The sequence below is a fragment of the Callospermophilus lateralis genome, chromosome 6 (assembly GCF_048772815.1).
Source record: "Callospermophilus lateralis isolate mCalLat2 chromosome 6, mCalLat2.hap1, whole genome shotgun sequence".
Lineage (NCBI taxonomy): Eukaryota > Metazoa > Chordata > Mammalia > Rodentia > Sciuridae > Callospermophilus > Callospermophilus lateralis.
In genome coordinates this window covers 46,556,854-46,845,211 of record NC_135310.1, presented here as the reverse complement: position 1 = coordinate 46,845,211, position 288,358 = coordinate 46,556,854, and the positions used below count along the sequence as shown (strand labels likewise).

The 288,358-nt window shown below is 34.8% G+C and overlaps 2 protein-coding genes across 3 annotated transcripts; one reads left to right on the top strand and one right to left on the bottom strand.

Annotated features, from left to right (window-relative positions):
- Window positions 1–83,099: 83,099 nt before the first annotated feature.
- Cep85l (centrosomal protein 85L) lies at window positions 83,100–236,499 on the bottom strand. 2 transcript variants are annotated; one of them, XM_076858308.2, is made up of 13 exons: window positions 236,108–236,499; window positions 215,555–215,716; window positions 181,333–182,120; window positions 145,306–145,427; window positions 140,457–140,574; window positions 124,273–124,452; window positions 110,966–111,118; window positions 109,116–109,270; window positions 105,333–105,450; window positions 104,764–104,814; window positions 92,336–92,443; window positions 90,198–90,438; window positions 83,100–85,030 (listed from the first exon to the last, which is right to left on the bottom strand). In XM_076858308.2, the coding sequence occupies exons 1-13, from the start codon at window positions 236,178–236,180 to the stop codon at window positions 84,867–84,869; spliced, it is 2,433 nt and encodes an 810-aa protein (XP_076714423.2). In that variant the 5' UTR covers window positions 236,181–236,499; the 3' UTR covers window positions 83,100–84,866. The 2 variants fall into 2 exon arrangements, with proteins under 2 accessions (XP_076714423.2, XP_076714424.2); XM_076858309.2 differs by having other exon boundaries at window positions 145,306–145,379.
- Pln (phospholamban) lies at window positions 175,722–176,055 on the top strand. Its single transcript, XM_076859790.2, has one exon. The coding sequence runs from the start codon at window positions 175,803–175,805 to the stop codon at window positions 175,959–175,961; it is 159 nt and encodes a 52-aa protein (XP_076715905.1). The 5' UTR covers window positions 175,722–175,802; the 3' UTR covers window positions 175,962–176,055.
- Window positions 236,500–288,358: the final 51,859 nt, after the last annotated feature.

Sequence of the window (288,358 nt, the reverse complement as noted above, 5' to 3'; positions counted from 1 at the left end):
AACCACCATTTGACCCAGCTATTCCCCTATTCGGTCTATTCCCTAAAGACCTAAAAAGAGCACACTATAGGACACTGCTACATCCATGTTCATAGCAGCACAATTCACAATAGCAAGACTGTGGAACCAACCTAGATGCCCTTCAACTGACGAATGGATTAAAAAAAATGTGGCATTTATACACAATGGAGTATTACTCTGCATTAAAAAATGACAAAATCATAGAATTTGGAGGGAAATGGATGGCATTAGAGCAGATTATGCTAAGTGAAGCTAGCCAATCCCTTAAAAACAAGTGCCAAATGTCTTCTTTGATATAAGGAGAGTAACTAAGAAGAGAGTAGGGACGAGAGCATGAGAAGAAGATTAACATTAAACAGGGATGAGAGGTGGGAGGGAAAGAAAGGGAGAAGGGAAATTGCATGTAAATGGAAGGAGACCCTCAGGGGTATACAAAATTACATACAAGAGGAAGTGAGGGGAAAGGGGGAAAAATATAAGGGGGAGAAATGAATTACAGTAGAGGGTGTAGAGAGAGAAGAGGGGAGGGGCGGGGGGAGGGGGGATAGTAGAGGATAGGAAAGGCAGCAGAATACAACAGACACTAGTATGGCAATATGTAAATCAATAGATGTGCAACTGATGTGATTCTGCAATCTGTATACAGGGTAAAAATGGGAGTTCATATCCCACTTGAATCAAAGTGTGAAATATGATACATCAAGAACTATGTAATGTTTTGAACAACCAACAATAAAAATTAATTTAAAAAAATAATAAATAAATAAAATAAATAAACAAATAAAAATTAAGTAAAATAGGTGGGTACAAAATACATTTTTCCTGTATCATCATAAAAATGAAATATTGTGTACATATGTATACATGAAAAAAGAAACTTCCATTCACAGGCTAAAGGTGTAGCTTATGGTAGAACACTTAACTAGCATGTGTAAGGCCCTGGATATATATTCTCTTAACTTATTCCATATGTCCTTTTTTGTTCCCATTATCTTTTTCATTACTGTAAATTGTATAAAATGTTAGGGATGAATCTTAACAGTATATCTACATGTTCTAAAAGAAGAGAACTACAAATCCTTTCTCCATAAAACAAATCAATTCCCAGTGTTAAAAAATTAAATATAAAACAAAAAAAAAATTGAATTTGGGGGAGAGATGGACGTTTCCTTTTATCTCAGAATAAATAAAGACATTTTGAAAAAAAACAAAGAAACTATATGGAAAAAGAGTAATATAATTTACTAAATAAAAATTTGTTGAAACTTTAATGTGCAAAAAATGCCATGAACAAAGTTAAAATTATAATAGCACAAAGAGAAATATTTGTAACCTGTGACAATTCATTGACATTTTCAGCATAAATAGTTTTTATAAATCATGAGACAAATAACCCATGAAGAAAATGGGCAAAAAGAAAAGAAAACAATATTCATGTACAAAAAGCATAAAAAGAGATCAACCTTACTAAAACATAAAGGATTTAAAATTAATACAACAAACCAAGGGACACTTTCTTCTAGTAGATTAGCAAAGTATTTATAAATAATAACACTATCATGAATAGGAATTCAAACACCTTTGATGAATTTGAAAATTTGCAATGACTTTATTGAAAGAAATCCAGTAATTTGGTTTGAATATTGAAATAAAATCCATACTAAGTCATTTTAGTACTAATTATATTTACTTAGAAAATATTTGTTTAAAAAATAGACTCAAAAATATCACCAGGCACTATGGTGCATGCCTATAATTCCACCAGCTAGAGAGGCTGAGGCAGGAGGATTGCGAATTCAAAGTCACTCTCAGCAACTTAGCTTATAAAAGTTCTGCCTAATATCTGTATAGATTTTAACAGCAGATGTAACACTCCAGCCCACAACAAATCTTTAACAGTCCCCAAACTGATAATCCTGTGTCTAACAAACTCCCATCAACTGGCCTATGGATGCAGCCCTACATGGTATAAATTTTGCTCTATTTTATGTCTCTCTCTGTTGTCCTCATTTACTGAATCCAAATTGGCCCTGCCCCTTTCAGTTCCTCAAGTACATTGAGCTTATTCTTTCCTTATTTATGTACTGCAGATTCCACCTTCAGGAATTCTGTTCCCTGGAGTCTTTAGATACCTATTTACCCTGCAGGTCTAAATGAGAACTTCCTGAACTCTGTCATCCTTAACTTGTCTGTATAATTAGTTATCAGACCTGGCTATACATTGGAATCATTGGGGATTTAAAAATTCTGATACCCATTCTTATCTCCAGAACTTATGATTTAATTTGCCTAAGGGCATAGCCTGGCATTTGAAAATTTTAAAAGCCCACCCCCTAGGTGATTCTAAATTGCATGAAATTTTAGAACCACTGCCCTAGATCTCATCACCATGTTTCTTTCCTTTATAGCACATGTAGACCATAGTAGTTATTCATGTGCTTGTCTATTAATTCATTGACTTCCAACCATAAAGACAAGATCTGTCTTTTTTATTATCAAAAGTATTAATGAATTAATATATAATAGGAAGGAAAATCAGTGGACATTTCATTATCTACATTTAAAAAATGTGAAATCACAATAGCTCAAACCAGAGCTTCTCTAAGTTTAACATGACTAGAATCACCCAGGGTCTTGTTAACACGTGGAGGCAGATACAGTATGACTTGGGAAAACTGGCTGAGATTCTGTGCTCCTAACAAGCTCTCACAGTTTGAGTAGCAAGTGCCTCTTGCAACATTTTCCTGAACTTCCATAAAAATAACAATCACCTGGAGCCTCTAACTGAAAGAACAGATTACTGGTTCACAGTCCAGAATTACAAGGTCAGAATGTCCACAGGGAGAAGATAGTAATCTGCATACACAATAAGCATCCCAGCTGCTTGTTATCTTCAGGGAGTTTGGTAAAACAAGGAGTTACTCAGACACCGCTGCTTATTTTGTCTGCATTCAAAAGTAATGAAAAAGAATTGCTAAATAAGCTCCTAACAGACGACCCATAAAACTACAACTCTGGATAGTCTGAGGATTCTAAGGAACAGCAAAAGCAAGCAGATTCTGGAAGGGAGTGACACTTGAAAAAAGGGACCAGTAGGAGGTTGCTTTTCCCGTTTATGTCATTTAGTCTAAGATTAGTCATGCTAAAGTCTGCCCTCTACAGGGCAGCTAAAATTCCAACAGAAAATCAGAAGTCTGGGAGGACAGAGTTCTGGGCAACTACAGTTATTAGAATGTAAGAGGGGCAGGAATCATTGTTAAGACATATGCCCATGTCAGCACTGTTTTGTTCAGTTTTGTAGAAAGTTGCTATTATATTGAACAGTCAGGAAAATTGTTAATAGATATTATTGATCCAGTAAAACTTACGTATACTTTTAAGTAGAGATGTAGATATTAGGTTGAGTTATCTCATTCCTCTGTGTATAGTTGACAAATTTAGGCTCATATTGGATTCCTATCATACAGAAAACTATCAATTATTAGAAGTTTAAGTTTACTCAGAGTGAATACACTGCATATATCTATATATATAGATATATGCAGTTATTGAACTACAACACTAATGTTTTATGAAACTTTTTTTTAAAATCTGTGATGGTATTTTTTTATTTATTTTAATTTATATATGACAGTGGAATGCATCCCAATGTTTTATGAAACATTTTAAGAAACCATCTATAACTGCCTGTACACTAAAATGAATCTGCTTTTCTCCTTCATAAGGTTGTGTCAGCTATTCCCCACTATTTTACAACAAAAAATTTCAAATGTGGTAAAGAGAAAAATAACAGTCCAATTCGTATGTCTTTGTGTTTTAAACTCTGAGCTAAAATCTTTGTGCCTATAACCAAGTTTGTGCTTCATATTTACGTAAACTATTGGTCAAAATGAGAAAAGCTAAAGAAAAGCAAAAAAAAAAAAAAAAAAAAGAGGGGCAGGAATGCTAAAATCTAGAGATGCAGCAGGGGCATCAGGGAACAGATTCAATGTATAAATGTTTGCCCAAACATTAACCATGCATTAATAGGGCAATCTGCAAGTAAACCATCTAAGGATAAAAGGATTTGAATGGAGATTTGAGTGACTGCCAAAAGGCCAAGTTTGTAGTTTAAATCCAATTCACTTAATTGAGAATTTAAAAAAAAAATTTGTCAATAGTCTTGAGACTATAACACTTATTATTACTACTATTATGATGCTGGGGATTGAACCCAGGGCCTTGTGCATGGGAGGCAAGCACTCTACCAACTGAGCTATATCCCCAGCTATAACAGAAACCAGAGTCTCCACAATATGGTATTCACAATGTTTCAAATAGAATCCAAAATTATTCAGACCAAAAGGACAAATATTGCATTATTCCACTTAAAGAGAGCATATAGAATGGGCAATTCATGGGGATGCAAAATGGAAGTTATCAGATATTAGAAGGAAGAATGGGGGGTTTCTGTTGGAATGACAAAAAAGTCCTAAAGATGGATAGTGGTGAAGGTAATACACAACACTGTAAATGTACTTCATGTCACAGCAATGCACATTTAAAGATGGATAAAATGTAATTATGTTCTGTTTAAGTCAGCTTTTTCACTGCTGTGACTAAAAGACCGGACTAGCACAATTACAGAGGAGGAAAAGTTTTATCTGGAGGCTTACAGTTTCAGAGGTCTCAGTCCACACAGCCAGGTTCATTCCTCAGGACTCAAGGTGAGGCTGGATATCATGTGGGAAGAGTGTAGTGGAGGGAAGCAGCTCACATGGTGATCAAAAAGCAGAGAGACTGTATGATATGCTTTTCCATCCTTTCACTTTCAATGTATCTATCTCTTTGAATCTAAAGTGTACCTCTGTAGACAGACACAGTCGATTTTAATTTTTAATCCATCCCAACAATTTCTGCCTTTTAATAAAAATATCTAACCCATTTAAAAAAAAGCAGAGAGAGAGAAACTTCACTCACCAAATGCAAAATATATACCCCAAAAGCCATGCCCCCAATTCCTACCTCTTCCAGCCACACCCTTCCACTTCAGTTACCACTCAGTTAATCCCTATCAAAGAATTAATTCATCAATTGGGCTAAAACTCTCACAACCCAATCATTTCTCCTCTGAACCTTCTTGCATTGGCTCACACGTGAGCTTTTGGGGGACACCACATCTAAACTATAATGCATGTTGTATGTATTTTGCCACAAAAAGAAGAAAAAAAACAAATCCATGGTAATAGAAACAAATCCTGCATTTGCTAGGATAATCAGTAGACTGAACAGAAAAGAATTGGTGAGCTTGAAGATATGTCAAAAAAACATGCTGTTATGGTTTAGATGTGGCATACCCCAAGACTCACATGAGACAATGCAAGAAAGTTTGGAGGAGAAAGTATTGGGTTATAACCTTAACCTAATCATGTGAATGAATTTCTGATGGGAGTGGTAACTGGAGACAGGTGGGATGTGGCTAGAAAAAGTCGTTCTTTGGGGGATGGCTATGGAGCCCATATCTTGTACTGCAGAGTGGAATCAGTGTCTCTCTCTTTCTCTCTTCCTCCCTCTCTGCTTTCTGATCCACATGTAAGCTGCTTTCCTCTACCACTCTCTTTCCATCATGTCCTGCCTCACCTTGAGCCCTGAGGAATGGAGTCGGCTGTCCATGGACTTAGACCTCTGAAACCATGAACCCCCCAATACACCTTTCCTCCTCTAGTTGTGCTGGTCAGTTCTTTTAGTCATAGCAGTGAAAAAGCTGACTAAAATGCATTACAAACTGAAAAGTAAGAGGAAAAAATGATTTTAAAATGAACTAGAATATCCAAGAACTGCGGGACAATTACTAAATGTGTAATATACATAATGGGAAAACCAGAAAGAGAAGAAAGAAACAGAAGAAATATTTGAAATAATAATGACCGAGAATTTTCCAAATTAATGTCTAGCACCCAAACAGATACAAGTAACTAAGAGAATAAAAAACTATAACCAAGAATATTTTATTAAAACTTCAGCAAAACAAATACAAAGAGAAAGGTTTTTTTTTTAATTTTGTTGTGTTTAAGTTAGATAATTAAAACACCTCACTTACAGAACAGGAATAGAATTGCATTAAACTTATTTTCTGAAGCCATGGAAGCAAGAAGAACATGGAGTGAAATATTTAAAATGTTGAAGGATAAAAAATACCACTCAGAATTACTGTTTCTACTGAAAATATTCTTCAAAAGGGAAGAAGAAATAAAGACCTTCTAGGACAAAAAAAAAAAAAACTGAGGGACTCTGTTGCTAGTATACCTGACTTGTAAGAAATGTTGAAAGTTCTTTAAATAAGAGACCCAGAATAAGCAATGCAACTCTAAGCCAAAAAACAATATTATAGGTATCACAATACCTGACTTCAGGTTACTATTAACTGGCATAAACACAGACAAGAGGCCAGTGCTACTGAACAGAAGACACAGAGACAACCCACACAACTACGGTCATCTGATCCTTAATGAAGGTGCCAAAAAAATACATTGGAGAAAAGACAGCCTTATTAAGAAATGGTCCTGTGACAATTGGTTATACATATGTAGAAGAATGAAACTAGACTGTTATCTCTCCACCTGCACAAGAATCAACTCAATTGGAATTATGCTAGAAACTATGTAACTCATAGAAGAAAATGTAGGGTCAACACACTAGTGTATAGGCACAGGAATGACTTTCTGAATAGCACCCCTAAAACTCAGGAAAATAATGCATGAGTTAATAAATAGGATAGCATCAAATTAAAAAGCCAGCTACTCTTCTAACAGAGGATTAATATCCAGAATATGTAAAGAACACACAATACTAATACCAAAAAACCCAAATAATCCAATAAATAACCAAATTGACTAAAATTATATTTCTCAAAAGCAATAATACAAATGGCCGACAAATAAATGAAAAGTGTTCAATATCATTAGCAATTAGAAAAATGCAAATCAAAACTACATGATTGAGATTTCCGTATGACTCCAGTTAGAATGGCAAACCATGAAGAATACAAATAATAATAAATGTCAAAGAGGATATGGAGAAAAAGGAACATTTTTATACTATTGGGACTGTAAGTTAGTACAACTACTATAGAAATCAGTATGGAGATTCCTCAAAAGGCTAAAAATGGGTGTTGGCTTTGTAGCTTGGTGGTGGAGCACTTGCCTAGCATGTGTGAGGCACTGGGTTTGATTCTCAGCACCAAATACAAATAAACAATGCTAAGAGCCACAGCCAATTAATATGATGCATGGCATTTTTGATCGAAAGGTGATGCCAGCTAGCCATTGAGATGATATGATTATGTTAAAAATGGAACCACCATATGACCTAGCTATAACACTCCTTAGTATTTATCCTAAAGAATTAAAGTCTGCATACTATATCAATACACGAATACCCATGTTTATAGTAGCATAATTCATAGCCAAACTATGGAACCAGTCTTGGTGTTCATCAATGGATTAATGGGTAAAGAAAATATGGTATACATACATAATGGGGTTTTCTTCAGCCTTAAATAAGAATGAAAGTACATCATTTTCAGGAAACTGAATGAAACTTAAGAACATTATATTAAGTGAAATAAGCCAAAATCAGAACATCAAGGATCATGTTTTCTCTCACATGTGGAAGCTAGAGGAGAAAAAGGAAAAGAAAGGTAGGAGGGAGATATCATAGAAATCAAAGGAAAATCCACAGAGGAGAGGAAAGGGGATAGAGAGATAGAGGAGGGGAGGGAAAGGGAAAATACCAGGGAATGATATTGGCCAAATTATATGGTTATATTGTGTGCATGTACACATATATAATAATGAATCCCACCACCATGTACAACCATAATGCACCAAGAAAAAATACAGAAAAAAAAAAGAACTTCTTCAGAGAGAAGGAAAATGATATAGGTCAGAAACTCAGGGGTACATAAACAAAGGCCATTAGAGAAGGAATAATATGAATATGAAATAAAATGTTTTATTTTTTCATTTTTAATTTAACAGATAAAAGTTTGTTCAAAATAATCATAGGAACAATATATTGTGTGATAGCTAGTGGAGAATTGAAATGAATGATGGCACAAGAGTAAGATACTGAGGAAGGAACTGGGAATATTTTGTTTCAAGTACTTACATTAGCCATGAAATTTTACACTAATATTTGAAAGTGGGCTGGAATTAGTTGTGAATGTATACTGTAAAAGCGAACATTATATTTTTAAAAAGTTAAAAATAATAAAAAGTTTAAAAAAGATAATTTGTATGTTAATAAATGAAAAATAGTCTTATAAAATGCCCAATTAAAACCAGCACAAGCAGAGAAAGCATGAGCAACAAGGAGAAGGAGGGAGGAAGAGGAAAAAGGGCAACAAGAGAGAATGGATATAAAATATTATTGATATTAATCCAACTATATCATGATCATTTTAAATGTGAATGATCTAACTATACCAATTAAAAGACCAAGGTTATCAGAATAAATAAAACAAACAAAAAAATTAAAACAATTGAATTTTGTCTTAAAGAAATCCACTTTAGGCTGGGGTTGTAGCTCAAGATAGAGTGCTTACCTCACATGTGTGAGGCACTGGGTTTGATTCTCAGCACCACATATAAATAAATGAATAAAATAAAGGCCCATCAACAACTAAAAAATATTTTGAAAAAGAAATCTACATTATATATAGATACAGATAAATTAAAAGTAAAATGATAAATATAGAGAGATGTACTATGCTGAACTGTCAAAAGAAAGCAGCAGCTATATAATTTCAGGCACAGAAACTTCAATCAAGAAAAGTTATCAGGGACAAAGAATTAATTCTTTATATAATAACAAAAGTACCAATTTCTAAGAAAACATAATAACTCTTAGTATGTATGTATGTGCCTAACAATAGAGCATCAAAATACTTTAGGCAAAAACTGATAGAACTACAAGGAGAAATAGACAAATCCATTATTATTGTTGTAGATGTCAACACCCCACCATCAGTATTTGAGAGATCCAACAGGCAGAAATCTGTAAGGAGATGGTTTATCTGAACAGCACCATCAATTAACTGTATCTAAATGACATTAATTGAACACTTCATCAAACAATAGCTGAATTCACATTTTTCTCAAGTTGACATGCAACATGCACTAAAATAGACCACATTCTGGCCCATAAAATACACCTTAATTTTTTTAAAGAATAGAAATCATATAAAGTATTCTGTCAGACTGTAATGGAATTTAATAGAAAATCAATAATGGAAGGACATTGGTAAAATCTTAGAATATTTAGAAATTGTTGTAGTCAGCTTTTGTGGTTCTGTGACCAAAAGACCTGAAAAGGACAACTTTACAGGAGGAAATGTTTATTTTGGCTCACTATTTCAGAGGTTCAGTCCATGGTGGGCTGAGTCCATAGCTCTGGACTTGAGATGAGTCAGAACATCAAGGTGGAAGGGCAGGGCAGAGAAAAGAGGCTCAGGACATGGCCACCAGGAAGCAGAAAGAGAACTCTATTCACAAGGGACAAAATATAAACCCCAAAGGCACATTCTCAGTGGCTTACTTTCTCCAGCAACAACCTACCTGCCTGCAGTTACCACCTGTTTAATCCATATCAGTGGATTGATCCACAGATTAGATTAAGACTCTTATAACCTAACCATTTCACTTCTGAACATTCTTTATATATATATAGTTGTAGATAGACACAATACCTCTATTTTTATTTATTTATTTTTATGTGGTGCTGAGAATCAAACCCAGTGCCTCACACATGCTAGGTAAGTGCTCTACCATTCACTCATAAGCTTTTGGGGAACACCTCATATCTAAATCATAACAAAAATTAAACAACATACCTCTAAATAATATAGAAATTCAAATAATAAGAATATTTTGAGCTAAATGAAAATAGAAACATACTTATTAAAATTTATGGGATGTAGTGAAAGTCATGCTTAAAGGGGAATTTATATAATTTAGTTAATATATTAGAAAGGAAGAAAGAGCTTTTTATTTTTATTTTCTTATTTTTTTCCATCTGGGGATCAAAGTCATGTCCTCATGCATGCTACACAAGTATTCTACCCTAGCATTCAATAATATGTCATTAGGAAGTTGCAAATAAAAACAATAGTGATATATCACTGCAATCTACTACAATGGTTAAAATTCAAACTATTGACAACACCAAATGCTGGTGGGGACATGGAAAAACAACTCTAATTCACTGATGGTGGAAATATAAAAAGATACATGCACTTTAGGAGACAGGTTGGTAGTTTCTTACAAGACTAAAATGAACTATTAGTATACATTCCAGCATTCGTATTCCTAGATATTCATCCAAATAAGTTGAACTTACATGCACACAAAACTTGCATACAATGTTGATAGGAGCCATATTCATATTTGCTAAAAACCAGAAGCAGCCAACATACTTGTCAGTAGGTGAGTGTATAAACTGATATAATTTAACAAAAATTAAAAGACAATAAATACACTTTTAAAACTTCATCCCAAAAACTTCATGCCAAAAACTTTGATGAATTAACATTCTTTGAAAAATATCTACTAACTAAAATATATGAATAATTCTATGATTTTCTTATGATATTGGATTCATACTCAAAATCTTCCCACCAAGAAAACTCTAGGCCCAGATGATTCCATCAGTGAATTCTGTAAATTTTCTAGGAAGAAATAACACCATTATTACACTAAACTTGAAGAGGGGAGAGAAGGAGAGGAGGGAGAAAGAGATGAGAAAGACAAGTGGGCATTTTAGATTGGTTGCTTCCGTTCTTTAAGGGAAAATAGTTTTCCATTTGCCTTCCCAGAAGAGGTGTCCCAAGCCCCTTCAGGTGGGTTGTATCCTTTGAATTCTCCAAGAAATATGAAAAGAGGAGACTGGTGTCAGAAGCCTTGCTCTGTCTAGACATGGAGTATAATATAAGCACTCCTTTTTGCACTGATATTGAACTCTGAGTTCTTACATCCCATATTCAGCGCTAATATGCCTCTCTACCATTCATTGAAACTGCTCTAAGCTACTGGAGGAGAAAAACTAGTCATTGGAATATTTACAGGTGACTGAGCCTACAATGAGAGTTACAGTTGATTTGCAAGTCAGATTCTGCCTTATCCTTCGACCACAATGATTGTGTCACCAAGAGCAATGAAGCCATGCCTGTTTTCTTACTTGGAAAGGGTGAGACTCTCTTCAGCACAAGCAAAAGTAAAAGCAAATGTACTAACAGGGAGTTATAAAAACTTAAAATTATAAAAAATAAATGTTAGTTACACAAATAGAACAAAATATTTAGTTGGACCCTGGCTCTTTTATTGCAGGATATGCAGAGTACTTTATGCCTTTGTAAGAGAATGTGAAAGAAAAGTATTTTCAACACTCTGCAAAGACTGAGATTTGAGATGAGGTAGCATGTGGCTCATGGAGGGAGACTGTGGAAACTGATAGTTTGATTGAAGAAAGGAAATCATGTCTGGAGAAGCTTCTAGTGGCTTTTTCACAAAATGCAGAGTATTTCTTAGGCTTCTAGCTACTCCCTTACAGTGATGGTGCTGCATATGGTATACCCACTGAATTGGAAAACATTCCATCAATAGTTTCAAAGTTCCCTGAATTATCCCTTAATGAGCACACCAAAAAAAAAACAAAATCAACTGATGAAAACTCAGCCTCCCTGCTCAAACCTGCAGCTGTTTGTTCATGTACTAGAGCTCACCTAGCCAAAATAAATAAGTAAAATTACACACACACACACACACACACACACACACACAAATTGGTGTCCAGGAAAAAACCTGAAATTTTGGCCCAGCCTCTAAGCACCCACTGTGGGCTCTGAAACAGCTGATAATTCCAAGGGGGACCAGAGAGATGAGATTTGATGGCAAAGTTTTCAAGAGTTTTCCCTAAAGAATCAAAATGAACCTTGTCATTTAATGATGGCATACATAAATGGTGACCAGGAGAAGAGCATTACCAGTGCTCTTGTGTGTAATGTCCCTGCAGTCTTTATCAATTTCCTTAGATCAGAATGTGCCCAAAAGGACTTCTTCAGAACACCAAGAAGCATCTCCGCATCAGAAAGCTTACCTTCAGTCAAGAGCTTCCCCAAGTACTTGTCATAAATGTTGCTCTGCCAACTTGGTCAAGATACAAAATCTATATACCCAAGTGTCTATACCACCAAGTAAAGTTCATTACAGCTCTGACTCTGATTTAATGCTACCATGTTTGAACAGTTATTAATAACTTGACACTTACTAAAAATTCTATAAATAATAATGCCAGCCCATCCTCATTTCAGGTTACTATTATCCTTGTTTTGTAGATGAGCAAACTGAGGTTAGTTGAATTGAAATTATTTTTCTAACTAGTCTATAAGGCAGTACCTGACAGTTTGAATTTATATAGTTGATTAATTTATATAAATATGAAATGTTATAACCTTTAACATCTTAATGCTCAGATATTAAGTGTACCATTGAAACAACTTTTTATTAACCCATGTCAAGATGAAGAACATATCTATCACTCCAGAGACTTCCCTATCTCCCTGCTATCCCCCAACTTAAGCATTTGCTGATCTGATTTTTATCAATATGAGGTAGTTTTGCCTGGAATTTCATTCAAACAGAATCATGTTGTATGAACGTTTTTGTGTCTGACTCCTTGCACTCAGTGGAAGATCTTTGGGATTCACCCATACTTCATCTCTTTTTATTGCCAAGTAGTATTCCATGGTATGGCAGATGTACCAGTGTTTAGTTATCCATTCTCTTCTTGAAGAACATTTGGGCTGTTTCTAGGTTGTACTATTTGTAATAAAGCTGTCAAAATTCCTGAGAATCAGATTTTCCTGGTAATTGTGATCAAATCCCTCATTAGTGAATACTTTGTGGTTGAAGCCTCTGGGAACTTCTTGTGACCAACTTGGTTTCTGTCTCAAGGAGCCTAAAGTATGGATTCCATAGTTCTTCCTGGAGTCACCTTGGGGAGGCTCAGGAAAATGACTGTGTATCTTGTTGTTCACACAAAGGCCCAAGCACTCAATTGGGTTGACAAACCACTTTTACCCCACCCTAGATTTTTTTGTAACAAGTTTCATCTTGAAAACAGGCTAGACTCTGCTTTCTAAAAGCACCTTTAGAAGAGTCTAAAACCAGGATAAATATTATGTTTCTTGATAAGGAATTTACTGCACCCTTCAAGCACCCAAACGTAATGAGTCAGAAAAAAACCAGGTGCTGTCCTAGTTTGATAGAACTATTTATCACATGCTATTTAGAGAGTGTGTGGAGGGTTTTTTGGCTCCTCTTGGATCCTGGAATTCTGTTTCCAACAGGCTTTCAGCAGCCGTGGCTGAGTCATCTGCCTGGTGACCAGAAGCTGGAATCCAACATCATGTGCCTCCCCAGATAATGAGGTCAAAAGTGCCAGACCCGCCAAGGGCCTGATAACTGGCTTATTTAACATCCCCCAATGATAGCACTTTTGATTAAACCTCACATCTCTGCCTGTTCCCCATCTCTTCCCTTCTAAAATTAGAGCTGATGTTTTGCTAACCATGCCCTTGCTTAAACTCTAGGATGGTTCAAGGATAGTGGAAAATCATAATGTCCCTTGACTATTATCCCCAAGGACAGGGGGCTTTCAGGGTCATGAAGTCTTGCACTTTAATTCAAACCTTACTAGTTTTTTCCCCTTTGGAATACACTGTGTGTTGTTTTTTTAAACCAACAAAATATAAAATAAAGCATTAAGTTTAGATTCTAGAAACCTGTGCTTCAATAACAGCTTCTGCCCCTAAATTATATATGTAAAACAATAGAAGTCACTTAAATATCATTGCCTCCATTTCCTATCTATAAAGAAGAAAGAGCTACTTCCTAGAAACAGCATACGGATCAAATAACACAAGAATGGAAATCCCTTTGTGAATAATAAAAGCAGTATTCATGTAACTACAAGGTATTATCATAATTATTGTTCCTGTTTCTAGGTTTTCTGTTCCATGGCAAATTTCTCTGTTTAAAAACTGTCATTTCCAAGTCAATTTGTCCTATTTTGACTTTAGTGTTCATGACATAAAATATAAAGAGAATTTGGAAACAACCTCTAAAGTGACCCTAACCCTAGGAAATGAAGATGTGACAGGATGACAGACAGCTCTGGAGCCCCATGAAAGTGAATGGAAGAAAGTCGAGGGTGAGACAGATGAAAACCAAGGAGCAAGCAGAGTGAAACAGGACTGGGGTATCAGAGACAAAAGGGAGAGTCTTCTAACATGAGCATCTGGGACTGAGGCAGAGGCTCTGGGCTTGGGACATCCACATGAGGATCATAATGAGGTTGTAAAGCAGGTGGAGAGGAAGTGAAGGCAGGGAGCACCAGGTGGTAACTTCAGATCTTGGAGAAAAGGAGTGATGATAAATGTGGATGTGTGCACAGGTGTGGATCATGGAAATGGGAGTGTAGAAGTGGTGATGCTTGAAGTTCAGAGCCCATAGAGCCAGTGTCTTCACCACGGAATCACATAGAGTTTCCCAGCGTAGGGGCAGGACTGAGAAAGCAGGAAGGTTTTCATGCACACAGGAACCAAAATTTTCCATAAATTTGGAGAAATAACCAAAAATTTGGAAGATGAGAGCAACAAGAAAGAGAAGGAAATGGTATATCCCAAAAGACAGGAACCCATACTTAAGAGAATAAGGACATTATTTGGAATACTAACTCGCCTCTTACTTCTGATCCTGTCCTACTCAATTCCAGCCTCAGATCCAAGTTGGTGAGGATGAAAAAGGATGAGCAGATGGCTTAACCCTTGAAAAGGCTGCCAGGTCAATGGTGCTTTCTCTAGATGATCAGGTTTTGACGGAGAGGAAGTAGAAGGAATTGCTCAGTGCCAAGGTGGGGCGTGTAGAGGACTCTGGTCCCAACTTCTATGGGTTCCAGAGGATCTGAGCAAAGGTCTACTAGGGGAGTATAGCCATAGAGGCCAAAAGGAAAAGTAGAACCCAAAGACGGAGTGAGGAGATTGACTTGTACTGGGGACTATGTCTGAGTGACAAGGATGGATAGAATGAATGGACCTAAAGTTCTGAGTGGGACTAGTTACATTGGGACCTCAAGTCTTTTCAGAAGCAACGGTAACAAGATTCTTAACAGAACATTGGGAGTTGTGCTAGGTGCACACTGGCCCTAGAACCTTCTCACATGTAGTTCAGAAGTGAAGCATTTCCTATGTTCTTCCAGGGACAATGGGTTTGGAGGTGTCATGACCTCTTTTGTCCCCTTGGTTGGGATATAGCTTCTGGACACCTACAAAGCAAACCCTCAGCCAGCAGTTGGGCCTGCCAGCATTCTATCTGAAGTGTGGTAACCCAAGGTCAGCTCTCAGTTATCAAAGGCTGACAAAACATAATCCTGACTCTGTATGGACATTGAGTCCATAAATTCTATAATGGCATAGATCAACTCCTTCTTGCTCCTGTACCTTAACCTCTCTGTTTTTCCTCCCCTTCTTCCCACATTTGCAGCATTATTGGTAACCTTGAAAAACTGGTTACAACCTAAATGACCTGAGCCAAAGCAGGGAAATTGTTAAATAAATTACAATACATTTTTGCTCTGGAATACCAAGAGGCAATTTTAAAGAGAGGGCAAGCTTACCATTATGGAAAGATCTCTGTGATGCTTGTTGAGTAAACAAAGGATTTTTGGCATAATAACTTGAGGAGGATCTCACTTGGGGGAGGAAAAAAAAGGGAAGAAAAAAAGAAAGGGAGAGAGGGAGGGAGAAAATATAAATTCGTGTTTTTACATACGGTGAGTATGTATGTTTGTGTGTTTTTGAAGATTTTTGAAAATATAATGAACTGATTATTGCAGTTATCCCCAGGTGGCAGTAAGGGAGAGAGGAAGAACTTTTACTACTTATACTATATACTTCTGTAATTGCTGGATATTTTACAATCATCATCATTCACTCCATTAGTAACTAAAGACAAACAATTCTATAAATGGATCTATCTAGATCTGGTCTTTTCAAGCTCTATTGATCCTTGAACTTTATTAACTTTGGTTCTGGGCATGATATAAACAAGCAGCAAGTGTTTGCTTACTCATTGAAGGCACATTGTTTGGAGGAACTTGGAGCAAAGATGATGGAAGCAATTTGCAAAATCACTCGGCAGAAACCGGAGAATGTTGTCAATGAGTTGGAAAATTGTTCTGAACAATGTGTTATGAAGGTTAGTGGCTGGGCTGAAGCTGAGAAATTGGAACTGCCTTGCTCTGGACACTATTTGCTATCTTCTGATTGTGAATGAGAACTGAAAGTATTAAAGTTTAAAATTATATAAGAAGGCAATTTTCCCATTCTTAAATGAAGAATTTAAAAGTCACCCACAAATAATTGCAGGGTATAAAGTTTTGAACCCAAAACCTATACTATAAACATTTTGAAAAGTTAATTTAATGTTAAAATATTGAAAGGTGAAGTTTTTAATCATTTTTCTATGTGATTTTTAAAAATAATTTTCTACCCAAAGGATGGGTGAGCATCATTTCTACTCAATCACTCAGAAAACTGCTAAAGTTAACACCCATGACTTCATCTTATATTAGCTCCCTGTCTAAATATACCTCTGAGAAAAGTACTGCAGACAACCTCAGTGTTAAAATAGCTTTTTGTACAAACATAATCTCCTGAATAGTGTGAATGCACTGCACTTGGAAACGCACTCCCTGACATTACTTTCCAAAGTCAAGGACATTTCACTCAGTCCCCTGGGTGGGGTCTCAAGGGACATAAAGGCCATAGGTTGGCATAGAGGAGCTTGGTCTTCAGAGCCTGCCTCTTTGTGCCCTTCTCCCTGTCCCATTCACCTCAGGATGCTGGTCCTGCCCCTCTGGGAGTTACTCTCTTTCCCCATTATACCAGGCCTGAATTTTTCTCCCAGGGATTCCACCCAGGTTTCTCCTATAAAATTAACTCATATATTGCAAACCAGGTGCAATGAAGGGTTCTTCAGAAAAAGTAAGCCAGTCCCTGTTCTCTCTCATTTCCTTATTCATTCATTCTCTCTCTCTCTCTCTCTCTCTCTCTCTCTCTCTCTCTCACACACACACACACACACACACACACACACAAACACACATATTATAGACATTTTGAATTTCAAGAGATGATGAAAAACTTTTTAATTCAACTCCTCCCTCTCAAAGCTGAAGAAACCCACTCCCTGTGAGCTGTGTGACCAGCCAGGACCAAATGGTTATTTTGTGGTCAATTTATTGCTACACAAAAAGAGATTAGCTTGATACTAAGATTATCCAGATTATTTTGGTGAAATTAAAAACATTGATTATATTTTTAAAACGTGCTACGATTACATTGTTTACGTATTAGGTGAGCAAACAACATCATAAATTGCAACTTCTTGGCATCTGTTTTTTATTCTAAGGCTTAAATATTCATTTACTCAGTCAGCAAATATTTAATCTGATTTTACACCAGGCACCATTCAGGGAATGGGGAACAGCAGGAAACCCAATAGTCACTGGAGAGTTTTGAGCACAGAAGAGATATGACCTGATGTGTTAAAGGACCACCTGTGTTGCTGTGTGACAGTTAGACTATAAGATAAGGCTAGGAGGCAGGCAAGAATAGAATCAGGAAAGCCAGTTAGGAGCCTGTTGCAATAAACAGGAACAAGGATGATGAATCAAGGTGGTAGTGGCAACATTAATGACATTTTGAAGGAAAAGCCAACAGGATTTCTTAAATGCACTAGATGTGACTATAACAGAAAAGTGCCAGGGACAACTCCAAACTATCTGTTTTTAATGATTAAAATAATAAAGTTGCCATGAACTGAAATGGGAAAAAGTAAAGATAAGGGCTGGGGAATGAACTCCAGAATTCAGATTTGGGGCATTTTGTTTGAAAACTCTGTAAGATATTCAAGAGTAATATAAATAAGCCCAGAGGGACCTACAAATGTGGAGGTCAGTGGACATACTGGGTCGGATATTTTCTAACTTGGATTTTGAAGTGAAGAGTTTATATCTCAATACCCACAGAGGCTATAAGAAAGCATTTCTCATTAGACTGCTAATAAATTAAAGCAACACCTGTGTTGTTAAAGGATTATACATTATCTTGATTTAACTGGTTCTTATTTATTTGACATTAGGCACTATTACAGCTTCTGAAGTTATAAAGATGATTATGATCCTTGTTCTGTGACCAAATCTAGAGAAAAAGACAAAATGAACCATGACAACAAACATCTCAAGCCCTGTAAATTCTGCAGAAGTATACTCAAGCTGCTGAAGAAACACGGATGCAGGTGTAACTAATCACATGTAGAAAGGTCTGAGATGGTGTTTGAGAATCCTCTTTAGGGTCGAGTAAGTTCTACAGACATCCAAGGGTAGGAAAAACATTCCAGTCAAAGAAAACATGCACAAATGTACCAAGGCAAGAAAGAACAGAGGCTCATTCCATGCCCCATGGAATGCATGGTGCCCCAGCTCAGGCTGTGTAGGGAAAGGTGGCCTCTAAGAGCTGAGATGAGATGAAAAGAAAATTGTGGGTGTGGTGTGTGGGAGATGGGATGTGCTGGGTTGCTATGCTCCCTCATAAAGGAAGAAGGAACAAGCACAGGCCAGATGAGTAGGTGCTGTGTGGGACTCCACTGAGCTCTGGTGAAATGCAGTTGATCTCCGGGCAGCAGAGGATGTGGCCCTGCTGTCAGGGAATGAGGGACAGGTGCTGGGAGCTGACATTGACTTGAAAGGATGCCCTTCGGTGGTGCTGTGCTGTTTCTGGACTGGGTTGGGCAGTGAAAACCCACATAGGCCCAGGAGAGGATTTTACCTCTATCTGAGAGGAGAGAGAGCCATTGACAAGCTTTTGCTCAGATGGTGTCATGATGAGCTATTGTGAAGGGGTTGCTCCTTCTCAGGAGACTTCAACAGGGAATAGTGCTTTAGTTCACAGAAATTCATCTCATTTGGCAGAAATATATAAGTAGATCACAAGCTTTGGCAGAGAAACAGATGTACCTCAGATTATAGCAAATGAAGGGCCCCACTATTCCTTATTTTTAGGTTTGCTTTGTTTTGTTTTACTATTTCCTTTTCATCTAAGACAGACCTGGAAGTGTGTGACTTCTATCCAGTATTAGTCTTTGAGAGTCAGAAAAGAGTTTTTCCCCTAATCTTTGCCAACATCTGTCTTGTCTTTTTGATAATAGCCATATTAACAGGTATGAGATGCTATCTCATACAATGTGCATTACCTTAATAATTAGTATTATAATTAGTATTTTCATATACCCGTTGACCATTGTATGGGATCTTTTGAGAAATTCAGACTCCTTAGCTCATTTTTTTAAAAAAGTGTGTCATTTTCTTGCTGTTGAGTTATTTGAGTTCCTTATATATTTTGGATATTAATCCCTTATCAGGTATATGGTTTGCAAATATTTTTCTCTTGCTCCCTAAATTGTCCTTATTCTGTTGTTTCCCTTGCTGTGCATAAGCTTTTTAGTTTGATGTACTGCCTTTGACTAGTATTTGCTTTTGGAGTCATAACCAAAGTCTTTGCCCAAACCAATGTCAAGAAGTTTTACCTTCTATTTTCTTCTAGTGTATGTACAATTTCAAGTCTTAATTTTTTAATTCTGGTTTTAATTGATTTTCATATATGGTGTGAGATAAAGGGTCTAATTATATTTGCATGTGAATATGCAGTTCTATCAGCATCATTAACTGAAGAGACTGTCCTCTCCCATTTTGTATTCTTGGCATCTTTGTCAAAGATGATTTGTCTGTAAATGTGTGGATTTATATCTGGGCTCTCTATTAAAAAGGTAATTTTTAAAAAGTTAAAAATAAAGAAGAGAGATGCTTTCCTTAGTATGTTTCAGAGATATGAAATGTCTGCAAATGCTTATCAAATTTGAACAGTGTTAAGATTTAAACAAACCTCTAGAAAGGATCATCGATCAAAACTATGTTCTTTTTTAAAAACATGACATTCAATGATAAGTATACACAAATTTTATTTTTCAAGGAAAAATAAACATTAGCAGCTTTCAAAACTGGAGGTATGGAGGGTCAATACTGTAGTATGACATCACCCCTTCCCATCTGTTCCTTCTCACTTCCTGTTCTCCAGAAGACAGCTAAACAACTTGTATTCTCTTGTTAGGTAGTAGATAAGGAAAGGGCAGGGATCCTAGCAGGTCGTGGGCCCACATTCTTGGCAATCAGAGCAAAAAATTGAGTGAGCTGGGAGAGGCTGGAGGCAAGGGAGAGGATTATTGAAAGTCATAGAAAACGGAGTACAGTGGACTGAGCTGAGAAGTAGCTCAAGGGCCTGTCTACATAGTGGAGATGGCTTTTATTGGGATGTGCTACTTCTCCCCCTTCTACCCTGGGTGAATCTGGGGTTAATTGGCACCTTGATTGACAGATGAAATTTTTGTTATTTCTTTTCTACTGTCCTTGTGTAAGTTTCTTTTTCCCACGGAAAATGCACAGTGCGGGGAGCACACTGCAACACTACTGATATGTTAACTAGCAATAAGTTGACTTTAGGTCAGTCCCTTGGGCTATTGCACATGCCCAAGATTGGGGACTTTTTCTCCATGAGTTCTTCTTGTAGTCCTCCAGCTTCCTCCCTTTAACTATAAATGACCCAGTTTCCTCTGACAGGAACGGTCTTCAGGTGGAGTATGGAGTAGGAGGCTGATGGCCCTAGCTGGAACTGAGAGCCCTTCCCCTTGTCCACCTCCCACCTTACACTCTTGTACAAGATTTCCAGAAATAACAACCAGAACATTGACTTATTATTTTGTAGGAAGAGAAGGGCATAAAGAAACTAGTTTACATGTACCAAGACCACATATACACATACATTCTATGACTTTGTGTATATTTTATAACATTTAAAAATACAGCATAACATACACTTTGACCAATATCACTCCCGGCACTTCCCCCCCTCCCTCCTCCCTTCCCATCTCTTGGTCCCTTTTCTTTACCAATCTGCCTTTGATTTTTAGGAGATTCACACACACCTCCCCCCACTTCTTTTCCTTTTTCCTCTCTAGTTTTCATATATGAGAGAAATCATAAGATCTTTAACCTTCTGAGTTCAATTTATTTCACTTAACATAATGATCTCTAGTTCCATCCTATATATATATGAAACATATATGCATCATCTCTGGAATGAAACCAACTTGGTTATGGTATACAATCACCTTAATGTGTTGTTGAATGTGATTTTCTAATAGATTATTAACAATTTTTGCATATAAGTACATGAGGAATGATGGTCTGAAGTTTTCTTTCTTTGATGTGTCATTATCTGGTTTTGATGTGTGACACTGGCATCATAGAAGGAATTTGGAAGTGTTCTGTCCCTTTCTATTTCATGTAATAATTTGAGAAGTATTTGCTTCAGTTCTTCTTTAAAGTTTTGGTAGAATTCAGCTGAGAATACATCTGGTCCTGAGATTTTCTTTGTTGGAAGTCTTTTTATTATTGCTTCTATTCCATTACAAGTTTGTGGTCTGTTTAGGTTTTCTATGTCCTCATGATTTAATTTTGGAAGATTATATTTATCTGTACATATATCCATCTCTCCTAAGGTTTCCAATTTATTGGAGTATAATTTTTCAAAATAGTCCTCAATGATCCTCTGGATTTCTGAGATGTCTATTCTGAGATGTGATTTCTCCTTTTTCATTTCTAATTTTATTAGTTTGGCTTTTCTGTCTTTTTTTTAGGTTAGTTTGGTTAAGGGCTTATCCATTTGTTCAGTTTTTCAGGGAACCAACTATTTGTTTCATCAATACTTGATAATTTTCTTTTCTCAACTTCATTAACTTCAGCTCTGATGTTAATTATTTCCTTCCTTTTATAGGATGTAGAATTAATTTATTCTTCTTTTAAAGGACTTTTAAGTGAATAATTGCATTGTTTGTTTGAAACCTTTCTTATTTTCTTTTGTAGGCACTCATAACTATGAAATTTCCTGTTAGAAGTACCTTTCTATTTTAGCAGAGGTTCTGGTATGGAATATAATTATTCTCATTTAAGTCTAAAAGTTTTTAAATTTCTCTTTTAATTTCTTCTGTCACTTGTTCATAATTCATAATATTTTTGTGAAAAGAACATAAATATTTTATTGATGAATCAGAATTTAGGTACTATGAAGGGAAATATCTTTCTCAGAAGTCCATTTTCAGTCTAAGGGGTGAGAAATTTATTTCACAGAAACACACACAAGCAGCAAAGGAAGAGGATTTCTAAAGGCAGCTGTGGCTTCAAAGGAGCAAAAGAGAATGAACAGGAAGTGGATACTAAGGTACATGGCACTCACAGGAAGAGTGGGAAACACCTATTTCCAAAGCCAGGAGGCAGAGCTGTAGATACTGCGGACTCACATGAAGCATAAGCAGGCACATGGACATCCTTGTTCAATATCTATATGCTATATAGTTTCTATAGGGTTTTGTTGTGTTGTTTTCTAATTTCATTTCATTAAGATTTGATAAGATACAAGAAATTACATCATTTTTTTTTGCATTTGTGAAGAGTTGCTTTGTGGTATAAAATATGATTGATTGTAAAAGGTTCCATGAGCCTTGAGAATGAAGACATTGAGCTGTAGTTGTGTGATATTCTATAGGTATCTGTTAGGTCCATTTGATCTGTAATATTTTTCAGTTACAAAGTATCTTTACTGAGTTTATGTCTGGATGAACTATCTAATGGTGAGAGAGGTGTGTTGAAATCATTCAGTATTTTTGTACTAGATGTATCTTTGAATAGTTTCTCTTTTATGTAATTTTTGCACTCATATTTGGGGCATAAATATTTGTTATCGTTATATCTTCTTATTGGATTGTTTCTTGTACCAATAAGAAGTAGCTTTGTTGTTTCTGAATAATTTTGATTTGAAATATGCTTTTTCAGATATGAGAGTAGCTATCTCTGCTTGTTTGGGGGCTCTATTCACATGGTATATCAATTTCTATTCTTTCATTTTTCAGCCTATGGATATCTTTGCCTGTAATGTGAATCTCTTGTAAAAAATATATAGCTGGATCTTATTTTTAAATCTGTTTTTCCAGTCTATGTCTTTTAATTGAAGAGTTGAGGCCATGTACATTCAATGTCATTTATTAATTCCTGCCATTTTGATTTATTTATTTATTTTATTTGTTTATTTAACTTGGTCCTGCTTCTCATTTGTTTAGCTACTCTTCAAATGAGATTTGTTCTTTTGTGAGCTCTGAGGTGTATTTTTTATTTCTTCCATGTGCAGCATTTCTCTAAGTAAGTTTTGTAGTGCTGGTTCTGTATTTCATGAATTCTTTTAGTTTTTGCTTATCTTGGAGTGTTTTCATTTCCTTTTTACTTTTGAATGACAGTTATGCTGGATTTAGCAGCCTTGATTGATAGTTATTTTCTTTCAGGACATGGAATACATCATTCCAGGTCCTCCTGGCTTGTAGGGTTAGTGCTGAGAAATCAGAAGTGATTGGCTTGCCTCTGAACATGACTTGACATTTTTCTGAGGTTTTAAAAATCCTATTCTTGATTTTATGTTAGGCATTTTAATTATGTCATGGAGTGGTTCTTTTTAGATCTTGTCTATTTGCATTTTGAATGCATCCTGTATGTGAATATCCATCTCATTCTGAAGGTTTAAATTTTTTTTCTGTTATTATTTCTTTGAAGAGTTTATCCATTCCATTAGCCTGCATCACAGCCTTCTTCAATACCAATAATTTTTTAATTTGATCTTTTTGTGGTTTCCAGAGTTTTTGTATATTTTGATCATGGTTACTTTTTTTGTTTAATACTGTCTGAATGTTCAAGAGTGACTGCTTGGTCTTCCAGCTTGGAGATTCTTTCTTCAGCATGGTCTACTCTATTAGTGAGACTTTCAACTGGACATTTTATTTGATTTATTATGTCTTTCATTTCCAAAATTTCTGTTTGGTTCTTTTTTAATATTTCTATCTCCTTGTTGAATTTCTCATTCATGTTCTGTACTGACTTCCTTAATTCACTCAGTTATTTTTCTGTGTTCTCTTAGAATTTATTGATGATTTTTATAATGATTCTTTTTAAATTCCTTATCTTATATTTTAATACACTTTTGCTTTGGGGGTCATTTACTGTTGAAGTGTGAACTTTAGGGAGTGTCATGTTAGCTTATTTTTTTATACTCCTTATAGTCCTATGTAGTATTGGAAGGGCTTTCACTTCCACTCTTATGGCTAGACCTTTTTTGGACTCAGTCTTATCAAAGTGTCCTAGTGTGATCTGAATTGAGACTCCTTCAAGGTGTGCTGTCCACAGCCTTTGTATTATTTTCTTTGATTTTGCTATAAAAGTGGATGTCTACCTGTAGGTGGGACTTGGGGGCTCACCCTGTTTGTTTCTACTTGGAGCCTGGTCATTAGTTTGGATTCTTTTCTCTTCTGTTTTTTTTTTTGTATTAAAGCATAGCTGAAGATTGACTATAGCAATAACCATTGCAAATAATACACAGCATTAAAATAAATAACTTGGTTCCTACTATGACAGCTGCAATGTTAATTGCCACACACACACACACACACACACACACAGAGAGAGAGAGAGAGAGAGAGAGAGAGAGAGAGAAATGGCAGACTCAACAATTGCCAAAAAGCAAAAATGATAAGTAGCCATGAACTATATCTGATATTATAGCAAAAACAGGTGTCACCTATGTAATCAACAGCAGTAATAATTGTAACAGCACAAATGGTGGATGCAGGAGTTATACAAACCAATGAATGCTAAAAGATGTTAAAAATACTGTTAATTGATAGAAAAGAAAATGGAAAGGAAGGTAGAAAAGAGTATACAGTTTCAAAAAGTGCACAGAGAATGTAGAAGGATGTAGCATGTAATGGTAATAAGAAAGGAGTAGAAAATACAGAAGTAACAAAATAAAAGGAGAATGAAAGAGAGAATAATTTTAAAAATGATATTAGCAGAGGAAAATAGAAAGAGAAATGGGAGAAATGAGAGAAATAGATAAATGAAAACAATACAAAATAACAAAAAAAATACTAATCAAAAACCCTAAACCTCAATAGACAAGGAAAAATAGTTGCATTTTAAAAAATGAGAAAAAAGAAACAAATATGTATGTATATATGTCCATGAACCAATCAGCACAGAAAAAGTAGAAACAAAGAAAAAAAGAAAGAATTTTTTAATAAAAAATTAAGGAATCTTTCTCACTGAGGAGGTCAAAATAGTTGACAAGAATAGATGGTCACTGTTTATGTCTTACTATCTTTCCATTTCTTCTTGAGCTATGTACTGAGAGTGACAGCAAGGGCTCAGGGCTGTTTATTCTTCCTCTTTTTGTGTTGCCAGTTGGAGGTGCCTAATACTGAAGCTATTTCAAATAATTCTGTTTTTCTTCTCCCCAGTGCGAGGTGGAATGGGGTGGAAAGAACTATCAATTGGAGTTTTGTCTGCAAAAACCAGATCAATGCATTCCTAGGGTAAGGCCACTACAGAGTTCTATGAGTGGAGTCCCTCAAGGGCTTTGGTGGGTTGTGTCTAATCTGGAAAGTAGATCAACTCACCCCTAGGCCTGGCAGTTGTTGATCTCTGCTGAAATATGGGTCTCAGGAACCTCCCAAGAATTCTCATGGGGCAGGGGAACCAATCTTTCATCCCCTCTGCTGCACATGAATACAGCCTTACCGAGTTTCCAAGTCTTAGTCCCTGAGTGTGTTCACACATGCCTGTTCAGATTCTTGACCTACTTCATCTAGTCTCAGATGAGCCACCAGAGTAAACTCGGCAAGTGAGTTGGGCTCACTTTCACTTCTCTGACTTGAATCTCCTGGTTAAAATATTCTCTGTGCCTGTTTCACTCCTATTCTGCTAGGTAAGCCTAGGCCACATGGTAGACACTTGCCAAGACAGTGTAGCTATGTTTGCTTAGATCTCTTGGCTCCCACAGCAGCATCTGCAGCATGGCCACCTCAAGATGGCTCCCACCCCAGCTCTCTATGACCAGTTGGGAAACATGGGGCACCTTTCAAGCACAAGTGCACAATGCAGCCTCTGGATCAGCTAAGGGCAGCCTGCTTTTCTGATCTCAGGTTTTTCCATACTAAATCAGTCTGTTGTAGTTCTCTTGTGTTCTCTCTCCCTCTGTGCTGAACTAGCACAGCTAATACTGCTGCTGCTGTAACCAGCTTACTCCAATATTTCTTCTTTGTTTAATGTACTCAAATTTCTCAATCTTTAAGACACTCCAACTGTCAAATATTGAGTTTTAATGAAATCCCTCTTTTACCCACCTTGCAGAGAAAAAGTACTCGTTACTTGATCCCAAGCCATGAAGCAACTAGGAGTACAGCCTTCTCAGCCCACCACTTTGAATCCTCCTTACCACCGCTCTTCTTTAATGTCCCTTGGCCTCTCCATTTCATTGCTTCTCCATTTAATCTTCTTTCTTCTCCTTCCAGGACCTTTAAATTTTTAAAAAAATAGGATGAAGTCTTTCATTATATTGTGGAGAACAATTAAGTTTTTTATATTTCCTACCCTGAAACTCAGTTATAAATTGTATTGCTTACCCAAGACAGAGGAAGTTATGATGCCCAGGTAGGGGCTGACCTGCCTTGGCAGACTGAATTCTCACAAAAGAAGTAAAAGACTAGCAGTAAATATCTTGGCCTGGTAGGATCACAACCGATTGTTATGTTCTTTGTGCTTTTTCATATTTTTCAAATTTTCAACCCTATATTTTATGAAGGTAAAAGTGAATGAGCAAACGCTTTTAAAATGTTTTAGAAAAATAAATAAGGCTCTTTTAGAAAATAAGTTTCTTGGAGTACATATATAAAAGAAATTTGAAGAAAGATGAAGTTGGTACCAAGGTAAAGGACAGCAAACTTTTCCTCTAAAGGGCCAAAGAGCAAATATTTTAAGATTTGTAGGCCAATAATTGTCACAATCACTCAACTCATCCACTATCAGAGAGCAGCTATAAACAATACACAAGCAAATGAGCATGGCTGTGTTCTAATAAAACTTTATTTAAAATCAGTTAAAAAGCCTTATTTAGCCATGATCTATAGCTTGCCAACCTATAATAAGAGGATGTACAGAGTGTTGTCAAGCCATTCATGATATGGATGGGAATTTGGGTGGTAAAATGGGGAAAGTTGAGATGTCAGATATGTTTAAACCACTGTATAACTTTTAATTCTTTTTTAACTATCTTTCAGAATATCTAGAAAGAAGAAGAATTTGGCTCCCTCAAAAACTGAAGTAACCTTAAAAGGAACTGGAAGATTAAAGTGCTAAGTAAGCTGCGTTAAAGAAAAATGCATCTATCACATGAAGGCAAACTTTCTGGTTAGGGGAGAGGCAACACTAGCAGAGACTGCTGGCCATGGTCTCAGGAACCCCTAGCACATATCTAGTCTCTGCCAGGAACTCACTGATATTCACATCAGTGTACCTCTTAGGAGCTAATGTTTTACCAGTTGAGGCCAATGTCTTTCCTGCACTAGGATTCCGTGAAAGACTATCTCAGAATCTTGTGGAGTACAAGAAGAGGATGTCGGAACATATTTTCCATATTTCTGCACTTAAACTTTAATAAATGTGTTGCACATTCCCATGGGCCAGGTTGCCTCTACATTATCTCCCCCACACTCACAATTGCTATCACAGCACTCTTTCCTAGACACATTGAGTTGAGACTAATGACTGAATGTCCATACAGTGGTTTTCTCACCCAGGCTTCTCAGAAGTCCAAAGACTTACCCATGCCTCCACAGATGAAAAGAGTCAGAACTGAGAGGCAAAACTCTAGGCCTGTCTTTTCAGGGAAGAGCATTAACTCCATTTAATCATAGTTACACATCTCCCTCCATTTTTTTTCTTTTTCAGGAAAGGGAAAAAAAAATAGGCAACTGAAAGACAAATAGCACTTTTTTTCTGAGAGTTAGTACTAATCAGAGAAGTCAGTAAGAATATATATTGGAGGTATATGCTATTGAAAGAGACCTTCAAAAGCAAGAGGAGGTTTAACATAAGTAGAAGGTGATTTTTTTATATATACACCTAAAAAAAATAGAAACTAAAGTCAGAAAAGGACTAGTCATTAGAGAGTGTGACGGAGAATCCATGCCTAAAGAGAACAAAGTCTTCTCTCCTTCAAGGAAAGAGAACTGTGTCATTCTAGAAGTTCATTTGCCAAACTTGGGGCAACTTTTTTGCACTTGGAGTTGTGCTTTACAAAGCAAGGGATAGTACACTTGGGGTATGTACTATCCCTTCTGACCTTTGAAAGAGGAACAACTCTGTATCCTTTTCCTACTGCCTTCTTGACAGTACCCTAGGGAAGACCAACAGATTCTTGTAGATCTCACAGGGACAGGATAGAGGGAGGAGGAAGGAAGTTGATACTATCTTTGAAGACAGCTTCAGACAACAGTGACAAGTAACAACATTCCTGATCTTTAGACAAAAGAATTAGTTGTATCTTAACCCCAGGACTTTGTTGGGAAATACATTCTAGCTTTTCTTTTACTTGTATATTGTATGTTTCAGAATGTGCATGAATGTGCATAAAATTTCCCACCTCAAAGGGACTTATTACAATCACGAATGGAAGCAGGAGAGATCACCATAGAACATGGATGGCAATGTGTGAGTAACTTGCATTCTTGTTTGGAACCAATAGGGTACACAGATGCCCCAGCAGCTCTCAGTGCTGCTGTGCCTTTTGGAGCACCATGACAAAGGGGAGGCAAGGAAGACATGCCAAAGGATGATGAAAACGTGAGTTTATGGTGAAGGAGAGAAGAAGGACAATTATCCTTCTCAGCCAACACAGTCCAAAACCCTGTTCAATATTCCCAACTTAATGCCTTCAGCTGATAACTTCCAGGCAATTTCAGCAGGTGAATCATTCTAGAAATGAATACAGCTCACTTTATTTGTTATCTCACTGGGTCCCCCACCATCTTTTTCCATGAGGAATCCTACATAGGTGCCTTGCATTGGCAGCTCAGTCTATTTGCCTGGCTGAAATCCTCACTGTGCCAATAAAAAATATCTACTTTTAAGGAACCAAGGCACTTAGTGAACCTGCCTGCCTCTCAAGTTTGGATGAGCTTTTCGAATGAAAACTAATCCATATCCTACTTAGGAACCTCAAACCAGCAATATACATTAGTAACAGTTTTGGAGTAAAAATCAAGCAGGTGATAACATCCTTCAGCTGACGATACCAATCAGGGGACCCATTTCTTTTTCTTTTTCTTTCTTTTTTTTTTGGTCAATAGACCTTTGTTTTTATTCATTTATATGTAGTGCTGAGAATTGAACCCAGTGCCTCGCACATATTAGACAATGGTAAAGTGCACTTTGCCACTGAGCCACAACCCCAGCCCCGCCAGGTGATCCATTTTAATCACATCAAGTTAAAGATATTTAACTGAAGTATTTAAAATCAGGAGAGAATGAGCAACTAGCCAAATACTGGCCAGCCATGTTCAGATGAGTATATGGCAACTGTGGAGACCTGAGAAAGTCCTGGTTAGAAATCATGTTTAGGGAAAGTGATCCCGCCAGGTAAAAAGGGATCTGCTAAGTGGTGTGGACTCCCATGGTGGTCCTGGGGAAGAAGCAGAACGAGAAATTCACTAAATACCTTCATGGACAGAGGGACTCACTAGAGCTTCTCAAACCATTCCCAGTATTCTCAATCCCATGCCAGTTCCCTCCTCATGGATCTACAGAAAGCTGTTTTTCTTCTCAGCACCTGGTTCATATGCTAATCCTTTCTTGTTTCCTTTTTCTTTCTGTCTCTTCAAGAGTACAGCAGTAATATAAAGACAACTTGGATCCTGTGTCCCATGATACCTCAATTTCATCAGATTTCTCTGAGTCAGTTTGGACGGAAAGGCTGAAAGGAGTAGACAACTGAATCAGAATTGTCTGAGGAAAATTTCTTCCATGACTCCATTCTCCCTGGCCTTAAAAGAAACAGTAGAAGAAAAAAATGATAGCAAACATCAAGATGTGGACTATATTATGAGAAAGAAAGAGTCTTTTCTTTCTCATAAATTGAAATATGAAAGGTTATTTTCTAGCAATTATTCTGAACTCACAAAACAAAACCACTTATAAGCCGTCTCTGAAGGTGGGAGTACTTGGTTGCCCTTAAGGTCTGGTCAAATTTATGAAGGCTTATTCTGAAGAAAAATATGAAATTGATTCTGGGTATTCCTAAGGGAAGAATTAGGTCCCATACTTAGAATTTATGGGAAAATATATTTTGACAACCTATAAAATTGAAAACTTTTCCTGCCTTGAAAAGCAGTGAAACACTCAGCCCTGCGTTTAACAAAATGGCAACCCGCTGTGTTAGTCAAGAAGGCCATGCTGAAGTAAGGAGCATACCCAAAAGACTGAGTGACTCAAAGCGCCAGCAGTTAGTTTGCTTGTTTTTTCATGGAATAGTCCAAGGCAGACATTCGGGTCAGGTCAGGCATTCAGGTCCGGTTTCTGAGACCCATGCTGATGACTACACTGACGTGTTACAGTTGTCACCATCTTGGGGCCCCAAGATGAGGAAAGAGTATGACAACCACACAGAGAAAGTTGTTCTGGACTGGACCTGGAAGTGGTGCGGCCCTCACCACCTTTCCTACCGCTCTCACTGCATTGATCAGAACCAATCTCATGGCTCAAAACTAACTACAAGGGAGACTGGGAATTATGGTCACCTATGATCTTGCACAAGCTATTTAACATCTCAGTCACGTTGTTCTCCACTATAAAAATGAAGTTACCTCAAAGGACACTATGAAGAAAGTGAAAAGACAATCCACAGAACAGGGGAAAATATAAGTCATTTATCTGATAAGGGTCTGTATCCAGAATAAAGAACTACTATAACTCAACAGTAAGACACATTACAGGGACACAGCCACTTCAATGTTTATAGCAGCACAATTCACAATAGCTAAACTGTGGAACCAACCTAGATGCCCTTCAATAGATGAATGGATTAAAAAAATGTGGCATATATATATATATATTTAAAATGGAATATTACTCAGCAATAAAAGAGAATAAAATCATGGCATTTACATTTGGAGTTAGAGAAGATAATGCTAAGTGAAATTAGCCAATCCCAAAAAAAACAAATGCCAAATGTTTTCTTTGATATAAAGAGTCTGATTCATAATGGGATAGGGAGAGGGAGCATGGGAGGAATAGACGAACTCTAGATAGGGCAGAGTTATTGAAGGGGAAGGGAGGAAGAATGGATTATAAATGATGGTGGAATGTGATGATCATTACTATCCAAAGTACATGTATGAAGACATGAATTGGTGTGAATATGCCTTGTATATAACCAGAGATATGAAAAATTGTACTCTATATGTGTGATAAGATTGCAATGCATTCTGCTATAGATTCCTGGTTTCCAAGGTTGGGGAGATAAAGAAATGGGGGTAATTGATAACACAGGCTTCCTTTTTGAGGTAATGAAGAGTCTCTGCAATTAGCAATGATGACTGCACAATTTTGAGAATATACATAAAACCACTTGTAATTTAAAAGGATAAGTTTTATGGTATGTGAATTTCAATAATTAAGCTTCCCATCAAAAATAATACCTACCTGTGCAAAGGCTGAAAGTTGATTCCTTCCATAGTAATAGGGTTATGGTTGTGACATCATTTTCTAGCAGGGACTATGTATTTCCTAAGTTTCACTGAACAAAAGAAGGTGGCTATAAGTTCTTACTGGTGAAACACGCTGGGATGGTAATGACTAGAGCAAGCTCAGGAGCCAGAGCTTGCAGAAAACAGAGCCACTGCCAACCCAGGGGCATGGGTGATATACAGGGCAGACCACTCATTACCCTGAAACACCTCCAAATTGCTATAAGAGAGATGCATGTCTGGATTGTCAAGCCACTCTATGTTGAAGTCTCTTTGTTATAGAAACTACTGTTGCTCTCTCTCATGCAGAAGTAGGTAAATAAAGTAGGGTGCTATTATTATAACAAAAATCTAATATGTATGGCAGTGATTACAAAGTCAGGCATTGAGTAGTAAAAGAATGGATATTATAGGCTGGAAAGCTAGAATCATTTGTATATATGCAAAACACTTGCCCACAATAGCCTACCTACTGAGTCAACAGCTCTAGGGAAAGTGCCTAAATGAAACTGGATATTTGTGTGTGCAGCCTGCTCCTTGCTGTTTTTAGCATGTCTTTATAAAAAAAAAAAGAGAGAGAGCTCAATCAAAGAAAAAAAAACAGGTTGGTTTGTAACCAAAAATGGAAGGAAATAGAAAAAGTATGGAAATTTAAAGTTTCGTGTACATTCACTTGTTCGCTCATTCAACTACTGTTGCAGGCACTGGGCTGCATTAATGAACAAAACCCACACAGTTTATATTCCATTTGGAGAGACATACAATAAGCCCTAGAAATAATAAATTATGTATGTAGCAAATATGCTTTAGAAAACAAAATCAAGGGGGATGGTAAGGATAGGAGTGGGGGATTTTGAGTCGGCTGGTCTAGGTAAATGCAAAGGCAGTATTTGAGCAAAGATCTACAGATGTGGGAGCTAGATGTCTAGATGTCTAGGGAAAGTGTGTTCCAGGTAGAGGCATCAGAAAGGAAAGGGTCTGAGATGGGTAAATGCCTAGGATACTCAAGGAACATCAAGGAGGCCCAAGTGGCTGGAGCTCATTTAGCAAAGGGAGTTGGCAAGTAAGTCATGAGTCACAGAGGAAATGGAGCAAACCTCATGACTTTAATTTTTGTTCTGGTGAAAAGAGAAGGCTTCCAGGGTGTGGGTAGAGGAGCAACATTTCAAAAGACTCACTCTTGCTATGAGGGAAATGTCAGAAACAGATGAGTTGGGAGGTTCCATTAGCCCAGGCTGGATACAATGGTGGCTCAGAGCAAGGTGATAGCCAGGGAGGACAAAAGTAGTGGATACAGGTTAACTTTTGGAGAGAGGTTTTTGTGGAAAGAATTAAAAGTAGGTTGGAAAATAAAGTGAAGAACAAATGACTGCAAAATCCTTTAAAAAAATAAAGTGAAATTATATAGATAAAATGCAAATACCAATGGCAAATGAAGGTCAGATTCTCTCGAGTTATTACACAATCTTCACAAATTGTGTCAGAACCATAGTTTAGGCCTAAGGCCACAACAAAGCTGCCAAACCCCAGAAATACCACAGTTCTCACCACTGAATGAAACTGGCCCTCCAGAAGCTGGAGAATTTAGGATTTTCTTTGATCTCTCTTCTCATGAGGAGTACTTGGGGAGGTCTGCATAGCACATACAGCTTGCAAAACCATGTGAGCCCAGTGTATGTGAGAATTAGTGACCCAGCAGATCAGAAGAGAGGTCAGGGCCCATTTGTCTTCCAATACATTTCTCTTCCCACAGTAGCCCACCAGATAGGGTGCTCTCAGCAATCTCCCAGTGCTCACCTTCTTCCCTCAGGGAACCAAGAGAACACGGTGGAAAATGGACTAGCAGATTTCCTTAGAATCACAAAAAATGAGAAATGTTTTTTTTTCCCTCATAACAATCAGGATTATTAAACCTCACTAATAGAAATATATTTAGTTTTAGAAGAGAATAAATCTTCAGGGTATGTCTTTAAAACAGCATTTCTGAGTGCATTTTATAAAAGAATTAGGTCGTTCTTGCATTCATAATATCCTTCCTTGCTTAGCCAATGAATTTCTCTGAGAAGCAGCAGTGTTATGAAAACAGTCTAAATTTGGGAGCTGAACTCAAGTCAATTCTAATCTTGACCTCTTCACCTCCTAGGTGTAGTGCCTTAAGCACGTTATTTAACAGCTTTAAGATTCAATTACTTGGCTCTAATAGAAGAGTAATGATACTGGATGAATGAGATTGCATGTGGAAGGTAAATTTCAAAGGGTCCACTCTGTGGAATGTGCCAACCAAGGTTAGTTTTTCCTCAGTAGAGAAAGTCTCAGAGGCAATGTGCAAAACCAGCTTTCTGAGAGACTTGGGAAAAAACTGTCCTCATTGACACAGTGACTTTCATCTATGAAATGCTGTTTGCCAAAGTTGAAAGGGGAAACTTCGCCTTTGGCTTCATTTTTGGACTTCTTCTGAAAGTTGTTGACTCCAGGCACAATCCTCCCAATGAAGGTCTGTGAGCATTCAGTACAATGATGAGAGGAATCATCTCAAGAAATAACTATTCTTGTGCGGTTGTCAGCCCTCTTTCAGTTGCCAGGACATCAAATAAGTGAAGCCTGCGGTAAAAATGAAACCTCTGTGGAGGTTTGTTCATAGAAGTCGACTTGCTGGAAGGCTACATTTCTCAACGATTTTACAGTCTGATATTTTTATTAATGATATTTCAGTGATATGCAGTCGATTTCAATTTTTTCCACCACCACATTATTGGCTCAGAGCTCTTACTAATTATGAGAGATGTCATGGAGAATCATGATAAGGGGATTTCAAATACCTTGATTAAAATGACATTCACAGAATTGACATTTAAATAAGCATTTGGTTCTTCTTTCATGCTGTAAGTTAACCCATATTTTGGGCTGTATCGGGGGGAAAAAAAAATTCAGAGAATTCCAGGAACTAACTACTAGCAGCAGTAACAATGTGGGCAGCAATCTATTTATGAAATAGACCTTAGAGTTTAAGGGAAAAAAATCGTGTTGCTATATAGGGAGCTTTATTTCTAAATGGTATGAACATGTAACTGGATGAAAGTAAATTGCTTCAACGTTTTCTGACATTCTTCAGCATTTACCCACAGTGATTTATACCTTTGTGTAATGTGATATAGCAGATAAAAGTAGACTTTGGAGTTTAATAAAAGTTCTTTATTTTCTTCTCAGCTCAGCTGATTGAACCAGGAAAGAAACACCTTAGTTTTCTCCAGCATAACATAGTAATAACTCATAAGATTATTCCACACATCTAATAAGAAAAATGTTAGAAACTGTCTAGCATTAAGACTACTTTCTAGCAGGCAATCAATAAATGGTGGTTATTATTCACACAAATAGTTATCAAAAAATTTTAATTACTTTGTCCTGCTTTTTGAAGGTCATTTCAAGGACAATGCTATGTAAAACCTGTGCCAGTTTTGCCTATTTTGTTTACCACTCCATTCCTTGTTCCTAAAATAGCACTTGGCATATAGTAGGTGCTTACACACTTTTGTTGAATAAATGAGTCAGCTAATGCAAGCGAGTGTGGCAGCAATTGCTGATCCCTCTCTACTTCCTCACAGAGGGCCACCTGAAGATCTGTATGGAGAAAGGAAATCATAAGGTCACAAGAGTCTCACCCTTTATGCTGCTAGTACTCAGGGATCTCATCTCATTAACTCACAAGAATTCTTGCTTAATGGTACATATGCATTTCTGCTTTATCCTCCTGTAGGTCTGGCTATAGTCAAGTCCCAATAAAGGTATGACACTGCACTTTGCTATGGCATAGTGACTAACTTCATCCACTCTAAAATCTCTTTAGTGGTCCTAGAGTCACATCCTTCCTAAGACAGAGTCAGAACGTCTTCTGGTACAAATGACCTCCTGACACAAAGGTTCACTGCCTAATTCCTAGGACTTGGCCAGACTGGACTCCCTAAGTCATCCTGAGCAAAACTGGAGAAAAAAGACATTCATTTAACCACTGGTCTCTAGAACACGGGAGAATGGAAAAAATCAGAGATGAATTCAGGGGATCCATTGTGTGTCACCTCTGTATATTCCTCCTACAGCTGGGCATCTGCCTGCTTCCTTCACTGTGCCTAAACTGTTTTGTTTTTTGCTTATACAAAGTAGGGGGCTCCTTTATCAAATGACAGTCCCATAATTTCCCCAATGGTCCCACTTAGCCCTTGCTTTGTCCTGCTTTTTGATGCCCAAGGACCAGTAAGTTCAATTCTGAGCTTATTGGAGAGTAAAGCTCCCACCTACAGTTGGCAGAAAGGATCATTTTCCCACCCTCACAGTGTTTCCAAGACTGATATCTGTAGACTTCAGTGGAAATTTGTTCACACCTCATCACTCAGAGCTGAGGAAAAAACAAGTAACTTCCATCCAGAAACATTCTTCTGAATGAAAGGCAAGGGGATGTATAAGGATGATGTTCTAGTCTCAGAAACAGTCATCTTTTCCTTTTCACGGTACTCTAATTTCTGCTGGGCATGGTGGCACACGCCTGTAATCCCAGCACCTGAGGAGGCTGAGGCAGGAGGATCATGAGTTCATAGCCAGCCTCAGCAACTTAGTGAGGCTCTAAGAAACTCAGTGAGACCCTTTCTCTAAATAAAATATTAAAAAGGGGCTGGGGATCGGGCTGGGGCCAGGGCTCAGCAGTAGCACACTTGCTTGGCATGTGTGAGGAGGCACTGGGCTCAGATCTTGGCACTGCATATAAATAAAGGTGCATCAACAACTAAAAAATACATATTTTAAAAAAGTGGGGGCTAGGGATGTGGCTCAGTGGTTAAGCACTCCTGGGTTCAATCCCTAGTACCAGGAAAAAAAGAAACAAACAAAGCTAACTTCACAGATTTCTTAAAGACCTAACAAACTATGGTGGTTGTTTTTTTGTTTTGTGTTTTTTGTCTTCTTTAATACGTATCATGGGAATTTTAGAGATGAGGAGCATTCATATTCTTGAAGCAGAAAAATTCATTTGAACACAACAGAGCTGATCATTTCCCTGTCAGAAGGGAGCAGCCTGTTTCCTGGGCTGCTGTTGTTCCCATTCCTAAGATGGCATCTGAATTTAAAAGGGATTTTCTAATTCTTGAGCCACATCTTTGTGTCCCTCTTGTTTTAGATGAAGTCACTGAGCTATCTTTATAATTCCATCATCATTTCCCAAACAACACACTGAGGAGCTATAAACAGAACATTAGGGAAAGCCAAACCCACACAACTCACGGGGAAACTGGGTTAAACACTGGTCTATACAATCAAAGTAACCCTAGTGAGTTAATTAAAGAGAAGTATCTCCATTGTCTGTATTTATGTTGCCTGTGACATTATTCTCTTGTCCAGAGAGCAAGTGTTCCAGATATTAGCGCTTGACTCCCAAAGTGAGACCATGACTTATACATTTTCTAAAGAAATCACTGACTATGAACAGGAAGAAACCCCACACTTTCTAGTCTATCTGTGAAAGTGATTTGGTGCAACTTGCAAGTTGTGTGGGAGTCACCAAAAGGTCAGAGATGAAAGTTGTCTTCTACACCAGAGTATCTCTCATCCTCACTTTAGTTTCCTGTACACTCTAGATCCCAACACATATTAACTAAAAATAACCCACTTGGCAATCCAAGCTCTTCTTTCTCTGAGAGCTTTTAGCCTATCCGTTTGGGCTACAGGAATTTGCAGCACATGTTATCTCGGAGGTAGATCAAACGCAAAATAAAATCTCTCTGACCTCTTTCTGGCCTCTTCCCTGGAAAAGGAAGAGAAGCTGCTTGTTAGCAAGTCTTTGAACTTGCACACTTTCTTCCCTTGAATTTTGAAGAGTGGTTCCGCAGCAAGTTGCTTTGATTCTTTTTGTATTGCCATCTCTATACGGAATTCTTGGTTTTAACTGGTGATGTGTCTTTTCTTTTCTTTTCTTTTTTTTTTTGTTCTTTTAAAGTTTTATTTTATTCATTTAATAGTACGTGGTTTGTGTTTATCTACTCTTGGTGGGAATATGTTTTGTGCGAAATTTTTAAAAACTTAAAAAAAATATTGGTAAATAATAAACAAATTACTCTCCTCTTTCAGCAAAGATATACTTCCTGGTAGACAACAAAAGAGTTGTTATAAGTTAAGAAAATAGCTCTTAACTTTGTATTTAAAAATAGAAAGGAGGGAAAATCACTTTGTCCTATCAAGTATAGAACTCTGATGATAATCAAAATTACCTGCATTCAACTAGGCAAATACACAAACTACCTAAAGTAGGAAGTAACTGAAAGAGTGTGGACTGGAAATCAGAAGAGTGAGGCAACCACAGCCACGGTATCAGAACCACTATTTTAGGAGTATATGATATACACTTGCAATTCCGCACATTATAGGTGAAGAAAATGGAATATATACTCAAACATCATCACTCCCTAATTATTTTTCTCCAGTTATTTAAAGATTTATTTAATGCATTTTCCAAGGGGTATCATTTTAGATTTACAGACAATTGTCCCTTTAAAGATATTAATGATATATGTTCTTCAGATAATGATGTTAATATCCTCTGTGACTATGGACAAAGTATTTTACCTTTCCAACTCAGTTTCTGGTTCTATAATTCAAAGGATATTGGACTAGATGAGTATAAAAATCTCTTGTAACTACAACTTCTGTGACCCTTTTATTAAGAGTTATTGAATAAACTGATGTTGGAAAACAAGAAGCAGCAGTGTTGCTGCATCAGGTTTGGGCTGGGCTATCAAGGCTTTGGCAGAGTTGTTGTTGGTATGGCAACATCATCCCTGCTCAGGTCAGGCTGGGGATTTGTGAGAGGAGAAGGCAGGTTCCCTATCACCACCATTTTTACCTCCCATTCATTATTTTAAATTGGTGCATATTAATTATTCAAAGTTCAGTCTACGAGTTATTCTACTATATTCACTGTTATCAATGCTCTACACTCTTAATCTATATATGCATTGTATCATTGTGGCAGAAATACCGACAGTGATGTGTGGTTTACTGTGCATCTCTTCCCAGGTCGGTATGTAGTGATGTGAGTTTGTCCAGTTGAAATTAGAATTTGGCAAATGGTACAAATCAGGGCATTTTTCTATCAACTTTTAGTTGTTTCCAATATTTACTGTTGCACTGCTACCTAACAGAATAAGAATCATGCTATTTCGAAGTGTAAATAGATTTTAAGGACCTATTTTGGAGTTGATTGGACAGTTGATGCCACTGGCCATCTTTCCCTCTTTGGATGAAGGGAAGCAAAACCCCAGTGACATTATTTGCAAGCTTAATTGAAGCCAGATGCAGCTTAGAGTTCCCAGAAATAAGAGATCTCATTCCAATTGACCCTAAGCTCAACCATCTAAAGTTGTTTCTCAGGGGCTACAGGAGCCAATATATATTCTTTCTTAGCTGACCAATAAGCATTTTTTATCATGAGTCCCTCTGTTAAATGCTATAAAGTATGACATATTCATGTAGAAAGTATTAGTGACTGAGATGCATGGGGGGAGAATTGAAATCTGATCTATATCATGATCAGATCTGTAGACTAAGAAGACAGTCTTTAAAAGACCTCTTATTGTATTTATTAACAAGAATTTTGTGCACATGTAAAAGATTGTATTTTCAGAGAATAAATATTGTATTATAAAAATGGTATCAATTGTGAGATGCAGTGTGTGTGTGTGTATATATTCCATACATTATAGGTAAAGATATGTGTGTGTGTGTGTGTGTGTGTGTGTGTGTGTATATATATATATATATATATATATATATATATATATATATACATATAAATTTTTTTTGGATACACTTGATGCCAGGTATCACTGTGCCACATCCATGCATGCACAGAAGAGAGTTTAGTCAGATTCATTCCTCCTCCTCACTTCCCTTCATCTACTCTACTGATCTTTCCTCTATGTCCTCTGCCTTTTTTTTTAACCTTTCTCTCTAAACATAATCTTATACATTTAGTAATTTTAAAAACCTACTGTGTGTTTACCTGGTGATCCAAAGTTTTTTAAAAAATGTGTTATTCAGTTTTGCATTACTATCAAGAAATACCTGAGATTATTAATTTATAAAGATTAAAGTTGTATTTAGCTCACTGTTCTGGAGGTTCTAGTCAAGATCAGGTGGACTCACTGCTTTGGCCCTGGGCTAAGGGTGCCAGATAGCAATAGCATAAAGTGTGTTGTGGAGAAAACCCACTTAACTTCATTAACTAGGAAGCAAGGAGAGAGAGAGAGAGGCGGGTTGTGGGAGGATGAGCCAAGCCCTGATGTTATGGTTTCAGTATTGGGTGTCCCCCAAAAGCTCATGTATGACAATGCAAGAAAGTTTAGAGGTGAACTGACTGGGTTATGAGAGCCTTAACTTCATCAGTGCATCAATTCCCTGATGGGATTAACTGGGTGAGAACTACAGGTAGGTAGGTGATGGCTGGAGGAGGTGGGTCACTGGGGACATGCCTTTGGTGCTTATATTCTGTTAGTGGTAAGGGGAGTCTCTCTCTCTCTCCCTACCCGCCCCCACCTTTCTGTTCTTCCTGCTGCCATATTCCCAGTTGTTTTCTCTACTATAATTTCTGCCTCATTTTAGGCCCCAAGGAATAGAATGTGCAGTCTGTGAACTGAGACCTCTGAAAACTTGAGCCTCATAATAAGCTTTTCCTCCTTAAAATTGTTCTTATCAGGACTTTTGGTCACAACAATGAAAAAACTGACTAAAATACTTTACAGTCCCCTTCTGGGTCACACCCCCAATGATCTAAGGATTTCCCATAAGACCCAAAGTAAGGCTTCATCTCCTAAGGTTTCCACCACCTCCCTGGGGACCAACCCTTCAACACATGGGCATTCCACATACAAAGTACAGCAAAAGTTAAGGACAATGAAATACCTAACAATGTATCCCAAGGACTTATCTCAGTATCATTTGGCATATAGTAAAAAAATTGTTCAAGAAATCTTTGTTGATAGAAGAGTTGCCCCCTGAAGGCTGTGCATTCATCCATACCGATATGGTGATTCAGCAGTTTTGTGTAGTACCCCACAGTTTTCTTTGTGAGAAAGGCATATGGACAATGTCCTTGAATGTAAGCTGATTCAATAAATTCATTCTAGCTCATCAGTGTGCCATTTGACCTTGAGATCTGAACTCATGTCTGTGTAAATGAGAAATCTCATTTCTAAGACTGAGGGTTCAAGGGAACCAACCAAGATAAATATCCTATCCTGCTTTAAAATAAGCTAGAAAAGGTTAATCCATTGGCTATTTGCAAAAGAATTTAACAGCTAAACCTCTTAGGCTTTGGAAGTTTTAAAAATATTTTTCTAATATATTTTACATCTACCCACAACAACATCCAAGAAGAGGAGCACTGTCCTCATCTCTGTTGGAGCTGTGGGACAATCTGTTGGGGGAACAATAGCCTCCTCTTTTATATTTCCATGGAGTAAATATTTCTAGATATTTTTTTCTGTCCCCTTACTTGTTTTTCCTGATTGGAATAAAAACAAATCTATCTGGGAAGACTGAGATGAGCTGATGCATATTTACTGTGGTGAGCAGGGTGAGAATAAATTCAATAAACACTGATTTATTGAATAGTCATGTTTCCTGTATGAAGGGCTAGAAAATATGTATGCCCTGTAGGAACAACTCCCCCTATGGGAAGGGAACAAGGCCTGACATTCTAACTGAGCCTAAATTCAACTATCTAATACTATTTATTGGAGGCTACCAAGCCAACAGGGCTGAAACTGCTATGTGGTACATTCCAATTCCTTTTGCTGTGTTGGTTAGGAACCCTGAAATAGTTATTGCTGAGTGAGTAGCACCCTATGTACCAACATAAGTCATTTTGACCTGGAAAATGCATACCTACTCATAGGAAATAGCGTTTGAATGACAAAGTATTTTAGTGTTTTCTACATTTAGTATCCTTGGAGTTTAGGTGATTAGTTGGCATGGCCCCACAAGATTTAGGATTTCAGTATTAATTATAGCTTTGCTTGGTAACTGAAGGTTCAGGGACCCAGTCTGTGTTTAGAAAGAAGGATTCATTTGGGAATCAAGACCGACTTTTCTAGAACCAAACTGGGTGAGAAGAAATATGTTCTTGTGTGGAGAAAGAACCATTCCTGGGTTTGAGATAGGATCTTTCTGGGAGTTTAGACCAGAACCATAGCTTCTCTTTCTTACGAACCCCAGAGGAAAAGGTCCGTACTTGGTAAAGTTTTTTTCAGGGCCCTCTGAACGTACAAAGATAGGCATAAGTCAAAAAATTCTTGATAAAATTCTTTTTAGAACTGACTTGTCAACCAAGAATGTAGCCAAAAAATGGCTGATATTTGCCTGGATAGGAGATAATCAGAGTAGTGGTGTTGTAGTCTTCTGGTAGCTGTTCAGGACTTTTGGGTTCCTATGCAAGGATAAAATTCTGCTCCATTTCACCTTTTTTTTTTTTTAACTATACCAAGGGAATGAAGATGAAATTTGGCACGGGGTGGGGGGAAGCAAAGATGGCAGAATAGTGTTTGGCATCATTTCTCCTAGCTCACCTACCCAGGACTCAAACAGAGGAAATATGACATCTTCCTAAGGCTTAGAGTGAAAAATCCTGAGACTGGAGGGCAGTCTGCTCTAGCCAAATCACAAACTGCTTGACTCATTAATTGGATTTAAAAACAAAAACACCTCTCCACCAGGGTTTATCAATCTTCTGTAATCAGAAGCCACTTAGGCCCACAGCATGGAGGAGCTATGGAAACTGAAACCCAGATTGGTGAGTTTGCAGCTACATCTGTTTGAGCTTGTCTGAGCCTAGCAATCCAATGAAAAGTCAGAAACTGGGAGAATTTCGCCTGGGTAAACACAGATTAGAAAGGATAGAGGGAGCTGGGCTCTCCCCAGCTCTGTAAGTCCTGAAATATGCAGGGACTAATGGGGCTGGCTACAGTGGGCTGGAAGGTTCGAAGGGCCCACATGGGGTATTACCAGCAGACTAGACCACTTGGAGGACAACACAGGCAATTAAGACAAAATATACACTCATGAAAATAAAGTTGACCACACAGAGAAGATTGTAAGAAATCATAAACAGAAATTCCAAGAATTATGAGATCACATGAAAAGACCAAAGATTTATCAAAATACATGAAGTATGGAGATACAAACCAAAGGAATGCACAATCTTTTTCATGAAATTATATCAGAAAATTTTCTAAACCTAAAAAATGAAATGGAAAATGAAATACAAGAGCCTTGCAGGACCCCAAATATCAAAATTACAACAGATTCACACCAACGCACATTATATTGAAAATACCTGACATACAGAATAAGGATAGAATTTTAAAGGCTGTGAGAAAAAAAAAATATCAGATTATATATAGGAGGAAACCAATTTTGATCTCAGTTGATTTCTCAACCCAGACCCTCAAACTAGAAGGTCCTGGAATAACATATTAACCTCTAAAAGAAAATGGATGCCAACCAAGAAAACTATACCCAGCAAAATAAAACTTCAAAATTGACTCTGAAATAAAAAAACTTCCATGATAAACAAAAGTTAAAAGAATTTACAGCTAGAAACCCTGCTCTACAGAATATCCTTAGCAAAATATTCCATAAAGATGAAATGGAAAAAAAAAAAAAAAGAGGGGAGGACCAGCAAAGGCAGGAACTATACTAAAGCAATAGTCAATCAAAGGAGAAACTAGGTCAAATCAAAACCTAGAAATAAACTAAAATGAATGAGAATACAAATCATAGCTCAAAAATAACCTTGATGTTAATGGCCTAAATTCATCAATCAAAAGACATAGATGGGCATATTGGATTAAAAGAGAAGATTCAACAATATGCCATCTCAAGGACACCAGCTTTGGACCCTCTCCTCTGAAGAAGAGTCCCTCTGCCCTCTTTCTCTCTCTGTTTGAAAAATAAAACATTTTGCTCTTGCAAAAAAAAAAAAAAAAAAAAAAAAGCAATATGCCGTCTCCAAGAGACTCATCTCATAGTCAAAGATATCCACAGACTGATGGCAAAAGGATAGGAAAAAACATATCCCTGACATGAATCTCATAAATAAGTAAGGATTTCCATCCTCATATCAAATGAAGTGGACTTCAAGCCAAAGTTAATCAGAATGGAGAAAGAGGGCAATTCATATGGTTTATGGGAATTATACATCAGCATGACATCACAATTGTAAGTTTTATGTCCCAAACAACACAGCATCTACATACATCAAAAAAACCCTTCTCAATTTCAAGAATCAAATAGACCATAATACAATAATACTGGGTGAATTTAACATACCTCTCTTACTACTGGATAGATCTTGCAAACAAAAACTAAACAAAGAAACTATATAACTAAATAATACAAATAAGAATCTAGATTTAACAGATATATATAGGATATTTCACCCTCAATGGGCAAATACACTTTCTCCTCAGCAGCATATGGATTGTTTTCTAAAACAGACCATATGTTATGCCACAAAGCAACTCTTAGAAAATACAAAAAAAAAAAAATGGAGATACTGTCCTGCACTTTATCAGATCATAATGGAATGAAATTAGAAATCAATGATAAAGTTAAAAAAAAAAGCTACTCTAACACCTGGAGACTAAATAATATGCTACTAAATGGCAAATGGATAGAAGGAGAAATCAGGGACAAAATAAAAAATACTTAGAGGTAAATGAGGACACTGATACAACATATCAAAATCTCTGAGACACTAGTGAAGGCAGTGCTAAGAGGAAAGTTCATTGCACTGAGTTCATTCATTAAAAGAATAGAAAATCAATGAATAAATGACCTAACATTATATCTCAAAGCCCTAGAAAAAGAAGAGCAAATCAACACCAAATGCAGTAGAAGATGAGAAATAATTAAAATCAGAGCTGAAATCAGTGAAATTGAAACAAACAAAATAATTAAAAAACTTGACAAAACAAAAAGTTCTTTGAAAAATTGATAAATTGATAAATGCTTAGCCATGCTAATGAACAAAAAGAGAAACAAAACTTAAATTGCTAAAATTTGTGTTGAAAACAGAAATATCACGACAGACACTACTGAGATATGGAAGATAATCAGAAAACATTTTAAAGATTTATACTCCAATAAAATAGAAAATCTTAAAACATCAAAATATTTCTAGAGACATATGACCTACCCAAACAGAATCAGGAGGACATACACAATTTAAACAAATCAATTTCAAACAATCAAATAAAAGATGCCAAAAAAAACCTACCAATCAAGAAAAGCCCAGGACCAGGGCTGGGGATGTTGCTCAAGCAGTAGCATGCTCGCCTGGCATGCGTGCGGCCCGGGTTCGATCCTCAGCACCACATACAAACAAAGATGTTGTGTCCGCCAAAAACTAAAAAATAAATATTAAAAAATTCTCTCTCTCTCTCTCTCTCTCTCTCTCTCTCTCTCTCTCTCTCTCTCTCTAAAAAAAGGACCAGACTTTGCTGAGTTCTACAAGACCTTCAAAGAATTAACACTAATACTACTCAAATTATTCCATGAAATAGAAAAGGAGAGAATGCTTCCAAATTCATTCAATGAGGCTAGTATCACCCTGAGACTAAAACCAGACAAAAACACATCAAGGGAAGAAAACTTCAGACCAATATCCCTGATGAGCATGGATGCAAAAATTCTTAGTAAAATTCTGGCAAATCACATACAAAAACATATTAAAATATAATACACCAAAATCAAGTAGGGTTCATTCCAGGGATGCAAGATTGATTCAACATATGAAAATCAATAAATGTAATTCATCATATCAATAGACTTAAAGACAGAGTCATATAATCATCTCAACAGATGCAGAAAAAAGCATTTGACAAAATAAAATATCCCTTCATGTTCAAAACACTAGAAAAACTAGGGATAAAAGGAACATAGCTCGAAGTTGTAAAATCTGTCTATACTATACCCAAGGCCAAAATCATTCTAAATGGAGAAAAATTGGAAGCATTCCCTCTAAAAACTGGAACAATACAAGGAGACCCTTTTTTACGACTTCCACTCAACATCATTCTTGAAACTCCAGCCAGAGCAATTAGAAGAAAGAAATTAAAGAGATACAAATAGGAAAAGAAGAACTCAAATTTTCACTATTTGTCAATGACATAATTCTATATTTAGAAGATCAAAAAAAAATTCCACCAAAAAACTTCTAGAACAAATAAATCCAGCAAAATAACAGGATATAAAATCAACACCCATAAATCAAATGCATTCCTAATCAACTGAAAAAGAAATTTGGAAAACTACCACATTCACAATAATCCCCCCCCACACACAAAAAAACCTTGGAAATCAATCTAATAAAAGAAGTGAAAGACCTCTACAATGAAAACTACAGAACATCGAAGAAAGAAATTGAAGAAGACCTTATAAGATAGACAGATCTCTAATGTTCTAGGATATGCAGAATTAATATTGTCAAAATGCCCATACTACCAAAAGCATTATACAGATTTAATGCAATTCCTAATAAAATTCCAAGTATATCTTCATGGAATTAGGAAAACAATCATGAAAATCATTTGGAGAAACCCAGAATAGCCAAAGCAACCCTCAGCAAGAAGAATGAAGCAGGAGGCATCATAAAACCAGAACTTAAAATACACTACAGAGCCATAGTAACAAAAACAGCGTGGTATTGGCATCAAAACAGATATGTAAATCAATGGTACAGATTAGAAGACACAGAGACAAACCCACATAAATACAGTTATCTCATACTAGACAAAGGTGCCAAAAACATATGTTGGATAAAAGATATCCTCTTCAACAAATGTTGCTGGAAAAACTGGAAATCCATATGTAGCAAAATGAAATTAATCCCTTATCTCTCACCCCGCACAAAACTCAAAGTAGACCAAAGACTTAAACACTAGAACAGAGACCCTGCACCAAACAGAAGAAAATATAGGCCCAAATCTTAACTATGTCATCGTATGAATTGACTTCCTTAACAAGACTCCTGAAGTGCAGGAAGTAAAATTAATAATCAATAAATGGGATGGATTCAAACTAAAAAGATTTCTCTCAGCAAAGGAAACAATAACTTGAAGAGAGAGCTATATAATGAGAGAAAATCTCAGGGCATTAATTTCCAAAATATATAAAGAACTCAAACTTATCACACACACACACACACACACACACACAAAACAAATAACACAATCAATAAATGGACTAAGGAATAGAACAGACACTTCACAGAAGAAAAAATATAATTGATCAACAAATATATGAAAAAATATTCAACATCTCTATCAATTTGAGAAATGCAAATAAAAACTACTCTTGGGCTGGGGATGTGACTCAAGCAGTAGCGCGCTTGCCTGGCATGCGTGGGGTGTTGGGTTCGATCCTCAGCACCACATAAAAATAAAAATTAAAAAAAAATAAAGATGTTGTTTCTACCGAGAACTAAAAATAAATAAATAAATATTTAAAAATTCTCTCTCTCTAAAAGAAACCCAAAAAACTACTTTTAAAATTTCATCTCAACAGAGCAGGGAGGAAGAGCATGAGGAAAAGATTAACATTAAACAGGGACGAGAGGTGGGAGGGAAAGGGAGAGAGAAGGGAAATTGCATGGAAATGGAAGGAGACCCTCATTGTTACACAAAATTACATATAAGAGGTTGTGAGGGGAAAGGGGGAAAAAAAAACAAGGGAGAGAATTGAATAACAGCAGATGGGGTAGAAAGGGAAGATGGGAGGGGAGGGGAGATAGTAGGGGATAGGAAAGGTAGCAGAATACAACAGTCACTAATATGGCATTATGTAAAAATGTCGATGTGTAACCAATGTGATTCTGCAATTTGTATTTGGGGTAAAAATGGGAGTTCATAACCCACTTGAATCAAATGTATGAAAGATGATATGTCATGAGCTTTGTAATGTTTTGAACAACCAATAATAAAAAAAAGATTTCATCTCACTCAGAATGGCAATTATCAAGATACAAACATAATAAAAGTTGGCGATTATATGGGGGAAACATACACTCATACATTGCTGGTGGGACTGAAAATTGGTGCAACAATTATGGAAAGCAGTATAGAGATTCTTCAAAAACTTGGAATGGAACCACCATTTGACCTAGCTACCCCACTCCTCAGTTTACACTACAGTGACACAGCCACATCTATGTTTTTAGCAGTAGCTAATAGCTGCTCACAGTGGCTAAACTATGGAATCAATCTAGATGCCCTTCAACACATGAATGGGTAAAGAAAATGTGGTATGTATACACAATAGAATATTAGCCTTAATGAAGAATGAAATGATGTCATTTGCCAGTAAATGGATGGAGCTGGAGAATATCGTGCCAAGTGAAATAAGCCAATCCCAAAAAATCAAAGGCTGAATGTTTTCTCTGATGGTTGCTAATTCACAAAAACAGGGGGCTAATGAAGAATAGAGGTAGAGTTAGAGAGGAACGAAGGGAAGGGAAGGGATATTGGGGTAGGATAGTAGAATGAATCAGACATTATTACCCTATGTCCATATATGATTACAAGACCCATATAACTCTACACCATGTACAACCAGAAGAATGAGAAGTTATATTCCATTTATGTATGATGTGTCATAATGAATTTTATTGTCATGTACAACTAATTATAATAAAATTTTTAAAAAAGATAAAATTTGAAAGAAGTGGTCTGAAATGGGTGGACCATAGGCACCTAGAATCATCTCTACCATGTTGCTTCAATTGGTTTCTAAATTAATTACCATGCCCTGAACATGATTATAAACTTCCTGTGTTCAGAGAAAGTGTATTTTATTTAAAAAAATAAATAGACTAAGAAGAATGGATCCTTAATGGTACAAGGTACACACAACAATTTGAGTTGAAGGAATAAAAAATGACAGTGGAGCTATCATATCCCAAAGAGGATATTTTGGAAGCTTATTCTAGACAATTCTTATCTCTAGGCAGTTATTCTTTTATAGAATCAAAAAGAAATAAGAGAAGCATAAAAAACTGTGTTTGAATCTTAAGCATAATTGTGGAGAAAAAAAATGAGAAGAAAACTATAACTTCCTAAGGTGAAAAGTTAATCTCAATGGCCAAGCTAGGATAGAAAAAAGGAGGTAAGCCCTTCACTGGATGCTTCTAGAGGTAAAAACAGAAAAGAGAAGGGCACTGTCGTTACTAGATTAAGGAGACTACAAGTATCTTTACAGTATGCCCATCTAAAGAAATGAATTACAGTAGAGGGGGTAGAGAGAGAAGAGGGGAGGGGAGGGGGGAGGGGGGATAGTAGAGGATAGGAAAGGCAGCAGAATACAACAGACACTAGTATGGCAATATGTAAATCAATGGATGTGCAAATGATGTGATTCTGCAATCTGTATATGGGGTAAAAATGGGAGTTCATATCCCACTTGAATCAAAGTGTGAAATATGATATATCAAGAACTATGTAATGTTTTGAACAACCTACAATAAAAATTAATTTAAAAAAAAGAAAGAAAGAAGACAGGCACAGAAAGACAAACATCACATGATCTCACTTATGTGTGGAAACAAAAAGGTTTAAACTCATAGAAGCTGAGAGCAGAATAATGGTTATCAGGGGCTATGAACAGTAAAGGGGACAAGTTGGAGATACTGTAAGAGAGTATAAAGTTTTAGTTAGGGTGAATAAATGAAAAAAATCTAGTGTCCAATAGAGCATCTATAATTAATAACAATGTGTTATATATTTGAAAATTGCTAAAAGAGATTTTAAGTGTCCTCAAAAATGATAAGTATGTGAATTAATGTATATATTAGTTAGCTTGATTTAGCTATTTCACATTAAGTACCTATATAAAAAATCATACTTTACACCATAAAAAAAAATCCATCTGTACACCTGCTCCCAGACCACCTTGTCCCCACTGTCAATCCTACTGCTCCTTGGTTTCTGATAATCCAGACAAATCATTAGCCACCAATATCAATCAGTGGAGAACTGACCTTGTGACCATCTTTCCTTCCAGTCAAAATTCAGGTGTGCTTCTCAAAATTCTGCTCACTGGGATTATTTTCTACTACTCTCCTTCAGGATCATCCCATGGAGATGAGGGGCATCTGCAGTGCCACAGACTTCACCTTTGGTATAGTCAGAATATCATGCCCAATCATCTGCAAATCATAGATTTTTCTCTTCCATTTTGGCCTGGGTTTGAGGTCATGTTGTGGAGGTTGAGAGAAAAGGCTATGTAGCAGGAGTGGAAGCCATCAAATTTGGGATTATTGGTATAATTGTTCATGAAAATTAATTGTTCCCTTAGGACTTGCTTGAGCCTAGTGGCTAATGTAACATTTTAATTTGATGTTGGAATGCTGTTCTCTGTGTCAAATTCTATGGTGGGCCAGAAAATGTCCAGTTCATGTTGGGAAAATTGGGTCTCATAGGAATTTGTTGGCCCGTGGTCAGGTGTTCAGTTTCTACTAGCACCCAGAAACAAGCCACAGACCGGTTCTCAAGAGAAAATAGTTGTCTTCAGAGGATGGCATATCTTTGCTCCAAATCTTTTTTTTTTTTTAAAGATAGATAGAGAGAGAGAGGAGAGAGAGAGAGAGAGAGAGAGAGAGAGAGAGAGAGAGAGAGAGAGAGAGAGAGAATATTTTAATATTTATTTCTTAGTTTTTGGCGGACACAACATCTTGGTTTGTATGTGGTGCTGAGGATCGAACCCGGGCCGCACGCATGCCAGGCGAGCGCACTACCGCTTAAGCCACATCCCCAGCCCCCAAATCTTAAAATCTGTGCTGTCATTCAACTAATGCAGGTTTGCCAAATCTTCTGCAACATCCCTGTCATCCCTGAAGACAGGTACTTCAAACCCCATCAGATCTGGTGGATCATTCTTGAATTTCTGTGGGATTTATTTCCCACCCTTTGTCACATGTATACCTTTCCACGATTTTTAGAGCAGTTGCTAGAGCCTGCTCACCAGATCCTGTCAGCATAGCATCATTAATGTAATTGAATAGCAATCATCCAATCCATTCATTCATTTCTGTGGCAAGGAACAATGATCAAGGTCCATATGGACCAGATTTGACTTAGGGTTGGAAAATTGTTATGTCCTGAAGGTCAGATAGTGAAAATAGAGAAATACCTGACTTTCCATGGTTAGATTTATGATTTTTAGACTTTACCATGGTGGGAAAGCAAAATGCATCCAGTAGAAATTTTACTTCTAATTTTAAATTTTGGTCTTTTACTGCAGTAGCCACACACAACATAATATTCCCTTAAGATGCTGGGCAGTGGCAGCAAGCTGCAGCTCCCAGCCAGCCATGTGATTAAAGGGTAAACAATCAATGCTCCACAGAACAGAATTATTTCTAAGATATAATGTTCAATAGGTTGGGTGCATCAAATGCATTTTCAACTTATGATATTTTTAACTATCAGGATGTAACTCCATCCCCATACAGAGGGAGCATCTGAATATTGCTAGACCTATCAGTTGAAAGCAAACTGCTCTGACACTTTTACTAATTGATATAGAGGGAAATGCTTTCACCAGATCAATAGCTGCCATCTAGATGCTCAGGGGACAAGTTGATTTGCTCTAGAAATAAAGCAGCATCTGGGACAGCAACTATAATTTAAGTTACCACTTAATTAAATTTTTCATTCTCCAAGATTCATCTGTCTTCTTCAAAAACCAAATAAATAATGGAGATTTAGTAGAACTCCACTATGTGAATTTTCCAAAATCTGGATAGTGGCACTAATGTCTGAAATCCTAACAAAAATATATTGGTATTGTCATTCTGTTACATAGGAGGGAGAGGTAATTTTTAGTGGCATCCATTTAGCCTCTCCTCACATCACAGTTCACTTCACAGGACACAGGACACAGAACACATTTTGGGTCTCTGCTAGCTAACAAATATGTCTATTCCAACAACAAATCTAGAACTGAATTGCTGGATTCCCTCCAAAAAATTTGAGCTTAGACAAGGAATTCAAAATCTTGTCCTAGTAAACCTATATCAACAAATTCTTTTTAAACATTACATTTCTCCACCCTGATCCAGCACCCTTAGGATCCATCCCTATGCATGTATCCCGATTTTTGGTGATAGAAGTTGGAAATATTTTGCTTTTTTTTTTTAAATGAGTGAATTGGACATTTTTCTAGGGCACATTTTGTATCTTACTAGGGGCCTAGCAGATACTATGTCTTATTATTTAGGTTAATAAACAATGAGCTGTGGTAGAGGTGAATCCTAAGGAAGATTGCTTGTCTCCTCAAAGCAACTGCTGCTTCTTTTGCCTTCTACAGCTGACAAGTAGAGGAAGAGCTACCTTCTTTGGCAAAAGAGAGGCTGGGTGAAATTTAGGAGCTCAACGTCCTAAATTTCAATAGAATCTTCCTATATGTCCCCATCAAATTTTCAGGGCCCCACTTCTTCCTAATTTAACATATTACCAAAGTTGATTATCCAATTTGTCTTTGTAATTTAGTCATTTATCAAGTTAAACTTTGAGTTTAGTTTTCAGAAATCTTGGTCCTGTGTTTATAAGAGGGATTTTTCTTAGGGCACGATAAGACCTTTCTACTTCCTTATCTCTATGTATTAACATGGGAATTTAAAGCCTTGAACTTGTCACTTTCTTTCCCCAAATTCTTTATTGCAGTATTCCAGATAACCAAGAACCGATTCAGAGAACTCAATCCTTTGGGTTTGTTCCTCTGAAAATACTTCCAATACCAAATTTAGTATCAGTCAGGATTTGATTAGAGAAGCAGAACCACTCTGAGTGATGTGGAATAAAGGGCTCGTTGCAGGGAATGCACATTACATTTTGTGTCTGGTGGTGGGTTTGCAGTAGTTATAGATCAGCAGGGCTGGCAGTCAGAGCTAGACATAAAGTGGATGAGAACAGGGATAAACTGAAGTGCACAAAGATGAAATGAAATCCTCGAGGAAAAACTAGAACCTGAGTCTGTCTCTAATTGCTTCCAAACTCTACAGAGTAGATAACCTACTGGGAGAAGCTGGTATCTTTATTATGAAGCTCCAACACACCTGGACCAGGTCTCAGAGAAGTCAAAAAAGGCAGCAGGAGCTGGAGCTTCTGCAAGTCTGCATGCTGTTGAGTACCAGCAGGGCCAGCTGGCAGATGTATGAGGCACGGGCGAGCTGCCACAATGCCCAACACCCTGCACCATTTCAGAGCACAAAAATGGATATTTCTTCACTTATTCTTTCCAAATTTTATGGAAATTTCCCTTGTTGGAAAGCACACAACTCAAACCATACAGGAAAGAAAATTCAGGGAACTATCCCAACTTAGCTAGTGACCAAGGACAAAATCACCAGAAGGAAATCTGGAGGTGCTGGCAGTATATTTTTCTCCTTTTGGGGATGAGTAGGGTATGGTTGGGGCTCCTGATGCATGGCTTTTAAATTGTTCATTAACCTTTACATTTAAAACTTACATGATTTGTTATTAGTTAGGTTATTTGAATGGTTTTAAATGTTTTAAATCATTTCCATGTTATATAAAATAGTTTTCAATATTATTTTTATAGGTATAAAGTTTTTCCCCTAATCCTCCTATTTCCACAATGAGGAGAGCAGCTGACTTCTGATTGAGCCTACAGAGGAAACAACTACTGAAGTCTATTCAGAGGGTACAATAGTTTCTCTCCGATTTCCTACTTGCTGCCTCCCATTAGAGGTGCCTAATCCAACTGGCCTATCACAACAGCAGAAGCAGAAGCAAGACACATTTTGCTCTGTCATTCCTTGATTTCAATCTAATTGTGACCAAACATGGCAGGTATTTATACTTCTAGACCCACACAGTAGGCCCCCAAGTTGGGTCCTTTCTTCTCACAGGAGGAGTAGCCATTCCGTGGTTTCTTAGCCTATCACTGGGGGTAAGTTAGAGATTCCCCTCTCGATTGGCCCAGTTGTCTTTAATTCATGAGGAAAACATGGGAAACTCCATCCTATGTCAGTCTTGGGTCCAAACCTTCTTCTCTAATGCATTTTTATCACTATTAAAGCTGAAATTTCAGTTCCCCTTTGGTTCATTGCTGTGCTTAAATTAAATCAGCAAGAGCTCCACCAACATTAAAATCTGGGATTCTGACATAAGATCCAGAGAAAGAAGTCTCCAAATGATGAGGTCCCTCAGAATCAGATGGTGGCCATTCTGAATACCAAGTTGACCTATTTGGGGCCAAGATCCTAAGACTCATAACTTCCTACCACTAACATCTGAGAAATAGAGTATACATCCAAATACCATAAGTCAAATAATAAAGAGGATCATCTTTTCAAATCTGTGAAAGTCTCCTACAAACCCCAGGGCAGAACACTCTGACAAAGTGTTGATTGAAACACATCACATCTATTCTAGCCTGTGCAGAAATCCCAGTATTGGACTGAATCCAGTTATTAGCATCCACGAACTCTCAGACTTGCCTAAAGAAACAAGGGTGCATTTGAAGAGCAGATTTTTTAATCCTATTATCCCAGCCCCTGACAGGACCCTGACAGGACCCTTCCAAGACCTTGGTTCCATTCAGGTTTACTTGGTTTACTGCTTGGGACAGAAAGCAGAAGAGTAACCTTTCTTCCTGGACCCAGAAATGTAGAAAAGGAAGTGAAAGAAAATGAGTGTATGGAGACTGAATCTTGCTTCTGGGCCACAGTTACTCTCCCACCAACAGTCTCATTCCAAATTCAGTAGATGTCAAGTTCTGGCCAGATTGCCATCTTTTTTATCTGTTAGGGAAGGAGAGAATAAAAAGATAGAAAGAGGCAAAATTTCCAGTCCTTGCATTTACCCTGGTGAGGAAAAGAGACAAATCCAATGTGAAAACAAAACCTCTAGTAAGGGTATAAACTACACAGTAGGATTTTAATTTGAGAGAATAGAATCAGAAAATGCAGGTTTAAGTGTTTAACTAATGTGGGAAAAACAGACTAGTAGAGAGCACAAAGGCAGGCGTGACCATGACAAATGCTTAGAGAGATTGGTGTAGCAGACCTAGGTGGGCTCTTGTCCTGCCAGGCACTTTACTAGAGCTTCCATCTCAGGAGGGACCTAGATGCAGCCTCACCTTTGAAAGTCATTAGGACATGGCACATGGAGGCATGGGGTCACCACCAGAACTTAGTATTGAGGGCAATGCTAAGCAGAACTTTCCTCAAGGCTATCCAGCCCTCCTTTGCTGAAAATTAGAAAGCTAATCCCATATTATCCCAACTTCTAAAAATGTGACTCTTTAGACAAATTTGCCCTGAAGCTGGCATTATGCAGACATATGACTGTTAGAGGACAATGAGAGTCACCGATAAACAATAAGTCAACAACCTTATTGTTTCTGCAGGAACTGTTCATGTGGTATTAAAAACCAGTGGAAGCTTTCAACTTTTATTTGCATCTCATTTTTATACTTCCCAGAAAGAAAAAAAATGCAGAAAGCATATTTCCTGGTATAAAACCATAATTCCAGTTTAGTTCAAGAAACCAAAAGACTGAGAACCCTGACTTCTGATGGATGCAAAAACCAGTGGGATCTCAGCTAAGAATAAAACAGGCCCAGCAAACAACATTTCTGGAGAGGATAGAAATCAGCCAAATTCTTGCCAAAAATTATTCTATTAAATGCTAAATCCTAAGGTGGCAACTGCAATTTCATCTTTTCCTTTGTAAGTAGAGCCTCCTGCTATTTTCTGAGAGGCCAAAGCACTTCTCTTTGCAAGATAATTGATTTTTTTTTTTTTTGACAGAAGCCAGAATTTAAAATGGGCATCAAAATCCAGGCCTGAAGCCAGGAAGAAGAAAGTAATACTGCCTATTTTTATCTAGAGATGAGCCATTCAAATCTTTAGTATATTGATGGTATATTTGCCTAAGAACAAATTTAGGAAGTCTGATTGCATGATACCTCCTGTCTCATAATGATCACCTGCCTGTGGAACTTATGATGAGATGGTATTGGCAATTAAGGGAGCAGTTACCAGGGACTGCTTCCACCACAACAGCTCAGTTAAATTAAGCAGCACATCCATGATATTCTTTCTCATGGTGACCTGGACCATGGCCATCTACTCCAGGATGATGAAATCTCTGGGGAAATGAAGTGCTTATGGTGGGGAATGACTGATCATGCTCATACAGGGACTTGCCAAGTTAAGAAGTGGAAACGATTCTTGTTTTCGGGGAGAAAGTAGGGGGTGAAGCTGGTGGGGAAGATGCAGATGACATGTAAGAGTTCTAAAAACATTCTAGAGATCAAAATAGGACTTCTGAGTTTCAGAAACTTGTTCCGGAATAACAAAAAATAATGGCACCTGTGCTTCATTGCAGAATGCTTTAAAATTATGAGTAAAACAAAAATATCTTCCCTTTGACAAATTTTCAAAGCCTTCAGTAATAAAAATTGTTGCATCATTGGAAATTTCCCATCCTTAAAGGAAAGCATAAAACCATTAACATGGAAATAGTGAAATCTAAGCTACCAATCATTCAAAATATATAAAAATGACATTTAGTTTTGAGATTTAACTTTGAATGGATGCTCAGTTTTCTTAAAAATGTGATCTAATGATCATACACCCCTGGGGTATTTATCATATCTTTGCAGAGAAATGTACAGCTTTATAGGAATACACACCAGTTTTTAACTTCAGCATTAGAAAGGAGAGTTGATTATTAAGAGAATGAGAGCTGGGATTGGGATAGAAATCCAGGAAGATACATCTACAACTGAAACATAAATAAAATACATTCTGGGGAAAACTTAAGACCACAGAACCTAAAGTTATTCTGTGAAGCCCACTGTCTTTATTTTCTACTTATTCTTCATTACAAATCTCCATATTCTCTAATTATAAAATATGTAGCTTATTAAATGTTCTGTTTTAAAATTCCCCCATCCCATCTTTTCCTTTAGCAGAGAAAACTGGAGAACTACCTTTCAAATATAAAATGCCTACATGGATGCAGAGAATACAATTTGTGTCTTCACATTCATGATAATCATAAAAAGAGCCCATAAGCAAAAACCCTCTCTAGTCTTTCCCCCTATATCCTGAGAGCTTAGAACAGTGCCTAGCACATAGAAACTGCTGGTCTTAACCAGAAATCCCCAGAAAGCAAAGTTAGAGATGAAAACTTTACGTTCAATTGCTTTGCAGCAAATGAAATCCCAGGGGGAGCAAAAGTGAGGATAAGGGGCTTGTGAGACAGATGGGAGAGCCATTCTTTAAACTTCACAGAACTAAATATAAACATTTGCTCCATCTCATGAGATCATCCTCTGCTATCCACAGAAAATACAGTTCAAGTCAATCCACTGGGGGAATAAAAAGAGAGCTCATCCACCAGCCCCATCTCCTGCTGGTACCCCTTGCATTTCTGAGTTATGCATGCACGAGGACTGCACAGGGACCCCAGAGTCTCTTTGTGGTCAACAGAAAAGCAGAAAGCAGCTCAGAATGGGCTCATTGTACCTAGGGGAGGAGATAAGAGCCCACAGAGGAACAGGTGAGGAAGAGAGGAACCAAAGCAGTACATAAGAGGAGTCTGATACAGTATGCAATAAATATTTGCTGAAAGAATGTCATTTTACTACATGATCTTAGTTGTTGATTGAAGAGGAGTAAAAGGGCAACAGTAATCCATCATAATCATCTGTAGTTTAATAAAGACACAGGCTCTGCTTTGGAAGAGTTCATTGCATGAAAGAATTTTAGTATTTGCTTGTTTCTAATGTCTTTCCAGTTGTCAGCTTAGTGTAACTAGAACTAATTAATTAGTCACAAAAAATCATGGATGATGTACCTGCTGCTCAACTGGACTAACAAAAAATATTTCATAAAAGCATGGAGCAACTCATACATTTCCATGAGCATCACTGTTGACAAATATGTGCTAGGTGAGCTTTTGTGTTTCTTCAAATTAACCACTCTCTCGTGCTATTCTTCCTCCATCCCATAGCATTTTATTACTACAGCTCACCCTTCAAAGCTGAGTCAGGAAATAACTGCTTCCAAAAACACCTTCTCACTCATTCATATTCTCTCTCCTTCTTTCTCACCTACTTCTTTCTCCTTAATTTGATCTAAGAGCTTTCATGTGAATCAGTTTTACTGCTATTGCTGTATCCCTTGTATTTTAGAGTAAGTTTGTCTATTTCCCCTCCAGATTGTCAGTTCATTCAGTGCTGGGACTTATCTTCCTAGGACCTTACACATAGGAAGCATCCAGTGAATTTCAGATGAATGAAAGAATGACAGGTGGCAGAATGGAGTGCAGGGGATTTGAAGAAGAGAAAGGAAGCTGAGTGTGATAGTTGGCTAGTCGGGGAAAGCTTGGAGGAGAGGGATGGTGGGGCTGAACACAGAAGGAAAATGAAACCCATGAAACTAGAGAGAAGAGGAATTACATTCCAGCTGGGTTCTGGCCATGAGGCAGAACTACACACAAGCTTCTGCGGCTAGGCTAGAGAAGAAAGATCAAGAGCAGGTCATAGAGAAGAAAAATGGAAAGTCAGAGCCAGATTGCAGACAGCAGGAAATGCCAAGCTAAGTAGCTTTGTCTTTTAGGCTCAGGGTTTGGGGGTCAGTAGGCAAGATGACAAAATGGAATTTTAAAATGGTTCATAGAAGCTGGGAGTGTAGTACCTACCTATAGTCCCAGCTACTTGGGAGGCTGAGGCAGGAGAATCTCTTGAGCCCACAAGTTCAAAACCAGTCTGGGCAACATAGTGAGACCCACACACCTACCATCTTGAAACAACAGCACAACACAAATGGCTGGTAAATATGTGGAAGAATAATCAGGAAGGAGAAACCAATAACATAGAAGAAAAAACTTCTCCTTGTCAAGCCATGAGCCAAAGAAGTAAGACAAGGTTTGGCTTTGAAAAAAATAATTTCAGAGGGATTTAAGGACTATTTATAACTTTAGCAATTTCCTATCCATTGCTTAGGGTAACATTCTCCAAGATGTGACCCAGCCTCACAATCTAGTCTTGTTTCTTCATCTCCTGCCAAATGGAACTGTTTAACTTTCTTCATATACGACCACTATTGCCTCATCTCTGGGAAAACTGTGGCGCCTAGAATATTCTCCTTCCACCCACTCCCTTCTGTCAAAAAAATGACCTGCATTTGACCTCTCCCTTCTAACACTGCCTCAGTTTTCATCATAGAAGCATGTAAAAAAGTCACTCCCAAGTGACCCATGTCACTTCTATTTAGGCCTTCTGACATAAGCTGTCTCACTTTATGCATCTGCTCTGTATGTACAGGGGTCCAACAAATGACCTTTCTCTTGAGTTTTATATACAGAGAAAGAATAAACTGTGGTGTAAACAAAGTCTAGGTCACAAGACCTGGATCACAATTCTGTTCTGTATGTCCTGAGTCATTCACAACCATAGCTTCCTTACAGGCAAAACAGAGGGGTTGGACAATATCATCTTGAAGGCACCAACTCCAACACTCTGCGAGGTAATAATCAGAGCTTCATACAGCACAGGGAGATAGATAGACCGAAGGCTGCCAATGTGCCACCTATAGTGACTGGCACTGAGAATGTGCCCAGTAAATATTTCCTGACTGATGGACTAACCCCTCCATTCATTCTGACCACTTAGATGTCTACATTTGTCTCTATTTAGAATTGACTAAGTGTAGTACTGAAGAATCAGAGCTGACTGATTCTATGGCAGTAACTGTAGCACTTGAAGCAGTTTCTCAAACTCCAGTCTCCATATGCATCACACGGGGATCTTGTTCAAATGCAGATTCTGGTTTAGTGGGTCTGAGTGGGTCTGAGAGGCTGCATTTGTAACAAGCTCTCAGTGATACAGATGGATGGTTCATGGACCACATCTTATTATTATTATCATTATTAACACATATTAATTGTACAAATTAATGGGTTTCATATGACATTTCCATACATGCATCTATTGTGCTTTGATCATATCCACCCTCCTTTCTACCTTCTCTTGCCCTCCACTCTCACTCCCTCCCCCAACCCCTTCCCTTCTAATAATGGTCGCTCTTCAACTTCCAGGTCATCGTTTCTTTTTTTAATTTCCACGTATAAAAGAAAACATGTGATACTTGTCTTTCTGTTTCTGACTTATTTTACTTGACATGATATACTACGGTTCTATCCATTTTCCTGCAAATGACATGACTTCATTCTTCTTTATGGTTAAATAATTCTCCATTACACACACACACACACACACACACACACACAGCATGTCATATCATCACATTTTCTTATTTGCTCATTTGTTGACAGGCATCTAGGCTATTATGAAGAGTGTCACAATAAATAAAGGCATGCAGGTATCTCTTATATGCTGATTTAATTTCCTTCAGATACATAACCAGGGTGGGATAGCTGGTTCATATGGTAGTTCTAATTTTAGCTTGAGGATCTCCAAGCTTTTTCCATAGTGGCTGAACTAATTTTCATTCCCACCAACAGGATATATAAATTCCTCCTCTGCCACAACCGTACCAACATTTATTTTTTGCCTTATTAATGATAGCTATTTCAACTGGGGTGAGATGAGATATCACTGTAGTTTTGATTTTTGTTTCTCTGATGGCTAAAGATGCTGGGCATTTTTTCATACATTTATTGGACATTTATATTTCTTTTAAAAAGTGTCTGTTCAGATCATCGGCCCATGCTTTGTTTTTTATGGTTTTTTCTTTCTTTAGTTCTTTATATATTCTGGACATTAATCCTCTGTCAGATGAAGAGCTGGTGCAAAGATTTTTCTCCATTTCTGCAGGTGGTCTCCTCACTCTGCTGGTTGTCTCCTTTAGTGGGCTTTTTAATTCCATCTAAACCCCATTTGTCAATTCTTGCCTCCCTTTGATGAGCTATCAGAGTCTTATTAAGGGAACTGTTGTCTGTGCCAGTATCTTAAGTTGTTTCTCCTTTTTTCTTCCAATAGTTTCAAAATTTCAGTCCTACATAGGTCTTTTTTTTTTTCTATTTTGAGTTGAATTTTTTACAGAGTGAGAGATGGAATCTGGTTTCAGTCTTCTACATATGGATATCCTGTTCCCCCAGCACGATTTGGTAGAGAGGTTGGCTATCTTTTTTCTAATGTGTATTTTTTGGCTGAAGGCATATGGGTTTATTTATAGGTCCTCTGTTTTATTCCATTGGTCTACACGTCTGTCTTTATGTCAATATCAATCTGTCTTTGTTACTATAGCTCTGTAGTACAATTTGTAATTGGGTATAGTGATGCTTCTTTTTTGCTCAGTATTGCTTTGGCTATTCAGGGTCTTTGGTATTCCCCTTGAATTATAGGATTGTTTTTTCTAGTTCTGGGAAGAATGTCATTGGGGATTTGGTGCAGATTGCACTGAATCTGTAGATTGCTTTCCAAAATATGGTCATTTTAACAATATGAATTATCCCAATCCATGAACATAGGAAGTCATTCCCTCTTCTTCAGTTTCTTTCTTTTGTGTTTTGTAATTTTCACTGTAGAAGTTTTTTACCTCCACATCTAGGTTTATACTAGGTATTTTATTTTAGCTTATTTTATTGACCTACCTGTGGTTATTTTGACTGGGATTGCTTTCCTGGTAACCTTTCTTAGCAAGTTTATTGTTGTTGTATAGTAAAGCTACTAATTTTAATGTGATTTTGTATCCTATAACAGGCATGGTGGTGCATGCCTGTAATCATAAGTACCAATGGGAAGCAGAGGCTAAGGAAAGGGGTTGACAGGTCCAAGTTCAGCCTGGACAACATAATGAGACCCCATCTAAAAATAAATAAATAAAAGTGTAGTACTAAGCTGTGTGGTGTTATTCTATGATTCCCAAAGTAAGGCTTACAGTCATAAGTGCTAAGTGAGAGCCTTTTGAAAGACTAAGAGCAAAGGAAATATAATTCCACAGACCTCCATTTTTAAGTACTAATAAGTACTGTGTTTTAGTCAGTTTTTTCACTGCCGTGAATAAAAGACCCGACCAGCACAACTATAGAGAAGGAAAAGTGTATTTGGGGGCTCACAGTTTCAGAGATCTAAGTCCATGGATAGCCAACTCCATTCCCTGGGGCTTAAAGTGAGCCAGGACATCATGGTGGAAGAGTGTGGCAGAGGGAAGCAGCTTACATGGTGATCAGGAAGCAGAGAGAGACTCCACTCATCAGATACAAATATATACCCCATAGCCATGCCCCCAATGAATCACTTCCTCCGGCCACACCCTGCCATTTTAGTTACCACTCAGTTAATCTCTTCTGATGATATACAATAAAGTGAGCTTTTGGGGAAACCTCACATCCAAACCAAAACATACTGCTTATAGCAGAATTTCTTACTGAGAAGGCTTTATTGTCTTGCAGTGGTTGGTAATTATGCAAAGTGCCTTCATTCATTTAGCAACTACTATGAAGCATTTCCTGTGGGCCAGGCACTGATCTAAGGATTGGGAGTACATTTGAACAGAACAAAAACTCCCTGCTCTAACAGATCTTACATCTTAGCAGGGGAAAACAATACACATACATAGTTGGAATCTTAACACTTTTAGGAAAATACACTTTATCGTATATCATCAGTGTTATCTTAAACTGTTTTCAATGGTGCTATTCTTGCCTTTAAGTTATAAATTAACATTGGTTTTCCTACAGTTATCAATTTAATGGTGGCTTCTTTTGTGGAATCTAGTGGAGTGTAGTTACACATGTTTGCACTGGTGGCCTATACATTTCCAATAGCTAGACTCTTTAAGTATGCATGCACTGGAGTTTCAAATATGAATTATCCTCACTCTAATAATTTCTAAAGCAGATATATACCTATTCTCTTGTGAAATTCTGCTTGACCAGTTACATATAACTGTAATCATCAGGTCCTTTTCCAACAGAAGGAAGAAATGAACAAGGTGAGTGGACTCTTGTGCTCACTCCCAGAATGCTCATCAGGGAGAATCATGTGGAGATTGAAATTTGTGAGGATGCCAGATATAATCAAAGATATCCATCACCTAGAGTTTTCCAATTATTATTATATGTAAGTGTCACGTTTTTTCTCCTTGGCTTTTCCATGTACCTTCTGAATTTCTTCATCCTTATCCTCTCTTATATCAGGAGAGCTATTATTGTTTTCATTTTCTCCTTGCAGATTAGGGTCTCTTTTCAAGTTTGAATATTTAAAAATTTTGACTGTTACCTCAATTTTGTGCTTGGTCCAAACTAAACAATATGGCACATCATCATGGTAGCAAGTCAGATTAATAATATCATTTGTCACCTTTAATGTTGAAGATACATGGTCTTTTTAAAATACTACATAGTAAGGATATATAATTTTTATAAGTTTAAAAGTATTTTTAAAATATATTACTGTTGTCGAGGGCAATTAAACAAGTATAGTCATTCTTTGTTATGAAATGAAATGAATGGTAAGATAATGTTTTAAAAACTAATATGTAATTCTTTTTTGACTAAAGGAAGTATTATGGTTTACATATGAAATGCTCTCTAAAAGCTCATGTGTGAGACAATGCAAGAATGTTCAGAGATCAGATGACTAAACTATGACAGCTGTAACCTAACACTGAATTAATGCAGAGATATGGATTAACTGTGTGGTAACCGTGGGTAGGGTGTGGCTGGAAGAGGCTGGTCACTGGGGTGTGCCTTTGGGGTTTATATTTTACCCATTGTGAGTGGAGCTCTCACTCTGCTTGGTGGTTGCCATGGCCTAGGCCACCTTCCTCTGTCACGCTCTGCAGTCTTTATGTTCTGCCTCACTCTGGGCCCAGAGTATGAAGAGGCTGACCATGGTCTAAACCTCTGAAACCATGAACCAGAATAAACTTTTCATCCTGGAAGTTCTTGTCAGGTCTTTTGGTCAGAGTAACAAAAATGATTAATAAAACAGGAAGACATAGTCATAATTTTTTCAGAAAATTGAGTAAGTACCCACTACCCTGGGAAAAGGGTAAAATAATTCCAACCCATTTTCCTACAATCCCAAGTTAGTCTCTGATAGAGTGGCTTAGACCAAAATCTGCCGGTTGGAGAGGACAACACAGACTTCAAAAGGGAATTCCATATGCTGTGGGAGGGACAATGACCTGTGAATCAAACTCCTTCCAGGTCTATGGGCCTATGGGAGCATCTGGCTGCCAGGCATGGTCATGCTGCTGCAAGAACTCTAGGATCTGGCCAGCCTGTCAATGTCCTGCATGGACACAGAGGCAGAATTCACTCTCCCTGAACCCCACTAGCCCCCAATTTCAAGGCTCATCCAAAGGGGAATGAGGGCTCAATTAAAAGATACTCTATGTTGTTAATGAGACAGGATAGGAAAAAATATTAAATAGATAGAAAAGCTGGATGCGATGGCTCACACCTGTGGCTCCAGAAGCTTAGGCTGGAGGATCACAAGTTCAAAGTCAGCCTCAGTCATTTAGTAAGGCCCCTAAGCAACTTAGAGAAACTCTGTCTCAAAATAGAAAATGAAAAAGGGCTGCAGATGTAGCTTAGTGGTTAAGCACCCTTCAGGTCAATCCTTGGTACCAAAAAATCAGTAAGTAAATAAATAAATAAACAATGGTAGAAAGAAGGCAAAAAAAGGAAGGAAAAAAAGAGACTACAACTTCATTCAAAAGGCCTTGGGCTGAAGTTCCTTCTACCTTTACTCCCCAAGTCAGCTCTCTTTCCCAGACCCGACATTCCTAAATTCTGGGAAATCTATAAATCTGTACTTATTGCCTTAAAGTTAACAAAGCAAGATATAAAAATCTATAATGTGGGGTACTTTCCCAATGTATCTATAGATCAGGTAATGGAGAAGTTGTCAATCTTAGGATCCTTAGAACTGCCAGGTCACCATAAGCCCTTCTGTGATCACTGTACTGGTGTCTTCCTACATACCTTCCCATGCACACCCCTCACCAAGTTTCCTTTAGAGTCTAAGAACCCCCAAAGTGCCTCTCCCTCTCAAGATGGCCCACATTCTCCCTTGAATCTATATTCCTAGCTTTCCTAAATAAGTCTCTTTTCCTCAATAATTGATGCATGATGAAATTCTTTTCTGTCACATTTATCAAGGACCCTATGGTCCTTGCACCCCCTCTGGTGACACTAACATTTGACCATTAATTGAGAAAATGTAAGTGGAGGGGAAATAAACTTTTACTTCTGCTTTCTTAGGGTTTTTCAATTAGACTGGAGAATTAAATGGACATAAGACAGGTTAGCAGGAGAAAAGCATGAAACCCCAGATAGAGAAGCACAAGAAAGAAATTAAGGGAATACAAATAGGAAAAGAAGATCTCAAACTATTCCTATTTTCCAATGACATGATTTTACATTTAGAAGACCCAAAAACTTCCACCAGAAAACATCTAGAACTCATAAATGAATTCAGCAAAGTAGCAGGATATAAAATTAACGTGTACAAATAAGCTACATTCCTATACACTAATGATGAATCAACCAAAAGAGAAATTAGGAAAACTATCCCATTAACAATAGCCTCAAAAAAAAAAAAAAGAAAAAAACAACAACAACCTGGGAATCAATCTACACATTTATTTAATATAAGCTGTATGTGACACAATAAAGAAATAAAGACCCAATAAATGGCAAAACCCAGATGTTTTTGTACTATCTTGAACAAAAAGAGGAAATTATGGAAACATACATTGTATATGGAGGCTAAAGATAAGAATTATTTCAGCAAGGTCTATCTGTACAGAATTCCCTTAGTCTCAATTTCTTATCCTTAATCATAACACCTAAATCTATATGAAGAATCCAGAGAAAATAGCAAACACTATATGATATACTAGTGATAGAATGTATTACCTCATCAAGGGGAAGAGAGCTCTTACATATTTATTGGTTGATATATCAGATATAGGAGCTCAAAAATATGATCATCAAGTCAATAATGAGGAAAAACTTAAGGAGGCATACTTCCAGAAAGTAGCAAATAAAGCAGCCAAGTGAAGTAAAGTTAGCTTTCCTAAAGAAGCAATCTCAACCTAATATGTTTATGACATTGAAATTGGAATAGAATTATAAAATATAGTTGTCTAATTTTCAGGAGCTGATGAGGAAATGTCACATTATTTGGCTTGCATTCTTTAAGAATTTATAAAAGTCTCCTATGCCCCTAAGCCTCAATAATGTCTGGTGATACAAATGCCTTATAACATAAAGGAAAATAGAAGCAGAGAAAATTTGTTTTTTTTTTTTAAATATCTTTTTCATTGTCAATGGACCTTTATTTATTTATTTATTATTTATTGATATGTGCTACTGACAATTAAATGCAGTGCTTCACACCTTGCTAGGCAAGCGCTCTGTCACTGAGCCATAACCCCAGCCCAATACGGAGTATCTTCAATAGAAAACTAAGAATTGTTTTGAGCACACTCTTCCAGGTTATCAGATTTAAGCCTTTCACTGCCTTTTAGGTATTTCTCAACTTGTAAATTGTAGGTAACTGGTATCAGAATAATTGTCTACTTACGATTTTTATCCATCAATCAGCAAATTGTGTCTCCTAGCAGTTCAATTAACTTTCCTTCCCACATGAGGAAAAGTCGGTTTTACCATGTCCTGCAAATTCATTTCAATATTCTTGACCTATAAATGTATTTGTTCTTTGGATTCTCTTTTGAATCAGTTGTAATAGTATCTCCAGTTCCCTTATTTAATTAATGAGTTAAATAAAATCTTTGACATATGTTCATTTTATATTCATATGAGTCATAATGTTACTTTTCTTGGAAAATTACCCTTTCATGGAAGTATGAAACAAAACACCATTTTCAAGTTGGAAAGCAGCCTTCAATTTTTGCTTGAAATTGAATCTAACCATTAGATTAAATTTAAGTCAATTTACATATTCTTGTTATATATTCCTAGGATAACAATCTTGAATGAAAGCATTAATCCCTGCATAGATGGAATGACAGCTCAAGGTCATTAAATGTACTGGTTTTTTTTCTCTATTGTGCCCACTTTTTTAAAAAAAGAAATTATTTTTCTTAGCTGTAATTGGATACAATACCTTTATTTTATTTCTTTATTTTTATGTGGTACTGAGGATTGAACCCAGCACCTTGCATGTGCTAGGCAAGCACTCTACCACTGAGCTCCAACCCCAGGCCCTTGTGCCCACTTTTGATAAGTTCAGGCTATAAAGTTTTCCAGACCAGATCTATTCCATGGCAAAGGAAAAGCTGGGATAGAGTCATAGAAAATAAAAATTCATTTGGTTTGTTTTGCAGATTACCACATTAGAGTCAATACTGACAACAACATAATTCTAAAAATAATTAACTGCTTGCTGACAGTGAAATAGTTATCTCTGAACAATAATTTCACAATTTACATGTCACAGAGTAAGTAAGGGAAAAATAGGGAAGGGAATGCACCCTCCAGTATGGATATAGAGAGAGACACCTGGGACAAAATATATATACCAAATGCATGCCCCCAGGGACCCACTTCTGGCCACACACTACCTGCCTACAGTTACCACCCAGTTAATCCCATTAACCAGGGATTAATGCACTGATTAAGACTCTCCTAACCCAATGATTTCACCTGTAAACTCTCTTGCATTGATTTACACATGAGTGTTTGGGGGTACATCTATTATCTAAGCCATAACAAACTATTTCATTTTGAACTGAAAATCAGATCAAGATACTTTCTATCCCACCACGCTCACCGATTCTTGGTGTTTCTATCATATTCAATTTATACATACTCTATTAATCCACTGTCCATTCTCCACCATAACTCTTATTCTTTCTCCACATCTGCCCCTGGGGATACCTGAACATTTAGTTAATGTTTGATAGACTGCCTGCCACTTGCCAACATTATTGAGGACAACTGTCTAAAGATGCAAACTGACCTTAACTATTTTTATCACAGATTCTTTTTTTTTTTAAAGAGAGAGTGAGAGAGGAGAGAGAGAGAATTTTTTAATATTTATTTTTTAGTTATCGGCGGACACAACATCTTTGCTTGTACGTGGTGCTGAGAATCGAACCCGCGCCGCACGCATGCCAGGCGAGCTCGCTACCACTTGATCCACATCCCCAGCCCTATTACAGATTCAAATACTGCACAAAAGACATTTATGGGAAGGCTTGAGAAGATGCTTATTCCTCTCTATACACAATAGGAAATTGAACATTTTAGTCTAGCTCAAGAAATATTAAAACATATATCTTTTCAAATATACTTTCCATACACTTTCCTCTGGATTCTTAAATAAGTTGTGTGTATTTTTGAAGATTCTCTCATAAAATTACCCATATCCTTGAAATAAGATGACTTAGTAAGAAGCCTAAATGCCAAAAATTCTAGTATTATCAGACAGTGGGTAATATGATTTGCTTTGCTAAATGAATTACAATAGAAATTAGTGGAATCAAATTATTCAACTGTCTAAAACTCTTATAAGAAATCTTTCCATGCCACATCGATGAGAGCCATTATTCAATGATTATTATCTTAGCTTCCTAATGCTAGAAATAACTTCATAATCTTAGCAATTACTTTTAGTAAAGATTTGAATACTTGTGGAAGAAATAAAAACAAAAACAAAAAGCTGACAGCCACAGTGCAAAATAGTTAATCTTTGTTTCTTTAAAAGAAATGTTGAGGGGGCTGAGGCTGGGGCTCAGCAGAAGAGCGCTCAACTGGCACGTGCGAGGTACTGGGTTCGATCCTCAGCACCACATAAAAATAAATAAATAAAAAAGATATTGTATCCAACTAAAACTAAAAAAAAAGTTTAAAAAATGTTGAGAAAGATAAATTACTAAAAGAAATATTTTAGAACTCAACTCTTATTTCCAGTGAAAAGTGTGTTCATTTAGTGTGCTCTAGGTGCAAGATAGTCTCAGGTATACCAAGATAAGGGAAATATGATTAAGCATAATCCTACCTACATTGAATTTTGAAAAATAGAAATAAGGAGGAGCCCGGCAGAGTGATGCATGGCTGAAATCCCAGTTACTCAGAAGGCTAAGGCAGGAGGATGGCCAGTTAAAAGCCAGCCTCAGCAACTTAGTAAGACCCTAAGCAATTCAATGAGACCTTTAAAAAAAGGGGATGGAGTTGTGACTCAGTAATTAAATGCCCCTGAGTTCAAGAAAGAAAGAAAAGAAAAAAGGAGGAGGAAAAGAGGCATTAAATTGCCTAAAAATAATTTGATATTTTTTGAGCAGAATGGAGGATCTAATTTGATCACTGTATGTCAGAAAAAGAGAAACTTAAAGATAGGATTTTAAACAATGAAATTTAAAAATGGACAATGAGTGACATATTAAGGTTTTCCTTAGTAGAAAGTGGGGACTCCTTGAAGGTGTTGAAAGCCTGGGTGGGACTGCCATTTGAAGATTATACATAAGCAAAACTGCAAGTAGATTAGAAAGGGATGGAACTTAGTGAGGTAAACATGTTTTGGGAATTGTCTAGAAGGAAGTCATTTTTATGTGGTGATAAACAGTTCTTGTAAGTATAGGAGACAATTCTGGAATAACTGCATCCTGCATCTCTTTAGCAAACCACTGGATCAGGTTGAAGATACCAAAAGACAATCCCTGGCAAATCAGGTTTTAACTAACAAAAGGGTTGAATGCCCATTTGTAGGCTAAATTTATTTAAAAACTTGAAAAATGTTTTATAAGAAATGATTAATAAAGATTTGGGGATTCTACTAAGAATTGCATTAAATCTGTATAAAACTTTTGGGAGTGTGGCCATTTTGACACTATTTATTCTGCCTATTCAGGAACATGGGAGGTCTTTCCCTCTTCTAAGGTCTTCTTCAATTTCTTTCTTTAGTGTTCTGTAGTTTTCATTGTAGAGGTCTTTCACCTCTTTTGTTAGGTGAATTTCCAAATATTTCACTTTATTTTATTGAGGTTATTTTGAATGGGGTAGTTTTCCTAATTTCTCTTTCAGTACATTCATCACTGATGTATAGGAACACATTTGACTTATGGGTGTTGATTTTATATCCTACTGGAGATTCCAAGTTTTCTGAGGCAAATGGTAATGGAACTACCATTTGACCCAGAAATCCCACTCCTCTGCTTATGCCCAAAGGACTTAAAATCAGCATACAACAATGACGCAGTCACATCAATATTTATATCAACTCACAATAAACTATGGAACCAAACTAGGTGTCCTTCCATAGATGAATGGATAGAAAAAAATGTGGTACATATACACAATAGAATATTACTCAGCCTTAAAGAAGAATGAAGTGATGGAATTTGCAGGTAAATGGATAAAGCTGGAGAATATCATGATAAGCAAAATAAGCCAATCTCAAAGAAATAAAGTTCTCTGATATGAGGATGTTAATTCACAGTAAGACAGTGGGAGGGTGGTATCTAGGAAAGAATAGAGTTACTTTGGATTAGACAGAGGGATGTGAAGGGAGGAGAGGGGTATAGGGGTAGAAAGGATAGTAAAATGAATTGGACATTATTATCCTCTGTGCATATATGACTACACAACTGGTGTGATTCTACATCATGTACAACCAGAAGAATGAGATGCTAAATATACTCCATTTATGTATAATGTGTCAAAGTACCTTCTACTGTCATGTATAACTAATTAGAACAATTTTTTTTTTCAAAAACTAAAAAAAATATATATTTTGGCTTCTTGTTGTAGCAAACTACAAAATTTAGGTCACCAATTCCAACAGAAAACAACCAGAAAATATTGAGGGAAAAGTTAATTCAAAGACACCAGAGAGCTTATCATCTAAAAAAATTATAAGTCAACTATTAATAGGACAAAAGCTAAAAGAGGGCACCTGGTTTTGGAACACCCACATCCCATCTGCCTTTAAATATGTTACTTTTTTTTTTTTCTTTGTGGTGCTAGGGATTGAACCCAGGGCCGTATGCATGCAAGGCAAGCACTCTACCAGCTGAGCTATAACACCAACCCCCATCTGCCTTTAGAGCTAACACTTCTGGAAAGAAGAACTCAGAGGAGGAGAAGCTGAACAGAGCTTTATAACATATATGAAAATAGAGCTTGGGTCAGAAAAATTTTCCCATGAAGTGGCAGATAACAAATAATTTTGGCTTTGAAAGGTATAGGGTCTCTTTAACAATTACTAAATTCCACACTGTAGCAAAAAATAGGCCTACACAGTAGATAATAGAATGCAGAAGAGATTATCATGTGATGGTTATAAGATAGGAAGTGAAAAAAAAGAGGTAAAAAAGTAAAAGGTGAGCTGGGTGTGATTGCACACGCCTGTAATCCCAATGGCTCGGGAGGCTGAGGCAGGAGGATCACAAGTTCAAAGTTAGCCTCAGCAAAAATGAGGTGCCAAGCAATCCAAAAATACAAAATGGGGCTGGGGATGGGACTCAGTGGCCAAGTGTACCTGAGTTCAATCCCCAGTATCAAAAAAAAAAAAAGAAAGAAAAGAAAAGAAAGAAAGAAAAAGAAAAAAATGTAAAGGGTAAAGAAAAGAAAGAAAATGGAATTTGGTTGCTAGCAAAAGAAGAAAAGTGAGAAAGAGAAAGAAGAGAAACAGACAAATAAAAGCAATATAAAACTGAACCAAAGTTCACACACAAGACAAATAACTACATTTTAAAAATGCTAAACATGAGAAAAAAAACCAAACATGTGTATATGTCCACAAATCAATCAGCAGAGACACACACAACACACACAACAACAGAAGAAAAAAGAAAAAAGATTCTTATTTCCATTGTGGTGATCAAAATAGTTATCAAAAATAGTTGGTCACTGTCTGTGCTTGAGCTTATTTCTTTCAGTTTCTTCTTGAGCTGTGAACTAAGAGTGAGAATAAGGGTTGGGGGTTGTTAATCTCTTTCTCTTTGTGTTGCTAACCATGCTGCCAGTTAGAGTAGCCTGAGACCGAAGCTCTTTCAAATAAGTCTCACCTTTTCTTCTAACCAGTATTAAGTAGGATGTGATGGGAAGTACTGTCAGTTGGAGTTTTGTATGCAGAAACCAGATCAATGCACGCCCAGGTGGGGCTGCTGCAGAGTTCTATAAGGAGAGTTCTGGGCAGTAGGGTTTAGGTCTAATCAGGTCTCAGGGGCTTTGTGGAGTGGTGTCTGTTCTGGGGATATTAGATCAACTTAGTACTAGGACCTGGCAGTTGCTTATTTCTGTTGGGAGTCCGGATCTTGGGAGCCTCCCAAGAATTCTACTCCTGAGGCAGGGGAACCAATTCGTCACTCACTTTGCTGCTCATGAACACAAGCTTCCCAGGCTTCATCCCTGAGTATATTCATACCACCTCTTCAGATTTCTGACCTGCTTCAGCTGGTCACATGAGCTGTCGGTCTCAAAGAAGAATTGGACTCTCCTTCTCTCTTCTGACTTGAATCCTTCTGGGTACAATCTTGTCTGTGCCTATTTCACTTACATTCTATTAGGTATACCCTATGCCACATGGTAAGCATTTGCCCTGACAGTGTGGCAGTGTTTGCTATGCAAGATGGTTTCACCTCTACTCTCTGCAGCCAGTTGGGAAAGACAGGGCACTTTTCAAGCACCAGTGCTCAGTACAGCCTCTAGATCAGTTAAGAGCAAGCTGATTTTATGAGCTCAGGCTTTCCCCCACTATATCTATCCATTGTTTTTCTTTCTGTGTTCTCCCAGCCTCTGTGGTGAGCCAGCACCCCCTGCTGCTGCTTGGCTTAGCTCCAATATTGTCTTTCTTCTTTGTTTTTTATACTCAAATTTCTGAGTCTTTTAGACACTCTGTACTGATTGAGTTTGTATCTTCTTCTTCTTTTTTTTTTTTAAGCTAGAAAAACATTTTATTTGTCAGGAGTTAAAAGAATAATCAGCAGGTTTCATGGGCTCCCTAATCACCAATACTTATTAAAAAAATTGTTTTAGTTATATATGAGAGCAGAATGCACTTTGATACATCATATATAATAGAATATAATTTCTCATTCTTCTGGTTGTACATGATGTAGATTCATACCAGTCATATAGCTATATATGTACATAGAGTAATAATGTCTGATTCATTCTATTATGTTTCTGACACCCATATCCCCTCGTCTCCCTTCACTCCTACCTAATCTAAAGTAACTCTATTCTTCCCTAGTCCACCCCTCATTATGAATTAGCATCTGCATGTCAGAGAAAATATTTGGCTTTTGGTTTTTTGGGACTGGCTTATTTCACTTAGCATGATATTCTCCAGTTCCATCCATTTACCTGCAAATGCTATAATTTCATTCTTCCTTAAGGGTGAGTAATATTCTATCTTTTTATCCATTCATCTGTTGAAGGGCACCTAAGTTGGGTTGTGTGTTTTCTCCCAGAAGCTAGTGGAGAAAAGAGGGGGAAAGGTAGCAGCAGACTTCATGAAAATCAAAGGGAAATCAGTAGAGGAAAGGAACCAAAGGTGGGAGGTGGGAAGTGCTGGGGAGTGAGATTGGCCAAATTAAATCATTATATTATTTGCATGTACAAATATGTAACAACAAATCCTATCATTATGTACAACTATAATGTATAGATGAAAAATGTGGGACAAATACAATAATTGATTTAAGAACTCAGATGGATTTTACAGATAGTTAATATAGCTAAGAGAAAGAAAGAAATAGTTGAAGATCAATCAGAAGAGAAAATTCAGAATGAAGATCAAAAGTGCAGCAAAAACATAGGGAATATAAATGGAAGGTGTATAACCACAAAAATGGGATCTTAATTAGAATGTTATACTCCATGTATGTGTAATATGTCAAAATATACTCTCTGTCATGTATATCTAAAAAGAACAAAAAAAATTTTTAATGGAAGATACATATAATTGCAGACACAGAGGGAGAGGAAAAAGTGAGGCCAAAACAATATTTAAAAGAATAATAACTTAGACTTTTCCAAGGTGAATGAAAGATATCAATCCACAAATTCAAAGAGCTGAACCCAATTGAAACAGGAAAAAACAAAAATAAGTCCATTCCTCGGTGCATGCTAGTAAAATTCCTGTAAAAAAATAAAAGTTAAAGTACTAAAAAGTCAGAAAAGGTCTCAACTAAAAACTAACTTACCATATTCAACAAAATTCTAAAGGAATTATACATCATGACTAAGTGGAATTTATTCCAATAAGGCAAGGATGGTTCAAAATACAAAAATCAAGTAATAATCATATTAACAGAATGAAGAAAAAAATTCCCTCACAATCACCTCAGTTGATGAAGAGTCAACAAAATTCTACACCTTTTAATGATATAAACTTACTAAAAAAAATAATTGAGGGAAACTACCATTTTCCTTTACTCTTACTCCCTTCAGGGGCACTTTACCAGATTGAAGTGGATACTTGATTTTCAGGTCATATTTAAACAATGGATGAAAATCCAAACAAATGGTACCACCGTTTCAAGACCTTTATCTGCTTTTTTCTCCAACACTACTCTTGCTGATCATCTTTTCCTGCCTTATATATCTCAGCTCATTTTTCAGGCCACCATTGCATGCTCAATACAAGAGTAAGCCTACAAGTTTCAGTGTTCCACTTTCTCAGTTGAGCAAAATGCATTTGCTCCTTGAAAATGTCCATGTAGTCTGCCTGCACATTTGTTGCCCTGATAACATGGACTTCCAAACCTGGATCAAAGTTCTGAGCCTCTCCTTCTGGTGGTTACAGACATGCAGCATCAGCAGCATGATATTCAAGACTTGAGGAGTCCAGAGAGGTGTTCCATGTAGGTGATGCTGTTGGCACACAGTAACATGCAACCTAAACACTGCATCAGGAATTAGTACAGATGCAAGTCTTTCTCATCAGAGTACAGTGGATGTTTTTGTTTATTTATTTTTTAGTTTTAGGTGGATACAATATCTTTATTTTATTTTTATGTGGTGCTGAGGATGCAACCCAGTGCCTCACAGGTGCTAAGCGAGCACTCTACCACTTGAGCCACAACCCCAGCTCCAGTACAGTGGATCTTGATCTGTGAATATCTCCACTGTAGTCTCATTCCTTGTAAGGGTAATTACCTTGGGCTTGCCCCTTATGTCCTTCTGCATGAGGAGGTCAGGCTTGGTAGTTTGTCAAGCTCTTTGTGTTCTTCTTAAGAAGGATTCAAGTAGGAGCTTGATGTGCCCAGATCGGCATGGAAGAAAAACAAATACTTGTATCTTTGAGTTGTAATAATGATAACTGAGCATCTCTAGCAACTGAAAAAACTCAACAAAATGGCCCAGTTCAACCCTTTGTCAGTCTCATCCATCATCAGGCAACTGAACAGGTGAAGGCTACACAAATGAAAGTGGTTTTCTTTAGTTAACTCCTTCAGTCAGCCCAGAGTGGTGATCACAACCTCACTGGTAATCAGTGTCCTCTGATGTTTTTGCATGATATTCTACCAAGTAAAATAGCATTATTAATTTTTGTAAGGTTGGCCATATCATCACTGAGTTGATATACATGGCAAGCTGTGAAAAGGGAATCAGAATCATCCCTATCTGGCATAGTTGGAATGCCCTTCTGAAACTCAAGTTTAAACTTACTCTCCAAATTCATATTGATAATATTCAGAGAGAGGACCTTTGCAATATAATTGGGATTAGATAAATTCATTAGGCTCAGGTCTTCATGATGGGACTGGTGGTTTTATAAAAGAGGAAAAGCCAAGAGCTGACATATGTTTGCTCTGTTTTGTTATGCAATACCCTCTACCATGTTATGATGCAGCAAGAAGGTCCTCACCTGCTGCTGAACATGTGTCAGGTCCATTCTCATTTTCTAGGCTATTAGCCAAGAAAACTTCTGTATAAATTACCCAGTATCAGGCATTTTGTTACAGTGAAAAACACAATCTAAGACACCATTGGAACAGATGATGCTTTTGGATATGCTTTATGGTAGTGACTTTGTCAAATCCTGTTTTAATTTGCTTTTCATCAAGTTTCTTCCTTGAGGATAGGCTTCTTCTCGATCTGGGAAGAAAGCCTTTCACAAGCATCGGCATTGCAGAGCACACCTGGTTTGAGATGGTACCTCTGTTCTTGGTTCTGGCTTTGCTGTGTGGGGCTCAAACCTTAGTGCCAGTCTCCAGATAAAGGCTTAGCTGGATTCATCTTAAGGCAATGCTCCAGACTCAGTGGGCCTCACTCAGTTATCCAGTCTCAGCTCCAGCCTTGGTTCTAGGCTCTCTAGGTGGAACTTGGTCATAACTGGAGCTGGGCAAGCTGCTTCATCTGGATCTTTTGAGGAACCTGTGAGTACATTAGATTATACAGATGTCATCCTTCTAACACTGTACCTCCCGTAGATCAAGGCCTTACCACTTGTTCTCCATTTGACTGTTAAAATCAAAGGTGTTTCAGATTCACCAATATAAGAAAATTTACCCTCATCAATAATGGTATATACTTAATATGATAAATGAGAAATAAAATACAGTACTCAGTTTTTGCTAAAAATGTTTAACCTGAATCTAATCAAAGAGAATAAAATCATGGCATTTGCAAGTAAATGGATGGAGTTAGAAAAGATAATGGTAAGTGAAGTTAGCCAATCCCAAAAAACCAAATGCCGAATGTTTTCTCTAATATAAGGAGGCTGATTCATAGTGGGGTAGGGAGAGGGAGCGTGGGAGGAATAGACAAACTCTAGATAGGGCAGAGGGATGGGAGGGGAAGAGAAGGGGCATGGGGTTATTAATGATGATTGAATGTGATGATCATTATTATCCAAAGTACATGTATGAAGACAGGAATTGGTGTGAATATACTATGTATACAACCGGAGATATGAAAAATTGTGCTCTATATATCTTAAAAATATGGATTGTGCTTCACTGTATAACACATATCAATATTACAAAAATATCAAATTCTTTGCAAAAACTTTAATGCTCTCCTCCCGCACCACCACTGCTTTTCTTTTTGAAGAAGTTAAATCTGGGGTATCACAAGTCTTTTCTTGAGTGAAGTAAAAGGTATTTACTCATTGACTCATCAATGATATAGCTTAAAATGTGGCTTTGGAAGCTCCAATTAATTTTTTTTAAAGCTAAAAACCTCCAAATATCTGACATCTAGGTTATAGTAATTTGGGTCTCAGAGCAAGGGAAATGGAAATAATTTAGATGTAAAAAAAAATCAGTTAATTTAGACTTTTTAAAAAGAGTTTGCAACTGTTTGAAGACATGCTATGGAAGACAGAATAATGGGTCCCAAGATGTCTGCCTTGCAATCCTCAGAACCTGTGAGTACATTAGATTACATGGCAAAGGTGAATTAAGGTTGCAGAGAGAACTAACATTAGTGCTGGAGTTTGGGTCTTCTGAAATGTCCCCTAAGGGTCCTAAAAGTCTAGTTCCCACCTTGGTGCTGTTGGGAAGTGGTAGAACCTTTTAGAGGGGCCTAGTAAGGGTCCTTTAGTCATTGAGGGGGATACTGGGACCTCGACCCATTCCTCTTTCCCTTTCCACTTCCCTGCCATGTAGCAAATGGCTTGCTCCACTTCACACTTCTCCCATCCACTGCTTCACCATAGACCCAAAGCAATAGTGCAATCAATCATGATCTGAAAACCCCCAAACTGTGAGACAAAATAAACCTTTTATAAGCTGATCATCTCAGGTATTTGTTATAGTAATGGAAAACTGACTTAGTTACAAATCAGCTCACCTTGAAATATGGACATTTTCCTGGATGGGCCTAATGTAATCAGAAGGTTCTTAAAAGGGAAAGAGGGAGGCAGAAGAGAAACAAAGAAATGGTAGCGCGAGAGGGACTCGGTCCAACATCACTGGTTTTGAAGACTGAAGAATGGAGCCTCAAGCCAAGGAATTTGGTGATCTCTACAAGCTAGAAAAGGCAGAGAAACAGATTCACTCCCAGGCTGACAATAATTTGATTTTAGCCGACATCCACTTAGGACTTCTGATCTCTAGAATGAATGTAAAATAGATGTTGTGAAACTAATACATTTGTGGTAATTTGTTACAGATGTATTAGGAAATGAATACAGATGGGATGTGAGGGAGAATAAGTCACTAGAAAGTATCTTGGAATGAAGGTGCAAGATATACTGCAGCCCAGTGAAGGAGCGGGTTTGGAAGGGAGCTACATGCTGTTCCAGCTTAATCAAGATGCCACCTCTCTGTGCCTCAATCTCTAAGGTGGGATAATAATAGCACCTACTTAATAGGATATTATATTTAGGGATGAGTAGAATAATTTATGCAAGGTCCTTTTATTTGACATGTGCTCAAGTGCTGGTTAATAAAGAATAATGATGATAATATAGAGAAGACACACTGTGCTGTGTTTTAATTATCATGGGTCATTAAACAACTTTAACCACTTGTTTTATGACTAAATGCTTTTGTCAGTGTAGGAATAAGAAATAACTCGCTTCCTTGTTTAAATGGGATGCCCACTGTACTATTTATTTTTCTCCAGACTTGTGCATAAGTCTCAAATTTAGATGCAATTGCATTTATTTTAAAAAATGGCATTTTGTTCCTCTCTTATACTAGACCTTAGATTTGCTCTTACTAAAACCTACATAACTAGAATAAAACAGGATGAGAATGCTATGCTTTAGAAATGCCAGAGCTGCAAGATAACTGTCTCAGTCTATGGCCTGGTCCCACAAGTGTGGAGATTAGTAAGAGATGGAGGAAAATTATTTCACAAAAACTTCATGCTTCTATGTAATAAGGTGCCTGCTTATTGTTGAAGTCTGGTATGAGATGAGCCCCTGAACAATTAACAAATAATAGCACAAAAGGTTTGTTTCAGGATGAGATCAAGTGCTTCACCCGAGTTGTGGAATCATGGAACATGTTGGCATCACGACAAAGGATAATACTCCAGAGGGAAATGTAAACACAAGTGGCCATGATAAGCAGGTAGTCTCAACTTTTCTTGTTCACCAAAAAAGTATATAGAATATGAATGACTCTTAGAACCCAAAGTTGTGGGGGGAAAAAAGTTCTTTTTAAATCTTGGTCAAGAAATCTTACTAATAGACCCTGGGCTGTTTCCAGTTTTTGATATGAAATAAGCTGCAATAAACGTTCATTAGTCTCTAAGCATTTGTTTTTAATTATCTCAAGTGAACATCTGAGTGAAAGTTCCTTGTTACAGGGTATAGGTAAATGTTTAGCTCAAAACTTCTTTTAGGGAGGAATCAAGAGATGGAATAAGGCTATGGTTAGAGAAAAAAAATAGGCAGACTAAATTTGATTTTTTTTCTTATGGTGTTTCACACCAAATTCTTGATCAAGGACAGCACTTAAAAATTCTTTTTAAGAAATCTTTTGTCATAATTTCATTTCTGAAACTGGAATTTCCTCTTGTAAACTATTTGTTTTACTGATTCAATACTCTGGGCATTTGTGCCATTACTAACATTTCACATCATATTTTAAACTGAGTCTCCTTTTTTGAGATAGAATGTATCTGGGGAAAGCTGACATTTTTTTTTCTCCTTGTGATTTTATTACTTCATTGGAATATTGAGAGTAGACATTTTAATAAAGCTCAAAATATTACCAAAATCAACACCCCACCAAAAACTTGTGTTGATTACCCCATTAAAGTATCTTTTTAGAAAATAAAAACAGATTAAAACATAATCTTTGATTTTGAAGAAGAAACTACTGGTCTAGAAATATTCTAGGATTTTATCTATTTCACCCCATTTCTATGACACTTGATGCAGGATTTCCAAAGGTATCTTTTTCCTGATAATTTAAAGAAAGGCTTTATTAAACACTCTTGAGAGCAATGCCAAGTTATCTGAACTGGAAAAAGATGCTGCTGATCTAAATATTAACCAGGAGCAAGTCTCCAGCCTTTGTTTCAGATCAAGAACCTCAGGTGCCATCATAGGCCATCTCTGGGCCTAGACTAGCAAACATCAAGCTCGAAGTCAAGGTCCACACTAAGGCTGCATTAGTACATGTTTCAGTAAAGTTTCAATCTGATTTGAATGAGGAAAAAAAAAAAAATTGACTCACCAACCCAACCTTTTAGTAATGTGAAGAACTGAAGCCAGAGTTTTTTGAAAAATTGATTTTTCAAAAATCAGACTAATTTAAACAAACATGAATTTTAGAAATTCATAAGATGCATATCACAATTATCTGAAATGTATACAAGTGTGACTTTGTATTTATGACTCCTGACATCAGAAAATCTCCATACCTTTCATAGGAAAGTGTGAGAAAAAGCTTATAAGACAGACTTAAGAGGCAGAAGTCTCCATATTCTAGTCGAAGGGTCTCTTGTATTTATAGAAGGCTTTTACCTAAAAGTCAAGTCAGCATATTCTTGTCATTGAGAATTCAGGACACGGAGTCTGGAGTTTCAAATACATTCAATTAACAGTAGGCAGCAGGGATACATAAATCTTTTTATAAAAAATTTATTTCTCTGTAAATACAAATTCCAACATCAACAAACAATAATCCAGTGGAAAAATACTAGCCATTAACATTGAAAACTTTTTTCTTAGTTTAATAAATAGAGCTTTGGCATTCAAAATTCTAGCTGTAAACCCTATTAAAAGATAAAACCAAAAACAACCCCTTTAAAAAAGGAGGCAAAAGTGATAGGTCAGAAGGCATAAGCCAGCCAGTGGCTTCACATTCTTTTTACAATAACTGTATTTTAATTAAGTTATGAACACTGTATTTACACATGAGGTATTTTGGATGGTTCAAAAACTGAACCTAGTTTACAAAAACCACCAGTCACAGTGACTGATTATGCACTCAGCTGTGCTTTTAATGTAACCACCTAGCACCTTACTACTTCTTGCCATCACACCAACATGACACTGAACTTTACATTTATATATTTAAATAACTACTCATATATATCTATGTACATACATATACACAACAAATGAATACATTCTATAGGAATTCCTCACACTATACAGGGAGGCTGGGCTCCAAGAACGTGATACTTCCTTTCATGTTCACTAAGGCATCCACTTCCTAATGACAAACGTTCCTTGCTTAAAAAAAAAAAAAAAGTCCTTAATCAAGTCTATTTAAAGAACAAGGTGCAACAATCATCACCATTCTTATAACTCATGTAAGATAGAATGAACACTTGCTGAGGCAAAAAGGCACAAAAGGTTCTCTCTGAACGCAGCTGCAACAGTGCTCCTAAAGACTTACTGATTTGAAACCATTCATATTGTATTCAATATTTCTTTTAAATAAGAAAAAATTCCCAAATATTTCCCCTTCATGATTAAATGTGTGATATAATCATATGGCAATTACTATGAATGGCATTTGGGGGCAAAGTTGGAAGTTTACTTTTTATAACAAATAGAAAATAGTTCCTCTTGTTTTGTGAACACTGAAAAGAACTGTTGGAAATGGAAAACAAAATGAATTAACTTTAGCTCTGAGAGCTACAGTTATTGGCAGTCTGAGTGAGCATGGTTATAAGAATTGCTTATATATGTAATTACATATCTACAGTGATAGAAATCTAAATAACAGAATGCCAATAATCCAAACTCAAGTTATGCCTGAGCTGAACTGTGCTATGTAAAAATACAGTCCAGGTGTTCAGTTACTGTGACTCAATGAACTATTACTGATATTTAAAGGTCATTTTCCCATTAGTTTCTTTAAAAATATTCTCTAAAAGATTCCTATTGAGTTTTGCACAATGACAGAATTAATTTGCAAGCTTATTAGTAAGTCAGAAATTACAATTTTCATTTTAGCAACACTTTCCAGCCCTTGGGATTGTCTTTAACAAGCTACTGAAAGAAAGCCTATTTCAGTTTAATAAACTGTCACAACCAAAATAAATTTCACTAAGATACAATACTGCTAAATTGAAATATTAAATCCTATTTCAAATATAAAATGGGGCCACATATTTTTAAAAATAAGTTCAGGCATACCTTACCTAGTCAATACTTAAACACTTTTTAAAAATTACAGGCCATTAAAAATTTATTAACAATCTAAAATCTTCGTATTTTTCTGACATCAAATGAAAACAGCTTTTGTGCCCTTGTCTCAGCTAATGTTGTTATGTGCACAGCCAAAGTGGATCTGTTATCGAGTCATATTCATCCACGCTGAATATGACTGAGTTAGAACAGGCTTTACTTCAAAGAGCAAAAGATCAATTATGACACTTCCTAAAAAAGATAAGCATTTAATAATACACAAAAGCATAATTAAAAAGAGGTTTAATTATCTAAAGAAATTTTCAAATAGACTGACTTTAAAACTTAAATTAATTTCCATTTCAGGTATGTATCACTGTAATAACTTCTATGAACACTCTGGGGCAAGACACCATAGTGTTGCTATTTGTCTGTCTTAGCTGACCTAATAGTAAAATATTTATTTTTAATGTGACCCCAATATTATTACTGACTGCTCTAACACAAAAGGGTGTGGGTGTCTTGAGGAAGGGAAGTTTTCTGAAAAATAAAAATTAAAAGCTGCCTAATTAGAATGTTACTAGTTTCATTTTTCTTCTCGGAATTCCTTACAAAATTTCTACTTATTTTCTAGGCCCCTTTACAAACTTCAGACTCTAAGAAATTGTATTTTATAATCCAAGATTATACTTAAACTATCATATCTTCATGCTTTTTTAAAATAAGAGTATACAATTTCCAAAGTGAAATACATCAGCAAAAGTTCCTGTTATATTTTTTACCTTAAGATATGTTAATTAAATTAAATTTTTAAGTTTTAGAAAGAAAATTTATTAAAACAAAAAATCATTTCATCCCAACCAGGCTAGGGAAAAAAAACAAACAAACTGTACCTTTAAGAGAGTAAAACAAATGGTCATAAGTCTGCTTGAAAGAATAATAACCATAAAACTCCACAACATAAACTATTAAACTTAGGAGATATTTAAGTAAGAACCTATTGACCCAAGGGTGCCTTATTTTTGAAATCATGGTAGGATGGTGTGAATTCTATTCAAAGAGAATGTAAAAATGTTATTTGGTGCAATTGTGGCTGAACTGTGGCAGATATTATGATCCACTTTTCTGTAAAGGGACATCTTCTCAGATATTAATCCTTGTAAGGCAGAATTCTTTGCATCCTTTTTTTTTTTTTTTTGGTGCAAATTTACTACTTTTTGATTGTCTTCGAAGGACTAACACAAAAAACACCAAATGAATACATTAGGAAACCAAGTTCTTATAGTGACTAAGTCCTTTCTGAGGTCAGGGACCTTAGGATGCAGAATCACTATAATGCAATGATTTCTTAGTGGCCAAATCCTATAAAGAGGAGCAGCATGGACTCAGGCACTGAAAGAAAGGGAGATGTGATGTCTTACAGTGTATTATAGTGAAGTGTTGAACTAGAATCATGTAACAGTTTAATGAGAGCTGTAAATAAGCCAACATTCTAAATAGAGTTTTCCTGGGTGTCTCCTTGAAGGCCTTGCTCTATTATGCTTTCTCTGTTGAGAACAGAAAAAAAAAAATCTTTTCTAGGAGCAGCCTTTGTATACATATGCTTGGCAAGAAAACAGGCATATGATCTGCTCTCAAACAAACAATATCATCCTGACTGATCTATACATCGTATTCCTCACTTCTTTAGTCTTGCCTAAGTAAACCCTGACAATATTGAAAAATCAAACCAATTTATAGGGGACAATAGTTTACCATAACTAAGTATATTCAAACTCTGAAGAACTAAAACATAGATAACATTCATTTAGAAGTTTACATGTTGCATATCTATTAAAAATCAGTTTATTTCATACTAATACCCTGTCCTCCAGATGAATAATTATCCAAGCCATGTTCATATTCTATAACCCTGTTATTAATGAAATATACCTAATAAAAGGAAATAAAATTATCATCTAGGTTTACATTTTGTTTTATGTTAGTGTTAGTTCAGATATAAAGAGCTGGCTTTCTCTTAATGTAGTTGCAAAATTAAAACAGGTACAAAGCTGAGACTTTGATAAATAAACTATTATTCCAGAGTCAGTCTGACAATCTTTGCTTAACAATGATCTGAGGCCTTGTTTGCATTAATTATATATGGCTTTGTTTATACTGCCATATATAACAAAAAACTGTAAGTAGTAAGAGACAGGATAAAATAATTTCAACTTATGTTAAACTTTCTTGTAATGTATAAATTATAGTGCTGATGAAAAAGATTATTGCATCAGTACTTCACACTCTTACAATCACTCTGGAGAAAAAGCTGACCCATCTCAACTCCAGAACCTCATCATCTCAGTTCAGTGATTATTTAAATCACAAATGGTTTTGCCTGCTGTACTTCTATTAAACACTTGCCTACTGTTGGAACTCTTATTTAGCTAGCCCCTGAAAATTCAAAATACAACACGTTTCCATATGAAAAAAATATAAGAATAAACAGTGTGTGCCTTTCTTAGAAGGTTTGATTTGATGCTTGAAATCCTTATAATTATATGAACTTAAAAGCACTTACACACACACAAACCTCAAACACATATGCATATGCAAACACATAAAACCTACAGAAGTAAACAAAATCCTGTCCCTTTATCTGAAGGGAACTATTCACAAATTGGTCCTAAAATCAGTAGTTTGGAAATTTGCTTTTTCTTGTTGACTTTATCACATTTTTCAAATGATAATTATTTTGCCTGATTAGATAAGCCCCTTAAAAATCTCCTCACATTCCTATTTTCCCTCAATTAAACAAATCAACACACACACACACACACAAATAACCTATGTGCAAGTGGTATGTCACTTGCAATTTTCCATTGTAACTCTTAAAAAGAAATATGAAGAACTGTAACTCAGCAGCATTTAACAATGGATCATTATTGCTGTGGGACCAACACTTGATCACTGGGTTATGCAGTTATCTCCCATGTCCTGAGCATAGCGGTCTGATATTGTAGTTCTTAATTCATCAATGTCTCTCCGTAACTGGCACACATCTGACAGTCTTTTAGCAAGTGTTTCTGAGCTGTGGTCACTTTCAGTCTCTTCAGCTGAACAATTCATTGCTGTGTAAATAAAAAATGGACAGAAGAATGACTCATTTTGCTTTGAATAAAGACATTTTAGGATTTTCATCTTAATCATCATGGAAACATAATATTATGCACTGAATATGAATGAGGCTCAGATTTAAACTTGCATCATTTGATATTTAAATAGGTATTATCTACCTGGTCCTTTAAAATTTTTGTTAATTAAGATGTTGTTAAATTCATACAGCAATACATAAAATTCAACATATTTAATTGATGACAATGTTCCAAAAGTGAAAAAGAACATAATCAAATGTCTCTTTTCAAGTTCAACTAGAGAACCCAGTTCTTTCCTTTTGATAAAATCTAGAAATCATTTGCAGAGGAAGTAGTTTAAATTTTTATGATTGCAAAATGGGTTTTTATTGACATGCAAATATTAGTTTTCAAAATATATAGAGGTTTGGGGCCCTATAATCCCAAACAACTGAATCAAGTTGATAGCTGGTTGCCCAAAGTCTCAGTAACAAGGAGTAAATCAGCTAGCTTTTACTTACTTACTCCAGTATCTATTCGTGAGCATGTCACAACCTAAAATCAAGCAGAGCCAGTGACTGTGAAATAAACCTTTTCTTCTACCTTCATTAGTCCTAGTAGTTTATTAAAGACATAAGGTCAGATAACTGTTATTTTAACAAACATTAAATAGACATTTGCCCTGAGTCCAGGGGTCATGATAATGTGCAGGTCAGTGGCTTGTTCTCAATGCTTTACACATGATTTCATAAACAAATGAGCACAGTGAGTATTGTGATAACCTGAACTACAAGCTATAGAAGCACTAAAGGAAGAGAACAACCGGCCCTAACAAAAGAAATATCAAATATTCACTAAGTGGGCCAAGAAAGCAGAATGAACAAAAGTATAGAGGCAAAAAATTAAAGAGTCTGAAATAATTTGACAAACTTCAATAAAATTAGTGTCCAGCTCTAAAATGATATGGTACAAATCATGAGAGAAGAATGACAAGAAATAAGCTACCAAGGTAGGCAGTGCTATTTCTCTGATAGAGGAGAGTAAGTATTAGGAAACCAGATTCGAGGTTTAGAAGACAGATCACTCTGGAAAAAATGTGAAAAATGGACTGGGGAAAGGACTGTGAGGAAAATGGGTTACACATAGTACAGGGATGAAAGATCTTGTAAGGAACAATCATCAATTTGGGTGAGGGTCAGAGCTTGGGGAGTTCACAGATAAAGGAAAAAGCAAAGTGAAGTAAAAAAATCTGGGCTAGGGTGATAGGTGAATGTTGGTACTACTTACTCACTGCAAGGAGAAGGTTTAGATGGGTTCTGCTTAAGCCATGTTGAGTTTCTGATGCCTATGAAACAGCCAGTTCTCAAATACACACAGATGAACTACAAGGAACCCAGAAGAAATATTCTAGGCAGGGAAACAGATAAACATCTGTTTGGTGGAAAAGGTTTAACAATAACAGGGCAGGTATAAGATTATGCAGAAAAAGGATTAAATAAAAAAAGAAATAAAAAACCAACAACAAGTGGATGGGGGATTGTGGCTCAGTGGCAGTGCACTTGCCTAGCATGTGTGAGGCACTGGGTTTGATCCTCGGCACCATATAATAAATAAACAAATAAAATAAACGGTATTGGTTTCATTAAAAAAAATGTTATTGAAAAACAAACAAACAAAACCACCAACAAAAAGTTTCTGGAAGCCCTAATACAGAAGTAGTAAGGAAATCCATGGAAGACTGAGACTGAGCAGTCACAAAGGCGAAAGCAGAACCTAGGGAATGATGTCATGGAAACCAAGGTAATAAGAGTTTTAAGGAGTGTGGGGAGCAGAATCAACAGCTAACCAAAGGAGTTACGAGATAAAAATTCAAATGAATCCAGTGCTTCTGGCAAAAGAGTTGGCTGGCCAAATTTTCACAATACCAAATAAATATAAGGTAAGGATTCCAGGTTTGAACTTCAATGATTGGAAGAAGTATACATTGGGGTGTGGGCTGAAAGAGGTAAGATTCCTGAATCTTTTGTTCATATTACGATAGCTCTATTACCATATTATGCAAAACATTAACAAATGCTATAGTAAAAAATGTAGGTTACTCATCTGGAAAAATAAGAGACCCAGAATAGCTAAAGCAATTTTAAGTAGGAAGAGTGAAGCAGGTGGCATCAAAATACCAGACCTTATACTATACTACAGAGCAATAGTAACAAAAACAGCATGGTACTGGCACCAAAACAGGCTGGTAGACCAATGGTATAGAATAGAGGACACAGAGACTAACCCACAAAATTACAACTATCCTATTAGACAACGGTGCCAAAAGCATGCACTTTAACAAATGGTGCTGGGAAAACTGGAAATCCATATGCAACAAAATGAAACTGAATCTCTTATCTCTCACCATGCACAAAAACTCAACTCAAAATGGATCAAGGATCTAGGGATTAAACTAGAGACTCTGTGTCTAATAGAAAAAAAGTAGGCCCTAATCTTCATCACATGGAGCTAGGCCCCAACTTCCTTAATAAGATGCCTATAGCACAAGAATTAAAACCAAGAATCAATAAGTGGGATGGGTTCAAACTAAAAAGTTTTTTCTCAGCAAAAGAAATAATCTGTGAGGTGAACAGGGAGCCTATATCCTGGAAGCAAAATTTCACCCCTCACACATCAGATAGAGTACTAATCTCAGGGTATATAAAGAACTCAACAAGCTAAGCAACAAAAAACCAAATAATCCAATCAATAAATGGGCCAAGGACCTGAACAGACACTTCTCAGAAGAGGATATACAATCAATCAACAAATATATGAAAAAATGCTCATCATCTCTAGCAATCAAAGAAATGCAAATCAAAACTACTCTAAGATACCGTCTTACTCCAGTCAGAATGGCAGCTATTATGAAGACAAACAACAAGTTTTGGTGAGGATGTGGGGAAAAAGGTACACTCATACATTGCTGGTGGGACTGCAAATTGGTGCAGCCAATTTGGAAAGCAGTATGGAGATTCCTTGGAAATCTGGGAATGAAACCACCATTTGACCCAGCTATTCCTCTTCTTGGACTATACCCCAACGACCTAAAAACAGCATACTACAGGGACACAGCCACATCAATGTTTATAGCAGCACAATTCACAATAGCTAGTGGAACCAACCTAGATGCCCTGCAGTGGAAGAATTAAAAAAAATGTAGCATATAAACACAATGGAATATTACTCAGCACTAAAAAGAACAAAATCATGGAATTTGCAGGGAAATGGATGGCATTAGAGAAGATTATGCTAAGTGAAGTTAGCCAATCCCAAAAAACCAAATGCTGAATGTTTTCTCTGATATAAGGGAGGTGACTCAAAGTGGGGTAGGGAGGAGAGCATGGGAGGAAGATTATTTCTAGATAGGGAAAAGGGGTTAGGGGGTAGGGGAATAGCAAGGATGGTGGAATGCGATGGTCATCATTATACAAAACACATGTATGAAGATTTGAATTTGGTGTCAATATACCTTATACACAGAGATATGAAAAATTGTGGTATATATGTATATTAAGAATTATAATGCAAAAAAAGAGTACATGTATAATGGCATAATTTGGCGTGAACATACTTTGTATTATACACAGTTACGAAAAATTGTGCTGTATATGGGTAATAATGAGTGTAATGCATTCCACTATTGTCATTTATGTAAAAAATTTAAAAATTACAAAATGATTGAAAGGGGGAACAGCTCTAAAATGGTAGGCAAAAATCAGTCTTCTGTGGGTGAGCCTTTACTTCTTGCTTCCAAGAGATCATTCCTAACTAAGCCACCTCATGTTCACCTGGCAACCTTCTCCTTTTCCTCTTCAAGATACATACCAAACTCCAGCTATTCCATGGAATATTCACAGCCATTCCCATGTAGATGATTTAGTTGCTTGTCTCCCTTGTGCTCCTATTGTCCTTTGTCCATGTCTCCATTACAACACTTACAACGATGCTCAGATAATTTGTTTAATGTATGGGCAAGGAATGTATTCAATTTATCTCCAGTAACAGCACCTAACTTAGTACCTGGAGCACTGATAAGTATTTGCTGAGTAAGTGAATATACTTAAAACATGAAGTGTTTTTAAATACCCACACATGTGTACAGACATCTATGAAGTGGAAGAGAAAATCCTGCTGACACTGCTAAATATAGATACATGTTTCACTTAACAAGTGATATACTTGATTAAAAGCATTATTTGATTTGCCAAAATAATTATGATGAGACAAGATGCTGGAATCTTTTTAATGAAACTGGAGACAGAACTAGTCCTTACTTTGGTCATATAAGAACCATACTATGAGACAGTTACTCAATATAACAAGTCCATTTATAAGCCTTATTTGTGGTTTTGTTCTTTCTGTTCTTATCTTTTTACTAAAGTCTATTTCTTTTCTATTAAAAATGAATCAACATGCCAGTATCTACTAATTTGGAACCATATGTAGAGATAAACATCCCTGCCAAAGTAGCACAAAAAGGAAGGCTCATACTAGGATTTTATTGTGGCAGTCCTTACAATTATGTGTGGAGGAAGATAGAACTGAGGCAGAACGTGGGTGGGTGTCACATGGAAAAGGGCAAAGACAACAGGTATGCATGACAAGCACAACAGATCTGTAGGCTGTGAAAGCTGGCTCATTTGAAAGTACTGGCCCTCACATTAAGCAACTGCCATGTAACACACACTGTGTATCAAGGAAAAAGTATTATCTATCTAACATTTTACCAGTGAATACATGGCTGGGCATTATCATACAACCACCATAAAAACAAAAGAATTATTACTTTTATAGAAGAGTAATTAGGAATTCACTCCTACTTCTACTCCACGCACACATTTACAGATTTGGTATAGGAAAAATATCTAGGCATTCTACCAAGGGGAAGTCCATATCAACCATGACCTGCTCACTTCTGTAAGTTATGTAATGAGGTAAGTTATATTAATGAAGTAATAACAGGTATACCTAAACCCATAAATTGAGTCAGAAACTTATAAACCTAAGTATGAAAGAAGATAACAAAAATAAACAGAGAAAAGACAGTAAGAAATTCCTGATTAATGAAGACAGGTTTCTAATTGTTAAGCAATAAAATAAAGACAAGTCATCAGCCACTTACATCTAATTCCCAGTAATAATGAAAGATTAGGCTCCTTGCCCTGAGCTCGCTGATTAAGAATACTGCACAATGCTTTCAAGTCAAGCAAACAATAGGACATTTCTTTGAACAGCTGATCAATCACAGTCAAATCAAATAGTGGCCGTTTAGAAAGAACTGTCTGCTGCCTAGATTGGTCTGCTTCCTCGCCCTGATCCAATAAAGAGCATGTCTCTTCTGTTTGTCTTTGGTTCTGCAATGGCTGAAGAAAAAAAAAAAAAAAAAAGAGTTGTTAGAGGAAAAGTACTCAAAAGCAATATAGGTTTAATGTTTTTTTCTCCAAGACTATAAACAAGTCTATATTATCATACTGCATGTCATATTATATGCATATCAACCAAATTCAACTGCATATGTGCAATGTGAAAAAGAAATACATTAATATATATAGTGGACACAGTTCCTCTGATGCCTTAGGATAAACCTGAGAGAAAACCAAAAACCCATATCCAAAACAGCCTTAGGTTCTAGAATTTCTTATATAATGAACATCTTGGTTGTGTGTGTATTTTTCTGTAATAAAATTTATTCTAAGGACAAAAAAAAACTACAAAGAAAAATTAGGCCCGATTCTATTATTTTTTACTGTTAATAGCAATAGTTATTTAATTACTTTGAAGTGAATTTTTCTATATTAAGAAAAAAAAGCTTGTTATTAATGTTGACAAACAAAAAATTTCAGTTTAATAGAAAAAATACAAATACAAATACAAAGATGGGAGAAAAACTCAATAATTATGAATTGTTAAATTTAAGTTGGAAGCATTAATATGAACTCTTGACTTACTATATTCATGAAACTGCTACCCTTATATCCAAAATTATCACCTCCTTATCCTGAATACTGCTAATTAAGTTTAGATATGCATGATGGTGTGTGCCTGTAATCCCAGCAGCTCAGAGGCAGGAGGAATCCAAAGTCAGCCTTAGCAACTTGGCGAGATCTGTCTCAAATTTTTTAAAAAAGTGCTGGGGATGTGGTTTAGTGGTTAAGCACCTCTGGGTTCAATCCCTGGTACCCCACCCCACCAAAAAAAGATAAGTTTAAAGGGTTGAGGATTGTCAAGCATGTGCAAGGCTCTTGGTTTAATAGCCAGCACTCCAAAAAAACAATATAAAACAAAAATTAGTAGTAGTAGTAGTAGTAGTAGTAGTAATAGTTTAATTAGCTGTCCACTTAGAACTATTTTTCAGAATAACCAAATAGCTTTGGGTGATAAAAACTCTAACAGATGAATATCAACTAAGAGGTGTAAAAGGAAGAATATAACTGGGGAAAATACCATTTATACCATTTTTCAATCATCTCATACTTTAGGCAATGATGGAGAAACGGTACTGAAAAACTGCATATTCACACAGTCCCACAGATCCTTTGCTATTTGCAAGGCCTATAACTTTACAATGCAAAAAGTCAGGCTGGGCCATAACCTTAACCCAGAGAAATCAGTTTGTCACTTACAATGGAATAATCATACATTGCATATTCACACCAGCAGAATTTGACATGAATTTCATATCTTTACCTTAACTTTTGGAGATGCATTCTTAAATATATATGGATGAAATACAATTATGACCGTTAAAATATGTACTTTTTTGTATAATAGGTCCTTACACACAGGTCAAATACTTTATCTCAAATGAGAAAGCATGATCTGTTCTAATGATGAACTGCCAACAATGCATCTTCCTTAAGGATTTTCAATGGTAATATTGTTTTGTTTTTTTTGTGGTGCTGGGGATTACCTTGTGTGTGCAAGGCAAACACTCTACAGACTAAGCTATATCCCCAGCCCAAGGGTAATTTTGTTTATATTCAATTTATGCCTGATTTATTTTTCACTTTGGGACCAAATGTTCAGACAGCATTTGGCTTTGCTTTAGAATACCATTTTACAGATTTAAATATAAGAAAAATAAATTTGTTTTTGATTTTCATAAGAAACCTAATGAATTTAATTAACTGGCACATCATAGTCAAGTCTCCTTGAAAACTTTCTATTAATTAATATGTACAAAATCAAAATAAGCATTGGCTTAAACTTAAATAGGTAGTGAATCATCCTTTCAAGGCAGTCTGAATTTCATCTACTCACTTCAAGCAGTGCTTTTGTTAATCTTTGCAGGTTTCTCTCTTTCCTCTCCAGTTCTTCCATCATCTTTTGTGTGTTTAATTTTTCTTTAGAAAGTTTGCCCTGCATTGACTAGAACAATAACAACAAAAATTGTGAAGCAAAGCATGTTAACACACATACAGGTAATAAGGAATATTGAGTCTGAATAATTTCAATTTTTTTCCCTTCCTAGTTTCTGAGAAGATTAAACCTTTACTTTAAAAATGACTCATTATTTATAGAGTGAATGGCTTCAAGAAAAAAGTAAAAAACAAACAAACAAAAAAACTTCATAAGGAAATGTTTAATCTGTGTAAAACACATCAAATTTAAAGTTGTTATTTAATGTTACACGACAAATAATTCTTATTTTTTTGTTTATTGGCAATATGTTGGCACAGTCTCCCTTCTGTTTACTAACTATGTTACATGGTGTTGATCTCAATCCCATAAATTTATTGGGGGACTTCAATAAATTAAACTCTTTCTTACTCCTTTATAAAATTACAAATCATCTAGATATGATACTATTATAAGAAAACCCTGAGTTGACCAAGGTTATATAGAGGACATTTTTAGAGTACTTAGATTATTTGAGCTGATTAGTCCGAATTTTCATCTTACACTAATGAAAACCTTGCCATAAATTCTATAGTTACTAGTGAATTCTAGGTATTTCTATCAGCTTTTTTCCTTTGGTTAGACCACAAAATCAACAAACATATGACCAGGGAAGAATATCTTTTTTTTTTCCTTCCAGGTCTGTATTTATTCTCAACTAAAAATACTCCAATATAATGACTACCCAAAACATAATTCATAGAATTTATATTAGAGTTTTTTCTGCATTATCTCTGGATGGAATAAGAGAGACAGCTATCACCAAGCACGAGAGAGAAGGATAAATATAGACTTCTTAGTAATACACATTCAAGTTTAATTTATTCTAAATAAAGAAAATATATTTAAAAAAACTCAAAAGCTGGATAAAAACCAATAAAACCATATAATAATACATTTTCTTCCAAGAAAAAAAAATGTTCTGTATGTGACAAAAATGTAATTCACAGCATGCAGACATATGAGACTCTCTGTGTATATTTTTAGACACTAAAATTCCCTCATAATTCATTGATTCAATGACATATGGAGAATTATTTGTCCTGCAAAGATTTTCTGACCTGATAAGATCTGGCTGTAATCCAGAATTCAAACTAAATTTTCTTAAATTTTGTGACTGCTTATTAGAATTATAGAAGAAAAGCATCATAGATAAACTACTCTAAAACTCACATCTTAACACTGAAAACTGAACCGAAGAGGGATGTTTTCATAATGTTATAATTCTTTAAAAGCTCACAGTGTGTTATATTTCAACCAATTCAGAGTCACCTTGAATGCAACTAATAATTAGCTAGTGACTCATGTTTCTATGTAAGGCTAAATTTAAATAGATGATGGATGACACAGGCAGCCTTCTTCATCAGAAAAGCAGAAGTGTTTGGCAGTGGTGCTATTTGTCAAAAGAAGGAAAACTGGATTTGGTAAATAACATCAAGGTTAACATGTAAGATTGGGTGTACTTAAGGGTACTTATCAGGAAACCCCTTAACAGGGGTAAAGAGCTCACAGATGAGCTTTTCCTAGAAGGTTCAAATTGTACCATTTCTAGGATAATACCAGGAATGAGTGTTGGAGCTGTCAGACAGCAACCTCTCACCACAAAAACATTAATTAGCTCTTTATCCTAAATTGTATGAAAAAGTATATATTTTAGGATTTGAAGATAAAGGGAGGAAAAAAACTATACTTATGGGCTCATCAGATTCAAATTAAGACAAAACAGAATAAAGTCTGAATATTAAACTACATCTCCAAAATGAAGTTCACGTAAAAACATAATAACATTTCTTATTTTATTTATTTACTACTCATCACTGGGCTACATGCCTAGTACGTTTTATTTTTGAGGTAGGGTCTTGCTAAATTGCCCAGGCTGGACTCCATCCTTCTTTCTCAGCCTCTCAAGTAACTGGAATTACAGGCATGCCTCACCACACCTGGCTCTTTGTAGGGGTTTGTTGTTGTTGTTGTTGTTGATTTTTTGTAACCATTCTGTCCTTTAACAACAGAGGAGGTTTTGGTAAGTAGTTCCTTTTGGGTATTTTAACATAAAATCATATAAGCTTTTGAGACGTGGTAGTTTTGATAAATGCAAAGATGTATTTTTTTGACATATAAATCCATAATACCAAGTTTGTACATTTTATCTATAGAGTTTTTATCTTATCAAGAATGAATAATGCATGTTATTTCACAAAAGAATTTTGCAAAGCAGTTTTTGAGGTGAGGTCTCCTGAAGATTTTAAAAATATAATTGCTCAAAATGGTGGCACAGTACACTTAAATAAAATAACCTATATTATTTACTGAAATAAATATTTGATTTTTGTTAAGTTCAAAATAACAATGTTTATAATTCACTAGACATATGGGGGCTTATTAAAATTAAAAATTTGAATTAAATTCAAATGTCTATATCTCTTAAATTCCCATGTAAATAATATTTTTAAAAAATTCTGCTAAGTTACTAACCTACTGGTATATACTATGTTCATTTCTGAAGTTGAAGATACTTCTAAGTACATATACTGCTTTGATGACAAATATTTTGGGAATGACCCATATACAAAAAGCTCAAATGAAGGAAAGCCAGATGTACCTTAGCTAACAGACTTTATCTACTCTATACACACAACAAGAAATACTTAGGGAAAAAAAAAAAACATTAGTTCTACAACACACATATCCACAAATATATGTACATGTTCAGATATGCTCAAAGTTTACACAGTTACATTATGCAATTACTCATATAAACACAATTCTGTGAACAAAACAGTCGAAGCTCTTGGCCTTCACAAATATTTTATTAGGTAAAAAAGACTAAAGGAAACAAAGTAAATATAATATAACATAGTTTTGTGTGTTATAATTTGATTACTACTGTAGAGAATATCAAATAGAGTATTGTAAAATCTTAAGGAGGCTAGAGAGTAAGGGCTTCTGGAAAAGGTGACACTTAAGCAAAGGTCTGAAGTAAATAAGAAACTAGGTTTTCCAGATATCTTGAAAGAGTGTTTTAGTCAGTGCAAAGGTTCTAGGGAAGATCTGACACAAGATAACTAGCATACTAAGAACAGTGGAGCTATAGTAGGGTCAGAGATGAAGGCAGCATGGAAAACAGAGTGGGTAGGGTCTCCTAAGTCCTAAGGAGCAGTTGAAGAGTTCTGAGTAGACACATGATGTATTCTGATTTTTGTTCAATAGGATCACTCAGACAGATGAGAACAGACTGTGGGCAGAGAAGGATGGAAACAGGAAGAAGTAACAGATGAGAAACAAAGATGGCTTAGAGCAGGGTGGCAATGGAGGCGAATCTGGAAGCAACCACATTCTAGATATACTGTGAAGGTGAAAGAATTTGCAGACAAATGTGAAATAAGAGAAGAGCTAAGAATAATTCTAAGATTTCTAGACTGAGCACAGAGAAGGCAGATTAGCTATTAATGAGTAGTTTCCAAATTCAGCACAGTGCGTGAATTTTCTTGTGAGCAAAGGCTTTTGCTTGTTTTGTTCACTAGTTATCCCCTAGAAAAGTGACCCGTGGTACAATCTCAGAAAAAATTACTGAATGAGCTAAACTAATGAGTCAATGCAAAAGTAACCAGTCAATACCTAATTTGTTTTTTGTTTTAATAAAAAGGCTATTTCACTCATTTAACAAATATTTACCGGGCATCTTTTTCTGTGCAAGGCCCTATGCCAAATGCCAAACTGGATAAAGACTGTTCATTAGAAAGCTCCTAAAACAAATGTAACAAAATACGATGAGGCATTTTATTTGAGCTCAAGGAACAAATAATACCACCATCATAGTGCAGACTGCAATATATTAAAAAATACATTTCACTTTGGAGACAAAATTTCCTAATTATACTTCAGGGCAATTGAATTTAAGGTTTTTCCACAGAAGATCCTGGTTTTCTGATGTGCAGCAGTTTAAAAATCATTATGGGAAAAGACCTTTCATTTAAAATGATTTGTTATTAGAGCCTCCATAAAGAAGGAATCAGACAACACTTTTTTGGTGCATTTTTGCTTTTCTTTTGGAATTTTTCACTTTGAGGAAGCTAAGAGTAATGCCAAGAACATAAACATTTGAAGTCAAAAGAACATGAATTAGAATCTTAGTTGTAACCTCTTTCAGCTCTTCCATGTATTAAAAAACATGTTTTCTTACTTTGTAAGTTGACTGAAGTTTAGAGATAACAAATATTAACCAGAGAGCAGAGTTCCTGTAACATGTAATATCATCATTACTTCACCGCCACCTTAACAAACACTGTGCTTGGCACCAGAAGCTTTATTTCTCACTTTGGTCTAAGTATGGGCAAATATTAAATCCTTTTTCCTGCTGGGCACAGTGGCACATGCCTGTAATCCCAGCAACTTGAGAGACTGAAGGAGGAGGATTACAAATTCAAGATCAGCCTCAGCAACTCAGCAAGCCCTAAGCAACTGAGCAAGACCCTGTCTCAAAATAAAAAGGAACTGGGGATATGACTCAGTGGTTAGGTGCCCCTGGGTTCAATTTCAAGTACCCCCACACATCCCTCCCCCCACCAAAAAAATCCCTTTTCTTCATTTCTATGGGTAAATTTTCAAAATACTTGTAAAAACTAAAAAAGCAAACAAGAATTATGCAAATGCCATTTTTTAGTTTCCTGTTTATAAGAATCTAAGATCGTCTACAGCTCTAATTCCTTTCTTCAGTTAGCTGTCATTTTGCATTGATATAACTCTGAAAACCATTGCCTGAGAGTTCTGCTTTCAGCACAATGGCATGAGAAACCCTGCAGATTTGCTCCTCAACAAAATGGGTGAATATTAGAAAACATTTAAAGTTTCTGGAAATGATCCTAAAAGCAGGCAGGCAAATGAAGAAACAGATATCTATTTGAGAAAAATCAGGAAAGCAAGAGACTGATTTACAAAACAAGACTCACCATATCCCTCTTTCATAGCTTGAGATAGAACTTCCACCCCAGACTCTGGCTCAATAAATAATACAGGGTTTCCCCCTCTGCTCAGCTCCCAGGTGAACTATCTTTCCAGAAGAGAAAGGACATCAATGTTTATAATCCTGCCCCTTGTTACATATTTCAGGAATGAACAGCCAAAATGTGGGGGCTCCTTTCTTCCACTCAGATCATCACTTGGGATGGAGGCTTTACCTGGGGTGTGGAATGGGGTTAGGAGTGTTACATGCTGGGCCAAGCAAGTTAAGGAGACAAGGGAGATGTTGTCCAGTAGACCTCCACTGACTATTCAGCTCCTAAAGTAAGGGTGTCACTCAGAAGACTGCCATTGTCCCCACACCCACTGATCTGGCTTAAAGAGATTTTGCCTGAGGAGAAGCAGGTCATAGAACAGGGAGTTCCAAAGGTATCTATAACAAACTGACTTCAACTGCAATATAGAGAAATTCAAGCCTAGGAGCACTCTCAAAAACACTGGAGGTTGTGGCAACAGGCATGTGGTAGACTACTTTTAGATTTATGGGTTCTTCAGACTAGGTTACTTTCCCAGAGAGAAAAAGATAGCTGGAAAATACTCCTGGGGTAAGAACAAATCTCAAATACTAACCTAAGTAACTAACTAGTCCTCAAAGGAGCCAGAATGAATTAGTCTGTGAAGCAAGTTATGCCATAGTACATGGTATCAGCTGGAAATTAGGAGTTTACTAGCTAAATATGGGTCAGAAAAAGAAACACATAAGACTCTGGATACATCTAGGGTCCAGAATAAGCAAATCTATGGAGATTTTTTCCTATAGAACATAAAAATGTTCTAGAATTCATTGTGGTCTTCACTGCACATATCTGTGAATATACTAATAATATTGAAGCATACACCATAAATATGAGAACAAAATATTATGTGAATTATATCATAAAATTGTTATATGAAAAATTAGCAATAAAAAGAAAAAATAATCTGCCTGAATTTCTTTACATCTAGTTTCTGATCTATGTTCTGGTTTGTAAGATCTAGCAAAACAGCTTATATGTACTCAAAAACATATCCAGGTGTCTAAGAAACTAAACCTTATTCTTATTTAAGCCTGTCTTACCACACAGTTCCTACTCCGTGGTCCACCAAACACAACGAGGACTGTAACACTTGAGAACTCTAGAAATAGGATCACTGCCTGGCTATGTTAAGGACTGCCTAGGGAACTTGGCAGTATAATGTATAATTCAAACTTCATCCCAGAGATAATGATTCATTAAGGTTCACAACTGGGACCCAGAAAAATGTATTTTAAAAAGCATTCCAAATAATTTGAACATCCATATAGATTTGACAAACTACAAACAAGTCCAAGTACATTCTTTCACAATTCAAGTGAACTGTATCCCTCCCTGCTACTCCCCATTTCAAACAAATGATTTTTCAGAAGTTAAAGACATACACTCTTTACACACTTTTCTGACATAATTATGCAAAAACTATAGCATGTTCTTTATAAGAACAAGAAGTAGAGTAAGCACATTTTTTACAAAGCTGCTTTATTTTTTTTAATTGAGGATATTTTTTGGTTGATAGTTTCAAAAAATATTAATATTATAATGAGAATATTTTTAGTTTTTCATTCATCAAAAATCTACTTAACATGTAAGCTTTGTAAAAATTAAACTTTAGGAAGAAAAAACTTCATCTTAGGACACATTACAACAGTATAATAACAAAATAAAGGAGATAAACTTTATACAATAAGACAACATTAAAGAAATTGATATTTATTTAGGTGAGAAATATTATGTTTTTTAAAAAACTATTTTTAGTTGCAGATTGACACAATACCTTTATTTTATTTATTTGTTTGATTGAACCCAGTGCCTTACACATGCTAATCAAGTGCTCTACCACTGAGCTTCAACCCCAACCCGAGATATTATATTTTATCCATAAGGCATTCTATTGGCTTATAATGCATTTTCCCAATATTTCCACCAAGAAAATCTAGTAGATGAAGGATTATGAGACATGTGGTAAAAATTGTAACAGACTCCTCTGAGAATTTGGAAACTTCTTAATATAAATTGAACAGACTGTCAACAGTTTTGAAATTGTTGGCTACAATCATTCCTATTAAGAATAACAAGTCTTAATGACTTCTGAACTATCATTATGGTCTTTTGTGGTATTATAATAATTCACTGATAGCTGTCAATTCAGAAAGACCATTTAAATGTATAAGTTCTTGTAATGAGGAAACACTTTAACATTAGAGAAAACAGATACACATTTCTGAAACATTTTGCTCTATAATCTCCTCTGCCAAAAGATTACAAATATACAAGACAGTGATAACAGCTAACAAGAAAAAGGCTTATAAAGGTGAAATGTGCTTTTGAGGAAAAAAAAGGAAGGAAAGTAATGCCCAATGTAGAACTCAATCACATTCTGAATGTAACATTTATGGAAATGACAGTGAAGGTTCTATCGCAAAATATCTTTTTGTATTGTATATGGACAGAAGAAAAAAAAAGCCTTTAGGAGAAGAAGCCAGTTTAGCTATACTACTTTCAAGAACATAAAGAAAGGCACCATTTCTAAAAGATCAGTGAGTAAATGAAGTATTCATGCCTGTTAACAATTATCTCAACGATGAAAAAGTAGTACATAAATTTGTATTTTATAACACTCAATTCAATTTCAAATTTAGCATATACTTCTATAGAAAAAAGTACTTTTTATATATTCAACAACAAATTTAGTATTACTGGTAGGAGACCAATTTTTCCCCAAATCACAAAGCTGTCAATCAAACTTGTCTGTAATCTATACCAGATAAGTATTCATTTGATCTGATATGAGGTAGTAAACTATAGCTATACTTTAAACACAGAATTTTCACTATGAAACAATGTCTCATTTTTTAATCTCCTACAAAATTGGACATAAAATGTACATAGCATGGGATTTTATTTTTCCCTTTTGAGATTAAATTTAAACTGCTGAGAACAACTTTCTAATACCCAAAGCAATGCAGTACTCCAAATCAGTAAAATGATCACTGAACAAATCTGGTCTTAGTAGTTTACAGGGGCACAAAGAAGCAGTAAAAAGCAAAACTCAAATGCTATGTAGCTGGGCACTATGGCACATGATTATAATCCTAGAAACTCAGGAGGCTGATGCAAGAGGATCACAAGTTCAAGACCAGCCTGGGGCATTTAGCAAGAGAAGACCTTGTCTTAAATAAATGAAAAGGCTGGGATGTAACTCAGTGGTAGAATGCCCCTCGGTTCAATCTCCAGTAAAACACACGCACATGCACAAGCACAAGCACACATACAGGCATACTTGTACACAGGCAAAACAAGAACACCTGCTATCTTTGTTTACTAAACACTCTAAAATGGAACAATGTCCAACTACCGTTAGGAAGAAAGAGCATTCAAACTATAATGGCAGTGAAATTTTACAATGAATTTAATACTGTAGGGATAGCTAAATGCATAATTTATATTAAAAATAATATAAAAGCTCTCTGCTATTATTAATTAAATAGTATTTTGTTATACATAGGAATTTGAAGAAATTAAAAATCAGCAGTAAAGCACATGGGAAAGACATCATAATCTACATAGGTATAAGGTTCACCATCCTTTAAGTAGACAGATGAGGAAAACTGAGGCAGTTTTAACAATTAGCTACTAAAGGCAACTACTCTAGGAGATTACCAACTTGATACTATGCCTATTAATTATGCTCATTAACAACAGTTCAACACAATAAATCTTTTTCAAGTCAAAGTGCTCTTTTTAGAACTTCCAATGCCTGAGAAATAATTAGTGTTCATTTTTTTTAGAATAAACAATATTTTCAGGTTTTTACAAAGTATACATGTTTATAAAAGGTCATAAGTAAAAACACATAAACAAAAACCGAGTTTTTTAAACTATGAGGGGCCAAAAAAAAAACCCATGAATTTAAATAAATAAAATTTAGGAAAGAGATGTGAGTCATAATTGGCACCATGTATAATTTGTCGTTTAAATCATATCTTGAAAAATAATATCACATAATCATCGTTATTGTCTGTGTCTATAAGAATTCTATCATCTAGCAAACATGATTTTCCTTGTACATATATGAATAAACGACCAGTTAACTCCACCATCATGTACAATGACAAAAATGGGGAGTTATACTCCACATATATATGATACATCAAAATATATTCTACAAAGAACAAATAAGCAATTCAAAAGAAAGAAATCTATCATCTATAGGCCTACATGATCAAAATGGATAAATGAACTGGTAAGGTAAAAATAAATAAATAGATAGATAGATAGATAGGTAGATAGATAGGTAGGTAGGTAAACAGAGAAAGAGAAAAGAAAAAGCTATTTTTCCAAATAATAAGACAACAGAATTAATGAGTATATTGTTTGGGCTCAAATATTTGGAAATAAATGTACTCATTAATTTGATTTCAATTCTATAAGTAGTTGGAAGAAATAAAAGAATGATTGCTCAAACATTTTATAATCAAAGATTCAATGGCATAAAATTACATATTGTTCTACATATTAATTGCAAATAATCATGACATACATGTTACCAAAGACAATATATGGGAGTAATTACATTAAAATACCTCCACAAATGAGATAAACATTTGAATTAATACAAACATATACTGAACACTATAACATAAGGGGATAGTATGTGACCAACATAATCTCACCAGTCTTTTGATCCAAGTTTCCTGCCAAGGTTTATGTGTTGATTTTTCCTAATTTAGATCATACACTTGTTGAACTGGACTGATGTTTAATTAAATTGATAAATCATGTAGTACTATCAAAAGACAATCAAAGCAGACTATATGTATTTCTGACATGCAAACCATTTACCTTTTTTACTTTCATTTAAAGAGTTTTAGAATTATAAGCCGGGTGCTGCGTCCCAGCGGCTCAGGAGGCTGAGACAGGAGGATCTCAAGTTCAAAACCAGCTTTAGCAAAAGCGAGGTGCTGGGGCTGAGGATATAGCTCAGTTGACAGAATGATTGCCTCACATGCACAAGGCCCTTGGTTCAATCCCCAGCACCACATACACACATACACACACACACACACACACCAAGGTGCTAAGCAGCTCAGTGAAACTCTGACTCTTAAATAAAATTCAAACTAGGGCAGGAGATGTGGGTCAGTGGTCAAGTGCCCCTGAGCTTAATCCCCAGTAGCTCTCCTCCCTTCCTGCCAATAAATAAATAAATAAATAAATAAAAGAATAATAGAATTATAAGGTATAAAACTAAAAATTCACTCCATAAAATCTACCCAAAGACTTTTCATCACACTCAGATTAAAATATAAATAAGTCCCACGTGATCTGGTCCAGGTTACTTTTCAGCATTACCTCTCATCTCTCTGCCTCTATCCCTGCACTCCAGGCTCATAGCCTTCTTGCTGGTCTTGAAGCAAACACACTAGGCAACATTGAGAACATTTGTTGCTCCCTTTGTCTAGCATGCTATCCCCCTGGATATATTCAAATATTTCCTCTTTTGGAAAAACTTCATGACCACATTATGAAATGCAGCACTTTCTGTCACTGCCTTCTAGTCTACTTAATTAAAAAAAAAAACAACTTTTTTTTTCCCTTCTCAGTGCTAGGGTTTGAACTAAGGCCTTATGCATGACAGGCCTACCACTGAGCCACATCCCCAGTCCATTAAATAGCAAGTTTTTAACAGAAAAAGCTTTAATAGCCTGTGACATTCATTTTTCATTTTTCCAATTCATTCCACTAGAATTGATAAGGACTTGTTTTGTTCACTGATGAATCACATATGACAAGAACTGTGCCTGGAAAATAGGTAGTAGCTCATGTAAATACATGGCAAATGAGTATAAGAATGAAAATCCTTTTAGTCTCCAAATTTTGGGACCTGTGTGTTATGTGTCAGGCATTCTGATAAGGTCAAAATCTCCAGATGAGCTACCACAGCCTCCATTCTCAAGACATTTAGAAGGTTAGGATTGATGTATGTATATACATGGATGTATAACCAATGTGATCCTGCAATCTGTACACGTGGAAAAATGAGAATTCATACCCTATTTGAATCAAATGTATGATATGTCAAGATCATTATACTGTCTTGAGCAACTAATAAAAGATAAAAATATGTAAATAAAGTGTTATAGTTTGATACTGTAGAAATAGTAATATATAAAATTATTAGGAAGGGGAGCAAAAGTTAAACAGAGAGTAGGCAGTGCTACATAAGAGGTAGCAAAAATCGGTCAAGGTTTTATAAAATAATGCTCTGCAGAATCCTGAAAGCTGAGGAGATATTTGCCAGATGAGCATACCAAAAAGGACACACTCTCAGGAAACTATATAAGAACTAAGATTTACTGAGTCATCATATGTATGTGCAGCATATGCATGGTATGAATACTGAGGGTAGGTAGTTAGAGAGGCAATATGAAAGTTGATTTTGTGTTGATGCTTAGAATTTAGTGTTTTGACCACAGATAATAGAGATATTCCACAGATAAGAGTTACCAGATTATCTTTGTACTTAAGATGTATCACAATAAACAGCATCACAGGGCTGAGACAATAGTGGTGGAGAGTGTAATTAGAAAATAAGGAAAGGCAATTAGAACAAGAGAGAATAATAAAAACATTAGGCAGTATTAATGGAATACCAGGGAGTAGACACAAAAATGCTTGCAGGATTAACAATATTTAAAGGATGGGGCAGAGAAAGGCAGTTCATTATAAAACTCTGAAGAAAAATCTGATGGAGATAAAGAGCATAAGATAGACAGAATGGGGCTCTGTATGCCCAGGTAGAAATAATGTATGAAGATCAAATAATTGGACAAAAACAGTTCATGGTTGTAACTACTTGATTATGATGATCTAAATCAAATATGTTCAAAGTCGTGGAGATATACTACATCCAAATAAAAAGAGAGGAAGAAGTGAGGAACAGAGAACAATTTTTGAAAAACTGATTTATTAAATAAAAATTTCTTTCTATACTAAAAGATTAATATTTAAGGTATGAATTTGGTGTCAACATACCTTATATACAATCAGAGATATGACAATTGTGGTATAAAGGTGTATCAAGAATTGTAATGCAAAATAAAAATAAAAATAATAAGAGAAAAAAAAAGATTAATATTAAAAAAAATTTAACTTTACCTCAGGTACAATTATCTTTTCATACAAACACATGTATGTTTTAACACTTTTAGGTCAGCATGTAGCTAAATTAAAATAGTATAAAATATTCCTTACCTGAATTTCTAGAATCATTCTGTTAATTTCATCTTGTTGGTTGTCTATTATCTAAAACACAGGAAATAAATCAGTCTTAGTGAATAAACTCATTTTTTCCCACACCGCTTTTTAAAAGTACCAGTATTTCAAGATGAAACAAAAAAAGGCACAGGAAATTATAAATTTGTTTAAAAGGTGTCTTTATAAATTTTACAAAAGTTTTCATGATAAGTATCCTTTAAACAACAATATGACTTTGATCACACATATTTAAATGACAAAAGTCTTCCTGTAGTTCTCAATAAAACTCTTCTTTATGCAACTTATAAAAATAACTTTGAGACAGACTTTGAACAGTTTAGAAAAGAAAAAGATAATCTTTGCTTTGTCATTTATTTCAATTAAATTTTTATACTTGCTTAAATGGTTTTTTTCTTTCCAAATACTAACATTCAAACTCAAAATTTTATAAGCTATTTAAATATCAACAAAATCATAACTCACAAAAATGGCTATAAATTATGTATCTATATACCTATACCCACATAATACTGATTTCATGTTTACTATCAAAGGCACCTACGGACCTTACAAGCAGCCTCATTCTGTTCCCTCAGATTATCATTTTCATTCTGAAGCTGTTTTGCATCCAACATGGGAAGGCGGATTCCATCTTCAAGACATCTTTCTACTTTTTGTTGCAAACTGTGTGTTTTAGAAAAACATAATTAGATGACGAAAATCAGCTCTATTTGCTTATTTGGGCTGATGGCTTCAAATAAATACTGTCCATCTTAGAGTCTATAACATTTTTAATCAAGCAACAATCAAGATGCACAGAAAGTATATGACTATCTATTTTATACAAATAAGAAAGGCCCATTAGCTAGAGGCTTATCACCTTCTCTAAAAGGAAACTTTGAGACCAGAGTTGCTTAGTATGTGACATCCTTAGGCCTCAGTAAAGTTCTTCATTATCCAAATCTGAGCTCTCTAATCTAACACTCTGTTCATTCTTTCTTCCCTAAAAGCACAGCTTTTCAACTAAGATGACTGCAGCAGGGAGACTATGAATATGCATATACATCTTTTGCCCTTTTTTTTAAGTTGACCAAAAGTCTGCTTCTAAGGATAGTTTTGTTGCCTAAACATTCAGAATTACATTCTCCTGCATTCATAAGAATAGCACTCCACTATGTTTGCAACTTGGCAAGTTTATTATGCTATCTATGGCAAAGAGTAAACAACATAAGGAAGCCCCTCTGGCACATTAAAAATAAAAGGTTAAAGGGGCAGCGTGGGAGATACTCTCCTTGAGAACAGAACAACAATAATGTCTGGGTTAAAAGAAATCATATCATTAACAATAATGACCAAAATCGAAACAAAAACAACTAAGTGAAAGCTAGAAAAAACTCTAGTTTGTCATTCTCTAGTAGCAGAGTCCTAAAAGAGAAGTTTCTTATGATTTAGGTTTTTATATTTTCATTATTTTTCTTTTTTTTTCATGTATTATGGGTGTCTAAAGCTTTCTCTCTTCCAAAAGCAGGCAATGCCATATTTAGATTGCAAAGAACTGATAATCCTAGATGGTACAATAAGCACTTCAGACATGTTTTATATATAAATAATGGCAAGAGACAGTTTTATGTATTAGCATGTAGTCTACTGCTTTGCAATACACTGTTACTTATAATAAAATACTTTTTTCAATCTATAAATGAAAAATAATTTCTATTTCAAAATAAGTTCTTTCACAATTCAATGTCAAGACACACAATTCAATGTCAAGACACTATCTTCCATCTACTTGTAACATTTCAAGAGAGAGAAAATTCATTAAAAATATTGAAGTCTTTCAAATTAAAAAGTAAGCCAGGAATGCAGAAGGGAAAAAATGTATGTGTTCTCATAAATAGCAAGTAAGTTTTTTCATGCATATTATATGTGCAGGAAATGTAGATGCTGATTTCAAAAAATAATAATTCTCTTGAAAAGCAGAGAAAACTATTACCACATATTTTAATTTTAATTTCTATTTTCTCAATTTATAAATTCCAAAAGTTCTTAAGAGTTAAAAAAGAAACTTAGAAATATTATATAAATTAGATTAAAATATGACATAATTCATGATCACATACATATCTGAAGTTCTTTTGAAATTTAAGGACTATTACATGGCTGAGGAAGCTAAGGTTCTGGACCCAAAGTCAAGTGACACCAAAACCATACAAGTATTGAAGAATATTAACAAACTTTTTTTCTTTATATCTACTTGAAAGCAAGAGAAATTTTCTAGGATGATACCAGCACCGTATAAATTTAAAATCATATAAATATATAAAAGCACACAATGTGACAAGATAATATTCAATTATCTTCAGATGTTGTTAATTCTGCTCTTAAAATACATAGCTTAAAGTTTGTTATCATGGTGCTTTATAAATTAGAACAGCTACATTGCTTTCATTTTACCATAAAGATGAAAAAAAAAGCTATATGGTTGAATACAAGTAAAGATTATGAAGGTGTATGTATGTGTGTATTTGTAGTTGGACACAATATCTTTATTTTATTTGTTTATTTCTATGTGATGCTGAGGATCGAACCTAGCACCTTGCACATGCTAGGCAAATGCTCTACTGCTGAGCCACAATCCCAGCTCATGAAGGTGTTTTAGACTAAAGATTAGGTATAAGATATGGGGTTATAAAAGAGGAAAATTAAAGTGCAAAAAAAAAAAAAAGCATCAAATAGGAGAAAAATAAAGGTAGAATCTAAAATATGTGATTTTTTTTTTTTGAGCTGACATCAGAAAGACTGAAGACTGAATTATCTCAGCAATCAGAGACTTTTCTACTTTAAATTCAAGGAAAAAAACAGGTCAACCTATACTTAAGACTTTGAAAGAAGTAGCAAAGCAATATTAACATGAAATCGATATAGAATCTGATAGATTTTTATTTAAAAGCTGAAAACAGTTTGTACTTTAATGTTTTTCTTACATTTAGTTTTTTTATTGCTTTTTAATATTATTCTTGAGGATAGTTTTATCTATTTATAGTTGATATTAAGTATTATGGTTTGGATGTGAGGTATCCCCCAAAAGCTCACATGTACGACAATGCAATAAGGTTCAGAGGAGAAAGCATTGTGTTGTGAATTAATCCCTAATGGGATTAACTGAGTGGTGACTGGAGGTGGGTGGGTATGGCTGGAGGTGGTTAAATGGGGACGTGGCTATTGGACATATATTTTATATCTGGAGAGTGGAGTTTCTTTCTCTGCTTTCTGATCAACTATGAACTACTTCCCTCTGCCACACTCTTCCACCATGTTGTTTCTACCTTACCAGGAGCCCTGAGGAATGACGCCAGCTGTCTATGGTTTGAGACCTCTGAAAACCATAAGCCCTTAAATAAACCTTTCCTCCATTATAATTGTTCTGGTCAGATATTTTAGTCACAGAGGTGATAAATCTGACTAAAACATTAAGGTTTAAGTTAAATAAGAAAGAGAATTATTCTTTAGGCATATAGTAGTTCTCTAGGTGTTCTAGGAATCCAATATTAATTTCCAAGCTTAACCACACATTTTGAATATGATAGTCACTCTATTTCAATATGATACTAATGATACTCACTGTATTTCTAGCTGTATTAATTTAAAAGAGTCATATAAGGCAAGATATTTGAGTTGAATCGGAAGGTACATGTCAAAACTGCTATATCTGTTACTTGCATTAAGGTGAAATAGGAGCCCATTACTTCCTTTTTGACATAGCCTATTAAAGAATGCAGTGTAAGTATTTTGCTGGCCCTCATTGTTTTGTTATTTAGAATTTTTACTTAAGTTTTGTCAAAGCCAACAGAGGACTTTCATTAATATTCTCAGTCTTCAATTGTTTTTTGTTTTTGTTTGCTCATTATTTACTAATCTCATCTAAACCTTTGGCAAGATGTTGGTATATTGCTTCAAAATGTTAAATCACATCTGAAATAATCTGTTCCAGTGAAATTATACTTTATTAGTTTATTTTTATTTTTTGGTACCGGGATTGAATTCAGGGCACCGAGCTACATCCTCAGCCCTATTTTATAGTTTATTTGGAGACAGGGTCTTACTGAGTTGCTTAGTGCCTCGCAGTTGCTAAGGCTGGCTTTGAACTCACAATTCTCCTGTCTCAGCCTCCCAAGCTGCTGGGATTACAGGTGTGTGCCACTGCGCCTGGCTGAAATTATATTTCTTAACAGTCCATTTACAAGAAGAAGAATAAAGTAATAATTATAAATGAATATACTTTAAATGAAATGCTTGATGAACTATGAATAACTTAAAACAATGTAAAAAGATTTGGAAAGTTTTCTTACCTCTGAACGGAAGATACTAACTCCTTTTCTTTCTTTTTCTGGCAAATTAACTGGGCTTCTTTTTCTTGACATTGTTTTTTGAACTCTTCGAGCTTTTTTTCTGCATCTAGCAAAGTCTCTTGCAAATTCTTATTTTTTTCTTCTAGGACCTGAAGCTAAAGAGAATTTTTATAGCTCATAACACATGAAATATTAAATGTTTCTATTAGAAATTACTACTGGTTCTCAAGGATTAACACATTGCTAAAATTATGCTATCTACATTTCATTTAGAGTTCTTAACACTCTCTCTCTCCTTTGAGTGGAAGAGAGTTATGAGAATGGGACTGTGGAGAAGAGAATGGGATTAGGCATTTCTAGAAGACAGAAGGGTTTTTACTTAGAATTGTGGTAAGATAACATAACAAAATTTACCAGCTTAACCATTTCTAAGTGTATAGGTTCAGTGTATTAAGTACATTCACACTGTTGTTCAACCAATCTCCAGAACTCACCTTGCATAATTTAAGCTCTATACCCAATAAACATCTCCCCCAATCCATACCTTACTCTATTCCCTGGAAATCAGCTTTCTACTTTCTATTATTTGACTCTTCTTGGACCCCATATAAGTTAAAACAGGATTTATCTTTTTGTGAATGATTTATTTCACTCAGTAAAATATCTTCTGATTAATCCAGTTTGTAGTATATGCCAGAATTTCCTTCCTTTATAGGGATGAGTAATTTTTCACTCTATGTATACATGACTTATAAACGATCTTTTGCTTACCTGCTCATTCACCCATGGACACTTGCATTGGTTCCATCTTTTGACTATTATGAATAACACTGTTATCTGTTCAAGACCCTTGATAGTAACTATCCTAATGTTGTAAGATAGTGTCATCTCATGTTATTTAATTTATAGTGCTCTGTTTCTGCTCATGTAACTTCCTGTGGTTAAGTTACTTCCTGACCTTAATCTCTTTCAGTTTTACAACTTATAAATTAATACAAAATAAAGACTGCTCTATAGATATGAGAATATGCAGAATAATGGCACTCCATGGATTAGACCAATGATTCTCAACTGGGAGTGATGTTTACCTTCAGGGAACACTTGGAAATGTCTGTTAACATTTTTGGATTTGGAGAGAGGGGAGAGAACAGTGTTATTAGCGCTTAGTAGGTAGAGGCCAGAAGGTCAAATGCAAAAAGTGTGCATCCATCCATGCAAGGACAGACCATTATAAGAAAATATTTTCTACCCCTAATTATCAATAGTACCAAACTGAGGAACCCTGCTTAGGAAGACTTTGAGAAAAAAATTGAAGGGTAGATTTTATGGATTTATAAGTAAGATTTAGGCAGGCAGGCTTCGCCAGAATTGACAGGAAGACTTTGGATTGAGGTACTGTTAAAAAAAAGAAAAACAGAAATAAGGGGAATGAACAGAAGTCAGATGAAGGTCTAAGGAATAATTTATGGAAAGGCTAAGAAGAATGAGGAAAACAAACATCTAGAAAGATACTCAAAAGAACATTGTGAAGAGAATTGAATCGCAGAGAATATTGGAGAAATTCAGAATTCGTGTACATGCATGAGTATCTATGGGGCGGGTTTATCAGACTGGTTTAGAAACAACCTTTTAGAGTAGAACATTTAAGTAAGAGGGTTATCACATAGGTTATTGAGGAATGTAACCACATATTATTTAACAATGAGAGTTCTATTCATGCTTGGATGAACGAAGTTTCTGATTCAACTAAATCCTAAAACAGCAATTAAATAGTAATTTATAATTAGGGAAATTTCTAAAGAATCGTGCTTTCATGGAATTTAAAAGACGAGACTATTATTTCATATTACCTGTAGACTCTGACTCTGTACATCATCTAGAGTTGGAAGATCAGCCAGATACTTTTCCAAGGTCTCAATTCTTCTCTGCTTTTCTTTGTTTTGTTCAGATTCCTTCTGGCATTTCTTTTTCAGGCTATTGATATATCTATCTCTGGTTTTAAGCTAAAGAAAAAAGATTATGAATCTTCAGTGGTTTTAAGTCATTAACAAAACAAACATTACAGTCTTGGGCATCAATGAATTCATCCATAGTTCTAGGTTAGAGTGGAGAGCACCACCACCACCCTCAATTAAGATTTACCTTATTTCATTATAAGATTCACACATTTTTTCCAAATTTTTATATCCCTATAATTATGACTTTTGGATTTATTTGCTTTTACCAGGGTAGCATCCTATAAATTGCAGTCAGGTGGCAGTAAGAATGTAGTTTTTATTGCCTACATATATACAAATTTGGCCAAGATTGTTCACATCTTTGTCATTTCAATAGTGTAACAGTTGTCATTTCATAGTTCATGTTGAAACTATGTGTTGAGTCTAAAGGATGTTGGATATTTAAAATAACTTTGAAAACATCACAGTTCAACTTGGAATTTTAAAAAGTTACTGCATATCTAGAAAAGCACAAAAATAAAGTCACAGATGTGTTTGTCTCTGGAGTAATAATTCCAATTTATTTTTTGCAAAGCTATATCCAAATGCTTTATGTGAACTCCTGGAAGAAGACATATAAAGTAATCAAAGCTGTTTTGCTACTAACAAATCTTCAAAAGAATTGCCTATCATGTTCTAAGCAATGCAACCAGAGCCAGGAGACATTACCAAATACTTAGGAACAAATAAGACCCTAGTGTGAACAATTTCACATCTTAATCAAGACTATTCCTAATGCACTGTGTCATGATTAAATTTTTAGCACATTTTCTTTCTAAAAATAAAACATAAAGGTGCCTTACACTGATGTTACTTTAGCACTGATAAATTGTGCTAATTAAATAAACATCTATTGTACAACACACATTGTACATTATTCCAGGAAATCCCAACTTGTACAAGCTAAACCTCAAATTTTTGTGTAATAACATTTTATGTTACAACCTGAAATATGCCAACTTCAAATTTCACATCTCATATTCATACTCTCATACTTCAGATCAATTAGGAATAAAATGTGTACAAAAACTATTGCCTCAAAGATAAATTCCTAGACTCACATTTACCAGTGTTCTATTTAATGCTGTTATAGAAACTTAGCAGGGTTCTGAAGCATTTTTACAGATGTTTCCATGTTCGCCAGGAAAACTGAGTAGTACTATAATGGATTACTCACTGAACTTTTGGTAAAGCTAACACTGATACCTGGCCTAGCTTCTTTTTCATGTCTTACCTAATGCAACTTCCTGTGGTTAAGTTACTTCCTGACCTTAATCTCTTTCAGTTTTACAACTTACAAATTAAAACAAAATAAACAAGTTTTACAACTTACAAATTAAAACAAAATAAACAAAGACTGCTCTATAGATATGAGAATATGCAGGTCTAATGTAAATTTTTGTTTTTATTGAAACAACTCCAATTGGAAAAATTAATCACAGATCATTTGGTCTACTGATTTCATCTGTGATATTATGGTCCATTTTTACTTTGGGTAAGGAGGATCACTGATAACAGAAAACCCTTTCAATTTACTGGGGCTTTCTTAGGATTAATGGTGAGAGTGCTGGTGATGTGATAGTCTAACCTGTGTTCTAAGAATAAATAAACTCACAGACTGCTGGCAATATAATTCCTATTAAAAATATGAGGCCCAGAGATCTTTAGTGACTTAATGACAAAACACTGAGTCAGTAGGATTCAAATCTAGATCATCTGACTGAAAACCCATGACTTTACAATTCTTCCATATGATTCATCACCAGATATTCTCTTAAATTCAATCTGTACTTGAATTCCCTATCAACAAAATGTGCTTTTGCCAGAGGACCCAATAAGTTCAGAAGTAAACATAACTAACAAGACTATTTTTACTATATGTTCTCTGATTTAATCTTAGTTGTTTAAATAACAATGCCTCAAAAAGCACTTACTGAAATAGGTCATCCATGCTGTCTGCATGAAGATGCCCTAGTTTTCTTCTTTTTCTTTTTGGTTAGCCAACTGTCTTCTCTGTTGTTTTATCAACCTTTTCTGCCTTTGTTCACAAATTTCTGCTAACACTCTCTGATGGAATATCATCTCTGTTATTTGTTAATCACATATGAGCACACATAATCACTGGATGTTGGGTTTTTTCAATCCTTCCAACTGATTAGAAGCTCTCCATTTGGTGTGGGTTGTTTTAACTGCCAAGTTTTGAACTGTTTCAGATTAACAAAGGTTATTAAAATCTGAACTCCAGGTAAATGAAGGATCATTAATAAATATATATATATTTTTCCTTTTGGTACCAGGGATTGAACTCAGGGTACTTCACCAATGAACCACATCCCCAGCCCTTTATTTTTTGAGACAGGGTGTTGATAAGTCGCTTAAGGCCTCTTTAGGTTTCTGAGGCTGATTTTGAACTTGTGATTCTCTTGCCACAGCCTCCTGAGCTACTGGATTACAGGCATGAGCCACCATGCCCAGCTAACTATTTTACTTTTAAAAGGCAAGTTTTTCCTTTCAAAGAGGTATGATCCAATACTGAAATCACTCCTAGGAGTTAATAGCAAGGCCATATTTTAGAGAAATTTAAAAGTCTATTTTTTATCTATTTTAATTTATTAAAACTGAATAGGTTAATGAAAGAACATTTTCCTATAAGTTATTTTTAATATAAGTCATTATTAGAACCAACATATCAGTTGTAGTCTTGAATTGTTTTGAATGTTATTCAAAGTTTTAAAAATTTTAGCTATAAGTATCTGGACAAATTATTTCACTTTCTTTCCGCTTCAGTTACCTCATTTTTTTATTTAATTTAAGAATTTTTTTTTCCACTTTTGAGTGATGGAGACTGAATCCAGGGTCTTAAGCATACTGAGCACATGCTCTACCACTGAGCTATATCCACCCAAGTTACCTCCTTTCTAAAAAGGAGATATAGTATATATATCTCATAGTGTTTTTATGAAAATTAGAATGAAATGAGAAAATGCAATAAGCATATATTAACATGCTCTCTGGCTCATAAAAGAAAGAGTACATCAAAGGGAATTTCTATTATATTGTTATTGTTACTCACATTAAGTTTTTCTCTCGCAGAATAAGTCTTCATCACAGTTACAGAAAGTAAATACACAGAAAGAAATAATGTGATCCAATCTTGTGTGGGCCTTAAGAGCTGTTTATCTGATTTTTTTTTTTTTTTTAAACCCATGAACCTACTTTCTAGATTCCCTTCAAGAACTCGTCTTATATTAGACAAAGGTGCCGAGAACATGCATTGGAGAAAAGACAGCCTCTTCAACAAATGATGCTGGGAAAACTGGAAATCCATATGCAGCAAAATGAGATTAAACCTCTCTCTCTCACCATGCACAAAACTAAATTCAAAATGGATCAAGGACTTAGATGTAGGGTCCCTGGTTTAATTCCTAATAGAAGTAGGCCCTAATCTTCATCATGGGGGATTAGCTCCCAACTTCCTTAATAAGACTCCTGTGGTGCAAGAATTAAAATCAAGAATCAATAAATGGGATGAACTCAAACTAAAAAGTTTCTCAGCAAAAGAAACAAATATGAGAGGTGAATAGAGAGTCTATATCTTGGGAGCAAATCTTTACTCCTCACACGTCAGATACAACATTAATCTCTAGGCTATATAAGAACTCAAAAATCTAAACACCCCAAAGCAAATAATCCAATCAATAAATGGGCCAAGGACTTGAACAGACAGAGGATAGACAATCAATCAACAAATACATGAAAAAATGTTCATCATCACTAGCAATTACAGAAATGCAAATCAAAACCACTCTAAGATTTCATCTCACTCTAGTCAAAATGGTGGCTATTATGCATACAAACAACAATAAGTATTGGCGAGGATGTGGGGAAAAAGGTACATTCATACACTGCTGGTGGAACTGCAAATTGGTGCAGCGAATATGGAAAACAGTATGGAGATATCTTGGAAAATTGGGAATGGAACCACCATTTGACTTAAAAACAGCATACTACAGGGACATAGCCACATCAATGTTTATAGCAGCACAATTCAAAATAGTTAAACTGTGGAACCAACCTAGGTGCCCTTCAATAGATGAATGGATAAAAAAAAAAAACGTGGAATATATACACAATGGAATATTACTCAGCAATAAAAGAGAATAAAATCATGGTATTTGAAGGTAAATGGATGGAGGCTGATTCATAATGGGATAGGGAGTGGGAGCACGGGAGGAATAGACATACTCTAGATAGGGCAGAGGGACTGGAGGGGAAGGAAGGAGCGGGCATGGGGTAATTAATGATGGTGGAATGTTATTATTATTATCCAAAGTATAGATATGAAGACAAGAATTGGTGTGAATACACTGTGCATACCACCAGAGATATGAAAAATTGTGCTCTATATGTGTAATAAGAATTGTAATGCATTCCGCTAACATATATAAATAGAAAGAAATATAAATAAAATATATTTATAATAGAAATATAAATAGAAAGAAAGAAAGTACTCATCTTAATTAAAAACAAAAACAAAAAACAGGGGCTGGGTCTGTAGCCTAGCATGCATGAGGCACTGGGTTCAATCCGTTGCACCACATAAAAATAAACAACTAAAAAATAAAGACATGTTGTCCATCTACGTCTACCAAAAATAAATAAATAAAAAAATAAAAACCAAAAACAAAAGCAAAAAAGCTCAAGTCTTCTACATTCTCTGACACAAACACTACCTTTGATACTCATCCCTTCTCTTTATGTTTCCCTGGTTTATACATTGGCATTCTTAATTGCCTTGTTCACAAAGAAGTGATTCTTCCTTCTCTAAGAGTAAATGCCATCTTGGTATCTGTTATTGACCTTTCTCTATGTCTCTTGGGGACTTGGCTCCATCATGTACCAATGACACTTTGACATCACCCCACTGCTCTATCCATAGTCCTCTATTTGAGACTACTTCGTTTTTTTCTCTTCTCTTGGCACAACTTACTTCAGAGCATTCATTAATCCAGTATGTCAGGTACTGCAGTAGTATTGGGTATGATTCAGTTACACATTCAGACACAATCCCTGCCTTCATTATTTTTCCATAGAGAAAGATGGAAAAATAATGGTTACAAATTGTGACTTTAATAAAGAACCAGTTGCTATATACATATAAAAGGAAGGGTAGAGGTGGAAAACATTAAGAGGAAACTTGAAAAAATAACTAGGTAACTTGGAAGTGGGAGAAGATAGTCAAGTATTTACCAGGAAAATGATTACTTTGTATAAAGAATCTGATGCCAGAAACAAACAAAAGCCTAACCTGTTTGATCAACTGTAAGACACATTTTTCTAGAGTAAGATTGGCAGAGCATAAAGCTATATAATTAGGCTAGGGGAAAAATTGACTTATTTAGAAGACAATGGGAAGTGACATCAGAAAAATGGAAGAATAATGAGTCCTGAGTTCTCTTTGCTTCTACCAATACACCGATTCAACAACAAGACAAAAACAAAGCAACACCACACGTACACATTCTCTAAGAAATCCAGAAATCAATTGAGAAGCTTCAGTACCCTGGGAGAATGTGAAATCAGCCCTATATAAAGCAGGTAGAGGAATTTGAGACATCTTCTCTCCATCCCTATCTTCAGAACAGCACAGTAAAATTAGGAGGAAACCTGCCAGGAAAGGAAATACTTGACTAGCCAGTCAACACGCCAACTTTCCCAGGAGCTGCTTAGATGACCGCTTGCCTCTTCTGGAGCACTAGTGGGACATATTCTACTCTAGTTGTCTGGGGACCAGTGAGATCCAACACTGGTTTAGGGTGGCAGCCCCACAGTCCATTCTTTCAGCTCAGTACACAGCAAATGGGTAAAAAATTTTCAGATCCAAGTTTCTCTCTAAGAAGAGAAGTACTGGATAGAATATCCAACAGTTCAACTTTTCAGAAGGCTGCCCAAGAGTCAGGCTACAGTCTTTCTTGTTTTAGATCCATGAAGAGACCCAGCATAACCTTGAAGCCTGGGGAATGATAAGAACAAAGAAAGCAGGTTGGACTAGCACAATGGTATGAAAAGCCCCCAAATCCCTGGCTAGGCTGACCAGACAGTGTTTTCCCATATGAGGCCAATTAATGAAGAATGGTGGGGCAGCAGTTTACTAATTAATTACATAGTATCAACTCAAAGTCAAAAAATGAATGGACAAAGAAATGTGAAAAAAAAATTTAAAAATCAATTATCTTGAAACAGAGTTATATGAATTAGTTGACAGAAATAGACATAAAAATGCTCCATAAGGTCAGAAAAATAATGTATGAACAGATGAAAATTTCAACAAATAAAAACTGTTTGGAAGTACTGAACAGAAACCTTGGAATCAAAGCATACAAATAACTGAACTCGGGCTGTGGATGTGGCTCAAGCGGTAGCGCGCTTGCCTGGCATGCGTGCAGACAGGGTTCGATCCTCAGCACCACATACAAACAAGGATGTTGTGTCCGCCAAAAACAGAAAAATAAATATTAAAAAAAAATTCTCTCTCTCTCCCTCCCTCTCTCTCTCTTTAAAAAAAAAATAACAAATAACTGAACTCAAAAATTCACTAAAAGGGTTTTAACAGCAGGTTAGAAAAAGCTGAAGAAAGGACAAACAAATGAAAGGTCTTTTAGAAATTTTTAAAGGAAGAAAAGAGAATGAAAGTGGGATGATACATTCAAAGTAAAGAGAGTTTAAGGGACTTGTGGAATGACATCAAGCAGTCCAATCTATATGCATCATGTGAATCCCATAAAGAAAAGAGAAAAAAAGGGGAGGGGGGAGTTTATTCAAAGAACAAACAGCTGAAAACTTCCCAAATCTGGAAAAGGGAATGGAAATGAAGATCTAAAAGGTCCAACAAATCTCAAATATGGTTAACCCAAAAAAATCATACCAAAAAACATTAATAAAATTGTCAAAAGTTAATAAGCGAATTTTCAAAATAGTAAGAGAAAAACAATAAGGCTATCACAGTAGATTTCTCAACAAATAAACAAAAAAACCCTTATAAGCCAAGAGAAATAGAATGCTACATTTCAAATGCTGAAAAAATAACAAAAACAACTCAAAGAATGGTATATATGCAAAACTGTCCCTTAAAAAATGCAAAAATTTCCCAGACAAAAGCACAGAGAATACATTACCACCAGGCATGACTTAAAAGGAATGCTAAAAAGAATTTTTCAAATTGAAATAAAAAGATGACAAACAGTAACATAAAAATATAGGAAAGTATAAAATTTACTGGTGAAGATAATATACAACAAATACAGAACAATGTAATACTGTTACAGTGGTGAGTAAATCACTTTTAATTCTAATACAAAAGTTTAAAAAGCAAAATGATTAAAATTAACTATTAATTTAAAAATGTTATTGTATAAATGGTATAAAAATGGAATTTGAGATATCAATAACAAAGTGTGTGAAAGAAAGACCAAACATATAGTGGTTCAGAACTATTAGAAATATGTGATGTGCAAATCCCTGGTAACGATAAAGAAAATACCTATAATGGATACAAAAAGAAAAAGGAATTAAAATACACCAGTGCAAAAACAAAATCAACAAAACATTCAGAGAGCAGGAGAGGAAAAGGATGAAATAACTACAACACAAACAAAAACTTAACAAAATGGTAATATTAAGTCCTTACCTATCAATAATTACTTTAAATGTAAAACTGATTAAACTCCAAAATCAAAAGATATACAATAACTAAATTTATTTTTTAAAGATCCAACTATATTTTACCTATAAGAGACAAAGTATCTATCTAAAGTATCTTTTAGATGTAAGGACACATAGGTTGAGTAGAGAAGGATATTCCATGCAACTAGCTACCAAAAGAGAGCAACAATATCTATACTTGTATCAAACAAAACAGATATTAAGTAAAAAAAAAAAAAAAAAAAAAAAAATCTCAAGAGAAAAGCCAGTCATTATACAGTGATAAGAAGGTAATTCAACAGCATTAAAAATATATACATTTTCCCCCCACACCAAAACACCTAAATTTAGTAACACATAAATACACTGACAAATGTGAAGGTAGAAATAAACAGAAATATGATAATAACTACCAGACTTCAATAACCCATTCTCAATAATGGATAGTCCCAACTGAAAAAGAATAAGGGCAAAACTGAACAACACACAGACCAAAGGGATTTAACAGATATATACAAAACATATTACCCAATGACAGCAGAATACTCATTCTTCTCAAGTGCACATGGAACATTTTCCACAATATAGACTATGCTAGGTCACAAAATCAAGACTTAAAAAATGTAAATGACTGAAATCACCAGACGTGGAAGTGCATGCCTGAAACAGTAGCAACTTAGGAGGCTGAAGGCAGGAGGATCACAATTGCCAGCCTCAGCAATTTAGTGAGACCCTGTCTCAGCTCAGTGATAAAGCATCCCTGGGTTTAACTTCCAGTATAGAAAAAAACAAAACAAACAAACCAACCAACAAACAAAAAACCCCTGAAATCATTCAAAGTCTTTCCCAATTTCACTGCAATAAAACTAAAAATCAACAGTAGAAAATGGGAAAATTCTTAAGTATGTAGAAATTAAACAAGATCTTACATAATCATTGGGTTAAAGAAGAAATTAAAACTGAAATTAGAAAATATCTCCAATAAACCAAAATGAAAGAACAAAATACCAAAACTTATGAATCAAAAGCACTACTAAGGGGCTGGAGATGTGGCTCGAGTGGTAGTGTGCTCGCCTAGCATGCGTGAGGCACTGGGTTCGATTCTCAGCACCACATAAATGTAAAATAAAGATATTGTGTCCACCTAAAACTAAAAAATAAATATTTAAAAAAAAAAAGCACTACTAAGCGGGAAGTTTATATTTTAAAATGTTTGCATTAAGGAAGAAGTTCTATAACAAGAAACCTACCTTTTATCTCAATGAAATAATAACATGAAATTAGCAGAAGGAAAAAAAAAAACAAAAATTAGAAGAAATAATTATTTCAAAAACAATAGCACAGGGACTGGGTTGTGGGTCAGTAGTAGAGCACTCCCTTAGCATGGGTGAGGCAATGAGTTCGATCCTCAACACCATATAAAGAAAAATAAATAAAGGTAGGTGTCCATCTACAACTAAAAAATATTTTAAAAAAACCATACAATATAAACCAATAAGACTAGTTGAGTTGGATTTTTTAAAGAAAAAAAGAATGAACAAATCCTTAGTAAAACTAAGGGGATAAAAAAAGAAACTCAAAAAAATAATATCAAAATAATGAAAGCAATGTTATACTTATGCTACAGAAATAAAAAGGATCATAAGGTACTATTATGAACATTATATAACAAATTGAACAACATGGAAGAAATGGCAATTTCTAGAACCATACAATCTACCAAAACTGAATCAAGAAGAAACAGAAAGCTTGAATGACCAATGATAAACAAGGAACTTGAAGTAGTTAAAAAAAAAAAACAAAGCCCAAGACCAGTTAATTCTACCAAACATTTAAAGAAGAATAAATACCAATAAAGAAGAATAAATACCAATCCTTCCAATTATTCCAATTAACAAAACAGAAGAAGAAATTCTTCCAAACTCATTATATGAGGCCAGCATTAGCAGGATATCAAAGTCAGATAAAGATACTACCAGAAAACTACAGGCCAAAATCCCTAATGAACACAGATTAAAAAATCCTCCACAAAAAACTATTAAACAAAATTACACAACACATTAAAAGGATCATATTCCATGACTAAGCAGGATTTATCCCTGGCATGCAATGATGGTTCAATATATGCCAATTAATGTGATATATACCACATTATCAATATGAAAAATAAATTGATATAATCATTTCAATAGATGTATAAAATGTTGACAAAATTAAACAACTTTTCATGATAAAAGCTTTCAAATTAGCTAAAACATAACTTACCTTAACACATACACACAAAGACATTTATGAAAAGCCCATAGCTATTGTCATACTAAAAATAGTGAAAAACTTAAAGCTTACCTTAAAAAATCTGGAACAAGGCAAGGTGCCCACTCTTGCCACTCCTATTAAACACAGTACTAGAGGTTCTAGCCAGAGCAATTAGGCAAGAGAAATAAAAAAGCATCCAAATCAGAAAGAACTTAAATTGCAAAATGTTTGTTTGCACACATGAGTTTTAGCCTAAAGACTCCACTAAAAAATCTATTAGAACTAAAAATGCATCAAAGTTGCAAGGTGTGAAATCACCATACAAAAATCAGTTGTATTTGTATATATAAAAAATCTCATTTAAAATAATATCAAGAATAATAAAAAAGAATAAAATTAACCAGGGACATAAAAGACTTACTCACTTAATATTATAAAACACCAATAAAAATATTAAAACAGACATAAGTAAATGGAAAGACATCCTATGTTCATATAGTGCAAGAATTACTATTACCTAAATGTCCATACATTGAAAGTGGTCTACACATTTAATAAAATTCATACAAAAATACCAATGGCATATTTCAGAGAAACAGAAAACAAACAATTCAAAAATTCATAAGAAACCCTGAAAACAAAAACAATTTGGAACAAGAACATAGCCAGAGGTTATCATACTCCCAGATTCCATCACATTATCACAAAAAGCTTCAATATGGTAATGGCTTTAACACAGACACATAGACCAACAGGCCAGAACAGGGAATCAACAAACAAACCCACATATAGATGGTCAACTTACTTTTGACAGAGATTCTAAAAATCTAACAATGGGGAAAGATGGCTTTATCAGTAGTGTCAAAAAAACTAAATATCCCCATGAACAAGAATGAACTGGATCTTTTTATTGCACTTCACACACAAAAAAAAATTCAAAATAAACCCAAAATTGATTTGAAACTTTAAATATAGGACCAGACACTATAAAACTCTTAGGAGAAAACACAGGAATATCTTCTTGACATTGGACTTGGTAATGATTTCTTGGATACAACACCAAAAGTACAGGCAAAATAATAAAAAGATGATATCAAGTTAAAAAATTTAACCCTTGGGGCTGAAGCTGTGGCTCAGCAGTAAAGCACTCAACTTACACGTGCAAGGCGCTGGGTTCAATCCTCAACACCACATAAAAATAAAAACAAATAAAAATAAAGGTATTGTGTCCAACTACAACTGCTATGAAAAAGAAAATATGTAATCCAAAACTCCAATTTTGGGATATTTATGGAAAAGAACTGACATGAGGAATAAAAGTGATATTTGCACTCTCATGTTCAGAGCAGCATTATTTACAGTAATGATTTCTTTAGATATAACACCAAAGGACAGGCGACAAAAGCATAATAAAAAATGTGGGAAAGACCTAAATATTCATCAATGAGCGAATGAGAAGAAAAATGATGTGTTAAAAATGTGTTAAAATGATGTATCAGTTAAAAATGAATTTTATTTAAATAAAATAAATGTGGTATGCTGTACACATACAATGGAAGATAATTCAAGCTCAAAAAAAGGAGAAATTCTTCCATTTATAACAATACAGATAATCTGGAGAAAATCATGCTAAATTAAATAAGCCAGTCAGAGAGGGACAAATATTGTATGATTCTACTAATATGAGATGACTGGAAAAAAAAAAAAAAGAGTATAATCAGTGGAAAAAAAAAAAAAAGAGTATAATCAGTGGTTGTCAGGGGTCTGGGAGAGGGAGAAATGTTTACATAACTTCAGTTCCATGAGATGAATAATACTGTACTATATACTACGCTGCTAATTTTGGAAAGATTTTATATATATTCAGGAGGCAAGCTTCCTAATTAGACTTTGTAAAGTTTCCAGCATGAGTAAATGAATATATAGAAATGAAAACTGAAGAAAATTTTGGTTTTTTTTTTTTTTTAGAGATGTAGACCAGTCAGAAGACAAATTAAAAACTGTGCTTTGGACATGAAAAGTTTGGAGTACCTATATACGAGACATCAAATAGGTAGAAAGCGTATAAATTTATTTTATTAAGCACTGAGCACAAAGAATAAAATACGAGAAAATTTAGATAAAACCTAAAAAAGTATTTAAAAATCTTTATTCATGACAATTTTTAAATTGAAGTCTCAAATAAGAGACTATTTTAATTCCTCTCACACATAACCAGTGACTATTTCCTTATTCCCTTGGATTTTGGGGTATATTCTATTCTATGATGTTCCCCAAATACAGAAAAGAAAAAAGAGGTATTTAAGGTACTTTTAGATTAGCCAAGAAAGATATCATATAGCCGAAAAACAGAGAAAATATAAATTTTTATCAATTTGGGAAGATGAAAATTTCAACTCATGTGTAAATGATGGACACACATACACACACAAAGTTATCAACTGAGTTTATGCAGTCTGCCTGCATAAATCATGGGATGCTCCAAGATTACTTAAATGGAAGGCTCATTTAATAAAATAATAAGCTGGGAATATCAAGATTGAAGTAAAAAAAACAGTTTTGCAACTAAGTAGCAGTCAAAGAATCTGTGCTGTTTCTCTTCAATAAAATGAAGATTTATTGTGTTCTACTTGATCTTTAATAATACAATAACGGAATGTGATGAAATATGTGAAATTACTTACAATAAAGGCAGAAAGGCCAACTAAGTATGTGTGTGTACATGTGTATGTATTTAGCTTTTAGGGACTTCAGCTTTTTAACTTGAAAAATGTCCTTATGAATGAAAGATCAACTTCATTTCATTTTCTAATGCTTTCTGTTCAATATGACAAAGAATAATAAAATACTCAACCAGCGAAAAGGAAGTTATTGGTACAGGAACTGACTTAAAAAACATCTCATTATTAATTAGAAAAGTATCATATACAGAGAGTTTTTAAAAATATTTTTATGTGGTGCTGAGGATTGAACCCAGTGCCTCATACCTGCTAGGTAAGCACTCTACTACTGAGCTACAACCCCTGCCCTACAGAGGTATTTTTATACCTCAAGAAAATAATTTTTTTTTACAAGTAAACAGTGTTTCCCAAAAGTTGGTACAATACTAAATACTTTAATATAAATGTAACCTGGCATGACAAATATTCTATGTTGAAGAAATGCTGTTGATCTAATAATACAACTTTTTAAAAAATGCACACCTTTTCTTCCAGTTTCTTCTTCTCTTCACTGAATTGGTTTATTCTTTGCTTAAGAAATTCATTGAGCTGTGAAACCTCTTTTTCAGTAGATGCAAGCTTCTGCTCAAGTTCCTCTTGCTGGGGATGCAACACTGACTGCTCTGAAAATGGAGTCTGGAGTGAAGTGTTCTCATATTGTGGCTATTGGGAAAGAAAAAAAGTAGGCAGTTAAGATTTTAAAAGTTTACTTAGGGGATACTGTTTCTCTGTGAGGTGAGTGAAAGAGGGATTTTGCTAAAACTCAATATTGGGCACATTAACAAGGAAAAGGGACAACACTGGAGTCAAGCTGCTTGGGGGAGCAGTGGCATTAGCACAGAAGGAAGGAAGTCACTGAGAAATACAAAGGATGTTCTTAGTACTGAAAAATCTGGGATTGCAGGGGCAGCCTGCCCTAGGCCGATTCAGAGGCTGGACGGTACAATAAACTGGTACATGAAAAATGCCTTGTCTTTCCCAATTGTCACAGAGAACTGAGGCAGGAACCATCTTGAGGCATCCACACTGCAGTAGCACTGACAGGAACCAGGAACTGGGATCCATGAGACTGGAGCTGGGACAACCCATGGAAAAAATAGGCAGAGACTATTTTGCCCAGGAGAATACAAGTCTGAGAGGCCATAGAGAGCCCAGCTCCTTCCTCTGTCTGAATCTGGCAACTCACAGAACCAGCTAAAGTGGTTCAGGAATTTTAATGGGCAGGTATGACCACATTTGGGGACAAAGCCCAAGAGGCCAGTAAAGGCTGATTCTCCAGGCAACAGAAGCTGAAGGACTGGCTCCCCTCCCCCACAGTGGAATCCTGAGGAGACTACTGGGGTACAGTATCCCAGCATAGATCAGCACCCTAGAGGTACATTGATTTGGTATTCCAAACTGCTTGCCATTCATTAAAGCAAGTGGGGCCTCACTAGACCTAAGCTCCATCTTTGGGAGCTCTACCTATAGGAACTCCTCTCACAGAACCTAGCAGTGACTTTCCCATCTGGCCCTACTTCATACCACCAAAGGGAAGATGAGAATTTGTGAACTTCAACTGGTACTTTGGTGCAAAACAAAAAAAAAAAAAAAAAAAAGGAGGGGGGAAGGATTTGACAGCCTGCTGCCCCTACTCTTGTACTTGGTGCATATCTCAAGAAGAAATGAAAGACAGTTGGGCACAGACAGCTACCATATTTTCTCATTGACTATTTTGTCAACGGACATGGAAATTATTCTTTAATTTTTCATCCAGATTCTCTTTTGTGCGTGTGTGTGGTGAGTGATTCATGGACATTTATACATTTTTGTTTTTATCTTCTCATTTCTAGAATTTTTTGAAAGTAGTTACTACTGTCTTTGAGGGTTAGAGTTTCCATTAGTATACTGACTGTTTTGAATTGTTTTTCACTTGTCTGTTTCCCTTGCTCCTCTTTCTCTCTTTTCTTTTGCTGACAGCCAAATTCTATTGTTCTTACATTCTTCCTTTCATTTTTTACTTCTATTTTCTCCCCCCACCTCATAACTACCACATCCAACATTTCCTCTTTATTTTCCTTGTTCACTTTTTGAAATTGCAAACCCTTTTCAACCCACCTATCTCTTCTTATTTCCTAATTAATTCTAGTCTTAAAATCTTTTAGCAATAATTGTTTTATATAACATCTGCTCCCAACACTACTGCTGTATTAATGCTGTATGTAACAATGCTGCAGAAATCATAGATAACACCTCGTTTGATTTTATGCCAGATACAATACGATTCTTACTGTTTTAGTAAATTGCTGATCCTACTACTTCTGTTCATTATACCAGTTAATATTGTAGATGTCATAGTAAGAACCAAGTGTTTAGTTTAATGCTGTATATTGTTTGCATGGTTTGTTACTATTATTTCTCTCCCCTAATCTGTGAGGTAATGGAAACCAACAGGACATTACTAAGTTCTTAGGGCAGGAACTCTGCTGCTTCAGCTCCATGTGGATAGATGGATGTCCAGACAATATGAAAAAGCAAGAGAAAAAACCATCCAAACAACCCAGAATGCCTCAACAATGAACTCCATTGACACCACAGTGGGGAAATGTCAAAGAAGGAATTTACAAAGTACATAGTTAAACTGATCTACAACGTAAAAGATTACATGAGAAGTAAAACAGAGAAAATATTTCAAAAAGGAGATAGAGATTCTGGAGAAAAATCAATTAGAAATTTTTGAAATGAAGAAATCAATAAAGCAAATTAAAAGTTCGAAGGAAAGCATCAACAATGGATTAAGCCATTTAGAAGATAGAGTTTCAGGTAACAAAGACAAAACACATTATTTTGAAAATGAAGGTATTCTTAAAGAAAAGATATTAAAAGACCATGAGCACAATTTTCAAGAAAGTTGGGATAACATTAGAGGCCAACTTTAAAGATTCACCAGAATAAATAAAGACTCTGAAATACAAACCAAAGGAATGTACAATCTCTTCAATAAAATAATATCAGAAAATGTTCCAGACCGTAAGAATAAAATGGAAAATCAAATATGAGGCATACAGAACTCCAAATATACAAAATCACAACAAACCCATCCCAAGACACATCGTTACAAAAACCTAGCATACATAATAAGGAGAGAATTTTAAAAACTGTTAGAGAAAAATGATTGTTTATATTTAGAGGTAAAGCAATCCAGAAGCTAGGAGGTCCAGAAGCTAGGAGGTCTTGGAATAATTTATACCAAGTTCTGAAAGAAAATGGATGCCAACCAAGAATACTATACCTATCAAAATTAAGCTTCAGTATTGAAGATGAAGTAAAATCTTTCATGATAAACAAAAGTAAAAAAGAATTCACAGGGGGCTGGGAATATAGCTCAGTTGGTAAAGCGCTTACCTCATATGCACAGGCCCTGAGTTCAATCCCCAGCACCACACACACACACACAAATGAATTCACAACTAGAAAGCCTCACTATAAAACATACTCAATAAAATATTTCATGAAAATAAAATAGTAGAGTATTAGAGGGAAGAACTACACTAGAAGAAGAGTGAATCAAAGAAGAAACTAATTCAAATTAAAAACTAGAAATAAATCAAAATGACAAAGAATAAAAATCATCTCAAAAAGAACACTGAATGTAAATGGTCTACACTCATCAATCCAAAGCCATAAACTGGCAGACTGGATTAAAAAAACAAGTCTCAACAATATGCTGTCTCTAAGAGACTTACTTCATGGGCAGAAACATCAACAGACTGAAGTGAAAATATGGGAAAAAAATATATCATTCCCATGGATCTCATAAACAAGCAGGCATTACTATTCTCATATTAGACACAGTAGACTTCAAGTTAATCAGAAGAGACAAAGAAGGTCATTTTTTACTGCTTAAAGGAATCACACAACAAGAAGAAATGACAATCAAAAATACTTATGCCCTAAACAATGGAGCACATTCATACATCAAACAAACCCTTTTCAATAACAAGAAACAAAAGACCATATCACAATAATACTGGGTGACTTTAACATATCTCTCATCACTTCATAGATCTTCCAAACAAAAACTAAAGAAGCTATGGAACTAAAAAAATACAATCGAACAATTTAGACTTAACAGACATATATAGAATATTTTAACAATAACTCAATATACTTTCTTTTCAGCAGCATATGGAATATTTTCTATAAGACCATATTTTAGGCCAAAAAGAAATTCTTAGCAAATACAAAATAATAGAGAATAGTACCTTGCATTCTATTAGATCATAATGAAATGAAAGTAGAAATCAATGGTAAGATAAAAAGAAACTATTACCTGGTGAGTAAATAATATACTATTGAATGATGAATGAATAACAGAAGAGAAATCAGGGGCAAAATTTTTAAAATACTTAGAAGTAAATCAGAATATATATGATACGTATGTCATATGATTTTGATATGTTGTATCATATCAAAATATGTTATATCATATCAAAATCTCTGAGAAGATTTTGAAGGCAGTTCAAAGAGGAAAATTCATAGCATTGAGTGCATATATTAAAAGAACACAAAGATACCAAATAAATAATCTTACACTACAGCTCAAGGCCCTAGAAAAAGAAGAGCAAATCAACACCAAAATCAGAAGACAGGAAATAAAATCAGAACCAAAATTAATGAAATTTAGATTTAAAAAACAATTTTAAAAATCAACAAAACGAAGTTGGTTCTTTGAAAGAATAAACAAAATTGATACTCTTAGCGAAGCTAACCAAAGGAAAGAGTAAAAAAACTCAAATTATTAAAATCTGTGATGAAAAAGGAACTATTGGCATAGACACTACTGAAATACAGAGGATAACCAGAAAATATTTTAAAAATTTATACTTCATTAAGCTAGAAAATTCTGAAGACATCAACAAATTCCTGGAGACATATCACCTACCCTAATTGAACAACTAAGATAGAGAAAATTTAAATGATCAGTTTCAAGTAATGAAACTAAAAAAGCCATCAAAAAGCCTACCAACAAAGAAAAGTCCAGGACTGAATGGATTTTCAACCAAGTTCTACCAGACCTACAAAGAACTAACACCAATCCTCCTCAAATTATTCCATGTAATAGGAAAAGGAGGAAAACCTTCCAAACTCATTCTATGAAGCTAGTATTAACCTGATACCAAAACCAGACAAATACACATCAAGGGAAGAAAGTATCCCTGATGAACATAGGTGCAACAATTCTTAATAAAATACTGGCAAATCATATAAAATCATATTTAAAAGATAGTGTACCCTGTGGCCAGCACACTCTCAGGATTGCCTTGCATTTCATCCCAGGAATGCAAGGACGGCTCAACATATGGGAAATCAATAAATGTAATTCATCACATAAAAAGACATAAAGACGGGCTGGGGATGTGGCTCAAGTGGTAGCGCGCTCGCCTGGCATGCGTGCGGCCCGGGTTCGATCCTCAGCACCACATACAAACAAAGATGTGTTCGCCGATAACTATCTCTCTCTCTCTCTCCCCTATCTTAAAAAAAAAAGACATAAAGACAAGAATAACATGATTATTCCATAGATGCAGAAAGCATTTGACAAAAGATAGCATCCATTCATGTTGAAAACATTAGAACATATAGGGATAGAAGGAATATAACTCAACATTGTGAAAGTTAAATAACAAACCCGAGGCCATCATCATTCTAAATGGAGAAAAATTGAAAGCATAACCTCTAAAAACAGGAACAAGACAGGGATGCTGTCTTGGTTTTCACCACTTCTATTCAAACTTTAGCCAGAATAATTAGGAAAAAGAAAGAAAATGAAGGGATACAAATAGGAAAAGAAGAGCTCAAATCATCTCTGTTTGCTAATGACATAATTATATATTTAGAAGACTCTACCAGAAAACTTCTAGAACTTAAAAATGAATTCAACAAAGTATTAGGATGCAAATTAATACTCAGAAATCATTGTGTTCCTATACTCCAACAACAAATGAGCTGAAAGAGGAATTAGGAAAACCATCCCATTCACAATAGCCTCAAAAGAAATAAATTGGGGAATCAATCTAACAAAAGAAAGTGAAAGACCTCTACAGTGAAAACTACAGAACACCAAAGAAAGTAACAAAAAAGGCATGGTATTGGCACCAAAACAGGCATGAAACCAATGGAACTGAAGACACAGGACAACCTCACATAAATACAGTACTCATACTAGACAAAGGTGTCAAAAAAACACATGGAGAAAAATAGCTTCTCCAACAATTAGTGCTGGGAAAACTGGAAATCCATATATAGTGGAATGAATTTTTTTTTTTTAAAGAAAGGGGGAGAGAGAGAGAGGAGAGAGAGAGAGAGAGAGAGAGAGAGAGAGAGAGAGAGAGAGAGAGAGAGAGAGGATCTTTTTTGTAGATGGACACAACACAATGCCTTTATTTTTATGTGGTGCTGAGAATCCATCCGGGTCCTGTCCTGCTAGGCGAGTGCTCTACCCCTGAGCCACAATCCCAGCCCAGTAGAATAAAATTTAACCCCTAACTCTAACCCTGTACAAAACTCAAAGTGGATCAAAGACCTAGGTGATAGACAAGAAACCTTGTCTAAGAAAATATAAGCTCAATACTCCAACATATAAGCTTAGAACTGACTTCCTTAACAAGACTCCTAAAGCACAAGAAATAAAATCAACAATCAATTAATGGGACGGCATCAAATTAAAAAGCTTATTCACCAGCAAAGGAAACAAGTGTGAAGAGAAAGCCTACAGAATGCGAAAAAAATCTTTTGCCATCTGCACCTCAGATAGAGCATTAATCTCCAGGATACATAAAAAAACTCAAATAACACCATAAATAAATAAATAACCCAATCAATAAATGGGCAAAAGAACTGAACAGGCACTGAAGAGAAGAAATACGAATGGCCAACAAATATATGAAAAAATGTTCAAAATCTATAGCAATGACAGAAATGCAAATTAAAACTGCACTGAGATTCCCTCTCACTTCATTCAGAATGGCAATTATCAAGAATATAAATAACAATAAATTGATTTTTCAGCTATGAATGGGAACTACAGAATGTCTGTCCAGAATGTTTATTTGTTGTTGTTTTTTTTCCCCAAGTCACAGTTTTTCATTAGTGATCTAGTTTAAAGTTGCATAGATTTGATGAAACACCCTGATCCTCACTTTTTGGTAAGTCCTATTAATTTTAGTGTATTGTTTTCCATCTTTTCCAGGCATGTTTATGTTGTATTATAGTAGAAACACCTGTATTAAATTTTTTAAAAATTAATAAGTATTTTTTAGAATGGGAAGCAAAATTGAGTGGAAAGTACAGGTTTCCCATATCCAGTGTCTCCCCCCACCACAACCTCCTCTACTATGGACATTCTAAACCTCAAAGTACATTTGTTACAATCAAGACCTACATTGACACAAACTTATCATTAAGCGCCCATCATTTATATGCTGCACATCATTATGGGTTTTGACAAATTTATAATGACACGTATCCACCATATAGTATCAGATGTCAAAATATGATCAAGTATCCTGGCTGTAATCACCACCACAGTACCATACAGAGTAGTTTTACTGTTCTAAGAATCTTCTGTATTCTTCCTATTCAAATCCCAGTCTCCCTTAACCTGGCAACTTTTTTTATTGCCTCCATAACTCTGCCTTTCCCAAAATGTCACATAATTGGAAACATACAGTACATATTATTCAGCCAGTCTTTTTTTCAGACTGACTTCTTTTTTTCACTTCCTAATATTTAAGGTTCCTCCACATCTTTTGATGCCTGATAGTTCATTTCTTTTTAGTGCCAAATAATAATGTTTTCACATTTAACTTTGTGTTTGTCAACTAAAGGACATCTCTGTGTTTGACAATTATGAATAAAGGTGCTGTAGTAATGTAGAAAAACAAAAGTTCTTACTTTCTACTCTTCACATAGCACAGTTACTTCTGATACACCTGTATGGGTTTTGTTTCCCCAGATACCAAACAATTAATTCTACATATTCTCCAGTTGTCACCATCTAGATATCTGTACTCCAGATAATGTTTATGTGGAGGTATGCAAGAAGGGGTGGAGAGTTACTGGAGGCATTCAGTTACCTCTCCAAGCACCCACCAGGAACCTCTTACATGATTGGCTATCTGAAAGCTCTCTGGACTCAGTTCATCTGGATTTATAAAGAAGATTCATTATGTAGGTGTGATTGGTTACTCAATCCCTTTCTCTTCCCAGGAGGTAGGGGTTAGGACTGAAAATCCCAACCTTCTAATTATGCCCTGAACTTTCCAGTGACCAGATCCTATCCTGAAGATATCTAAGGTCCACCAGCCACAGTTAACCTCATTATCCTAAAACCTCATCATCATACAAAAGACATTCTTAACATTCCAGAGACTTCCAGTTTTAAGAGAGCAATATGTCAGGAAATGGGGATGAAGACCAAATATATATTTAATCCTGTCACAGCTGCTGTACATCTGTGTGCAAATTTTTGTGTGGACCTAAGTTTTCAATTCACTGGATAAATACTAGAGAGCACAATTGTTGGATTCCTTGGTAAGAGTGTGTTTAGTTTTTGTAAGAAACTGTCAAGCCATCTTCCAAATGGTATCATTTTTGCCTTTCCAAAATTGCCCGGATACCCCACTTCCTTAACATTATTGTCAGTATTTTGTATTTCAGCCATTCTGCTGTAAAGAGGAGTCTCCTTGTTAATTCAATTAACATTTCCTCAAGGACAAGGTGAACATCTTTTCATATGCTTATTTGCCATTTGTGTGTCTTCTTTAGTGAGCTGCTTGTTCCAAATCTTTTGCTCAGATTTAAAATGGTTTATTTGGTTTTCTATTATTGAATTTTAAGAGTTCTTTGTATATTTTGAATAATACTTTTCTATCAGATGTATCTTTTTCATATAGTTTCTTTTATCTGTGACTTGTCTTCTTATTCTATTGCCACTGTTTCTCACAGAGCAGAAATTTTTTATTTTAATCAAGTTCAGTTTATCTATTATTTCTTTTAGGAATCTTGTCTTTTTTTCTGTATCTAGAAAGTCATCTCTATAGCCAAGATCATTATGTTTTATAAGTTTTCTACTATTATGGTTTAGTTCCAGGTATATGGTCCATTTTGAGTAAATTTTTGTAAAGAATGTAAGTTCTGTGTCTGTGTCTAGATTCAGGCTTTTGTTTTTCTTTTTTGCATATGCATGTCTGTCTGTCCCAGCACCATTTGTTGAAAGGATACCTTTGTTCCATTGTATTGCCTTTGCTCCTTGGTCAAAGATCAGTTGACTATATTTATGTGGGTCTATTTCTGTTCTCTTTATTTTGTTCCACTGATCTGTTTGTATATTCTATCATTGATCCTACACCATTTTGATTACTGTAGCTTTATTATAAGTCTTGAGTCAGTGTCAGTCCTAAGTTTTGTTGTTGTTCTATAATATTGTGCTGGCTGTTCTGAACCACTCCATATAAACCTTATGATTAGTTTGTTGATGTCCAAATAACTTGGTGAGATTGTGGCTGGGATTGTATTGAGTCTGTAAATCAAATTGGGAAGAACTGACATAGTCATTTCCAATATTGTCTTCCTATTTATAAACAAAGACTACCTCTATTTTGTTTTTATGTATATTTCATCAGAGATTTTTAGGTTTCCTCATGTAGATTTTGCACATATTTTATCAGGTTTACTTTTTTGGTTAATATAAATGATAATAAGTTTTAAAAACCTTTTGTTCATTGTTGATTGATTTGTGTATGTTTTACTTTGCATTGTATGGTTTTGCTAAAATTACCTGAGTTCCAGGAGTTTTTATTTTTTGTCAGTTCTTGCAGATATTCTACATAGATGCTCATGTCATCCATGAACCAAGATAATTCGATTTATTATTTTTTCCTTTTCATCTTATTGAATGAGCTAGGACTTTCAGTATGAAAAGCAGTGTGGAGAGAAAACATTCTTTCCTTGTTCTGATTTAAGTAGGAAAGCTTTTAAGTTTCTTTGCACTTTCATGTTAGCTATAGATTTAATTGATTTCTTTAATAAGTTGAGGGATGTCCCTTCTATTTTTAGTTTGCAGAGTCTTATTTTACATTTTTTGTTTTCCCTCTTAAGATGAGTCTTACTATGTTGTCCATGCCGGTCTCCAACTTCTGGACTCCTGCATCAGTTTCTTGATTGCTGGGACTACAGGTGGGCACCAATATGCCAGGTCTTTCTGAGTTTTTAATCATGAATGGACACTGGATTTTGTAAAGTGCTTTCTCTGCATTTATTGATATGGTCATGTGGTCTTTTTCCTCTTTAGTCTGTTGTGATGAAGTACATTAGTTGAACCAGCCTTGCACATCTTGGATAAATCCCACCAAGTGATAATATAGAATTATTTTTATACATTATAGCTTTGATTTGCTAATATTTTATGATTTTTTTGCAAGTTCTTTTTAATGAAAAGGATTAGATTTTATTAAAACATAGATCAATGATACATTCTAAACAATGAAGTAGACATTATATAATACCTGTAGTTAAATATAATAATCCTCAAGAAAATACTTTTTGTGGGGGAGGGTCTCTGGTTTTACTTTCTTGTAATGTTTGCCTTGTTTTTGTCTTATTTTGGTTTAGGGAAGTGCTGTTTTCATAGAAAGAGAAAAGTAATACCTCTTTTTCTGTAATCTAGACAAAAACTGTAAAGAATTGGTATCATTAGTTTCTTTCTTAAATTTTGGGGTGTTAGTGCCAAGGATTTAATTTAGGACCTTGTACATGCTGTTATGCAATCTGCAGCTAAGCTAGATCCCAGACCTTAAATGTTTGAATTTACCACTGAACCCATTTGGGCCCGGTCCTTTCTGACTGGGAAGTTATTAATTTCTTTTATAAAGAAAGCCCTAGAAATTAACTCTTCTTATGTGAGTTTGGCAATTGTGTCTATCAAAGAATTATCCATGTCAACAAGGTTAGCAAGTTTTATGTACATAATGGGATTCATAATAGTTCTTTTTTTATGTCAGTGAGATCTGTAATACATGCCCTCTCTCATTTCTGATATTAGTAATATATGTTCCTTTTTAATTAGCTTTGCTAAAGGCATATCAATTTTGTTAATCTTTTTAAAAAAACTTTTAATTTTTTAAACCAAATTCATTTTTATTGCTAGTTTCATAGCTTTCTGCTCTAATTTTTATTATGTTTTTCTGCTTCAGATTTAATTTTTTCTACATTTTCAAATTCCCTAGGGTGCAGTCTTAGATGATTAATTTTAGATCTCATTTTCTAATATATGCATTCAGTTAAATGCTATAAATTTCCTTCAAGCATTACATTACTTGGATCTCACAAGTTTTCATAAATTATATTTTTATTTTCATTTAGTTGAAAATATTTTTAATTGTTTCATAAGAGTTCCTCTTTATCCCACATATTATTTACAGATATGTTGTATAACCTATAAATATTTAGAATTTACAAGCTATCTTTCTGTTTTTTATTTCTAGTTTAATTATACTGTGGTCTAAGTAGAACATAGTAGGTAGATAATTTCTTATCTTCCAATATTATTAAGGTGTGTTTAAGACTCAGAATGTTGTCTGTCTTGGTGAATGTTCCACATGAACCTGAAAAGAAAGTGGTGTATAGATATCTATTCATCTGGTTGGTAGATGTGATTATTGAGATCGGCTATCTTCTTTGAATTTTTTTTCCCCTTTTGGGTCTTTCCATTTCTTATAGAAAGTTGTTAAAATCTTCAACCAATGGATTTATCTATTTCTTCTTGTAGTTCCATAAGTTTTTTCTTTCATGTATTTTTGACATCTTATTGTTAATTACATACACCTTAAGTATTGTTCTGTCTTTTTAGAATATTGACCATTTTGTTAATTCCTAATAACTTTCCTTGCTTTGAAGTCTACTTTTTCTGGAATGAAAATCTTCAGAGAAGTAGTTACACAGGACACATGGCTGGTTAGAAATGATAATCAAAGATTCCAATTTTACTATTACACTAGTGTAACTTCCTCCCCCTGCCTGAAAACAAAACCAAATGAAAATTAAAAAGCACATATGAACCAGAGACTTGAAAACTATACTTTATCAACTGTGTAAGAAAAAAATCTGTAGCACAAAAATGGGTTCTGTAAGCAAGACAAACTATAATTGAAACTTTACATAAAATTAATCATAAAGAAATCTAAGGTCAGAATGTTTTAATTTCTACATTTAGTAACAATCTTTTCAGCATTTATCTACCTTCTCTAAATTTCATATATACAATCACTTCCTCTCTGTGGAGAAATACTTTCTTTCCTTCAATTCTATCGTAGCTCCCCTGCCCCAGGCTCCATCACAAACTGTGCTCTTTTACTATCCTCCAAACTACTGTTCTTCCCTGCCTTTAGTTCCAGATCCCATTTCTTCTCATTGCACAAACATTTCCTTGAATACATAATCATGCCCAAGGCTTCAACCATCACACACTTAAACTAAGGACACCTACATCTTTCACCTCTGGCTCAGACCTTCATCATGAAAAAACATCATTCTCAACCCAAAATTGACAATATGTAAATTTAGTTATTTTTCTTATCTAAACCTATTTCTAACATAATAGTCTCCATTGTGATCACTTATACTATAAATAACTGTCCCATCAGATACTAGACAATCATTAACTATCACTCATCACATAAATAAGTCACTACATCTGGTTCATTTGACTATACTTGGTCAAACTATACTTGGTCAAACAAGTTTAATATAAATACTCTTCCTTTCATCCTGAGCACTGTTTTAAAATTTGGGTATTCACTAAACCTTTGGACTACTGATTTACCTTCCTGACTGATCTCCCTATCTGTAGTACCATCTATCTTAAATATAGTCTACATTATGGTATCAAAGTAACCAAACTTGGATAATTTGGAGAGTAAAAAAGGGTGTTACATAATATTAATACAGCAAACCCGAGAAAGATAGGCCCTTTACTGTCTCAGGTCTTTGATAACATGTGGCCTCTACTTACCTCTTCAACCACATCTGTTAGGACTACTTTTCTCTCATTTTAAACATCATCCATACAGAATAATTTGTAGTTTTCCAAATGCTTCATTTTCCCTCATTCCTCTGGGCCTCTTCACATCTTGTACAGTGTGCCTCAAACCTGTTCTGCTACTCCTTTCATTTGGCTAAATTCATTTAATTCATTGGTTCGCAGATTAGATATCACTTCCAACAGTGAGACTACTCTGACTTTTGGAAGATTAATTTAGACATTCTCAGTAGGGGTTCTCACAGAACTTCATATATAACCACTTTGGGTACTTCCAACATTTGACAATAGTCTGTTGTTTGCCTTTGTTTAAGATTACACATTCTTTCAAGCAAAACCAAATTCATTCACCTTTATATTACTAGAGCTGAAATAATATCTTTTCCATAGTGAATACAAATAATTTTAATGTAAATGGATAAATTTTGTATATAGTCTCCTTCTACAGGATTTGAGATCATTGAAGATATAAATTGTTCTTTACACTTGTGCCGCCAACATTTAACACATTAGATGATTAATGGTTTATAAAACAGGCTTGTCTGTAAAGGTGGAACTTACTTATTAAATGCTTATCAGAACCAAAGGACTTGGAAGCAGAAAAAAAAATAAATGAAAAATAGAAGAAAATGACATAAATGGAAAGAAAAAGGATAAAATTTAAAGAAAACAAAGAACAATTCATTAATAAAGTTTAAAAATACATTTCATTAAGTTGATATTTTCAAGGTATACTTGTATATGGAAAAAACAAACCTTTTCAACTAACAAAAGAAAAAACAGTTCCTTCATATTTATTTTTCCCATAAGACCTTCTATCTGTAGATTTACACTTAATATGGTTTAAACCAAAATTTCTAAGTATAAACTGCTCTTTAATGCTATTAATCATAAAAATTATCTGAAAAGTTTTCAGTTTTAGGAAAACACATGGTTCTTGTGTCCAGCAATGAGACGTGTAGTAATTATAATCTTATTAAGTTTTTCATAGTCAAATGGAAATTACTTCTCAAGAATGTTTTCCATCTATAAATTAATAAAATTTTATAAATTTTACAAATTGACTTCACTTTAGAATATGCAGAATAGAAGTCTAACTTTGTTTTTCAAATGTACTAATGGAATTATTCAAATTATGAAACATAAAAATTTTATGAAACACAGAAAATTCTATACATAAAAAATTAATGTTAAGATCTCAGGTAAAAATTATTTTGCTAAAGAAATGTTTTATTATCATCTTATTTCTTCTATCCTTTGCCATTTTATTAGATTTCTATATCTAGTTCATAGAAAAAAGCTTACCATCTATATTTATTATACCCACTTAGTATTTTCCTTATATTACCTTTTATAAACTGTTCTCACATTTTAAAATCAATTTTAATGATATTTCAATTCTCTCTGTGATTCAAAATTCTAATATTTTTAGCAACACCTTTTCCGTATCCTACAGATAGTTTTATCTGAACTTGCAAACTAACATGGAGAGCCCTCTACTGGCCTAGTGTTATGCTTTTAAAAAAAAAAAAAAATCTTTTTTTATCCCTCAGATACCTATTTTTACATTCTTTTGGTAATATAACCATATAATTCAAGAAAAACACTTATTTAGAATACTGATTTATAGGAAGAAAGTGGTTCTACTAAAATTACCATTAACAAATCAAATTAGACTAGATACACAGCATAAAAATACTATTAATCTCAGTACTATACCATAGAAGCTTGTTATTATGTGATTAAAGTAATATGAAATCATATATAAATGAAGTATTTTGATTTATTAGTAATTTAAGTATAGAAAGCAAGCTGGAATCTTTGTTAAATGCCTCTGCCTCAGGTAAATCCAACAGTTATTTGTTCTTCAATATTTTCTGATTCCATGTCTTTAATATTTATAAGTAACATACCGAAGATACAATGAAGGAAAAATTCCACTTCAAGTAATTTTTTTTTTAAATCTAGGAATAAGACCTTAACAAAGAGGACCAAATTTTTCCAAAAAAACAGAAGTACATATCACCAGAAAGCTAAATCAGGCCTCACTTTTGATCCCAATAAAAACACCACCACCCCCCTTTTGGGGAATAAATGTGTCAATAAAGTTTATATATAAAACAAAAAGAAGTGTTAAGGAAAACTCTTAAAAAGTAACAACTGGAGAAAATAGCCCTTCAGCTAGATAAATTTTGTTACAAGGTCTCACAGATCCTTACACTGTTATTACTGGGAAAACCAACATTCACATTTCTAGACCCAGGGCCTAGATACTGCTTTATCCTAGCGAATACAGTATATTTTGGGGGGAAAAAATGAATAAATATGCTTTCACATATGGTTCCTCCCTCTGTAAATTCTAAGATCCACGAAAGCAGAAACTTTTCTTCACTTTTGTCACCTCAAAATTTAACACAGGGGATGTTTAATGATTGATTTTTAAACGGGTTCATTTGTAAAGGTGGAAGTCATTTATAAAATACTCATTAGAATTTGAGTTTACACTAGGAAAAAAATGGAGGAAAAGAAACAGGATTATATAAATAGAAAATATGACAAATTTGGAAAAACATATTTTCCAATCAAAGTACAGACAAAAGGCTAATTTCTTCTATACATAAATTTATTTTTATTTTTATGTATATTGTTTGTATAAAAACAAATAGCAAACCCCCAAAACCCAACAGAAAAATAAGCAAAGAATATGAAAAGATAATTCAAGAAAGAGAAATATGAAGCAATCTTTTAATATATAAAAAAGAAGCTTACCATCACTATTAAGAAATATATGTTGAAGCCATATGGAGATAACTCCCTCCAATCATGACTTTTATATAACTTAACAACGGGCAAAAATTCCAAAAGTTTGGTAACAGATTCTGTTAGTATGGCTGAGAGGCAGGAAGTAGAAGAGTGGAAGTCATACATAATGCTCTCCTGAATGGCAATTTGACAATATCAATAAAAATTACAAACTTCATAAAACACTGAGAAGTCTTATCTGAAAAGTATTCAGTTTTAGGAAAACACATGGTTCTTGAAAAGAAAAAATAATTTATGAAAATATTTGCACATGACTCAAAGAATATTTATAAAAGGCTATTGAGAGTATCATTTATTAAAGATCAAACAGAAAATAATCCAAATTTTGGTGAACAGAAAATAGACTGACTAAAACCATGCTATTTTTCTAAAATGGAAAGGAAAGTAGTGTTATCTATGTAGTGATATGAAAATAATGACTGACTTTCATACAATTTTAAATAATATAAGGGAAAAAACAAGATGCCAATGCCCATATTGATATTTCTTATAAATACAAGGGCATAAAATATATTTACATCTGCTTATATGTATCAACTCTGAAAGTATACACTAGAAACTGGTAACAATAGCTTCTGCTGTATGTGGGAAGAACTGGACAAAAGGAAGATTATAGTTGGACACCTTTTGCCACACATATAAATATGAACCATGTAAATATACTAATTTAAAACCTTCATTTAAAATGTCCTGATTTTATAAGCTAGGTATATTATTAATACAATTTACTATTAAACAACAACTACAAAATCCTCTGTAGTCTTACCTGCAAACTAGCCACATAAGAATCTTCACAATTTACATAATGCCCTAACATGGCATGTTGTGCCCGTAGTTCATTATCCCTTATCCTCTCATGTAGGTGGGTGATTTGTTGCTTTTGCCTATAAAATACAAATTGAGATCATATTATAAAGAATGTACTTCTCTAAGAAACAGTTAAAAGCAATTTTAGTATTTAAAAATTTTACATGAGATTTTAAAAGCACTATAAATTTTAGAAACCATAAGAGGGAATTTGTTTAGTTTTTTTAATATGCAGAATTAAAGTTGAATTTATGCACACTCTGGAGAAGTTCTAGTACTTGTGCAGAATGTAGTCTTTAATGAATATTCTTTTTTTTTTTTAAAGAGAGAGAGAGAGAATTTTTTTAATATTTATTTTTTTAGTTTTCGGTGGACATAACATCTTTATTTTATTTTTATGTGGTGCTGAGAATTGAACCCAGCGCCCTGCGCATGCCAGGCAAACATACTACCACTTGAGCCACATCCCCAGCCCATATAGATATTCTTTTTAAATTCTAACAACATCATGCTTTGCTTTCTTTCTTCTTGCTACCTAACATAATAAATGTTACCTCCTAGTCTGAAATGTCATTATTTAAAATTGTTATTTTCATTCATCCAAAATCTATTCAATGGTTTATACCAATTAGAGTTACTGATAATGATAATCTCATTGTCAGGGGAGAAAGCTATTTTTATAAAGATCACCCTACCCAATTACCATTCTATGAGGATCATGAGGTCAAAGAATCAAAGCCAGCCTTAGCAATTTAGGAAGGCCCTAAGCAGTTTAGTAAGATCCTGTCTCAAAATAAAACATTAAAAAAAGAAAGCAGGGAAGTGGCTCAGTCGATAAGTACCTTTCGGTTCAAACCTCAATACCAAAAAAAAAAAAGAGAGAGAGAGAGAGAGAGAGAGAGAGAGAGAGAGAGAGAGAGAGAGAAGTACACACAGAATAAACAAACAAAAAAAATTAAAATCTCAGAATCTATCAGTGAGCTAGGGGACTATTATAAGAGACCAAATACACGTAAAACTGGAATCCTCCAAGGAAAGATTTTAAAAAGTGAGGTAGGAACACCAAAAAAAAAATATTTATATATATTGAATCAGAATTTTTCCAAATTTGGTAAGAACCATAGGCATCAACAGATTTCAAAAGAAAGCATGTGAACCCAAAGCACAAGTAACATGAAGAAAACTATAGCAAGGTACACCTTAATCAGTGGCTTAAAAGCAGTGGTAAAATCTTACAAGTAACTAGAGGGAAAAAAGATAAATTAGAGAGATAAAGGTAAAGAGGAGACCAGCTTTCTCATCTGAAATAAGACAAGTGAGAAAAGAGAGAAGTGCTTTAAAGAACGAAAATTTAAAAGCTCTCAAGTTTGAAATTTTTTTAACTTTTTATTTTTGCTGTGACAGATATCAAATTCTTTTTCTCAACTTATGTTTTTTTATTAGTGCATTAAAGTTATGTATACTATGTGGGTTCATTTTGACAGTGTATGATTTTATACACACAAGGAATTTAATTTACTCCATTTCAGTCCCCGGTTCTCCACCCTCTTTCTCTTCCTTCTTCCTTTCCCCTCTTCTCCTTCCTCAATTCTACTGGTCTTCCTTTCATTTATTTATGTATAAAAGTGGAATTCCCTGTAGTATATTTATACGTGGACATTGCATAATTTTGTCAAATTCATCCCACATTTTCTCCCCTTTTTTGTCCCTCCTTCCTCCCCCTTAATCTGCTTCTACTACACTGCTCTCTTCCCTATATGTTAATGATATACAATCTCCTTTTTTCTCAAATATGAGGGAAAACATCTGACCTTGATTTTCCAAGTCTGGCTTATTTCACTTAGCATGATGTTCTCCTGTTTCATCTTGTTATTGGAAAATGCCATAATTTCATTATTATGGATAAGTAAAACTCCATTGTGCTTATATACACCACATTTTCTTAATCTATATCTATTGCTAGGCATCTGGGCTGGTTCCATAACTTAGCTATTATGAATTGTGCTGCTACAAGCACTAATGTGACTATATAACTATAATATAGTGATTTTTAGTTCTTTTGGACAATATCAAGGAGTGAGATACCTGGGGTCTTAATAGTGGTTCCATTTCTAGTTCTTTGAGGAGTTTCCTTACCGCTTTCCAGACTGGTTGTACTAATTTGCAGTCCCACCAGCTATGTATGAGTGTACCTATTCCTCACCAGCATTTATTATCATTTGTATTCTTGATTAACTGTCATTCTGACTAGAGTGAGATGAAATCACAATGTAGTTTTGATTTGTATTTCCCTAATTGTTAAATATGTTGAACATTTTTCATAAATTTATTGGTCATTTGCATTTCCTCTTTTGAGAAATATTTGTTTTTAGTTCTTTTGCCCATTTATTGAGTTTGGAGGGGTATTAAGCTTTTTGAGTTCTTTTTATATTCTGGATAATGATCCCTTATCAGAGGAATAGCTGGCAAAGATTTTCTCCCATTCTATAGGTGCTCTCTTCATGCTCTTTAATCATGTCTTTTACTGTGCATAAAACTATAATGCCATCCCACTAATTGATTCTTGGTTTTATTTCTTGATCTTTAGGGGTCCTGTTAAGGAAGTTAGTAATTGTGCCAATATGTTGGAGTGTTGACCCTGTGTTTTCTTCTAGCAACTGCAAAGCTTCTGCTCTAATTCCTAAGTCTTTGAGCTGCTTTGCTTTGATTTTTGTACTGGGTGAGAGATGGGGGTCTAATTTCATTCCTCTACATCTAAATATCCAATTTTCCCAGATTAATTTGTAAAAAAAGTTTTTTTTTTTCTCCAACATATATTTTGGAATCTTTGTGAAGCATCAGATGTTAAGTATGTGGGTTCAACTCTGTGTCTTCTATTCTATTCTACTGCTCTTCTTGTCTATTTTGATGGCAGTGCCATGCTGAATTTCTAATGTAACTCTGTAGTGTAATTTGAGTTCAGGTATTGTGATGCCTCCAGTATTGTTCTTGCTTGGGATTGCTTTGGATATTCTGGGTTGCTTAATGTTCCAAATAAATTTTAGTATTGTTCTTTCTGTGAAAAATGTCAGTGGTATTTTGATAGGGATTGCACTGAAACTATACAGTGCTTTTGGTAATATGGTCATTTTGACAATATTAATTCTCCCTTCCCATCTTATAAGGTAGTTTTTTATTTCTTTCTCCAATGCTCTATAATTTTCACCTCCTTAGTTAGCTTAATTTCCAAGTATATGTATTTTTTTAGGTTATTGTGAATGGAATGGCTTTCGTGATTTCTTTCTCAGCAGAATCACTGTTGGGGTATAAGGAGCTATTGATTTATGAATGTTGATCTTTTATCTTGCTACTCTGCCAAATTCATATATCAGGTAGTATATTAGTTTTCCTTTACATATATCCATTCATTTAATCATCATGCTATAAAATTGGATGGAAGAGGAGAGTTGCTTAAAACGATGGTCTTCAACAACTTCATTTTTAAGTGGTGAAAGTCCTTTAACTGAGGCAGATGAGTAGACCAAAGTAAGGTCAGGCACTTCATTCAGAATCATCTAAATAGTTACAATGGCAAATATAATAAATAAACTAGGTTTCTTGTTTTTATGAGTTGTTTTTGAAATTAAACTATACATGTTTTCTCAAGAAATGGGGCACATTTAGGAGCACAGTTATTTTTCCTAAACTTTTATCCCACTTTGACCTAATTATCCAACAATATATTTCAAAAAATTTGACCTAATTATCCAATCATCTATTTCAAAGGGCAAAAATAGGATTAAAAAAGCACATTTTTCTCATAAATGCAGGTAACCTGATATTTTCAAAAATAATATCTTGCAAATAATTTTTAGAAAAGAGATTTGGAAGGTATGATCAACCACACCAAAACCCAAATTAAAAAGCTCAGGACCTTTACTCTGGTTTCCATCCCAGAGTAATTCTGTCTAACTAATGATATTTTGATGTCTATTAGTTTAATCTATTTCCTCAAAAAATAAATGGATATTTAGTTCTATTTTAAGTACTATAAATGTTACGGAGATTTTTCAAACATTTTTATTTTTAAATGCTAGTATATTACTTTAGAAACAAAAGCTGCTGGTTGATAAAAATATTCTTCCTCAAACTATTTCCCAATTACCACAATATACACTTAATTATCCCAAAAGTATACATAAATATGTAGAGCCAATATATGTCAAAGAGAATATAATCAAGTAACATTAAAATCTACTGCTAAGAATAATCAGGAGACTAAGTATAAATTAATTTATTTTTCAGAGATTTGGTACTCAAACATTCAAAAATTTTGGAATGTCCAAGAAAACTTCCATAATTTTTATCTATAAGTTATTTAACTTAAAACATTCATCATTTTCATAGTTTCTGTGGTTCAGACCTAACATACATTAAAGGAAATAATGACTTTTAAGCAGTTTTCCAAATTGATAGTCCCTAAATGTTAAACAAAAGACAATATTCTGTAGCTCTGATAATTCATTAGCTTTGCAACTAACCTGCTACATATATAAAAAACACAGGGAGAACCTTCCAAATAATAAGTTAACACTAAAGTGAATAAAGATGATGATAGAAATCAGGCATACCAGCAGGTAAGAAAAAAAACCTCTGTTCTGAGAAGTCTTGCTTTCCCCTCTATGGGGACTAGAGAGGGACAAAGGTGCCATCAATGAATTTTGTAAACTGTAGTTCTCTAATTTAAAGTAGTGGGTGCAAATTTATTTGTTTCATTAATCTACATTTCTATATACCTGTAATATTTAGTAAATAAAAAACAGACTCACCGATCAATTACAATCTCTTTCTGTCTTAGAAGTCCTTCTTTTATTTTCAGCACCGATTCCCACTTACTGAAATCCTGAAAGCCAGAAGGTGAATAGCTTTGACGAGATGATCCAGTCAAAACCTGAACAAACATGTTTATACTATTAATACACTAAAAGTTTCTAAATGAAATATTTACATACCTTTAATATTTTCACAATAATATTCATTCAAAACTAGAGCAGTCTCTTTGATTTTTAAAGACTATCTGATATCACATTTGTGATTATAACATATTAAAGAATCTCAATAAAGTTCCAAGGAAATGTACAAGTCTAATGAAGACCTGATGACAACAGGACATTTAGTCTAGCTAATGTAATACCATATATGAGATCTGAGTCTCTCATCACCTTGTGAATGTAGAAGCTTTCTAAAAATAAGAGATTAATTATTGTTTCAAGAAGTAATACAATAAAAGAATATGTATCATGGCTCAATTAGACACATTACAAAGATTACCACAAAAAATAAATGCAATATTTATAGTATTCTGACTTCTAATTGTCATGCATCATATTTTATCATTTAATTAAAATTTCAAAATTAGGCATGTTTTAATGAAGTAGTACATATATCCACAGAAAATATGATTATTACCCAGATATAATTTGGATGATTACTAGTCTCCAGGGCAAATTATAGAATTTAGAAAAAATATACTTAGAATTTAAGAAAAATTTCAGATATTTAAAGTAAAACAACAAAAAGCAATATGGCAGACATACTCAAATTTCTACCAGTGAAACTTTTTTTTTCCCATATAGGTACCATGTGTTTGACTGTGTCCACTCCAAAAGATTATGTTGACATCCTAAACCAGAGACCCTCAGAAAGTGACCTTATTTAGGTCCAGGCAGATAGTCAACTTAAGATGAGGTCTTTAGGATAAGCCCTACTCCAACACAATGCATCTTCAGAGAAAGGTGAAATTTAGACCCAAACCCAGAGGAGAGACTATTTACTAAGAGACTCAGAAATGGAACATGAAGACATAAGCAGAGATTGAAGTGATACATCTACAAGTCAAGGAATACCAAAGATTGCCAGTAAGCACCATAAACAAGGAAAAAGACATCGGACAGATTTTCCTGCACAGTCCTCAGAAGGAAAACAAATCTGCTAACACCTTGATTCATACCTTGTGACCTCCAAAACTGTGAGAGAGACAATACATATCTGTTTAAGCCACCCAGTCTGTGATACTTTGTGTGGCTGCTCAAGTAACCTAATGCAATTGTTAAGTCAAATAAAAACATAAGTGGTGCTTTACCATTGAGCTACATCCTCAGTCTTTTTATTTTTTATTTTGCTAAGTTGCTGATGGTATCACTAAATTTCTATGGCAAGCTTAAACTTGAGATCTTCTAGCCTCAGCCTCCCCAGTCTCTGGAGTTATGGGCATGTGACACTGCTACAGTAATATTTTTAACCTTTAATTTTCAAAGAAGCTATTGACAAGGCCTAATTTTTTTTTTAAGTTTTTTTAAAGGTTTTTTAGTTGTGTATGGACAGAATGCCTTTGTTTATTTTATGTGGTACTGAGGCTTGAACCCAATGCCTCGAACATGCTAGACAAGTGCTCTGCCACTGAGCTACAGCCCCAGCCCAAAGCCTAATTCTGAGTAACCTATTAATAATATGACATCAATCAGTCCTATATTATTAACACTTTAAGATAACTATCAAGTAATATTGAGAAGGATGTGTCATGCATGAAATATGATAAACAGACTAAGAAATCAGTAACAGGAGAGATGTTATGTATTGCTGTCAAAAAGATATTCTGAGCATGACAAGTTTAAGGACAGGTTAATAAAAGATCTTGCTTCTAAATTTTATTCTTCTCCTTACCTAACATGTAACCAGGGCTGATATCCAGCCAGCATGGACCAAAATATGCCTATATATGTTAGTGAAATACTTAGTACTTTCATTGTGGTTGGTAACTCACTGCTGCCCAAACCCCCTCACTGTCCTTCCATTCATTATTTCACCCCTCATAATACCCCATAGTTTGACAAAAGAGAGCTACTTTCCAATGCAAAAAGAGAACTTTTATATCCATCCATAAATGGCATATTTTCTGTCTAGTTCTCACACAAGTCAGCCCTCAAAAATCTTCCCATCAAAACACTACCTATTGGGCTGGGGATGTGGCTCAAGCAGTAGCGCACTCGCCTGGCATGCATGGGGCGCTGGGTTTAATCCTCAGCACCACATACAAATAAAATAAAGATGTTGTGTCCACCGAAAACTAAAAAATAAATATTAAAAAATTCTCTCTCGCGCTAAAAAAAAAAACAAAACAAAACAACAAAACACTACCTACAAATTTGTTATTAAATTGGCAGAGCAAGGATTCAAACCCAGACAGCCCAACAAAATAGAGCCTACTCCAAAGTACTGCATTGTTATTATTGCTTCTACTACAGCCTAATTGCCTTAGGTATTCCAAATTTTCTTTCATCATAAGGACTGAGAAAAAATTTTGAAAGTAATTGTTCTTAGAAGCTAAGAGAGAATTCAGCACTATAAACAAAATGGTTATTTGATAATAAAAGAAATATTCTACTTAAACTCTAATGACTATCAATTTACTAGAAAGTTATTTGATGAAATTTCTTTTGCTAAACTATTGTTCAAACAGAAGGTTAAGAAAACTAGCAAAAACTAAGTGTAACAAAAGTATCAGCAATTTTAAAACTCAACTTGATATATAGAAATACGTAGAATGATATGGTAAGAAATTTACTTCATTTATTGGAGACTAAAAATAAGCATATTTTATTCACATATTAATATGTAAAGTATAAACTACATTATATTAACTTTAATTCAAATACTAATTTATATGTATGTTTGAAGTACTGGATTTTGTATATTGTTACGATGCCTAACAAAAACTTCTGAAGTAGCTTAAGGATTTATGATACCCCCTCCCAAAACACAAAAAAACTTCCTCCATTTCTGATTACTACCTACCAACAATGATATGTATCATATTACCTGAAGCTATGTTTCATCTTATTCAGCTTATACTGATTTTCAGTAAGAAAAGTACCTAGGCACTATATGACGATCTCCTCAAGAAGGCATTGACACTACTTTCCACAAGTCATTGGCTAAAAATTTTCCCATGGCTTACAACTCCCTTAAGAAAAACCTTTACTTCTTTTGTTTTAAACACTAGTTGGCATTTTAAAAAAGAGGGATTAAACAGAAAAAACAAGTAGGTCTGTAAGAGGAAGACAGTTGACAACACTACTTGGTTTTATAGCACTTAAACCACTGGCAGGATGGACTGATAAAGTTCCTGCCAAATACTTTCATGAATATACATGAAAATTTATTTTGATTTGTCTTGATCCATACCCTTTATAAATAAATAGGATGCAAAATGAACTATGAAAATTAGCAATTAGGAATAAAGAAAAAGGTTGCCTTTCCCTATAATCAGGAAGACAACAATACATAAAGAATTATCAAAATTAGTAGCCATCTTTTTATGATAACCTTTTTCTTACTAAAGTTCACCCTGATTTGTGAGAATAATTACAAGAAAGGAGAACAAAGCCACATAGTCCAACACTGCAGGTAGACTTAAAGGCAAATTTTTACACTTCAAAATAAAGTCAATGTGAAGTCTCGAAAAGCAAGGCAACCATTATGTCTTTATGATTTTTGCATAAAATAAAAACTGCTACACTACTAAAGGCATATAACAAAGGAACCACTGATGGAAATCTATTTTTGTTAGTCTAAGTTAACAGTCTTGACAAAGTTAAGAGAATCTGATAAGTACAGCATAGATCACTTAAACTATGGGGAAAAAAATCAGGCACTGACACTGAAACTACTAATCTTTTGAAAGTTCTAACAAAGGGGCTGAAGACAAAAATGTGAAATTAATTGTGTTCAAATTGTTTCTTATCTTTCCAAATTACAATCTTATGGAGATGTTATTTTTCTACAAGTACCAATTTAATGAATCAACAAATGTTAAAGGTTTTCCTCCCTTTATTTATAAAATAAAAATGGTCTTTTCTTAATTACACATTTAGTAGGCTGAAAAGAACTTATAAAATAGCACTAGTATCAATTATCTATTAGGTGCCAAATGTTATGCCCCAAAACAAGGAAGAAAAAAATACTTTTCCCTTTGACAATGAGGCAATAAGAACTCTGAGTACACATAAATACATACTGAAGGTTCTAGATATCACTATCTTGGTTTTGGTACATCAACCTACGTGGAAAGGGAAGGTAGTTGGCCATAAAACCTTCACACTAGAAGTTACTGAAAAGGAAGTCCAAATAAAAGTTAATGGTTGTTTTTTTTTTTTTTTTTTCCATAGTGAATCAGGTATTAATGGGGCTTGCAATCTATGTTCCTTCACAGGACTGGTTAACATCAACAAAAGACAAGGAGAAGTGGCAATATTATTCTAGGATATAATAAAATCCAGCCCCTCAAAAAAATCCTTAAATGAAAATAAACTTTTATATTGGTTAAAGATAAAAGTAACCAAAAATATAAAATAGCCACAAATCTTTATATATATAAAGAGTATATGTCATCAAAGGAAAAATGATTTAAAAATAGAGAAATAAATCTATAATATAATAACCACTTTAGTACATGTCTCTGAAATAGATTAGTTAGAAGATGGTTTGGCAAATATAGTTCACTGGTCTGAAAATTAAACTTGATTTTATGTTTTTAAATTAAAAAAATATTTTGTAATACGAAAATTATAAAAATGAAAAATTCAGTGTACAAAAAGAAAGCATTCATGATCATTCTTCTACATTTTATCTGAGTGCTTTCACAACAAGAAAGCTGAATAGTTGCAACACTTTACACACACACACACACACACACACACACTTTAAAGAGAGTACTCATATTTAAAACTAGTGCAAGGAAAACTTCAAAACTGTATTGTGGTATATAGCATATCAAAGTATCTAAAAATTCAGATGAAATGGACGCGTGTCTAGGAAAATTTAAATTATCAAAAGAAACTCTGGAATAATTATGATAATATCTGAATAATCATAAGAAGGATTAGAAAAAATGAGTCTAAATCTCAAAGTCAAGTAAAAAATTTATGGATAGTTTCTAACAACAAAAATAAAACTTTCAAGAAAGGTAGTAAGGCTGGGCTTGAATAACAATGAAACATATTATAAACTGAAAGTTCAAAACAATAATACAACTTCAAATGGATACAGAAAACTCAAAAGAATACCATTTTGGGCATCACTGAAACTGAATAACATACTTCTAAAAAAATATGATTGAACTGAATAAAAATGAAAATATCAAATGCGTGGGATGCAGCTAAAGCAGTAAAGAAAAGTTTCTAGCAATAAGTAGCTACATTAGAAAAAGGGAAAAGCCTCAGTCTAAGCAGCTTCCATCTTTAGAAGCTAGACAATCTACTCAAAGCAAGCAGATGGGAGAAAATAAGTCTAGGAACAGAAATCAGTGATGTTTAAAACAGAAAATAATAGGGAAAAACCAATGTTGGGGGGAAAACCTGACAAATCTCTAACTTCATTAGGAGGTGGGGAAGAAAAAAACAAATTACCAATATCAGGAAAATCACTACAGATCACAAGATATTAAAAGAATAGTAAGGAAATTACCATGCACATAAATTCAGTAACTTCATTAATAAAACGGACAAACTTATCAAAAAATACTAACTACACAAACTCATCTAATATGAAATAGGTAATTTCAGTAGTCCTATAAGCTATTAAAGTAAATGAATTTGTATTTTAAAACAAAACTCAGACGGTTTCACTGTGGAATTCTACTAACTGTTTAGTTTAAAGAATTAATGTCAATGGTAGATAAACTCAGAAAAATTCCAAACTCATATTAGGAGGTACTCTAATTCCCAAACCAGATAAAGAAATTAAGAAAAAATGGGCTGGGAATGCGGCTCAAGCGGTAGCGCGCTCGCCTGGCATGCGTCGGGCCCGGGTTCGATCCTCAGCACCACATACAGACAAAGATGTTGTATCCGCCAAATACTAAAAAATAAATATTAAAAAAAAATTCTCTCTCTCTCACTCTTTCTAAAAAAAAAAAAAAAAAAAGAAGAACAAAAAGAAAGAAAAAGAAATTAAGGAAAAATAAAAACCATAGGTCAATATTCCTCATGAACATAATAAAAAAACTGAGCAAAAATCATGAAAACAAATCTAAATTTAGACATACAGATATTATGGCATGAGAGGTATATCCCAGGAATTCAAGTTCAGTTTAGTATGTAAAAATAAATGCAGGGAGGGCTGGGGTTGTGGCTCAGCAGTACAGCACTTGACTCACATGTGCGAGGCCCTGTGTTCAATCCTTAGCACCTCATAAAAATAAATAAAACAAAATAAAGATATTGTGTCCAACTAATATATATATATATATGAATGCAGGCTCACCACATTAATAGACTATTTTTAAAAATATTACTGGACTAGTAAACAACTTTTAGCAAGACTGTACGATTCAAGATAAATACTTTAAAATCAATCATATTGTTATATGCTTACAATAAAAATTGGTAATGTAAAATTTTGATCATTATGTTTTAAAAATATTAAATGCTCAGGAATAAAAAGTTAAGAAATTGAATGTAAGATTTATATACTGATAAAACATCATTAAAAAATTATAGGAAACCTTTTGGAAAGAAGAGATGTAATCAAATTACATTCATGTATCATTTAGTCCTATAAAATGCATACTTTGTTAAAATGCATATTTTTGTTAATAACTCAATAAAATTTATTCTCCCACAAGTAATTCTAGGTAAATATTTATATGTATTCCATTTGACAATACTGGAAGCAGAAAGAACTTTTCATAGTAAGTTTAAAACAATCAAAGCAATGAATAAGTAATTGTGGTAAATGTGTAAAATAGAATACTACACAGCAATAAAAGACCTATTACACTACATGGCATGGATCAAATTTAGAGACACTGTACTAAGCAAAAGAATCCTGACAAAATCATGTTTACTTGATAATAAAAGTGAGAACAGTGGAAACAGATGAGATATAGGGTGTTGCTGTATGGACTAAGACACTCACTCAAATTAAACTTAATGGGCACTGGAAACTTTGTTTCTTGAACAATGGTTATCAGGTAAGCATGTGTGTATGAAATAAAAATGACATTAAAATTACATTTAAGATTAATAAAACTATGCCATTGATAGTATGTATGTCAGGCCTCAACAAAAACAAAGCATATAATAACCACAGGAAATCTGCACTTTATTTTACTCATATTTCCTAAAGGAAAACACTCAGGTCTCCAAGGTACACTGTAGATGACAGAATGAACTGTACCAGATATAATTTTCTATCTCTTCATCACTTTAGTGCTATCTTACAACTGCAAAGAGTCATGAGATAAAAGGCAAGATAAAGTAATGTACACCAAGAACACAAGAATAAAATTGATAACAACCTACAAAAGTTGGCTCTTAAGAGCTATCAATACCTTAGGAGAACAAAGAGGATTTCTATTAAGGCAGTGGATAATTTGCTCCCTAAAATGGAAATGAAGAAAGTATTTTATATTCAAATAACATCTCCCCTATAATCCATTAGTAATACACTATTTTCTCAGGTAGTTAGAAAACAGAATTTCTATTCAATAAACTCTTACCTGGCCAAGAGACATATCATTGTGTCGTATATATGGTACTAAAATGCATATTTTTAACAAATTCCAGAAAACCTAGCTTGTTTGATAGAAAAACATATATCAAATTCATATGCTGATGAAATAGAAACTTCTTGTTATGCTGTTCTTCTGAGAATTTCAAGTAGTCAATCAGGTTTCTAACTTGACAGTAGCCAATATAAGTAATCAAGGAAAAGGTAATTTAAACTTATGAATATAGATTTACATTTATAGCTTATAAATAATAAAACTTTTTGCATGAACATGAAATATACAAAGGTAATTATAAAGGCTTGTAACTGTCAACAAATTAAAGAACAAAGAATTTCATAAAGGTAATATTTCAAAATTTATATGGATAAAACAAAGACACAAGTAAACATTTGATAGATCTGTCTAGTAGTTGCCAAACTCAGGGAAAGGAGATAATTCTTCATTTAGATGTTTTATCTAAAAATGCACAAGACACACTGTTCTTCAGAAAACATTAATTACTTGCCAAAGAAGAATCATAACTCTTTATGTGTAGGTCCTAACCATATAAATTTATAGATCTAGGAGACATGTATAGGTACTTCTTATTAGAAAATACAATTCCACTCTCATAATTGAACAAGGAGAGTGGCCATCTACAACAATCCCAAACACATGATACTTAGATGAGACCCAGATGCTATGAAGAGTTGCCAAAATATGTTGCTTAATGGCCAAACATGCTTCTAACAAAAGTTTACTATAGTGCAGTTGAAAATAGCTCAAAATTCTTTGGCCCAGACAAATACTGTTAAATTTAGATGATCCAGTGCTACCACACTTAACTGGAATACAACCTCTGCAATCCTTGAGTTTGTTATCTCTCTCTCCTTCATTTGCCTTTGTCCCCAAGCTCATGCATCACTCACAACATGTCAAACAACACAGTAAATCTTCCTGTTTCCTGGAACAGTCTATCTGAAGAGATATTCTACAAGTACCTTTGGTAAAAGAATTATGTACCTCACCCAAAAGTAAATAAATTCATAAAGCTCACTAATGCAGATGAAAATAAAGTATGAATAATTTAGAACTTAAAATTTCATTAATCAAAAAATGTGAATTATATTATTAATAAAGTAATAACTAGGCATCTAACAGAAAATATGCATCTTAATGAAGCCTGTGTTATTATTTGTGGAGTACACTGTTAAATATTTTCTCTAAACAAAAAGAAAAAAACAACAACAAAAAAACCTTAAAAATTGTATCAGTAACCCCTTCCTCAGTGCTCCATTATAAATGGAAGTCTTAATCTGAATCCTAAAAATTTGAATTACAGAAAGATCTGTTTTTAATAATCTCATTAAATTTATTTTTAAACTAACTCCATAATATTCTCCTATCCTCAAATTATTTATTGAAATTTTAAAAAATCAAATATAATGAGTGACTTCAAGGATAAAAAGATCCTGAAAAAAATGATTAAAAGAAACTATTAAGAAACATATTTTTGCCTATATTAAAGTATATTTTATATGTATATGAAAATAAAGAGAACCTTACAAGTATTTCTGATTTCTATCATGCAAAGCAACTAAATTATTATTAACTCTTGATTCTTGGGGATATTTTTCCTCTCAAAAATCAATTTAGTTTTGTCTACATGCTAGCATTATCATGCTTTTAAAAATGTCAACAAAGAAAAGATCCATCCATGAAACATGATTTCATTATAGTCAGAATGCAAAATTGATGGAGGGAAATGATATAGCCAAGATTGAGAACCAGATACATTAGTGCAGTTCTGTAATCCCTGCTGAGGCAGGAGGATCACAAGTTCACGGCTAGTCCCAGCAATTTAGTAAGACTCTCTCTGTCTCAGAAAAAGTTAAAAACAACTATCTTAAGTGATAGAGCACTTGCCTGTGTGAGAGGCCCTAGGTTTGATCCCCAGTACTGGGGTGGGGGGTATTGAATAAATCACTTTCCTTAACCAAACCCATAGAGATTAAGTAAAACAAATGAAGCTTAAGCCTTTAAATTAAAGTCAATCATGAATTTTACTTATAAAACAAATAGAATGTAGCCTTTTCCATAACTTTCATTGATCTAATATAGTTTTTAAACTTAAGATAAAATATACTGAACAGCTATCAATAACTAGAAGTAAAATTGAGTAAAAGAAAGAAAAAACATTAAGGATATAATTGATAATTCATGAAATAGATTACTATGAAATCTATCACACTGAAGTATTTAATAAAATGTGGGTCTGTTTTGCATCTTGCCCAATATTATAAATAACAAATGTATAAGAGTGTAGAACTAGCTTCTATGAAATCAGAACTATAACACAAGTGCTAACACTTATTTTATCAATTTATCAATTTTTTGCCTTATTTCTCTATCAAGAAACAATAGAAAAAAATAATAAAAATGCTCTGGGAAATGCTGATCAAAACCACCCTAAGATACCATCTCACTCCAGTAAGATTGACAGCCATTAGGAAGTCAAACAACAACTAGTGCTGGCGAGGATGTGGGGAAAAGGGTACACTTGTACATTGCTGGTGGGACTGCAAATTGGTGCGGACAATTTGGAAAGCAGTATGGAGATTTCTTGGAAAGCTCGGAATGGAACCACCATTTGACCCAGCTATTCCCCTTCTCGGTCTATTCCCTAAAGACCTAAAAAGAGCATACTACAGGGACACTGCTACATCGATGTTCATAGCAGCAAAATTCACAATAACAAGACTGTGGAACCAACCTAGATGCCCTTCAATAGACGAATGGATAAAAAAAAACGTGGCATTTATACACAATGGAGTATTACTCTGCATTAAAAAATGACAAAATCATAGAATTTGCAGGGAAATGGATGGCATTAGAGCAGATTATGCTAAGTGAAGCTAGCCAATCCCTAAAAAACAAATGCCAAATGTCTTCTTTGATATAAGGAGAGTAACTAAGAACAGAGTAGGGAGGAAGAGCATGAGAAGAAGATTAACATTAAACAGGGATGAGAGGTGGGAGGGAAAGGGAGAGAGAAGGGAAATTGCATGGAAATGGAAGGAGACCCTCATGGTTATACAAAATTACATATAAGAGGATATGAGGAGAAAGGGGAAAAAAAACAAGGGAGAGAAATGAATTACAGTAGATGGGGTAGAGAGAGAAGATGGGATGGGAGGGGAGGGGAGGGGGGATAGTAGAGGATAGGAAAGATAGCAGAATACAATAGTAACTAGTATGACAATATGTAAAAACGTGGATGTGTAACCGATGTGATTCTGCAATCTGTATACGGGGTAAAAATGGGAGTTCATAACCCACTTGAATCAAATGTATGAAATATGATATGTCAAGAACTATGTAATGTTTTGAACAACCAAGAAAAAAAAAAAAGAACCCCCCCCCAAAAAAAAGATAAAAATGATAAAGAAAAAAGATAAAATGATAAAAATGCTCTGGGACCAAAGTACTCCATACATTATTTAAACACATATCAAATAATTTTTCTGAAATACAAATTAATTATTAATGGTGGTTATTTTTCATTACTGCAATTATGTGTCATTACTATTTTCTTCTATATGTTTACTGTTTTAAAAATGTTAAGTCAACAATGGGAATTCTTCTCAAGATAGAATTGTTGAATAGAATTTAAATAGCTCCCCATGTGGTTAGGAATAGAAACAAGTTGATTGTTGATACTTAACTTTGTGCATGGTACCAGTTTATTTTTGTTTCTACTTCTTTTAATTTCACTCTTTGAAAACAAAAGAGTTTATTTTAAACTAGAAAAATTGCCAAAACATTTCATGTGCACTTTTTTAATCCCCAGAGTCTACATCTGGCCCTGTCAACAAAAACAGGACAAGTACACCTAGAATTCCCAGGTATATTCTCAGTCTTTAAGACAATCCCAAACTGTTTCCAACAGCACGGAGAGATATTATAATTAGAATGACTTAATGATAATTATAACAGCAGTTTCTTTCCCAGTTTAATCTGTATCACCATAAATTAGATCGTACTCTTTTATATCCCCTTATACTCAAGCACAATACCTCACAATATTTACTAAATACCAATTTATTTATGGAGATTTCTGTAGAAGGTTAGCATCACCCAAGTTATTAGTACTTAAAATTTCTATTGTCATGTTATATTTGTGCACACACAAATAAGTAACAAGTCCCATCATTATGAATAATATATGCACTATGTGAAAAATATCTCTTGACATTTTCACAGCAGTGATACATACAATAAAATGAAATCTACCCTTTAAAGATTATAGTTCAAAGATCAGTCCACAGAGTTTTATTTGGAAAAAAATATATTTTCAGGCACTTGAGGTCTAGTTTCATTTCTGTCAGACCCAGGGAATCTTAGATTAATCTGTATAACTAATTTAATTTCAGTTTGATATAAAGCAGATGAATTTGAAGGACAGGCTTCAGTGGCCATACTGTATTCTATTGGAAGTGTAACATTTCAAAAATGCTTTTTGATTCTCTAATTTTCCCATGCACTACATAGATTCATAATTATTCAAGACTATATTTTTTGATACTTTATTTTTTTTTCAAGTTAGATTTTTAAAAAATCAATGTCCTAATGCTAGAGTCAACAACAAACTCTTTAGATATTCATGGCCCTAATTAAACAACAGACTTGTAAAAAAAAAAAAAAAATACTTTAACAGAGCAGCCTAATAAATGGGTTGCCAAAGGTATTATCTTGATCTTAATGCTAGGGCTGGTCCTAGAACCCCCTCTATCTATATCCACCTCAACAGCAAATGAGAATAACAGATGATGATGTTTCGTGTAAGTTTTTAAATTTGTAGGCAGGTTAATGAAGAATACAGCTTTATGTAAACTATCAAAGACAAGTACAACTCCCAGTACATTAATTGAACTGCTGGTAGAGAGTTAAATATCTAGTGGGTTTAGAAATCTTTCCCACTGGAACATGATTTACATCTCTTGTTTTATAATATGAACCCCATATCCCAAATCCATTTGTATAACCTTTTCTGCTGAAAAATCAAGGGTCAGTTGTACTACTATTTCACAAACAAGATAGCTAAAGTATAGAAGCAATTATGCTTTAGAAGTTCTCTTGAAATAATCAAAGACTTCAAATAAAAGCTCATACCTAAATTAAGGTACTATTACTTTCTCCATTCTTAGTGCAAGCACACATTTCAAAAGGCTCACCGATCTCAACTAAAAATATGACTCCTTTGGTTGCTGGTATGGACCAGCTCTGTTTCTGGTTGTTTATTGTCCGAGTCTAATCCTCACAAAAAAAACCAAAACAAAGCAAAACAAAACAAAAAACTACTTAAATCATTCTGTCAAAAAAGTTACTCCATCTAAAATAAGATACAGCCAACTAACACTTGAATACTACTAAATTGGATTCCAAATACAAATCTCCCATTGAAACTCATTTAAGAACTAACATTTAGTAATGAAAACTTTATAGACCCCAGAGGCAAAGACAGAGAAATTGAACTCTTGTTCATCACAGTATTTTTTTAATAGTTTATAATGGCAAAAAGTACACATAACCTAATATCTAGTGAGAGTAATTCAACAAATTATAGTATATATAACACTCAAAAATTCCATTTTTATACTAAAAATAAGTCACTACAATTTGTAATACATTTTTAATATATAATCACATGAAAAATTACAAACATAATAAGAAAAATCATTCTTTAATGCAAATACTATTTTGAGGATTTAAAATAAGTTTTTTAAAATTTAAATTACACAGGCAAGGATATGTATCACTTATTCAGTACACTATCTAGCAACTAGGAACTGGTAATTTGACTAAAGAAATCAACGAAGAACTGACTTCTAGGAAATTCACATGCTTAAATATTTTAACAAAGCTCACTTAAATAGCTGCTTTAAAAATATGATATTTTAAAAGCTAGTTTAGTATATTCAGAACATCTGAGCTTTAGTAATTATAAGAAAAATGGAATAGAGAAGTTTTATATTGTGAAAATCATCAAGGAAGGCAAGTGAGAGAAAGACAAGAATGACAACTGAAATTCAGCTCCTGATTAAAAAGCTATGAGGGACAAACAACAACATCATATGTCAAAGTGTGGACAAATTAAAAGAAACTAGGTGCAAGTAAAATCTCAGTTTTTTAGGACCAATTGTTAAGAGCAAAGGAATCACTTTATCTAAAATCTCTGAGGGACTTTATTCTCTCATCTCTATTTTTTCAATTTATCCTTTTAAGAGTTCACTTGTAGTGGAAGATTAATACTCTTATATATCCACTGACTCTAAAAATAGAATTGTAAGGGATAAGTATTGTAGGGAAGCTTTAAAAAAAAAAAATGTTTCTATTCCTGACTTTCATGACAAAGAAAACATACTAGAAAATGAAGAAAGTCCCCCATGCAACTTAAGACTTTTCTGAATTACAAGATGTTCACTTATTACTTATGTAACTAAAGATCAAAAACAAAAAATCAGAACTATTTCTGAACCATAAAAGCATTACAGAAGAATTTAAAAGGAACCGATTCTAGATATAACAACACATAACTGCAGATATCAAATCATTATGGTAGGAATGAATGACAATAGCCACAAGAGGAAAAGACATTTGTATATAAAGTTAAGGTATTTAGTCCTGAAGGAGAAATTAACACAATGGAAAGTTCTCAGCAAATACAGCAATCAAATTTGCATTTGAAAAAAACAACTTGCATATCAGGGTGAAGAATGACTAGAAAGTTAAGTGAGAAACTAGTTAATACACTTCTAGAAAGGTTCAAAGGACAGCTGATAAGGCTATGGGAACAAAGATTTATATTCGTAATCTGCACTTGATTTCTTATTGAATGGAGAGTCCAGCAAAAGACAAAGGGAGAAAACCAAAATTTCAATTTTGTATAATAAAATAAGTTACAGTACCACCACAAAGAATGCAAAGGCTCAAGGAAGTTTTGGTGTCAAATACAACGATAACATATTTAAACACTGAACTGAATTGGAATATTCTTTTTATTTATTCATTTATTTAGGTACCAGGACATTTATGTATGAATGTTTGTATGTACGTATGTATCTGGAATTGAACCTGGTGGCACTTAACCACTTAGCTGTATGCCCAGCCCTTTTTCATATTTTATTTTGAGACAGGGTCTCACTAGGTTGCTTCAGGGCCTCATCAAGTCGCTGAGGCTCTAAATTTGATATCTTCCTGAGCCATTGGAATCACTAGTGTGCAGCATCACACCCATTGAGTTGGAATATTCTTAATGAAAGAGAATCATGGTGTACAGAATATTTTGAAGCAAATATTCTAGAGACTTGAGGGTTAGTTGGTTTTTTGTTGTTAAATTTGTTGTATGAGGTATGTACATTTCTATTTCTTATTTTGGCTTTGGTTCTGTCATCTTTCTTTGTATAAAATATACTGTTCTCTTAGAAGCCATAAATCATACTGCTTCTTATTATACGTGCTCTTCAACTCAAGTCTGAATTTCCTTGTTCTGATGTTAAACTGCACAAATAGGAAATTTTCAAATGTTAAAAGTTTTATTTCCATATTACTTGTATACTGATAAACAAGTATCAGCATGCGGTAGTGTTTCTACTACTTAGGATATGTTTTATACATTTTACAAAAATTGTCCAAAACTACATGAACTCTCTTTTTAAACTGTCTGGCCTTTCTTGATATCTCTTCCCCATTTCTAATTGGAATATTTAATAAGAGATTCTGCCTAGAATTCAGACAGTTATGAAAAAAATAAAATGTTTGGGTCTTCATTTGTATTTAATAAATCAATTCTAAAAGTGAACTCACTTCCTCCAAATAACCTTAATAATAATCTGGAGGTTATTTTTTTTTTCTACTTGAAGAAAAACCCTATTATCTTTTCCCTCTTGCCCTAAGGAGGGAGTTCTTATTCTCTCTGTCTTAGACCACTATTCTCATTTTTGCTTGAAAGTTTTCTCAATTAATCCTTTCTTAGACAGCTTTAAAATTTAAGGGAGAAATTCTCAAACTTTTAATAGAAAAGTACCCTAAAGAGTTAGGTAACATCTTTCTTGCAGGTATATATATGGCATCCCCTTTGAAATCACACACACAAAAAAATCATTCAAAGCTTGCATGTTACTCTTATTTATCTGTCTAAATATTAATAATGGTTTAATTTAGTTACCAATTTAACCCAACTTCTCGTCACAAAGGTCCCAGAAAAACTGGTCTACCTTAAAGCTTCTTCTTTGACTACCTGACATACCACTACAAATTAAGAGTTCAAATACTCAGTGCAAAACATTAGATACTCATGATATTTGTTACATAAAGATTATGAACACTTATAGGGAACAAAAAATGTCCCAGAACTATATATATTTTTGTTTTTACAAAAACAACTAAATTAATCCAGAAATCAAAATAACCATTTTCTTGAATGAGGAGAATAGGGAGAACATGGCAAGATCATATGGTTACATATGAGTTATTGTCAGTACACTGGCTTTGAGTGATGGTTTCACAGGGGCTTGTTACTAAATTAGCAAAATTAAAATTAAAATTAAATTCACAAATAAAAGCAGACTATCACAGATCAATGTTAACAATTTATAAGTACCAAGGACTATTATGAATCAAATTATGAAATAAAATTACCTTAATTTTAAAAAAGGGTCAGTTCAAGAAAGCGTGGATTTCAGTATGACCTCCCTTCACATTTAATCTTTAAATATGTTTATATTTTAAAACAACAAGAGAGAAAAAAATATTTTCTTGGTTATTCTACTCTTATGTATCCAATCATTCATCTCTCCCCCCTCCTTCTCACCATATTGAGTTTAAAGTTGAGAAGGATTTCTGAACTGTACTTAATATTTCTGTAGGATAACACAGAACCACCTGGCAATCTTTCTCCATCCCTACTTTATTAACTTATTCAATCATTCATTCAATGAGTATTAAAGAATCACTATGGTTCTGATCTACACTAGGTACCATAAAAAAAAAAAAAAAACTAAAGCACAAAGAGTTACTGAATTGAAGAATTTATAGTTTGCCTAGAAAGAGACAAACAATAATAGAGGTAATAAGCAACATTGTATGGCATAAGACAGGGAAAGCTTCACAGAAGAGATAAACTTTAATGGGAATAGGGTTGATAAAGAAGACATTCCTACAAAAAATACCAAGGCTTAAAATAGAACAGTAACCTGTTCAGAGGGTCACAGGGAGTTCTACACAGCCAGATCAAAGGACACAAAGGAATGTGATAACAGACAAAACAAGAAAGATAGGCCTAAAATACCAACATGAAAATATCTCAGTCTTTCGGAAAACTCAACTAGGGCTATCCCAGAAAACTACAGAAATATCCTCTAATACAAGAATTCTTTATTTTTTTGTGCCACAGACCTTTTGGAAACACTGCTGAGTCCTACTTGTCTGTTTTCAGAATGTTAATATGTACATAAAATAAATGAGATTCCAAATATTTTGTTAAGATACTCCATCCTTAAGGTAGTAGAGCATAAGTATGATCTATGTACATGGTGTTTAAGATGCTACCCTAAAACATGGTGTCCTGACATTTGAGTAAACAGCAGAAGCAAGAGAGTCACTCTCACCTCCCTCTCATCCATCTCCCCTGAGGCCAATCATGTAACCTGCGAAGGTCATTCTTGACCTTCTCACACCCACCCTTCCTCAAACAAATCTTAAGATCCTCATTAGATAGAATATTCTCCCCATTCTGTAAGAAAAGGAACATCATTATCTCTGAAGACACAGAGAAAAACCTGAACAGAGTTTTTGCTAAATTTCCCTCAATTTATTACCAGCAGATGATTGCCCTTTGTCCAATCATACTTCTCCATGAGTATCTTGTCATCAAACCTAAACATAAGACACAAGTTTACCTGTTTCTTTGGGTCTTCATTTCCTTATGAAGGCTCCTTTGTCATGCAAAGCTTACCTAAATCTGTATGTTTGTTTTTCTTTGTTAATATGTCTTTTATCTCAGGGGAGCAGCCATGAACCTAGCAATACTCTTCCACTTCCAAAGAGTATAATATAGAAAAGAAGAGGGGGTCTAAAGGCAACTTTACAATGGAGAAACCTGAAAGACACTGTACACAGCCACCAGATAAGGTTAACATCAATAGTAGTAAGTCAGGTTAATTTAATAGAATATACCCTTGATAAATAATGTGATGAAAATGGCACTTTTATTTATCTGACCTTCATCTCAAAAACATATTAACCAGTCTATCCATGAGAAGATCATCAGATAAATCCCAACCAGAAGACATTCTACAAAAATATGCAGTTAATATTCTTTAAATCCATTAGTCACCAAAATAGGAAGGTTTGAGAAATTGTCACAACCAAGGAAGGGGTCTGAAGGAGACAAAAATATTAAATATAATGTGGTACTGGATAGGATCCCATTACAGAAAAAGGACACTAAAGAAAACTAGGAAAATCTGAATTAACTAAGGACTTTAGTTAAAACACATAGCAACATTGGTACAATTATTGAGAAAAATGTTCCATATTTATGTAGGATGCTAGCAACAGGATAAACAGGGTATAGAATACCTAGGGTATACTATCTTTGCAATAATTCTGTAAGTTTAAAATTGTTCTCAGATAAAACTTCTTAAAAAATAAATAACATGTACAGGACTAGAAAGGAAACAAATTACACTGAAATTTATTTATTTGTTTGTGCAGTACTGAGGATTGAAACCAGGACCTTGTACATGCTAGGCAAACATCCCCACTAGCTATATCCTCAGCCCTTTTTGTCTATGTGGTACTAGGAATTGAACCCACTGAACCATACCCCAGCAACATTTTAATTTTATTTTTGAGTCAGGGTCTCACTAAGTTGCTAATAGACTGGCCTTGAACTTGTGACCTCCTGCCTCAACCTCCCAAGTCACTGGGATTACAGGCATGTGCAAACATACCAGCCCCATTCCTTTATTTTGAGTGTCTTATAAGTTGTCCAGGCTAGCCTCAAACTTGTGATCCTGCTGCCTCAGCCTCCCAAGTAGCTGGGACTACATGTAAATGCCATCAAGCCTGCCTGAAATTATTATTTTAGAACATAGATTTAATATACTAAATTAAAATACGAATAAAAATATAAAACAAATCTGTGATATAAAAATATATGTATTATATTTCTTTATTAATACACTGAATAATAATATCTATGTGCAGGTCTAATTATTGCAATTTTGAAGAAGAGATTAATGTCACAATATTTAAAGATACCTGCAATAACTATAAACACAGTTATCGCTCGGCATCCATGAGGGAATTTGTTCCAGGACTCCCCTTGAATACCAAAATGTGGAGATGCTCAAGTCCCTTATATAAAATGGCATATTATTTGCTTATGACCTACAAACAGTCTCCCATAAACTTTAAACCATCTCTAGATTACTAATATCTAGAATAATATGAATTCTATTAAACAGTTGTTAAATTGATATTCAGGGCATAACAAAAAAATAAGTCTGTACATGTTCAGTGTGGATTCAATTTTTATTTCATATTTTCAATTTCATATTGGTTGTATCCATGGAAGTGGAACCCACAGGTTTGGAGCACCAACTGTATCTGAAATTATTTGAGATTTCTATGGTGAGTCATATGTACTGCTAACAGTTCTGCAGTTTCTGGTTTATTTCAAAATGGAAGAAACACTTAATTTCATTTAAAAGCTTACTAAGACTAAATATGCAATTATTTTCCTTTCCAAGTTCAAAGAACTCTTGAACTCTACCATAAGTTAAGAATCCATCCTCTAAAGGGAAAGACAGAATAGGTATTAGTACCATATGTACACTGTATTACAGGATCTCTGATAATCACTATATATACTTGGTGTCCTTAAACCTTCAACAGTACCACTCCACAGATTGGGCAGATGTGACTAAAACTAGATACAAATGATAGCACAATTCCAAATGAAGACTGACGAAACACATCTAAAAACATCCTAATTTTGAGGAACACCCTACTGAATACACTACAACTCACCAATGGTTCTATTATATATGTATTTTGTATCTATATATAATTTATATATATAAATATATATTTATTTATATATAATTATATATAATTTGTTCTGTTTGTGCAATCAGGTTAAAACTAAAATACAACATTTCCTAGAGTTCCACAGGAAATCACCACCACCATTATCACCATCACCAGCTAACACAAAGAAAAAGGGTAAACATAGAAGCTCCCCATCCTTGTGCAAATCTAAAAAATAAATTTTTTTATTCCATTTTCCAAGTAACACATGCACAGTTCCTATCTTTCTAGGATAGGTATGTACCCACATATGCTTTTTAATTATATTTGCAAGGTGAGATAATTAATACATATTTTATTCAGGCTGTAGCAGTTTCTTGGTTGATCCAACTTAGTATTACCAATTCTGTTTTCTTAGAACAAGTTGTTTCACAACAATGATCAATCTCCTAAACTTCATTTTCAACTTCAATTGTAATTGGCCGGCAAACTTAAAGCAGATTTTTGAAAAATAATTACAGTATTCAATAATTCCTCTATGTTTATCTTAAGAATTTCTTAATTGATACAGGCTATTCCACAAAAGCTATATCTAAATAATGATTTCTCCTACAATATGCCATTCTATCAGGAATTATAAGTAAACATATTTAGATCTGAATTCTCACCTTCAATATGCCACTCTATCAGGAATTATAACTAGATCTGAATTCTCAGTCTGTCCATTACCATGTATGAAAATTGTTATAAGCCATTTTAGGTTTCTAGGTTTTAAATTATCAGTCACTACTGACAACTGAGAGTAATAAGAAATCCTTACTATGTAAAAATTAAAGGAAAAAATGGTTGTAATAAAATCACTGAGCAAAGTGTCAAACATTATTTGTGCAATGGGGTTTACTTTTAAGTTGCAAATTTTCCCTAGCAATGATTACAGAGGATCTTTGCTGCAACATTATTTTTCTGTGAGCTTTAGTTGATTCTTTAAATAACAAGAGTTTTGCTCAAGAGAAGGATTTTATCTTTCTTTGGAAGAAGCCAAGATCATCTCCATTTAAGGACACACAAGCAGCTGCTGCTACACGTTTTAGTTACCCACAGGAAAGTAATGCAGGCTAAGTTCACTCTGCTATAAAGCATTTAAAAAATTTTTAAATGCAAATAGTTTCTCCAGAATTAAAGAGGAAATTTAAAAATTAGAATTTGCAAATATGCTAAGTGAATCTAATATATAGAACAATAAAATTATATAAAAAGAAAATAGAAGATACCTTCCTCCTCAAAAGTATTCTTTTCTCACTGATAAACTGTCTTAGGTAGTTATATGATTATACTTAATAAAATTTCACATATGTAATAATTTATAGGAAAGCAAATCATACATAAACATAAGCCTTATTATATGCAACTGATTAGGAATCTACAGCTATTTTAATTATTTTTTGCTATTAAGTTACCCTTAATATTTTGTCAGCTTTAAAAAAAAATGTAGTAGGATTTTGTGGTAATTTAGTGCAGTTATTTTAAAAAATCTTAAATACTTAAAAATACTTAAATTTTTAAATTGTTATTTTTCTTGGGATGATACATATCAGTTTAAATAGGGAATTACTATTCATAAATACATTGCTAACTAAAAAAACATAATTTAAGTACATTTATTAGTTCTTTAGATAAAGCTGTGTTTTTGCTTTTGTTTTTTAACCAAAAACAGTTATTAGCCTGGTTTTCTCATGTACATTTCCTCCCCCATAAACATAGATATGAGGCACAATAACAAAATAAGTTAGGGAAAGGTATAAAATTCGATTCTGTAAAAACATTTTTGTCTTGCTAGACGCTACCATTATGAAGCTGCAATATTAAAGAAACAGCAGCAAAAAAAAAAATCAATGAAAGCTGTTTCACTGAAGCCTGTATTATTATTCTCACTGTATTAAAATTCCTATTACAATAACTATTTAACTTTTAAAAGTCATTACCATCAATATACAATTAACTCTAAGCCTGAGATGCATAAATCTTTTAAGGACAGCTTCCTATTGCCCCAGCTTGCTTAATTTTTTTTTTCATGTATCTGCCACATACTTTTTAAAAATTAAAAAAAAAAAAATGAAGCACTAAGTGTTAATGACCTTTCTATACCTAAAGTAAGATAAATAAAGTTCTAAAGGTTGGTTGTGATATGACTATGACTAACCAATCATAACTTCGGAATTCCTGTGTGACATCATAAGACCTCCCTAGAACAGATTTTCTCCTCCACCTACTCCAACCCTTCACATAAACCTGGTAAGAGTCAGAAAACCTCCCAGCTAAACACCCATAAGACTTCACACAAGTTGATACTCTTTATTGTGATGACCACAGAAACCAAGGTAAGAAACAGACTTCACTGATTTTTATAATTCATACTTTCTGAACTTTTAAAAAGTGTTAATCATATTTTCTATATTTCAGTTTTAAGTTACAATAAAATGTTTGCTATGACAAAAATGCTTACTTTCTAAATAATTGTTTATCCATTTTGTGACAGTGAAAATGACACAATTTTGAAAAGCATCACATTCATTTTTGATACTGGTTATGGACTTGTTATAACTTTCACTTATATTTTGCTTTTTGAGTGAATTTCTGCCAATTTAAGAATCTTCCAATTATGTTACCTTATTTGGTAGTAGGGTGGTTTAATATTTCTATATGAGAAAAATGGCTTAATTTGTTATATGTTATTCTGCTGAAATATAGTGAGCTATTTATATTTACATCTGGAATGATATCAAAAGTTGTGTGACAATATGCACATTATCACAATACCTCTTCCAATATTATTATGATTTCTTACAGTGATACTAATAAAATAGAGCTTAAGAATACACAATACTTTTAAAATGACCTTGAAGATTTTTCCTCTCTATAAAGTCCAGTTAACTGTTAATAAAGACTTCTAAAAATTCCAGGCTTTAATAAATTGAACGGTTTCTATTTAATTCAATACTATATCATAAAGAACAAGTTTAAAAATTTAAAAACACTTGTCATAAACATACATAAAAGTTTTTCTGAAATTATAGAATAATAATTCAACACTTTAAAAATGTTTGGTACCTAAACATTCTAAGTCTCATTTGAGCAAATCTGATAAAATGTTTATGCTGCCTATTAATACACTTTCGTCAAGTTATTATACTCCAGTGTTTCTCAGATTCCTCCAATAAATTTATAAAAGAAAAATAATACCTAGGAATAGAGATGGCACAATCAAATGTTTCCTCATCCTTAAATCTGTCAGAGCATATGAAAAATTATATATTTTATTTCATTATTTTTATACTTTACCTATATGATCAAATAAAATCTACATTTAGAATTCTCAATTCCTATGATAGTTAATTCCATCACTCAAGACAAATACAAACTTTATAATCCCATAAGCAGCTTAATACATGAAAACATGTATTCCTAATTTTTGTCTACCACTGAAGCACTCTAATTGTCACTCAATATATTTATATTCATAAAATATTTTCCTTTGGTATATTATACAATTAACTCAGCACAAGTTTTATATGCATATTTATGTACCTGTATTCAAATACCAATTAAATTACATTCTCACACTGTATACGGGGTATTTGTTGGGTTCTTTCACTCTTAACAGAATTTCATATCACATTACTCCAAAAAGTAGACAAAGAGCAGAAATTCTATTAAAGTTATTGTTAGCTAAATAGTGTGTTCAGACTTATAGAAATTACATATACACTAAGTGTTGTTAACATTTTAAACATAATGCCATAGTCCAGACATTATGTCCAAACTAGTGCATTTCTAAGGTATCATCCACATACTGTCATCATTTATAAAGACATGTGCTTTAAAAAGTATTAAATGAAATCAAATGGAATAAATATGAAAGATTTGTAAATTATGAAATGTAAGCCAGCTCTGTCACCTGTTTTTAAAACTTATTTACAAAAAAACTCACATCACATCACTGTCATTTCCTAAAGTTCACATATCAAAATTATTTTAATAGGATCTTAGACACACAGGAAAGTAACTGTATTTGGGTTACACACTGTTTATTAATCTTATTGACTGGAGACAGTAGAACAGCTGCTTAAATAAAACGACTCAAGAAAAAATTAGTATATTTAACAAAGATCCTGAAAGTATAGTCTTTAAAATTTAGTGTATTTTAAATGTATTATATAATGTATTCACCTGAAAGTATAGTCTTAAAAATTTAGTGTATTTTAAATGTATTATATAATGTATTTACTATGTAATATATTAAATAATGTAATATGTTAAAACTTTAATTGAAAACAAAGTATAGATTACCTCTTTAAACAGATGGTGATTCTAGAAGACAGTGAGTTTAAACATTCTTCTTTATTATTGAAAAACACTTTCCTTTAAATGCACTGTGGACACATATTACATTTAATCTTCCTAATCCTCTAGGTTTTGTATTGCATCTCTCCTTCATAATTTAGAAAACAGATGCAAAAAAGTGAACTATTAAAGGTTCCCCTATTCACAAAACTATGAATAGAGGGACCTTGGCAAGAGTCTAGGTTCTGACTCTAAACCATATGCACTATACACTAATGAACATGACAATAATAAATCAAGACACTGACAAAACAAATAGAAAGTGATAAATATTGCAAATGGCCTTTACCAGGCAAACTAAGAGAATATGAACTTCTATTAATTTAAAACCATTTCATTTATTCATTTTATCTTTAATAAGCTGAATATAATATTCTACAAATCATCTTTAAAGTGTCAGATGTAAGAAAATTACAGATGTCCTTACTTATAATGCAATAAACACTAGTAGGAAAAAATTCAAAATCATCACACATACTTTGAAAAACAATAACACACCACAATCAATCAAATTAAAGTTTCCTGTTATTTAATTTGTTTAAGTGATGAAAACATACCTTCAAACCATTTAGGCTTGATACCTATAATCCAGCTTAATTTTTGTCAAAACTTTCCACAAGTCTGGTGTAGTAGCACATGCCCATATCCCAACAACTTGAGAAGCTGAGGCAGGAGGATCACAAGTTTAAAGTTAGCCTCAGCAATTTATCAAGACCCTGACTCAAAATAATAAATAAAAAGAAATGGAGACGTACACTTCAGTGGTAAAATGACTCTGGGTTCAAAAAAATAAATAAAAGAAAGAAACTTTCCACAAAAACCATAGTTTATTCCACTCCTATATTATATCCTTACTTTTCCTCAATTTCATTGTTGTTTCAATTATTCTACCATGTAAATATTCAAGTCCATTTGTTTTGAAGTACTTGAATAAAGGAACCTTGCTTTTTTTTTTTTTTTTTTTTTTTTTTTTTGAGAGGAGGATACCAGGGATTGAATCTAGGGGCACTCAACCACTGAGCCACCTCTCCAGCCCTATTTTGTATTTTATTTTAAAACAGGGTCTCACTGAATGCCTCCCTTTTGCTGAGGCTGGTTTTGAATTTGCAATCCTCCTGCCTTAGCCTCCCAAGCCATCATTTTATTTTTTGAGACAAGGTCTTGCTAGGTTGCTCAGGGCCTTACTAAACAACTGACTTTGAACTTGGGATCAAGGTCTTTGCTAAGTTTCTCAGGGCCTTGGTAAACAACTGACTTTGAACTTGGGATCCTCCTGAATCAGCCTCCCAAGTGCTGGGGTTGCAGGTGTGTGCTGCCCACACTGGTGAAATCTTTCTTTTTTTATTTATGAAAAAAATTCACTTTCATTTGAAGTGTGAATTGACAGAATACTGCTTGTACTGGCAAAGGAGCAAACTTGGAGTCAGGGAATCAAGAAAATAATCCTAAATTACAGTGGCATGTATCAGATAAGAAGCAGTCTCTCTGGACATCTCCAGAGATAATTCATCAATATTCTTACCCTACATAATTCTGAAGCATGTATTACCAAATAAACACATAAAAATAAAGCCTGGGTGTACATCTACACTTCAGTATAGTCACAGTCAACTGAGGACCTCTAGTGCTTTGTAAAGTGTACTCCATCTTCGGGGCTTTAAAAAAAAAAAAAGATTAGATTCATTCACATTAATTGGGATATACTTATTAAATGCCAATCATCATTCCCTAAGATTTCTCCCAAATTCCTTCTCCAACTCTCCTTTAAAAAAGTTCCACATATACATGGTTAAAAGGGATATTTTAATGCAAGTGAATTAACTGTAAAACATTATTTCAACATGTAAAGAACTGAAAGTAATGAAGACAAAATAACAGCCACATGCCAATTTCAGAGGGAAATCTCTCTGTGCTATAGCTTAATGAATTGTCCTCAAGGCAGAGCTTAAAATCTAGGACACTGCATTTTGGGGGTCAAGTTAGTATTAAGGAATATATTGATTTTTATGTTTATATAATTATTTTCATAACCAGTTAGAATCAGCTTATAGATTCAGAAAGCTGAATCTTTCCTTCTTTCAATTAAAAAAAAAAATCATAAAACTCTATCTTGAACTTTATTTTTTTCCCTCAATTTCCAATGCCTTCTTTGAGCAAAAGAGAAAAGACTTGATAAATTCCCCAAAGTAGAGTAAAAAGTTAATTATACCCTTCCTATACTAGAATATTAGAATATTAATGGATTTCACATACAAACAACATACTCTGTGGGTACTTTCCTGTTTCTTACATGCAACTCAAGAGACAAGGATCTGGTATTCCCATAAACCAACTTCTATCAAGTAACTCACTTATTTTCAGTACTACAATACTAAGACGTGGATTTTTTTTGCGGGGGGGCGGTGGCAGGGAATATTATCAGGGATTTAATCCAGGGGCACTTAACCAGTGAGCCACATGCCAAGCACTTAAAAAAAAAAAAGTGGTGTTTTTGAGAAAAGGATCACTAAGTTGCTTAGGGCCTCACTAACTTACTGAGGCTGGCTTGAACTTGTGATCCTCGTTGGAATTACAGGCATGTGTCATTGCACCCAGCTTGGATGATTAATTTTTAAATGCACCTGCAAATATTCTTTGGCACAAAGCACCCAATATAAACCTACAGTCATTCTTTTAATAAAGGGGGGGGGCTAAATTAAGTTCTGTGCATGTTTACAATAAAGATGACAAGGGACACTAAATTCAATCTCCTAGGCCATTTAAGCCAGATGCAAGTTCAGAATGTCCCAGCAGAATCTGATTATCGTATAGAGATGCTTTAAAAAGATCAGATAACATAAAATTAAGCCATTTTCCACACTTTCCATTAAATATTATACTATTAATAGCTTGGCTATAATTAAGGGGAAAAAAAGAGGACTGCAAGATTTCAAAACTTATAGGAGAGAAATCGGTGCAGAAAAAAATAATAATAAACACCTGAAAACTATGCCATAAATTGTAATGTAGGTAACAGATAATTCAAAAAATGCAAATATGCAGTTCTCATACACAGTCTTTTAATTCTCAAGATATATAAGAAAGCCCTATCTTCTAGGGATGAAAAATGACTTATTTATTATCATGCAGATTTTAGAAGTTCAGCAGAGTTAGAACAACACATCAGATTATAACACTATAAAATAAATTGAACCCTCCAAATAAAATACGTACCACTAACATTTCAGCATGTAAAGCAAATTTAATTGTAGCCTAGGATTATAAAGGTTACTACATATCACTTTAGAATTGTGACATTAAATGTCTAAGTTCAACAAGCACTAAACCCAATTTGTTTCCAGGACCAAACTCTTCTTCAATAATAGTTGGCAGTTACAGTATCTTAAAATCGTCTTTAAAATACATTAATTAAGGGCTGAAGATATGGCTCAGTGGTAGAGCATTTACCTCATAAACATGAGGCCCTGAATTTGATCCCTAGCACTACAAAAACAATAAATTATTAAAATATATTAATCATACTTTTGTAAGTAGAGAACTCATCTCTTTAGGGTGTAACTCTTTGTATTTCACAAACACCAAAAACTCTTTTTTTTTTACACAAAGCCTAGTTCAAGTTAATACTGTATTAATCAGAAGACCATACATAAACATAGATTTAAATCCTCTAAGTCTCATTTTCTTCATCTGTGATTGGAGGAGACTTACAGCTTACAAGTTTAATTATTGAAATCTATTTTTCTAACTGGTTAATTGATCATTGAGAATCTTCTAAATTTTTTAGTCAAAAAAATCTTCAACTTTATCGATTTAATCAAACAGTGCCAATTATGCATTGAGTGCTAAGATACAAAATGAATACATGGTTACTTTAGTTATTAACTAAAAGTCTAGTTGAAGATATTGATATGTAAACTGAATTTACAGACACAAACTGACAGATATTTAAAAACAATAACACTGAAGTCCTACTAAAAACCAGCAGAGGTGATTACCAATTCTACCTTAATGAATAATGAAAAGTTTTATTAGGAAATGATATTTAAACTAGGCCTTAAATATCAACTGGAGTTTGCCTGGCAGAAAACCAAAAGGTGGAAAGGGGTAGGGGTTGAGGGCATTACAGGAAGAAGCAGAACAACATGTGCAAAGAACGAAAAATCCTTAAAGGAAATATAGTATTTATGGAAACACAACATATTTCATGTGACTGAAGTATCATTCTTCAGTCAGAATAGGGGATGATTCCTTATATATGCTTTATGACGAACTGCTAGCTAGCTCCCTCTTTTCCCATATTTTGTTTATCTTAAAATAATTTTTAAAAATTGATGTTTTAAGACCAGTTAAAAGCCCTGAAACTCCACAAAAATATGGGAGTTCAAATAGGAGTTATCAGTGCTAATTCTTCTCAACTGTATTCTGATATATATATAAAGGAATAAAGAAAATCCTCCAATGATTTCCTAATAGTATAATTTCACTACAATAAATCCACTAGATATTAAAATAAATATGCAGAAAGAACAAAAGAAAATACCCTTATTTCTGCTTTCATCTGGAGAATTCAAACAAAAATAATTAAATATATGCCAAGTTTAAGCTGCCATTTTCCAAGTGGGAAATGTTACGGATAGTTTAGCCACCTGCATTGAACAACAAAGAATGTATTTTAGACAAAATATAAGTTGCTGTCAACTCTTTAAGAGAATAAAGTTTGATAAAATTTGGCTTTGTATAACTCCTTACCATGGCCCTACACTATGATGGAGGACAGAGACTCAAGTCATATGGAAGCCCATTCTGTTATACAATTTCAAGTACTGAAGATTACAGAATCTAACCACCACATACCACATGGTTTCTTTGAAAAAAACAAATGCCAAGGTCCAACTAGTTATGTGCCTCATATATGTCTTCCCTGTCCCATTCTTCTCTTTAGCATATGCCTCTATTAGGTTTAGGATGGCACTCTAGGTGGATTTTCCCAGAATGTCTAGAAACCAAGTGAAAAATGAAACCTGGCAATATAGAAATAACATGTTAACAATAATGTGACAATAAATGCTAACCATTATCATTTCTGGACAGTTAGCTATATTTTCTTAAAAATAATGTGACAATAAATGCTAACCATTATCATTTCTGGACAGTTAGCTATATTTTCTTAAAAATTTTAATTTTTCCTACTTCAAAATTGACATAGAAGGGCTGGGCGCAATAGCACACGCCTGTAATCCCAGTGGCTCAGGAAGCTGGCACAGGAAAATCACCAGTTCAAAGCCAGCTCAGCAACTTTGCAAGGCCCTAAGCAAATCAGTGAGACCCTATCTCTAACCCTATCTCTAAATAAAATACAAAATAGGGCTAGGAATGTGGCTCAGTTGTTGAGTGCCACTGTTTTAATCCCCAGTACCCCTCCCACCCCAAAAATTGACATAAGGATTCTGAATGAAAACAGAAAATTCTCAAATGTTATTACTCATTACATCTGGACAATGAATTCATACTTAGTTTTTCATCTAACTCATTCTATGATATATTTTTATTTTTATTATCAAAGCTTAGGCCCCACAAACAGCAAGAGATTGTGAGATTTCTGAAATAGGGCTTGACATAAACCACTGCTCATAAGTACAAGACATTTCTGAACAGAATTGCCCATGGTAGCTAGTAAGATAATAATAATTACTGAGCCTATTGTGCTTGACAGTCCTCAGTACATAATAATAAATTTTGTTGAAATGATATTTAAAGTAACATTCTACAAAGCTATAAAACCATAAAGAGGAATGCCAAACAAGTGAAATATATTTCAGACTAAAATTAAGATCTAAAGAATAACTTTTAAATGCACTTCTATTCCCTGAGATTAGCTCTGGAATTTTTAATATATATCAATTATATTTACAGAGAAACAGACTTAAGAATTTTTGCCCAAAGGAATAGCTCAAAACAAGCTGTACCATAACCCAAACACAAAGACAAATGAGATTGTAATGATATTATCCCACCAAAAAGACAAAAACACATGTATGCACAGACATACACACACATTATAGAGATTTGATGTTATAAAAACAAAATATAGTGTTGAAAAAGAACAATTAATGCAAATGTGTTTTACCTATTCAGAGAACAGGTAATACATATGATCCTAATCCATTTACTATTTTTACATTCCAGACTACCTAAAAGGAGACGGTTACCTCAGATTGGCTGCCAGCTTTTTATCTTTCTCTTGACGGCTTAAAACTTGACTTCCTGCCTCCTGGCATCATGGAGAAAGTCCAATACCTCACTCGCTCTGCTATAAGAAGAGCCTCAACTATTGAAATGCCTCAACAAGCACGTCAAAATCTCCAGAACCTGTTTATCAATTTCTGTCTCATCTTAATATGTCTCTTGCTGATTTGCATCATCGTGATGCTTCTCTGAAGTTCTGCAGCAAACTCCAGATCTGCAACTTACTACATTGGTTTAAAATGTCATCCCATGAACAGGGGAAAACAATACAGCCCACTTCCCAAGTAGAAGAATTTCTTTATGAAAAGGTCAAGATTAAAACAAATTGTTAGTAAATGTATTTTCTAGATCTTGTAAACATGAAAAGGGCTTCAATTTCAAAATTGACTATACATGTGTACAATGTAACTGTTAATTTCCTCAAAATGGCTTATAAATTTCTTTCCTAAATCTTTTCTGAGGATGAAGTAGGAGTTTAATTTTGAAATAGCCCTACTAACAAATTCACTTCATATATAAAATTTTAGCTTCACAATTTGTGGCAAATGTTATTTATATTGCACAGTAAAAGCTTCTTTGTAAGTATTTTTCAGGTCTTCACAAGTGCCAAAATAATAGTACAAATGAAGTATTATTATTCAAAATAGCTCACTGATCCTCACATCTATTATTACTACTACTACTATTATTATTATTATTATCACTACATCATTATTATACAGAAGTCTTGGTAGTAACTCCTTGTCAGAACATACATTCTAAAATAGTTATATTATTTTCTATACTATATAAACATGTTTTGAAGTGTAGGAGAATCAAATAAGGGTAAGACCATAATCTTATATAAATAAAATTTCTCTTAATATTTTGAATAATTATACAATTCTATGACTTGTAAGTTAGCCATAGGAACTGGTGATCAACTTAACATAGTATGATTCCCATAATTACTAATACTCATAGAGTCTAACTAATTTAAAGCTCTGGCAAATTATTTGAGCTATAATATCTAACTTTCCATAGTATATTCTTAAAATAATGAGAGCTTAAAATTTCCAAAAAATGGTTACTAAAAGAATTTGAAACATCAATATTGACAAGTGTTGTTCGCTGAATAGTGAAGGAGACACTGCTTAATTTTAAGATCTTGGAATCCTGATAAATACTGGAGATAGAAAGGGGAACAGTTTGGGTTTGTGAATATTTAAGGAGCAGACAGTAAAAGGGTCTCATACTAGCCAGAAAACATATAAATCCTATATTAGACCTCAACTTCACTGGTCTCAGAATTTACCTATGCAACAGTATCCAAATTCCATAATTAGCTATACTGATATTAAAAAACAGAAAACTTGAACTGATAAGTTCTATGTGCTTTATTATATCGTTCATTACAACATCAATTTCAAACTATTAACTGTGGGAGTTTTACCTCGGTGAAATACAAATAAAGATTATTTTTGTTCTTTATTCTTTCATAAAAATTAACAACTCATATTGCAAAGTTTTCAGAATACTATAATTTATATTAAAATGTAGAAAAAAATTCTATTCTTTAAATGAAACTCTCATTTTATCATGTTATATAAAGAGCAAGCTATAAAAAAACAATGTGGGGTTGTGGCTCAGTGGTAGAGTGCTTGCCTAGCACGTGAGGGAATTCAAGCCTAGCATCACATGAAAGAAAGAAAGGTAGGTAGGTAGGTATGTATTGTGTCCATCTGTAACTAAAGTATCAAAATTTTTAAGTACTAAATGTTCAAACACTTTCTCCTTTGGAATGAATTCTAATCTTAATTTATAGGACACAAAAATGACTAATTTTTGAATGTTTAATGCTGCCTTTCATATTTTCATTGGTTAAAAATTTATATTTAATGCAAATAATCAGAATCACCTATGTTAAAATGAATGTTCTTGAACTCAGTAAAACTGCTCCATTATTCAGGAATGACGTTTGCTATAAAATGTTCTAATTATAAATAGTTTTGATACTGTAGAGGGTTTTTGAGTGGACTTTGCCCAAATAAAATATAAACAATTTCCTAGTATAAACACAAGAGGGCAGCCTATATCAGGTAGTGAATTGCTATGTTCTAATAGTCTCTTGATTATTTTTGAGTTTTCTAACAAAGTGGGAATATGATAAATCTCAAAATGGATCTACTTGTATGTTAAGTAGCCACACATTTTAAAATAAGCTATACGCCAAATTATATAGAAAAGGTGACAAATAGAAAATCAAACACATTACTATGTGTATATAAAAATCAGCTAATGAATGTGTCATAATTTAATATCCCATCTATAGAAAATGCCCTAATATCCACTAAGATTATATCAAACAGTAAAAAAAAATAGGATGTAAAGATAAAAAATAAAAATAAGAAAACTTAAGAATGTAATAAAATACATGAAACACTCCCAGGTTAGATGTAAAATTTTTTCATATTTCATGTTTGACAAAAACAAAATCCTTTAGGTCATTTTGTCAAATTCTTTTATTTATATAGGAGAAAAACCTCCATTAAAATATGTTGAAATCAGGTATCAATACTTAGATTAGTAGCAAGTCCCTTTATGATTTAAATAAGCACAAAATTTCATCTTCCACTTTTTAATGATTTCAAGACCAAAATATCTTCGGGAATATAAAGAGAAAAGGGGGTAAAAACAATAAAGACCTGACAAGAACAATTTTAGAGAAGGAAAAGTTTATTTGGGGGCTCACAATTCTGGAGGCCTTAGCCAAGATAGCTGGTTCCACTACTCAGGGCTTGAGTGAGGTGGAACATTGTGGTAGAAAAGTTTGATAGAGGAAAGCAGCTGGGAACAAGGGCATCCAAGAAGCAGAAAGAAAGAGAGATATTCCACTTGCCAGATACAAAATATATACCCCAAAAGCATGGCTCCAGGGATCCACTTCTTCCAGTCATACCCTACCAGCCTTTAGTTAACCACCCTGTTAATCCCTGTCAGGGGATTATCACACTGTTTGGGTTAAGGCTCTCATAATCCAATTATTTCACCTCAAAAACTTTCTTACATTGTTCTCACACATGACCTTCTGGGGAATACCTAATATCTAAACTATAATACACCACTACTTTACTACTGTTGGGGAGATCCACTGTGGATATGTAGGAACCCAACCCTATCTCCAAACCAAGGAATGCACTGGAAGGAAAGGGAAATATATTTTCCTAAAAGAAGTCAAGATTTTGCTTTTTTCTTCTGTCATAATGTTTACAGTCAGTCATGGGGTGGTGGGGAGAATGGACTAGAGAAGAAAAGAACCAAAGACAGGGGTAGAAGTTGCATATAGAGTCCTATATTCTAATCCAAATGGGGGCATATATGGTTTCTCTTCATTCATAAAGGGATATGCTTCTGAGTTCTATACGACCTCAACTCTAAGATGACTTAGCAAGAATCAAGAAAATCAATGAACTTATGTCTGTGTGGCTGACTCAATAATTGTTCTGGATTAAGTCCTAAAGAGATCAAACCTTCCTTATTACAAATTAACTTTTGGGGGATAGTGGACCTGTGAAGAGCAAATGAGATCAATGCTCTGAGAGCTGCCACAAAATTCTATATAATCTATTGTGTTATCAGATCATGACTTTAAGCCAAATTCCTTTTTTTTGATGTAGAAGATTTTTTTCCCATGGTGAGAGTTGAGCAGTTTTGACTGAAAAAAATCATGATTATCAGATGGACTGATCCTTAATAAGGTTGTTCACTTTATGTAAAAACTACACTAAAAGGAAGTTCAGTCAATGCTTCAAAGAGAATTGTAAGAAATAATCATGAGGAGAATGTGTAAAATAAAGATAATACTTGGAGACACCAAGGAGAAGTTAATTAATAATCTTTCTCTGTAGTCGACCATGAAAGAAATTAGAAGAGAAACTGATTCAAAGATTGTTACGGAAGGGCCAGGAGTGTAGCATCCTTGGTGGAGCACTTAACTAGTATGCATGACGCCATTTTGATCCCCAGTACCCCTTTCCCCACCCCACCCATACCCCATAAATTGCAACTGAATTATCTAGTGTTCTTTACCTGAATTCATCATTCCACTCTCAAATTTAAAAGTACTATATAAAGAGATCATCCTGTAAAAGGTTAATCAAGAAATAGGGCACTTTGGGACACATACACATTTCATACAATAGTAGCTTCATTCTTCCAATATGCACAAGGAAATTTAAAAATAAATTTTTCTCCACAATACACCTCCAATCTCCCTAACCTCTCTACATTGCTTCAGAGTTAGAGAAAACCTTGGGTAAAGCAGACGTTCCTCCTTATAGAATAAAAGGATAAATAAATTAGTATTCATTCCTTTAAATTAGCCCAATTTTCTCAGTTACATTTCTCTTTTATCATCCCTGTTTCAGTTTGGAGTAGTATGTATACTCATCCCCATGAACAGCTCCAATTCTATGTAAAGACACCTGCTAGACAGACAACTGTCTGATCCTTGTTCTTCAATAATCACAAGCATTTAAAAACTGTTATAGTATTTGAACAGTAAGGTAACCTATCTTTCTAATCACTTGAATAAATCTGGCTAAAGCACTCTTTTAAAATTTGTAATTTAAACATCCAAATGATGCATTGTTTATGTGGTTTAAACATATATAATCAAGATTATAAAAAATGGCCTACCAGGTATGAGAACCTGGGTTCAATCTTCCTGGATAAATGATCTCTTTACTCTTACATGAACTTTATTCTTCATTTTTTATTGTTAGTAGTAATGAATAGTAATATAAAATTTTAACTCTAGGGAAATTTTGTAATTTTGATAGAATTCATTTCAGAAAATTCTGGTAATAAAAACTAGATGACAAGATTTATGTTAGAAAATTGGTTTCCCAGTTAAAAATCCCAGTTGACATTTCCAGATCAAGAAATTTATACATTTATATGTTATTCTGTAGACCCATTAGGGACTCTACACTACTTTTTCTTTATATATTATATGACCATAAAGCCTTTTCTTTAAGCTGATTAAGAAACAACCAACACTTGATTTTTCTAATTAAAAAAAAAGCACGTCTGGATTTATAAACCTCAAACACATATCATCTGTAACCAAAACTTTAAAAATGACTTTAGTTCTACCTTCTCATTTTATAAATGAAGAAACTGAGGCCCAGAGAAATTAAGTAATAGGTTTAAAATCATCCAGGTTCTAAATCTGATAAAACCAGAAATAAAATCCAAGATCTAGTAATTCCAAGTCAACTTTCTATCACACCGTGTCAGCTTCTTTGTTTCTAAGTTTCCTAAAATATATGCTTTGCTTTATTTATTTTTATGCCTACTTAACAAATGAGAAAGAAAAGACTAAGGTAGAAATTTTAAGTTTTTCATGTTAATTAGTTCTAATTTCTTTGTAAGTTTTTTTTAATCAACGCAAAACTTTTCAAATTTATAATATCTGTGCTTCCAGAAGACAGAAAAGGCAAAATAATCAGTGATTGTGATGCTTCCTGCAAAATGCACAACATCCACTGGAGGGAAGCAAATACTAGGTTTTGAGCCTTACCTGCATTGGTGTTTCACTTCCTTGTCGAAATTCTTCAATTTGCTGTTGTTGCCAAGGAGCTAAATTATAAGAGTCCTCCGTAGTTCTACCTTCCAAAGGGTTTGTCCTTAACTGCTCTGTAAGCCACATCTGAGTCCTCACAGAAGGCTGAATGGGAACTCCACTTGCTGCCTGCTGACCAAGCATTAAATATTTTGGAGATTCAAAAGCCTCTGAGCTTGTCATAATGGGCTTGCTCTCAGGTAAGGCACTGTATGTCATATCTAAGGTCTGTCTCTTAAGAGCAGAGGAAGAGGCTCTGAAGTTATCTTTGCTACAACTCTCAAATTTATACTTGCAATCCAAAGTTGATGACCGTTTTTTATTTATTTCCTTGTCCTCTAGCTTAAGCATCTCCATACTGTCATGTAAGCAACTAGGCCCAATAGTCCTTAATTGTGATGTTAAAGTCTTGCCTCTCCCTGTCTTTTCCAAACCATTCCTCAATTCTTCCTTGTGTACAGTGCTACCTTGGCTGCAGTTTTCTGGGGCAGTGAGTCTGGATAAAGATGACCATTTCCGAAGAGGCCGGAAGTCCTTCATGTCTAGTGAAGAGTCCTGCTCCCCCGTACTGTGGTCTCCCAAAGTTTGTATGAAGCTTGTACTCCATTTTGAGCCATCTGATGTTAATGTTTCCCTATGTTTGGAAATTGAAGCGCTGGAGTTAGACGGCATCACATGGGCAGTGGGAAGAGTAACCAGTGATCGACTAGGCTTAAAAGATAACGGGCCACTTGAAGTTGAATGATCTGAAAAGAGAAAAGATTGCCAAATTAGTTATAATTAACAGATAAAAGAGAATAAGATAAAAGGCAAAATGCCAGAGAGAAATCTGAATATGGTTTCCCATCAAGTTTTTTCAGAGGTATTGTCATGGGAGAAGAGAGGTCTCCGGAGAGGGTCCAAGGAGTTCCCAGAGGAGAGAAGGAACTCAACTCAGGAGCACTGGGTTCTTGGCAGAGGTAATGGAAAAGAATTCCAGTATTAGCCAAAGTAATAGACAGAGGTTTATTTAGGAAGGTAGATATACTCAAAAGAGAGTGCAGGCTATCTCAAAAGGAAGAAGCCCTGACTTGGGTTGGGGTGAATATTTATAGAAGAGATGCACTAAAGGCTGTATGGAAGGTGAAGACAGGGTGGCACAATTTCACGCCAGTTTTCAAAGTGCATATGTGTTTCCCTCATTTTACAAGAGCATGGACCAGGGCATGGGCTAAAGACATGTTGCTCAAGATTCAAAACTGTGTTTTCTGTATCTCAGTGACTTCTGGGTGTTTCCTTCAAGATTCAATATTTCTCTCTCCTAATCCTAAATCTCTATCTCAGTAGTTCCTCAAAAATAAGCAAACCGGAATTCTTACTATAGCTTCAGGTTTATCAGAAATGTTTAACATACTTTAAAAACATTTTCTAAATATGCTTACATAATAAAGTATAAGTAAGGATAAAAAATGATTGGGAAACATTTCCATATTTATCCTATTTAATCAAAGTATTGTGCCTTTAAAAGAAACAAAATCCATCTCCACATTAAGAGTTTTTACTTATACTCTAACAGTTACGTCTCAGACACAACTCGAGGTGAAAGTGGTATTTTTTAGTCTCTCCTAAACTGTAGAACTCTATGGCAAATCTGAACTTTGTAGCACCTCCCCCAGCTCTAATTCAGAAATGGGAATAAAGGAGCTCCTACAATAATAAGAAAGGGTCTAGGAAAAATTTGCAGACAGAGTAGTTCCTACATTTCCAATATCACTTAATTGTATCATCCATGATACAATCCCAAGCTAGAATCTTGGTATCTACTCTAATGCCTGTCTTTTTCTTTATGTTCATTAAATGCCAAGTTGTAAATTTTTACTTTCAAAATGTCTGAATATCTACTGCCTTACTTCAAAAGTCCCTATATCATACTACTCTACACATATGAATAGTTTTACTATTGAAAGACCAGAACAAAAAGAGTCTCTACACTCAATGAATTTATCATAAAGAGCCAAATCATCATTATATATACCAAATTAAAATCAAAGATCATAATGTTATCAGGGCATATTTACAAATGGAACAGCAATCTGAATTGGTGGGAGGCTGGAGATGAATGGTAAAAGGCTACTTTCACATTTTATGGTATATATCTGTTTGTCTCCTATACCAGAGTATATCTAAATACCACTTCTGTGCTGTGATATTGTTTTATTAAAGAAATAAAGGTAAAATAAATGTTTATAATGTCATAAGAAAATTCAGATGAGTATGAGCCAGGCAGACTAATTTTTTAAATGATATTCCAATTGCACAGAAATTGTTCACCTAGAGATAAAAAGTGAAACATATTACAAATGGAGGGATATGAGCAAAAGTATCAGAGTGAATTGATCATGTGTAAAGGGTGCCCATCAGATTCTACAGTCTTTCCCTTTTTTGGAAAGTTCTCACATTTTGAGTTCAAACTCCCAAAATAAATTTTGGAACTCATATTCCCAATACATCCTTCACCTATGATAAAGACATTCAGAAGCTCCTGCAAAACACTTTAGTTTGAAAAACTAGGCTCTAGGTAGAGTTACCATTTCATAGCTGGTATAGGCAATAGCAAATGCATCAGTTTTCCACAAAGGCAGCACCAGAAGAGGCCCCACAGTGGGCACAAAACCATGTTTCTAAACAATAAGTGGCAGCAGTTGAGCAGCACTAGTAGATTCCTCCAGTGTTTGGTTGGCAGAAATATAATTGTTCTTTGGTGTGATTTAAGGCATGTTACCAGGAAGTTTAAACTAAAGCATGGTTATTCAATCCTCCCAGAAAGTCTATGAAGTACCAAGTACCCTTAAATAAATTCCTCAACTGTTCAATCAGCCACTCAGCTTCTGCTGCTGATTAAGAACAAGAATGATAAAAGTATGATGCCAGGAGAATATGACTCTAAAAAAAGGAAAACAAATTATCTATCCCGTTTATCTATAATATGAAGTAAGATTCAAGGAAAGTTGCTCAAGGTAATTCTTGAAAGGTAAAGATGAAGTAGAACTGTACAAATCTCAAATGCTCTGCTAGGAAAGAGGTTTTGTTCAGCAATAAATGTGATATCACTGAAAGTTTCCAAACAAAGGAATGAATGCCATGATTAAAGCTATACTAAAGAAAATTATTCCTGTAGTAAAGAATGAATTAAAGTAAAACAGCTGACAACCCGATAGATTAACAGAATATCATGGTAATCAGAAAAAGAAAAAAAAAAGTAGACAGGAATATGCTGAGGATTGGTTCTAAATAGAAATAGGACAAACGTTCCCAAAAGTCTATGGTATAATGTAAGAAGAGAAAACATCCATGGCAAATTTGTATTAATAGATTAAAGTACTATTATATTTTACAAATATGTTTGTATAAACATTACTAAAGGAATATTGATTAAAATCACCATAGCCTCTTAAAAATATCTGAAATTTTTTACAAAAAATGAAGTCAAAAATGTTTAAATTCACTAACAGCAAAAGTATTTCCCCACAATAATCATAAAATTATTGAAGGCTGTTAATATACTACGATGATAGGAAAATGTAACTGTTATGAACTTTGGAGATGAATAACAATATGTATATATCAATATTTAAAAGATAAATATGTATACGTGAATGCACATGTTTATGTGAATGCACATATATTTATATATAAACACATATGTGTATGAGCAGAGAAAAGGTCCGGAAGAGTATACTCAAAACTTAATAAACAAAATTAACTCTTATGTAGTGAAAGGATGTCAAAAAGAGAAAGTACTTTCACATGTTACTTTATATAATGTCTTATTTTAATTTCTATAAAGGAACATAATTTTACCATTTGGTCAAACTTTTGCAAAGATGTTCTATGGCTTTGTATCTCAAAGAACACTGTAACTAAAGAATGAATAATATATCAAGGGATTGTCTCATTTTCCATGTTATAGCTAAAAGCACTGAGACCATAATCATCATCAGGCTTAGCTGCTATTTAGATGTGATAGTGCACTACTTTCCCATCTGCCTTCAGTAGCTCTGTATTTCCCAAATGCACATAAAATCAACAATTAGTGATAAATTCCACATCAGACTAGTATTTACTCCCAGACTAGTATTTACAAATGTGATTGATTAATGCTATTCATAGAATATTACCTTGAGCACAGAATTTACTCCATTGACATACCTTACTAGAAATTCTCAAATTTTGCTATACAAAAAACTAACTGGAGGAGGGGGAGCTGGAGTTGTGGCTCAGCGGTAGAGCGCTTCCTTTACATGTGTGGGGCTCTGGGTTCCATCCTCAGTACCACATAAAAATAAATAAACAAAATAAAGGTATTGTGTCCATTTACAACTGAAAAAAAAATTAAAAACAAAAAACTAACTGGGATCTGGTGACCTAAATGAAGAAATTCAGATTCAGTGTAATAGAAAAGGACCCAAGAAATACCATTTTTAAAAAAGTGATTCTGCTATTTCATCCACATTAATACCAATCATCTTGAAATCTTCAAACTTAAAGTATCATATCCCCAGTTCAATCATGATCAGTATCTGAGTTCTACAGCATGACTGTCAAAACTAAGGATCAAAGCTTAGTACATTCACAAATACACACACACATACAAAAGCACACATAACATAAGAATAAATGAACAGGGAATCAAGAATTTGACAACATAAATGTCTGGAAAAAAAGAGACCATTATATCTTAGAGGTGAGTCCATAAAATGCTAATTTTAACTATTTTAACGCTTCAAAAATATTACTTTGACCTAAGAAACCACAGTTAGAGGTAAATGCAATGCAATTCATAAGGTGCTTTAAGTTAACAAGTTGTTGTTGCTTTAACTAATTTAAGTAAAAAATTATTAGAACAGAGTCTGTAGTATTCACCAAGGGTAGAGAAAAGCTAATTGTTTCAGACAAATTTAAGCTAATATGGAAAGAATATAAGAAAAGGACATCAGAATAACCTGATAATATAAATGAACTATATTTAAGGTAACATATTTCTGAACTCCAAACAAATTCCAACCTTCTGTTTTACTGTCATGTTCACAAATTCTTAATTGTAAATACATTCATTCTATCTTCTCTTAAATATTGAAATACAGCTTCTTTCTCTCTATCCTTCCTTTTTTCCTTCCTTCCACACTCTTTTCAGCTTTATACTTTCTCTTATAAAAAGGAATTAAATGCAAAAAGCCTACAATAGATCTATATGATAACAATAAATCATAAGTCTTTTCAGTTAAAAAAAATAATTAGGAAACTAGGGAAAGTGCTTGCCTAGCATGTGTGAGGCACTGGGTTCCATCCCCAGCACCACATTAAAAAAAAAAATTAGGAAACTATATAATCCTGTATCAAAACATTCTCATTTAAAATTTAATAGCTTAATATATTTATCACAATACAAAATATTATGACAAATATTTTGCTTTTTAAAGAAACATGGTAACTCTAACCATAAAGACAATGATTAAGTTTTATAATTCCATGAAACTTTTTTCCCTTTCCTGCTAATGTCATGATCATACCATATCATACAGGGGGAAAAAAAACATACCACATTAACTCCCCCATTTTTCTTAATAAATTAATATTTCAAAGTATTCCCTATATCTTTAGGTCTCAACTGTGACTTGCACAGATGAGACAAACTGGATTTAAACGGGCTGGCTGCAACATTAAACTAAGAAGAAGGCAGTGAAAAATCACATAACACAAAAATAATTTTGGAATTGAGGACAAGATGGCTCTTTGACCTTAAGGGTCAAACTTCCACGAGAGAGAGAGAGAGAGAGAGAGAGAGAGAGAGAGAGAGATACAGAGACCATGTTTTCTTTATTTTATAGCATGGACTCAGAGGCAAGGATGAGGTTTCAAGGTGAAGTCTTGCTTTGAGATATCTTGTGGTCAGCAGACTGATTAACATCTTGGCAAGTCACACCCATCTCAGGTGCTGTGTGGGATCTTAGGCAAAGCCAGAGGGAGAGGCTCATCTACATCATGTGATCACTCTCTAACAAGAAGTTTGAAGTGCGGGACCTATCCCCTCAGGAGACTACTATGCTCAACACAATTCACACACAGCCCATGGATGGCTCAAGACATTTAGGTAAAAAATATTCCAAACCAAACTCTGGTAGGAAAAGAGCTATAGAAAATAATTTAACAATAATTCAACTAAAGAATCTCCTGAGAATGTATTACATATAAGACACTGTACTAGGTTTAAAAAGCAATACAAACATATTATTTACAATAAAACTCTTACTTTTCACTGTTATATACCTAACAAAACAGGATTAAAGTTTATCAAAAAGAAGCCAGGCACTGTGGTGCAACACATTTTGTCCCCAGCAACTTGGGAGGCTGAGGCAAGAGGATCACAAGTTTGAGAGAAGCCAGCCTCAGCAACTTAGTGAGACCCTCTCTCAAAATAATAAATAAAAAGAGCTGAGATGCGGCTCAGTTGTAAGATGTTTCTGGTTAAATCCCAAGTATCAAAGCAAACAAAAAAAAAAATCATAAAGAAACCAAAAAACATCAGATAATGAAGTAAGTCTAAAGAAAAGGTAGACTATTTCATAAAAAACTATCAGAATGATAGCCAACATCTCAGTAACAACAGAATACAGAACACAAAAGACTAATATCTTCAAAGGACTAAGAGCAAATATCTGACCTCCCAAATTGATTTTCAGGGAAACCATATTTAAAGATTGAGGTAAAAATACATTTTCAGCTAAGCAAAAACAGAACTCAGAAACAACAGACTTATTAAAGAACTGCTAAAATTTCTTTAGTTTCTTTTTAAAATTACAAGAATAACAATGACTGAATAAAACAATAAAAAGAACATCTAATTTTTAGGTTAAAAAAGAGAACCAAAATATTAAGCAAGTATGGCATGTAACTCAAAACCTGCTATGATTAGCATTAAGGATCATGATTATCATTCTACACAGTCAGGGTATATTATTTCTACAAATTTCTATACTAATGACTAAAAAGATAGTACAACTGAATAACCAAAGGCAAAAAAATAAAATTGAATCCCTATCTCATATTCTACAAATATGAATCCAAAGGAATCACAGGCTTAAATATAATACCTAAAAGTATAAAACTCTTAGAGGAAACCATGGGTGTAAATCTTCAGGACCTTGAGTTAGGCAATGGTTTCTTAGATACAATATCAAAGGCCCAAGCAACAATAACAAAAATAAAGGTAAGGCGGACTTCATCAATATTTAAATTTTTTTTGCTCCAAATGACATCACAAAGTAAAAAAAAAAAATGGGAGAATATTATTGCAAGTCATGTATCTGATAAAGACTTTTATCTAGATTACTTAAAGAATCCCTATAACTCAAAAAAATTAAAATGATTCAATAAAAATGGTTATAGTTTGAATAGACATTATCAAAAAAGACATACAAAAGGCTTATTAAAGCACATGAGAAGGTGTTAAATATCATTTTATCAGGAAAATACAAATCAAAACCATAATGCAAATAGCACTTAACACCTCCTAGGATGCCCAGAATCAAAATGACAGATAACAAGAATATAGAGAAACCAGGACCCTCCCAGACTACTGGTGAGAATGTAAATTGTGCTGCCTGCCCCCCTTTAGGGAACAGGCAATTCCCAAAAATGTTAGTGTTATCATATAACCCTAGCAACTCCATACCTAGGAATATACCCAAGAGATATGAAAATGTCCTCACCAAAACATGTTAAGCATATTCAGAGGCATTATTCTTAAGAATCAAAAGGTAGAAATAATTCAAATTTCCATCAACTGAAGAATGAATAAATGTATTATCCATACAGTGAATAATTGGCAATAAAAAGAAATGAGGTCCTGATACATGCTACAACATGGATAAAGATAGAAAACACTATGTTCAGTGAGAAATCAGTCATAAAGGACCACATATCAGATAGTGACAAGCCTAGAACAAAGAAATCTCTAGAGATAGAAAGATTAGGGATTATTTCGGACTAGGAGGAGGGTATAAGAAATGAGTTAATAGGTTTCTTATGGGGGCTGGGGATGTGGCTCAAGCGGTAGCGCGCTCGCCTGCCATGCATGCGGCCCGGGTTCGATCCTCAGCACCACATACAAGCAAAGATGTTGTGTCCGCCAATAACTGAAAAATAAATATTAAAATTCTCTCTCTCTCTCTCTCTCTCACTCTCTCTTTAAAAAAAAATAGGTTTCTTATGAAAGTGATAGGAATGCTCTAAAATCAGATTGTGGTGATGACTGCACATTTCCAAGAATGTGCATTTAAAATATTAAATTGTATATATCAAGTAGGTGTTCTGTATGGTATGTGAAGTATGTCTTAATAAAGTCATCTCTAAAATCGGAATAGTAATAGTTTGTAAGTTGTATTTGACAAACCAGAGAGAAAACAGCATGAAGAAAAATAAGAAGGCAAGAAAGACCAGAAGAAAAACCTAAAAAAAGCAGAATAGAAAGTGTAAAATATACATCGCTTTCCTGGATGCTCCATGGCATGAAACCAAGAAAGTCGGCAGGCAACTTTCTCAGCAAGGTGGGGGAATGAAAACAAAAGTGGGAGGAATTTACTGTCATTTAATACTGGACACTCAAAGCTGATAGGGGACTTAGGAGGTTCGATATAATAAAATAAAGAAGAAATCACCAGCACCTCCAGTGCTGCCATGGCTGGAGGCCACCCAGAGCAGTAATCTCAGAGCACAGTGAAGGAATAAGGGAATTAAAGGAACCTGCATTTTTGGAGGACTAAAAGGTGTTTGGTTACAGAGAGTGAAGAGATCAAAAATACTGCCAGTCTAAACTGAAAGGTGCGCAGCACATCAGCTTTGTATGGGAAAGAAACCACATCTCATCCTACCATGTGCAGAGGACAGAAGAAGGAACCATTCTGCAGCTGGGGGAAGAAGGTACAGCTGAGGAAGCAGAGTCCCGGCATACCTGAGTTATGGCCTGAAATACAGGTCTGGCAAACCCACACTGCATGACAGAGTGTGCCTAAGTGCCCAGGAGAAAACCAAACATGAAGAAGAGTTTACACAGGAGACTACTGGCCACAGTAACCCACCTGGCTCTTCACCTCCCCTGCTAATCTGGCTGCTTGCAGGATCAGCTGGGAGAGACTTGCCTGGCTAGGAATTCAAAAGAGCAGGATCCGGAGAAACTGAGTTTGGAGACAGAACCCCAAATCAAGAAACTTGGGATCTGCAGACAACTTAGTAGACTAAAAACTTGCTTCTCTACCACATGAGTGGAACACAGGGGAGATCCTGGAATGCAGTCCTCCAGAGTGGACTGGCAACTGCCGGGCCCTAGAGGTGCACTGATTGAGATTCTCCAGGCCAACTGGCATTCAGCAAAGAGCCTGGAGCCTACCTAAGCCTATATCCCCACTCAAGGATTTCCGCCTACAGGATTACTTTGCACACCCTATCAACCCCACCTTGAGAGTGGAGCAAGCATTATAATCCAGACAACTCCAAAAAAAGGGAAGCTGCAAATATTTGAACTCCAACAGAAAGAATTCTTTTAACTTTTCCTCCAGATCTCTTTTTTTTTAAAGATAGACTTTATTCAAAGAGAGAGAGAGAGAGAGAGAGAGAGAATTTTTCAATATTTATTTTTTAGTTCTCGGCAGACACAACATCTTTATTTTATTTTTATGTGGTGCTAAGGATCGAACCCAGTGCCCCGCACATGCCAGGCGAGCGTGTTATTGCTTGAGCCACATCCCCAGCTTCTTTTTTTCTTTTTTATTTTCTCTGCTTAATTATGATGTTAATGGTTCATGGACATATTTATACATAATGATGAATATTTATATATATATTCATATTTGCTTTTTTTATTTTCTCGTTTCTAGCATTTTTTAAACCACTTATGGATCAGTTTTTTTGAGAACAAGTAAGTTTGATTAGTGTATTTCAGTTTTGTTTTGCATTCTTTTATTTTCTAATTTTTGAAATTTTTACTTTATGTATTTTTTCCTCTCATCTGTTTTCCTTGAATCTCTCTCTTTTCTTCTAAAAGCCAATCTCTATTGTTCTTTCACTATTCCATTTTTACTTCTATCCTCTCTCCTCCTCCTCACAATATCACATACTATATCACTTCTGTTCTCTCTCTGTCCACTATTTGAAACTGTAAACCATTTTACTTACTGTTTTTATTGTAAGCAATAACTGATGATATCATTTCTGTTTACTGTAGACATCAGAACAGGAACTATTTGGTTTAACACTGTACATTATTTGCATTGGTGGCTGTTATTTAGGCTGTCTCCTAAACGGTGAGGTACTAGAAACCTTCAGGGAAAGTATAAGTCTACAGGGCAGAAGATCTACTGCCACAGATCTATACTGTTAGATGGGTAAACACACACACACACACACACACACACACACACCACATACACACGCACACAAATCAAGACACACAAATCAAGGAAACAAATCATCCCAAACAAACCAAGGTACTTTAATAAGAGAATCCATCACCACCACAGTGAAAGAAGTGTCAGAGGAGTAGTTTAGGATGTATGTAGTTAAACTAATCTGCAAGGTAAAGGATGAAGTAAGGAGAGATATCACAGAGAAAAATAGGGGAAATGAAAGATCAACAAAGAGACAGAGATTCTGAAAAATCATCAGGCAGAAATCCTCCAAATGAAGGAATCAATAAACCAAATTAAAAGTTCAATGGAAGGCATCACCAACAGACGAGAAAACTTGAAAGACAATGTTTCAACCAATGAAGACAAAAATAGATCATTTTGAAAATAAAATGACCATGGAGAAAAGATGTTAAGACACCATGAACAGAACTGCCAAAAATATGGGATAAACTGACAAGAAAAAAAAAATTAAGATTTATTGAGATAAATGAAGGCTGAGAGATACAAACCAAAGGAATGCACAATCTTTTCAATAAAATTAAATCAGAAAACTTCCCAAACCTACAGAATGAAATGGAAAATCAGATACAGGAGACCCCACACCAAGGTACATTATTATGAAAATGCCTAACACACAAAGTAAGGATAGAATTTTAAAGACTACAAGAGAAAAGTGACAAGTAACATTTAGAAGAAAACCAATCTGGATCTCAGCTGACTTCTCAACCCAGACACTCAAAGGTAGGAGGTCCTGGAACAACATGTACTAGTCTCTGAAAGAAAAAAAAAAAATGGATTCCATCCAAGAATACTATACCCAGCAAAATTAAGCTTCAGAATTGACAATGAAATAAGAACCTTCAATGATTAACAAAAGTGAAAAGAATTCACAACTAAAAAATCTGGTATACAAAACATCCTCTACTTCATGAAGAAGAAATGAAAAATAAAAGTGAAAAACAGCAAGGGGAGAAACTACACTAGAAGAATAGTCAATCAAAGGAGAAATTAATTCAAATTAAAAGCCAGAAATAAATAAAAATGACAAGGAATAAAAATCATATCAATAATAACACTGAATGTAAATGATCTAAACTCATCAATGAAAAGACATGACTGGCAGATTGGATTAACATGACCTGACAATATGCTGTCTCCTAGGCAAAGAAATCCACAGACTGAATGTAAAAGGATGAGAAAACACATATCATACACATGGATCGAGTAAACAAGCAGGGGATTTTATCCACATATTAAAGTGAAGTTCAAGGCAAAGTTAATCAGAAGGGACAAAGAAGGACATTTCATACTGCTTAAGAGAATTACATATTAACAAGAGATAACAAATGTAAACATTTATGCCCCAAACAATAGAGTATCTACATATATCAAATAAACCCTTCTCAATTTCAAGAATCAAACAACAATATCGGGTGACTTTTAACACACCTCTCTCACCACTGGATAGGACAGATCTGTAAACAAAAGAAGCTATAGAACTGAAAAATACAATTAATAATTTAGATTTAGATGTAACAGACATATAGAATATATTTTATTCATCAAGGACTCAATACACATTCTTCTCAGCAGCACATGGATCCATCTCTAGAAGAGATGATATCTTATGCCACCTGCAATTCTTAGCAAATAAAAAAAAAAAGAGAGAGAGATAATACCCTGCATCCTATCAGATCATAATGGGATGAAATTTTCTAATTTCAACAATAAAATAAAAAATAGAAGCTGCTCTAACACCTGCAGACTAAATAATATGCCTTTGAAAGACCAATGGAGAGCAGAAGAAATCAAGGATGAAATAAAAAAATATTTAGAGGTAAATGAGAATAGCAACCCAACATATCAAAATCTCTGGGACACTATAAAGGTAGTGCTAAGAGGAAAGTTCACTGCATTGAGCTCATTCATTAAAATAGGAAGTCAAAAAGTAAATAACCTAACATTACATCTCAAAGCCATAGGAAAACAAGAACAAATCTGTACCATAAGCAGAAGGCGGAAAATGATTAAAATGAGAGCTGGAAAAAACAAACAACCCCACCCTACCCCAAAAAAAATCAACAAAAAAGGTGGTTCTTTGAAAAAAAATAGTAAAACTGATAAACCGTTAGCCAAGATAATGAAAAGAGAAAACATAAATTACTAAAATTCGCAATGAAAAAGGAAATATCAAAAAGGTACTACTGAAATAGAGAGGACAATCAGAAAATATTTTGAAAATTTATGTTCTAATAAAATAGAAAACCTTGAAGACATCAACAAATTTCTAAAGATATATGACCTACCCAAATTAAATCAGAAGGACACTGAAAATCTAAACAGATCAATTTCAAGTACTAAAATTAAAGACACCATCAAAAGCATACCAAGAAAAGCCCAGGACCAGATGGATTCTTAGCTGAGTTCTACCAGACCTACAAAGAACTAACACCTACACTCCTCAAATAATTTCACAAAATCAAAAGGAGGGAACAACTTCCAAACTCATTCCGTGAAGCTAGTATACCCTGATACGAAAATCAGACAAAGACACATCAAGAAAAGAAAATTTCACACCAATATCCCTGATGAAAAAACTGCAAAAATTCTTCATGAAATACTGGCAAATCACATATAAAAATATATTAAAAAGATAGTGAACCATGATTAAGTACACTCATTCCAGGTATACAAGGAAGGTTCAACATATGGAAACCAATAAACAAAATTAATCACATCAATAGACTTAAAAGACAAGAATCACAGGATCAACAGATGCAGAAAAAGCATATGACAAAATTCAGCATCCATTCATGTTCAAAACACTTAAAAACTAGAAATAGTAGGAACATACCTCACCACTATAAAACTATATATGCAAAAGCCATCATAATTCTAAATTAAGAAAAATTGAAAGAATTCTAAAAACTGGAACAAGACAGGGATGCCCTCTTTTACTGGTTCTATTCAACATAGTCCTGGAAACTCTAGCCAGAGCAATTAGAAAAATGAAATCAAAAGGATACAAAATAGGAAAAGAAAAACTCAAACTATCCCTATTTTCCAAAGATATGATTCTATATTTAGAATACCAAAACAAAACAAAAAAATCCACTAGGAAACTTATAGAATAAATGAATTCAGCAAAGTAACAGGATATAAAATTAACACCCATAAATCAATTGCACTCCTATACACCACTGATGAATCAACTGAAAAACAAATGAGAAAACTATTCCATTCACAATAGCTAAAAAAAACATAAACCGTGGCAATCAATCTAAAAAAAAGAGGTGAAAGATCTCTACAATGAAAACTACAGAACACTAAAGAAAGAAAGAAACTGCAGAAGACCTTGGAAAATGGAAAGATCGCCAATGTTCTTGGATAGGCAGAATTAATATTGTCAAAATGGCCATATTACAAAAAAATGCTATATAAATTTAATGTAATTCCTATTATGGTTCTCATGGCATTCTTCAGAGAAACAGAAAAACTGTCATGAAATTCATTTGGACAAACAAGAGACCCAAAAAAGCCAAAGTGATCCTTAGTGAGAAAAGTGAAGTAAGAGGCATCACAATACCAGACTTTAAATTATACTTACAGAGCTAGATTGACAAAACCAGCATGGTATTGGCACCAAAAGAGACCTGAAGACCAATGGTATAGGATAGAAGATAGAGACAAACCCACATAAATACAGTTATCTCATACTACATAAAGGTGTCATGAACATACATTGGAGAAAAGATAGCCTCTTCAACAAGTGGTACTGGGAAAACTGGAAATCCTTATGTAGCAGAATGAAACTGAACTCCTATCTCTCACCCTGCACAAAACTCAACTCAAAGTGGATCAAGGACTTATGCATTAAACCTAATACTCTGTGTCTACTAGAAGAAAAACAGATCAAAATCTCCATCATGTCAGTTTAGGAAATGAATTCCTCAACAAGACTCCTAAAGCACAAGTAGTAAAATCAAGAATCAATAAATGAGAGGATATCAAACTAAAAAGCTGCTTCAAAGCAAAGGAAACATTCAAGAATATGAACAAAGAGCCTACCGAATGGGAGAAAATCTTTGCCACCTGTACTTCAGATACAGCATTAATCTCCAGGATACATAAAGAACTCAAAAAACTTAACACTAAAAAAACAAATAACCCCCATCAATAAATGGGCACTGAATAGACTCTTCACACACACACACACACACATACACACACAAAAAAAATATAAATAGTCAACAAATATATGAAAAAATGTTCAACATCTCTAGCAATTAGAGAAATGCAAATTAAACTACACTGAGATTTCATCTCATTCTAGTCAGAATGGCAATTATCAAAAATACAAGTAACCATAAATGTTGGTGAAGATGTGGGGAAAAAGGTACACTCATACATTGCTGGTGGCACAGCAAATTGACACATCCACTCTGGAAAGCAGTATGGAGATTCCTCAGAAAACCTGCAATAGAACCACCATTTGACCCAGTTATTCCACTCCTCAGTATATACCCAAAGGACTTAACATCAGCATACTACAGTGACACATCAATGTTTATAGTAGCTCAATTCACAATAAACTATGGAACCAACCTAGGTACCCTTCAACAGAGGAAAAGAAAAAGAAAATGTGGTATGATACATGTACACAATGTATATGTAATGGAATATTACAAAACCATAAAGAATAAAATTATGGCATTTGCTGGTAAATGGATGGAATTGCAAACTATCCTGCTAAGTGATATAAGCCAATTTCAAAAATCCAAAGGCCAAATATTCTTTCTGATGGGCAGATGCTGATTCACAATAGCTCAAGGGAGAGAGTGGAGGTTCACCAGATTGTACAGGGCAGAGTGGAGAGAAACGGGGCAGATGGGAATAGGAAAGACAGTAGAATGAATCAGACATAATTTCCCTATGTCATATATGAATACAAGACCAGTGCAACATCATGTATATCATGCACAACCACAAAAATGGGAAGTTATACTCCATGAATGTATTATGTGAAAATACATTTTACCTCATGTGTAAATAAAAAAATTAAAGAAGAAAAAAAAAGAAAGTGTACAATGTGATTTAAAAAAAATACGTCAATATATAGCAGTCACAGTATGTGCAATCCACTCATAAAACAAACACTATTGGAATTTTTTTTAAAAAAATTGATTAAATGTTTATAAGGACACAACTGAATTTTAACTCCTATTTTGGGATTATGGTAGCTGCACAGTCTGAAGATGACTACAATGAAGATTAATACAAAAATAATGGTCAAGAACATTAAGACAATTTCCTCAAGTATCAATATCATGAAAAGTGTACTATCCTGACTGCTTACTTTTATTCTTTATATCTTAATGATAGTAAGAAATCTCTGTTTGTTTCCATACAGCAAAAATAATCCATTCTTTAAGCAACTAACCATCACAACAATGGTATATTTTTCTGTGCAAATTGTAGTTCTCATTTTATCTAATCAGAATTCTCAACCATCTTGTTTTCTTGGCTATATTTTCCTATTTGCATCTCAGGATGTTATTTCAAATCTTATTAAGACAGAAAAATTCTTGTTTTAAATAATTATAGAAATCTACTTTTCACAAACTAGATAATTTGGGGGCTATTTTTGTACACTGTCTCTTAATAACTACTCACAACTAAAAAACTTTTTTAAACATTTTTTTTTAATTGTGGGCTGGGACTGGGGCTCAGTGGTAGAGCGCTCGCCTACATGTGCAAGGCCCTGGGTTTGATCCTCAGCACCACATAAAATAAATAAATAAAATAAAGGTCTTGTGTCCAACTACAACTGAAAAATAAATATTTAAAAAAATATTTTAAAAAATAGTTGTATATAGACTCAATGCCTTTATCTGTTTTTATGTGGTGCTAGGATAGAACCCAGTGCCTCACACGTGCTAGGCATACACTACCACTGAGCTATAACTCCAGCCCCTAAAAAACTTTTTATGTTTATATAAAGCCAGATGAGAAGCTTAAACCAACAAGGTGGCATTTCTGATCTCCAACCAGGCTATTTGTAACTTAAAGAATGATCTAAGATATGGCTTGAAAAGTTCAACCATTCAAAGTAAAATGCATCTGAAATGCTGGTGAGAAAAAAAAAATAGCATAAGGCTATTTATTGATACAGGAGCCAGATACTATCCTGAGGAAGGTTATAGACACAACTAAGCCAAGTTTTCTGTTAATGGTTTTTTGTTCTTTTTTGTTTTTGCCTCACAGTTCTACATTTCCCGTTTCCTCTTGCTACATCCTTAGCCACTCAACTCTAGAACCACACAAGTGCTGCATACTTCAACAACTCCCTCTCAAACTAATTTCTGTGTCAATGGCAGCTATTCCCTTGGCCTCCAGGACTCAGAGAAAGAAAACTAGGAAATAACTGGTGATTGGGTAGATACGTTACAATCTGGTGATCTTGTGGACAAATCTATCTTTGTAGCACATATGAACTCTCTACCAACCTGGCATTGGAACCCAATGAACAAATTTAAACACAGCCAAAAAGTATCACTATTAATATTAAATTACTGTCTCAACATCTTTATAAAAACAAAAATCTCACACCTTTACTTAGCATTACTTGAAATTTCAAAATATGATGGCCAAAAGCAAATCGCTCATTAGCAATTTTAGAATATTTTCTGGTACTGGAACACCTTCCCTCCTGAGATTTAAATAATCCTCTCTTCTACATTGATCTTATTTGCAATTCTGCAGTTCTTAGAACACAGTAAGTATTCAATAAATATTTAGTAAGTTAATACATGAATGAACCACTAAAAGTTCCAGATCAAAGCCAGGCATGCCAGCACATCCCAGCAGCACAGAAGACTGAGTTTGGAGGATCACAAGTCCAAAGCCATCCTCAGCAACTTAGCAAGCCCTAAGCAAATTAGCAATACCTTGTTTCAAAAGTTAAAAAATAAATAAAAAGGGTTAGGGAGATGGTCAGTGGTTAAATGCCTTGGGTTCAATCCCTGATACCAAAACAAAAGGAAAAAGTTCCAGATTTGTAAAGGAGAGAAGCAGCACTATTTATGTTTATATAATAACCATTAGAAAACTAGGATAATTATAATTCATAGAACATTTATTTTTGCTATTAGTTTATTCAATAATAATCTACAGATTGTAATTTTTTAAGTAAAAAAAAAGCTATTGTTTTTCAGATTCATAGGATACTAAAAGATTTTGCAGTGGCCAAAGAATACTGCTTGGAACATAAGTTATAATCAAATGACAGGATAGAAAAAATCTAACTAGAGAGTGCCACCAGTTTGTTTACTCATGGATGACTAACTTCCAGATGCACTTTTAAAGTAATGTACCATGAAATCTAAATAGATACTATTCCATGTACTTTGATGTATACTCAAAAAATTGAATTACATTTTTTGCAGACAAAGAGAAATAAGAACTGGAATGAATTAGAACCCAAAATTTACTATTATACATTAAATATCTGAATTATATAACATAAGCATAACAACATTATTCAGAAAGATCAGTCAAACTTAAGAAACTTGTGGCAAAAAGGGTTCTTTCCTCCTGAATACTCCATTTCCAACTAAACTTTGTACATGAAAAACTGGTACACTCATACTCTCCTACCTGCAATAAATCACTCACTTTCATGTGGGTATGTACTACTCCAGCAACAAACTATTCTCTGAGATTCCATCTAGAATCACCTTACAGAATACTGTCTATTACACCCTCCTGAGAGGTGGAGAGCCCGCACTTCAAACCTAATATGTTTTTTAAATATTTTTATTAGTTATTAATGTATGTTGAGAGCCACAGCCGAATGGGGCCCCAGCAAACTTCCAGCTGCCAGCAAACTTCCAGCTGCCAGCTGATGATTGGCTCATCTAAGGTGATGCTCATTGGGCTGTTTCCCCGCCTTTTCAGACCATGGAGCTGCTTATTGGGGGACTTTTTTTTGGTTCCGCCCACGCGACCCAGCCAATCGGCCTCAAGAGCAGGAGGAGTGGGGCAGGTGGAGAGGCTTGTGGGAAGCCGGTGGTGGCAGTTGGGCTCTGAAGGTTTTCCTGAGGAGCTGTTTTGTTTGGCGTGTGTGGTTCTAAAAATAAAGTTCGTTTCTTTTGACAAGTGGCTCCTGAATTGTGCCCAGCCAGACTGCGGCAAATGTATCTTTATTTATTTGTTTATATGTGGTGCTGAGAATCAAACCCAGTGCCTCACACATGCGAGGCAAGTGCTCTACCACTGAGCTACAAACCCAGTCCCAAACCTAATGCTATTGGTAGCAAACACCACTGCTTTTTTCAATGACTAATTCACCAAGTAATTTTATCGGGATAAAGAGCATGGTTTTTACATTTTCCTTTAATGGGTCAATGTGAAGGTATTAAATTTTTGTTAACTTCCATTAGTTATGACTGTTACCCTCAAATTTGAATTTCACCTAGTCCTTTTTAAATTAAATTTTTATTAGTTGTCAATAGATCTTTATTTATATGTAGTGCTGAGAATCGAACCCTGTGTTTCACACATGCTAGGCAAGCACTCTACACCACTGAGCTACAACCCCACCTAGTTCTTTATTAATACATGAAACAATAAGTGAGTTTGCTGGTATGTTATACAATACTATAAAGAAAATTCTAGAGGATAAAGAGTTTATGGAGTTTAAGAAATGAACACAGATGCTATTTTATATGAATAAAGCAGTGTCATAATTTATAAAATTCAAAATAGATAAAGAGCACTAGGCTTTGTTTTATTCTCTTGAGTTGTTGTTTAGTCATATATTATAAACTAGCAGGAAGACTGAAGACTTTTATTCATTCTCTGTGTTCCCTCCAACACAAAAAAAGAAAAAAGAAAGAAAAACAGACTTTCATGGAAAACTGCCAAAAGTAGTCAGTCCTATATTAACCTCAGTAGTTCAGTCTCCTTGGAAAACAAACCAACTCTAGGAGCCCTGAGTGATTTGGATTAGATCATGTGAATAATTTTATAGTAACAGCTAATTTTTAAAAAATCCAATATAGAGGCCAAAAAAGAAAAAAATATATAAAACATAAATGGGATGATCAGTTTTATTTAAAATACTATATGTGAATAAATGTATGACAAAAGATCTGGAAGAATGTGAAGAAGAGAGAAGAGAAGAGAGAACCCAAATTACTAGCCTACGGGATGAAAAAGGCAATATCACAACAGACACTACAGAAATACAGACGATAATTGGAAATTATTTTGAAACCTTATCCTCTAATAAAATAGAAGATAGTGAAGGCATCGATAAATTCCTACAGTCATTATGACCTGCCCAGATTGAGCCAGGAAGATATACACAACTTAAACAGTCAAGTGAGGAAATAGAAGAAGCCATCAAAAGATTACCAACCAAGAAAAGCCTAGGGCCGGACGGATAAACAGCTGAGTTTTACAAGACCTTTAAAGAATAGCTAATACCAATATTCTTCAATCTATTTTAGGAAACAGAAAAAGAGGGAGTACTTCTAAATTCATTCTACGAGGCCAATATCACCCTGATTCCAAAACCAGACAAAGACACCTCAAAGAAAGAAAACTTCAGACCAATATCTCTAATGAACATAGATGCAAAAATCCTCAATAAAATTCTGGCAAATCAACTACAAAAACATATCAAAAAGATCATGCACCATGATAAGTGGGATGCATTCTTCAACCCAGGGATGCAAGGTTGGTTTAACATATGGAAATCACTAAATGTAATTCATCACATCAATAGACTTAAAGATAAGAACCAGATGATCATCTCGATAGATGCAGAAAAAGCATCTGACAAAATATAGCATCCCTTTATGTTCAAAACACTAGAAAAACTAGGGATAACAGGAACTTACCTCAACATTGTAAAGGCTATCTATGCTAAGCCTCAGGCCAGCATCATTCTAAATTGAGAAAAACTGAAGGCATTCCCTCTAAAATCTGGAACAAGACATGGATGCCCTCTCTCACCATTTCTATTTAACATAGTTCTTGAAATACCTATCCAGAGCAATTAGACAGACGAAATAAACTAAAGGAATAACTATAGGAAAGAACTTAAATTAACACTATTTGCTGATGATATGATTCTATACCTAAAGACCCAAAAAACTCCATCAAGAAACTTCTATAACTAGTAAGTGAATTCAGCAAAGTGGCAGGATATAAAATTAACACCCATAAATCAAAGGTATTTCTGCATATCAGTGACAAATCCTCTGAAAAGGAATTGAGGAAAACTACCCCATTCACAATATCCTCAAAAAAATATATAATACTTGGGAATCAACTTAACAAAAAGAGGTGAAAGATCTATACAATGAAAACTACAGAACACTAAAGAGAGAAACAGAAGAAGACTTTAGAAGATGGAAAGATCTACGTTGCTCATGGATAGGCAGAATTAATATTATTAAAATGACCATACTACCAAAAGCACTACACAGATTCTATGCAATTCTGATCAAAATCCCAATGGCATTCCTCATAGAAATAGAAAAAGCAATCATGAAATTCATCTGGAAAAATAAGAAACCCAGAATAGCTAAAGCAATTCTAAGCAGGAAGAGTGAAATAGGTGGTATCGCTATACCAGACCTTAAACTATACTACAGAGCAATAGTAACAAAAACAGCATGGTACTGGCACCAAAACAGGCTGGTAGACCAATGGTACAGAATAGAGGACACAGAGACTAACCCTTAAATATACAACTATCTTATATTAGACAAAGGTGCCAAAAGCACACACTAGAGAAAGAATGGTGCTAGGAAAATTGGAAATCCATATGCAACAAAATGAAATTGAATCTCTACCTCTCACCATGCACAAAAGTTAACTCAAAATGGATCAAGGATCTAGGAATTAAACCAGAAGAAGAAAAAGTAGGCCCTCATATTCATCATGTGGGGCTTGGCCCCAACTTCCTTAATAAGACGCCTAATAGCACCAGAATTAAAACCAAGAATCAACAAGTGGGATGGAATCAAACTAAAAAGTTTTTTCTCAGCAAAAGAAATAATCTGTGAGGTGAACAGGGTGCCTACATCCTGGGAACAAATTTTTACCCCTCACACATCAGATAGAGCTCTAATCTCTAAGGTATATAAAGAGCTCAACAAGCACTCAAAAAAATAATAATAATAATAATCCAATCAATAAACGGGCCACGAACCTGAACAGACACTTCTCAAAAGAGGACATACAATCAATGAACAAATATACAAAAAAATGTTCATCATCTCTAGCAATCAGAGAAATGCAAATCAAAAACACTCTAAGATATCATCTCACCCCAGTAAAAATGGCAGCATTATGAAGACAAACAAAAGTGTTGGCGTGGATGCGGGGAAAAGGGTACACTCATACACTGCTGTTGGGACTGCAAATTAATGCAGCCAATTTGGAAAGACTCCTTGGAAAGCTGGGAATGGAACCACCATTTGACCCAGCTATTCCTCTTCTGGGATTATACCCAAAGGACGTAAAAACAGCATACTACAGGGACACAACCACATCAATGTTTACAGCAGCACAATTCACAATAGCTAAACCGTGGAGCCAACTTAGATGTCCTTCAGTGGATGAATGGATTAAAAAAATGTGGCATTTATACACAACGGAATATTACTCGGCATTAAAAAAGAATATCATAGCATTTGCAGGGAAATGGATGGCATTAGAGAAGATTATGCTAAGTGAAGTTAGCCAATCCCAAAAAGACAAATGTCAGAAGTTTTCTCTGATATAAGAGGGGTGACTCAAAGTGGGGTAGGGAGGGAGAGCATGGGAGGAAAATTACCTCTAGATAGGGAATAGGGAATAGGAGTGGGAGAAAAAGGGAGGGAGAAGGGGAATAGCTAGGATGGTGGAAGGAGAGGGTCATCATTATACAAAATACATGTTTGAAGATGTGAATTTGGTGTCAACATACCTTATATACAAACAGAGATATGATAAATGGTGGTATAAAGGTGTATTAAGAATTGTATGCAAAAACAATTAAGAGAGCTCATGTATAACAGCACAATTTGGTGTGAACATACTCTATATACAGAGTTACAAAAATTTGTGCTGTGAATGGATAATTATGAATGTAATGCACTCCACTATTGTCATGTATGTAAGAAATAAATTTTAAAAAAGAAAAAATAATCCAATATAGAGGCTACAAAAGAAAAAATATATAAAACATATATGAGATGATCAGTTTTATTTAAAATACTATATGTGAATAAATGTATGACAAAAGATCTGGAAGAATGTGCCAAATTACTAACACTGAAGACTTCAGAAAACAAAGCAATAATTACATAATTCTAAATGTGGATTCAGGTTTTTAAAATCATGAATTCAACATCTGAAATACAAATATGCTTTTAGAATTATGTTAATTTTTATATGCTTCTACATATGCATGTATTACTTGTATAAATCAGGATAAAGGAGTAGAAGGAATACATAATAGTAGCAGCAGGCATTAAAGAAAAGTTTTACAATCGCTTTTCAAATTCTTTTCCTCCTCATTTTCTTTTTTTTCCATTTATACCAATATGACAGAATGTCTGCTTCAATATCAATGCTAAGTGCAAAGAAGTATATTCTCTCCCTTCCAAAATCTAGTGAAATGACAGAAAAGTAAAAACAGAAACCCACAGCAAGAGAGAACTCAGGACTATCAGCATGAGATTACAACAAAATTCTCAAGTAAAAAATGAAGAGAAAGTCTAGCATAATGGCGCATACCTGTAATCCCAGTGGCTGGGGAAGAAGAGGCAGAAGGCTTGTGAACCGAACCCAGCCTCAGCAACATAGAAAAGCCCTAAGCAACTCAGTGAGACCATGTCTCAAAATAAAGGGCTGGAGATGTGGCTCAGTGGTTAAGTATCCCAGGGTTTCAATTCCTGGTTCCAATAAAAACAAAGTGAAGAGTTTTAAATTTTAAAGCAGAATAGTACATACAGTATAAATACCAGAGTTGGGAATATAGCAAAGACAGAGTTCTCTCTCTAAAGAAACATCAAAAAAGATTTTAAACCTTTGAAATATCAGGTAAAAAACAGTTACTGAAAAGAGGAACAGTAAACTGAGTTATAAATATAAACACACACATTCAATTTTGTTGAGTGAAACAATGGAGATTTCTACATATCTATATATAGATACAGATATATACACATACATATTATATATACAGTGTATAAAAATGTATATGCACACACACAACAGTGGGGTATGTATGTATGTATATTTATGTATGTGTATGTATATCACTGTTTCATTCAGTACCACACTTCAGTACACATCAGCCCTGTCCAATAAAATAAATAATAAATTCAAAATAAAGCAGAAGTTACAAAATTGTGATGGTGACAGTTTAAGTATCCCTATTTATTTATCTGAGGTGATCCTCAGAAGGAAAATGTTGAGTGGAAAGATTTCTGAAAAAAAGTAAAGGTGCAGGAAAGGAGAACAAAATCATTTCTTAAGCAAATAACTATGCCAAGCAATTTAAAAGTCATGTTATAAAAACCTCATGATAAATAAGTTATCATGTCCAATTTAGAAATGAAAAATAGGCTCAAAGGCATGAGAAATTATTCAAGGTTGTACAAATAATTAAGTGCAAAAGTTTTAAACACAGCTCAATCACTTTAGCACATTAAAAATAGTATTTTCATCTTTTGGGAACTAGTTTGCTTATTTACATAAAGGCCTGATTTATTATATTGCCTCTAAAGTCCATTCCAATTCTAACACTCTGCTTATTACCAAATGAACATAATCTTGTCATTTATAACTTTAAAAAAATCTACTTAAAATACTTGAAAGCTTGAAAAAAAATACCTATAAAGGGACATTTTACTAGATATTTCAGGAATATTACCAGTCATTCCCTAAAAGTAATGCCCTTAAAAACAATTTTCTTCTAGTAGGTACAGAGTCTAGATTAATATGTAGGTCCTTCCTTGATCCACTTTGAGTTAAGTTTTGTGCAGGCTGAGAGATAGGAGTTCAGTTTCATTCTGCTACATAAGGATTTCCAGTTTTCCCAGTACCACTTGTTGAAGAGGCTATCTTTTCTCCAATGTATGTTCATGACACCTTTATGTATAGTATGAGATAACTGTATTTATGTGGGTTTGTCTCTGTCTTCTATCCTATACCATTGGTCTTCAGGTCTCTTTTGGTGCCAATACCATGCTGGTTTTGTCAATCTAGCTCTGTAAGTATAATTTAAAGTCTGGTATTGTGATGCCTCTTACTTCACTTTTCTCACTAAGGATCACTTTGGCTTTTTTGGGTCTCTTGTTTGTCCAAATGAATTTCATGACAGTTTTTCTGTTTCTCTGAAGAATGCCATGAGAACCATAATAGGAATTACATTAAATTTATATAGCATTTTTTTGTAATATGGCCATTTTGACAATATTAATTCTGCCTATCCAAGAACATTGGCGATCTTTCCATTTTCCAAGGTCTTCTGCAGTTTCTTTCTTTCTTTAGTGTTCTGTAGTTTTCATTGTAGAGGTCTTTCACCTCTTTTTTTGGATTAATTGCCATGTTTTTTGTACATTTTTTTTTTTTTTTTTTTTGTTATTGGCGGACATAACATCTTTGTATGTGGTGCTGAGGATCGAACCTGGGCCGCACGCATGCCAGGTGAGCGCGCTACCGCTTGAGCCACATCCCCAGCCCCAATTTTTTTTTTGTGCTTTTTTTGAGGATACTATAATGGAATAGTTTTCATCATTTTTCTTTTAGTTGATTCATCAGTGGTGTATAGGAGCGCAACTGACTTATGGATGTTAATTTTAATATCCTGCTACTTTGCTGAATTTGTTTATTAGTTCCAGAAGTTTCCTAGTGGAGTTTTTTTGGGGGGGGTCTTCTGAATATAGAATCATGTAATCAGCAAATAGGAATAGCAACTCTCCATCATGTCAGTTTAGGAATTGACTTCATCAACAAGACTGCAAAAGTGCAAGAGGTAAAATCAAGAATTAAACTAAAAAGCTTCTTCACAATCAAGGAAAAAAAAATTAACAATGTGAACAAAGAGCCTAGTGAATGCGAGAAAATCTTTGCCACCTGTACACCTCAGATAGAAGAACTCAAAAAACTTAACACCAAAATAACACACAATCGATACATGGGCAAAGAAACTGAACAGGCAGTTCACAGAAGAAAAAACACAAATGGTCAACAACTATATGAAAAAATATTCAAAGTCTCTGGCAGCTAAAAAAAAATGCAAATTAAAATAACACTGAGATTTCACCTCACTCTAGTTATAATGGCAATTATCAAGAATACAAATAACAATAAATATTGGCGAGGATGTGGGGAAAAAGATATACTCACATGGACTGCAAATTGGTGCAGCATCTCTAAAAAGCAGTATGAAGATTCCTTAGAAAAATTGGACCCAGTTATCTCACTTAACCCAGTAATTACACTCCTAAGTATATATCCAAAGGACTTAACATCACATACTACAGTGATTCAGCCACATTAACATTCATAGCAGCTCAATTCACAATAGCTAAACTATGAAACCAACCTAGGTGCCCTTCAACAGATGAATGGATAAATAAAATGTGGTACATAAACACAATGGAATATTACTCAGCCTTAAAGAAAAATGAAATTATGGCACATATAGGTAAATAGATGGAACTAGAAAATATCATGCTAAGTGAAATAAGTCAATCCCAAAAAAATCAAAAGTGGAATGTCTTCTCTGATAAGAAGATGCTGATCCATAGTGGGGTGGGGAGATAGGGAAGAATGAAGAAACTTTGGTTTGTGCAGAGGGGAGTCAGGGAAGGTGTGCAGTTGTAGGGATGGGAAAGACAGTAGAAAGAGATACACATTATTACCTTATACACATGTATGATTACACTAGTGGAGTGACTCTGAATCATGTATAGCCAGAGGAATGAGAAGTTGTGCTCCATTTGTGTACTATATGTCAAAATGCATTCTACTGTAAAATAAATTAATTTTCTTAAAAAAAGAAAATGTGGTATGATAAATGTACACAATGGAATATTACTCAGACACAAAGAAGAATGCAACTATGGCATTTGCCAGTCAATGGATGGAACTGGAATTTATCATGCTAAGTGATGTAAGCCAAAAACCAAGGCTGAATGTTCTCTCTGATATGTGGATGCTAACAAATAAAAAGCAGGTTGGGGCGGGTCAGAGGGGCAGAGAGAAGAAGAGAAGTTGATTGAATTAGACAAATGGGGATATAGGAACGGAGGGGAAAAAGGGACAGGAAAGATAACAGAATAAATCGGACATAACTTTCCTATGTTCATATATGAATACATGATTAGTGTAACTCCACATCATGTTCAACCACAAGAATGGGATCCTAATTAGAGTAAGTTATACTCCATGTATATATAATATGTCAAAATACATTTTACTGTTATGTTATCTAAAAAGAGAAAATTAAAAAAAACAATTTTCTAAGAAGAAAATAAATTCTCTCACCTTTAGAGAGAATTTAAGGTATCTGATTTTTCCCTTCCTGTAAATACTTTTTCCTTTTGCATATCAACTTTTTCTTAAGATTTTGAAATCTATTTTAGTAGTTATAGAATACTATATTAAAATGCTATTTCACACAAATTAAGTACAAAATTCTCTTACACAACTGCAAATACACTCTGTCAAGTTGATTTCAAGGACCCAATCTAATGGTTTTTTAAAATTATGAATATATTTTGGATTTTGTCAAATGTTTTTTGACAAGGCCATTTAGGACGACAGAACATTCACCCTTGCCCGTCAGTATGGTAGCACCACCTACACATATAGGTAGTATTCAAAGGAGGTAGGCCACCTGGACTTTCATCATTTCCCAGCAGTTAAGGCAATCCACATTGTGGTATCAGTGGTTTAATGGGAAACCTAGACTTCCATCCCCACCCAGCAGTAAAAGGGGGCTCTCCCCTATCCCTCAAGTATCAACAGAGTGCAAGTATGGAACCTGGACTTCTATCTCCATCTAGCAATAAAGAGCCTGTACCCTATTCCCTTCAGCTACAAGAACAATGTCTAATAGAGTCATTTAACAGAAAATATTTAAATAAATAAGTTCTATTTATAATACAGTTCTTTAAAAAGGTCTGTAAAATTGACAAACTGGTACACTAAAACAAAAAAGACAAAAATTATCACTATCAGAAATTAAACAGAGAATATCCCCAGAGACTGCAGGTATCAAAGGATAATAAAAGAATGCTATGGGAAAAAAACATTATATATATATATATATATATATATATATATATATATATATATATATATATATATATATATATATATATATAAATTGTAGATGGACACAATAACTTTATTTATTTATTTTATGTGGCACTGAGGCTCAAATCCAGTATCTCACAAATGAGAGGCAAGTGCTCTTACCACTGAGCCACAACCCCGGCCCTGCACACATAAATCTGACAAGTTAGATAAAATGAATCAGTGGGACCACTTCTTCCAAGAAAACAAACTACCACAACTCACCCAATTTGAAACAGATAATCTAAATCACTATCTACTAAGGAAATTCATAACTTAAAATTTAAAAAAAAAAAGAAATCTTCAGCTGTACTCCTAAATGGTTTCACTGAAAAAAATCTATCAAATATTTTCTAAAAATAAACTCTTTTTTATAAACTCTTCCACAAAATAGGAAGGAATACTTAACCAATTCATCTTAAAGGCTAGTATTAACCCTGTTATCAAAAAAAAAAAAAAAAAAAAAACCGGAAATACAGGAGTGCCCTGCTCATAATCTCAGTGACTCAGAAGGCTGAGGCAGAAGGATCACATGTTCAAGGCCAGCCTCAACAACTTAGTGAGGTCCTAAGCAACTTAAAAAGACCCTATCTTAAAAAAAAAAAAAAATGTTTTCTTAAATAAAAAGGGCTGAAGATGTAGCTCAATAGTAAGGAGCTCCTGAGGGTTAGATCCCCTACACACACACACAAAAAAAAGGAAAATTACAGGTCAATATCCTCACAGATACATGAAAAAAAAACATTATAAAATATAAATGAATAGAATTCAGCAATATTTTTAAAAATTATACAATGACCAAGGGAAGTTTCCTCCAGGGATGAAAAGTTGATAACATCTGAAAAATCAAACAATGAAATCCACCACCATATCAACAAGCTAAAAAAAAAAAAAAAAAAAAAAAAATCAATTTATGTAGAAAAAGCATTTTACAAAATCCAAAATATAGTCATAATTTAGGAGGGCTGGGACTGTGGCTCAGTGGCAGAGTGCTTGCATAGTTTATGCATGAGGCAATGGGTTTGATCCCCAGCACCACATTAAAAAAAAATAATAATAGGAAATTACAAATAGAGGCAAACTTCCTCAAAATGATAGATAAAAAATCCTACAGTTTAAAAATGTGTTATTGTTATTTAACAATAAAGCAATAAAAAGATTAAATGCTACATCTTATACCTGTACAATCAAGAATAAGGCAAGAATACCCACTCCTACTAATATTCAACATGCTGTTGGATATTCTAGCAACTACAATACATCAAGAAAAGGAAATAAAAGTCACACAACTCAAAGGATAATCATCCTTATTTAAAGATGATGTAAGTATATATACCAAGTTAGGCACAGTGGTGCATGCCTGAGTCCCAGCTACTTGGGAGGTTAAGGCAGGAGAACTGTTTGAGTCCTGGAGCTTAAGGCCAGCCTGGACAACACAACAGGACCTCATCTCAAAAGAAAACCACAAATCATCTACAAAAAGATGAGCTAATGGTGACAGGATACACATAAATGTTAAAAAATCAGATGTATTTCTACACTGTAAAGTTATATCTAAATGTCATTCTCTATGTTCAATAACACTGACAATAAAATTGGATATACAATGCCATCTACAATCACTCTTAAAAAACAAAATATTTCGGTGAAAGGACATCTTTGTTGAAAATTATTTACCACAGTGAACACAATCAAAGATCTAAATGAAATGGAGAAACATAGAATGTTCATAGGCAAAAAAAAAAAAAAAAAGCATCAAAGATGTCAATTTTCCTCAAACCGATATGCAGACAAAATTTCTATTAAGTTCTCAAAAAGATTTCTGTATCCTATTTTGTTCATAATTCCAAAACTTAAGTAGAAAAACAAAATAACCAGAAGGAATAATTTAAATAATTTGAAAAAGAATGAAGTGACAGTAATCATTCTACACAAAGATTACTTTTGTAGCTGGGCATGGAGGCACATGCCTATAATCCCAACTGCTGACAAGGCTGAGGCAGGAGGATCACAAACTCAAAACCAGCCTCAGCAATGTTAAGAGAGGCCCTAAGCAACTCAGCAAGACCCTATCTCAAAATAAAAAATGTAAATAGGCTGGTGATATGACTCAGTGTTTAACACTTAGGTTCAATATCTGGTACCAAAAAAAAAAAAGATTATGCAAAAACCTGAACTTTATGTCTCACAGTGTAAAGTTTAATATACACTGTACATTCAATATACACTGTACATACACTATACATTCCATACACTGTACATTCCAACAAAATTTTGGCCCTTGCCCAGCTCTTAAAAGGTAATCTCTAAACTCTTAGAATATTCTGCCTAGTAAGTATGTCTTTATGTACCTGGAGGTCTTAGGTCACTCCATACAGTTTATGCTAATTATGGGATTTATGGAAGGTTCCTAAAAGCAACTGACATTAGCATGACTGTTGAATTTTAGAGCTGGTGACCAAGGTCATGGATGCAGATAGTCAACCATGCCCTATATATAACCAACCTACCAAACAAACAAACAAACAAAACCCTGGACACAAAGACTGAGTGAATCTATCTGGTCTGCAATACTCCACATGTGTCATCCACATCATTGCTGGAAGAATTAAACACTGTCCACATAACTCCACAATGAGAAGCTACTTAGAGCCACAAGTGTAACAATTTTTCTGTTTTGATTTCTTTTAGCAAATTAGTTGAGTGTAAAGAGGACTTACAGACTCTTAAACACACGCACACACTTAAAATGAATCATGGACTTAAATACAAAACATTAAATGATCAAACACTTAAGAAAAAATGAGAAAACCGTCAACTTAAGAAAAAATGAGAAAACCTTCAAGAACTAGGATTAGGGAAAGAGTTCTTAAATTTGACATTAAAAAACATAATCCCTTAAGAAGAAAAAAATTGGTAAACTGGACTTCAAATTTTAAAATTTGTACTCTGAAAAAGATACTGTTAAGAAGATAAAAGACAAATTATGCAATGGAAGAAAAAAATCACAAATAACACATCCAACAAGTGATTAGCATTTAAAATAAAGAACCTCAAAAAAATTCAGGCTGGCATTTAAGCACCTTGGATGGAAGGCATTATTCGATTCTAAACAAGCAAAAAGCTGAACAAACTATAAAGGGAATAAGTCTTTTTAGATCTCAAAAAGAATTGAGGTCACAAGGCAAAATGCTCCCAAATAAAAACAACAGGTAAGCACAGAATCACAACTTATTGCAGGAAAAAACACTCATGATGAAGCCTACATGGAAACCAGGACCTGATAATAAAACCTAAACTGACAAATTGCTGGAGTTCAGTGTGGACAACTCTGAGAAATAAAAATTCCAACGTAACCCTATCATAGGAAGACCACCACACTTGTGAGATTTTACTATCTGGAGTTTGATCTGGTTCTCACAGTGAATATCAGAGAAAAATCCCTTCATGCTTCCAACAGGGGACGGAGAAAGGAACCATTTTGAAATACAGCAGAGAGTTTCATTCTTCTTATGAGGATCTGCTATTCCCACTCAAAATGATGAAAATTTGCAAAATTAAAAACTTTTTAAAATAAATCCTGAGAAGCACTTACAAAGATCACAGCCCAGGGCAGAGACTTACCAAAACTCTGAGACCTAATCATAAAACTATAAAACATTTCTCTCCTCATACCTTACTACCACTACATTGCCAAAGAATCATTTACCATAGTTCATATTACCCAGCATGTTATGATACCTTGCAAAAATACAAATAAAAAAGAAAAATAAATAATAAGACATACTACAAGGCAAAACATATAGTTTGAAGAAACAAACTAGACCCAGATATGGCAAGGATATTGACCCAGTAGTTTAAAACAACTATGATTAATATGCAAAGCACTCTTATGGGCAAAGTAAATAGTATGCAAGAATAAAGAAAGAATCAAAAAGAAATGCTAGGTATCAAAAAGACTCTAATACAAATGAAGATGCCTTTGATGGGCTCCGTAGTAGAATAGGACCAGCTAAGCAAAGAATCTCTGAGCTTGACAATATGTGGACAGAAATTTCTAAAATTAAAAACAGAGAAAAAAAATGTTAAAAATGTAACAGAATACCCCCCAAAAAAAAACTCAGACATAAAACAACACAAAACTAGAAAACTCACAGTAAAAATTTAATTGACTTTGTCTATAAAAATTACATTTTAGATCACATCCTTGAGATATGTTCCACAAAAGAAATAATTAATAAGCTGAATTTCATTAAAATTAAAACCTTCTGCTGGGCAAAAGACAATGGACAATGGCAAGAATAATGAGAAGACAAGTCACAGCCTAGGAGAAAATGTTTGCGAAAGATACATATGATGAAGGACTGTTAACCAAAATGGAAAAAGAACCCTTAAAACTTAGTAAGAAAACAAACAATACAATTTAAAAATGGGCTAAAGACCTTAAAAGATGCCTCACTTTAACAGATATAGAGATGACAAATAAGCAGATAAAGTGTTCCACATAATGTACCAGTAAAATTCAAATTAAAATAATAAAATTCTACTGTACAACTATGAGAAAGGAAAAAATCCAGAAAATTAAAACACCAAACGCTGGGTAGGATGTGAAGCAACAGAATTCTCATTTATTGCTAGTGGAAATGCAAAATAACACAGCCACTTTGAAAGATAGTTTGGCAGTTTCTTACAGAATTAAACATACTCCTACTGATGCAGCAATCCCGCTCCTTGGTATTGACCCAAAGAAGTTAAAAACTGATATTTACACAAAAATATGTATATGGGTATTTATAGTAGCTTTACTCATAAATGCCAAAAGCATATTACTAAATGAATGAAGCAATCTGAAAAAGCTATATTATACAATTTCAACTATGTAACATTCTGGAGAAAGAAAAGCTATAGAGACAAACAAACAACAACAACAAAAAAACAGTGACTACTAGGGTGAGGCAGGGGACAAAAGATGAAGGCAGAGTATAGAAGATGCTTAAGTGGTAGCACGCTGGCCTGGCATGCGTGCGGCCCGGGTTCGATCCTCAGCACCACATACAAACAAAGATGTTGTGTCCGCCAAGAACTGAAAAATAAATATTAAAAAAAAATTCTCTCTCTCTCTTAAAAAAAAAAAAAAAGAAGAAGAAGATGCTTAAGGCAGTGAAACTATTCTGTATTACATACAATAGTGGACACATGTTTTTACAAATTTGTCCAAACTCAGAGAACATACACCAAGAGTAAACTGTTAACTAAACTACAGATTCTTCAGATATCAATGTAAGTTCATCAATTTAATAAACGTACCACTATGGTGGGAGATGCTGATATTTGGGGGGCTGTACCTGTGTGAATATGGGATTACATAGAGAAAATCTGTACCTTCAATAAATTTTTCTATTGCTCTAAAAACACTGCTCTAAAAATAAGTCTATTTTTAAAAAAATGATATCTCACTACCACAATGATATATCACTATATTCCATATAGAGAAAACTGGATCATTGATATATATATACATTATTGATGAAAATGATAGTGAAAACAATGTGATTGATAATTTTGAAACTAAACCTACAACTACTACAGAGACCAATAAATGCACTTCTGAGCATTAACCACAGAGAAAAGACATGTTTCATAACAAAACCTCCATGTACATGTTTACAGCTTTTTTTCATAACAGTCCAAAACTGGAAACAACTCAGATGTTTTTCAATGGGTTAATAATTAAAATGTGGTCTCTCTAATACCACCCCCACCATTGGTAAATATTACTCATCGATAAAAAGGAATGAACTATTGATACACACAACAACCTAGATAAATCTCCAGAGAAAACAGCCAATTCCAAAAGGTTATTGTTATGTGTATGATTCCAATTACATACAGCCTTCTTGAAATTACAAAATTATAAATGGAAAATTGGTTATTGCTTTCCAAGAGTTAAATGAGAATGGAGGGGGTAGAGAGAGAAGTGATTGTAGGCAACATTTGGTATATGGAAACATTCTGTATCTTGATTGTATCCGTGTCATTATCCTAGTTGTGATACTATAACATCTTGTAAAATATTCCCTGGTGAAAAATGGAGAATGGATACATGGAATCTCTATATTATTTCTTGAAATATTATTTCTTAAAACTCATGTAATCCTACAATTATATAAGAATAAAATGTTAAGAAAAGGAAGAAAAACGTGCAATATGACAAGACAGACAATTTAACTTGATATACAGCAACAATTAGTATTATTAAACACACACTATTATTTTAGTTGGGAACAATAAAATATATCCCTTGAATAGTCTCAATTCACAACCAATATCCACAAATTCATATCTAAATACTAATAATTTTAGCTTACCTTCCACACTGTCAGAACAGGAAGTTCCAATGCCAGTGTCTCCACTGTCAGAAGCTATACTGTGTCTCCTGATATGGTTATTTCGATGGTTAGATGGAACAGTTGTGGCCTGCCACAATGATTCATTACCAGGTAACCATGCTGATGAATAATAATCTGGGCCTATAAAGGAAAAAATGCACAATTAACACATGTAATATCATGTCTGAAGAGAGAGCAGTTTTGTTTTACTTTGCAAAAAATACACATGGGATATAATAGGGTTTTTTCTACTCAAAATAAAAATAATCAATGAGCTCTAAATTTGCCAGGAAACTTTACATATCACACACATATCAATTCAATGCTAATTCTGCAGTTTCCTCTTGTTGAAGAACTCTGTATTCTACTTCTGGGTATTGAATTTTTTTTTTTTTTTTGGTACCAGGAATTGATTCCAGGGGCATTTAGCCATATATCCCCAACCCATTTTTACTCTTTTTATTTTAAGACAGGGTCACATTAAGTTGCTTAGGGCCTTACTAACTTGGGTTCCTCCTGTCTCAGTCTCCTGAGCTGCTGGGATTACAGGCATGTGCTAGCACACACCTCGAGGGCCTATGTATTAAACTTTTAACCATGTACAGATATCTTTTAAAAATGTTAAATCTATCTATATCCAGGTACAGAACTTTTAAAGATGCACAGTTGTCCTATTAAAAATGTTAAATCTATCTTCAAATGTCAGCCCTCTGATCAGGAATTATTCTAAGACATCTGTGATTCCATATACAGGCATTAGCTGTGAAACTGGAGTTCAGGGAAAGTCTAATTAATCATATTACATGACATTAAAAGTAAGAATGTGCTCATCATGGAAGATAAAAAGTAAATTTTTTCCTACTATAACATAATCACTTAAAATTTTAAATTATTTTGTAACCCTTTAAATTGACTTTATTTATCTTTTGCTAAAAGATTAACAGCACAGTATTTTCCTACTTATCTCAATTTGTCTTTTTGAATTACACTGAATCTCTATTTTGTTAGCTAATTTATGTCTTTTCAATGTTTATTTTCATTTGTACATTTTTTACTTTTATTTACCATTTTTCTGTTTTACCCATTCTTCTATTTACTTCATTATTCTACTGTCTTCTATAATACTACTCAAAGCAGTGCCAGTACAAACAAGTTATGTAAAGAACTAAGCAATGTGTCGAAATCCCAGTGACTCAGGAGGCTGACAGGAAGATCATAAGTTCAAGGCCAGCCTAGGCAATTTAGTGAGACCCCTAGCAACTCATGGAAACCCTGCCTCAAAATAAAAAGGATTATAGATTGTAGTTCAGTTAAGCACCCAGGGGTTCAATCCCTAGAAAAGAAAGAAGACAGAAAGAGGGTGGGGAGGGGAGGGATAAGAAAATAAGGAGCAAGTACACAGAAGATTTTTTTTTTTTTAATAATAATTAGAACAATTTAAAACCTGTTGGATTTAATATAAATGTTGTAGAAGCACCTATCTTTGCTGATACCTAACACAGTAATTCTCAAATTGGAGCTACAGACTTACTCCAGGAACTTAACAAGTTCTCTATAAGAATGTTAGGTTTTCATTTCAATGATAATCCTTAAAAATCCTAATAAACACATTATACATTATTTGAACAGCCACCTTTAAAATGAATAATAATCTGGGCATAATTTCTACACTACTTTATCTATATAGCTACCTTAAAACAGATTTGTTATCACCTATCTTAATGCTCCCATTTGTGTTTTATGTTTTCAACTGTACATAAAGAGCAAACGATATCAGTCAGCACTTTTAATTTGAAATGAAAAAGTTTTACAGAATTATCAAGAAACATCCTATTGGAATTGGCACAGGGGCTGGGGATATAGCTCAGTTGGTAGAGTATTTGCCTTGCAAGTTCAAGGCCCTGGGTTCAATCACCAACACCACACACACACACACACACACAAAAAAAAAAAAAAAAAAAGAAAGAAAAGAAAGAAAGAAAGAAACCGGCACAGAAAGAATGCCTTCTAACAGTTTAAATATAAGGATCACAAAATGACTATGTCGTGTGCATAAAATTAATTACACTATTTTTTACCACACTTTTAGAAAAGTCATCCTCTAATATTAAAATCAAAATACAGCCAGGCACAGTGGCATATGCCTGTAATCCCAGTGGATCGAGAGGCTGAAGCAGGAGGTTCCTTAGTTCAAATCCAGCCTCAGCAATTTAGCAACTAAGCAACTCAATGAGACCCCGTTTCTAATAAAATACAAAACAGGGCTGGGGATGTGGCTCAGTGGAGTGCCCGAGTTCAATCCGCAGTATCAAAACAAAAATCAAAATACACAAATTAAAAACAAAACTATACTTGGTGCTACTTCTATAATCATTCCTGACAGTAATATTTTAATAAAAATTATGCCGTGTAAATATTATCTTGAAATTTTATTCATATATAATTTATGAATTAAATTTGGGTTTTATAGGCTTATGAGGTACATGAGCAAAAAGCCACATACATTTAAAATAAGAACTCCAAATTGGCTGAAGAGACATTTACACCCACTTTATGTTCCAGAACAGCCACTTTATACTTTGTAGATTCTAGACCTTTCTCAGAATGAGAAAATTTATCTGAGTAAATACTCCCACAAAATATCAAATGAAAGTAGTCTGTCACCAGATCTTTTCTAACTCTGATCTGGATGGGGCCTATGATCTGTACTAAAAAGCTTACTTCAATCAGGTAATATTTCATCTATATGAACTCATAGTCCTCTCTACAACATTTTCAAAAGAGATAACCAGGGGCTGGGGATATAACTCAGTTGGTACAGTGCTTGCCTCACATGCACAAGGCTGTGGGTTCAATCCCAAGCACCAGTAAAAAAGAGGAGAGACAGCCAGTCCACGTCTTTTCTCACAAGGGACATACCCAGCAATCGATATATATAGGCTACTAGACATATAAATGGAAAATAAAGTTTAAAAAAATGTTAAACATATAAATGGAAAATAACGTTTAAAAAAAATGTTCAGTCTCACTAATAATGAGGTAAGTAGAAAAGATGATACAGCTTTAGGATTTTTTTAAGTTACCACATTAATATCTGAAAGATGGGTGTCATCAAAGTGAGAATGTTTATACACTTTTGTGGCCATATGAATTGGTACAACCTTTCTAAAGATCAATCCAAAATTGGGTAACTAAACTTCAACATAAACAAAGTCTTCTACTAGGAATTTATCCTAAAAACAAGTAAATATTAAAAAAAAAAAAGTCCAAGGACATTCCCAACAGCCTAAAATAAATGCCCCAAAACTATCCACTTACCTTAAAATTTTAGCTCAAGTGCTAAAAATTATTTTACCAAACCTGTTTATTTGTTCTTTTTAGATATATACATGACAGTAGGATGTACCAACCTATTTTTTTAACATGAAGGATATCCAAATATAAAAAATACATACAGGAAAAAAAAAACTGGCATAGCTAAATATATAAGAAGATTCTATGGCTGGTGAAGAGGTTGTACATTTACATACACTGCTTGAAAAAAGGAGCTTTCAGGGAGCTCCACACCTAAATGTTAACACTGACTACAAGGTTTTGCTAAAGGAACAAATATATTATGCAGACGTTCATTCCATCATTAGTTGTTATTATTATTACTGACAGTCTTCATTCTATCAGTTATGGGGGGACATGTTGAAAATTATGTATATTAATTTTTCAATTATATCAACATTTATTCTGAGATTAGGAACCAGCTATAGATCAAAATATACAAATTCAATAGATTCCTAATAAAAAATTTTACAAACTACATAAAACCACTAAATAAAAATTCTTCTTTTTAGACAATATAACTACTTTGAGCAATATAAAGTTATGCTATGCTTTAACCCACAACACACCTCCACCTCACTTATCTGTATGGTATGAAACTCTTGGACAATGTCAAATATGCATCACAGTTAATTTTATGTGTCAACTTGACTGAGCTATGGAGAGCCCAGATATTTGGACAAACATTTCTATAAGGGTTCTTGGATGAGATTAATGCTTAAATAGTAGAAGGGCTAAATCAGACTGCCTTTTATAATGCCATTGCTTCCTCCCATCAGTTGAAGGCCTGAGTAGAATAAAAAAAAAAAAAGGCCTGCCTGATGCCCTATGAATTAAAACACTGGCTTTTCCTGCATTCAGACTTGAACTGAAACATAGGCTCTTCCTAAATGTTGAGCCTGCCAGTCTTCAGACTATAAATATACCATTGCAAAGTCTAGGCCATCTTGCCAACTTTGTCCACTTTCATAACTCATAAGCTACGTTCTTATAATTATACACTACTGATTCTGTTTCTCTAGAGAACCCTAAATACAACAATGGGGAAACTAGGAAAATTCAAACTTTACCTGCAGACATAGAAGTGGGGATATAGTTTTCTCTGTAGAAGAGAACATTGGTCACAGTCCTCTATTTTCCTCATAGTAGCTCAATATTGTCTACTTCATACGACACCTACACAAAAGGTCTCCAAGTTTATGGGTACAAGCTCAATTATCTGTTATCTATCTCCCAATAAAAAGTTATATAAAAGAAATTACATAAAATAAATGGTCTACCACTGCATCCCTCTAGAAACTCAAGTCTATTTTTGGATTACAGAATATAGGTGCTCCTTGACTTGTGATGGATTGCATCCTGAAAAACTCAGCACAAATTAAAAATAGCACAAGTTACAAATGTATTTAATATATTTAACTTAACCAATACAGCACAGCTTAGCAACATAGTACAACATAGTGGAACAACAGTTTTTTACAACCCTGCAAATACACGGCTAAGAGGAGCTGCAGCTCACCATTGCTGCACATCATTACAACAGAGTAAAGAAGAGCTTATCATTAGTTCAGGAAAAGATCAAAATTCAAAGTATAGTTTCTACTACATGTGCATCACTTCCACACCATCATAAAGTTGAAAAATCTTAAGCTGAGCCTATTTACTTAGCTACTCAGGGAAATGGCCTCAGAATTCCTTTCAGTGAGCTGCCACCTTATAAGCTTGTATTTCCAGCTTTAACAAAAGGACACAAAAATAAACAAGCATATTAATACTTGAAGTCATCAATCTGTTGCCTATCTATTAAATAATTTAGAAGCAAATACTAGAAGTATTTGTCAATATAGCATATGAAGTCAGTATAAAATTATAAATAACTTAAGCAAACCTCAAAACACAAACATACCATAGACAAAGGAAGAAAAACCTTAAGGAGAAAAACAGAGATGTACAAAAAAATTATGAAAAAAAAATCCAGACTCACTGGTAAATAACAAGTTCAAAAGACATGATGTTTTTCAGGAACCAACCTAGCAAACATAGAAAAACAAAGAACAATGCAATATTTCTATAATACTCCCAATATATTCCTAAAGATAATGTCAACTTGTTCAGAAAATTGCTATGGTACAGTCTTTAATCCCAGTTACTCTGGAGGCTGAGGCAGGAGGATCATAAATTTTGGCCAGCCTAGGAAATTTAGTGAAACTCTATCTAAAAATGAAATTTTAAAAATGGGTTGGGGATATTGCTCAATGATAAAGCCTTTTCCTAACATGCAAAGGCCCTGAGTTTAATCCCTGATATCAGAAAAAAAGGAGGAAAAAAAACCATTGGAAGAACTAATAGGCAATAAGTCTTTAAGTAGATTATACTCATTCCATTAATATTACCCTTAAAGAACGAATCCAACATTTGTAGTAGGTCATTAAAATAATGTTATCATATATGTATACAGGAAAGTTATGTCAGATTCTTTCTGTCTTTCCTATTCCTATCCCCACCCCCTTTTCTCTTCTTCCCACCCCCCCTTTGGCTAATCCTCTGAATTTCTATTCTCCCCCTCCCCCCCCCACACACACACCTTATCATGGGTTAACTTCTACACTTCAGAAAGAACATTCACCCTTTGGTGTTTGGTGATTGGCTTACTTCACTTAGCATGATAGTCTCCAGTTCCATCCATTTACTGACAAATGTCATAGAACAGGAAAGAGAGTGAAAAGAATCTGACATAACTTTCCTATGTACATATATGAATACACCACAGTGTGAACCCCACCATTAAGTACATTCACAAGACTAAGTCCCCAATTAGAACAAGATATATTCCATACATGCATGATATATATCAAAATGGACTCTGCTGTCATATGTAACTTAAAAAAAATAAAAACAAAATTTTTAAAAATGCTAAAGAGGACCTACAAGTATAAAAAGTTTACATTGTCAATCTAAATAGCAAGAAATAAAATCTAACATATAATATTCACAAATAACCTCAGATCTCATATAATCCAGTTCTGAATTCTTCTTTGCCTATGTCTAACTCAGAACCCACCACCTCTATCTGAATTTCTCTGTGTATGTATCTATTCTCCTAGGCTATAGTGATAGCCATTGAGAGCAAAAGCCATGTGGCCCACCCAGCTCTTTCTTTAGTGCTTCAGGCAGCATATACTGAAGATTCAAACAAAAAAGGCACAAAGTAAATGGAAAGAAATACAATAAAATACTTCTAGTAATTTTCTCTTGGTGGTAAGATTACTGGTGATTTTTTTACTTTCGTGCTTCTATTTTCCATTTAATTAATTAGTTTACTTTGATAATCAGGAAAAATTATTTTATCTTTTGAAAATGCTTAACCACCATTGATAAGCCCATAATTTACTTATTATTTAAGCACCACTTAATTGAAATCTTAGAAGATATTTTCTCTGGAATGAGAATACAACCTTAATCTTAGTTGACCTAGACTGGAATTAATGGATACATTCTGTCATGTGTAACTTACAACTTAACAGAATCAAACAACTTACAACTTTTAAAAATGTTCAGAAACACAAAACTATAATGTACACAAAATAATCTTGTCTATGAATAAAAATGGAAAAAAAGTCTATGAATTCAAAATAAAAACCTTGTAATAAACTGTTTCTTTATTTGGTTGAGATAGCTTCAAGTCTTTCAATAATATCATAATTAGCTTAATTCATAAGAAAAAATGCTGAAACTTTTTAAAGCTACAGAAGGTTCCCTGGGGAAGCATGGTAACTCATACACCTTGACAAAAGACCAGCATTGTCCTCCTTTTGCTAGGATGGTATCCTCATCACAAGAGCTCCAGGGAAAGGAAGCAGATCTCTAGTCCACTCACAGCAGAGAAGCTACTAGGATCAACCAGTGGGGACAACATGTTCCATCTAGAATACCTTATCCTTTTAAATCAGTAAATTAAATGGTTTAATTTACTCATGAAAATATCATTATGATCATGTTTTTGCTGAACAATTTATGCAGGCTTCCCAAAATGACAGAAACAAATGATAGAATTATCTGTACAAGTTGATTTCATCCACCCTGAAGTCATTTGTCTTCACCTTTAAGTATAATCACTTTTTTAAAAAGAAGCCATTATTACTGTGTACAACCAGAGAAGTGAAATGTTGCACTCCATTTGTGTACAATGCATTCTGCTGTCATGTACAACTAAGTAGAACAAATAAAAAAATTAAAAATAAATAAATATAAAGTCCTAATATGTTATGTGCCTAAAACCCTTAAGATGATATAACAAACATGAGCAAAATAACATTCTAATCTTTTAGTGTAGACAGAAGGAATTCATAGCATGAAAATGCCACCGGGTCTCTAGACAAGTCAATCCAAAAAAACAAAAACAAAACTAGAAAAAACTATGTGAAATATGCTTACCAATGATTTAATAAAGAACATTTTTCTCATTATAAGACTAGGCTCTTTAAATAGGAATACTTGGTTTCTAGATATATGTGCTAATGCACTTAAAAAAAAATAAGGCTCATTGATCTCAGGCAAGAAAGTATTTCCTACCAGTTCATACCATATTAAAGCAATTGAATAACTATAAAACTGTTATCTATAGAACAAAGACAAAGACAGAATTATTGATATAAGAACAGCAAAGATATTGGTCTAGAAACATTAAACTTGATTTTTTTTTCTATTTGTACAGAGGTAACACACTGCATTAAATATGGAAGGTCTATCCACATGGGTTTGATTACCAAAACTAATATTCCTAAATAATGGGGGGAAAAAGCAAAGATCTCAAGACTATACAATGGAACTTCTCAGTGGAAGACAGTATGTTACACTTTTCAATACCAATTTCATCTGTTTTAAGTGGAACAGTGAATGCCCAGGAATAAGGTTTTAAAAATCAGTACTCTCACATTTGAAATAGGAAAACTGGCATCAAATGAGGAAATGATCTATTGTATTTTACTTTTCTTTCTGAAGTTTTTTTTAAATATTTATTTTTTAGTTGTAGTTGGACACAATACCTTTATTTATTTATTTTTATGTGGTGCTGGCTGACAATTGAACCCAGGGCCTCACACATGCTAAGCGATCACTCTACCACTAAGCCACAACCCCAGCCCTGAAGTTGTTTTTTTTTATTAGAAGCAAAAATGCAAATAGTATCAAGTATTCCATAACATATATCTATAACTGCATTTAGAATAACAACTAATTTTCTTATTGAATAGTTTATGATAACTCTAAGCTAGGAAAAACTAAAAACATCACTGTCAATGTTGACTTATAATTGTACATAAAAGTTGAATATGTAAATCATAAAAGCAAATCGTGTTTTTCAAAATATAAGTTATCACGATTAATAGGTCTTCAAATCAACTTAGTAACCAAAAATTTTAAATAAAATGCAACAGAATAATATTTAAAAGATCAAAGTACTTTTACCATTTATCAGAGTTTACAAACATTTTACATTTTAACATCTCTGAAGTATTAACAAGCAACTTTGACACAAAGTTCAGACAGCAGCATTCAACTCTCCCATTTCTACATATCAGTATATGACCTAGAATTAAAGAAATAAATCTAAGTAATACAAACAACAACAAAACTCTTTTCTTAATCCATATATTTAATCAGTCTGAAACTCTTCATTGTACTGCAGATGTACTGACTAGATTTGATCTCTCCTCTCTACAGGCATTATCTCAGGCTGTATATTCTGGGGGGCATAGCTATAATGCAATCCTCCTGCTGAGACTCCACCCAAACCAGGCTCTACCCTTTCTATCAGAATTACCTTCTTAGAATCAATTATGCTTATATCAGTCTCCTGTTTCTATATTCTGTGGGTTCCCTACAGCACATTAAACAAAAGTCATAAACTCATGAACTCTAGCAAAGTTCTTCACCAATTGAAAACCTCATTCTGTAACACTTTTGCAACTCCTACCTCCCTCATCCACCCCCTACAAACACTAGTGTCTAAGCAAACTTACCTACTCACAGCCTCCAAACAGTTCAGGTTCCTTCAGGATTCCAAGCTGTTTCCTTTCTCTAATTTCTGTAAGAGTTTTAATTTACTGTCTTAACTGATTCTTCTATCAGGCATTAAATAACTACTTATTTGTTCATTCCCAGTATATTATTCAAAATTTCATCAAAGCATTTACTAAGATATATAAATTATAGCTGGGAACAGTGAAAGACAACCTGTGTGTGTGTATGTGTGTGTGTGTGTGTGTGTGCGCGTGCGCACACGCACGCGCGTGTGTATGTATACATACATACACGTACCACCTAGCACAGAGCTGCATACTACGGCAGGGTTTTAATAAATGTTGTCATTATTACCACTGAGTACCCAATAAGTGTTCACTGAATAAAATTAGAATTTTGGAAGCCTTACAATTAGAGCTACAAAAATATCCTTCCCTTCAGAAGAAGGATTAAAACAAGGGTTTTGTTTGGAGGTTGTTTGTTTATTTTAAAATCCAGGATATTTTAAACTAACCCTTAAGTCAGTATACATTTAAGTATCTATTTAAAGACCAGTAAATATTTACCAAAGCAACTTTTTAAAAGTAATTTTAGGGCTGGGGTTTTGGCTCAGTGGTAGACAGTTTGCTGCTCACTTCAGAGACACTGGGTTCGATTCTCAGCACCATATGAAAATAAATAAAATAAAGGTATTGTGTCCATCTATAACTAAAAATAAAATAAAGGTCCATTAACAACTAAAAATGTATTTTAAAAAAAGTAATTTTAAATGGTTTGAAGAGCCAATGGCTAGAATTCATAACAAATATAGGAACTTTATTTCAGATGGAACAACTTGGAATCATGAGAATCATGAAGGAGCCTGAACTGTTTGGAGGCAGTGATTTGGTAAGTTTGCTTAGATACTAGTGTTTGTAAGTAACTGGATGAGGAGTTTAAGAAGCTGCAAAAGTTCCTAATAAATTAGTCCCCAATAGGTCAGATAAGTCATGGAAAAGCCAGTCTTTCTCCCACACACAAAATATAGACATTAAACCACAAAGAAAATATTCATATTAATGTCAGCCCTAACAGGAAAAAAAGCAGAAAATCTTGTACTATACTGGAGAGTATTTAGCTAAAATGGCAGAAACAAATTACTATAAAAATATTTAAATTCTTCATCCCAGTTTTCCACTCCATTTTAGTACTGTTTATCTCCAGGGAAAGTGACTCCAATCAGTTTAATTTTCTCTTTTTATAGAATTAATAGTATAGCTTGATGGAAATAGATATAGATTGTGAAACCAGGCTACCTGGGTTCTAACTCTTATTAAGAGTGAGACAGCAAATAAATCACTTAGCCCCTTTATACCTTAGTTTCTTACACAGGAGAAAAAAATTGTACCTAGACACTATCTTATAGGATTATTCAAAGTAATATGAAGGAAAAAGAGCAAGGCACTTTTAAAGTATCTTTATGTATTCATATAATTAAAACCTCGATAAATTTATTTTACTATTGTATATGTATAGAAATTTTCCAAAGGGAGAAAAAAACTGTTAAAAGAAGACGGACAAGAAGGAAAGATGGAAAGGCTTACCTTCACTTTAAGCCTTTTTGTGTAGTCAATTTACATAACTTTAACAATTAGAGAAGAAAAAAATGATCTGACAAATACCACATAACTTAATTCTTCTGTTCCTCATGAGGTATAGTAAATACTCTTCCCTTCAAAGCTTTAACCTTGCTCTTTTCCCTTCATATATATGCCCTTTTGTTATTTTGAGAAAGAGTGTGACTAAATTGCCCAGACAGGTCTTAAACCTGACTTCCCTTCTAGTCAATCAAGGATTATCAGCAGATTCTCTGACTAAAAGTTTTTCTCTTTAGAAACTATATTATCTCCTTCAAAAAACAAATCCAATGTCCATATCTTTGATATTCAACACTTTTTAAAAGAATATTTTTCTTTAGTTGTAGATGGACACAATGACTTTATTTATTTTTATGTGGTGCTGAGGATCAAACCCAGTGTTTCACAGATGCTAGGTGAGCGTCCCATCACTGAGCTACAACCCCTGCCCTGATAGTCACCACTTTAACAGCTGTATTCCAGGGGAAAAAAAAAAAAACATACAAATTTTCTACCATAATGATCTCTAATGTGGATACATGTGTACTAGGGAAATCTACCATCAGGCTGCCAGAAGAACCTCTGTCTATAGTTTAGAATTATTTTTAGTAAAATACAATGTATTAAATTTTACTAATATTTAACATACAGATTAACATTAGTGCCCTCACTTGTATTATCAGAGTATGACGTTCATACATATAAGGTAAACCAAGGTAGGAAGGCAAGGTTTTTCTCACAAGGGGCTTGATAGCGCAATCCTCCTTCACTAATCTAAGTATTGCAATGCATTGCAGTTTGTGCCTGGTTAAACAGATTTACATATTATATGATGTAGTTGTATCCAAATTAACCTTCACAGAATGAATTAGAGGCTTAAAAATATTACTACAGAGAAAGCTGAAGCTGAAAAAACTGAATATTAAAAATACCAATAATCAATACTAACACTGAAAATATAAGTACAAATAAACAAGAAAATAGCCAAGCTATGCTTCCTATGCACTCTTCATCATTCCCTCTGCAAGAGGAAAAAAATGACTCAAATCAGATCTGATAGTAATATTTCACCTAGCATTTCCATTTGAAAAAAATAAATCAATTCCCTTAAAGGTAAAGATAATGCTTTTCAAATGAAGCTCTCAATAAGGAAAGGGTATACCAGGAGTCAACACAATTCACACACTTTCAAAGGCAAAAAAAATAATTTTTAGATGTATTATTTATATGTGCCACTAAAAAAAAGTTTCAATTAAATGACACCATGAATTATATGATACACCCAGATTTGCAGTATAAATGTTAAAATATGTTTTTCAAGGCACATCTAAAAGTAGATAAACTACAAAGATATTGCATATACAAAATAGGAGCATTTAGTTGATATTTCTCAACTTACTTAAAAAATGAGGAGTCATTGGTTTTTTACAGTGTCAAAAATGTCCCTTTTATAAAGGGCAGTCATAATGTATCAAGAAAAACAGTCAAACAACAGGAAGCATAAAGGGGAGGGGCTTGGAAAGCTTGTGATTCCCTAATCCCATAGAGATCCAAAGATCAGCTCACTCATGAAATGTTAGGTTCTAACCAGAGGTAAAATTCTAGGTCAGAGGAAAGAAAAAAACAATCATGAAACAGGACCAGGTTCCAACACTGGAAATTAACGTTAAATAATCTTTGAGTATGGCTCCGCTCAGTTAAAATATGATTAGTAGTATCAGATTTACTTGTCACATAAACACAAAAATAACTATGTTAGGGGGCTGGCGCTATAGCTCAGTGGCAGAACACACTTGCCCAGCATGTGTGAAGCACTGGGTTCAATCCTCAGCACCACATAAAAAAATAAATAAATAAAATAAAGGCATGGTGTCCATCTACAACTATATAAAATAATTTTTTTAAAAAAATAAGTAACTATGTTAAAATCTAGCTCAATCTAAGCAAATTAGTTTTCTTATATTTAAGGACTCAAATAAAATTTAAGTAATCAGTAACCAGAGGTTGTGGCTTTCTAAATATAAAAGGGTAGAGAAAGTGATAAAGAAAAAGGAGACATTGATCAAAGGTACAAAGTTTTAGTTACACTGGACAAGTATGTTTTCTACTTCACCAAGATCAATTGCACTTCATGGTGACCACAGTTAACAACTGTATAGCATATTTCAAACACTGCTTTAAAAAAAAAAATAAAAAAGATTTAAAATTCTCATCACAAACTATAAGCTGATGAGGTGAGGCATACGTTAACTAGCTTGATTTAATCATTCTACTCTGTATAATAAATAAAAAACCATATTGTGCCTCATAAATTTATACAATATTACTTACCAATTTAAAAATAAAAATTAAATAAAGCAATACAAAAAGTATAAAAATAGATTATTCAAATATGATTCTGAATTTCCTTAGTTTCAATTCTATTATAACAAGGGCCTTAAAGTAGGTTGGTTTAGATTATAGTTAAAAATTACTTCAATTGGGCTGGGGATGTGGCAAAAGCGGTAGCGCGCTCACCTGGCATGCGCGGGGCGCTGGGTTCAATCCTCAGCACCACATACAAATAAAATCAAGATGTTGTGTCCACCAAAAACTAAAAAATAAATATTAAAAAAAATTCTCTCTCTCTCTAAAAAAAAAATTACTTCAATTAAGAAGAATGATCAGATGAATAGATAGTTTACCTTTAGAGAAAACATTAAAAATTCAAACCAATACATATTCACCAGGTACTTCTTAAATATAACAAAGAACTCAAGAAAGTTAGAGTACAACCAACATAGATAAGACCATCTCCTTCCGGAAGAAAATAAATACACAGATCAGAATGAATTTTCCCAAATGATAGCTAATGAATGCTATGAATGCTTTTATTTATGTAGCCATTAACCTCCAGAACAGAATAGGATAATTTTCCCTGAATAACCCATTTATTTCCTGATACTTAGGAACATTCGTACCACACAATACATTTTAATGCAAAATTTAAAAATAATTAATCTTAAACTATTTCATAATAAATTTGAGGAAATTTATAAATATCTGGAATTTTTCAGTTCTCAAAATTAAATAACTTAATTTTTAGTTGAGTTTTTCAGTGCATTACTGCCAAAGTGTACATTAACATTCTCATTGTTGTAAGACTCTTTAAAAATTCTGCTGAACACCTGCCACTTTTAAGAAGGATAATCATAATGTATCAAGAAAAACAGTCAATGGGCTGGGGTTGTAGTAGCTCAGTGGTAGACCACTTGCCTAACACATGTGAGGGCCTGAGTCTGATCCTCAGCACCATATAAAGATAAAAAAATAAAATAAAATAAAGGTATTTTATCTATCTAAAACTACAAAAAAAAATTAAAAAAAAAAAGAAGAAAAGAAAAACAGTCAAACAACAGGTAGCATGAAGTGGGGAGAGGCTCCTAAAGGCTGTGCTCCTCCAATTGCATGGAAACCCAAAGATCAGCTCAGACATGAATGTTAGGTTTTAACCAGAGGTGAAACTCTAGATCATCTGACAAAAAAGAAAGAAAGAGAATCCACAAGAAACTGTTGAAAAAGTTTCAGAAATGTCCTAACAAGACAACAAGTACACAATTTCTATGGTCACTAAGCACACAATCTCTGCCTCTACAAAAGCAATGTAACTAAATAGTGAAAAAATATAAACTACAAATTTATAAACATAGTCCAAAGCTTTCATTCTGGCTCTTCCTAAGGAATAACTAAAAACTGCAGTTAATTTTAAAGCTCTAAACTTTAATATAAAAAATATTTTCAAAGTAGCATCAACAAAGCAATCAAATTGTATTCACTAGACATGTACTATGTAAAGAAGGGCATAGGACAAGGTTTCTGAGTTTATCCTCTTTAACTTAAAATCCTATGAACTGCTAGAATTAATTTAGCACTACCTAATAAAGTTTTAAATTATCACTGAAAAGCAAAAACAGAGGTGGAGAGATTCTCAGTCTGTTGGGAAGTTAATTTAAGCATGAAATAAAACTAGTCAAAAGTTTGGTCCCCTGGCTAAAATAATCCTGTATTTTGATGGGAGGGAACACTGTTCATACCAGTTCAGATGCTCAGGGCAAGAGCACTCTGGTCAAGGATTGGACATTGCTCTTTCTAAACAGGGCATCCCAGGAAACCCTTCAACTCTGGGCAAACCCAGGACATTTCTGGTTTTAAACTTAAAGTCATAAGCAAACCCAGGCAGTTGGTCACTGCAGCTTGAGATGTGGTAAAGAGAAAGCAATTTAAAAGGGGGGGGGCAGTAATTCAAACATTTATTGAGCACCTATGTATTGATCTCTATGCAATGAAGGGAGCTTTGATCTCTGCCAATTTAATACTTTTTAACCTCTCACTGAAGCTGGCCAGTGGCACTGATTCATTTCCTCCTGACTCATCTTACATGGCCTCTTGGAAGCATGAGAACTTCTTGATCATTCCGGTCTTTAGGCACCTCTCTTTTGGAACACATTCTCTTGGTTTTACTCCTATCTCCCTGGCTGCTTCATTCCAGTCTCTCTAAATGGGTAATCTTCTTCTACTTAAACAGGAATATGTGTCTCAGAGCTTAGTTCTCCAATTTCTTATATTCTCTGCTGTCTTCTCTATAATCTTTGCCATATGATGCATCCAGTTCCAAGATCTTTAAACATTTTATCCAAGATCTTTAAACCATTTATACACAAGTAACTCTTTAAATTCCTATATCTTCCCCACCATCTAAGGCTCTCCCCCACTGAACCCAAACATTTATAACCAATTTTCTACTCAATATCTCACCTGAATCTTAAGGATCTAAAACTTCACATGACTAAAACAATAAAACAGAACCCCTGATTGCACTTATTTTCCACACACACACACACACACACACACACACACACATCCCTTCCAATTTCCCCATCTCAGAAAATGGCACCACCAATCATTATTTAATTACTGAAGCCAAGGATAAGATGTTGTTTTCGATTCCTCATTCCCTCACTTGCCACCTCCAAACCATCAGTAAATCCCATCAGCTTTAATTTTCATGTATACTCCAAATCAAACCTCCTCTCCAAATCTAATCAGACCACTCTAATCCAAGCATTATCTCTCTCCTAATAACTGCAATGCACAGTAACTGGCATTATAACCCTCAATATCCTTCCCCACAGAACAGCTAGGAGTGATCTATAAACACCAAAGATAGAGAATGTCTGTTTCTGTTCACATCCCCAGTGCACAAAACACTGCCTGTCTCTTGGTAGACACTCAATGTGCTGAGTGAAACAACTGGGCCATCTCCCCTACCCTTTCATAACTAGCTTCCTCTCACAGGATAAAACTCACTTCTTATAATGCCTTAAATTGTTATCAGGCCTTCCTAACCTCACATTCCTACTCCTTAAGCTCTTGACTCACTAGTTTTGATAGTCCTTACACTCTCCAAATTCATTTCCACCTTGGAGCCCTTTCATTCCTCCCTTTATGTCTGGCACTTTCTCATCACTCAGGTCTCAGCCCAGTGTCCCTGACCAGCTTCCCTGACCAAAGTAGCTCTGCCTAGAAATCCTATGTCATACCAACCAGTTCCCTTTTCTTCTACTAGCTGGACTATTCTCATTATCTATTTGCTTACCATTTCCTCTCCACTAGAATGTAAATTTCTTTATAACAGATCTTATCTTTCTAGTTCATCAATGTATCCTCAAAGCCTGGCATACAATTAATATTCATTAACAGAATAAATCACATTAAAGAGATGACAAGCTTTATGCTAGTAACAATAAATGTTTTTAATTAAAGAATAACAGAAAGTCAAAGCAACAAACTAGTATAAAAAGCAATTTGATGTTCTTTTTACATTAATCATTCTCATTCTTAAAATAAGTAATCTTATGCTAAGGAGTGATATAGCCCAAATTATATCATGTGCATGTAAGAATATGTAACAACAAATCTCATAATTTTGTACAACTATAATGCACCAGTAAAAGACTTTCTACAATAAATTGCTTCTAAGAATATTGCTTTAATATTCTGAAATTATGAAAGTATAAAATATGATCACCTTTAACACAGTTATATATTTGAGTTTAAAACATCTGTATGATCACATTCTTTTTTTAATTCACAATTTGTGGGAACTAATTAAGCTAAAATCAGTAAAATACCATATCTGTGAGACTTCAAGCCTTCATTGTCTTCTCAGAGTACATTACACATACATTTCTTTCAGTATAAAAACCATGACTCTGTTCACAAATACATAAATATTCACAACATGACAACAGAAATTATCAACTCACCATTTATTGATCGGCCTCAGATCAATTTACTAGCTTCATTCAAGCCAAAGTGATCAAATTCCAGTTATTAATCAAATTCATTTCATAAAAGACATTACCCCAATGCCTATTATGAAAGAACATTTCCAGGTGAGTTTAGGCTAAAAAGTTATGTTTCATTGTTACCGTAGTACTCTTAGGTCCATCTAATTCAGAACCACAGCAGCAAACCTTATTATTAGATGTAATCTTAAGAGTTATTACCACTATCATTATGACATCACTAAACACCTTATGGCAATGCATCAACTACAAAAAAGCAGATTTAAAGCTCCAACCAATGGACAAATGACATTTTTTAAAGCTCAAGCTTTCCTATTAACACTTATAACACACTTTAAAAGTATAATATTCTATCTCAAAATGTTTTAAGGATTGAATATGTTAATAGCTTTAAAATGACTTATAAAAAGGAACATATTCAATATCATGAGATGTTAATAAGTACTCAAAATAGCATCATATCATGCTAGATTTCAAAAACCTAAGAGAAATACATCTATCCTTCATCCATATTTGAAATTAGTATAAATTTTTAACAACAGAGTAAATTCAAATATAGTCATTGAAATGCACAAAAGATATAATCACTGCTACTTAAAATTAGCCTTCTAGTCATATTTGTCAACAGAAAAAAAAAGAATGGTTTTTATGTGATCTTAGTATGGAAACATAAGAAAATATTCATTTTGTTTTATAACATGGTTACTCCATAAAACTGATAAACTATGGGTAAAGCCAAAACAAAATTAAAACAAAGGCCAAAAAGTTCAGTACTTTCCAAACCACAATTAGTATTCCTATTTGTTCTTTTACAGTCATTTCCTTAAAAAGAAAGTTCCCTCCATTTAGAAAACTGGTTCTGTATTCCTTTGGTTTTCCTGTTAGTCTAATTATTTGTGTAAACAAACCAATTTCAGGATACCTAGAATTAACCCACATATTGAGAAAGACTCATTTTAATACCAGAAACTATTTACTTATCACTGTCTTTCACAGTGGCCCTCAGGACCCAATAGATTGCTGATAAGTTCAATCATAAGACTCATTCCCTTTGTTTTCACATAAGCCCTAAAACTGCTCAAGTTAGTCAAAAGATATATTGAACAATATTTCAAAAATATAAATTTTCTTCCAATTTTCAGAAGAAAAAAAAAATATATCCACATTAATCAACCCAGAAGTCATAATCTTGACTTTTACTGTCTGCTCAATTGATAAAAACCAAAAGTTGTTCATGTAAGGTATAAATTTTAAAAACTAATTTTAATCAATTTCACATGTACATGTTTGCTCAGGATAAGAATAAACAAACAATAATTTCACTAATTCTGTAAAAATAATCCATTCCCAGCATAAAGCTGAAAACATTTTTCATTAGAAAGGCAATGTTATGATTTACCAACAGTTTATCACTGTCAAAGCTGAGATAAATGCTTTTGAAAATATGTTCTGCCCAAATTTCTGAAATTTGGATAATAATCCTCTTTCACTATATTCTAAGCCATAATAAATGTCTAGAGACTGCAATATAACATCAGTCCTTCATTACTTAACTTCTAAACAGTAAGATGTTTTCTTAATAGAAAACAATGGGAAATTGATACAACGCTTGTGTGATATACCTTCAAACAACCATCATTATTCACAAATACATTTTAAGAGGTTAGGTTACAAAGACATTAGAGATGACATCTGACACATATGGATAAATGGAAACTACTCTCCAGACCCTAGAGATAGTGAAATCTCTTCTTCATCACTCAAATCACTTAGATGTCAGGATTTGTGAATACTTGGATAAGCATCAGAAATCTCTCAACTACTGTCTTAAGACAAATTGCATACATTTTAGAAAAAATCTCCTACATATTTTGATGCTGTTTGTTTTTATTGAAGTCACGCTAATATTAAAAAAAAAAGTAGGTCTAAATTTAAGAAAATGATTTCAAATATAACTCTGGCTTTTAAAAATGCATGTTATATACCTAAATTTTTAAAAATTACATCCCAAATACCTAAACTATCACAGAACCACATTAAACTTCAATAGCAATGTACCTGATTTTTTAATAGCATTAAATATTATCATACAAAGACCTCTCTAAATGCTGCTTTGCTTTATGGTTTTGTAAATAATTTCTCTGAAAATGCATACAATAAATATGCCTCTAAGTTACCCAAGTCAAGCTCAAACGCTATGTGGAACAAGGTTACTTAACAAGAGTCCCAGAACCACCTGAATCAGTAGGAGAAATTTTGTGTATGTATATATGGCCTTTCCTTTTTTTCTGGGCAAAAAAGTCCGTTAAACTTTCAGCTTTTCAAAGGCGTTCATAACTCCGTTAAGATTAAAGTGCCTGAAGGGACTGTCATCGTTAGATAACTTGTCACAGGCAAACCAAGCTTTATTTTTTATGCCAAATTAGGGGAGGGTTTATTCTAATTTAGGGGCTCCGATACAATTTCTGGGTGATGCAAGCATGAAAAGGCTGTCGGATCCAAACAGCCCTCTACACCCACGGAACGCACCAAACCAAGGGGCCTTAAGAGTCAAACCCCATTAACAGCCCTACAGCTCAAACATCCACTGGATCTTGCAGGAAGCGCCCTCCCCTTTCACCAGAGGGGGCTGCGGGCGGCGACTAGGTTCTTTGCAGGGGTCGAAATCCCCTCGGGGGTCGCTCACCGCGCCCACAGCACCAACAGCCTCCTCCCGCCCCAAAGGCGCCCCCTCAAGTAGCGGCTAGCTGCGTGGGTACAGCAGAGCCGCCCGCGCCCCCGGCCGCCGCAACACGGTCGCAGCGACCTTCCAGTCCCGGTCCCTCTGAGCGGGGAACAAGCCCCGTTATCACGCTGGTCACACAGCCCACGAGGGAACGGGAGAAGGAAAGCGGGACAAAAGAGCCCAACCCGAGGGGCCCAGGCGAGCTGGAAGTTGAGGGTGGGGGCTGCGGCCCGAGAAGGCGCGGTGCGGACTCGCGGCAGCGGCGGGGATGGTCTGCCGAGATGCGGGGCTGTGGCCCGCCAGATGTCAGCCCGCAGGGCCAGGAGCAGACAGCAGGAGGAAACGCGGAGGGCGGGCGCGGGCACGCGCCGGCGTCGGGCAGGCGGCCGGGGGAAGGCCACAGCAGGGAGGGGAGCGGCGGCGGGTCCCGAGGCACCGTAGGCTGCTGCGACCCCCACCCCACCCAGCCAGGGGCTGTGCCCTTCCTTACCCGCCGGGAAGCTACGGGCCCCGCCAGGGCTGTCCTGGCCGCTGGCTTCGGGGGCCAGGAAACGGCCCCACATCGCGGGCGTGTGGGCCAGGGGCTTCCTACACCCTGCGTCCGTCCTCTCCAGCTTTCGCCTCCTGCTTCTTCAGGGGCGGAAACTTGTGCCGAACCTCGGCCGCGGCGGCTCCGGCTGTAGAGTGGGCTGGCGGCTTAACGGCTGCTCAGCGACGGGCAGGGACCACAGGGGCCAGATTCACCGCAGTGGCGGCAGCTGCCATGGCCAAGCCGGTTGGGCTGAGGCCGGGGCCGGGGAAGCCGCGGCTCCGCGGTGACGGCAGCTCGATCCCCGGCTGCGCCTGGGCTCAAAGGCTCTCAACGAAGTTGCAGCTGCGGATTCTCTCCGCCCCCTCCGCCCGCAGAGCCTGAGCCAGGCCCAGGCCGGAGCTGGGGAGGGGGCGGGGCCTGGTAGGGGCGGAGCCAAGGGGACTTACTTAAGGCGTGCGTGGCGTGGGGCGGGTTCTGCAAACAGGCGGGCGCCCTTCCTCGGCTTTGCGTTTTCTGCCGCAAATAGCGGGTCCAGCAGCTCATCCTTAACCCGCCTTCTCAGTCTCGGTTCACTGCCAGACGACTGGAGGGCCTTAAATTGGCCCCGGGCTCTATCTTGTAATCCACGGCCCCTCCCTTGGGTAATGTCTCACGCCCTTCTCCTACCCTTCTGAGAGACGTGGTCCCGCCCATGCATCACCTAGGTTGGTGATTTAATTGAATAAGGGAAAAAGAGATATAAGACAGGTATCAAAATATCTACCACACAGGAATGTATGTGAAAAAGGGTAGGGGAAGTTGAAAAGGACCTGAGGGTAATTAGAATCAGGGAATGAATTTCAAGGGGAAGTGTAATGATAAACTAGTCGCCCAGTAATTCAGATAAGCAATTGAATCAAAACGGCACCTAAGTATCAATGATAGAACCTTCCTTCTTGCCACCTACACCCTAGCATCTGCCTGCTCCTGATCAGTTTTCACCTTTTTCCTGAACTGTTCCTAAGGAAGGACCAAAAAATGCAGTATTTTATTATTTTAAAATCTTCTCATTGAAAATATGTTGATCCTACCAGTATTTAGGTACAGAATAGTTCATTTGAGTTATACTGGTCGAGCATCACTGTAAGAGGCCCTTTTTCCCTGGGGGGGGGGGGGGGATCAATCAGTGGTAAACCTGGATCCAAGTCCCTACCTCCAGAGGCTTTGAGTCCAGGACTGCTTTTCCTGTTTGAAAGTTTGCTAGCAAAGTCCTCATATTTGTAATTTTTTCTTAAAGACGCTGCAATTGGGAAGTACCGCTTAAAACTTAATAAAGGTCAAATTACCTTTACGTGTGTATCCTCTTACCACATCTGTGTTGCAGTTTATCTGATTGCCAGAGTACATTTAGTCTCCCTCCAGTAAACTTCCAAATCATGAGATGTTGGCCAAGGGCCAAATGTTTTTGATGATAGAAAGTGACAGAAACTAGAAAGAAAAAAAAAAAAAGAATGTAGTTTCATTTTTCTGATTAAAATATGTATTAACTCACTTAATATGACACTTGAATGAGATAGGTTAAAATACTAAAAACAGTAACTATAACACTATATCAAGTATACATTTTTTTCATGGTGTATAGTTAACATAGTCATTGGGCACAGTGTTTATTAAATACCAAACTTTTTGATACAGTTTGAAGAAATGTATGAAATATTACAGATATCTTAATCCTTTGTGAGTTTAAAATACATTCATTTGTTAATTCAAAAACTGCCAATTTCCACCCAATTCTAAACAGAGAAAAATCACTCAAGTTTTCTACATGTTTTATCAATGTGAAGGACATGTTACTACACACAAAGAAGTACATGTGAAGCTGAGGCTACATAAAGTATGTCAATACCTATTACAGAGTAAGAGCAAAAAGTAAAAACATGTTACTTTTGTGGCACTTAGCAACCAAGATAAAATTTTTGTATTTCTGTGATTAAACTGGAGGGATAAAGAGCTAATGCAATTAATGTCATTGAAATAGTAAGTAAGAATATTATATAGATGAAGTGATCTGTAATTAGAAATTCATTTCAATCATATGAATTCTGAGTACTGAAATGTGCTTTCCCCACATCTATGCATCATGTATATCTGGGAAGATTCATGCTTCTCAGAATTCAATGATTAAAGTTTATTATAGAACAAAATAGATAACCTAAGGACTACCTATTACTAGCCCTGATATTGTAAACTGGCATATATTTGTTTTGTTGTGATATTATTTTAAGACTACAAGGAGAATCTTACAAGCAAAGATTATTAATGTTGGAACTCAATCTTGGTAACAGTTCTACTAAGCAGAAGTAATACAAGTGATGAAAATAATATATTTTTATGTGTATACCTACATATATGTGATTTATATAAAACTGAATATTTGTGTATATCTACATATTTATAAGTATGGTCGCTCAGTTGAAATATAAGTACTTAATGTTTTGGGAGGAGACTTTTTAAAGACAGAAACTAGATTGCAAGAAGAAAATAATACTAAAAACACCAAATCTAATATCAAACTATATTAAACACTATTTAAAATGTTGCACAAAAACATTATTTTAAAGTGAAAAATCATTCATAACTCTTAAATTTACATTTTAATCTCTGGACTGATTCAATTGCATTATATTTATTTTTCTGATTCATATTTATTAGATTGGGCAAACAACAACCAGAGAGGCGTGACAATGCATAGTGGCAACATTTTTAAAACAGAAGAAAATCCCATGCATAATATGGGAAAATCTCAAGAAACTTTTATATTTTTAATAATATAAAAGATCAAAAATACAACCAGAGAAATAAAAAATTGTGATCTATATGTGTGATATGAATTGTAATGCATTCTGTGTCATATAGAACAAATTAAAAGATAAAAGATCAAAAAACTTCAAACAATATGTAGAAAAATTAAACCAAGCAATAACAATTGAAACAGTTCCTAAAGAATGGTTGACACTAGATAGAAAATTTTTATGAAAGGATTATGAAAAATTCCAACAACTAGATAATTCAGGTATATAAGTACAATGATTTACAACCTTTTCCAGATCAGAAAAAAAAAATGACATGTAACCCCAATTTATTTGGAGTTGTTATAATCCCAAATAATCATAATAATGAAAAAATAAAACTAAGAACACTTTTTTGAAGATGGATTTGAAAATATTAATTGAATTCCTGGCAAATACAATTTAGATATACAATAGTTATTAGGAGACAGGTAGGTTATTTAACCTATCTGGGGCTCAATTCCCTCATCTGTAATTTGGGATTATAACTCTGACTACCTCCTAGGACTGTTATGGGATTAAATGAGTTAATATTTGTAAAATACATAGAACAGTACATCTGTGCACCTGCATTGGGGTACAGATTACCATAAAATCAAGTAATGGAACTCTGTTAAATACCAATAAGAAAAAATAACAATGTTATAGACCAGATCAGTTATAGATCATGTTTTCTAAACACGTATCAAAATAGAGTAAAGTACTATTTAGAATATTTTCCTTACCCTTCGGGGTTACTAATTAGTCTGGGGATTATGGTGAAATAGTAAACTGTTCAGAAATCTTTCCCAAAGTGGGGAAAAGTTAATAGAAGTCTTCACTCTAGGTTGTATGCCAAACTCCCTGTGTGGATGTTGGTTAGCTGCTGGGTTTGGTGTCCCTCCCAGTTCTATCAAAATGAAGGGAGGAAAATTAGGGAAAGTAGCTGGCTGGTAATGGCCAAGGCAAGAAGACAAGGACACCTCATCTCAAGACTCTGATTCCTATTAGGTATAGAAAATGCATCTCATCTGTACCTTTGCCTCCAGAGTTAGATTGCAATGACCAATGAGAAAGTAGGTAAGATATGGAACATTAAAGCAGCCCGTCAGCAGATAGGAAGTTGGGGTAGGAAAAGTAGAATTCAACCAGCACATGAACGTTCAAAGTACCGTCAATATTTACTGGAACTGCTTAACTGATACACTTATCATAGAACTTGAGGTCACCAACTACTCAAACCCAGCCTATGAAAAGAAGTGAGCTCCCTTACAGTGAAAAGGACACAGCAATCTTGACAGTACATAAGGAGACAAACTCTTCCCTGCCTGCCTTCCTTTGAAGATACAGGAGAGGCCAAAAAAGCAAATCTTGTCATCTCCACACTTATACATACACACAAAGCCTCCTCTCTGACCAGCATTGATGGAGAACGGAACCATTTAAAAACTGAAAAGTCCAAAATATTGCGGAATTAGATAGAGATGTACTCAGTGGAAAATGGGGTTATCGGTAGAATACAGTGGTAGTAGTTATTGAAGAAAATAGACCTTCAAATATATATGTTCAGTAACTTGTGACATTGCACTAAACCAGTTGCATATTTTATGTAATCTTCACTGTCATATACAGTTAATATTGGCTCCAGTTTAGAGATTGTGAAAAAAGACGGAGAGAAGTGAAATAAGGATATATGGGAAGTAAAGAGCTTGACTTCAAATCTGATTCATGTGACTCCAAAGCCCAGGCTTTTTCCATCATGCTCTTTAACATGTTGTAAATAAAAATTACAAAATTTTTCTTCAGATGCCATGTGGGAAGCAGTTCCTAATTCTAGAATGTAGTGTTTAAGGTTCAGCTAAGATTGGAAACTGTGACATTAATCTGTGGCACTATATGATTTTCTTTAGTTGCAGCTAGCAGTTTGAGTATGAAGGAGAAAGGAAGATAGATGAACAGGATTTTTGCAGTGTAGGCATTTAGGAAAGGGGGCAAAGTCCTTAACAATGTTAACAAGAGAAAGGTTGAAGTAGTGGGCACCTGAGGTGAAGCCTATCTAGAAAAAGTACTGAAATCAAGAGCAGGCTGAAATGCAAAAAGAAAGAGGAGAAAATAAGGGAGTAGACATTTCACTATCAAAGAATAAATATAATCAGTGTAAGGGAATGAACTTGGAATGATATGACTTTAGAGTGAGAGTAGGATGTTGAAGTTTAAGATTTTAGAGTGCATAATATTGGACAAATTATATTGCTCTCCAGTGTTCGCATATTAATATGTAACAACAAATCTCATATTTTATACAACTATGATGCACCAATAAAAATGTAGAATAAACAGAGTTCTTAAAAAAATATTTTAGAGATGGGGCAGTGGCAATATTGGAGGTATGTGTCTGAATTGCCTTTAAGAAAGACCTGATGTTCAAAGAGTGCAGTTGGCAAACAGCCTCTCTGCCTCAGCTTCTGAGTGGAGGCTGCACTATTCCCAGAGATCCCCAACCAATGACAGTATGGTGCAGAGAGAAGACTTGGCCATTCTTTCCAATGCCGAACCTTCTAATCCTCAATCTGTGTTCTCTTCTTCATTGGGTTGCCTGAGACTTTGTGATACCTGCCTTGTAGTCGGAGCCTTCCTTTCCAATCCTGCTTCCTGCCCCTGTGGTCTTTCACAGGTTGGGTAACCAGTAAACATCTTACACTCCTCACTCCATTCTAGCATCTGCTTCCTACAGAACCCAACTGACACAATCAACAAAGAAGATAAAGACATAAAAGAGTTGGGGGGAGGAGGGTTGTATTTGTTTTAAATAGGATGAAAATGTTTCTGAGAGAGGACAGTATACAAGGATAAATTCCCAGAAAGGGAGCATATGGCAACATAGACTGAGAACAAGTAAATACATAAAAAGTGCCTTAAATTTTGAACAGAAGTAGGCAAGATTTTCAAGGAATAGAAGGTCTAGGTGAGCTCAGCACTCCATTCAGGCACAAATAAAACTACTGGGAAAAGGTCCTCAAAGCTTCTGACTGGGCTGGCCTGGCAGTTACTGCCCCAATTAGAAAAAAATTGCCACTATCTAAAGTACTTCCAAGAGCAAATTATGAACTTGTAAAACTTATTGAGTTCATTGAGGTCAACAAGATTTTAATTAGTTAGTTAAGAGTAATTAATTGGTTACAACTTCACTAAAATAATTTTAAATCATTAAGACAGTTTTTGTGATAAAAGCTTAGTCAGTAGAAGAGAATTAATGCAATACATTCTGTTAACTTTGGTGAGGTTTCTTTCCAAAGAATTTTCAGCATATTGCCTACACAGTGGAAGAATGTAGGGATCTCTGGAACTGTAAATAGAATTAACCTCACTAAAATAATCCCTAGAGAGATCTGGGCTAATTTAAGGAGTAGGTCCTTTTACAAAGATATCAGTGGAGGTCTGGAATTTTACAAGTATGACAACATATTCAGAAAACCAAATACAATTCTAGTAAAATCTTCAGGCTCATGAGGGACGTAATTTCTTTGGCTTTTTTTTTCTGACTCAAAATAATATGTAAAAAACAGAGTGATGTTATGAAAAGTGTTCATTAATTTTTCATGTAGCAATTTTTTTGTGGAGAACCTAAGTAGCATAAGAAAATTAAAACTTCAGACAAGTGTGGAAGACTAGCTACTTTACTGTAACCAGACAAATTTAATCTGTAAAATGTAATGCCTGTATTTTAAAAGAAATTTTTAAAATGTCACCTTAAAATGCTATACACTAATTTTAACATTGTATGATCCTAAATTTTTGTTAAATATAAAAGTAGGGAAAAGCAAATAATCTTAATAGGTATATTTAATAAAACTTATGCATAGATTAATAAATATTATAAGTTGATATTAGTCATTTATACCTAAAAATTCTAACATCAGATTGTCCCAAACACATTTTTCCCCCTGTGGTTGTTACCTTAGCTCCTGGGCTGGTATTTCTTTTTTTAATTGATTTTTTAATATACAATAGCGAAATGCATTATAATTCATATTACATATATAGAGCACCATTTTTTATATCTCTGGTTGTATACAAATTATATTCACACCAATGCGTGTCTGCATACATGTACTTTGGATAATGATGTCCATCACATTCCACCATCATTTCTAACCCCATGCCCTTTTCCCTTGCCCTCCCATACCTCTGCCCTATCTAGAGTTTGTCTATTTCTCCCATGCTTTCCCTCCCTACCCCATTAAGAATCAGCCTCCTTATATCGGAGAAAACATTCAGCATTTGGTTTTTTGAGATTGTATTGCTTCACTTAGCATTATCTTCTCCAACTCCATACATTTACCTGATAATGTCATGATTTTATTCTCTTTTATTGCTGAGTAATATCCATTATGTATATATGCCACATTTTCTTTATCCCTTCATCTACTGAAGGGCATCTAGGTTGGTTCCACAGTTTAGCTACTGTGAATTGTGCTGCTATAAACACTGGTGTGGCTGTATTCCTGTAGTATGTTGTTTTTAAGTCTTTGGGTATAGACCAAGGAGAGAAATAGCTGGCCAAATGGTGGTTTCACTCCATAGTTTTCCAAAGAATCTCCATACTGCTTTCCACATTGGCTGCACCAATTTGTGGTCCCACCATCAGTGTATGAGTGTGCCTATTTCCCCACAACCTCACCAATACTTATGTTGTTTGTATTCATTATAGCTGCCATTCTGACTACAGTGAGATGAAATCTTAGAGTGATTTTGACTTGCATTTCTGTAATTGCTAGAGATGATGAATATTTTTCATGTATTTGTTGACTGATTGTATATCATCTTCTGAGAAGTGTCTATTCAGGTCCTTGGCCCATTTATTGATTGGGTTATTTTTTTTTTTTTTTGGTGTTTAGCTTTTTGAGTTCTTTATATACCCTAGAGATTAGTGCTCTATCTGATGTGTGAGGGGTAAAAATTTGCTCCCAAGATTTAAGCTCTCTATTCACCTCACATATTGTTTCTTTTGCTGAGAAGAAACTTTTTAGTTTGAGTCCATCCCATTTATTGATTCTTGATTTTAACTCTTGTGCCATAGGAGTTTTATTAAGGGAATTGGGGCCTAATCCCATATGATGGAGATGAGGACCTACTTTTTCTTCTATTAGATGCAGGGTCTATGGTTTAATTCCTAGGTCCTTGATCCACCTTGAGTTGAGTTTTGTGCGTGGTGAGAAATAGGGGTTTAATTTCATTTTGTTGCATATGAATTTCCAGTTTTCCCAGCACCATTTGTTGAAGAGGCTATCTTTTCTCCAATGTATATTTTTGGTACCTTTGTCTAATATAATTGTAAATTTTGTGTCTCTGTGTCCTCTATTCTGTACCATTGGTCTACCAGTCTGTTTTGGCGTCAATGCCATGTCATTTTTGTTACTTTTGTTCTGTAGTATAGTTTAAGGTCTGATATAGTGATGGCACCTGGTTCACTCTTCCTGCTAAGATTGCCTTTATTCTGGGTCTCTTATTTTTCCAGATGAATTTCATGACTGCTTATTTCTATGAGGAATGCCATTGAGATTTTGTCCTTTGGAGTATGGTCAGTTTGATGATATTAATTCTGCCTCTCCAAGAGCAAGGTAGAACTTTCCATCTTCTAAGGTGGTCTTTGATTTCTTTCTTTAGGGTTCCATAGTTTTCATTGTAGAGGTCTTTCACCTCTTTCATTAAGTTGATTTCCTAGTATTTTTTTTTTTTTTGAGGCTATCATAAATGAGGTAGTTTTCCTTATTTCCTTAAGAGGATTTGTCACTGATATACAGAAATGCCTTTGATTTATGGGTATTGATTTTATATCCTGCTACATTGCTGAATTAATTTAATAATTCTAGTTCTCTGGTGGAACTTTTAGGGTCTTCTGGGTATAGAATCATAACATCATCAAATAGTGCTAATCTGAGTTCTTCTTTTTGTATATTTTCCCTTTAATTTCTTTCATCTAATTGGTCTGGCAAGTGTTTCAAAAACTGTTAAACAGAAGTGGTTAAAGAGGGCATCCTTGTCTTATGCCAGTTTTTAGGGGGAATGCTTTCAATTTTTCTCCATTTCGAATGATGTTGGTCTGGGACTTAGTGTAGATAGTCTTTACGATGTTAAGATATGAAGGGGTGCTGTATTTTCTCAAATGCTTTTTCTGCGTCTATTGAGATGATCATATGATTCTTATCTTTAAGTCTATTGATGTGATGAATTACATTTATTGATTTCCATATGAGGAATCAAGTGGGATGAACCCCACTTGATCATGGTGCATGATCTTTTTGATATGTTTTTGTATTTGATTTGCCAAAATTTTGCTGAGAATTTTTGCATCTATGTTCATTAGAGATATTGGTCTGAAGTTTTCTTTCTTTGAGGTGTCTTTGTCTGGTTTTGGAATCAGGGTGATATTGGCCTCATAGAATGAGCTTGGAAGTGCACCCTCTTTTTCTATTTCCTGAAATAAATTGAAGAGTATTGGTATTAGTTCTATTTTAAAGGCTGTGTCTCCATCCAGTCCTGGGCTTTTCTTTGTTGGGAGATTTCTGATGGTGTCTTCTATTTCATCGATTGATATTGGTCTGTTTAAATTGTGTATATCTTCCTGACTTAATCTGGGCAGATCATATGACTTAAGAAATTTTTTGATGCCTTCGATATTTTATATTTTATTGGAGCACAAGTTTGCAAAATAATTTCTAATTATCTTCTATATTTCTGTAGTGTCTGTTGTGACATTGCCTTTTTCATCACATGTGTTAATAATTTGAGTTTTCTCTCTCCTCTTCATTAGCATAGTTAAGAGTCTGTCAATTTTGTTTATTTTTTTCAAAGAATCAACTTTTGTTTTGTCAATTTTTTCAATTGTTTCTTTTGTTTCAATTTCATTTATTTCAGCTCTAAGTTTAATTATTTCCTGTCTTCTACTACTTTTGGTATTTATTTGTTCTTCTTTGTCTAGGGCTTTGAGTTGTAATGTTAAGTCGTTTATTTGTTGACTTTTTCTTCTTTTAAGGAATGAACTCCATGCAATGAACTTTCCTCTTAGTACTGCTTTCATAATGTCCAAGAGATTTCGATATGTTGTGTCCATGTTCTTGTTTACCTCTAAGAATTTTTTAATCTCCTCCTTGATGTCTTTTGCAACCCATTGTTCATTCAGTAGAAAGTATTTAGTCCTCAGGTGTTGGACTTATTTTTAAGTTTTTATTTTTTAATTGATTTTGAATTTCATTTCATTATGATCAGATAAAATGCAGGGTAGTATCTCTACTTTTTTGTATTTGCTCAAAGATGCTTTGTAGCATATTATATGGACACCTGTGCTGCTGAGAAGAAAGTGTATTCACTTGTTGAAGAATAAAATATTCTATGTATGTCAGTTAACTCTAAGATATTGATTGTATTATTGAGATCTATAGTTTCTTTGTTCAACTTTTGTTTGAAAGATCTATCCAGTGGTGAGAGAGTGTGTGTGAAAGTTACCCAAGATTATTGTGTTGTTGTCAACTTGATTCTTGAACTTGAGAAGGATTTGTTTGATAAACATAGATGCTTCATTGTTAGTCCCAAACACATTTTTGAAGATGTGGTTTAGAAAAAAATGTGTTTCACTTTATTTGGACAAATGTAGACTAAATTAACTAAAATTGACCTTTAGACAGGTTTGGTTGCATGTGCCTGTAATCCCAGCACTCAGGAGGCTGAGACAGGAGAATCTTAAGTTCAAGTCCAGCCTGAGCATCTTAGCAAGATGCAGTCTCAACAACAACAACAACAACAACAAAAAGTGGCCTGTGTTTTCCATAGTCAAGGTATTCCTTAAATATGTCTAATATTTTGTAATGTTAGGTTATGGTGTCTATTTTTTTAACCTACTCCCTAAAAGTGAATTCAGAAATAATAACATTATAGATTTTTTTCTACAAATGCAAAAGACTTAAATGTTATTTTAAAACATGATAGAATAACCAATCTATAGATTCATTATAGTAATTGAGCCATTTTTTTTTAACATTTGGTACACCTCGAATCACCAGGTACTGAACTGAAAAATAAAAACATGAAGAGCCACCTGACTATCAAGTAGGTTCATTATCATAAGTGCCCTCAGAGAACAAAATGAAGTAACAAGGAGCAAAGCATCTGAAATTAATTTACATATACATATACTATGAATGATAACAAAATAAAAGAAATAACAAAAGATCCATATATAACTTATAGATGAATTTATATAACACTTTGATAACTGGCATATTCTAAAAATCTTTAATTAATATTTAAGATAATTAAGTTTTTTGCCATTAAACATAATCTCCTAATAAAATTATAGAGCAAGCTTTAGCTTGAGTGAAGTTAGGCAAGTTATTTATACTGTGAAAGTTAGCTAAAAGATAACTTTTCAATGAAGACCAAAAAGCATGGTGGTTAGCATTTATTTTCAGAGTCTAAGGAAGGTCGATGATTTCAGCAGGAAGGAGCTATAGTGACACTGGGAAAAAGGGGAGCATTTGATCAGCATTGGTGGGTAGCAGGAGAATTTGTCTCTGCAGTTGTCTGGGTGCTGCTGCCTGTTTCACTCTCCCTTCAAGGTCAGTCTGGTTCTGGCCCAGGCCCAACATCTAAGTTTCAGATCACAGCAGGCTTAGGAGAACAGTGCAGGCTGGAACATCTAATCCCACCCTGGCTTGCCCTAAAATGGCCCCAAATTTGCTTGGCTCCTGAATCTGCTGCAGGATTAACTCCCTGAAGCTGTTTTCCAGAAAATTATAGAAGAGCAATGCTGCATTTGCTTCAGTTTTGATTGGGGTTTTATCACATTATTTTTTTTTTAAGAATTTTCCATCTTCCCACATACCAACTTTTAGAACAGATGGCTTAAAATGTCTTAGAGGAGATGAGTTGTGGCAAGCAGATGAGCATGTGCATCTTTGGTTTTCCGTGGCAAAGGTAATTATCACCCCTTAAGTATCTACCTGCTAACATGAAGCTGGGTCCGGCCACAGGAGTTTTTCTGTTGCCTTCTCATCTAGGAGTTTAGGATGAATTTCCTTAAGATGGTTTGATTGTATATATACGGGCATTTGGCTGTGGGTATAACCTCCATAAGAGGGAAACCTTGTAGACTGCAAGGTGGCTGTCTGCTGAGGTGACTGACTGCCAGCTTCCTTGGAGAATGTGTCAGCTGAAGGAGACTCCTCAAGTGAAAGCCACCGTGGAGTTCACATGCCTTGATCCCCTTTCAAATGCTGGCAAAAGGCCAGACTCAGAGGATTGCTACAGGGAGTAGACGGTGAGTTGGCAGATTGCCAACAGAAGGGCTGTACTGTCATTTATAAGATAATGGTTTGTGTGGACTCCCTGTAACTCATCCTGCCACTTACCCAAACCCGGGGTTTCTGGGGGAAAGAAGAGCCAGATTGCTCTCCTATTAGGAAAAAAAAAAAAAAAAAAAAAAACTTAAACAAACACTAGACTTAGATTTGTGGGATTTATATGGAATGTGTGTCTGAAATACTTGAGTGTCTATTTCAGCATTGCCTTTGCATGATTGTATGTCCAAAGCACAAACTTTTCCTGAGTCTTTGGAGACTTTCTGTTCCCATGTTGCCTTTCAGGTCCCTCATCCCACCATACTCAGGGACTTTGTATTGCTGTCTTTAACTGCCTTATTAACTCCCACCATGAGTCCTCTGAATCTGGTTTTCTTAAATATCAGGAGAATGTCACTTAAAGTGAGAGATGTCAAAATATTCAAGTAAAAAAATGAATATTGATAAACTGAGTAAAATATAATCACCATATGATATCATTTTCAAATCTTCTATTAGTTTAATACTTCTTTAAGTTTAATACTTTAAACTTTAAAAAAAAAGTTTATATTTATTGTTATGGTCTATTAATGCATTCAAGAGTCTATTATAATTTATATCCAGAGTACTTTTTCTTGTGTCTTGAGAAAACAATTTTAAAAAGGTGTCCTAAAAATGGTTTATAAGTACATTCCGATGAGGTTTATTATTAATTTTCTTTTAAAGTTAAAAGGAAAGTTACTTATACAAGGAAATTTTGCTGATTTATGATTTATAAAATTTTAACCCTACTCCAGAAAACTATTAATAAAATTTAGAATCATTATGATTATGTTAAAATGTTTAGGTTTGACACATTAAGGAACTAAAATCTGGATGCAGAAATTATTTTATATCTTGACTTTGATTATTAAAATGTAAAAAAAAAAAGCAAAATACTATGAGATTCTTAATATCTAACAATATAAATATGATGTTATTAATAGTAACATTATCTGTTGACTTAATAAGTATATTTAGTTTTATAGAAGCAATAAAATATTTTTATACACAATATTCAGAAAAAAATTTATACACAAAATTCAGAAAGCAATCCTAAGTGAGAGAGACACTGGAGTCTCCCTACAACAATTGTGTTAAAGGTCAATACTAAAACTACTATTGTACCATGAAATGACTTGTTAAATTCAAAGTTGGCAGAATTGCAACAGATAAATGCAAAGGATGAAGTGCTGGCATCAGAGACTCAGGATTGGACATCAAATGGGATCACTGTAATACAAGCTCATACAGCCATTGAGTTTGTGGGATGTGTTTTGTTTTGTTTTGTTTTGTACTAGAAATTGAACTCACAGGCACTTTACCACTGAGCAACATCCCCAGCCCTTTTTATTTTTAATTTCTGAGATAAGTCCTTGATAAGTTACTTAGTACCTCACTAAGTTAATGAGACTGGCCTTTAACTTGTGATCCTCCTGCCTCAGCCTCCTGATCATACAGCCATGTGTGAAGTTAATATGATCATGTTTGAAGAATGCTTCATAATTCAGGTAATCTCATCTTTCTATGAAGGACAAAATAATTCACACAAGGAACTAGAACAAATGATAAGGTAGTGTTGAATGATGAGTACTATGCAAAGAACTTTGCATGCACTGACCTGTTTCAACTTCAAACAACCTGATAAAGAACAGTAGGAGAGCCAGGTACACACCTATAATCCCAGCAACTCAGGAGGCTGAGACTGGAGGATCACAAGTTTGAGACCAGACTTATCAACTTAGCAAGCCCCTAAGAAACTTAGAGAGATCCTGTCTCAAAACAATAAATAAACAAGGACTGGGGATGTTGTTTGGTGCTTAAGCTCCCCTGTACAAAAAAAAGAAAAAAAAAAAAAAGAAAAAGAAAAAGAAAGAAAATAAAAGAAAGAATGGTAGGAACTGTTACTATCTTAATTTTATAGATGAAGAAACTGAGGCACAGAAAGGTCTGAAGAGATGTGGTGAGGAAGTAGCAGAGCAGGAATTCAAAGAGCTCTACCTGACTCTAAAACCTGAGCGCTTTAATATTAACTATACTATAGGGGAAAAATTCAATTTCATTAACAAGCAAAGATTTAATAACATACAAACATACCGAAATGGAAATGCAAAGGAATGACAAACATCAAATTCCAGTTGTCTCTGTATAGGAAGGTGAAGAGGACATTGGAATTGAAGGAGTATGCAGATTTCAATATACATAAAATTTTATTTTAATAAATTAATGAAAATTTAGAAATTTGTTAAGATTTGGTAAGCCAAGTCCATAGGTTAGACAATTTTTTCTTCAATACTTTTCTGTATGCTTAAAATAGTCATACTAAAAAATTAAAGTAAACTGATATCACCCCATTTCATTCATATGAAAGTTTGCATTTTTAGGAAATAATTCTGATGACGGTTGAAAGAAACTGACACACTCATATATTTTTGATGATATAAACTGGTTCAACTCCCTTAGAAAGCAGTTTAACAAAATATATCATTTAAAACCATAAAAAAATCACATTATTTGGTTCAGTAATTTTCCCTTGGAAATTCTATCTGATAGAAAAAAAATATCAAAATATAATACAGAGGCTGGGCTTGTGGTTCAGTGGTAGAACACTTGGCTAGCAAATGTGAGGCACTGGGTTCGATCCTCAGCACCATGAAAAATAATAAAATAAAATAAAGGTATTGTGTCCATCTACAACTAAAAAACATTTTAAAAAATATATAATACACATACTCGCAGAGATGCACTGAAAACTATATATTGTATATGCATAAAGATGTCAAATACAATTTGCTGCTAGTGTAATATAATCTAAAAGTTTAACTATAAAGAAATAGTCAATATTTTGCAGCCTTTATAACTGTCAAAGTCTTTATAACAACTTGAGTAATGGTTGTGATGTAACATTAACTGAAAAAAATCAGGATATGAAACTGCATATCCTCTAAGATTAAGTCAATGAGAAAGTAAGCATAGAAAAGTTCATGAAGAAATATCCTAAAGCAAGGAGTCCAGTGTTTATATTAAGATAATGAGATTAAATTTTTTACTTCTCTCTTCTGGTTCTTTGATAATATTGATCTGCCATATTGTCTTTGAAATGTAAAATTATCATACAGCACAAATCTTGCTTTGGAAACAGTGAGACATCTGAAAGTAAACTTAAATACAAACTTAGAATTCAAAGAGTTCTAAGAAAGGTTGGAAACAATACACAAATCAGTGCTGAAGTGACAGGAAAATCCATCAAGCTGGGGGCAACAGGAATGCTTCATGTGTGCTTCAACAGTTGGCAGAGCAGGGTAAAAACTAGGTGGAGACTAGGACAGGGGTGAGAGAAGGGGGCATGCAAGCTGCAAAGTGGAAAGATCTAAGATGTTCTCAGGAACACAGCACTGCATGTCATGGAATATGTTATTTCCAGTTTTTATCTTCTGATTTTTTTTTTTCAGAAAATGTAGTGGCTTTAAAGTTTTCACAGTTGAATTAATTCTACAAAATAACTGCTTGTAGAATCATAGCAACATAATTATGAGTTGTGCTTCTGACTCTAAATTTTTTATCTAAAAATAATGGCAATGACTACATCTTGGGAAAACAAAGCCATTACCTATTCTTGTGCTCCAGCTATCTTGGTAGTCACTTACTGGAAAATGGATCACAAGTTAAATAACTATGTTTTTTTAGAACACTGTTTGTCACTCTTACCTTAAGTGAGTTGATAAATGAAATAATTTAAAATTTTTCAGCCTATAGGCATTCTCTAAATTGTGAATATGACTTAGACAAAATTCTTTACCATAACACAAGCCTGCCTGAGCTCTCCACAAGGCACAGCCCCAGCATTCCTGGAAGCCCAGACCGTTCCTTTAGGGAGTATATTTTCATGTACAAAAAGAAGAGGCAGGCAGGTGGTTGAGATGTAGGAAGATAGAGGAAGGATGTTAGGAAAGTCTCAGCCTTGATATACTTCACTGCCTCTACCGTGTACCATCTGCTCATAGTCCAGCTTCCTCGGGTTAGATAAATATTTCTTGAATAATATATGAATTAACAGGATGAATGATGATAGCTGTCATTTATCAAATGATTACTCTGTGCTGGGAGTTTACATCCATTACTTTTAATTGGCATTAAGAATCCTGCTGAGTCTGTAACTCAAGTGCCAGGGAACTGAGGTTCTTCAATTGATTCTGGTGTTTTAATCCTTTAAGATCAGGGTAAAATATAACTTTCCAGTTGTCGTCTCACATGCTGGTGAAAAATCTACTGTTTCTTCCCACATCTCCAGCTTTCTTTCTTTGCTTCACATTCTTTTTACTTATCAGGCCAAATTCTCCATTTGTCCTCACCTCGCCCTGTGTTTGCTTTCTTTTTTTGCTGTTATCACCTCACCTAAGACTATAAAGCATCACCCCAATCCCTTTATTCCCAAAGTATCACCCACATATGACTACCTGGGAAACAAACAGCTCTTTAACTTAGGGAAAAAAGTAAGTAATGGTCCATTCTATTGCCAAGTAACAAATAATTTAATATCGGATATTAAGACTATTGCTACCAATAGAGTTCCAAACTGGGCGATTTTATTGAACTTCCTAGTGTTGTTGCTTTCATCTTCAGCTCTGGGATGCTCATAATTTTTTATTTTATTATGCAAAACAATTTATTCTCTGTCTGAGGCTTCCTCCTTCATACCCATAAAGGTGTTTTCCTAAATTTACGAGTCCTAGAAATCAGAAGCCTATAGTCTGCAAGAGTTTAAATAGCATTTTGTTCCACTGGTATGTTATTATCCGCATTTTACACAGGACCAAACAAGTTTAGTGAAATTAAAGAAAAAGAGCCAGGGCCTGAATTAAAAGCCTGGCTTGCCTAATGCAAAACTTGTGTTCTTTTCACTACCCCAGAATGAATGCTTAAGAATCAAAACTTCCTGAATATTTTCAACGTGCTTAGCTCTAAAAGCTTTAGGGCATTAACTCATAAAATCCTCACATTAGCTGATATCTATTTTATAAATACAAAGCTAGTAAATTGTTCAGGATCACATAGATAACAAGGGAGAAGATCAGGAGAGAACCTCGGTGACTGTGTCTCTGTGGTTCTCATCATTAACCGTACTCCTCCACCATCCTCAAGCCTCAGCTCCCCTCACTTTCTCCCATGGCTGGAAAGGAGATCTGCTGCTGGGTGACAGTGCAGCCTGCACCCTGAAAATAACCCAAGAGTGGGTTGATAACTCAAATTTTCTGAGGGCGCTTAGAGTACAGGGGCATTGTGGGAGTCTATACCATTATAACTAGATCTACTCAGTGTCGAATCAAGTGGTAAACTTTGTAATGGCTGCTTTCAGAAACAATCACGTTACTCAGTTCTTCCCATTGAATGAGTTGTCACAAATTGACTCAATTCATTTTGCCAGTCAGATTCAAGACTGAGTGTCCTCTGAATGTCAGGTACGATTAGGCATAGAGAAAAGATGAATCTCTCAGATCCAGGTTTCATCTTTAGTAGCCCTGAAGCTTGTGGGGACTTTGCAGTTCAGAGCATACATCACAGGACTAACTTACCAGATAGTTATGCATTTGATGATATTTGAAGCTACAGAAAGTCAGATTTTTCAATCAGTGGATGTAAGAAATGTCTAAGAATTACTATTTTGGAAAAAGATAAATAGTTTCATCTCCAAGGGTGACAAACTCTGACAGGGGAAACGGATAAGCAAAGCCTGGGTGACTACCTGGCCAGAATTCTATAAAAACACTTAAATCTCTGAAGACTCAAAGAGAGTCCATAATCCCTACCCTGAATTCCAGAGGAGAATCATGTAATAGGTGTGTGGAATTCTATCAAAGGCATAAACAGGCAGGTTAAAGGGTGAGATTATGGTAAGTGTTTAGATTCTCTCCTAGTTCCTTTTATTTAGTTATTTTTTCAGTACTGGAGCTCTCTACCACTGAGCTGTTCCCCAGTCCTTTTGAAGTTTCTATTTTGAGACAAGGTCTTGCAAAATTGCCCAAGTTGATCTCAAACTTGTGATCCTCCTGCCTCAGTCTCCCAAGAAGCTGGGATTACAGATCTGTGCCACCAAACCCAACTCTGGTCCAGGTCTCTAGAGAAAAAACTACTAACATGAGGAAGGGCATTAAATTAGGTCATCATTGCTTCTCGAGAACACAGAACTCACTTTGATTTCTTTTATACTCCAAGTTCTGCTTGAAGTTTACATTTCCTTAGGGGACTTGAACATCAGGGCAAAATGTCCCATGTAAATGATAACAAGCAATATTTGGGCAGGAACATCTCTCCCTTTAATAAGACATCTTCTTGTAGAACTGGATCTTGAGCATGAAATAAACCAGTTTTTTCCAAGCTGTATTTCCAGGGCCTCATTTGCACTCAATGAACTTTTTCTTTTGGGGGGTAATAGAGATTGAACTCAGGGGCACTGGACCACTGAACCACATTTCCAGCCCTATTTTGTATTTTTTTGAGAGACAGGGTCTCAAACTGAGTTGCTTAGCACCTCACATTTGCTGAGGCTGGCTTTGAGTTCATGATCAATCCTCCTGTCTCAGCCTCCGAAGCCACTGGGATTACAAGCATGTGCCACCACACATACAAACATTTTAAACAGCATATAAAAAACCTGCATCATTTTTGATATCTGGTTTATAATTTGGATGTCTGCAATCCAACTTCATTTAGGGGGAAATAAAGAGCCCCATTGCAAGAAGTGAACACCTCTGAGATTTTGGTCCATTTCTCAGTTCACTAAGGCTGGGAGAGGTTAGCTGATTCACAGAAATGACAGAGGTAAATCTTAACCCCAGATCATCCTCCCAGCCCTGCTCACTGTTCAGACCTCTCACTTCCTGTCTACAGCTGCCCACAATCAGCCTGGAAAGCATGGAAGTCACTCAGGTCAAATGGGAAAATCCTATGAAAATATTGATGGGCCAGCCAACATTTATTATTTAAATGATTAAGTGCTATGCATTCTCATTTATCCTCACAGTGATATGCTGACTTGAGCTAAACAAGTATCTCACCAGCCCCATTCCTAGTTATATGAAAGGTAAAACAGTCTCAAAGAAGTTAAGTTCCTCAGAAATTATATTATTAGATAATCAACAAAGGCTCCAATTCCAATATTCTGATTTTTAGAAAGACTAGGCTCCATTCATTATATATGTCCTGTTTGCTGTGCCCATGTAGACAGGAGAGCAAATGATATGATTAAAAGGGACAACTCCCCAGATTGACAGGCACAAGATGAAAGACAAACTTTAGATACCAAACCATGTTGCTTGGATGTCTGCAGAGCTTTAAAATTACTACCAGGGGACCTACAGTCCCATGCGGTATGCTTATTTACCCCACATAAAGTAACTTGCATTGATATGTACAACCAGTCTTAAAATGAATATAGATGTCCTCTTGTTCAATAAGGTATGATTTTAATAAAATGCATTACTGAGTTTATGGCAATGTGTTTTGCCCTTATATACTTTCTTAGTCAACTTCTACTAAAAGTACAACTACTATTATGTGAAGCTCTGTGAAATGTTTTTATGCTAAAAAATGAGATCATAGTTGGAAATTGGGGGACCATCTGTTCAAGGCTAAAATAAAGGGAACACAAAAATATGAAGATAGGAAATCATTATTGCAAAACATTTTACATCTTTTTCTGTATTTCTATTTTAAAGCTATGTATTTAAATTATTGTTCTGTTTTCATGTTGAATGGTTGCTAATTATCCCAGCTCTGTTTATTGCATGTGGTCAGATCATTGATTCTCAGAAAAACTACCCTGTAGCCTAGCCCTACATTCTTCCAAGATAATATCATCTGCAGGAGTCAAGTTTCTTGCCAGGAGAGCTCATTTGCAGAAGTAAACAAACTAGAAGTAAAAACATGAAATGTTAAAGAAACTTTCAACCTTGGATAGGACATTAATAACAAATAATATCTATCTTAAGCTATTATATGTCTTTTTAAAAAATGTAATATCCGGTCAAACTGACCTAGGAATTAGAAGAGTAAACAGAGCAGAACAAGGGCTGTCAGCAATACCATCTAGGAACACTGAGGTAATGGAGAGCCTCCCTGTCTGCTGGGGAGCTCCAGAAGAACAGCTGCTCCCTTCTCTCAAAACAGTCCCTCCTCCAGTACTGTTAGCTTGCTAACCAGCTCAGATCTGCTTTTGAGGAGCAAGCCAAACACATTGCCACTGGTGATTAGGAAACTTAGAAAAACAAAAGTCAGCTTGAAAAGGCCCTATTTTATATCTTTCCTCCATCTCTGGCAACCTCCACTGGCATTTCAACCTACCCACCCCTTGCCCTTCCTTATATTTGATTCTTTGTTACATGAAATGTGGGGACAATGGAAAGCAACTAGGAAACAAACCAAACATTTCCTTCTGGAAATATTGCCTATTTAATAACAACAGCTAGGAGCCTGTAAATATTTTTTTTAAGAAATTCACCACCCCCCACACCTATACTCCCAGAGCAATCATTCTATGAAAAATCAATTTTTCTAAATCAGAACCTAAATTTTAAAGCCCCCCCTCACAGTACTACTAAAGGTCTTCATATCCACAGCCAATTCATGCTTTTACTCTGAAAACTGAAGCTCAGAACCTTGCATATTTATCTCTCAAACTAAACTAAGAATTCCATGTTGAATGTTTGGAGGTAGACTAAAGAAGAAAAGTTATAGCATTTAGTTCATATAGAAGACCTTTAAACTTATTATGTGATCTTAGCCCAATCCCATAGTTTCTATGGGCCCCTGGATAACTCATCTGTAAAGTTAAATGATCACCCTAGACAACCTGCAAGTTTCCTTACAGATCCAACTCTGTACAATTCTTAGAAGTACAATCATGTGTTGCACAACAGTGTTTCAGTCAGTGATGAACCACATGTACACAGGTGAACCATAAGATCATAACAAATCAGGAAAACTCACCCAAGTTGTAACCATCCTGACATGGTAGAGTGTCTGTAGTGGGATGGTATAAACAAACCACTACATTGCTAGTCATGTGAATGTATAGCATATCTATACATAAAAGTACATAATGCTTCTTAATGATACTAAATGACTGTTACTACCGTGCTCAGTGGCACATGCCTATAATCTCAACGGCTGGGGAGGCTGAAGCAGGAGGACCTCGAGTTCAAAGCCAGCCTCAGCAAAACTGAAGTGCTAAGCAACTCAGTGAAACTCTGTCTCCAAATAAAATACAGAATACGGCTGAGGATATGGCTCAGTGGTTAAATGCCCCTGAGTCCAATCTCTGGTATAAATAAATAAATAAATAAATAAATGGCTGTTACTGGTTTATGTACTTAGCATACAATACTTTTTATCCTTATTTTAGAGCATATGCCTTCTAATCTATATATATATATATATATATATATATATATATATATATATATATATTTGGTTTTCTAAAAGGTTTACTGTAATACAGTATGCCATGTTACACCAGCAGCAACCACATACATCTTTTTAACCACATCAGGAGGCTACATTGAGTAATCTACCTATCCCATCCAAGTTTCTTTAAATACATACACTCTATACCGTTCACACAAGAACAAAATAGTCTAAAGTCAATTTCTCAGACTTTATTAAGTGACATATGACTGTATGAAATGGGAAATAAAAGATGAAGGAGAATATAAAAAAGAATTATGGCTGTAATAATTAGATTATTTTCAATTTTTCACTCTCTCCCTGTTCTAGAGTCACACATTTGTCAAGTGGCTTGGCAATATCTCCCATCTGAGTAGGTAGAATGTATTTCCCCACCTACTTCATGCAGGAAGTGGCTACATGTCTTGTTTTGGCCAGTTGAAGTTAATAGATGTGAAGCTTTTTAAAAGCGGTCTTACTACTTTTGCTTCTATAATATACTGGATACTCACTAGTTTAAGAATGAGGGAATAAAGAGCTAATCAAACCTTTGAGCAAGAAAAATAAATATTTACATTGTTTAGCCTCTAATAATAATGACTGGTTGTTATGCAGCAGTATTACAGCAGAAATTTGACTGCTACAATAAACTTCTTGCTCTTTTACTTTTTTTGAGGCTGTTGAGCTATGTTGGAACCATCTAGATATTTTAGGTTGATTGTGTAAATGTTCCCATTAGTACCACCAACAGGACTATTGCTGGTGTTGTGAATACCATAGGATCAGAAAGTATTTTACTGATTTTCTGTGTAAAGAACTGTGTCCTTAGCCTATATTGAGAATCAACTTTTTTGAAATGTGCTGTTGGCTGTAAGTATGGTAGTCATTATGATTTACAGTATAATCTTTGTGGTAACCTGCTGGAGAAATTTCTCTCAGATTCCTGTAAATGGTTGCATCCTGAGCAACTGGTTGGTATAAATCTTATAGACACTACCTTTCAACTGGTGGTAGGGACCTCTTGAAATGACTTGGGAAAGACAAAGCCAAATATGAGGCCCTCCACAAGCAAGTACTGTATGTGACCCCTATACATTTTGTTTATGAAATTCCCTCCTGGGCTCATTTTCTTTTTCCTACACTCTTTTTATTCTTTTATATTTCTTTATAAATTATGGATTTTGTGTTAACTATTGTTACATCAAATATATTTATGTCAGTTCCCTTAAATCCTTTTGGGAAAATAAGTGAGAATATATAAAACACTGCTTTTAAGTAAGAAAAATATCAATTTCAATTAGTATACTGAAGACAAAAGTGCAATTTCATCACTAGTCAATCAACTCTTTTATTTATTTATTTGTCAGTTTAGAGAATACTGGGGATTGAAATCAGAGGTTCTCAACCACTGAGCCACATCCCCAGCCTTATTTTGTGTTTTATTTTGAGACAGGGTCTCACTGAGTTGCTTAGCACCTTGCTCTTGCTGAGGTTGGCTTTGAACTCACAATCCTCCTGCGTCAGCCTCCCAAGCTGCTAGAATTACAGGTGTGCTAGGATTACACTGCGCCTGGCTAATCAACTCTTTTATTATTAAAACTTGCTGAGGATCTGGTATTTCTGTATTCTAAGTAATCTCTAGATAGGTATTATGTACAAATTCTGATAATCATTTATATCATTTCAAATCTATAAATATAAGGACAAAGCCTATCTTTCTTCAAGTTGTTTGAAATAAGGAGAAAGGTTTTTTTCTTCACCAAAGATTCGATGTAATATTCAAGTTAATTTTTCCTTTAACATTTGTTTAACATGTGTGTTTACACGAGGCAGGGTGCAATGTGCAATATAAAAATGAAACGGGTATTTCAGCATCTTTAGGGATCTTATGTTGTGTATCAAAGTCCATACTTATAATCCTAGATACTCAGGTGACTGAAGTTGGAGATCACAAGTTTGAGGCCAGCATGGGCAACTTAGTGAGACCCTGTTTCAAAATTTAAAAAAAAAAAAAAAAAAAAAAAAATTAAAGGGCTGAGAATGTAATTTTCAGTACACTTGCCTAGCTTTTGCAAAACCCTGGGGAAAATCCCAGGATGAAGAAAAGAAAAAAAAAAAAGAAAGAAAGAAAACCTCCTGTGTGTTAGGTGCTTCTATATTACAAAGATACAAAGACTTGGTTATTGTAGGTGTCACTGAGGCTGTCTAGGAGAAGAAGGAAAGGCCAGGCAATGTGGACCTTCAGAGGAAGCACAGTCAGGTTTCCTGATTTGAGTGCAATGCTTGAAATCAGTCACCAAGGTTGGTGGCAGGGAAGCTGAGACAGACGAGTATAGGAAACCTCAGCATAAACACAAAATAAGAGCCTAGGATGAGATGATCAATGTTACTGAGTCACAGTCAGATAGGAACAAGACGTTCTGGTGTGCTAGTGCACAAAAAGATGACTATAGATAACAACAAAGTATGATTCTGTTCCAAAAGTTAGAAGCATGAATTTTGAAAGTTTTTACCTTAAGGAGATGGTAGATGTATGAGGAGATAGATATTTTTAAACTGCTTTAAACATTACCCAAGGGCTGGGGCTGTAGCTTAGTGGCAGAGCGCTTGCCTAGCATGTGTGAGGCACTGGGTTCAATCTTCAGCACCAGATAAAAATAAACAAATAAAGTAAAAATAAAGGCATTCTGTTCATACACAACTACAAAAAAAAAAAAAAAAAAAACTTAAAAAACAAACAAACATCTCTCTCTCTCTCTCTCTCTCTCTCTCTCTCTCTCAGAGCCCTGTTAATATAGATAACTTATGTTTTTCTGTACTAGTTAAATAATAAATTCAACATTTTTTTTTAAAAAAAGGTGAGGAAAATAAAAACATGAGCAAATCTGGGTCACTAAATGGAAGCCCAGAATAATCAGTAATGAACACATCCAAATGAGAAGCTGAAGAAAGGTTCTAAATCAAGATATTGATCTGAATTTATATTTTGAACCACCACTAAATATCCAACGGAATAGGAAAGGCAGAGAGTGGGGGGATAAGAATCAGTACCTGCTATGAACTTTAGGGAATTTCTATTACAGTGTTCTATGTCTGGAAGCAAATGTGAGATATAGGGCAGTCAGAGAGAGTCAAATACCAATCCTACCATCATCTACAAAAAGTCCAGTCATACTGGAGTTCACAAAGGATGTTTTAGTCACTTTGCTTTTGTGTTTTTGCTGCTCTGACTAGAAGACCCAACAAGAAAACTATAGAGGAGGAAAAGTTTATTCAAGGGCTCACTATTTCAGAGGTCTCAGTTCATAAACAGCCAGCTCCATTCCTATGAGTTTAAGATGAGGCTGAACATCATGGCAGAAGAGTGTGGTGGAGGCAAACAGCTCAAATGATGATCAGAAGCAGAGAGAAACTCCACTTGCCAGTTACAAAATATGCTTTGCAACTGGTACACCCATATATAAAATCATGCCCCCAGTGATCCACCTTCTCAGCCACACCCTAACCACCTTCAGTTACCATCCAGTTAATCCTCACCAGATTAACTTTTGGAGGATGCCTCACATCTAAGTCATAACACAGAGCAATATCCCATGGACTCCCCAGACAGCATACTAAGTAGTGTCTTACTGCCACAGATACCTAGAATCCAAATTTATTAAAAGTAATTGTGATACATTTTTAAATTTTCCCTTCTCCAAATGACTGCACTTAACATTTGAACAAGACCCTCAAACAATTCTGACATTAACTGTGATTCTATCCATGGACCTAAATGCCGTAAATAAATATACAAAGCATCTATTGGATAAAAAGACTCAGTTTAATCCTATAAAAGGAGAATTAACCAAAGGGATGAATTTATGTGATTTCACCCATGAAATGGTTAATAACAAAAAGAAGACAAAAAAAAAAAACTTTAGAAAGATTTCTAAATTCCAAGTACTGGAAATATACTGAGTTATCAACAAGATTCAAAAGAACATGATACCATATGCACACTATGTGCAAACTTTAACATAAAATGAATCACAGACCTAGTTGTAAGAGCTAAAACTGTAAAACTCTTAAAAGAAAATATGGGAATAAATATTTGTGACCTTGGATTAGGCAGCAGCTTCCTATATATGACTCCAAAAGCACAAATAATAAGATAAAAGTAAATAAATTGAACTTCATAAAATCAAAATCTTTTGTGCTTCAAAAGAAACCCATGAAATGAGAGAATATTTTTTAAAATAAATAGATAAATCATATAAATAGAAGATGATTTGCTTCTAGGACTTTGACAACTCAACAATAAAGAGATAATCCAATTTTTAAATAATCCAAAGAGACATTGCTTCAAAGAAGATATGCTCATGACCAATAAGCATAAAGAAAAGATGCTCAACATTTTCTGTAAGTAAGTGCAAATCAAAACCACAGTGAAATGCTACTTCACACTTAGTAGAATGACTATAATGAAGAATATAGACAATAAAAAGTATTGGCAAGGATGAAAAAGTTAAGACCCTCATACATTGCTGGTGGGAATATAAAATGGTACAGTCACTTTGGCAGATGGTTTGGCAGTTCCTCAAAAAGTTAAATATAGAGTTACCCTATGACCCAGCAATTCTATTCCTAGGTATTTACTCAAAAGAAATGAAAACATCTTTACACAATAACACATACACCAATATTTATATAAGCATTATTCATAATAACTAAAAAGTTGGAAAAAAACCTAAATGTCCATCAATTTATGATTGGTTAAACAAAATGTGACACACACGGGGACATATCATTCAGCAATAAAAAAGGCTGAAGTACTGCCACATGCTATAACACAGATTTATTTTGAAAACATTACACCAAGGGAAAGAAACCAAACACAAACTATTACATGTTTTATTATTCTACATGTATATGAAATGTCATATATCTAGGAAATTCCATAGAAATAGTAGATTAATTGTTGTCAGGGGTTGAAGGGCAGAGGAAACAGGGAATGACTGCTAACTAGTATGGGGTTTCCCTTGGGGATAATGAAAATGTTCTGAAATTAGATAGTGTTGAAGGTTGCACAACTCTGGATATCCTAAACCACCAGATTTAAAAGAGTAAACTTTGTAGTATATTAATTTTATTCTAGCAGATCTGTCAAAAAACTAACACGGTATTTTAAAATGGAAGCAATTTGATATTAGAAAAGATTGCTTTAGATATAAGAACATGATGCTACAAGCTTTGAAAAAATGAAATAGAAGCAGTAAAGAGCAAAATTAGAAAATGCCAAAAATCAGATCAATGAATTTGAAGATAAGCTCAAAAATACTTTAGAATTCTGAGGAAAATTATAAAAATTGAATAAGATGAAAAAAACAATGGTATGATGCTGAGAGCCATTAGCCAAGTAGGTATGACAATTTCCTTGCCATCATACCCCATGTTGCTTACAGGAAGGACTCGTGGTAAAATGGACTTGCCTTGGACATTTTGCAGTGACATTGCATGTAAGGTGACCTTGCTCAAGGACCAGGGCGGATCCGGGTTTAGGGCGGATCAGGGTTTAGAGCTCTCCTTGGGTTTAGGGCAGTTCCAGGTTTAAGGTGTACCCTGCTGGGAATAGGGCGTATCCTGCTGCCTCAGGCCTGCCCGCTCCTGGAGTTCCCGTTGAGTTCTCCCGGGATTCAGAGAGTATTTGGGCAGAGAACGTGGATTCCCCCAGAACGTGTTTGTAGAGGGCCAGTGTGAGTTTGGGAATAAAGAATTGCTGTTTGAATCTACAAAGCTGTGAGTGGCTCGTGATTTTGTGCCCAGCCAGACTGCAGCAGTATATTAGATTTGGGTTATCTAACCTTAAAAAGAAATGATGAATAATAATAAAATATTTTTCCCAAGATCTAGAGAATCAGAATTCTTTTTTTTACTATTTTTAGTCATTTTGAAAGTATTTTTATCAAACTAATAAGTGTATATATTTATGGGGTACAGTATGGTATAATGGAATAATAAAATCATGGCAACTAACATATCTATCATCTTACCTACTTATTTTTCTTGTGTGTATGGTGAAAGCATTTAAAACTACTCTTTCAGCAATTTTGAAATATTAACAATAGACACCTAGTGTGCAAATAGGTCACTAAAACTTATTCCTCCTGATTAACAAATTTTGTGTACTTTGACCAATATTTTTTGTTTCCCCAAGCTTCTCCTTACCTCTGGTAATCTCCACTCTACTCTCTGAATTTATGTATGTGACTTTTTAGATTTGCATATAAGTTCATACAGTATTTACCTTTCTGTGTCTGGTTTATTTGGCTTAGCATAATGTTTTCTAGATTCATCCATACTGTAGCTAATTGTAGAATATCCTTCTTTTAAGGCTGTAGAGTATTCCATTGTGTTCATATACTATTTTTTTCATTCATTCATTCATTCATTCATTGACATGCACTTAGGTTGTCTCTATATCTTGGTTCTTATGAATAATGCTGCAATGAATGAGGGAGTACAGATACCTCTTTAAACGATAGATTTCAATTCTTTGGTTATGTACTCAAAAGTAGGATTACTGAAGCGTATGATAATTCTATTTTTAGTTTTTAAACTAATTTCCTTACTTACTGTTTGGCTGTACTAATTATATTCCCACTAAAAGTACACCAGCGTTCCTTTTATTCCCCATTCTCATGAATGCTTGTTACCTTTCACCCTTTTATTGTAGTCATTCTAATTGGTGTAAGATGATATATCATTATGGTTTTAATTTGCAATCCCTGATGATTTGAGATGTTGAACATTTCCTCACACGTCATGTTGCATGTCTTTATTTGAGAAATGTCTGTTAGCTTGAAATATGTTGCTTGGAGAACTGTGGAGTCTCTCTACTCTGTATTTTATTTCAGTAGAGCATTATGTCATGATCCTGGAAATCTGGGTCTCACATATGTTGCTTGCCAGGGAAGGTGGCTTTGGACAGATCATTTAGCCTCTTAAGCCTCAAGTTCTTCATCAGATTAAAAAAATAAGGGAGAAGAAGAGAGAAAGGAAGAGAAAAGTTTGAACCAGATGGTTTTAGCACAGTTGCCTTAAGCATTAGATATGGTCCAAGAGAGAAATAGGAGGGAAGGCATAAAATCTAGACAGGGGAAGATAATGGAACCATTTAATGGGAGTGGGCTGAAGAGGGGGTGGGGATATACAGGCAATCTTGCCACTGTCCACAGTGCTTAACCATCATTGTTGTGTCTGAATGCCATTTGGAGGAGTCAGAAATTGCTTTCATAAGGAATATGGAGATCTGACCATTTTAGAGTAGAACAGTGACACCCTAAGCTCTTTCACAACTATGAATTTAACTACCACATATATGCTGACAATTCCCTCACCTTTATCTCTAGCATTGACCTTGCTTTTGTTATCTCAATGCATAATTTTAACCATCTGCCAAGCATCACCTGATCTTACTGCATTGACCTGGCCAAAGTAAACTTGTCATATTCATTGATGACCCTGCTTCTTCCCCTATATTTTCTATTTTGATTAGTGGCACCAAAATTTATTCTCTGTGCCAACCCAAAGACATAGGACACTTAGATGATTTAACCATGCCCACCACCTATAATAAACTGATCACCAGATCCTCCTGATATTGCTTGTAAATACATATTGCATTCATCTCTTTTCTCCACCCCATGGTCACCGCCTCTATTTATATTCAAACATTTCTTGCTTGGATGATTATAGCATCCTTTTAATTAATCTCCTTCTCTTGAATTTTGCCCCTGTACACTTATACATACAATCAAATTGTTTCCTTGCTAAACACCTTCTCTGGCTCTATTTGATTACAGCACAAAATCCAAGTTACATAGAATGACACTTCATTCTAAAACAATATTTATTAGGGAGTTCCCCATGGATCAAAACCTGTGAAAGAATGGAGGAGGCTGGGGTGGGCAGAGGTACAAGTTGAGCTGTGATCCAGCCCCAACAAAGGCCTCTCAGCCCACCGCATATGTAGCTCTATAGCTTGAATGGCCATCCAGAGTTGTTCCAGGTTGGACCAAGTGGGCCAGGGATTCATGGATCATGCATTGGATGCAATATATCTCTGAAAGGAAGTATGGCTTTTGACAATACTATATTTTGAGGATTATCTTCTGGCAGCACATCCAGAAGCTAGATGAACAAGTCCTTCATTTCAAAAGGTAGAATTGAAAGCATTATCATAAATTCCACCACACACTTGTCTATCTCTACACATCCTCCTCTGCTTCCTTGGCCCTCTACACTTATTTTATCATAGCACATACCACACTTTCTTTTTTTCCCTCCTTACTACTCTATATTCCACATTAGACTGTGAAATCTGTGCAATAAATCCTGCAAGGATGTAAATTGTTGTTACATCCTTAATGCTTAAAACAGTAAGTCACTAGACAAATGAGCCATTAAGCCAATGAATGTGTATTTCATTTCTCCCCATTCTTTATTCTCTGGTGGACCAGTCAAACCAAACTGCTTGCACTTCCCAGAATTTCCAAAGACTTCCTTTGAATCCACGTTTTTGCATTTGCTCTTCTTTTGAATTGAAATGCTTTTGTCTGACATGATCACCAGCTGAGTGTCAACTTTTCTTTCAAGAATCAGCTCCATTGTCACGTTTGAAAAACTTTTTCCCAGGCACAATCCCAATCCTCATCCTCTGCTTTCCACAGAACGTTTTTGTATCAACCCTCACACTCCTGCTCTAATTTACATGTCAACACTCTTTCTGGTGGTACAATACCTTCAGCAGTATCCATTTTTGTTTCCTTAACACTTGAAGGGGATTGGGTCACACAGTTAACAAAAAAAAAAAAAAAAAAAAGACAATGATGAAAAGTGTAAGTCACACACTCCAGGAATATTATTTTGAGAATGGATTAAAATGGGAATTGTAAGAGAAAATTATTAGGTTATACACAAGGCATGTGGCTGTGGATTCTGAATTGACTATAGCTTCTTATTCCCAAAATTTATTTTTTCCATGTGCAAGATGAAGAACAGAATAACAGCCTTAGTATAAGATGGTTGTTTTGCCTGGCATATGACTATATCATGTCAATTTATTTCTTATTCAATTCCATCATAAAAGCATCAAAATCAAATGCCTTCAGGGGGCCACAAAAATTACCTGAATGTGCAGTGAGCCAGTGGAGAACTAAGAGTCCATTGGATATATATTTAATTCAATTTAAATCTTGTGATCATCAGACAGAACACAGACATGGGCTTGATGTGGCCTGCAAAACCACCTGTCTACACATTTTGAAATCTCATTTTCTAAACTACATTGGAACAGAGCAGAGAGAGATATGGACAACATTTTCATACTTGCAGAAAAAGAGGCACTTTGCATATTTCTAATTAGAAGTAAAATTCTTTCTGAAGTAGTTTCATAATGCAACAGGAAAGTAGATCAGAATTTCACTGGCATAGATAACACTTGGCACTCTTTGGCACTACTCTTTTTTTTTTTCCAAGTTTATTTTCTTCCTAAAAACTAATGCAAGCTCTGTATAAAATACTTAGAAAATAGAGAAAAGAAAAAGTTAGGAGGCAATCTATCAAAATCCTACCTCCAAGGAGCAAACTCTAACAGAATATTAGTTTATGAGTCAGGTACTAAGAGAGATTGTGAAATGGTCATGCATACTCAGAACTAGATAGCAGATAGGAAGGAAAATAGTTTGCTCCTGAAGAGTCTGGTTTCTGTAAAATCTTATGATCCAACAAAGCTAATAAAGATGTCTGAGATGACTCTAAAATGCCTGACTAAAACCAGATGTCCACTGTATAGGACCAGATGAGGAGGAGTTTACCGCTGCGTTGTTGTTAAAATGGAACTTGGTTCTGTATCCATAACAGAACTATTGTGCAAATGACATTTGCTTTGAGTAATGAATACTGGATTGACAGTACACAAGAGCTTTTGAGTCCAGTCCATAAAGAACTTTCACTGGTTGCCAGTGTCTTACCAGTAATTCAACATAGAAAACTACAGTTCTTGACCTTAAAAAACTGAATGCAGTCAATGTTAAAATTGAAAGATGTAGACTTAATAGATACCTCTTGAGAAGAAAATTACAATTAACAGAGCCATGGTTTGTTTTTTTTAATTTTTAAATCAGGAACCGTGTTGTGGTTTTATTTAGAGCGTTTGGTGCCGAGGTATTCTCTGGCTCATCTGTAAAATCGTGAGGGAGACAGGAGTTAAGAAAGAAGGAATTAGGTTGGTCAGAATACTAATTATCAGGGATCTGGAATAAAAAGAAACTCCACGTGTTCATTATGAATAGTAATCAGACCCAATGTTAATATTTTCAAGAAAAAGACTTAACAGATTTCAAAATAGCTCAAGTTGCTGAATTTTTATATTCTTGCAATTTTTCTTTTAATAGTACTTTGTATATCCCTTAAAATTTTCCTGCAACATAACTGGTATATTTGAGGATAGAATTTTAAGAATATCTCAGATGAGGGATTAGAAAATTTAATCCAGCCAGGTGCTGTGGTGTATGCCTATAATCCTAGCAGTTTGGGAGGCTGAGGCAAGAGGATTGCAAATTTAAAACCAGCCTCAAGAAAAGCTGAGTTGCTAAGCAACTCAGTGAAACCCTTTCTCTAAATAAAATACAAAATAGGGCTGGGTATGGGGCTCAGTGGAGGTCAAGTGCTCCTGAGTTCAATTCCTGGTACAAAAAAAAAAAAACCAGATTTAATCCATTATGAATATGTTTCAAATATAGATCAAACTTACTTTAATTATCATTTTTAATAATCATTTTACTATAATTATTTCTAATCGCAAAATTTCTTGCTTATAATTCACTTCATATTCAGATGATTTGTTCACATGTAATTAAAATATAAAAACTGCATTGAACTTTTTTTGGCAGTACTGGGAATTGAACCCAGGGACATGGTATCACTGATACCAGGGTACACCTACAACCCTTATTTTTTACTTTGAGACAGGGTCTCACTAAGTTCAACCTCCCACATCACAGAGGTTACAGTCATACACCATCATGCCTGTCTCTGTATTTCACTTAACACCATGTTGCTTTAAAATGTTTTTATCTACATTAACATTCACTTCAAAATTTTTGCTCTTAGGAAAACAAAAACAATCAAGGAAGAATATTGTATTGAATCTAAGAGTTTAGATAACAAAACCAAGCAGCTTTTCTTTCAAGCTAAATATCATAAACTGACTTAATAAGTCTTTCACTTCATAGTCACAGCAGTTTCTAATTAACAGTTACTAATTCTTTAATTCCTTGTATTCCTTTTACTTCCCAGCCATGGGTTTTGTACACTATGAACCCAGGTTATACTAGACATTGGAATTCGGAAACATGGGCTCTCTGTAGGTAGACACAGGTTTCCCCTCCAGGGTCCGTAGTTTAATTCCATAAAGAAATTTTAAAGAAGGGATGTTTCACCATGAATTAAGGAAACATGTAATTTGGCATCTAAAGCACAAGGAGCACAGTGTCTCTCCTCTACTGCTAAATTAGCCATATTTTCTTACACTTCAGATAAGTGAAATTTCAAATAATATGTCCTAAAACTTCCAGCTAGAATAAAAAAATCCTCCTGTCTCCTCAACACACACACACACTTGGCTTGCTCTAAAGTGTTGCTCTTAAGTAGCAAGTAATTAGTACCAAAATGCTATTTTTAGAGTTCAGTGTTCCAATACAGAAATATGTCTAGGATGTGGATCTAGAAATTTATGTCTTTCTTTTAAGTTCCAGAGTGCTAATAATAACCACAGTGAATACAAGGAAAACAGAACAATCAAAACTGGGCAATATTGCCTGGATTTGAAAGAATACCAGTTTTTATCAGGCATCAAGATTAAGGAAGTTGGAGCCATCAAGTCACTACTAAGAGAAGTTGTAGACTAGTTCTTCCTGGAGGCCTCCAAGGAGCCATTGATCCTAAATCACAAAAGTATGCAAATTTCTGAAGAATGCAGGCAAGATGATTTTGAGAGATCTCATACTATGACTACAAAAATCTGATAACTACTTTTTAATATAGTGCATTGTGGTTTTGCCATTTAAGATGGCAGCAATTTCATCAGACAGCTTTCTTTGGGGAAGACATCCAAACCAGTGTCTGGGGAGTGGGGGGAATCTAACCTTTTTCATGCCAAGGTGGTGGAGTTTTCTTCCTGCCTTTGAACATTTTTTATGAAAGGATCTGAACTGTATACATTTCTATATGAAACCCTTTTTGCTTTTTACTAGATCCATTGCAAGGAATCATTTGGCCCAGGAGGACAGGAAAAGTAACTTTCCCCAAGGCAGACTGCAACCAATCTTCCTTTTACTTCCTCAACTCCAACAGTAATGCTGGTAAATCGGTGCAGCATCCTGGTGAATTTGACAGTGATCACACTTTCTGGTCAACATATGGTGACAGATCAATGTCCATCCATAGATTCAGTTTTTTTCTTACTGAAATAAGAAGGGATGCATCTGGGTGTAGTCTTCTACAGCTGCCTAGTTTCATAACCCTTATACTATTTAATTAAAGGGCAGGATTCAAAAACATAATCAACTCAGTAAATGCCCTAAACTTAATCAGCTGTTTCTTGCAAATGTCAGCTGCAGAGTAAAGAGGCATTTGTTGGCTCATAGGCTGCTCCACACTGGAAAGGGATCTTTCTAAAAACTGAGCCCTGTTTTGAGGGAGCCTAGGTGGAGGACCCAAAGCAACCTATTTTGCCAAAGTTCCCTTTTGCCTTGCCAAACCGTCTTTCCTTTCAAAACACTGAGTGGAAAACAAATGTTTAACTTTTAGTAATAACAAATTCTTTTTGTTTAGTTTTCCCCAATGATTTCATATCTATACTAAACATCCATCCCAAAGGATTTACACAGGAAGTGGAAACCAAAGCTAAAACAAACTCACACCCTTAAAAAAAAAAAAAAACAGCAATTAAAAATCAAAGCATCAAACAAAACCCTTTCTACTGAGATATAGTTCCCCTAGACTACATTTATAAATTTCACCCTACTTCTATATGGAATTTTTGCTCCTCGTGATTTTTGGTTCTCATTATTGGGGCCTTAACAAGCATGTGTAAAGCTTAAAGATATTTTGAAGTTGTAAAAAAAATATCAAAAAATTAAGAGTGTACTCATAATGAAGGAAATGAAGCCTAAGTATTGTTTCTTCCTGCACTTATCCCAATAGGGCTGAAGTTTCTTCATACCTCTGAATGGCATGTCTGTGTGTATCCATCTCCCTTAAGATAGGACTAATAGTAACCCACAGCCTCATAATTCACATAGCAGGGCATTATAATGTACATGTTTCCTTTCAGCTGATTTTAATAGAATTTAAAATGTCACTCTTCTACATTTTTGAAACTAAGAAATCAATATGCTTGAGGATTAACATATTTTGGTTTTGAGTTGTTTTAGCTTTTTGGCTATGATGAACAATACTGCTAAAAACACTTGTGTGGTCTTTGTGTGGACGCCTACATGCATTTTATGCAAATTGTTGGCCAAGAGATCTATCTGTTCATAGAACATACAAAGACTTAGGCATCTTCTGCTCTACAACTACAGGGACCACAACTGCATAAACATACTTCCCACACAGCAGCCATAGTGGACTTTTAAAACAGAGTATAGGATCACATCCCTCTTCTGATAACATTTCCCAGGAGCTTCCCATCACACTGAGAATGAAGCCTTTATTCTTTGACATAGCCTGCAGGTTACATTTCATTTCACCTCCTACCATTTCTCTTCTCCTGTTCAACTTCACTTGTATTGAGCTTTTTGTTCCTCAAACATTAGGGCTTATTTTAACCTCAGGGCTCTTAGGTTATTCCTTTAGCCCGTAATACCCTTTCCTAATGTTCATTGAGCTAACTGATTCTCATTCAGTTATCTCCAGAAATGTCATTCATGTAGAGAAGTCTTCAATGAGTGCCCTATCTAAAGTAGCAGCCATGTTTTTCTATTACTTTACCTTGCTCTGTTTGCCAACTCAAATTCTGAAACTACTTATTGTTTACTAGCCCCCAACCAGAGTACAATCTAAAGACATGTATATCAATCTTTTTTAATGAATTTCCAGCACCTATCATGAGATGTTTCTTTAATTTTTCAAATTCATGTACAAATTAAAAGCTGGGCATGGTGGTGCATGCCTGAAATCCCAGCAGCTTAGGAAGCTGAGGCAGGAGGATTGCCAAGTTCAAAGCCAGGCTCAGCTATTTAGTGAGACCCTGTCAAACAAACAAACACATGAATAAATAAATAAATAGGGCTGGGGATGTGGCTCAATGATTAACCACCCCTGTGTTCAATCCCTAGTACCAATAAATAAATAAACAAATAAATAAATAAATAAAGCAGAATTATCCCTGCTTTTTAATATTTCTATGCTCTACCCCTAGAATCTCCAAAAAATCAGTTAGATCATGCTATGAATTCAGTGTAAATTGCTAAGTCAAGTGGACCACAGGTCAAACAATGACAAGTCATGTGCCTGATTTGATCCTCAAGTATGTTTGTTTGATGTAGAAGGTAACTGGGACCACATAGCTAATATTTTCACTTACTTCTGTTTTACTTGCAGCTTCAGTGGAGAGTTCCTGCTTTAGTTAGCTTATCACCACTGTGAACAAAATATCTGACAGGAACAATTTGGAAGAAAAGTTTATTTTGGCTCACGATTTCAGAGGTTCAGTCTACGGTTGGCCAAATTCATAGCCCTGGGTCAGAGGTGATGCAGAACATTGTGGCAGAAAGACGTGACCAAAGAAAGCAGCTCAGACATGGCAACCAGAAAGCAGACAGAGAGCTCTGCTTACCAAGGACAAAATATAAACAACAAAGGCACATCCCAGTGACCTACTTTCTTCAGCCACAATTTACCTGCCTATAGTTATCACTCAGTTAATCCATATCAGTGGATTAATCCACTGAGTTCCCATCTCTCATAAGCTAATAATTTTATCTCTGAAAATTCTTGCATTGCCCCTACATGAGCTTGTGGGGGGACATCACATATCTAAACCATAACAGTTCTAAGAGCTCAAGTTCACCTTCTCATTGACAGTATACCACCTCTCACAGGTACAGAATTATTTCTGTTTTCTGCCTTGGGGCATCTCCTATATTCTGAAATCAGTAATGTGAGGATGGTAGTGGAGAGGGATGCTCTTCAGGGCCATTATGTTCCCCAAGACAAATGTCAGTCATCAACCAACATGGAAGCTATGTTTCATTCACTGTTTCTTCAAACAGAAAGTTTTGGAAGACATTTATATTCCCCAGATGTTCCAGGAAAAATAAGCCCCGTTACCTTTAGCAGAGATTTAGATAAGATCCTTTGGATTGCCTTCTCTTCTCTTGATTCTCTCTACTCTCTTACTTTTGGTTCTTGGAATCACCTCCCAATCCCAGACCTGAAGCCACATCTTTGTCTTCTCCTCTGCTCTCAGGGGAAGCCAGATTAGATCTATGACTTGCAGTTTTAGAAAAATGTAAATAATCTGAATTTAAGGCTCAAAATATTTCACATTAAATTCTGGGTTTTCAAATTTATACCATAGTATTCTGTAAGTAAGTTCATATATCATAATTTTTATGGCTGTTATTTGCTAAGGAAACTTACAATTCATATATATAGACATTAGCTTGTTTTCAAACCTTCAATCTTCAGTTGTTAGTAGGTAATTTTGGCTGTTCTATGAGGAACTGACCTCTTAGGAATGGAAGGATATAGGGAGCTATTTCTATTACTGAATGTGCCCACCCCCCCCCCCAAAAAAAATTAAGGAGTTCTTCACTTCATTAGATTTCCTGTAGAAAAATCAAGCAACTAGTAGCCACAAGTGCTAAAATGAACAATAGATCAGTGTGTGTGAGTATACCTTCTTTCTTACTAACACAGCTCAAATGTGTGGTTTCAAGGCTAAGGCAATTGTAACATGTGAACAACAAAGGAATCAGATTTTTTTTTTTTTTTGAAGTCCCAAGAGTACCACTCATTCATTGGAGTATTTGTAATTAATGAATTACAATAGTGATACATTTTTCTCACCTTGCACACTATGTTTGCTTTTAAGAGCACACCCTTTATCTTCCCACCTTCAGTAGAGTCACCTAATTGTGGTTCTTGTCCCAAGTGTAGCTATATCTCCTTATCCCCTGCTTCCGATTTTTTAAGTTTACTTAAAAGCAACTTTTTATGTCTGAAGTGACACTGGCATTTGATCTTATTTAGAATAGAGACTTGCCTGCTATTTTGGAGAGCATTTTCTATGCCTGTGATGATACAATGCATCACCTTGCTATGCCTGAACCAATCTTGTAATTTGGGATTCCCAATTCTGTGTCTGGCATGTAAACCCTATCAATGTACCGTGCCTCACTGTAACCCTAATACTCTCCTGCTCTTTTAGACCTATATCTTCAGAATAAATGTTGAGAATACCACATATATCCAAATCTGTTAAGTTTTGAATGCACTGAAGTTTTTTCTTTCAGGAAATACCTGTATGTTCCCTGGTGGGACTGTTAATCTCAAGGCATAATTTCCCCCTTGCTTAGTAGTTGGTAAATTTAAATTTCATATTAAAATTATCCAGGCTGGCCAATTACAGTAGTCTACCCATCAATTCCAGAATTGGTTCAGGGATACAGACTAGGTCAATCATAGTCATGTTTTGTAATTTTCTTCAAAACCACTAGGAAGAGGTTAAATCTTTTTCTTTTTATTAAGATTGATTTTTAACATAACTCCAAAACTACTGGTGACCATTTTGCCAAAATGTGGGGCGTTTTCCAAGAAAATTGAAAAATTATTAGAAGGGAAAATGAAGGATAAATATGAAAAAAGGAGACATAAACAACAATAAAGAGATAAAACAGGATAGGCAGAATTAATATTGTCAAAATGACCATACTACCAAAAGCATTATACAGATTTAATGCAATTTAGATCAAAATCCCAATGACATTTCTCATATAAATTGAAAAACCAGTCATGAAATTCATCTGGAAAAATAAAAGACCCAGAATAGCTAAAGCAATCCTTAGCAGGAGAGTGAAGCAGGTGGCATCACTACACAAGACCTTCAACATCTGAACAAAAACAGCATGGTATTCACACCAAAGTAGACTGGTATGCCAGTGTACAGAATAGAGGACACAGAGACTAACCCATATAATTACAGTTATCTTACATTAGACAAAGGTGCCAAAAACCATACATTGGAGAAAAGATAGCCTCTTCAACAAATGGTGCTGGGAAAATTGGAAATCCATATGCAACAAAATGAAATTAAACTCTTATTTTTCACCATGTACAAAACTCAACTCAAAGTGGATCAAAGACCTATGAATAAAACCAGAGACCCTTCATCTAATAGAAGAAAAAGTAGGCCGAAATCTCCATCATATCAGATTAGGCCCCAACTTCCTTAATAAGACTCCTATAATGCCAGAATTAATAAATGGAATGGATTCAAACTAGAAAGCTTCTTTTCTTTAAAAGAAACAATCAATGAGATGAATAGAGAGCCTACATCCTGGGAGAAAATCTTTACCCCTCACACATCAGATAGAGCACTAATCTCTAGGGTATATAAAGAACTCAAAAAGCTAAACACCAAAATAACAAATAACCCAATCAATAAATGGGCCAAGGACCTGAACAGACACTTCTCAAAAGATGATATACAATCAATCAACAAATACATGAAAAAAAATGTTCTTCATCTCTAGCAATTAGAGAAATGCAAATCTAAACTACTCTAAGATTTCATCTCACTCCAGTCAGAATGGCAGCTATTATGAAGACAAACAACAATAAGTGTAGGTGAGGGTGTGGGAGAAAAAAGTACACTCATACACTGCTGGTGGGACTGCAAATTGGTGTAGCCAATATGGAAAGCAGTATGGAGATTCCTTGGAAAACTTTAAATGGAACCACCATTTGACCCAGCTATCCCACTCCTTGGTCTATACCCAAAGGACTTAAAAACAGCATACTATAGGGACACAGCCATATCAATGTTTATAGCAGCACAATTTATAATAGTTAAGCTGTGGAACCAACCTAGATTCCCATCAGTGGATGAATGGATTTAAAAAATGTGGCATAGATGCACAATGGGATATTACTCAGCAATAAAAGGGAATAAATTCATGACATTTGCAGGTAAATGGATGGAGTTGGAGAATATAATGTTAAGTAAAGCACGCCAATCCAAATGCTGAATGTTTTCTCTGATATGGAGGCTGATCCTAACCTTTAGTAAAACTTAACTAGGACACTAAGGGTCTCAGTTAAACTAAATGGTGTTCACAAAAGAGCCATGTACTCATATAAGGGACAAAGAAATGAAAGCAGACAACCAATCTTTGCCTTCCAAAGCCAGCAATAATACAATCATTAAAATAATCTCCAAGGATAGTATTCAGAGCTAAGGGTTCAGACTATATAGTATAATCTCCCCTACCAAGAGAAGATTCACCCTCATTCACTACTTTGAAGCATCTGGATTTTGTTTCTTCAAGAAAATAATTTATTTATTACACCAATTACATGAAAGCATAAAACTAGATGTCTGAAGTAAAAATAAAATAAAATAAAATAAAATAAACCTTCCAAATAGAAAAGGCAACAATACCCAGGTTCTTTAACAGACCTATTAAAACTTCCCACTACACTCCCAGGCTCATGGTACAGCTGGCAGTAAGCTGTACCACTACAGAGGAAATTAGATAAAGTGAAGCTACCCTGATAATAGGGGGCATGTGGGACTTTTGCTGGAGGCAGGGATAGAAATCATTAGAAAAAAAATATCCATTAAAGTTTGAACTTTGGCTTTTTTGTATATTAGTGCATCCTTAGTACACATGCTAGACACATGCCCAGCTCATGGGATACCAAATTGTGAGGTTAAGGCTATTTAAACCCTTTTAATTCTCTTTGGATTGGGTCTAACAAATAGGCATAAACAGATTCTGAAGATGGGAATCATGTGTCCCCAACTGTTGAGATGAGGTGGAAGGAAAACAGAGACCTCTGCCTGAGATGATCGGAAAAATAGCTGAAATTACTACATTCCATTCAATACCAGTTCAATGTTAAAATTTTTAAATCCCTTATAAATATCTTATCTGCCCCTCTAGAGCAATAGCAAGCCAGGTCTAGCACCACAAACAACATGGAAGGCATTGCCTTTCTTTTCCATTTCTAAATCTGAGATTTAATTTTTATAGAGTCAAATATTTTTTTTAAAAATTTCTATACTTTGAAAAAGAGATTTTTCCTCTTTAATTATTTGTGTACCAGCTGGAGATTGACCCAAACAATATTACTAGTAGGTAGAAAAACATTTGTCTTCCTATCTTTTAATATCATCAAAAAGTAAAACTTCTAAAAATAGTGTTATTGTTACAAAATGCAATTTTTTTTTCTTTTGGAACAACATCTCATAATTTGATTCAGAAGATCAATGTCAACCAGGAAGCTCACTGCAAATAATACAACTTGGCTCTGCTCAATTTGGTCAGAAAAGAGAGTTATCGGAAAGATATTGGTTAGCTCAAAAATTGTTAAAGATAGCAACCTTGCTCAGAGGCAGCGCATCTGGGAGTACAACCAAAATTACATCACAATACTGGTCCTGTGTAGACATTGCTACTGCTGCCACTTAGTGTCAGCTTTCACAGTTGACATTGTTGGTGCTATACCTTGGCTACTACTGTGGATGTGGCTGACTATGCTATCCTTGAGGTGTTCCCTCTTCTTATTTGCAAAATTTGCTCCCAATTCAAAGTCCATTGTTTGAGTCTAGAGCATATGCCCATATTCTAAGGCGACCTGGAAAGCAAATACCCAACATTTTGTGTTTCTGCAGTGAGTAGTGAGCTCTGACTCCCAGCAAGACTTATAAGATGAGGAACTGCCCAAACAGAAGCAAGAAAACAACCTAAGACCACTATAGTCCACACTTTTGCTTGCCCAGCTACATATATTCTTTACTTAACTTAGTATGTCTGCCCAATATGCTGCAGATATATCTTAAACAGCAAAACATACTCCCCAAAGATAAACTAAAATGTAATTTATTACTGCATCCAGTTTCAAGTTCAGAAACTTGATTTCTATTTACTTTCTAGTTCTAACTTAATCCCATTGAGATATAAACTATGGATTACATTGTTCAAGTTCATTACCACCACTCAATATAAAAGAATGGAGAGGAAGAAGAAATTTTCAAACTAGTTAAAATATAAATATGAATCATACTTTACCAATCTAAATATATATTTCCTTATAATTTACCATGTGTGGAATCAGTCAATGAACAACATCTGAGTGGCAATTATGGTACCTTAGTAGTATTTTCATTGACTTTTTAAAATATTTTTCTTTTAACCTGTGCAATAGAGTAATATATGATGGAAATTGGATCTAAGAACATCTAAAATACTTAAGACGTATGAAGTGAAAATTCTAAGTGAAAAGCAGGAATTACATCGTAGTGCAGTAGGTGGTGTGTATGTGAAGTGTGTGCACTTGTATGTGTGTATGTAAACACTAGTACATAAGTGTACATCTTATGATTTATGGCCTTGTCGAGTCAATGAAATAGTACATAACAAAAAAGTAGGAGTATATACTATGTATAGTATACCTTTATGCAATGATTAAAAATTTGTAGTTGTTATAGTGATAGATTCCTTACTTTACCACTCATTTGAAGTTCCCATTTCTTCCAGGACTCACCCTCAGTTGGTCAGTGTTTGTGGCCTGGTAGAGTGGTCCAGATCTTTATTCCTGAGGAATAAGAGCCCAATAGCTGGTTCTGTGTATGGAGGGTTCTTTTAGTCTTTCATTACAGTGAAATAAGCAATAGCGCTTATAGCCTGTGTTTTACCATGTGTCCATTAACCAGAAACAGAAGCAATTTTGAGATAAATGGCCATCTTGTGGCACTGTCCTAAAGAAATGTGATTGTTTCATATGACAGGGTGGAAGGTATCCTAAGAGACCCTCTTTGTTCCATTCATACTCTTTCCTTTCCCTAATCTTTACAAGCAACCCCATTTACTCTCTATAGACAGTATCAATTATTCAAGCAAATAGCATAATGCATTATTTCCTATTTATTGAGTGATAAGAGGATACAAACATGGCCAAATGACATTTTCAGTTTCATACTTTGGTAAAAACATTCTTCTCTTTAAAATAGCAGGGTTTTAGTTACATGGATGAGAAGGAAATATAAATATAAAATATTTGGTAAACTACTGCAACTGGATCATTTGAAGCAATAATGGGAGATATTCTACAACTTGGTTGGTAGGTATATTGTACTTATGGGGTCAAGGAGTAGAACAGTTATTGGTTGATATTTAAGAGTAGGGGTTCTCACACTTCAGTGTGCATCAGAATTTTCTGGAGGGCTTAAATATTGATTGCTATGCCCATCCCAAGACTTTCCAGTTCAAAGTCTCTAGGACGTGGCCATATAATTTGCATTTCTAACAGGTACCCAGGTAATGCTGAAAATCTTGGTCTTGGGATCACGTTTTGAAAACCATTGGTTCAGAAACTATGTTGCTTTCTATGGAACAGAATTCCAATTTTATAATTTGTTTCAGAGCTACCTGTTTCTGCTGAATAGACATATGGTAAGTCATAAGAATAAGCTTTACTGCTTATTCCACTAGAAAATGGGTTTTCAGATCAGAAGCAATGTTTGCAAGATACCATACTGGTGTGTGAGTAGGGGAAATTTATAATTTATCATTCAAACTGGAACACTTTTGAGAGTAATTGTGTTATTAATCATACCAGAACAATGGCAATAAACTGGGACTCTCTTGAGCAAATTGGAATGATCACACAGTGTATAAGATATTTAATATGCCCAGGATGATTATACTAGCAAGTGTCAGGAAGAAATGTTAGTCAGAAAAAGAAAATTCAAACCCCTCAGAAATTTCTGGTACAGTGAGGACAAATTTCTGTCTTTTCTATGATTATAGATAAATAAATTAACCTGCCGCCCTATAGCTGACTGGCTGGTGGGTATAATACAATATCAAAAGTTCAGGATTCACTGTTGCTTATAGCAAAGTTGGACATACAGCAATGACAGTCAGCGCTGGTGGTGGAAGGTCTATATCACTGAGTCTATGCATAATCTATATCTATGTTTCTATGGAAACTTTTGTTCATAAGCCCACAGAGTGAACATAGGGATAGATGGAGAAGGACACTGACTAACATGTGCAAGGTGAATCATCTTCTCCACCTGCTTATTGAATCTCTTCCACCAGAAGGTTATTTATTGAGTATTATTGATTTTTGGCTGCAAAGAAATTAAAACCCTGGATAGTTGGTATAAACAATAAAGCTTTTACTATTTCACATGTATTATGGTAGCTTAAGAGTTGGTAGATTAGATGGTTCAGCAGCTGCATCAAGGATCCAGGTTCTTTCCATCTTTTTGATTTGCCATCCCAAACATATCACCTTGACTTCTTTCATGGTTGTAAGAAAGCCACAGCTATTCTAAACAACACATCTTCACACACCACATCTAGAGGCTGTAGAAGGGGTGATTCTTATTTTTATTGTGATAAAGAAACTCATGGAACTAATCCCACAGTAAACTTCCTTCAACATCTCATTGGCCAAAATGGGACCCTTTCTAAGTTAACCACTCATAAGGAGAATAGAACCACCAGGAATACCTAGATTCATTGCTAGGGCAGAGACATAGTTATTCCACCCTCTAGCATGCATGAAATCACATGGAAGATCTTGGCTACCTATACAAAACTGAAGTTCACAAGAAAGAGTAATGGCTATTAGATTGACAATGTAATGAAAATGTCTTTAAATCAAGGGCCCATTTTATTAATGCATGCAAATACTTCTCAAACCCACTTGTTACCAGTCCTCTCTGGTCTTGTTCTTTCTGCTTCCATCACAACCTAATTAAACCATTTGTTACTGTCTATTAGGCTGTATATTTCCAGGAAAAGGCAAGATGATATGCCATGCAAAATTCTAACCCACTGGGAGAATTTTATTTTTCCACTTTCACTTTGGTGGGACTGAATGGAACTGAATGGACTATCACAATATATTTTGTGAGCTTATTTTTTATGGTGCCCACTCACTATTCAAAGATAAAGCAATGCTAAAATTTTCTTTTTCTCCCATTAACCAAAGTAGATAATAGAGAACTATTTACAAAAGTATACTTGTTGGTATTGGAGAGGTGGCAGTGTGGCATGACCGGGAATACTAGGAAGATGAGCCATCAGCACATGAAACTTGAGCTCTAAGGACCTGCTCAGATGCACTCACTTATATACTATTTCCACTTGGATGCCTCTGACTTTGTAACTGGGTAGATCAGGTAACTTTCAGTTCATGATAAACAGCTTGCATTTCATAGTCACCTGGTTACCTTCAGGTCCCAGTAGCAAATCAAGTGCTATTCCTCCAAAGAATAATGACTGCTCACTAAAGAAGGTATAGCTTTGCTCTAAAACCCTGATGTTTTTTCTTTGAACCTCATAATCAGTCTTTTCACAGACTCATTTAAATTTGAGAACCACTGGTACCACTAGGTCCTAAGGGACAAGTGGGACATTTCCAGCCTGGACCAGCTGCACAGCCTTCCTCTGAGCCCTACTTAAAGTTGTCAACTTTTCAAGTTATTCAGGAGAAAGAGCTGAGGATCCTACAAAATGTGGTATATGTTGCTTCTAAAATCCAAAGAGCAATATCAATCATAGGGCATTTTTATAGAGGTAGTAAACCAATAATAATAATAATAATAACAACAACAACAACAACAATACAATTTAAGCTCTAATGTAGTTTAAATGGGAAAAGTAGGTAAAAATAGTAATATGTGCACTTCTTTAAGTATATCTTTTGATTCACCTGTGCCTTCCAAAGCAGGTTGACACTTTCCAAATCTGGTAGATTAAAAATGGTTACAGTCTTGTTTGCAATTCCATCCATCAAGACATTAAGCCTATTTTTTTTTTCATGCTTTAAATTTGCACTGGTCTTGTTACTTGCTTTGAACAGAATGCTGCAGAAGTGACATTTTATGACTTATAAACAGGCCTCAAGAGGCCTGAGCAGCTTCTGCTCTGCCCTTTTGGGGTGTGTACACTAAAGAAGCCTGAGCCCATCTGCTGGAGAGACCAAGAAGAGGAGAATTGTGGTACCCTGGTCTTTAACCTCAGACTGCTTGCAACTGCAAGTAAACCAAATCAATTCCATCTGAAGCAGGACGAGTCACCTCATCTGAGTCCTACATGAATTGCTGCCCCAAGAACTATGAACGAACGATAAAAGGCTGTTATTTCAGACTTGTAAGTTTTGAGGCAAGTTTCATGCTGTGATAGATAATGGATGCACCAAACCTTTCACAACTATCATTGTTCCCTCACCTCTTTCTGTTTTATCTGCTGAAAAACAAAACTAAATTTTAGAACTGTTTGGGAGGTGATAACCTAAGTAACTTCTTACACCCCTATGAAATGTGATATGACAGCCCAGAGCAGAGATTGGGAAAATGCCACTCCAGTCCTGAGTACTACAATACCTAATGAGCCCGTACTCCATGCCCTTGCAGGATGCCTTATGGTAGGAGGCACTTTAGGCTGAGGGTTGTTTGGGGAAGGGATAGTGAAAATGGAGAGGTAAAGATTCCATTAATAAGCAAATCCCTGAAACAGTGAAATAAAATTTAAAATATGCATCTAATTTTATCTTTATCTCATTATTCCTAATAAGTCTATCATATTCTATTGATCTGTGCTTCATTATATACCTCATGTACATAATTATGAATAAAATTGTGCATATTATAAGCAAATGCTCAAATTTTAAATATTTACACATGATAAGGATCAAAACATGTGGAGGCTGGGCCAGGAAGCATGTTTGCCCTTTTAGGAGACAAATATAGAAGAGAACTGTACCTGCCATGGAATATAAATAAACTCATGCATGCCTACAAGATATCATGTAACCACCATACAAAGACACTGGGAAGATCTCAAGGCACATCTATCCATAGTAAATATTTATTGACCTTCTCTGTGCTATGACACTGTAATAATCTGTTTGGAAAAATCAAAGATGGAATTAGAAGTTTTCTTGCCAAAAGTATATCCAATTCTCTTGGGGTTTCCCTTTTGGGTCAGACCTGATGTAGTGGTCTAAAAATCTTAAAGTTATTTTAGGGTCCCTCAAAGGGTTTATACCTATTATAAAATGTTATAAAAATATCCCTGTAGCTACCCTGCCTCCTGAGTCATTCTCTGAGTGGCCTAATGAGACTTAAGTGGTGTGGAGTTTGTTCTGGTCATCTTGCTTCAGGTCCACCCTGGTGTGACCTCAAACACCAGGAAAGAGCCCAGATTCAAGTGGAGTGTTCTCTGTACTAGGGCACTTTATCCCACCATCTGCCTGGCAGCTTCCACTGCAGATGTTCTTACCCTGATGGCTATTTTCACCTTTCTTTCAGCTACTTTTTTTTCCCCCAACTATTTTTAATTCACAGTCTTTTGGCTTTTAAATATCTACCACATCCATTTTCATGTTTCCCCCTCGAAGCTCTGCTGTGCATTCTCCTCTTAACCTCTCTCACCACCACATATGCTTTCCTCCCTTTCATATTTTCCCCATTCATGCATTCCCTGCTGTCCTATTTTTCTTTGTTCAATTCAGAATATCAGCCAGAAGCTTCCCTGTTGCTAAGAAACCACATCACCCACACACACCCTTTTCCACTCTCGTTTCTTCTTCTGATATTAAAAAAAAAAAAGAAAAAGAAAAGAAAAAAGAAAGAAAGGGAGGAAAAAAACCCTCATAGGTCTCCTCTCATTAGATTTTTGGCTTCTTGATTTATTGATAACTTGCCCCAGGCTGTGAGATACAGCACAAAATGCCCTTTGAGCTACACAAATTATGAAAGCCAGGAAGAAATATAATTCCTACCAAAGAAACAATGAAAGAGAAAATATTTAAAATTTAGTTTTGAGGCCTGGCATGGGCTCATTCAGGGCTCTCGTATAGATCTCTGAATCAAATCCAGCCCTCCCCAGTAAGAGGCTTCCATTAAGGATCAAGTTAGCTGACAAGTCCCTCTTACAGACCTTCACCTTGTCAAGTTGTGAGGAAGCTGCTAACAGCATGTTGAGTGTGGTCTACACAAACTAAAGGATAAAATTCTTTATTCATTCACAGGAATTCATTGTGCTGTTTTCCAAATCTAAGTCCTTTTCCAGGCATCAATCTGACATGGCGCTTGTGTCGGAGGCATAATTGGAGGTGTGGCAGCCCGTCTCACAACATGTTCTTAATGGATTCCAAGTCTGCTGGCACGCTTTAATACTTTAATGGGAATGGTAGCTCCATATGTCCAAACACTAGGGCAGAGGAACAGATACCACAAGATTTGAAGAAATCTCCTTTCACCCTTGCAATACCATAAATAATTTCCCTCCCTGGTGTGAATTCTTTCTCTGTCTTTGTGCATGGATGCCATGCCTGAGAGGCCTTCCCTGCTAAGCCTGCCCCCACACAGTTGCTCTCAGCTCTTTGCCCACTGTTAGCACTGCACTAATTGGGCGGCGTTAGGAGTCCCTTGGCTGATAGTATCCCAGCCTTTCATGTACATATGTTTGCTGGCTTCTGAGTACTGCTCTCTGTGAAAGAAGGACTCAGAGCCTGCATGTAACAAGTGATCAATAAACTGCCTTAAATGTAATCAGAGAACACAGATATTCAGATAAGGAGGATATTTTAGTTTCATTTTCTCGAGAGGGGAAGGAACAGTTGTTTTCTTCATGTTAAGAATCAAGTTCATCAGCAAAGTAACAGAAATGAAACATATACTTTCAGACAGTAGAGAAAAAGGTCCAGAAATTTTTTTTTGTCAGAATCCACTGATATTCTGAAAGTGGAATCCCTGTGAGACTAAAACCCACTCCAAGGTATTCTAAGAATGCCTGACCAGAACTAGAACTGGCAAGTTATCACTATTTTCCTTCTAGAATCCATCTCCTAGGAGATGTTAGGTCTTCTGAGAGGTTCAGAAAGTTCTAACGTGATTTTACAGTTTTTATCTCAAATATAAACATGTATATGATCTTCCTGGAATTTATATTTGATGTCCTGCTTATTGTAAACAACTGAGAATGATACAAAATGTCCACTTTCATGTTCACTTCTCATTCTCTTGAGGTTGGTCATCATTGCCAAGTTATGCTAATTTCTTTTTTTTTTTCACATTTCTTTATAATTAATTCTTTTTTGTCTTCCATCCCATGCTATCAATATGGTCTATAGTCTCATAGTGCTTCCTGTCACTGTAAACAGTGGCATCCATCCCAGAAAACAGACTAATCTTCCACCTGAAACTTCTACTGGTAATATAACCAGTGCCCTAGAGGCCTCTCATTTTTCTTGGCCTCTCAGAGCAAATAACTCCTCCTTTCTACCTACAACCTCAGTCAGCCCCTCCTCCCTGGGTCTGCTTCACTCTGAATCCTATAGGTCAATGTTTTTCTCTCCATCACAATCCCCTGTTCTCCCAGCTCTCAGTTATCGACTCTGCACACCCTCTGCAGACTTCTGCTTGGTGAGTGGTGTTCAGGCTTTCTTTCTCTATTAGTTTCCCTTCTCTCTTTGCCCCTTTCCCTCCCATTTGAGCACCCAAGACCCATCATCACCTCTCTCTTAGTATTTTAATCCCCTTGCCCCTCATTGGCCTGACAAATCCCCATCCTTGAATGAAATCATCTTTATGGCCTCCTGTGTATACCCAGGCTATGGAGGTCTCCTGGAAAGACAGTGCAGCTCTGCCATGGATGATCTTCCAACTCCATGTCACCAAGCACGGGTTCCTCTAGGTTACTCAGCCACCCTCCTGTATTTCACTGTCATATTCCTCCTTACCTACTTTTTCAAAGCTTCACTTATTCACTCACCCACTCCCCAAGTATTTATTGAATGCCCACTTTAGCAGCATGTGGGTCCCGAGTGATCTCTACAGAAAGGCAGGCAAGTCCTAGTCCTCAGACTCCAGGCTGGAAGACTGAAACTGAAGCTTAAATTCTAGCAGTTAAAGTGGAACCTCACATTCCAAAAAGCTGTAACCTGGTATATTGTTCTAGGAGATATATAAAATATCAATTTTTGCTAAAATCTAGTTATTTTCTTTTAAAATATTACAGAAGTAATGAAAACATTCTCTTTTTTAAAAAAATTCAAACATTACAGAAGTACTAGGAATAAAAATGGACTGTCTCATCTCCCCCTTTGCCAGACCCTCTCCCTGCATATAAGCCCTGTCAGGAACCTGACGTGCATCCATACAAACCTTATAATATAAAAATATTTTCAGACATGTACATAAACACCCACCCAGTGGAAACTACATAATAAATCATCTAATGGGGGTGATATTAAATATTCAAAGGTGTTTCTTCATTTAGATTGAAATAAACTTCCCTACAAAACAAATCACCTGGACTTCTTAAGTTTTAAATCAGGTAGTACGTATAAGCTGAAAAGAAAACTAAATGATAGAGAATGTTAAGATCCAAGAACAAGATGCAGTGAGTCAAATAATAGTTTGTAAGATTAAAGACAATAACAAAGAATTTAATTGCTGGCTTATCAGGTTGAGTGAAGATTTCAAAAAGTCATTTTGTTATACACTTTGGTAACAAATTATATTGGAAGTTAGGAAATACAACAGATACAAAGATAACAACTCCAAAATGCCTTCACTGCAGACTCAGTATTTTCCTATCTGAAGTATAAACTATTTGGGGCTATTGATGTCAGGGTTTTCAAAACACATTTTAAAAAATGTAGAAGGGCATAACACATGGCTAATACAGATAGGATCAACAGATAATAAATTGCTCCTCATGTTAATCATCAGAAATAGCTGAACCTAAAGGGAACTACCCCTACTGAGTTTTCTTTATTTTATCCCAAGAACTAAAGTCATTTATATCCCACATTATAAAAATTAAATGCATTCTTAATTAGACCTAACTTTTATAATTGTTGTCTCTTTCTTGCAATGAGTCAAACAATAGTTTGTAAGATTAAAGACAAAAAGAAAGTCACTCTCTTCCACAATGTACATATACACATAACATACTCTTGGGTAGAAATTTGCATTATATATTCAAAGACTTGCTTTTTTCATTTAATGATATGTTGAAATCTTTTCATGCAATACATGTAGATTTTTCTCATCCTTTTTAACTTTTTATTCTATTCTTCATTAAAGAATTGCCATAACTAACTGAACTACTTTATCTAAGTTCTTTTTTTGTTATTATAAACAATTCCCTAATGATCCCATTATGCAGCTATTTTTATTTATATACCTAAGTAATTCCATAGCACACCTGAAATTGGAATTTTTAGGTTAAAAAAAGAAAAGCTTTGTACTTTTTTTGTTTTATATATATTGAAAGAAATATAAACTTTTATGTGTCAAAATTAAACAATGGGATTTTTACTTTATAGCTATTAAACCAGCAAAATTTTAAAAGATCAATAAAACCTTTTACTGGTGGGAATATGGGAGAGAGTTGTAAACATCTATGAAAATTTAAAATACACATAGATTTCAACCAATGAACCTGCTAACTCTTAGATTCCAATGCCATACAAGTAGGACTAAAAAAAGAAAAAAAAAAACTAGAATACATAAACAAGATATTTTTGTCAACATGTTTTTTGCTTAAAATATTTATTAAGTCCCATTTTGCCATCACTTCAGGGATGGACAAAGCACAGGCCCTACCTTCAGGTATGCGAACAAGCAATTTGAGTTCACAAGAGAGGTTCTAGGGAAGTCAGCTGGGCCCAAGGTGGAGGGCCACAGAGTTCACTGAAAAGCTGATGTACGTGACTACAAAATAAAGCACACTTCACATCTGGTGAAAACATAAACTTGCCATCAAACAATTGTGTTAATTAAAGTCACAGGTTCTCTGGAGGGTTTTTTGTTTGTTTTGTTCTGTTTTGTTTTGTTTTGTTTTTCTGGTACCAGGGATTGAACCCAGAGGAGTTTAAGCCCTGAGCCACATCTCCAGCCCTTTTTATTTTATATTTTGAGACAGGGTCTTGTTGAGTTGCTTAGGATCTAAATTGCTAAGGCTGTCCTCTAACTTGTAATCCTCTTGCCTCATCCTCCAAGTTGGGGGATTACAGTGTGGACTCTAATTGTTCCAATGGTAGTAGAGCCAGAATATGAGATGCACTATGAAAAAGGGGTTTGCTTTTTCACTAACAGAATAACAGGCCAAATGATAGTTTGTTTAATGCCTGGTATGGAGTACTTTCTTGAAAAGCATTTGTTGAATCAACAAAGACACAAGAGCATTATAAAAGTTTAGCTCAGATAAACTGGATTCAGTCAAATCTCGCCTGTTCAAGATTTCCAGGAATAAAGCATAAATTTTTCCTTTCATCTTCCT

Excerpts from the sequence above, each read along its gene's own strand:
- Pln (XM_076859790.2), top strand. The coding sequence starts at position 175,803 with ATGGAGAAAGTCCAATACCTCACTCGCTCTGCTATAAGAAGAGCCTCA.
- Cep85l (XM_076858308.2), bottom strand. The coding sequence starts at position 236,180 with ATGTGGGGCCGTTTCCTGGCCCCCGAAGCCAGCGGCCAGGACAGCCCT. Across the intron at positions 182,121-215,554 it reads CTGTTCTGACAGTGTGGAAG|ATCATTCAACTTCAAGTGGC; the intron begins GTAAGCTAAAAT and ends TTCTCTTTTCAG. Across the intron at positions 104,815-105,332 it reads AGAATGAGGCTGCTTGTAAG|ATAATAGACAACCAACAAGA; the intron begins GTCCGTAGGTGC and ends CCTGTGTTTTAG.